Below are 284,229 nucleotides of genomic sequence, written 5' to 3'. Positions count from 1 at the left end.
GCTCATGGTTTCACTTGCGAATTGCTACCACGATTTGTTGTATGGTTCACAACTTGTGGCTTGTTTGGACACACTAAATGACAAGCCTGGGCTAGGAGGCCACATTAAGCCAAAACACAGCTTAACTCAGGGCAGGGCAGGAGCAAAAGCACCGGGAAAGAGGCAGAGTTTACTCTGAGCCATTATTTGGTTTAGCATTGTGTGTCAATGTGGACACTGCAGGCACTGTAGGCAATACTTTGGAGATGTTTTGTTCCTGTTTGAGAGACAATAGCGGCCATCTAGGATGCAAACCAGAGGGGATCTTCTCCTACCCAACCTACATGGAAATCAATGAGCTATGCAAAAAGCACAGCTCTCCCTCTATTTCAGTGGGGATTGTGCTCCCTATTTGAGACTGAGAAAGGCTTAAACAGCTATCTTTGACTGAGGTTAATCCTGATTAGTCAACCCACAGGGTAGAATTAGTTGAAGACTGCACTGTGTTGCAGAAAGGAAGGTCATGCTCAAGCTCTGCTTCAGGAGTTACCCATTTGCCAATATTTAATCCTGGCCATTTTACCAAATTTTTATCAATGATGCTACCCACATTTCCCTTTCTCCTCCTTTCATCCCGGGCTCATCATGGTCATTTGGGGTAAATTTGCTTCCACTCCTCTAATTTCACCTGCCTGTCACTCTGCTACTGGGAGATTTATACAGAAAAATAAAGAAATCAATGAGTTGCCATGGATACAAACTTCCATTCAATGCTCCAATATCCTCGCCACAAGAAATTTAGATGGTGAGGGAAATTGCGGTGGTGATATTGGGCAAGGTACATCTCCCCTTGTAAAAAACCTGTAGAAAACTCAGTGGGCCCTTTGGCAAGACACACATAGGCTCAGTTGCTCCTGTAAAACAAGAACGGCTACTCTCTATTTACTAGCAGGAAGCACCTGTTGTTCAGAAATTCTGAGAGATTTAAGATTTAAAAGGCGATAAGGTCATTTGTTAGCTGAGCACATCAACCCCGCACATCAGGCCAACCCAAGGAACACCTGACCTGGATCTGGCCCCGAATCAATTGGGCTAGTTTTAAAATTTATAGAGTCTGGTGGGAGCAGGGAAAGGAGATGCTATCTCGTCCCCACCAACCACACTGCAGAGAGGAGTCTCCAAACATTCCCGAGAATGCCACAGGAAAGAGGTAAGTTTTCAGAAAGACTTGATTTAACACCCCCCAATGCAGGCAGCCAAGTGAATGCTAGGGATCATGCAATAATGATCTCACTGAGTGCCCGTGGGGTGGGATGGTTTGGGCAACTTCCTCCCCACAACTTTCCCCAACCTGCTGCCCCCCAGATGCTGTTGACCTCTCATCAGCCCCAGCCAGAATGACCAATGGTAGGGGAGATAGGAGGTGAAATCCCAAACTTCTGGAGGGTACCAGGACGGGGAAGGTTGCTACACAGCAAGCCCCTGCATGGCAACTGGCCTGCATCTGGTCCACCAAATCCCCGCTGACACTACCTTGCAAACATAAATTCCATTATAGTGCAGGACTTCAGCCAACTGGCACAAGTTAGAAACTGAGTATGATTTCAGGAGACTTATTTCCATGAGTTTCAGTTCTGCAGAAGCTTCTTAAACTGAAGACAAGGGCCCAATGAATGTTTCTATTTAATCCTATCATTGGATGGCTGGTAAATACCAGGCTGCTTCAGAACCAGGGTTCACAGAAATCACAGCGCACACAAAAATTGTCTTTCTTCACTTGAGTTGAAATAGAAAGGTGTACAACTTTAAAATGGTCAATTGCCCAAAATTCAATTTCTTCTTGTTGTTGTTTGGTTAACAGCCAGTGTAAAATCTTGGGTGCTGCTGACACTGGTGTAATGGGTCTGTGTTAGGGCTGTACACTGTTCCCCCAATCCAATTTGAGGCCGGATCCAGTGCTTCAGAGCAGCCCTGCTCCAACCCAGGCCCTGATCTGATCTGGAGGCCTTGCAATGTTTAATTACAGTTTTAAAATCAAATTAAACATGTGGCCCTGGGGGGTGAGGGAAGATTACACAGGCTTCCTGCACATTTCCTGTCACCCTTTCAAGCCACCACAACACCCCTCTCAACCCAACCCCAGGTGACCCAGGGCTGCCTCAACCAAGAGACACATCCCAGGTCAGCCCTAAACTAACCAGTTTGGTTTGGGACCCAGCCAGATCCAATGCGCTGCTTGTGCTGGTTATGGCATCCCACTGCCTAAATTGTGTGGGGTTTTCTGTGGCGTTGGGGGTAATATATTCTGCCTGGAGCACGTAATTGTCCTATTTAATTATTCCTAATTTATGCAAGGTCAAAGAGACCAAGTTTTGTTTCAAAAATTGGCGCTCTCAAGGTTAAATGTACACCCAACCTCCAATATGGAACATTTAGAAAGTGTCAAAGCAAGATTAAAACTTAGATCCCAATTTGCCAAATTGGAATTGGTATGTATCTCTCTCACACACAAACCAAATTAGTCACGCAGCTGAAGGCAGGGCCTCCTGTTTAAAATGGACTTGGAGAAAAATCCCACTAAATGTGAACAAGTCCAAGAGATTTTTGTTCTGTGAACCGCCCTGAGACCTCCAGGTATAGGGTGGTATATAAATTCAAATTGTAATAATAATGATAATAATAATAGTCCAAGGCATTTGGCCACCTTGGAAAACATGAGCTTTCCCTTGCCACTCATCCTGTCTCCCGCTCAGCAGCCCTCTCCAGCTCTACCAACATGCAGCCTTGGGTGAACTGGCTCCTTGACACCTGGAACAAACACCTGATCTTTTCCACGGACTCTTCCAACTCAGAAAGGTTTTGTTCCAATAAACACTTCAAATCTGGTTTTTAGTGCAAGCCTGCCTATCCAGCGTGTGACCAAACCAAACACCACACAGCAGATATATGCAGTTGCCCACCAGCCTTCTCCGCCCCCCAGGTTGCTCAGCACTGCAAATCCAACATACACCATGGACACAAGATTGGCAAGTAATAAAGGAGTCACCATGAATGGCTAGGCAAACGGCATTTGGGATTGGTGGTTCACAAGCTGCAGGGGCCTGCACTAAAAACTTGGTTTATTTATACCTGAAGAATTCCAGCTTATGATCAAACCTTGCAAGAGAAACAACAAAATGAGATACATACAAGGAGATGTCAAGAAAGAAAGGGACAAGGTCAAACCTATGATGTTTAACAGGTGAGGGTTTTTTTTTAATTCTTCTTGCATTAGAGAACTCAAACACACACTCTCTATACAGCTATATACACACACAAAGCTTGCTTGCATCAGACCAAAAGCGAGGAAATTGGTAGGAATCTTACGGATCTTAGTAAACAGAAAGCAACGTAGCATAACTGAAAGGGTGACTTTACAGTATTCTTAAACCACAAATGGATCATGACCTGCCTCTTTGAAAAAAAGGAAAAGGGGGGGGAACCTAGAAGTCTATGTCTAACGGTCTTCCTTTGGGATGGCATTTCAACAACAAGAACTGCACACAGGAATGGTTAACATACAATTAATTGTAATATAATTTTACACAGGTATAAATTTGGGGAGGGGGAAGAGCTGAATGGGAAGGGCATCAATGGCTAAAGTCTTTGCTTGTCCTTAAAAGGCATCTTCAAGTTTTAAGTCAACATGAAAACATACTGGAAGCCAACACGACAGGTTAAAAGCTGGGCCTCCGGATCCAGAGCTCTGGGCATGCTCAGACATCCACTCCAAATTCCCCCACAAGCAGTTCTCTTCCATGCACTTCCATGGAGGGGCCAATGCCACCTGCACATCCCTTTGCACACATGGAAAATTCCCCCCTATGGAAGTGAATGGAGAAGCCTGGTGGGCTCCATGCATGGATTATCATAGCTCAGTTAGGGCACTGTATATATTATTTGAATTCACAATTCAAAGGGAATCTGCCAGGCCATACTGCAGAATAATGGCTTTCATTACGGATCCAAGAGCAATTTAGCAATGATTGGTCAACTGGAAAACTCAGTGCCCTGAATTCCAAGCGAGAGAAGAGGATAGGGGTGGGGTGGGGTGGGGAGGCATTACGTTTGAACCTAAACAAGGGCGGACACTAGTGGAATATATTTTCTTTCTATCTAAAACACCAAGAGCTAAGTTTTGCCACCATCAGTGGAGCCCTGTAATAAATAACTCTATTACAAGTTGGATGCGGAGAGAAAGCGTTGAAGTATGACCCTGCAGCACAGGCGCGTCTCCTGAACTGGAGAAATCGTCAATATCAGACTCAAGTGGCTGTGGGTTTATTTATTTATTTCCTTTAAAACATCCTCCTCACTGTGCCTATGAAAGATGCTGCTGTCTCTTAGTTTCAAATGCATTTTCTGCCTCAGCTAACCATGCATCTCTACAGGTGGGGAAAGACATTGCATTGAGGTGCCAAAGGAGGCACTGAGATATGAAAACAAGGGGTGTGTTTTTCCATATATAAAATAAAAAAAAAATATTGAAAAGCTAGATATGGAGTTTGTTCGGGGATAGAGAGCGCACAGAGGGGTTGGAATAAAGGTTCTCTTGTTCCTTTTCCCCGCCACCCTTTCCTTTCCAAGTGTGTCGCGCCAAGGCACTTTCACTCTGTACGCAGGATGATATGGATCCCTGAATCTGTGAATACTGGTCCGCTCATCTCGCCAGGCCTCAGCGCAAACGAGGCATCTTCAAAAGGTTTCTGCATTTGACCTGTCAGATGGAAAAGAGATTTCAATTAAACACTGGAAGAGGACAAAAGACATCAGATCAAGTGTTACCTTGGAACAAGCCGCAAGAAAACATATAAGGGATAGCAAATTTTGTCATTGTTGACCAGAACAAGGTAAGAAAATAAAGCAGACAAGCAATTACATGAGCTCAAGTATTGGGGTGGCCAATGTGTGCAAGTGACAACAGGTCCCTACTTTAGGATTTGGATGTGAGCTTTGCTCTGATCTTATGAACGAGCCTGAAAGTTTGGGGACAATCTAAAAGATCTTCATCAGGGCTAACATAAAATAATTAATTCTTCATTATTGGATACATATGCATGTTCTCTCTCTTGCCAAGTCTCCACCTTGCCATGTCTCTGATACTAGGCACACAAACACACACTCCACTCTGCAAAAACGGTCCAACGTTTGAATTGTACCAAATTGACATGGTGGGTGATCCATAAATGAACACACACACTGAACAGGCCAGCCTTAAATGAGCTCACCAGCAAAAAAAGGGGGTTAAGTATAGTGCTATGTGCATCCTCAGCCAAGACTCAAATATCTGAGAGATATGAGCAAACACCTTCTAAATCAAGCACTCCAAGTCATTTAAAACTAGAGTCTCGAGTTGCTCCTGTCCTCCTTTATGTGCACCTCCTTTGCTACCCACTCTCTCCTTGTTACTCACAGTCATGATGGTCCACAAAGATAGCAAAATGAGGGGGAGATAATGGGTCAGGATGGAGTGCACCAAATGGGATGGCAGGTGGGGGATTCTATGTTTGAATGCTCTCCCAGCATAAAAACTTGCCAATGAACAAGGCTTCCTACAAGTAGAAAGCTAGTACATCAGGTAAGAAGCTTCTAATCTCATCTTCTTCCTGTTGTGCCAATTAGCTGCAGAGGTGTGGTTTTTTGTTTTTGTTTTAATAGGAGAGGATCTTAAAAATTGATTTACCCCCTCCCCTTCCACAGTTTATCCTACCACCTCATTCAGCAACATTTATATATAAAAATCAACCATTTGATTTATTACCAGCCCTTCACCATAACGTCCCAGGAGGGTCGCAAGCATATAAAACATTACTAAGAGTTGGAAACAAACTGCAATCACAAGAACAGGGTGGGTCTCAAAAATACTTATCTCAAGCATCAAAGGAAAGGGTAAAGAAGTGAGTCGTCAACATATGACAAAACCTGGACAAGGTGCCAGATGTACCTCTTGTAGGCCATGCCTCCCCCCTCCTCCCTCTCACACACCCCTGCGTTGTGCAACAAGCCCTCTAGACAAAGGACTCTTAACCCTGTACAGCTCCTTGCACAGGGTTGACTCAAACCGCTAGGTTGCAACAGCAGCCTGGAAGAGGGTGCCCCTCTGCTGTACAGATGGAGCATTTGAGTCAGAATGTCACTCTGCTCAAGTGCCCTTGGAAACTGGATGCCCTGGACGTAGCCATGACAGCTGTTCAATGGATTTCAGGGAGAAATGATCTTACTTGAGATTCTCCTGCTTGCCCAGACCCCCATTGGTCCCCATTTGACAGCAGAAAAAAGGAAGGAGGGCCAAGAGTGGTCCCAGGATAGTCGCAGGACTAATCATTCCCTCAAATGGCTCTTGCTCTGTGCTTCCACCCTCCTTGACAACTGCTCCTCCCTGTCCAATTTCTTTTGTAGGCCTCTCTGTGAACAGCCCCAGATCAGGCACCAGGCCTGCTTTTTGGACCCAACTTCTGCAAATGCTGCCCTGCAACAACCCAGATGCCAGGGAGTTCATTTTACAGCAGCAGCTCAAGAAATGCTTGGGTAAGAAAGCCAGCTCCCAAGCTGATGCAGCAGACCAGAAGAGCAAGCGTCTTCTGCATCCAATTTAAGGCGGTCCAGAAGTCTGCGGCTCCCAGCTCAGAACAATGAGGCTTTTAAATACAGAAAAGGGCAGCGCTCACAGCAGACTTGCATGCCCAGAGTCAAGAGGAAGGAGAGGGCAGGGAGGAGGATGTTCTGTTGCCTGATCCCAGCACCAACAGCCTTCACGAACACTTGCTGTTTTGAGTGAAGATTCTACCAGGGAAGATTCTGGAGCAGATCATTAAGCAAACAGTCTGTGAGCACCTAGAAAGGAATGCTGTGATCACCAATAGTCAGCATGGATTTCTGAAAAATAAGTCATGTCAGACGAACCTGATCTCGTTTTTTGACAGAATTACAAGCCTGGTAGATGAAGGGAACGCAGTGGATGTAGCCTACCTTGATTTCAGCAAGGCATTTGACAAGGTGCCCCATGATATTCTTGTAAAGAAGCTGGTAAAATGCGGACTTGACTATGCTACCACTCAGTGGATTTGTAACTGGCTGACTGACCGAAGCCAAAGGGTGCTCATCAATGGTTCCTCTTCATCCTGGAGAAGAGTGACTAGTGGGGTGCCACAGGGTTCTGTCTTGGGCCCGGTCTTATTCAACATCTTTATCAACGACTTGGATGATGGACTCAAGGGCATCCTGATCAAATTTGCAGATGACACCAAACTGGGAGGGGTGGCTAACACCCCAGAGGACAGGATCACACTTCAAAACAACCTTGACAGATTAGAGAACTGGGCCAAAACAAACAAGATGAATTTTAACAGGGAGAAATGTAAAGCATTGCACTTGGGCAAAAAAAAATGAGAGGCACAAATACAAGATGGGTGACACCTGGCTTGAGAGCAGTACATGTGAAAAGGATCTAGGAGTCTTGGTTGACCACAAACTTGACATGAGCCAACAGTGTGAGGCGGCAGCTAAAAAAGCCAATGCAATTCTGGGCTGCATCAATAGGAGTATAGCATCTAGATCAAGGGAAGTAATAGTGCCACTGTATTCTGCTCTGGTCAGACCTCACCTGGAGTACTGTGTCCAGTTCTGGGCACCACAGTTCAAGAAGGACACTGACAAACTGGAACGTGTCCAGAGGAAGGCAACCAAAATGGTCAAAGGCCTGGAAACGATGCCTTATGAGGAACGGCTAAGGGAGCTGGGCATGTTTAGCCTGGAGAAGAGGAGGTTAAGGGGTGATATGATAGCCATGTTCAAATATATAAAAGGATGTCACATAGAGGAGGGAGAAAGGTTGTTTTCTGCTGCTCCAGAGAAGCGGACACGGAGCAATGGATCCAAACTACAAGAAAGAAGATTCCACCTAAACATTAGGAAGAACTTCCTGACAGTAAGAGCTGTTTGACAGTGGAATTTGCTGCCAAGGAGTGTGGTGGAGTCTCCTTCTTTGGAGGTCTTTAAGCAGAGGCTTGACAACCATATGTCAGGAGTGCTCTGATGGGGTTTCCTGCTTGGCAGGGGGTTGGACTCGATGGCCCTTGTGGTCTCTTCCAACTCTATGATTCTATGATTCTATGAGATGCCCAACATGACAGGGATCAGGTGAGAAAAGGCCAAGTAAATCTCATGTAAGTTTACGACCCTTGTAAGTCCACTGCGGAAGGAATGAGATGGGCACAGAAAGCTTAATGACCATCTGACAGATGAATCTTTGAAGGGTTTTTTTCTTGTTTGTCTCTCTTTTTTTCTTTTTGAGATGGAAGACATTTGGGTGATATACTAATCTCTTTGCAGGCTCTGCACAGGGCCATGCATTGCGGACGCATCACGCCTCTGAGGCAGCCGGGTGCAATTTATATACTTTACTTTAGGCTTTAAATCCACAGCCTTTTCTTCCGGCTGCAGCTCTGAACTTCCTCTTCCAGGATTAGTCATTACAGCTTCCGCCCATTGTCTTCCACAAGTGCAGTTAGAAGATGTTTTACCAGCAAAAGGCTTATGGAAAAGCTATGGTGCCAGGCTGGGGTCTCAGACTGCTGGTGGCACCGAGAAATGAAGTAGCATAGCCAGAGGATGCAAAAGAATTGTCAGGAAGAAGTGGTGCTCCTCTAACAGGTGGGGAGGGTGGAGCCCAAGTGCAAGACATGGGGGGTCATGGTTGGCTGGCAAGGAGGTGGTCCTTTGAATGCTTCCAGGGTGCTGCTGCATACCTATGGACAAACAAGTCTGGTGTGTGTGTGTGTGTGTGTGTGTGTGTGTGAGAGAGAGAGAGAGAGAGAGAGAGAGAGAGAGAGAGAGAGAGAGAGAGAGAGATTCCTTTTGCCTCTAAGAATGCACATTCCTCTGCCCCATTCCAACCCTTCCCCAACTTGATCTTTTTAAAAGCCAATTTCTCTCTCAAGCCAAGAAATCTTCATTTCAGAATGAGGAAAAACAGGTTTAGCCTCCCAGCCTGGGCTTCAATAAAGCCAAAAGAGGAAACGTCAATTACCTGGAATATTTTTTGAAGAAGATAAATTGGAATGCTTGAGCCGTTCCATCTCTAAACGTAACCAGAATTCATAGCTCTCATAAATTATGGTTTGCAGCCCCCCAAAATGCATAAGGAGAAGGAGACTGGCAGTGTTGCCTGGGAAGAGCAGACCAGCTGCTTGTGCCATTAGTGCCACCCAGTGGATAAAAGGGACTCCAGCAGCTTCGCTGCATATCTAAAAGCATCTCCCTCTGTAAGTCACCCAGGATTATGCCTGAGCTGACAGTTCCTAAATGAGACCAAACAACCCGTCACCAGCAGCCCAAGATTAATGGCTCTTTCATTACTTCCCAATCCATAATGTGCCAATATTAGTAACCATCCTTTTTTTCTTTTTCTTTTTAAAAAAACAGGAAATATTTGACTGAGGAAGAAATTCTTGCCATTTGTCGTCAAAACAGCGCACTTCATGGAAAGATAAAGAGCACATAAAACAGTGTCTCCATGCAAATCAAGACTTCGGATTCCTGACAAGACGTTTTGGCTAGATAAAGTTAGCAGTGCCTTGGCTAGCAGCTAAACAAACACAAACCAATGCTAGACAGGCAAGGCAGAAAAGAAGTTGTTGAATGTTTTAGACAAAAATCACAAAAATGCTTTTTTTAGCAACGTGGGCTGCCATACATCCAGATTTTCCAAGGCATTTTTCAACCCTATTAGGGATTATGGCATTGGGAGATGCCCACAAGAGCTTTGGCTATATAAATGTATCCTGGGTGAAGCCAGGGGCTCCCCCCACCCACCAGTAAATTGGCACTATTCAAAGATGGACTCCTTTCCATGACCACCGAAGTCTCGGAGCTGGGCATTTTTCTTTCAACTTTGTCAAAAGCCAGAGAACGCTTCTCCCACTTCATCAAAGTTACAGTTCCCAAAATGGGGCTGAGAGAGTCTGAAACAACCTCTTGGCCTTGAAGTGCTTCCACAAATGACACTGGCAACACACAGGGCCAGAGGGACCTCATAACTTGCCACCCGTCTCCCATCAGGCTCCCGACAGAAACCCACCCTCCCGCTCTGAGGGTGTGCTGTGCAAAGTGACTATCCAGGTCACTTGGTCACTTGCTGTGGAGACGCTTTTACACCCTGCTGTGCTCCTGAAAAGCCATCACTGGGAGAATGCCAAGGTCGGCTGACTCACCGTTCTGAAATCAGTGGGGGTCCTGGACCCCTTGGAGAATCTGCTGAAATCTGGGGACTCACACCCCAGAATAACGCACAGACACACAAAACAAATTTCATACAATTTATTTTATTGTGTTGGTGGTTCAGTTGCCCCTTGAGTACAAGTGACCCTACGGACAGGCTCGTCTTGCTCACTGAGACTCTCAGAGCCTTATCTTTCAAGTTTAAAAAGTAGCAGGACAGTTTCAAGATACGAACTCAAAAGCACCATAGATAGATGAGGTCCACTGTCTACATCACTTTCAATAGTCCCCGGTGTTGCTCTTTAATCCTAAATCCCTCTCACTTGTCCAGTGTAATCCAATGTCATTCCCCACCCAATATCCAGAAACTGTGCCACGCAAGAACAGAAAATGGCACCAGTCACAACACCCATTTTTTAAAGCCAATTTCAGGCCTTTAAGCCTGCAAGCATGACTTCAGAAGCTCAGGCTGCAACAGAACTGGCAAACTGGAGGGCTCCAGCACTCAGGATTGGTCTCTGCTCTTTCCCATCATGAGCAGAAGCAGAACGTATCGTTTACAAGAAGCAAACGCCTGTGCACCTGCTTCCCTTGCTCCTGGTGCATACATGAAGATGCAGGTGCTGAAGGAGCAACTCTTGGTCTACCTGGCTCTGTACATCCCATTCCTGCTCCCTGTGGTCCTTTCTCATGGAAGATGCTGCAGGTTGCAGGGGTGGGGGAGGGACGTCCCCATAGAAACAACGTACCCTCTTCCTGAGCTACAGCCCCTTTTAGTGTGAAGCCTAAGGGGAGGTGCATGCGCGGACTGGAGACACATTGATGGTTAAGAGACCTGTGAGGCTCTTTGGAGGGCTCCAGGGGTGGGGGGTCAGGGGAATTTAAAAAACAGCCAGTCTTCCTGCTCCAGTGAATTAAAGTGCCTTTTGTCAGCACCACGGGATACAATCCATGGCATACTCAGGTCTGAAAATAGGCAGTATTAAACGTGAAAGACAGGAGAGGTGTGCAAGGCATTGAAGAAGCTGCCCAGTCACCTCTGGGCACTACTTCGTTTCCCCCAAGCTTCTTTTGGCAAACTTGAAGAACTTGGGGAAACAGCAGAAGCAGCCCACCGAGGATATCTCATTTCTTCAGTTTCAGGATGAAACCACACAAATGCAAGACCCAGCAGCCTTAGGCCACATGCCTAGGGGCGAAGTTAGATAGCCCATAGTATCCCTTCCAGCTCTATGATGCTGGGTCAAAGGCAGATGATCAATGAAATGTATAAGACAGCAGGGGGGCGCGATACAGAGGAGGAACAACCTCCACGTGGCAAAATCGTTAAAGAGCAGGTATCCTTTAATACAAAACACACAGCGGAAGCCTGCTGAAGGAAAGAAGCCATGCCTCAGCTGGTGTGATGCTGTAGACAGAAAGCTTAATCATATGGAACAAAGTAGAGAAAGGCCTTAAGTTGTAACAGATGGGAAAGACCAGTCAATTCCCTGTGATCCTTTGGGGAGCAAGAGGGCAGACGATGCAGTGCTCAGCCTACAATGCCCTGAAACACCACAATAATAGCAAAAGAACTTCTGTGAGCGGCTTGTTTGAGGCCAGAGACCCCAGTTCACTTAACCAGGATCCTTCTCTTCTGAAACTGCTCCAAATTCCTTTCAAGAGCACAGCAACACAGCATGACCACAACACAGTCCAGATAAGAGACTTGGAGCAGCATGCGCACACAGCACCACAGTGCCCTCTCTGCGCATTTCTCTTTGTTATAGTCACAGCAAGTCAAGCACAGGCAAGAGGAGGATGTAAACAGCCTCACCGTGTCCAAGGTTGGCTTCCAGCAGGCAGGCAGAGCTAACTACTCTGAGGACACTCAAGCCAAAGAGAGTGGCAGCATTTCCCCCAAGGTAAGGGGGAACCCTTAGGAAGTCAGACTGGAGAGCCTAAGAAGGCAAAGCCAGCCATGGCGCAGGGCAACCACAGCAGTGGAAAAACAGACAGGGAGTGGGAAGCTATGGGCCAAGGTGTGGCTTTTAAAATGTGCCCCCAGCAATACAACTTCAGAACAATTGGAAGGGGCAGTATATCACTGTCCCCCAGTAATTTTAAGAACAACTTGAGAGACTTCTGCCATGTGCTTGTGGGTGGGGGCAGCACACGAGGGTCAGAATTACTCTCACTTAGGAATTACTTTCACTTGTATTCCATGGCAATGGATGTATTCATCTGTTGTAGGAAAAATATAAAATCCCCCTGTATGTCCGTTTGAAAGTAGTCCCAACAAACTCAGCAGGATTTACTTCTAAGTAGGCCAGCATAGGATTGGGAATTCAAATCAAAATTGACAGTTGAAAGAGGGCAATCTTTATTCCAGATGAGTTAATCCAGAACACTTTTGTCTCTGCTCATCATCAGCTCTGCACAACACCGGTGTGCAGTCCCTGCCATGGGCATGTGGCCCTCAACAACAGTAGCCCTGAAGGATATAAAAGAGTTGTGGTTGGTGCTGAGGAGAGTCTCTCCCTGTCAGCGTGCCAGGACTCTCAGGACTGAGGCTGCCTCCTCCCTAGTGGCTGAGGGCCCTCACATTTCATACAAGGGGGTGGGGGAAGCAGGCCTTTCTATCTACAGTGCTATTATCAAGGCCACATCAATTGTGCTGGGGAACCTGCTTCCTAATGCACCATCTGTCCAGCAAGGTCTGCACTGTTATTAGCCAAGGTGGCTGAGGCTCAGCACAGAGCTATTTTCAATCAGTGTGTGCCTCTTCAAACCGGAGAGCCAATAACCCAGTGTTTGCGTACAACGTGAGTGATTTGAAGCACCATCACTGACTTCATGATTCACTGTATTCCAAGGCATCCAACTGGCTTGGTGTCTGAAGTAACTCCACTTCTTGTAAGGTGTGTGCAGAAAGAAACCTCTCATCAGAGAGGGGCAGGCTTGCAGTCCTCCTTTTAACACCTCCCTCTGCTTGAGGAGTGGTATTTATCATTTGTTGACTGATTAAGTTTCATAGTAGTATCTCAGGGCAGTTCACACAATGCACCATGTGAAACTCTTGCTCTACTCACCCCTTCCAAAAGCACCCAGGTCTCCTCCTGCCTTGGCTGAGCTGCAGTCACTGAACTGTGATGCTAAGGATTCAAAGTCTTCCCCAGATTTAATCTTCTGGATGTAGCCTGTGGACAAGAGAGCAATTTGAGACTAAGGCAAGGCAACAGAAAGTCATGAAAGCTCCCACCTGCTGTCCAAAAGGGGTAGAGCCCAGATAAGTGGTTTACCATCTCAGTGTGTATTACAACACTGTTAGCATCTAGATCAAGGGAAGTAATAGTGCCACTGTATTCTGCTCTGGTCAGACCTCACCTGGAGTACTGTGTCCAGTTCTGGGCACCACAGTTCAAGAAGGACACTGACAAACTGGAACGTGTCCAGAGGAGGGCAACCAAAATGGTCAAAGGCCTGGAAACGATGCCTTATGAGGAACGGCTAAGGGAGCTGGGCATGTTTAGCCTGGAGAAGAGGAGGTTAAGGGGTGATATGATAGCCATGTTCAAATATATAAAAGGATGTCACATAGAGGAGGGAGAAAGGTTGTTTTCTGCTGCTCCAGAGAAGCGGACACGGAGCAATGGATCCAAACTACAATGTTTGACAGTGGAATTTGCTGCCAAGGAGTGTGGTGGAGTCTCCTTCTTTGGAGGTCTTTAAGCAGAGGCTTGACAACCATATGTCAGGAGTGCTCTGATGGTGTTTCCTGCTTGGCAGGGGGTTGGACTTGATGGCCCTTGTGGTCTCTTCCAACTCTATGATTCTATGATTCTAGTGTACAAGGCTCCTGTGTCCAGTTAATAACGGTACAATTTAACTACCGGTATATCATCATCATCATTCAATTTATATCCAAAAGGACCCCAGGGCAGCAATTGATCAAGTTCTGCCTAAGTTGCTGAGTTCTCACAATTTGTTGTGTTTTTAAAGTTTGCACATAGTTTACACTTAAGCACAAATTGTCTTGTCCTGATGACATCCCTAGTTTGTGTTGATTTTCTTTTGTCTTTCCACCCAATGGTGTTCAACCCTTTGTTAGCAGATATGATGAAGATACAAAAGCGAGACTGAAATAGCTACTTCAGGCATGCCCAAAGGCTTCATTCCGCCCTTGGAGATGCTCCCTCCTTTTGAACAGCAGAGACACATACCTATTTCACTGTATGTTTCAAAAGCAATCCACTGTGCAAATGGCAAAACTTCTCAAGAAACTCTACTTTTCTTGGGAGCACAAAAGCAATGGTGAAGGGGGGTTTGGATACTGGCTTCTGCATTTTTCTAAGTATACCTTGATGATGATGACATTTATACCCCGTCCATCTGGCTGGGCTTCCCCAGCCACTCTGGGCTACTTACAGCACATAAAAAATTGTAAAACATTAGACCTTAAATCAGTTTTTTTAACCACTTCAAAATTACTACACTGTCACTGTGTTAGCTGTAAAAACCTGGTTCACATTTGTATCCTGCTGCTCCTTCAAGGAGCTCAGGTCAGTGCGTAAGATTATTCTCACAGCAAGCCAGTGGAGTTGGATTATAGCCTGAGAGAGGGTGATTGGCCCATGGTCACCCAATGAGTAGGGATTTGAAGGGCTTTTGTAGGGATTTTGAGGCAGACCCCAAAATGGTGCCAGGGAAGAAGGGACGAGGGAAGATCTACATCAGGAACCAGGGGAAAGGAAGAACAGCATTCAGATCTGCTGCCCTGGTGGATCCTGCTGCCTGAGGCAGTAGCCTCACCTTGCCTCATGGGTGGGCCAGCCCTGGGGATTTTAACCCAGATTTCCCAGCTTCAAGTCCAACACTCCAACCAGTACACTACACTGCCTCTACCTAGACTTAGGACTGCAATTCTATACAGCCTTTTTGACCTGGTTGGTGTTCTGGACTACTGCTCCTAACTTCACTCACCAGAGAAGCTGTACTCCAACATCTGGAGGGCACCAAGCTAGGGAAGACCACACTGATTGGCAGTTGCTCTCCAAAGGTTGAATCTGGGACCTCTACCATGCACAGGATGTGCTCTGCCACTGCACATCTATGCAATGTGTGGCTAAGAGGAGCCATGAGCAGAACACAGGAAACAGATTCCACAGGGGCTCTGTGCCTAGATAGAACCACCCAGCTGCGGAACTGAGAGGGACAGATCCAAGCCACCTCCACGTGAGGAGCTCCTGGGGTGAGGGTAGCGCTCACTGGGGCTGATGAAACTTCTAGTGCAGGACACTCAGTTGGCAAAGTCTGCTATACACAGTTAGCTGGCAGGAAGCCCCACTGAACTTAAGGGGACTGGCTTTCATGTAGAGATGCCCAGGATTGTGCTGTAGAAGATTCCTTTCAGAAACAGGGTAATCACTACAGCAAAACAGCTGTAGCCCTGCTCACTCTTGCCAGCCTTTCATAAACTACAAAAGTGGACAGAACGGTGTTTTATCATCTGCCCAACACTGTATGCAACCCTCAAAAGGGGATCACAGCACAGGAGGATCAGAACACCACAGGGCCTCCAATTTTTCCTCCCCGGCCATCTTAAAATTTCACCCTGATGCTTGTGACCTGCAAGGGAGTTGAGAAGATGTTACTACAGCATAAGCTGTAGAAATGGAAGAATATGCAGAAGACTGAAAATACAAAACATGCTACTGTCCCAAAAGATGAATGGAGGTTTCTGAGTTGGATTTTACAACCATCTATTCTAGAAGTGGAGTCTGGAATCACTCCGTTTGCTTTCCTGCAGTGAAAAGTGTTTATGCAGATCAGCAGCACCTGCGTAGAAGCCAAATGCCTCTGTGATATTTTGGATTGACTAAGAACAGTTATTTTGAAGGCAGGAGAGGGGAGACACTTAGTAGCTATATGCCAATTCAGGCAGCTCACGTGAGCAAGGACTGAGGAGCCACCTGCTTCTTCACTGCAGCAAATTTGAATTACATGTTGGATAGATTTTTCAGACAAGAGAAGCTTAAGAGAGAACCAGATTAACCCAGCCAGGGCAGAGTCTGGTCCCTGGGTTTGATTCCCCTTTGCACCAAGCTGCAGAGGGCCTGGGGCTGGCAGGTTACTCTGGTGCAGCCTGCCATGGGTTGCAGAAATTATGAATGTTTCACCCAGAGCCATCCATGCCCCAAGCTCTCCTGAGGGGACCTCCAGTTCTAACTTGTGACCTGTCCTCGGTTCCTGCATTGAAGGGGGATGGACGACGACTCTCGGGGTCCCATCTCTACTGTTCAACGATTCTAGGATTCTGGACATCCTCAGCTCCAGCGCTGTCCTCACCCGCAGCTGCCTTAAATCAGAAGGCAGAATGGGAAGGGCAGAAGAAGCAAGAGTCCCTGGGGAATGATCAGATCAGTGTCTTCCTCCCTTGCCTCCCTGTTCTCCCATCAGCCTTTACCCAGGGTCAGCCCAAGACATTTGGACACCTGAGTTGAACCACCAAATGGCACCCTCTTCCTGCCAGGGAAAAGGGGGGGAATGAAGATCTTATCAGAAACAAGCAAGGAAGAAGATCTACATCGGAAACGGGGGAGCAGGGATGTCAAATCACCATTACCTATTGGTCAAAGTAGAAATCTAAGGCAGCCATGGGGAGAAAAGAGGTCCACTGAGAATCATGCCAGGCAACCGCAGGGCCGTGGAGACTCCCAGGGCAGCCCCAGCCGTTGCCTTCCAGCCCGGTGACTTCATGGGCCTGGACACAGGATGCTGATTTTATCTAGCACAGCAAATGAGGAACGCAGGGTTGCAGCCTCTCAGAAGCATCACCCCTCTATACTTGGGCAGGGAGGAAGGCAGAAGAGATGAGGTTGAGTCCCTAGCTCACAGCTGAGCCATGTGGTTTGATTTGCCTCCCACTTAACATAGCAGGAGAGTCAGAGGAGAGGAGGAAACACTTGCAAGAGCAAGCAATGCAGCAAACTCAGGCAAAGGGCAGCTGTTACCGGGGCTAATGACTTCTTGGTTTGTCTCGAGGCAGCCAAGCTGGTTGCCGTGCAGCCCCGTTCAGCAGGAACCACTCTAGAGCCCTGCTGCCATTTGGAAGAGCAGGTCCTCTTTGAGAAATGGGTCGTGTTTGCCAACCCTGCTATCTAAGGAGGAGGAGTTCAACTCTCACCTAACTGCCTTCCTGTGGACAATTCTGTTTTTTCCGGCACACAGAATTCCCACCCAATGGGATGTTTGGGACAAAGCAAACACTGCTAACAGTCCAATGCAGCCAGCAAAATATCCCTTCTGAAACATGAGCAGAAGAGGAAGCTACTACCAAGCCCAGGGTATTTGTAGATCTAGCTCAGCTATCAGCAACTCTTCAATATCTCAGGCATTTTTTCTAATTGTGCATCCAATACTATGCATCCAATAGATGCTACATTATTTCAGTGTGTCATCTAGTATTCTCTCATTATTTGTTTAATTCTATATACTAAAACAAAACCAAACAAAACCACCCACAGAAGTCCTTCTATGAGATGCCGCCTATAGACAGAGGTGCTGAAGACCTCATTCTTCTGTTGAGGTCCAACTTCCCTCGGCATCAGTGGTTGAAGTCTGCATGCTGGTGGTGAGAAGGACCCAGGCTTTCTTCCCCATTGCTCTCTTCCTGCCCCCTGCCTCAGCTGCTAAGGCAGAACAGGTCACTCTGGCTGGAGTTCTGAAGGAGTATGCAGGAAAGCAGTCAAATTTTTTCAACAGGACCCCCGGGGAACAACACATTAAGACTAATCTGCCCAGTGATACAGTTTTGGAAAGAAGTCCACCAAAGAAAAATCAGTAGCCCACAGACATTTTCTACACCAGCCTCCTGCTCACATATCTGGGGGGACGACACACCTGTGTGTGGTCACCTCCACCAGATTCTTACTCGCCGTAGGAGATCAGGTAAGAGGCTATTTACACAACAAAAATCTAACACACACTCACAAGCCCTTTGACAACTCTCAACCTCCACAGTGTTTAAGAAAAACATGGCAATATCAGAGTTAAAATTCTCTAAACAATAACTCAAAGGCAACGATGATATGCCTGTCAAACTGATGCTTCCCAGGGGATCTATTTTAACAATTCTAGGCTATAATTATGTTCATCAGGTATGGTAAGCTTGTTCAGAGAAATTCAATGAGGCTCAGCTGTTTGATTGCGGCTAAGGTGGGCATTCATGCAATAAATTCTTTAGTGAGATATTTGTTGTTGTTCATAATTTCACCTGCTCATTTTTAGGAAGATAATAACAGACTGCTCTTGCCAAGTCAACAGTATCAATCTCCCTTTATACCGTTATCAAGCCAAAATGCACACCGCCATTTTTAAACAATTATATGCAAGCTCCTATGACCTTTACCACAAATGGTGTTTATCAAGGACAGATGCAGCTGTTGACAGAAAATAGATTCTCCCCACGCCCAGCTCTCCTGATCATGGCATTTCATATAAAAAAAGAAACAATGATAATAAAAGAGACAAATGAATGAATTCCTAATGGGTTTTATCAACCTCACAGCAGGAGAGTTAGATGAAATAAGTTTTAATCACACCTTTCCCTCTGTCCTTAAGGTGATACAGAAGATTGCTCTAACACAAAAATTATCTGATAGCAAAAGGACTCCCGTCTCTGGGGCTATCAAACCGGTATTTTAATACATTTTAAACATCACTTGAATATAAGAATTACATCAGAATCCCATACAATACAAGATTAAATGTCTCTCTCCATAATGTTATCAGATGATGGAAGCCTTCTGCTGCTGCACCCAGCAACAAATTTTCATTGGCTTAGCCTTCTATCTGAGAAAGATAACATGCACAGAAAAAGCTGGTTATCGGAACTTCTAATGGAAGATGTGGTTCTGGGGCAGCACTTGGCCAATAAGCCTCTCGTGCTCTGCATCCAAACGGAACTTCTCAACAATCCCAAGATGCCACAGTTTGCTCAAGGTAAAGGAAACAATGGCAATGTGTTCCTCCTCTACAACAGCATACCATCTTGAAAGCTCTAGGAGTTGAAGAAAAGCCAAGCTGAGTAGCAGCCCGACTAGAAGGAAGGTTGCCCCAGTTTTTGGGAGCTGTGGTGAATCTTCACACACACCAGGTTGCATTTCACACAATTGCGCTGCTTGCACAACAGGAGGGCTCTTGTGCTCCCTCTCCTCTCCTTGCGCACACCCCAGGCTCCCCCACAAATCTGCTCCAGACTGTTGGAGAGGCAGGGAAAGTTGTGGGAAGTCCTTGCACCAACAGAACAACTTTGTTGGATATAATCTGTTGGGCATGGTTGCTTGGTGTAACTTTAAAAGTTCAGTTTCCTTTCCTTTGTTTACGAGGCGATGGGGAGAGAATTACAACTCTCACTTGGAAAGCAAAACAGATTTCTGCCTTAACCATCCTGGTTACATCAAACAGCCAACTGCTAACACTTACCCTTAAGAACCATTTTAAGGGCTGTATGGATCATCAGGATAGTGAATCATTAGCATGGAATAATTCATCCTAAAACTCGCTTTCCAAACAGGCTTTTCATGAGCTCTGCTTCTTGCAGTTAATATGACTTATAAGGCATTCTTGACCCCATGCCATAAAGGGTGGGTGGCAGTCTTTTTCTCAACCTACTAAGGTGTGGAAGATTTTTTAAGTTAGAATAAGATTCCAGTTTTCCTGTTTCACATGCTTCTCTGATGGTGATGTTCATGGGGACAATGAAGACAGCCATCTCCTTGGACCCAAATTTGGAAATAAATCTGGTCTCTTCAGAAACACATAATGGAAGTATGGCTTGTATACAGGGCATAAGAAGAACATTGAGAAATAATTTCTTGGTTTTATTTTCTAATGAAATGGCCCAATTCCTATTAAATGTTGATTTTGCTCACATACTATCAATTGGCAGTATTTTGTTTCACAGAAGGCTAACGAGTTTCCTAGAAGCAATTAAGGTGAGTTATTATAACCTAGAACAGGGAGTGGAGGGAATGTTGCATATTAGAGTGATGGAGGGTTCTAGAATGGGAAATATTATTTACTTAAATAATTTTTAATTGTACCTGGGAAGGCATGTCTAGGGGCACGAGGAAAATCAAAGGGACGTCTGGAATAGCTCAGTTGATAGAACATGAGACACTTGATCTCAGGGTCATGGGTTACAGTCCCAAGTTGGGGGAGATTCCTGCACTGCAGGAGGTTGGCCTAGATGACCCTCATGGTCTCTTCCAACTCTGCAATTCTTGTACTTCACCTAGAACCAACTTAATAGGCCAGCATTTATGTGACCAATGAGGAAGAGAAGGGAATAAGACAAACAATCTGAAATATTTTTCCCTGGAGGGATGGGCGTAGAAAGGGGTATCAAACCAGAGCTCACCTTTGCCACCCATGCTGTGTGCTGAACACAAACCTTGAAGAGGGTTAAACGCACCATCCCGGCTGCTGCACTGGCCCCAGCAATCAGTTTAGTGTGCCATCAACCAACCACCCCAGCCCAGAAAGTCCTAACCCTGGGATCTGCTCACTTGTCAGAGAAAGCTCACCCGAGAAGACTTTGCCTGGCTAAGATCCAAGTCCTTTTCCAGAACCTGATCCCTTGCCTCTGCCTCTCGGGTTATGCTACCTACCTCTTGGCTTTTGCTGCTGCCTGTGGGACTGTCTTCATTGCCTGTCCTAGACTACATTAGTTGCCAGAAAATGCTCTGAACATTAGCTGCTGCTTCTGGAATTTAGACCCAAAGCTGTCCTCAACCACACTACGTTGGTAACTCGGGATAAGAACTTAATTCGTTCCGGAGGTCCGTTCTTAACCTGAAACTGTTCTTAACCTGAAACACCACTTAAGCTAATGGGGCCTCCCACTGCCGCTGCACAATCTGTTCTCATCCTGAAGCATAGTTCTTAACCTGAGGTTCTATTTCTGGGTTAGTGGGGTCTGTAACCTGAAGCGTCTGTAACCTGAGGTACCACTGTATTTGCCTCCGATTCTCTTGGACTGAGAACTGGTAGATCCCAAAACCTGATTGCATGGGGACCTGACTCCACTGCATGCTGTGAACCTTAAATAAAGAACAGTCCTGATTTTTGTACCCATAGAGGGTGTTATTTGAAAATAGAAGTGGGAATCTTAGAAGGATGTATCAGTAGGAGGTATTTTGTCGTATATTTACAAAACAATACCTTCACAATACCAATTTCTATCTACCCCATGTATGCTACTACAACAAATTTAGAAGGCATAAGAATTACAAAGTTATCCAGGTGGGTTCAGTAGATGAACCTGGCATGGATGACATCTCATGGATTCTAACCCCCTCAAAGCCTGTAACATCTGATCTACAATGCTAACCTCAAAAGAAAATTTCCTCATCCCTATTTGCTATTTTAAAAGCCTTCTTCAGTGCTGCATTTTATAGGCAAATGGATTCAACTAGAGATGTACTTTTAATACATTTGCATTAAAATCAGATTTTAAGCACTTTATGATTAACATACATGCTCCCAGTTTTTTTTTAATATCTAGGTTCAATTTATTTATTTTTAAGCTATATTTTGTCATCAATTTTTCTACTCCCCTTATTAGCAGCTTTGCCACCTGACGGAACATGGGACTGGCAGAAATGACCGGCAGAATCTGAGACCAGGGGAAAGAGCCGGCGGAAGAAGATTGGAAGAAGTTTAAAGATTATCTTCAGAAATATTGCAAAATTAAGGAATGCTAGAATGATGCTGGATAGAAATTAAGCAGTTTCCAGCTGTAATGTTTTAAGATATATGAAAAATTAAGATTTTGAAATAAGCAAAATTAATGGTGAGAACTAATAATTTGCTGAGTTAATAATTGGAACTGGAATATAAGAAAGGGAGGTAAGAGGAGGTCTGGAAAACAAGTTAGAAGAAAATAAGTAAATGGAAATTTTATGTGTTTTTATTTTTTCTGTTTTTGTATTTTTTTGTATTTTGTACTTTTTTGTTTTTTAATGTATTTCTTTTGAAAAAGTTTAATAAATATTTATTTAAACAAAAATTGGTAACATCCTCAGTTAATTACAGGTATGATGTTCTCCCTTTTAACAATTGCAAGACTGCTCCAAATATGCAGCGAGGACACCAAGTCAGACTGCAGGAGGGGCAATTGCATATAGGATGGCTGTCCTCAAACCACACACAGAAAGCACCGGGCAGGTGTCAAGTCTGCCTTTCTCCTTAACATGCAGACTTTTCACATGCAAGTAGATCTAACCCACAGAGCACCATCCCACAAAATGAAGTGAAAAACTGCTCAGCTGAAACTGTGTCTGTGTCTGTGTGCAGCCAATGCCAAAAACAAAAAGCCATTTTTTTAGAAGTTAATTTCTTTTCCCACACTTATAACTGCACACATGAAGGGTTTTTTCCTCCAATCTAAGAATAGCAATGCACAATGCATCCAGCTGAGGAGAGCCATGTTCTGCTCTTATTAAAAGAGTGCAAATGGCTTTGACTAAATACAGGTTCACTGCAGTTTTTCAACCTATCTTATATTTCTGATTCAGAACTAAGGATGGAAAGTCATACAGTCTAATAAATATTCCCTCCAATTATCTGGGCAATTCCAAACCAAGTGAGCCTGGAGAAGAGGAGGTTAAGGGGTGATATGATAGCCATGTTCAAATATATAAAAGGATGTGACATAGAGGAGGGAGAAAGGTTGTTTTCTGCTGCTCCAGAGAAGCGGACACGGAGCAATGGATCCAAACTACCAGAAAGAAGATTCCACCTAAACATTAGGAAGAACTTCCTGACAGTAAGAGCTGTTCGACAGTGGAATTTGCTGCCAAGGAGTGTGGTGGAGTCTCCTTCTTTGGAGGTCTTTAAGCAGAGGCTTGACAACCATATGTCAGGAGTGCTCTGATGGTGTTTCCTGCTTGGCAGGGGGTTGGACTCGATGGCCCTTGTGGTCTCTTCCAACTCTATGATTCTATGATTTGGTCACTGACAACAGCTGAAATAAGTCTAGTGCCTTTTCTACCACAGGCTCTACAAATACTGACTGGTATTGGAAGAACGGATAGGATCTCATTTTGGGCATCAGAATAAAATAAGAAAAGAAAGGAAAGAAGGATGCATATTTCTTGCCACTTAAAAGAATTCATATGTTTATCCAGGGGTCCACAAAAATGTATTTGCCAGATCACTGGAGGGAACCAGCAAACATATCTTGTTTGTCCAGCAAACATATCTAACATGATGCCCATAAGAGAACCTGTCCTTAAAAGCAAGGGAGGAGAGGAATAAAGGTACGATCTACCTGAAGTTTGTGTCTTGATTTCAATGGGGGAATTAAGCACCCATTTAAACTTTCCCCAACTGCGATCAGATTTTCTTCTGCTGGGTTATGTCCAAATCCCACCTGACACTTGTGGGCTAGTGTGGGGAGGACTCAACAGCTGTTAGCATGGAAACTACACCGGTTGTACCACCTATGTTGCTAATCCACAGTTCCAGTATCAAGTTCCTGTTGCGCTTCTCTAACAACCTGAAACCTGGAGGGAAATTCTGCTAGAAATACCAGAGGCCATGGCTGCCAATACTGCATAGCCTCATTCCTTGACTGAACCAGAAGCTACAATTTCAAAAAGAGAGACCTCCCCAAAGGCACTAAAAAAGATGAGATTCCATGAAGGCATAATTCTCCCCATCCCTCTTCTAAACCCAGGCAGGCCAGTTCTCCTGCTGCACAATTTGGGTAGGAAAGCATGTGGAAGGGTTCATTTCCTAGAAACGTGCATGCAAACCACAGAATGGGTCTCCAGATCACAAATACAAAATGCTGCTGCGTGAGGAGGCCATGCCTGGAAACAAATAACTCAAACCCTCGCAGAGAAAGGTTCTGTTGTTGCCACCCCTGCGGCTCAAAAAGAGAGGAGCCACGGAGCAATCCAAGGAACCCACTCTTCACGCTCTACTCATTGCTTACAATATCAAACACTGAAGAATGTCTAAGTAGGAATCACTGTTCTGTGCCTGCCACAACAGATGGCTTCATGGATGCCAGAAACATGGAGCTCAGATGCCAAAGGATTCCTAGACCCTAACATTTTTCTTTCTAGTTACAGGTAGGTAGCCGTGTTGGTCTGCCGTAGTCGAAACAAAATAAAAAATTCCTTCCAGTAGCACCTTAGAGACCAACTAAGTTTGTTGTTGGTATGAGCTTTCATGTGCATGCACACTTCTTCAGATACCAATAACAAATTAGTTGGTCTCTAAGGTGCTACTGGAAGGAAGTTTTTTATTTTTTCTTTCTACTTACCCATACTGGCACCTAAGGTTCTTCCCACCCTGCTAGGAGCTGAACTTTTATTACTGTCAAGGACAAAAAAAATCAGGAGTCCGGTGTTTCCAGAAGAACATGTTAGTCTTTTTAAATTAGCTTAATCCAATTCAGCTAAAGCCAAGGGTGGCCAACGAACAAGCACTGCACCAGATTTCATGTGGAAGATATGCAGGTGGTATCTTATTCTCCCACCCACAGTTATGTTGCCCTCTTGCCTCCCTCCCACCAGTGAAATGAACATTCAACATTGTCAGGGGTTCAGGAGCAGAGGCACAGGGGAAAGAGGAAGCGGAGAGCGAAGGGGAACAATCAGAGGGCAGCGTAGGTGAGGATGACAGTGGGGCAAGAGATTCCATGAGCCTGTCCAGTGATTCGGAAGATTCCCAGAAGGGGGCACCGATAGCCAGAGCAAGGGGGGTCCCGGGAGGGACGCACCAGAAGCAAGGGACCAGCGGTGACTCCCAAAGCAGCAGCTGAAGATCGGGACCAGTTTCCCCACCAGAGCGTAGCGGGGGGGGGAAGAGTCCCATGTGTCAGGACCGGCTTCCCCTCCAGGGGAAAGAGAAGATGAGTCAGGGCTGACCACGCCCCTATCGCTGAGTGAGGGAACAGAGGGGAAGTCAGATCCAGCTAGCCCCCCCGAAGGGGGAAGCAGCGGCAGGAGCAGTGTAACGGTCAGGAGGAAGGTTGCTGGCTGGGCGCGCGCGCCAAGTTCAAATGCACAGGCGCGCGGGACAGCTGGGAGCGCGGATTGGGAGCCAGGTCCTAAAGCACACCGGAGGCAGGGGGAAGAATCCGGGGACTCTTCAGCATCAGAAGAGTCCAGAAAGGGCAACACCCCGGCGGGCAGACGGACCCAGAGGAGAAAGGAGCAAAGGAGGAGGTGGAGCAAGGCTAGGGTCTTGAACTGGTGTCTGGGGGGAGGAGATTCAGACGGAGCTTCAGCGGTCTAGGGTTGAGACGTAGAGCTGCGCGCCGCGGCTTTGGAATCGAAACTGAACCTTAATAAAGACTTTTGTATATAACAAGAACTGGCGTTGGTCCTCTGTGAGCTGGGACCTGGGGCAGCTCTGACAAACATACATGCAAATTTGTTAAAGAACATTGGTTTTGGCTTTAAATACAAATTTTATTTTCAATATAAAAATACACATTTTTACAAAGAAAATACAAGCAAACCTCTCAGGTGGCTTTACAAAAGAAAGTGCTAAATGGGAAAATAGATAAGGAACAAAATTGTGGCAACTGGTATTTGAGGCACCAAATCATACAAGAGCGATTTTAGGCCTTTCCCCCAAGTGTCTGTGCTACATGAGAAATGCATTTGAAAGCCTCAGCTCCAAAATGATTCAAAATACTAGCAAGTCAGGGTTGCCCCGGTTCTGGTTTGATGAACTGAGCTAAAAAGAAGTCTGGCAACTTTAACAATGCTTGTCCTTTCTTGGAGTTCTACAGACTCTAGAACAAGGACAAACAATGCAAACTGGAAGACATTCTTCCTTCTCCTACCAAGCATCTTACCTTGTCCAGAGGTTTGCCAAAGTTTGATACAGCTCCACCTATTTTCTGCTCATTCCACCCGCAATACATTACTATGACCACAATCTGGCACTGTGTTCTCAGAACAGGGTGTGCTGGGCAGCACCTCCAACTCTATTTTGCACTTTGGGGCATATATCGCACATACACCAGATGAGATGGTCACGGGTTTGTAAACAGTAGAATTTCAGACTGCAGACTGGGAAAGGGTATGTTGACAGGACTGAACACTCCTCCATATACCTTGTTGCACATTTTTAAAAAAGCTTGTCACCAAGGCTTTACACACATTTGTACATGCAAAAATTATATAGATATATACACACACACACTCACACACTCACACACACACACTTGGTGAATCAGGGGAATGCTGTGGACATAGTGTATCTTGATTTCAGAAAGGCTTTTGACAAAGTCCTCCATGATATTCTCGCGAGGAAACTGGTAAAATGTGGACTGAACAAAGTAACTGCTAAGTGGATTTGCAGCTGGTTGACTGACCAAACCCAAATGGTTCCTTGTCATCCTGGGGAAAAGTGACAAGTTGGGTGCCATAGGGTTCTGTCCTGGGCCCACTGTTGTTCAATGTCTTTATAAACGATTTGGATGAAGGAACTGAGGGGATGCAAATTTGCAGACGACACCAAACTGGGAGGGGTAGCTAATGTCACAGAAGACAGAATCTGAGTTTAAAATTACCTTAACAGATTGGAGAACTGGACCTAAGCTAACAAAATGCATTTCAGTCGGGACAAATGTAAGGTTCTGCACTTAGGCAAAAAGATCCAGGTGCACAAATATAGGATGGGGGACACCTGACTTGCTAGCAGTACATTTGAAAGGGATCTAGGGGACTTGGTGGACCACAAGCTTAGCATGAGTCAACAGTGTGAAGCAGAAGCAAAAAAAAGCCAATGAAGTTCTAGGCTGCATCAACAGACATCTAGTGTCCAGATCAAAGGAAGTCATAGTCCCACTCTCTTCTGCCATGGTCAGACCACACCTGGAATACTGTGTCCAATTCTGGGCACCACAATTTAAGAGGGATGTTGACAAGCTGGAAGATGTGGAGAATAGGGTGACCAAGATGATCAAGAGTCTGGAAACTAAACCTTATGAGGAGCGGTTGAAAGAGCTGGGTATGTTTAGCCTAGAAAAGAGGAGACTGAAAGGAGATATGATAGCCATCTTAAGGGCTGTCACATGATGGATGGAGCAAGCTTGTTTGCTCATTCTCTGCGGGGCGGGGGGGGGGCATGTTACAAGAAGGGAGATTCCGATTAAATTTCATGAAGAACTTTCTGACAGTAGGGGCTGTTAGACAGTGGAAGGGACTCCCTTGGGAGATGGTAGACTCTCCTTCCTTGGAAGTTTTTAAGCAGAGGTTGGATGGCCATCTGTCAGGGATGACTTAGCTAAGATTCCTGCATAGCAGGTTGGACTAGATGACCCTTGGGGTCCCTTCGAATTCTAAGATCCTATTGCAGCCCTGCAAAACTCTATTCCACATGCAGAAGAAAACAGGAGTGGCTGAGTCAAATTTGAGTCTTGGCAGTGATTTCAGCCCTGGCAAGTAGTAGATACATTTCATTAATAATGGTAGAAGGTCCAACACTACAATTCTATGATTCTATATATTTAGACAGACAGATATATATACTCAATATTACAGGACAGAATAAAACTATTATAAACTTCTCCATCGTAGGATGAAAGTCCAGGAGCAAATTTTGTCACCTCATCAGCTGTTTGTATGAAATAGGTCCTAAGGCTCTAGATATAAAGCCCAACTGAACCCTCTTCTGATTATGCTGTTCATGCATCAGACAAAAAGCTATCTACACCACATGCCACCAACCCCACCTTATGCAAATTAATTTTGCATTATCGCACTCCGTCCGCCTACTTTATACTGAACATGATAACTGAGCACTGGAAATTCTTGCAGCACTGGAAATTCTTGGCAAGGTGGGATGGATGAGACAGCCAGCTTCTATGGACTAAGCTGCTACAGATGGCAATGAAGGAAGGACACTTAGCCATGCAGGGTTTGAAAAGGGCAGCCTTTCAGAGGCAGTTCCCACTTCCATATGTTTCTCCACCATCTTAAGAGCTGGAGACTTTATATGTGAACCATATGAACTGACCCAGACCATTCAATCATCATCCAAGGCCCTTCTTTGTGTTCCTCATTTGCACATGACAGAGGGCCTTTTCTGTGGCAGCCCTGCGCTTGTGCAATCTTCTCCCCAAGGAAGCTCATCTGGCACCTTCATTACATATCTTTAGGCGCCAGGTCAAAACTTTGCTCTTCCACCTAGACCTTTGGCTACTGAAGCAATCTCTGGCCTTTTAAACTGGGAGAGCGGGGAGTATTGTTTTTGTTTGTTACTATGTTGCGTACTTTTTGTGTTTTTATACTGTAAACTGCCCTGTGATACACAGATGAAGGGAGGCATATAAATTTAATTTATATGGTGCACAGACAATTTGTAGAAAAAATGGCCCTAACAGGCAACTGAAATGCCCCAATCAAGAGGAGTGAAGTGAGTCAACAGGTTCCTTTTGTCCAGAGGCTGCTGGCTTCATCACAATTTTGAAAGGAAAGCACTGCATTGGGGGGCTGGACTGTCTGGTGTGGAAAGCAGGGCTTCAGTACATTGAGCTCTCACTTTCCTTTGCTTTTACTTGCCATTAATTAGCTCCAGGGCCTCTTCCTTGCTCCGGGTGATCTTATCCTCCCTCCATGATGAAGGTCTCCTAGACTGGTTATGTTTCACCAAGAGATGTGAGCATCGCACTTTAGTCGGCTCTCCCTGTCCATTCTTGCTGTTTCCAGTGGGGCGTTCCCATTGGCTGGCATTTGTAATATGGTTGAAATAATACACACGCCCTGTGAGATAAAACAGGAGAAAAAGACTTTAGTTGTAGGGCACAGCAGATCAGCTTCTTTCTAAGAAGCATTCTCTTATGACCCATCCCACCCAATTATTTTAGCTTACAGCCTACCTACCTGAAATTCAGCCCGTTCCCTCTCACTTGCCTCCTTCAAAATTACCAGTTTGTAGTGTTTCTGCTCAATCCCCAACTGCTGCAACCAAGCTAAGGGCAAGTACCTCCCAGGACTATGTGATACCAACTCAGGCAAAGCACTATTATAGCTCCTTTGTGATGTCAGTAACATGCACAAGATGAAAATGACTATGAAAGAACAACATAGATCTGATGGCAAACCTTCCTGTGTACGTTTCACTGCAGGGTCGCAGCGACAGGAACTCCAAGCAAGAATCAGAAGAGCCCTGCCAAATTGATACCAGTTTCTCGGGGGAAAGCCCAACTGCGTGGTCACTCTTTGGAAAGAGCCAAAACACACGTGACGTGAAACACTACACGGGTGAAAAAGCTCAGGGTATTTTTTGGCTTTGGTAAGCTCAGCCATGATTATAAGCAATGCTAAATGTAATCTCTGGTAGCTTTAGAGTGACTGCCAGTAAATGAGGAAGATTCAACCTCCGTCCCCCCACCTTAACACACTTACAAATACACTCCAACAACAATATAAACCATCAGGGTGCATAAAAGTCCATTTAAAAAAAGATAATTGCTTTGATTTTCTCCCTTACCTTTGAATTACTATAATCAAATAGGCATTACACATAGAGACACAGACATTAAACCAACTTTTAATTTAACATGACTGTTTAAAAAAGCCTGGTTTAAAAAGAAAATGTGAAACCTATTAGGCTTACATTTGCAATCTCCTACAAGTAAACTCATCTTTGTAAGGCACAGTTAAAAGCCTAATTTTCATATGCAAAAGAGCCACCAAAGGATAAAACTGATTGTGACGAAGCATAGATATAAGCCAAATTGCAACTGCTAAGCATACTTTCCCAGGACTTAAGCCCAACTGAACTGTGTAGGACTTACTTCAAAGTAAACACATTTAGGACTGGGCAAGGGTTTTTATTTTCTGTTTCAAATGCAAATGTATCACCTGCTTTTCAATTGCTACAGCTCTTCAAGCATCAGGTAACAACACAATTCATAAAAATACCGGTACATGGTGTCCAAGATGAGATCCTATCCATTCTCTGCAATTTGAACGTCCAGTACCAATCAGTCAACTTTGTAGAGGCTGTGGTGGGAAAGGCACTAAACTTATTTCAACAGTTGTCATGGCCAAATAAATAAATCACTTGATTTGAAATTTCTCAAATAATTGGTGTGGAAAACTAGTGGGGCATGTGACCTTGCACTGCATCAGAAATATAAAAATACAGAAATTTTTAAATTCACCAGATAAAAATGGGGAGAGAGAACACAACACTAAAACAAGAAATCCAATTTTATTCTCTCAAAATACCTACAAGGAGATCTCATCACTAGTCCTCCATGTTTGGAGATATGTAAAGGAGAAAGTGTTCCCTCAAATTCCCTCAACGCCTTGCATTTATCCTAGTAACCAACAAAGTTCTTGCAGTATTAGGTGATATGCTCTGCACAACTAGCACTGCTGCCATATTCTGGAACAACTGATGTTTCAAAATTGTATTTAAAGCAACCCCACATGACAGTAATTTATCACTTTCTCTTAACTGCCCAAGCTGTGCAGCATGTTCCATTCTCAAATATTCAGGACTCTGCCAAGCAAACTACATGCATTAACTTTACATCTCATTGAAACACACTGTTCTGCCAAAAAATACAGACCCTCATCTCTGAAAGGTTCTGGGTAACTTTCTTTCAGGAAAGTGATCTTGCAGATTGTCGTTGCATAGGGATAGAGAAGGCCAAAGAGTAACTCAACAGTTTCACAATGTTCCCACATATTACAAAATAAGATACAATTCTAGAATGCAAAATGGCAAAATCATCTAAGTGTCAAAATGACCAATAAAGTTTTAGCTGCAAACGTATGTTTAATGGTTGCATCAGCTTATATTTGCTGCACGAATATGCATACATGAGTCAAAGGGTGGCCACCAGGTTTGCACTAATCTCAGGAGGTATTCTGTCCCACTCCTCTTTGCAGATCCTCTCCAAGTCAGTAAGATTTCAAGGCTGATGTGTAGCTACTTGAACCTTTAGCTCCCTCCAGATTTTCGATGGGATTAAGGTCTGGAGACTGGCTAGGCCACTCCAGGACCTTAATGTGCTTCTTCTTGAGCCACTCCTTTAATGGTGCCTTGGCCATGTGTTTTGGGTCATTGTCATGCTGGAGTACACATCCTCGACCCATTTTCAATGCCCTGGCTGAGGGAAAGAGGTGCTCACCCAAGATTTGACGATACATGGTCCTGTCCATCATCCCTTCGATGCACTGAAGGTGTCCTGTCCCTTTAGCAGAAAAACACCCCCAAAGCATAATATGTCCCCCTCCATGTTTGACAGTGGGGATGGCGTTCTTGGAGTCGTAGGCAGCATTCCTCCTCCTCCAAACACGGCAAGTTGAGTTGATGCCAAAGAGCTTGATTTTGGTCTCATCTGACCACAACACTTTCACCCACTTCTCCTCTGGTCATTCAGATGTGCATCGGCAAACTGCAGACGGGCCTGTACATGTGCTGTCTTGAGCAAGGGGACCTTGCAGACTCTGCAAGATCTCAGTCCTTCACTGCGTAGTGTGTTCCCAACTATTTTCATGGTGACTATGGTCCCAGCTGCCCTGAGATCATTGACAAGTTCCCCCCTGTAGTTCTAGGCTGCTTCATCACCGTTCTCCTGATCACTGCAACACCATGAGATGAGATCTTGCAATGGAGCCCCAGACCGAGGGAGGTTGAGAGTTATTTTGTGTTTCTTCCATTTGCAAATTATTGCACCAACTGTTGTCACCTTCTCACCAAGCTGCTTGGCAATAGTCTTGTATCCCAGTCCAGCCTCGTGCAGGTCTACAGTCTTGTCCCTGACATCCTTGAACAGCTCTTTGGTCTTGGTGGCTACTTTGGAATCTGCTGGATTGATTGCTTCTGTCGACAGGTGTCTTCTGTACAGGTACTGTAACGAGCTGGGATTACAGGCAAGACCTCTCTCTTACAGCAGGTGCTTCTAATCTCAGCTCGTTACACACAGTGAAGATACCAGATAGCCTGACATCTGGCTGATTGATAGGGGATCAAATACTTATTTCACTCATTATAATGCACATCAATCTCTGACTTTTGTCTTCTGGGTTTCTGGGGGTTTTCCTGTTGTTATTCTGTCTCTCACAGCTACAATAAAACTACCATTAAAATTATGGACTGGTCATTTCTTCGTCAGAGGGCAAACGGGCAAATTTAGCAGGGGAGCAAATACTTTTTTCCCTCACTGTACAAGAAAATACACAGATGTGTGCACTCAGGATACTTCACCCCTCTGCCCGGACACAACTACTTCTTGCTCCAAAACAAAGCCTAAAATCCACTAATTTAGCCCAAAGTACCAATTGCTGGTCAGCTGCTACAAATTTAACACACATATATCAGCTTCATGCAAAGCATGAGCTACTCAAACCTGGTTGTTAGAAGAAACCATAAAGTTGTCCTGTAGCAGGTATGCTGTACTTGAAGGTCATAATGAATTATTAGAAGAGATGGCTGGAAAAAGCAGCCTTTAGCTCGCCCTGTCCCTACTCGACCAGCGAGAAAAAACAAGTGTGTGCATTTTTTCAGAAAAAGACTGTTTTAGGCCTATACTGAAAATGAAGGATGCTGGGTCCTCTTGGCACAGAGCTGTGGGAGATTACATTTCCCTTTGCCCAAAGAAATCAGTCACAAAGAAATCCATATGAAGGGAGGATGGAAAGCCTGGATATTGCAGGGTCTGGTGCTGCTGTTTTAAACGCATTGCAGTCATCTGCAGATCTTAAAAGAAATAGACTGGGTTGCCTGATAGAAGCTAGGGAAGTCCTAAGTATCTGGGCCCCATAGCCTTTAAAGCCCATTCGTGAGGAATTTGAAGTAATTTTCCACTACTAGCAGATTTCCGGCTGAAATCTGATTTAAGTGTATTATTAAAATCACACAGACACACAGTGCAGTCCCCCACTTGCACTCTCTTCCATGTAAACTTGTAAAGCTCCAAGATGGGTTCCTTCCCTATATATTTACAGCTGCCCTCTGTCAACACCCCCAATGAAAAGGCTGGTTAGTCACTTATACTTCATTCCTAGTCCAGAACCCACAGAACAACTTGCTTGCTCTGTACTTGCAATTGTTTGCCAAGTCTGTAGCAGCCAAGCTATAGTATCTCTTTCCTTCAGCACTTCCTGTTCCTGAAGCAGGAGAAAAATGAACACTTTGCTGCCTCAAGTGCAAGAACCCCACACACCTGCTTAGTCTAAGCCAGACAGATATTAAACTGGGCTTGTAAAACAGTAACTTGCCTGGCTGCTCGTGACCCGTAGAAATTGTCCTCAGGCAAGGAAGGATTTGTAAACCGGAGTCTGAAGTGTTTGCTCGTTCCATTTCCTTAATGGGATGTCAGTGTACAGTGGTGCCTCGGGTTAAGTGCTTAATTCGTTCCGGAGGTCCATTCTTAACCTGAAACTGTTCATAACCTGAAGCACCACTTTAGCTAATGGGGCCTCCTGATGCTGTCGCGCCGCCGGAGCCCGATTTCTGTTCTCATCCTGAGACAAAGTTATTAACCCGAGGTACTATTTCTGGGTTAGCAAAGTCTGTAACCTGAAGCGTATGTAACCTGAAGCGTATGTAACCCGAGGTACCACTGTACTGTAAATGACTGTTTGGGGGCAGACGGCTATTAATAATTTGTGAGCGAGTAACTTTTGTGAAATTCATAGGGGTTTTGTTGGGGAAAAATAAGTTTCAACCGAATCAGAAGATCTCAAAATACTAGTTTCCCCTTAAATGCAAAGCTACTTCCTCTGGTAGGGTAGTCATGTAATCTGCAACTGACAACTGGAGAGAAGACCAACTACAGAATGGCAACCTGACACACTTTCTCTCCTCTCATTTAGGGATAGTCACCAGCGTTTGGAGGCCAGATACATAAACTAGTCACCAAATGGTACCTTAAACCTAGGTTGCAGTTGCCACAACAGAATGTCTAGGAGTCATTTTTTCTCCTGTTTTTGCAATGGAATTTGTTATTATTATTAATTTCATTTCATTTCTATACCACTTTAATTGGACTTGTGCCAGAGCATTTTGTGACTGGCGCTGATCCAGTTGGGACCCTGTGGAAATCTCTGGGCACCAGGTTGGTGACGGACATCTCCATCCGGGTGGTCTCTCCAGCTTTCTTAAGCAGGTCAGCAGAAGAGCTTACTTATTGCCTTTATCTCCCACCTTTTTTCTCTAAGGAGTACATTGTTCACCTCCCTCCCCTCAGTTAATCCCCACAATGATCCTGTGAGGTAGCTGAAGAGCCTGTGGCTGGCCCAAGGTCACCCGGTGAGCTTCATGGCGGAGTGGGGATTTGAACCCTGATCTCCCAGGTCCTAGTCCAATAATGTCACCACTACACCATTTGATGGTTATAAACTAATTTGAGATGTTTTCTTTAAAATATAAAGTGCTATAGAAATGAAATGGAAAAAACAATAAAGCACATTTGGGGGAAAATGGCACCTAGCCATTCCACTGTGGCGACTGTAACCTAGGTTTAAGATGCTATTTGGCACTTAGCTTATATATCTGAGTTTATATATATATATATAAATATATATATATCAGCTTATATATCTGAGTTTCTAACACTGCTCAAGACTGTGACCTGACCAAGTCTTCCCCAGCTGGAGCCTTTCAACCTTTTTAGTGATGCAGTGGTCATGAGCCACCTGAAGGAGCAAAGGTGCTAGAAGCCTGGAGTATCTGAACTAGGTTTGATTGCTAAGTAGAGTGGAAGTGTCACAACCAGGTACCCACCATTAACAATAACATGCAAGACCCCCAGATCTTCCCAGTAACCTCTCTTGATGGCTTCACATTTCTCATCAACCAGACAGACACCTCCTTTTGCAGAAAGTATAATTTGAGCATGGCAAGAAGAATAGGGGAGAATTATAGTGAAGGCCACCCAATTCCTGCCTTCTCTAACATGGTGCCCTCCAGATGTTTTGCCCATAACTGCCACCACGCCATGACCTTTGGCCAAGCTGGTGGGGGCTGATGGGAGCTTTAGCCCAACAACATCTGGAGTACATTAAAGCCAGTCGGTCATATTGTGACACAGCCCACTAACAGAAAAGCATGTACTCTTTGCAGGATTTAATGATGGTATTATAATGACTTTTATTATCAGCCACTGTCTTATTCCACTTGCTAGGAAATGGAGACACAGCCTTCGTTTTCCTGTGTTGGAGTCCTGCAATACCAACCACTAACATTTAATTGCATGCTCCATTCATACCAAGAAGCAAATAAACAAGAAGCAAAAGACCACCCTGAATGTATACAGTCCTCAAACAACCTACACACATGCAACAACTTCATAGGAAGTCACTTGAGAACTGCAGACAAAGCATACTACTCTCGCTGCCACCTGCAGCAACTGGAAAAATGAATCCAAATGTTGAAGGCAGTTAATTCTATTTTAAAATTTTGAGTACAGGGTTCCTTGTGTTCACTGGGTCATTAGGTTACTTTCCACAAAGTCCCTCCACAAATGTAAAAGAGAAGGGGATAGGAAAAGTGGTGCTCAAACTGAAACACTTGCTATACGGAGTGTATAGACAACAGATCCATACTACCTCACCCATTCCTACACCAACGTATTTAAGATAACCACCACCCAAAAAAAAAAAAAACACCAAACACCAAACAAACAAACAAACAAACAAACAGGAACAGTTTATTTATTTAGGGAAGTCTGAGGACACCCAGCTCTGCAAGTGCAAAAAAAGCTATCAAGAATAAGGTGAGAGTGAACAATGAAATAAAGGCCAAGAAAAGGCCTCACACCTGACCCACAAACCTCATAAAACAATACTTTGCTTATCCGCCTGCTCACAGAAGCTATGAGTGCATGCTCCATGCAGCAAGTTTGGGGCTCTTTGGAAATCTATTCCCTTGAGGTAAAAGTGAAAGATCTGGAGAAGTTGTTAGGCACACAGGCAACAGCACCAACATTAAAAAATAGTTATGAGGTTTTATAGGTTGTTGTGTAGGAAGCTTAAGTCAAGCACACTGAGGGGGCATTTAAAAAATGATATTGCTTCACATACAGCTAGCTAGGCAGGGAGGATTGCAGGGTCTCAATGTGTGGATGGGGTCCCCAGAATCACAGAGTGCGGAAATATCAGGTTCATGTTCCCTGTACTGTAACTGTCCACAACCCAAACTGAAGGTTGGGATGAAACTCAAAGCTGGCAAAAACTCAGGAAGGCAGCCCAAATGAGAAAGTGCTGGGTGGCTTCAATTAACCTCCCATTATCTGGGCACATATACATTCAGATTACAGCAAAGCGATGAAATTTCTAGCTATGTTAGGGGAACTGTGCCTTAGACCAGTAAAGAACACAATGGAAGCTGCTGACGTTTAACTCAGTTATTAGCTGCACTCCTAGATCACGGTTGCAGAATACAAAGGTTGCCACTATAAAATGCTCCATGTTGGTGTTTTCTGATCAGCTGGAATCCCCTTCTTGGGATCCCCACAAGCATTACTCATTGGGGAGTGATGTGGGGAAGGGCCTTCCTGATCATGGCAGGTTGTTTGTGGAATTCCTTCTCCCGAGAAATGCAGTTGTTCCACCCCATCTACTGAGTTAAAGGCAAGGTTTGAAGAAACACCTGCTTTAATCAGGACCTTTGGATTAAACAAACTGTTTCTGTTTAACATAATTATGTTCTCAACTGTTGTCACTTGTGTTGTTGCATTTATCAATGTGGGGTTAATAATTTTAACTGAGAGCTTTGTATTTAGTGAGTTTTCCTGCTGAAAACTCTGCCTCTCTCATTTTAATTATATATATGTAACTCGGTTGTCAAATGTGATCTCTTCCGGAAGAACGTTAGACTTCCTCAATGTTCGACAACCAAGGCACAAAGGGTAGATGGCAAAGTCAATGGAGAAAAAAGAAAAAAATGCAGCAGAAGCTGTGCCACTTCCAAGACGTGTTTGAAAACGGAAGCAATTACTTGGCGTTCAGGTTCTGAAACATTCAGCTTCCAAGACGCTAGAAAACAGAGGTACCACTGTATAGATAGATAGATAGATAGATAGATAGACAGACAGACAGACAGACAGATAGATAGAAGTTGCTCTGAAAGTGCAACATGGTCACTTACTAAATACAGTATCAGATAAAATATACTCAGATTACGAAAGGGACAAACAAGTTCAAGAGGATGTCTGCGGTTGACAAGCAGTCGCAGAAGCAAATGCAAGGTTTCCTTTAAAAAGTGGAAGTCTAACCCGAATTAGGAGAACAAAAAGAAGCATAAACCCTAACAAAATAAATATGAACCGACAATAAGAAAAATAATGAAGAATTTAGAACACAAGTCAGACCTGAAACAAAATGTTTATCTGTAAAAATCCCTGGCTCAGGATTCTAGCCAGCTCCTTTCAAATTCACCCAGTGCAGTGCTCCTCCAGGACACTACTTTCCCAACTCACCCCAAAGTTTTCTGTTTATCTTTTCCAACTGACATTTTGAGCATGCCAAGTCTTCACGTGGCTTTTTCTCTGGGGTGCCACTTTTAAATTTCTCTCTTAAGATATTGTGCAGCCTACAACCCCCTCACTTCATCCATGGTTTCCATTCATCATTCCCTCTCCACCATCTGGGTGGTGGTTTTTTTTAGGGGGGGTAGCTTTCTCCCCCCATCTTCCATCTCCTACCTTTTCCTTCCTCCTCTGCCATCAGCCAACACAATCAACGTCCCTGTACAGTTTGAATCCGGCTCGTAAGTGTGGTTTAGTAGTGTCACACTTCTGGATCCAAGCTCTGCTTTTTCTTCCCTCTCCTTTCCTCAATGTAACTAGATGCATGCGCAGTCTTGTCATTTTTTTTGCTTCTGGTTTTGTATCATTTCCTGGAGGGTTTTTTTCTTCTATTTCTGCAAACCTTGGGGATCTCTCAAACATACTAATACTTCCCTCTTCTTCTTGGCTGGTTCACTTTGACTAAAAATCCACTTTGACTAAAAATCCATGGCATGCACCCTCAACTATGGAATGAAATTGGTAAAAATATAGTCAACAATGTTAGTAATACTCAGTAATACTGGGTGGAATTTACCCTTGCACAATGAAACATTCTTCCCTTGCATGCCCCTAAATCTGCTCTGGGGGTCTCAAGGCATGCATAGGGCCAGAAGGGAGAAGTCCCGTTGCACAAGCAGAAAATATTCCACTTCCACAATAATACCATCCATTGAAATTAGCAAACATGACTAACTTAGGCATATTAATTTCAATATACCTACTGTAAAAAGGTATGTAAATATAGTGCTGATGATGCCAAGGTTGCAGGTTCAATTCCCACATGGAAGAGCTGCATATTCCTGCATTGCAGGGGGTTGGACTAGATTATGCTTAGGGGCCCTTCCAACTCTACAATTCTATTATTCTATGACCTATAACAATCCAGTATCATTTATCAGAAGCAGAAAAGACAAGCAGGGAGATGGCTGAACAGACAACAGAAGAGTAAAAGGATTCCTAACGAGGAGGAGAGAAGCTGAATGTATTATTTGTATTCGTTCTCACTGTGGAACCTGCTGCAGATAACTGTGCCTTCACCACTTTTTCCCTGAGTAGGCACCTGAAGAACTAAGTCAAATAGAAGTGGCAGGAGATGATGTTCTAGATCTGACAAATTAAGATGTTACCTGGTCAGTTAACACACACTCACTAATAGGAAACTTGTCACAACCATCAGCACACCTTTCTGAGGTAGCCAATACAACATCCATTTTTAGGATCCACCCCATTCTTCTGGTGCAAATTGCTTAATTGATTTTAATACTGTTTTATTATATTCTAAACTGCCTGAGACCTTATGGTGAAGGTCATGTAAGAAAATAAATAAATAAAGGGAGAAAGGAGAAGCAGAGGGGAGTCCATAACTAACAACCCTATTGGCCTAGCTTCTGTCCTATATAAACTGGTAGGAAACACAATTCAAAGTAGAATTTAACATAGAACAAGCATCACTAAGAAGAATCACCATGGCTTCTGCAGTGCAGTCCTGCCTCAACAACCTTTTAGAATTCTCTGAGTGTTGGTAATCATGTGCAGCCAGGGATAATCATACCTAGAGTTCCAAAATGCTTTTCAAAAAGTCTCTTAATAAAAACACCAGTGAAGAAACCCTTAGTAGTCACTGAGTAAAAGGGCAAGTGCCCTTACAGAACAAAAACTGGTAAAACAATGGGAAACAGAGGACAGGAACACGCCAATATTCACAATGGAAGGAAATAAGCAGTGAGGATCTGTATTGGAACAGATGCTTCTTGGAGGATCTGCATGACACAGAAACAGAGGTGAGCAAACTTTGCCAAGTTTGCAGACAGACTATTTAGGATGGCAAAGGCTTGAGCGAAATGGAGCGATCCTTTTGGAAGTCTTTGCAAATGGGTGAATGGCAAGAAAACGGCAAATGAGGTTTAATGTCATTTTAAAATGAAAAAAAAACTGGAGCAATAGTAACAACAAAGCCGTTTTCATACATACAGCAAAGTGACTATCCAGGAAAGATGTCGTTGTATCATGGTACATGGTTAAAAAATAATGAACTCTATGTGCAGCAGCAGTGGGAAAAGGGTGGCTTTCATGTTGGGATTAGGAAAGGAAGTGAACATAGAAAGCTGGCACCAAACCCTTAGAATTCATAGAAGGAATACTATCAGTGGCTACTAGCCATGATAGCTATGTTCTACCTCCATTTTCAGAGGCAGTGTACCTCAGAATACCAGTTGTGGGGAATCACAAGTGAGGAGAGGGGCCACTGCCTTCAGGCTCTACTTGCAGGCTTCTCATACGCATCTAGTTGGCCACTGAACGAGTAAGATGTTGGACTAGGTGGGCCTTTGGACTTGTCTAACGGGGGCTCTTCTTATGTCCCTTCATATACCCCAATACTGAGGACATGTGCAATTTGGTATACCACATTTCCACAAACCTGGTGCCCTCCAAATACTTTGGACTTCAACTCAAATCAGCCCCAGCCAGCACATGTCCTCACTATTGGCTGGAGCTTCTAAAATTCGTCGCTCAGCACATCTGTAGGGCATCATATTGGGAGAATGCTGCAATATATTCACCTAATGAAGTTCTAATCCCCCACATCTCAAAAAATATATTGTAGAATTGGAAATGGTGTAGGAAAGACATTGAAGTGATTGCACTACTTTCTCTATATGTAAAGGCTACACCTGAGTGTTTAATTTTGTTTTTAATATACTTTATATATTTGGTGTTTAGCCACCCTGAGCCTGGTCTCGGTTGGAGAGGGTGGGGTATAAATAAAAATTATTATTACAGTATTATTATTATTATACTTTTAAAAACAAATTACTGCAGTGATAACAGGACTAATATTAAGAAAACTTAAAAAGATATTGTGTTTCTCATAAGAATAGAATGTACAGTGACCCAGTTATACTGAAGGGCTGCCATGTGGAACATGGAGCAAGCTTGTTTTCTCCGGCTCTGGAGGGTAAGACTTGAACCCATGGCTTCAAGTTATAAGAAAGGAGATTCCAACAAAACATCAGCTGTTTTACTTCAGGAAGGAGGGTGGTGGACTCTCCTTCCTTGGAGGTTTTTAATCAGAGGTTGGCTGGCCATCTGTCAGGGATGCTTCGGATGAGATTCCTGCATTGCGGGGGGGGGGGGGTGGACTAGATGATCCTGGGAACCCTTCCAACTCTACGCTTCTATGAAAAGCAGTGAGAAACCACGATTGTTCTCTATGAGCCAGCTCAGTCAGCAGAGCACGAGACCTTTAATGGCGGGGTCATGGGTTCAAGCCCCACGTTGGGGAAGATCCTTGCATTGCAGGGGGCTGGACTAGTGTTTCCCAACCTTGGGTCTCCAGCTGTTTTTGGACTACAACTCCCATCATCCCTAGCTAGCAAGACCAGTGGTCAGGGATGATGGGAACTGTAGTCCAAAACAGCTGGAGACCCAAGGTTGGGAAACACTGGACTAGAGGACCCTGGGGTCACTTCCACCGCTACACTTCTATGGTTCTACGACTGCGTCGCTGTTGCTATTCTTATTCTTGTGTCCCACCAGCTCCTCCCCAGCGGCCCCGTTATCCCCGCCACCGCCCCCTGAAAGAGACACCTCCCCGCAGCCCCTCTCCCGCCTCCCCTCCGGGGCGCCAAAGGGCCTCCGAGGCGACCGGCCCCGACCGCGAAGGGCGCCTCTCCGCCCTCCTTCTCCCCCGAGGCCCATCCACCCTCCTGCCGGGCCCTCGCCCTCCGCCCGCCCGCCGCCCCTTTCCCTCTTCCGCGGCGGTACCGGAGCTGCGGCTCATGCGCTTCTCCCAGCCCGCGGGGAGCTTCTCCTCCTCCGCCATCTTGCCTCGCCTCACAGAGCACAAGCGCAGAGCCGGCCACGCCCACCTTCGCCTAGCAACGGCGGCGGCGCAACGCGCACGCGCGCTCGCCCTCTAGGCCACAGAGCTCCGCGCCCGCTATTGGTCGCAGTGAGTTGGGAGGGAGGAAAGCCCCGCCCACCAGAGAAAGCGGCGCCCAATCCGCCCGCGGCCCGTCGGGATGGTGGCCTAGACTCCTAGAGGCTTCCTCAACCTCGGCCCGCCACATGGTTTAAGACTACAATTCCCAGCATCCCTGACCGCTAGGTCTGCTAGCTAGGGATCATGGGAGGTGTAGGCCAAAAGCATCTGGAGGGCTGAGGTTGAGGAGGTTGAGGTTAAGAGACAAGAGCTGTCAACTTTTCCCTTTTCTTGCGAGGAATCCTATTCGGAATAAGGGAATTTCCCTTAAAAAAAGGGGAAACGTTGGCAGCTATGCCTAGAGACCAAAAAGGTGGAGAATATTTGGTTCCTTTTGCAAGGCGCCCGCTGCCTGCACACCCACTCTCGATTCACCCATCTTCCACTATCCCGGGTTAATTTCTAAATAACTCATGAGAGTCTGGATAGTCCAGACTCTTCAACTCAGGGTCGCAGGTTCGAGCCCCACATTGGACAAAAAGATTCCTGCATTGCAGGGCTGGACTAGATGGCCCTATGGGCCCCTTCCAACTCTCTCTCCACTCAGGCCTGCCCACTCATGCAGCACGTATTATAGATATCGTTTTCATATATACGACACTTAAGGTTTCTGTGTTTCAAAGATACACTGCACACAGAGTCAGGTCACACATATCGGGTCACGTTTATTATAAAGATTTTTTAAAAACCTAAACAATAAAAGGCAGTCTGAATAGTCTGGTATTCATTCCTGGTATATTGTGCTCAGGGATAAAATACTCTTAACTAAACCTCATGCAGCCAAATAATCAAGAGTTTGTCAAATGAGAAACAAAGAATGAAAAAAAAAACAGACAATAGAAAAGGCAGCATCTGTCACAACGAAACTACTGATAATATAGTTCTAGGTTCATGCCATCATGAATTTCATCTGGAAGTGAGAAGTTAAGGTAAAATTCCACTGAAAAATATTTCTGTATTTTTATAAATTGAGCTTGATGTATATGATGGGAAAAATCTACCACAATGCCAGAATAATGATACTTTTGAAATTTATCATAGGTGCTGAAATTCATACTTAATTTATGAATTATCCAACCCCATATACATCCCAACAGATTCACTCTAAATGCTGCCCAACTGCACAGAGTAGTCATATCATTTAAAAACTTACTGTTTTTAATTGTTTTATCGTTGTCTTTACTGTGAATTCACTTCAATATTTTATGGAAAGCGTTCATAAGTAGAAACCAATCTACACATCTTTAAAAGTTTCTGTCTATGCGCATGGTAGGAAAGTGATTATTATTATTTTATAGATGTAAAGTAGTAGAGAAATAGTTTACATAAATTTATTTATGTAAATTATTTATTATTGTTATTATTTATACCCCACCCAACTGGAGTAAAAAAGAAATAAATTAACCATGATCGAAATCTGCTCAGTTCAAGCTGAAAAGTATTACCCCCTTCTTTCCACCCCCTCTGGACCCATCTGGCCAGCCTATTAATTTACCGCAAATCACCAAGATTTTTTAAGGATACAGTCTGCCAATGAAACATGGTCCTTGAAAATTGTATACCTAAAACATTAACAAGAAAGGCAGTTAGTCAACCGTAATTTGTTACACAGCTCAATTAAATATGGCAATTATGACATTGTTAAAATTTCAACAACTAACATGATGGATTATACACACACACACACACACCAGAGCCAATAGGCTTCTCTATGGAGCTGTCTTTAAAGTTAGCATAGAAACTTCAACTGGTACAGATATAGCTACCCATTTGCAAGAAGAGTAAGATTCTGCAATCAGGTTATGCCCATTTTAAGAGATCTGTTTCTTACTGCAACTCAGATTGAAGGATTTTGCCTTGAAAGTCCTAAATGGAATGGGTCCTTAACAACAACCATTTTATTATGTATACCCCGCCCATCTGGCTGGGTTTCCCCAGCCTCTTTCTATATGAGGCACACCCACCCTAGACATTAAAAACTATCCATCAGGCCCACTCCACATTGCAACTATGGAGTTTAGCCTATCATCAATGAAGAGTAAGGCCTTTTCAGCGGCCTGCCCCTAAGCTATGAGATTCTCTTTTCCTCCGAGTATGGTTGGCACATTCTTTCTATTCCTCTCAGAGGGCAAGACTTATTTATTTTCTGTTTGATTTTTACCTGGCAATTTTGGAACTTTGTGCCACTATCATATTTTCCTTGTTTTGGTATGGCTCATTATAGTTTAAAATTAATTGCTTTTAATTGATGTTATCAATTGCTGTTTTTGATGATGATAATTGCTTTGAAGAACCACTATGGTTGAAAGGAACTATACAAATACTGTAAGTGGTTTACTAAGATCAATACTAAGCAGTACAACATGCACGCAGGTCTGTAATCATGTGTGGAAACCTGGAGATCTGGGCTTCTTGTACTGAAAGCATGAACTGTGCTATTGCATTGTTAGTGCTAAGAACAAGCTGAGGGAACTGCCTGAGGGGCCCTGATGCTTTGCTCATTTCTACTCACCATTTCTTCAACACAATCTTGTCCCACCGCGTGCCAGTCTGCGCAGCAATGAGCTTTTTCAAGTCCCTAATGGTGTCGTCAGAGCTGAGTGGTGGTACGAGTTAAGGAAAGGATGTCTTAAATCAAAAGCAGTAAGCAGACTACGTGTTCACTGTGCACCATCTACCAGTCCCAAGCAATATAATACCTGGATGCCCAACACAATTGGGGCTGTGCACACATGTATGTCACACACAGTGGCCTCGAGTTATGCTTGCCAATACATGGAAGAAGAAACATATTTGGATGTTACAAGCACCACTTAAACAAAGGGTGACTAACCTCTGACCCTTCAAATGTTTTTGGACTCCAGCTCCCATCAGCCCCAGGCAGAATTGCCAATACATAGAGAGGGGGAAGATTTCAGTCCAGCACCGCCTGGAGGGCCACAGCTTTCCCACTCCTGAGTTAGACATGTACGATCCAAACCTACACATATGCACAATCCATACACTTATTAAAGAACCCTTTCCTCATCTCCAACCATAAAATGTGTGTCACAATTTACGAAAAGGCATGAGTGTGCTGCTTCAGTCACCCAAAGGTTACCTGCACCCTTAAACCACCCATTCCCTTAGACCAGGCACCCCCAAACTTGGCCCTCGAGATGCGTTGGGACTACAACTTCCATCATCCCTAGCTAACAGGACCAGTGGTCAAGGATGATGGGAACTGTAGTGCCAAAACGTCTGGAGGGCCATGTTTGGAGATGCCTGCCTTAGACCTGAAATCTTCTTCCTAAACAGTGCCAGTTCTCCCTTTCTCTTTACTCCCCAGCTCTTCTGTGAGATCTTAAATACTCAGTCCCAACTGAGCTGAAGCCTGAGTAGCTGCAATTTTTCACCTCCATTTTCACATACCCATTGCCTCTCCTGTTGGCTACCCTAACCTGGTTTCCCCAGCCAGTCTAAGCTGTTTCCTGGGTTGTGGCTGATTCCACATGCTGACAGCTTCTAGGAGCCACAGGCGAGAGCTGAGTGCAGTGTGGGGACCAAAGGTGAATAAACTACCCCAGAAGGAGGACAACGTGTTCCCCAACCAAAGGTACTACCCCTCCCATAAACCCTGCACTCACAGTAAGAGATATCTTATTATATCTTCTTGCTAGCCACACAATTCTGCAGCCAAAGATGGAGAAGCTCTATACAGTCAGCAAAAACAAGACCTGCAGCTGACTGTGGCTATAGTAGGGGAGAGAAGGCAAGAAAAATGCGAGGGAGATAGTGAAAGATACGGGAAATTGAGTGCAGATTTCCAAAAAATAGCAAGGAGAAACAATAGGACCTTCTTAAACGAGCAATGCAAAGAAATAGAGGAAAACAATAGAATGGGAAAAACCAGAAATCTGTTCAAGAATATTGGAGATATGAAAGGAACATTTCGTACAAAGATTACCATAATAAAGGAAAAAAGCGGTAAGGACCTAACAGAAGCAGAAGACATCAAGAAGAGGTGGCAAGAATACACAGAGGAATTATACCAGAAAGATATGGATGTCTCGTATAGCCCAGGCAGTGTGGTTGCTGACCTTGAGCCAAACATCCTAGAGAGTGAAGTCAAATGGGTCTTAGAAAGCACTGCTACTAACAAGGCCAGTAGAAGTGATGATATTTCAGCTGAACTATTTAAAATTTTAAAAGATGATGCTGTTAAGGTGCTACACTCAATATGCCAGCAAATTTGGAAAACTCAGCAGTGGCCAGAGGATTGGAGAAGATCAGTCTACATCCCAATCCCAAAGAAGGGCAGTGCCAAAGAATGCTCCAACTACTGCACAATTGCACTCATTTCACATGCTAGCAAGGTTATGCTTAAAATTCTACAAGACAGGCTTAAGCAGTATGGGGACCGAGAACTCCCAGAAGTACAAGCTGGATTTCGAAGTGGCAGAGGCACCAGAGAACAAATTGCAAACATGCACTGGATTATGGACAAAGCTAGAGAGTTCCAGAAAAACATCTACTTCTCCTTCATTGACTACACAAAAGCCTTTGACTGCGTCAACCACAGCAAACAATGGCAAGTTCTTAAGGAAATGGGAGTGCCTGATCACCTCATCTGTCCCCTGAGAAATCTCTATATGGGACAAGAAGCTACAGTTAGAACTGGATATGGAACAACTGATTGGTTCAAAATTGGGAAAGTAGTATGACAAGGCTCTATATTGTCTCCCTGCTTATTTAACTTATATGCGGAATTCATCATGCGAAAGGCTGGGCTGGATGAATCCCAAGCCGGAATTAGGATTGCCAGAAGAAATATCAACAACCTCAGATAAGCAGATGACACAACCTTGATGGCAGAAAGTGAGGAGGAATTAAAGAACCTTTTAATGAGGGTGAAAGAGGAGAGAGCAAAATATGGTCTGAAGCTCAACATCAAAAAAACTAAGATCATGGCCACTGGTCCCATCACCTCCTGGCAAATAGAAAAGGAAGAAAGGGAGGCAGTGAGAGATTTTACTTTCTTGGGCTCCATGATCACTGCAGATGGTGACAGCAGTCACCAAATTAAAAGACTCCTGCTTCTTGGGAGAAAAGCAATGGCAAGCCTAGATAGCATCTTAAAAAGCAGAGACATCACCCTGCCAACAAAGGTACGTATAGTTAAAGCCATGGTTTTCCCAGTAGTGATGTATGGAAGTGAGAGCTGGACCATAAAGAAGGCTGATCGCCGAAGAATTGATACTTTTGAATTATGATGCTGGAGGAGACTCTTGAGAGTCCCATGGACTGCAAGAAGATCAAACCTATGCATTCTGAAGGAAATCAGCCCTGAATGCTCACTGGAAGGACAGATTGTGAAGCTGAGGCTCCAATACTTTGGCCACCTCATGGGAAGAGAAGACTCTCTGGAAAAGACCCTGATGTTGGGAAAGGAGAAGGGGACGACAGAGGACAAGATGGTTGGACAGTGTTCTCGAAGCTACCAGCATGAGTTTGACCAAACTGCAGGAGGCAGTGGAAGACAGGAGTGCCTGGCGTGCTCTGGTCCATGGGGTCACAAAGAGTCGGATATGACTAAACAACTAAACAACAGCTACACAATTAAAAAATGGAACCTCCATTCAAACCATGTTCATGTCCCAAGTGATCACTACCTTGCCTCCTCTTCATACACCAGAGCCTCAAATAAAACACAATTGCTGCATATAGGGCAGAAAGATGCCATTCGAGCCTCCTGCAGAAGCTACTTCTTTTGAGCTTTGGATACTTGCACTTCACTCTCACTTTCTTGCCCAGCCGATCGTTGCAAACCACTTCAATCATCCCGATCAGGTGCCAGAACAACCCCAAGAAACTGCTGGTCAAGGAGACCTTTGGCCTCCTGCCTTCTGAGGCTCTGTTGGGAAGAAAAGACAGGATGATTCATTTGTTTAAAAGTGTATGTCTTATGCCACTTGGTCCTAAAACAGGTGGGGTATACAGTTTTTAAAAGCAGAATCGGAAAACAATGGGGGGATGCATTCTCAACTGACAGGGAATACTGATGATTAAAGAAAATTAAGATAGAGAAGTGTTACCAGTACAACTTCTCCCACCAGAACGTTAACATCATGGGAAATCTTTATTCACAACTCTCAAAGGCACATAACTAGGATAAAACACAGGAATCCACTTCTAGTGGTCCCCCAGTATTTTACAGTTACATAATAACCACTCTTTCAACAATCCAACTGCAAAGGGATGGATTCACATTCTGTACATTTATCCTCTGATGGATTCCAAACAATTAGCAGTACATGTGAAAAGGATCTAGGAGTCTTGGTTGACCACAAACTTGACATGAGCCAACAGTGTGATGCGGCAGCTAAAAAAGCCAATGCAATTCTGGGCTGCATCAATAGGAGTATAGCATCTAGATCAAGGGAAGTAATAGTGCCACTGTCTTCTGCTCTGGTCAGACCTCACCTGGAGTACTGTGTCCAGTTCTGGGCACCACAGTTCAAGAAGGACACTGACAAACTGGAACGTGTCCAGAGGAGGGCAACCAAAATGGTCAAAGGCCTGGAAACGATGCCTTATGAGGAACGGCTAAGGGAGCTGGGCATGTTTAGCCTGGAGAAGAGGAGGTTAAGGGGGGATATGATAGCCATGTTCAAATATATAAAAGGGTGTCACATAGAGGAGGGAGAAAGGTTGTTTTCTGCTGCTCCAGAGAAGCGGACACGGAGCAATGGATCCAAACTACAAGAAAGAAGATTCCACCTAAACATTAGGAAGAACTTCCTGACAGTAAGAGCTGTTGGACAGTGGAATTTGCTGCCAAGGAGTGTGGTGGAGTCTCCTTCTTTGGAGGTCTTTAAGCAGAGGCTTGACAACCATATGTCAGGAGTGCTCTGATGGTGTTTCCTGCTTGGCAGGGGGTTGGACCCGATGGCCCTTGTGGTCTCTTCCAACTCTATGATTCAATTATTATTATTATTACTATTATTTATTAATTTTGCATACCGCCCTTCATCTGAAGATCTCAGGGTGGTTCACAGCAAAAAAAATGCAGAACATAATAAAAACAAGCACACTAACGAAACCAACCAATAACCCCACCAGGCACAAGCACATTTAAAGCCACATAGCAAAGAGCTCGAAATGAACCGCACCGGAAGCATAGAAAACAAAGGCTCGTTTTTCAGGACATTGGCATTTGCACGCATGTCCACGGGAGAAAGGAGGCCTCTGCCCCTCGACGCGGAGCAACTCAGCGCAGCGCCTGGGCGGCCCCGGGAGAGGCCGCGCGGGTTGCCCTCCAGCCCCCGCCTGCCCCAGCCAGCAGGGCCAGAGGCCTGGGGCGAGGGCGACGGGAGGCCCGCCCCGTCTCCGGCCCCGGAGGATCCCCGCTTGCCGCCCCGGACCTACCTGAATTCAGCGGACTCTTGACAGCCGGAGACCAGGCGGAAACGGAAGCAACGCCCCGGAAGAGGAATCACGAGATCTACTTCCGGGGGACTCTCTCCCAGAGGAAGCGGAAGCGAGGCCGGAGCAGCCCACGGAAGGAACCAACGGCGGCGGAATGGAGCGGCCAGGCCTGTGCGCCCTCCCGGACTCGCTTCTGCTCCGGATTCTGGAGTGCCTGCCGCCGCGCGAACGGCTGGGCGGGGCCCGGTGGGTGTTTCCTTCCCTTCTCCCGGCTTCATGGTTTCCTCCCCCCCCCCCACTTCCACAGAGTGGTTCGGTCCAACCTGCGGCTGTCGCTCTCCCTCCTCTCGAGCCGCTTCCTGGCCAGGGCGGGGCTGCAATGCCCAGGCTCGCCTGCAGGGGCGTTGTGGTTGGACCGCTGGAACTAGGAAGGGGCGGGGCCGCGAGGGCCATCTAGTCCAACGCCCTGCAAGGCAGGAATCGAACCCACGACCCGCAGATTAAGTCTCGTGCTCTGCCCAGTGAGCTGTTCACATTATGCCATCATTATCGAATGTGAAATTATCGGAGGCGGTTATTCATGTGTTTATTCCCCCCCCCCCCCATTTTACTTTAAAAGTTTATATACTTCATATTTTGCAAAAGAAACTCAAAATGGCTAACGGTTCCAAAAAACACACAACGTTAAGATCAATCCCATTTCTAGCCCCAGCCATACCCAAAATATCAGTGCAAAAAATCTCTATAAACTAAGTTACTCTATTAACTTCAGTTTAATACACACTTTTTACCTTCTGCCTGCTCAGCTCCAAGCCTCCTCCTCAACCTGCTTCAGCCTTTCTCCCTTATCACACAGCTGTTCTCCTCTCAAGGCAACATCAGAGCAAAGAGGAGTCCAAGCAGCAGTCATCTGCTGTACAGATTCCAGGAAAGTTAATTCCAGGCAATGTAATTATTCAAGCAGTATGGTTGCCCTCCTGCTTGGTTCTGTGCCATTTGGCAAGGCTTGCCATATGTCTGGAACTTCCTGGATATAGCTGGCAATCAGAAACAGCTGGAAACAGCATCCAGGTGGAAATCGTTGAAAAATCTGGGACAATGTGTGTGTATGGCAACCCATGTCAGCAGTGTTGTTTTTGGTGATTTCCCTTAAAATTAGTTCAAAAACTTACAGTTTGTTCAATTGTTTGAGATTTGGGCAAAACCTAAAAAGCCCAACAACTTTTCTGTCCCAATTTTCACTTTTTGAAATATGGCAACCCTAGGTATGGCAGGATGCCAGATGATCAAACTGGCTGTTTCATCTCAGGCCCATGACAATGACTCAGCTATTCTCATCTTTCTGCAGAGTCTGCAGACGATGGCGTCGCTTGGTGCGGGACAAATTGCTGTGGAGATACTTGGACCTAACTCCTTACAAGGTAAAAATGCCTGTCCTCCGTCTTAAACTAGTTGCTGGGTAGTTGTGGCAACAGGCCTGGGTAGGTAGGCGCATAGGGAGCTGCCCTACACCAAGTCAGAGAAGAGGCCCACCTAGCCAAGTACTATGTACAGTCGTACCTCATGTTATCTCCGCTTCATGTTATGTTCTTTCTGGATACGTCCCATGGTGACCCAGAAGTACCAGAAAGGGTTACTTCCGGGTTTCGCCGCTTGCGCATGCACAGACGCGCAAAATGATGTCGTGTGCATGCGCAGAAGCGATGAATCTCAACCCGTGTGTGTGCAGACGCAGGTTGCGTTCTTTTCATGTTGCAAACAGGCATCCAGAAGAGATCCTGTTCGCAACCAGAGGTACCACTGTACAATGATTGGCTGCAGCTTTCCAGGGTTTCCACCTGAAGATGCCAGGAATGGAAACTGGGACCTTCTGCAGGCAAAGCAAGTGTTCTGCCACTCACCTCTGGCCCTTCCCCCATGTGAGGAGTAGGCTATGCCAGATCAGAGTCAGTGCGAAAACGCTAGAGGATGACTTTAGCCAGATATCCAGTATCCTGGAGCAAAATGATCCAGCGGACAGCAGGCATGAGACTTTCTGGCAACCTGTATAAATTATGCAAATTAATGTACTTAATGTACAAAATTCTGTAAATTTAATACACTATTTTGTACAATTTATTTTAGGTTTATTAGTCAGGGGAGGATGAGAGCAGGCTCTGTCCTTAGTCACTGGAATCTTAGGCTATAATCCTAAAATTTCTAAGAAGTCAGCCTCATTGGGCACAGTGAGATTTGCTTCTGAGGTCCCACCCCCTTCTCCCTGCATGCATCTAAATTAAAATGAAACATTTCCATCCCTTTCCTGAGTTCCCAAACAGCAAATGAAACAACATGTTGGAAACTTCAACATTTTGCCAGTACATTTGACATCCACACTATAAAGCACATGGCTTCCTCCTAAAGAACCATGGAAACTGTAGTTTACCCTTCACAGAACCATAATTCCAAACACCGTTAACAAACTCTAGTTCCTGGGATTTCGGGGGTAGGGGAAACTTTAAATATGCAGTGTGGATGTGACATTAGGAAATTGGATGCAAACTGTGCATGTTCCGCCATCTGTTGCCCTTTATGTTCCCCCAAGGTGCAAGTCCCACAGAGTTGCATGGGCCTGTCAATGAGGACAGCCTTGCAGCCTGGGGTCAGTTGGTCTGGCAGTGATTTGGCAGTTGTAGTGCTCTCTTCCTCGTGTGCCCATGTGGCTTTTGATATGCATGCAAACTTCACTTCCCTGTACTTAGATGTCCTCCAAGGCCCTATGGCACTTGCTGCGGAACAATCTTCGAGGCAGCCTGCGGACGCTGAAGGCACGGGGATCCCTCCACTCCATTTGCAAGCAAGAAGTTTTTACCCCAGCACTAATGCAGGCCTTGGGCAGGCAATGCCCCAATCTCCACCGCCTGTGCCTGACAGAGACAGACCTTCGCTCACTCTCCTATGATTGCATCCCTTCCTCTGTCACGACCCTGGAACTGAGCTCCTGCGAGATCCCTTCTCTGTGGTTCAAAGTGTCTGAAGCCTCGAAGACCTGCCCTGCCTTTCCACAGATTCAGCACCTTGTAATCCAGAATGTCCCTGCCTTCTCCAGCCAGCACCTGCTGAACATCTCCATCCAGGGCAATCTCAAGACTCTGGTCCTGTCCGAGGCGTACCGGATAACTGTTAAAGGTTTCCAGGCAGCAGCACCACACCTGGGAGGCCTAGAGCACCTCACCCTGCGCCGCTGTAGCATTGGCAATTTACTCACACATGTCATTGCGTTCCACATGAGGCACCTGCAAAGTTTGGACCTTGGGGACAATCCTTCTCTGGAAAACAGAGGTCTTCCTTGTTTAAGCAGCTTGCTAGACTTGGAGAACCTCTGCCTGGAGTCCTGCTGCAAGCTTTCCTCAGAAGCCATTGTGGCCGTTTGCCAGAAATTGCCCCGGCTCAGACATCTTGATATAAGGGGGTTAGAGTTCCAAGACCAGGTCATCCACAAAATCCAGGCGGATTTGCCAGGCTGTGTTGTGACAAGTGCTGTCTCCCTTGGAGATTCCAGTGTGGTGTCTACACCGTGAGCTTGTGCGCATTGTGGAGAAGCTCTGGGGAGCAAGAGGCAATGAAACCATCACATGCATAGTCTTGATCTCATTTAAGTTGATGGCAACCCAGAGAGAAATGGCAAGGAGCTGCACACTCATTGACAACATGACTTTCAAAGTGTGGCTGCATGTGCTCTGGAACATCGTCACAGCAGAAAAGCTGAGGGTTCTATCCAGTGCTAATTCTACTCAGAGTAGATCCAACTAGCAAGATGATTGCACCTCTGAAAGGAAACATGTCTAAACTTCAAGAGTGTTATCATATCAGTTTATTTACCTAAAAAATTAAACATCCATTGCACAGCATACTGAACTGAAGTCCATTGGCTTTACAGTTGATCATCCTTTTCAATGTAAGTCCCACTCAGAGCAAAGCGTAGCAGACTTGAGTCCATTCATTGTAGTGGGCCTGCTTTTAGTAAAATGTAGTCTAACTCAGTGTTTCCCAACCGGTGTTCCGCGGCACACTAGTGTGCCGCGAGACGTTGCCTGGTGTGCCGTGGGAGGGAGGCGGGCAAGTCGGGCGGCAAGAGGCCTTAGGCGCCCTGCAGAAAGGCGTCCTCTTTGTGGGTGGGTTCTCCCCCCTCCCTTAGCGCATCGTATTTAGTTGGGGATTCTGGAGAGGGGGGCGGGGGCGCGCTGGCCCCGAGCGGAACAGACGCGCCGTCGTCCCCACCTCCCTCTCCTCAGTAGCTCCGAGCCGACTTACTGAGGGTGGGACGCGGCCAGCGGCGTCCTCTCTCTCTCTCTCTCTCTCTCTCTCTCTCTCTCTCTCTCTCTCTCCGCCTCCCAGCACCGCTTTTCCCGAGGCGGGCGCGCGCCTAAGGCTGAATGGGAGCAGCCTGGAGGCTTGGCGGCCTCTCAGCGGCTCATGACGGGCGTCCCCGAGGCGGGAGGTGCTGAGCAGGGGCTCTGCGAGAGGGCGCGAGGGATGCGTGGTGGTGCCTGCGCGCGCGTGACTTAAGAGGGCGACCTGCTGCCTCTCCTCTCTCTCCCCTCCCTCCCCTCATGGGCACGGAGTCCCCGGCACAGCTTGGCTCTACTACAGCTACAGCTGCTGCTGCTCCTGCTTGGATGAAGGCGGCTGCTTCTTCCTAACGCCCAGCCTCTGAGGGACCGCAGTCTCCCGCCCTTTTTTTTTTTTTTTTTGGGCGGGATGCTGAGGTAAAGGATCCCCTCGCGCGCGGACGGGCATCTCTTTGGGCAGGGCGCGTGTGGAGGCTTAAGGTGGGGAGTGTGGAGGGGTTGCCGCTTGCGAGGGGAGGGTTCATATTGTATTGGGCTGCGGTGTGGGCGACACAGCTCTCCAATGGCCAGCCCGCAGAGGAACATTGAGTTGGAGCATTTCGAGGAGAGGGACAAAAGGCGCACTGAATAAAGTATTTTATAATTTTTCATATTTCTGTTTACTTACTATTTCATAATAAAGTAATTATAAAATACTTTCTTTGTGTTTATTTGATTCCTATTAAAGAGAGTTACTTTATATATAGTCAATATAGGCACAGAGTTAATTTTTTAAACATTTTCTAATGGTGGTGTGCCTCGTGATTTTTTTCATGAAACAAGTGTGCCTTTGCCCAAAAAAGGTTGGGAAACACTGGTCTAACTTGCTATCTGCCTTATACATCAAGAAAGTTCACAAGAGCACTTCCGGGTTGGCGCCATCAGTAATGGCTGAATTCCTCTGACCAAGAGGAATTTGCTCCGTGAAAATCAGGTTTGGCCGCCACGGCGAAGGCGGAGACCCTCCAGAAATCACAGGCGGGTGAAGCCTGTGAACGTGGGATTCTTTTTTGAGTTACGTTTTAAAAGGTGCTATTTTGGATAAATATAAGTACAGATTGCAACTGTTTCCCCCTAGAGGTAGTTGTGGAAACTGTTGTAAGAGCCGGACCAGGGGAATTTTCCTTTAGAAAGATAAAACTGCCTGACTGTGCGACTGACCTTGGACTTTTTGAGTGTTATGGCAAATGGGAAAGAGAAAATAGATTTATCAACAACAAGATCTGGGAAGCCTTGGCAGAGAAGAGCGTCAGCATCTGGTCCGTCTGTACCATCTGCAGCTGCACCAACTCAACCAAAACAAAGAGGAATGTCATCAGAAGAGGCTTTAGTGACGGTGCTAGGTAAGATAAATGAATCTTTGGAAAAACTCAGCAGGAAAGTAGATGAGAGAAATATAAAAGTTGATGCATCAAATGCGAAGGTAGATGCCGCCAATGCCAAAATTGACATAAACACGGAAAGTATAAATAGTCTGGGACAAAAGGTGAATACTAATATAGAAGCAATACAGAAACTGATACAGGAGTCTGCCTCGACCCATCAAATTGCAGAGGAAGGTAAGGGAAAAGTGGACGCTGTGGAAGTTAAAGTAACACAACTGGAAACAAAGAGAGTCCCAGACATTCAGAGACAGGTTGAGGATCATAGGCTGATTTTGTCTATGATTGAGCTCAAGGAAAAACAGGTGAACTTGAGGATTAGAGCCGTACCTGAATTGGAGAAAGATAGTTTGATAGAATTTCTTACACAGGAATTTGCAGAGTTTTGGAAGGTGGACTTGGAACAAGAAGGAGTGAAAATCGTGAGTGCCTTCAGGCTTGGAAGAGGAGGGAAGAAGAATAGAGTAAGAGATTGTCTGATTGCCCTCCGATCCAAAGAGGAGAAAGATAAAATCTTGGGCTGGCACTTTCAGAAGCCCTTGGGAATATTGCAGTCAAGAGTGGAAATATTTAAAGATATTCCGAAATATCTTTTGGACCTTAGGGCCAATTACGGAGATTTGGTTGGAGCGAGAGATAGAAGGGGCCATCCAGAATATGCAATTGGGTAAATCCCCAGGACCGGACGGTTTGACTTCAAGATACTACAGAACCTTGAAAGATTGGTTAATACAGCCTTTAATGGAAGTGTGTAATGGAATATTGGAAGGGAAAAAGGCACCAGAGTCGTGGAAGGAAGCTTATATTACACTTATACCGAAAACAGAGTCTGAGAAGACACAGCTTAAGAACTACCGCCCCATATCCTTGCTTAATGTGGACTATAAAATTTTTGCTGATATTTTGGCTAAGAGACTAAAAAAGGTATTAGTAGAAGAAATTCATAAAGACCAAGCGGGCTTTCTCCCGGGCAGACATTTGTCTGACAATACGAGGAACATAATTAATATCTTAGAAAAACTACAAGTGAATATTAATACTAAAGCAGTTCTGATATTTGTGGACACGGAGAAAGCCTTTGACAATATTTCTTGGAGTTTTATGAAAAAGAATCTACAGGGGATGGGGGTTGGTCAAGGTTTTGAAAATGGTATAGGTGCAATTTATTCAGATGTTGTTTTTGTTTCAAACACTGCAAATATTAGATAAAATGGAGTGTTTCAAGAAGTGGCAGAGAGATATCTCTAGATTTGTCTGGCAGGGCAAGAAACCTCGAATAAAATTTAAGATATTAACTGACGCTAAGGAAAGAGGTGGATTTGCCCTGCCAGACTTAAAAATTTATTATGAATCAGCCGCATTTTGCTGGCTGAGAGAATGGATGCTTCTTGAGAACACTGATGTGTTGGATTTAGAAGGTTTTAATAATGTCTTTGGGTGGCATGCATATCTGTGGTATGATAAGGTCAAGGCACATAAAGCGTTTAAAAACCATATTGTCAGAAGAGCACTGTTTAATGTTTGGATAAGATATAAGGATTTGCTTGAGAATAAAACCCCAAGGTTGCTGTCACCAATGGAAGCGAAGGCTCAGAAAAAGCTCAATATGGAGGCTAAATGGCCGAAATATTGGGAAATTTTGGAACAAGAGGGAGACAGATTAAAACTGCAGAGTTTTGAAAAATTAAAAAATAGAGTGTGAGATTGGCTTCACTATTATCAAATAATGGAGGCATATAATTTGGACAAAAAAAATGGCTTCCAGGTGGAAAAATCAAAATTGGAAACAGAACTGTTAGATCCCAAAACTAAGAACTTGTCAAGAATGTATAACTTGCTGTTGAAATGGAACACTCAGGATGAAACGGTGAAATCTGTTATGATTAAATGGGCACAAGATGTTGGACATAACATTATGATGGCTGACTGGGAACAGTTGTGGACCACAGGTATGAAGTTCACGGCATGTAATGCCTTAAGAGAGAATATAATGAAAATGATATACAGGTGGTACATGACACCAGTCAAACTTGCGAAAATTTATCACTTGCCCGATAATAAATGTTGGAAATGTAAAGAGACTGAAGGTACATTCTTTCACCTTTGGTGGACATGCCCAAGGATTAAGGCTTTCTGGGAGATGATCTATAATGAAATGAAAAAGGTATTTAAATATACCTTTCTGAAGAAACCAGAGGCTTTTCTCCTGGACATGGTCGGCCAATTGGTGCCAAAGAAGGACAGAACGTTCTTTATGTATGTCACAACAGCAGCAAGAATACTTATTGCAAAATATTGGAAGACACAAGATCTACCCACTCTGGAAGAATGGCAGATGAAGGTGATAAACTATATGGAAGTGGCGGAAATGACTGGCAGAATCCGAGACCAGGGAGAAGAGTCGGTGGAGGAAGATTGGAAGAAATTTAAAGACTATTTACAGAAACACTGTAAAATTAATGAATGTTAGAATGATGTTGGAATGAATTTATGTGATTCTAGCAAAAATGTAACAAAGATTTAAGAAAAATAGATTGTTAATTGGTGAAAGGAGGGAAAGTAAACTTATATTAATATTAAGATAAATTTTCAGGATAAAAATTTGAAGAGAGGGAAAGGATTTGCTGAAATGGATAATTGACTTAGAATACAAAAAAGGGAGGTGTGAGGAGGTCAGGGAAACAAGCAAATGAAAGACAAGCTATGGAAAAGTTCGATTTGTGTGTTTTTTAATTGTTTCCATTTTTTGTTTTTTTATTGTGATGTGTTGTTTTGCTTTTGTTTAATTTGGTGTTTCTTCTATTTTCTTTTTGTAACCTTAAAACTTCAATAAATACTATTTTTTTAAAAAAGAAAGAAAGTTCACAAGAAAGATCTCAGGTTGTTTTAAGGAAAAGCCAGTGGTAATCCACTCAGAAGATGCCCTCACTTCCTGGTTAGGCCAGGAATCTGGTATTCATCAACTGGAAGGCATAATAGACATCATGATAAATAGTGGTTTGCCGTTATGGGAATAAGCCTCTCATGGATTCCTCTCCTATGGTGTGAATGAGGTGACTGAAAGCATTTGCTTCAATTTTTTATTAACTGCAGTTTAATTCACACCTCTGGTTAATCTTAACTATGCTTTGTTGAAAGAACCCAGCTTCACAACACAACAAGCTGTGTTTTATGAAAGATGGTAACAGAAGCTTCTAAATGTCTGGATGGAATAGATAGAGGAAGCATTCAAGCCTAAAAGAGGTTCTTAAAAAAAAACATTTTTATGCACAAGAAGAAAAATTAGGGAAATTAGCAGAGGAGCAAGGAAGTGCTGTATCCAAGCACCCCTCTATTAGCTCAACTTCAAATAATTCCTCCAGACTATGCTCGTGTGTAACATACATTTTAACCTAAATTCCATGCCATAGATAAGATTCTACACTTCTGAAAAATCCTGTGTGCACACATACTGTCTCATCCAGGAAACAGCTTCCTTAACTGTTCCCTGGGTTAGAAAGCATTATAATATTGGCAAGTAGCCTAAACCAACAGTAGCTATTGATTTAGACTGCTGTTGCTGTCTGCTAACTGCTGGAATGCCAAAAGAGAGATTTAGGGTCCTTCTTATTACTCATGTACAAAATAAAGGAAATAAAGGCAAGAAAAGCATCTTCTCCCCCAAGCTATTGAGCATCAACCTCAGTTTGTTGGGAGAGGTGCAGGTGGTTCCCCCACAAAGAGCCTCAAGCTGAGGGGGTGCAAAATAATAATAATAATAATAATAATAATAATAATAATAATAATAATAATAATAATACCTACTGAGAAGATCCATAAAAAATAAGAAATATTTGGGGGGTGCCAAATTTTGTCCTCAGGGTGCCACATTACGCAGTTTGTGTTTACTTTTGAGGCACAGTGGAGACTGTGTTGTACAGTGGTACCTCGGATTACAGACGCTTCAGGTTATAGACTCCGCTAACCCAGAAATAGTACCTCGGGTTAAGAACTTTGCTTCAGGATGAGAACAGAACTCGTGCTCCAGCGGCGCAGCAGCGGGAGGCCCCATTAGCTAAAGTGGTACCTCAGGTTAAGAACAATTTCAGGTTAAGAATGGACCTCCAGAACAAATTAAGTTCTTAACCAGAGGTACCACTGTATTTATGATATATGGTTTATTTACACATATATACAACCTGAGCCTATGCTGGAGGGGTTCACAGCACCCCAAAAGTGCCTTGCTTCCCCCACAGCCACAGCCTTAGATTCAGACAGAAATCACTCATTGCTTTCTGCGTTACGCTGATTCCAGCTCACTGCTTTGCTTCTAGGTCACATCACTGCTCCAAACTCTGACTTTATCTGTTGAGAGGGGCCCCCGCCCATTTGCTATCTTGCCCATTTGCCCCTGAATCCCCCTTAATGGCTCATCACCCAGGCTGTCAACTCCCCAGAAAACTAGCCTGGCTGTTCCAAGAATGGAAGCCTTGATTAAATTCTAGCACTTGTCAGATCCAGGGATTGGCATCCAGGTCTGGCATCCTGCTGAACACCCCAAAATCATTAGAGTATCTTTTCATGACTACGTCAGTTATAGTTTTATTCCCAGACACAGTTCAAAGTACTGCTTTTAACATTCAAGTCTTCACAGCTTGAGCCCAGGAAAATGATAGGATTGTGTTCTCCCATATCAAGCCGTGCAGCTAGTAAAATCACCTTCAGACGTGCGCCTTAGTGTGATCCCATTTCCCGAAATTACATAGCTGAGAACAGGGAACAATGACCCAGCTTCTGCTAATCTGGTACAATTGCAAAATTCTGCTACGGATTCATCAAAAGACGAGTTGCCCATGAACCTTGCTGGATTTGTGTGCAATGGGCATGCTTTCAAGGGGGAGGTATGTTCTGGAAAGAGGTAGTCTGAGGATAGGAGAACAGGGGCTTCTCCTAAATTAATCATTAACCATCTATGCAGAGCAACCCCAGTAAAATGACAAAAGTCCCTATTTTCAAAAGTGTTTCAAAACAACACCAAAGGCAAACAACACCTTTCCCTCACACAGCTTTTTGAGATGGATGAAGAAAAGTATGCAGATAACTTTCGAACTTCTAAAGGTAAAGATGATCTCCCTGTTCCCCTTGTTTGGCATTTGCCAAAGGTTTTGTAGCTTTTTCCTGAAGGATCGGCCAATCAGTGAGATCCATCAGCTCTTGGGAAGGATCCTCTCCAGGTGACTAAATCCGCTTGAAGTGCAGCAAGTCTAGGGATGGTGGTGAAGCCCACGATCTCTGGAACATTCTCCCAAGTTATGCTTGTTTGGAGCTTTGTTCAGCCCCAAGCAAAGATCTTTGAATTTAACCTGTTTTTAAAGTCACTTTTAACTTGGAATGCTGCTGAGTTTGCTGCTTTTTTCGGGTGCTTTTAATGTTTCTTGTATTTTGTAGTTTGAACTGAATACTACTATATTGATTTGCTATTTCTTTTTTCATTTGAAGTGTGGGTGGCAGTCAGTTGCCTTAAAACACTTAAGTGGACCCTTGCAGTTAGGCTTGCTAATTATTCCTTGCCCTAAAGAATACATTCATTTTGGCAGCCTCAGTAAGTGAGTGTGAAAATCCTCACCCCAGTCTGATCGCCTTACGCCCGCTGCTTTGGCAGGCAGCCTCAATGAGCACAAAAGAACTTCATTCCATCCCCACTCACTGAGCTGCGACTTCTGTGCCACACGCAGAACATATTTGCTTGCTACATTTTTTGCCCATCAAAATTAGTGACTAACCATTTGTGGTTAATGAAGCAAATCTTTTTGATGGCCTAAAAAGGTTGAATGCCACATTTCTAAATCATTAACCACAAATGGTTAGTCTCTCTATTTACCCTCTCAATAAAATAAATTAGAAGTGCCGACCTCGGTCCAAATGAGGCGGGGGGGAGCATATCTCCAGATGCACAGAGCGAGGGGTGAGTTCTGTCAGTTCTGCATTCATGTCCCTTCTATCCAGCTTCCACTTTCATCTTTTTTTTTAATCCATACAAAAAATTGGATGGGTGACCTTGGGCCAATCACTGCCTCTCAGCTAAACCTGCCTCACAGGGCTGTGGCAATGGAATAAGGAGGAGGGGAACTATGTATGTCACCTTAAGCTGGTTGGAAGAAAAAGATGGGGTATAAATACAATGCGTGCATCAATCAAATAAGAATTGTATTTAGATACTCACTTTGTCACAGGATAGTATTTAAATACACATATCTCAATGTACACATTTCTAAACATATAAAGGTAAAGGGACCCCTGACCATTAGGTCCAGTCATGGCCGACTCTGGGGTTGTGGCGCTCATCTCGCTTTATTGGCCGAGGGAGCCAGCGTACAGCTTCCGGGTCATGTGGCCAGCATGACAAAGTCGCTTTGGGAAACCAGAGCAGCGCACAGAAACACCATTAACCTTCCCGCCAGAGCGGTACCTATTTATCTACTTGCCCTTTGACGTGCTTTCAAACTGCTAGGTCGGCAGGAGCAGGGACTGAGCAACGGGAGCTCACCCCGTCGTGGGGATTTGAACCGCCGACCTTCCAATCAGCAAGTCCTAGGCTCTGTGGTTTAACCCATGGCACCTCCCTTTTGCGCATATATATATATATATTCTGTCAAGAACTGTTATCACAAAATTCAGTGTAGGGCAGAATTATGTTCTGATTAGGAATGGTGGAGAAATTATATTCAGTTCACACAAAAAATTGTGAGGACCTTTTAAAAAATTGCACACTGATGCAGTGTGAAATGTGGGAAATTGAATTTAAGAATGGAAAAATGATAAACCAAGAGAAACTGAGTTTAGTGGATTTATCCATCTCTGGTTTGTATCCAGGTATTTGTCCCATAGGTGCAGATTAGGTTGGTTAGCTTTAACATGCAGACCTAACAAAATTCTCCTCCATCTCTGTATGCATGTAAAAGTGATTAGAAGCTCCTATGAAGGGAAAATGCACCACCCATAATCCTTTCTTGAAGGCCAATACTTTTTACCTTACTTTTTACCAAAGAGAAGTCTGCATAGGGTCAAGTTCCCATCATCTCATTTTCCTCTTATGAAGGGAGAAATCTTATTCAGAGGCCATTTCTCCTGATCTATGCACTGTTGGGTGTCTCCTACCTGCTGATTGTCATTGGCTTTGTGGTGGCCCTCTCCAAAGGTACGTTTTCTCCTTTACTGCCTATATCATGTCATCTGTAAATCAGATAACTGTTTTGGGTGGAGTTTATGGGCTCAGGTAGCAGCAGAGCCTGTAGCAAACACTCTTGTCACGGACTGGTTGGACATAGAGGAACAGTGGAAAGAACCAGCTGGGAAGCCACCATAGAAAGAAGGCTCAGAGCCCAGGAAGTGGCAGTGGGACAATGTGTGGTTGCAGGGAGAAGATGGGGAAGACTAGGTAGAGGAGGTGTCAGGGCTATAGGGCTTAGTGAACTGGAGAGCCTGTGGCAGAGAGAAGATCAGAAGCTGAAGCAGGTGAGTGAGAGGAGGGAAGTCAAAAGGTAGAGATGAGTCCAGCTGGGGAAGAGTCACAGGTATCTCCCCCTCCTGTTGTGACAAGCTCCCCTCCCTCCTGTCTCCGAGAAGCAAGAAAGGCATGAAAAGGGCAGATGAGGGGTTGGCTGCATGTGGGTGCAGTCTCTGACTGCTTGGGAAAAGCCCTAGAGAGGAGGGAATTTTAGATGGCTGTGAGCGGGGTAGGGTCTCAGCAACTGGTTTTCATTGAGTAAGACCACCAGGAATGAGCTCCTGTGCTCGTTGTTGTTGTTGTTTAGTTGTGTCCGACTCTTTGAAACCCCATGGACCAGAGCACGCCAGGCCCTCCTGTCTTCCACTGCCTCCCGCAGTTTGGTCAAACTCATGCTGGTAGCTTCAAGAACAGTGTCCAACCATCTTGTCCTCTGTCGTCCCCTTCTCCTTGTGCCCTCCATCTTTCCCAACATCAGGGTCTTTTCCAGAGAGTCTGCTCTTCTCATGAGGTGGCCAAAGTATTGGAGCCTCAGCTTCACAATCTGTCCTTCCAGTGAGCACTCAGGGCTGATTTCCTTCAGAATGGATAGGTTTGATCTTCTTGCAGTCCATGGGACTCTCCAGCACCATAATTCAAAAGCATCAATTCTTTGGTGATCAGCCTTCTTTATGGTCCAGCTCTCACTTCCATACATCACTATTGGGAAAACCATGGCTTTAACTATACGGACCTTTGTTGGCAAGGTGATGTCTCTGTTTTTTAAGATGCTGTCTAGGTTTGTCATCGCTTTTCTCCCAACAAGCAGGCATCTTTTAATTTCGTGACTGCTGTCACCATCTGCAGTGATCATGGAGCCCAAGAAAGTAAAATCTCTCACTGCCTCCATTTCTTCCCCTTCTAGTTGCCTGGAGGTGATGGGCCCAGTGGCCACGATCTTTGTTTTTTTGATGTTGAGCTTCAGACCATACTTTGCACTCTCCTCTTTCACCCTCATTAAAAGGTTCTTTAATTCCTCCTCACTTTCTGCCATCAAGGTTGTGTCATCTGCATATCTGAGGTTGTTGATATTTCTTCCGGCAATCTTAATTCCGGCTTGGGATTCATCCAGCCCAGCCTTCCGCATGATAAATTCTGCATATAAGTTAAATAAGCAGGGAGACAATATACAGCCTTGTCGTACTCCTTTCCCAATTTTGAACCAATCAGTTGTTCCATATCCAGTTCTAACTGTAGCTTCTTGTCCCACATAGAGATTTCTCAGGGGACAGATGAGGTGATCAGGCACTCCCATTTCTTAAGAACTTGCCATAGTTTGCTGTGGTCGACACAGTCAAAGGCTTTTGTGTAGTCAATGAAGGAGAAGTAGATGTCTTTCTGGAACTCTCTAGCTTTGTCCATAATCCAGTGCATGTTTGCAATTTGGTCTCTGGTTCCTCTGCCTCTTCTAAATCCAGCTTGCACTTCTGGGAGTTCTCGATCCACATACTGCTTGAGCCTTCCTTGTAGAATTTTAAGCATAACCTTGCTAGCGTGTGAAATGAGTGCAATTGTGCGGTAGTTGGAGCATTCTTTGGCACTGCCCTTCTTTGGGATTGGGATGTAGACTGATCTTCTCCAATCCTCTGGCCACTGCTGAGTTTTCCAAATTTGCTGGCATATTGAGTGTAGTACCTTAACAGCATCATCTTTTAAAATTTTAAATAGTTCAGCTGAAATATCATCACTTCCACTAGCACTGTTATTAGCAGTGGTTTCTAAGGCCCATTTGACTTCACTCTCCAGGATGTTTGGCTCAAGGTCAGCAACCACACTGCCTGGGGTATATGAGACATCCATATCTTTCTGGTATAATTCCTCTGTGTATTCTTGCCATCTCTTCTTGATGTCTTCTGCTTCTGTTAGGTCCTTACCACTTTTTTCCCTTTATTATGGTAATCTTTGTACGAAATGTTCCTTTCATATCTCCAATATTCTTGAACAAATTTCTGGTTTTTTCCATTCTATTGTTTTCCTCTATTTCTTTGCATTGCTCATTTAAGAAGGCCTTCTTGTCTCTCCTTGCTATTTTTTGGAAATCTGCATTCAATTTCATGTATCTTTCAATATTTTCCTTGCGTTTTGCTTGCCTTCTCCCCCCCGCTATTTGTAAGGCCTCGTTGGTCAGCCACTTTCCTTTCTTGCACTTCCTTTTCATTGGCATGGTTTTCGTTGTTGCCTCCTGTAGCCTCCATCCATAGTCCTTCAGGCACTCTGTCCACCAAATCTAAATCCTTAAACCTGTTCCTCACTTCCACTGCGTATTCATAAGGGATTTGACTTAGATTGTATCTTACCGGCCCAGTGGTTTTTCCTACTTTCTTCAGTTTAAGCTTGAATTTTGCTATAAGAAGCTGAGCCACAGTCCGCTCCAGGTCTTGTTTTTGCTGACTGTATAGAGCTTCTCCATCTTTGGCTGCAGAGAATATAATCAATCTGATTTCGATGCTGCCCATCTGGTGATGTCCATGTGTAGAGTCGTCCCTTGTGTTGTTGGAAAAGAGTGTTTGTGATGACCAGCTTTGTTCTCTTGGCAGAACTCTATTAGCCTTTGCCCTGCTTCGTTTTGGACTCCAAGGCCAAACTTGCCAGTTGTTCCTTTTATCTCTTGACTCCCTACTTTAGCATTCCAATCCCCTATGATGAGAAGAACATCCTTCTTTGGTGTCATTTCTATCAGGTGTTGTAAGTCTTCATAGAGTTGGTCAATTTCAGTTTCTTCAGCACCAGTGGTTGGTGCATAAACTTGGATTACTTTAATGTTAAATGATGTTAAAAGGTCTGCCTTAGATTCATATTGAGATCTTTCTATCATTTTTGAGATTGCATCCCAGTACAGCTTTTGCCACCCTTTTGTTGACTATGAGGGCCACTCCATTTCTTTTACGGGATTCTTGCCCACAGTAGTAGATATGATGGTCATCCGAACTGAATTCGCCCATTCCCGTCCATTTTAGTTCCCTGATGCCCAGGATGTCAATATTTATTCTTGCCATCTCATTTTTGACCACCTCCAACTTAACAAGGTTCATGGTTCTTACATTCCAGGTTCCTATGCAATATTTTTCTTTACAGCATTGGACTTTCCTTTCGCTTCCAGGCATATCCGCAACTGAGCGTCCTTTCGGCTTTGGCCCAGCTGCTTCATCAGCTCTGAATCTACTTGTATTTGTCCTCCGCTCTTCCTCAGTAGCATGTTGGACGCCTTCCGACCTGAGGGGCTCATCTTCCAGCGTCATAACTTTTCTATGCCTGTTGTCTTTGTGCATGGAGTTTTCTTGGCAGGGATACTGGAGTGGCTTGCCGGTTCCTGCTCCAGGTGGATCACGTTTGGTCAAAACTCTCCACTATGACCTGTCCATCTTGGGTGGCCCTGCATGGCATAGCTCATAGCTTCTCTGAGTTATTCAAGCCCCTTCGCCATGGCAAGGCAGTGATCCATGAAGGGGCCTGTGCTCATTAGGCCCGACATTTAGCTAAGTCTGTGGAGATTGTGGTTTTGCTAATAAAGACTTAACTCCAACTTTGAACTGTGTGATACTGACTGGCAGGCTCCTGTGACAACTCTCTCTACCCTCCTTTGGCTGGCAGAGGCTGTGCTTTGGTTCTAAGGCAGGGAAGAGCTGTACAGAATCTGGGACATAAAAGCTGACCCAGCCAAACTGCTACAGTGAGGATGCCTTGGGAAAGCTCTGCAGCTCAATGTCAGAGCATCTCCTTGGTGTCCAGAAAGTCCCAGGTTCAGTCCCCAGCACCTCCAGATATGGCTGAGAATGTCCGTGGTCACAGTGGCGTAGCGTGGGGGTGCAGGGGGGCTGGCCGCACCGGGCACAACATCTGGGGGTTAGGGTTAGGGGGCACAAATCCACGGGTTAGGGGGTGCAAATTACTTGCCTTGCCCCGGGTGCTGACAACCCACGCTACGCCACTGCGTGGTCAGAAACCTTGGAGAGCTGCTGCAAGCCAGTGCAGCCCACACTAAGCAAGATGGTCCATTATAAGGCAGATTCCTATGTTCCCAACCCTGAGAGTGCAAGAGAAGATGCAGCGATCAAGGAAACATACAGCACAGCCTTGCGTTGCTCCGGCAGAGGTAAAAAAGATGGCACTTGAATGTTTATGTGTGGGCTACAGGTTCAAACATACGCTCACTGAAAATGATTTTAACTTTTTAAATATATCAGTACATCCCCAAATTCTGACAGCCAGTCCAGCATTTTGGGTAGACTCCAATTGGTCCCCTTGCACTTCCCAAAGGCGCTTTTTTCCAGCACAGCCTTCCTCAGCCTGGTGCCCTCCAGACAGCACTGGCCCACCCATGAGGCAGGGTGAAAGAGCTGCAGAAGCCAACCAAGCGGCATCCTCAGCCTGCCATCTCAGCCAGCAGAGCAGTCTTGCAAGATCTCTCTGGCGCTTCTGCCGGTGCCTCTGCTCTGCTGGGGTGGGTGGGCAGCACACCCGTGGGGAGACCACCTCTCTGGCTTCCCAGGTGAGGGTGGAGGAGTGGCACAGGGTGGGGTGGCAGGGATGTGCTGCCCCTGCCTGCAGGATTTCCTGTAGGGCACAACCAGCATGGTCGGAGATGGCAGGAAGTGACTTATCCATACCATAAATTCCAAGCACATTTCTTTCCCCCAAAGAATCCTGGGAACTGTTGTTTGTTAATGGTGCTGGGAATTGTAGCTCTGTGAGAGGTGAGCGGCAGTTTCCAGGATTCTCTGCAGGAAGCCGCATGATTTGATTTCACATTCTGTGCTTGCCTCTCCACTCATGCCAGAAGAGGAAAAATGGTGTCCCCGGAGCCCCACTCTGCCCTACAATGCCTTCCTTGCAATGGGCTCCAGATTTGGGGCCCCTTCAGAATTAGGAGGGAGGTGGTGTGATGGGTGAGGGGGGAAGTCCTCTTCCCTCGTCTTCGGCCACCAGAGGTGGACCCAAAGCCATTCTGTGAGCACAAGGTTGATTCTGCCCTTTGCCTGTTATACAAAAAAAGCTGCCAAAAGGTTCAAAGGTTAAAAAAAACACCTGTAACAAGGATGACCTTTTCATGGTGGCTTGGCATTCCTACTCTTATGTAATTGGAAATGGGTAGCAGGATGAAGGAAGATTCTGACATATATTTTTCTCCCCCTCTTTATCATGCCAGTTGCATTAGCATCCTCAGAAATCAGCAAGCTCCACACAGCCCTTGCGAAGGATCCCTACGGACATGATTTTCACTGTAAGTTTCTGTTGCTACAAAGACCTCAGTCTCCAAGCGTTGAGAGACTTCAGGGGTGTCGGTGTTCACCTCAGGTTCAGTTTCCCTGAAATGAAGGTCACAGGAGAGACTGGTGTGTTTTTGATATAGGGTTCTATTTACACATATATACATCCCGAGCATAAGATGGAAAGACTCACAGCATTAACAGATTTGCTCCCCCATTAAGCTTCCAGACCTTCCCCCACCTCTGGGTCAAGGGAGCTGACCAAGAGAACAGCTCCATCACAGATCAGAGGACAACAGGGAAACGCCAGTCTCTCTATTAAAGCTCTTCCCTTCCTCTGAGGTGTGCCCAGTTGTCCACCACCAGGATCTAGGATCCAAATCCTCTTCTGGGATTTCTGGGGGAGATCTTGGTCAGGTGATTCCACCGCTCCTCTTAATCCAGCCAATCCCTGACATCTCGCCACACACACAGCAATAGCTTTGGTTCAGCACAGAGAACAAGATGAGACCAGCCTCTGACCAATTGTTCTCCTACCCCCTGGGATGACGTGGCTCCAGTCGGGAAAGGGAGGAAGGCCTCTCTTCGGTTAGCTAGTGTTCTTGACCCTTAACAAGCTTGGCCATTAACAAAGAAAATGGTTCCTTCTGCTACAGAATTTCATCTTACAGATGGAAAACCACAGGCTTGGAGGGGACCATCCAAACACCATCCAAACCAACCCCAAGCTTATAACAGTATATTCCCCTTTGCAGGGAGGGGCTGCCTTCCCAGCCTCCACCCAAATTCTGCTCCAAGTCCTTTTAGGTGATCCCACAAGAAGCTCAAAGTAAGAGAGTTGTTTCTAAAAACTACCCGTTTCTGCTTTTTATAAATGACCTGATTTCAGCCTCTCCTTGTGAAGTGATCATAATCGGCAAGACAGTACTTCTGACCTATGCATCCGGTAACTTATTTACTTAATGACTTAAAATTAAAAAGTTTTCTTTTTTGAGATTAGTGTTATGTGTCCATACCTGGAGTCACATTAGTCATGTAAATAAATTGCAGAATAAACTGTGCAAATTAAAATTTATGGATGGGAAGCCATGTGGAGAGGTGTCTGCAGTGTTGGACTTGAACCTGAGAAACCAGGCATGAAGCACTGAGCCCTGCAATGCCTCTCAGACGAACCTACCTCACAGGACTGTTGTGAGGATAAAACAGGGGAGCGGGGAACCACCTGTGCTACCTGAGAGCAGTACATGTGAAAAGGATCTAGGAGTCTTGGTTGACCACAAACTTGACATGAGCCAACAGTGTGACGCGGCAGCTAAAAAAGCCAATGCAATTCTGGGCTGCATCAATAGAAGTATAGCATCTAGATCAAGGGAAGTAATAGTGCCACTGTATTCTGCTCTGGTCAGACCTCACCTGGAGTACTGTGTCCAGTTCTGGGCACCACAGTTCAAGAAGCACACTGACAAACTGGAATGTGTCCAGAGGAGGGCAACCAAAATGGTCAAAGGCCTGGAAACGATGCCTTATGAGGAACGGCTAAGGGAGCTGGGCATGTTTAGCCTGGAGAAGAGGAGGTTAAGGGGTGATATGATAGCCATGTTCAAATATATAAAAGGATGTCACATAGAGGAGGGAGAAAGGTTGTTTTCTGCTGCTCCAGAGAAGCGGACACGGAGCAATGGATCCAAACTACAAGAAAGAAGATTCCACCTAAACATTAGGAAGAACTTCCTGACAGTAAGAGCTGTTTGACAGTGGAATTTGCTGCCAAGGAGTGTGGTGGAGTCTCCTTCTTTGGAGGTCTTTAAACAGAGGCTTGACAACCATATGTCAGGAGTGCTCTGATGGTGTTTCCTGCTTGGCAGGGGGTTGGACTCGGTGGCCCTTGTGGTCTCTTCCAACTCTATGATTCTATTCTATGATTCTACCTTGAGATCCTTGGAAGAAAGGTGGAATAAAAATGTAATAATAAATAAGTCAGTTTAAAAAGGATAGATGTATTTCATTTAGGCTGCCTATGCACCACCATCAATCTAGAGCACATTGAACACAGCACATTCAAAGTACATGGCTTGCCCCCTCCCCAAGAATTACGGTTACAGTGCAACACTACATCTGCAGCATTGAACACACAACGCTGGGTCACTAGAGCAGTCCCTTCACCCAGCCGTTGTTCTCTGGTACTTTTTAGACCTTGCTAAATTGACAAGCTAGGCGAGTGCCAAGTTCTCTCTCTCTCTTGTCTTTTTCCTTTGCTCAGTGTTTCCGTGTGGTGCCGACACCAGACAATGGGAATATTTCAGTGGGAAATGCTACTACTTCTCCCTGAAGGCCGTGTCCTGGCACATGGCCAAAGCGCAGTGTGAGCAGCAGCACTCTCAGCTGGTCATCATTAACAATTTGGCCAAACAGGTAACAAGATGTGAAACATATTTTCCTTGATCACTCACTCACTTGCCTAAGGCAGGCAAAGTGCTCTTGCCCATTGTCTGCAGCGGAGCAACTCTTCTCCTTCTCTGCAAAGTAGGCAGCCCAGAATCTTCATCTTCATGCAAACACAGAAGCAATAGTTGTAAGAAGAGAACTGGCCCCATCGACACGGGCACTTCCGCCTACACAATGGAATTCCTGTCCCTGTGCCCCCCACCCCACCCCCCAAGTCTGCTCTGGACGTTGGAGAACCCCAGGAAAAAAATGGGAGGGAGGGTGAGGAAAAGGAGAGGAAGATGGAAGTCCTTGCGCTAATGGGATGCCTTTGTTTGACACAGCCCCATATTTCTGTATTTTGGATTTGCCTCTTGCAGAATTTCATACAGACACGGACCAGGAATGAGCGCTATTGGATTGGACTCCATGACCAACACACAGAAGGCGAGTGGAAATGGCTGGACGGCAGCAATTACAGAACAGGCTTCAAGTAAGCACTGGGCAACTCCTCTGGGGTCATTGTGGGACTAGGCCAAAGGCCCACCTAGTTTTGCACCCCCCACTCCCGAGGCCACGGCCCCCTCACGGCTGTTTCTCAGTGACTGGAGGTCACAAGGGGTGACAGTGTCACTGCCAGTTTTTCATATGGGATGGGAAGCAACTTGGTCACACCGGTCCTGTGTTTGGAAGGCTGCAACCCTATGGAACAATAATATAATAACCCTATAATAATATTATTATTAAAAAATAATAATATATTATCGGCTGCAATCCTATGCCCACTTGACCTATGAATAAGCCGCAACAGACACAGTGTGAAGCTCATCTCTGAGTAGACGTGTACAGGTAATAAATATTTTTAGTTGTAAAAGTAAATAGGCTTTCAATTTTAATTTAGGGAGGAAAATATTAATCTGTTAGAGGTTTGGGAAACAGTGGCCTAGAATTCCTAGTGGGTGAACATAAATAGGTTTAGTGAATTTTTGGTGATGATGATTATGCTGATGATGCTCAGAGAGAGACAGAGACATCTTGCTTCCATCACAGGAACTGGAAGCAAGGAGAACCCAACAGTTATCAAAACCAGGATGAGGACTGTGGCCAACTTTGGATCAACGGGGAATGGAATGACTACACCTGCAGTTCTGAATCCTTCTATGTCTGTGAAAAAGCCTTACCAGTGAAGCCGACATCTGCATCCAAGAGGACCTGAACCCCTGCCTTGATCTTCATGCCTAATATGAGCCACTTCAAACCCTAACCTGGTGACAGCTCCAAAAAAAGCAATGTCAGAAAAACTTTATTATCACTATTCTTTCTAAAATATCAAACAAACTTTCAAGATTTCATTTTAAAACCCAATTATTTGAGGAAAATGGCAGATTTACTGCTGACATAGAAATTCTTAAGCAATTGTTTCTTCCAAACTGTGGGAAATAATTCTGTCCTTCCTTACAGGGTTCCTGAGATGGTGTAAGAAAAGCACTTTCAACGCTATAAAGTATTATATAAATGCATCTGCTACATGTGTTGTTTTGTTATTTTAGTGACTGACCCTTTTGAAAACACCCACATGAAATTTCACATAAAAGATACCCCCCAATATTGATATGTATTTGCACAGCAGGTATGGGTCGTGAGCCTAGTGAAATCAGAGACACAGAGAGCTTCTTTCGGTTCTTTTATTTAAATCAACAGAAATACACAGAGAGGCCATGAACTATGCTCCCCCAATCTTGAGACTTTGCTCAGAATGCCTGCTCCACCCCCCCTTGCGATACTTCCTAGCTTCCCAACCCCTCCTGCTGCCTACGGTGCCCAGCAAAGGAACCTCTCTTTGACTTTCCGCTCTAAGATATGCAGGGAACGCCTGGTTCAAGGAGGAGGAGGAGGAGGAGGAGGAGGGTCTACCAGGCTTTCAAGTGACATTGTGTCCACTGCCTGCTGTGCTGTTTCTCCCACTTCGGACTCCTGTCTCTGTGTAGGACTGGAGCATCTGCTAGCTTGCTACTGTTCCTCCATTATTTCCCAACGTGCCACCACCACACATCTGGGTCCATGCTAATTGCACCTGCCTCCTGCCCAGAAGCCTCCTGGGGTGGTGGTTGGTCTCCAGCCCTCCTCCTCATCTGACCAGTCCCTGACCATATGGTACCAACCTTTAGGGTAGGATAGAAGTGTTGTCTTGATGCTTCTCCCTCAACCACTAGGATTTAGCTCAGCCTGTCTCTGGACTCTGGAACTTCATTAGATGCTGCCATTAGTGCTTGGCCTTCTCACACCTAAGCCTTTAAAAAAAACCACAACTAACAGTCTTGAACTCTGTATATGGCTTAGCCCTAGCCTTGAGCTCTAGGCCTGCCGTACCACCAGCTGGGCAACTGGTCTTCCATGTTCCTGACACTAAGCCTTGGGGTTGGTGGCCAGGAACCTGCAGAACCTGAGGCTGATGGTCAGGAGCTCTCTGAGCCTGAGGCAGGACTTTCAAAGGATGCCTGGCCCTTGAGCCGATAGGTAGGAATAGATATCCAGGAAACTATGTCTCCCAACAGAGGAATCCTATGCTCATAGGACACTGGTTGGAAGGGAGAAATGCCACTGCTCTGCTGGCATAAGGCCAGAGGTCAGCAGTGGGAAATCTGTGGCCCTGCAGATCTTCTGGACTCCATCTGCCCTCTGCCCCATCAGCAGGAGCAGAGAATCAAGGGGTGCAAATGCTCTGGAAGGCCTGTGGATGCTATCTTGCTAGTCAAGATAACTCGGGGGTTAATTGTTAGCTGTTGAAAGAATAAGCTCATGTTTGTTTATGCATTTGCTTTTGTATATGCTAATTGGCTGGCTTTGATACTATGTTCAGCTGTGGGCCTGGGACCACTGGCGCCAACTAAAGGGGGCCCTGAGGGCCTGAGCACCCACAAAAAAATTGTTTTGGGTGTTCAGCACCCACACCGTGCAGGGCCTCTGATGTGACTTCCGGTGCCTCGCAAAGGAGGTGCTGTCCAAGGCCTCACAGGGCCTTGGATGTGACTTCCAGGGTCCCCAGGCACTGCTGCGGCGCATGGTGTAACAATCTGGGGTCCAAGTTGGCGCCCCTGCCTGGGGCACATAGCTAGTTGGGAAAAGGGAGTCTTTTTACGCTGACTGCCTGTCATCTGCTTCCTTATCTGAGAGATGGATGAGAGTTGGGAAAGGGCCTCTAAGTCAGGGTGAGTTAACTGGGCTGTGGGCGCCAGTTTATGTCGCTTGCTTTGTGCATGAGTAATGTTTATCATATGAGCACCTCACAGACAAGTCATGACGACTGCTTGCTGCTTCGGCAACCGTTCCAAATCTATAGAGGCGGCAGGGCTATAGAGCAAGGCAGACCTACTCACAGCTCGTGTGCCTTGCAAGATCCCTGAGCATGAGTTGGGGAGGATGCAACTCTTTCCCCCCAGTGGGAGTGCCATCGGGCGCTGGGTGACCAGGCTGTGCCCTCCCTTTCTGACTATTCCCATCCCCAAGGAGGAAAGAAGAGAGATGGGCATCCTGCTTCCCCAGCCTGGGGCATCCTGGGAAGGGAAAGGGCCATTGTTAAGTTGTGGGCGAACATATCAGACGACGCAGCGATTCTTCCAAAGCAGCTCTTTATTTGTAAGCTGGAGCAGAACTGACCGAGGAGCTCAGTCAGCCTGCTTATATAGAGCTCCAGAACAATGTAACTGTTGCCATTTTCTAAAACTATCCAATCACTGAACGTCACTTTCGATCCTTCATTTGCATACAAACTATCCAATCACTGAACGTCACTTTCGATCCTTCATTTGCATAACTATCTACAGTATCCCCCTGCTGGCCCAGGGTGAGAACTTCAGTACATAACAGCCATCTCCTCCAGTCTCTGGTCTCCAGTCTCAGCCTCCCCCCACCCCCTTATGTCATCCAGCTGCCATGCCACTCCTGAGCTTGGTGATGCCTCAGGACTCATAACATGTGGAGAGCACAAGAGTCAGAGGTGACTCATTTTGTCAAGTCACCAAAGAATAGAGCCAGGACAAAAATAAGCATGCAGAGCGTTCCCCCTCCCTGCAATTTGGCCAGAGAGGCTTGCCCTGCTGGGTAGATCCCAGAAGGAGCCATTGGCCATCATCTGTCCTCTCCCTCCTTGACTTCCACCTGCAACTGACTGCCTCACACACCAGTGCAGTCTGGGGGTGATCCTCCCCCATCTCACTGGGCTTTTTCTGGCAATCCTTGTCACTCTGTTGCTGCGTATCCTGAGTTCCTTTGGCATACCAGGGCTTCGCAAGTATAGGATTGCACCTTTTCATTTATTACGTGATTATTTTCAGGATTTATTACACCACCCCTTTCTATGAACTTTTCAGAGTGGACTTACTGACCCAAAAATGCAGTCAGTAGAAAGCTAAACATCTCTCTCTCTCTCTCTCTCTCTCTCACACACACACACACACACACACACACACACCTTGGCTTAAGAAAAGTCCTGTTTAAGAACGATTTGGTTTATGAACTGCACAAAACCGGAAGTAGTGTCTCGGTTTTTGAACTTTACCTCGGTCTAAGAACGGAATCTGAATGGTGAAAGGGCACCGGCAGTGGGAGGCCTCATTAGGGAAACCGCACCTCGGTTTAAAAACGGTTTTGGTTTAGGAATGGACTTCCAGAAGGGATTAAGTTCATAAACTGAGGTACCTGTGTGTGTGTGTGTGTGTGTGTGTGTGTGTGTGTGTGTGTGTGTGTAACAGTGATCTGTTCTCTGATTAGAAAGTGTAATAATATTTACACTTATTGCAGCCTAAACTAACAAGGACTATTGATTTCAACTAACAAGGACTATTGATTTCAACTGTGTTTGCCTCCAAACCTTGATTTCTGCCAATGGCCAGAAATCAGAGAGAGAGAGAGGAGCAGGAGAGGAGGACCAGTGTTGAAGCACCTACACTTTGGACATCCTGGCCTGTTGAGATCAGGTGCCTTCACTATACTATTTTCCTGTTTAGACAAGCCTAGCCAGATGCTTAGAAAGTTGATTAATCTATTTTAGTGTTTAAACTTTCAAATGTTTCAAATTTGTGATTTTTCTTCTTTGCAAAGTGGTATATAAATTTTATGAAATCAATCAATCAATCCAAGCTGTAGAGAGCCACAGTTTCCTCCTCCAGTTTCCTTGGTTTTGCTCAGATATGGAGAACTTTTGTCCTTCTAGTTGCTGCTGAACTACAACTCCCATCACCCAGCAAACATTGGGGGGGGCATCAGATTTCTAGCTCTGGTTTTTAACCCCTGGGCCCTGCCTCTTTACTCCCAGGCCCAACATGAGTCAACAGTGTGATGCAACAGCAAAAAACACTATTCTAGGCTGCATCAATGGATGTCGAGTGTCCAGGTCAAAGGAAGAAGTGGCGCCACTCCCTTCCACCTTGGTGAGACCACACCTGGAATACTGTGTCCAGTTCTGGGCACCACAATTTAAGAAGGATACAGGCAGCAACCATTTTGCACAGGAGTTCTGTTCCTGACCCCTGCATGCATCAGCAGAGCATGATAAGACCACCCCGTCCCATTCCGCCCCCAGCTCCATTTGGGGGCCACTTCAGGGTCACCAGAAGCAAGCAAGTATGTGAAGTGCATCAAGTGGACACGTGTAAAATGGTCGCTTCCTGTATTGACCAGCTGAAAGGTGTGCAGAGGAGGGCAACCAAGATGATCAAGGATCTGGAAACCAGCCTTATGAGGAACGATTGAGGGAGTTGGGGATGTTTAGCCTGGAAAAGAGGAGACTGAGAGGACATATGAGAGCCATATTCAAGTATCTCAAGGGCTGTGACATGGAAGATGGATCATACTGGTATTCTCCTGCTCTGGAGGGTAGGACTCGAACCCATGGCTTCAAGTGACAAGAAAGGAGATTCCAACTAAACATCAGGAAGAACTTTCTGACAAAGCTGGAACAGTCCCCCACAGAGGGTGGTGGATTCTCCTTCCTTGGAGGTTTTTAATCAGAGCTTGGATGGCCATCTGCCATGGATGCTTGAGTTGAGTTTCCTGCATTGCAGGGGGTTGGACTAGATGACCCTTGGAATCCTTTCCAACTCTTTATTATTTATTTATTTATTTATTTATTTATTTATTTATTTATTTATTTATACATACTGTACATACATACATACACACATAAACACACACACTGCCCATTCGGATCAAGGCTGATGCTTCATGGAAGGAGACTATAGCATTGATTTCCACCCACAAAGATTTTGAACAGGCACTAAATTCATTAGCATGTTGTCTAAGAACTCTCTGGACCACAGTTCAATGAAGGATGTTTCAGCTGCCGCTGCATTTTAAAAACTGGCAGGCAGGCTGAGGGCAGAGGGGCAGAGGTGTGGTCTCGGCCATCCCTGCAAGTTACAGATTAACTCTTCTCATGGAATAGCCAAGGTAAACTGTAAAGTCCTCATTTTGGAAAGTCAAGATCTGGAGGGGGGAAAGGACCTCTGCAAGATGGAGGAAGAAAAAATGCAAGATGACTTCCGGACATATAAAGGTAAATATTTTCTCCTCCTCTTTCTCCTCCTCCTTGGCACTGTTAACAGCAGCGCAACCTTAATTCTGTCCCAGTTAAGAAAGTTGACTGTGGCAAGGAAGTCTCTGGCTCAGATCTCTATTTGACACTATTGTGCCTTGTCCAATAGTTCATTTATGTATTTATTTATTTGTTTGTTTGCTTGTTTGTTTATTCTGTCTTGTGTCCCCCCCCCCTGTTTTCTGTGCTGCAATATATGTGCTTGTCTAATGCCACAAGGCGGATTTATTTTTCAGCCAACAGGCTTTCAAAGATGCTTATTAAGTCTATGTTGAAAATATGCAAGGCAGGGCGGGAGATGGGGTGTTAGACAAGATGGAGTTAACGGGCCAAGAAATAATTGCTTTCACTATTGTACTTTAGGGAGCTGAGCACTTCCTGGTTCCACATATATAACTGGAAATTGAGGTTTGCACAAATAATGTGAATTAAAGCACTCTAGTCAACTTACTGCAACAAATTCACTTTTTTAAAAAAAAGATTTTTTTACGGTTAGGAAAGTGACAGGTGGAAATGCACTGAAAAATGTGCTGTGAGCAAATGGCTAATGGGAAGACCTGCAAGCAAATCCTTTGTCCCTCTGGGCTGCATCAATAGGAGTATAGCATCTAGATCAAGGGAAGTAATAGTGCCACTGTATTCTGCTCTCGTCAGACCTCACCTGGAGTACTGTGTCCAGTTCTGGGCACCACAGTTCAAGAAGGACACTGACAAACTGGAACGTGTCCAGAGGAGGGCAACCAAAATGGTCAAAGCCCTGGAAACGATGCCTTATGAGGAACGGCTAAGGGAGCTGGGCATGTTTAGCCTGGAGAAGAGGAGGTTAAGGGGTGATATGATAGCCATGTTCAAATATATAAAAGGATGTCACATAGAGGAGGGAGAAAGGTTGTTTTCTGCTGCTCCAGAGAAGCGGACACGGAGCAATGGATCCAAACTACAAGAAAGAAGATTCCACCTAAACATTAGGAAGAACTTCCTGACAGTAAGAGCTGTTCGACAGTGGAATTTGCTGCCAAGGAGTGTGGTGGAGTCTCCTTCTTTGGAGGTCTTTAAGCAGAGGCTTGACAACCATGTGTCAGGAGTGCTCTGATGGTGTTTCCTGCTTGGCAGGGGGTTGGACTCGATGGCCCTTGTGGTCTCTTCCAACTCTATGATTCTTTTGTCACTGAACCTCCCTGCAAACAAAGGATGCCTGCTAAATAAAGACCTGTAAGCTTTGTAATAGCAAATCCGAATGAATGCTTAAGAAAAAGGCCATCCAGAGGTTCTTTTAATGTTCAGGCCAGGTTGCCGGGCACAGAAGCAGCTAAGGAAATCAGAGGTGGAGGGGTGAAGGTGACTCCAGGGGCCCTTCCAAGACTGCTGCTTTATTGTGGGCATGTTTGTTTCTTAACCCCACCATAGTGCAAGATTTATTCTGCTTTATTAGTTCATAATACAAAACAACACAAGGCTGCAGCCGCACAGCAAGCAGCACAGCTGATACTTCAAGAAAGTTCCAAGACATCATGCAAGTGCAGTAAGATAGCAAGAAAGTCTGCACCAAGGCAAGTGTGATACCGTTGCACACCACCCCAGTCTCCAAGGGGTGCAAGATTCCAGGGGATCCCAGGCACTTACCAGGGGCTTGTGTTTCCTTTTGGAAATGAGGCGTCTTTATGATATATGGTTTATTTACTCATATATACAACCTGAGCCTACAATGGAGGAGTTCACAGCAAGGGTCTTGTTTCTCCGGTAGCCACAACCTTGGATTCCAACAGAAATCAATCATTGCTCTGTCTCTCTCGCTCCCCATTTGCTGTTTTGCTTCTAGCTCACATCAGAGCAACTCTCAACTCTCAGTTCAGGCTTTGTCCTTCCAACTATCTCTGAGTTGAGTGAGGGGCCCCACCCATTTGCCATCTAGCACAGATTAGATTTAACACTTGCACCATCCAGGGATTACAGGGGCCTGGCACTTGCAGAGTTTAGAGAAAATGAAAGATAAAGTGCGAGACTGGTTACACTATGCTCAGATTAAAGAAGTGTTTAAGAATGACAAAAAGTTAGGATTCCAGGTGGAGAAATCGAAATTGGAAACAGAATTGTTAGAACCTAAGACCAAAGTACTTTCAAAAATGTATAACTTGCTGTTGAAATGGAACACACAAGACGAAATGGTTAAATCGGCTATGATAAAGTGGGCTCAGGATATTGGGCATAACATTATGTTTGAGGATTGGGAAAGGTTGTGGACCACTGGGCTGAACTTCACCGCATGTAATGCTCTGAAGGAAAATGTAATGAAAATGATATATAGATTGTACATGCCCCCAGTGAAATTGGCTAAAATATACCATTCGTCTGATGATAAATGTTGGAAATGTAAGGAAAATGAAGGAATATTCTTTCACCTCTGGTGAACCTGCCCTAGAGTGAAGGCCTTCTGGGAAATGATATACAATGAGCTAAAAAAGGTGTTTAAGTATACCTTTACTAAGAAACCAGAGGCCTTCCTTCTGGGCATTGTCGGCCAGAATGTGTTAAAGAAGGACAGAACATTTTTTATGTATGCTACAATGGCAGCAAGGATACTCATTGCTAAGAACTGGAAAACTCAAGATCTACCCACACTGGAAGAATGGCAGATGCAGCTGATGGACTATATGCAACTAGCCGAGATGACTGGCAGAATCCGAGACTTGGGAGAGGAGAGGGTGGAAGAAGACTGGAAGAAATTCAAGATTTATTTACAAAAGTACTGTAATTTGGCTGAATGCTAACAAAGATGTCAGAGTAGAAACAACTGTCTACCATCAAATTATATTTGAGTTTAACCTAAATGATTGGATTTAAGACTATAAACAAAATGATAATTTGCTTGGAAATAAATTTTTTTAATGATGCAAGTGGAAGCAGGAGGCGTGAGGGAGTCCATAGTAGAATGAAAAGATGTTATAAAATTTATGTTGTTTGTTAAATATGTACTTGTATGAAAAAACCTTAATAAAAAATTATATATAAAAAAAAAATACAGGGGCCTGGCACACTCATCACAATGTGCTCACAATGGGTGCATATCCTCAAGTCAAAGCACTTGCTGGAAACTCTGTTGGAATAAAGGTTCTGGCATGATTCCAGCAGTCATGGAACAATGGCTATATCTTTTTCTTCTTTTCCTTTTCTTTATTTAAAGAAAGAAGTTACCTTAATTTCACCCGGAGGCCGGTCTTCCACATCTGCATCCTGCTGATGGTCTCTATCCTGGGAGCTGCTGTTTTCTGCATCGTGGCTCTTTCCAAAGGTACTTTGACCATTTTCCTCTTTATCGTTCAAAACATTTCATCTATAAAGGACATTGTTTCTTGGCTTTGTCTCCATCAGAAACAAAGGGAGGTGTATGCGTTGGTTTATTATTCTTTAATAACTATGAATGAATTTATATATTTATTTTAAAGATTTCTATGCTGCCCCTCAATATAAATATTTGTAGCACAACTGGCACAACAATAATCAGCCCTGCTCATAATGGCATAGGGTATGAATCAATCTGACTGGCAGAGTGGAGAGGCCCCAAAGGACAGAGCCGGGAGAGTCCAGGACCCACAGAGCAGAAGCAGACATCTGGGAAGGAAAGGTGCCTCATCCCATGGTAGATCCTGGTGGTGAAGCGGCCGAAGCACAGCCGGCAAGGGTTCTGGTCTGTGTAGAGGCCCATAAAAGATCTAATATAACGTTCCCATTGTTACTCGTGTTACTGGTCTCCATCGCCCATCAACCCAAGCAAACATGGCCGATAGATTACTGCACATGCGCCACTCAACCACATCGATTGACAGAACTGGCACTACAACAGGCGTCCCATAATGCCCGTTCCACATTTATAAGAACTGAGTCTTCACCCCCACTTTGGAACTCCCTGCCTATTGAGATCAAGCAGGCTTCACTGTACTCTTTTTGGCACCTGCTAAAATATTCTTGTTTAGATAAGTCTACTCAATTATTTTAAACTAGGGTTGTGACTTTTTTCTTAATTTTATTGTTTTATCTTTTTGTAAAGCACTTTGAGGTTTACAATCAAGTGGTTTTATGAAATAAAATACCGTACTTTTCTGTGTATAAGACTAGGTTTTCCCCTGAAAATAATGTCCAAAATTTGGGGGTGTCTTATACATGGGGGGCATCCCTCATTTTCTTAAATCAGAGTCCCCCAAAATAGGGGAAATCTTATACATGGGGGCATCTATAACAGGAGTTGCAGTCCACATCTACAGGGCCACAGGTTTCCCACCCTTATATTAGGAGATAATTTGTTATACAATTAGCGTAATGCCAACTTCAAACCACTTTGTGATGTTTGGAGGGGTGTGGGAAAGGGAGGCATTGTTTCAAAGTTAATTGATTAATTAGCACAACACTGGCATTCAAAGTTATTACTAAGCATTTCATCGCTAAACCTCTCCTGATTTGCTGTCTCTCAAGAATAATAAACCATATCACACCTCCGTGCATCATAACGTCTGCCATTTAATATGTTTCATTTCAGCTCTAAATTTCTAACATTTCCCCCTTTTCCTCTTTTAAAATTTTAAGCAACAACACTTTCATCAGAACTGAGTGAATTGATTGATGAGAGTCCAAAGCCGCGAACGGGACATGATTATGAATGTAAGTCTTGTAACATATTGTTGCCTGCCACTCCAATCCCTGCACGGTGTGAGATCCAAGGTCTTCCAGATTCTCACCCAGGGTTCATGTTTCCTTTGGGAATGAGGCTTAGCGGAGACTGTGGTGTCCCTATGATTTATTTAGAAATACATATGCAACCTGATCCTACAATGGAGCGGATCACAGCATTAGAAACCCAAGAGGGTCTGGTTTCTCGCATATCCACAGCCTTGGATTCCAAACAGAAATAATCAAACAATGTTCTCAATTGTTGCTCTGACTCTCTCTCCAGCTTGCTCCTTTTTCCTCTGGCTCACTCACTGAACTCTCAACTCTTGCCTTTGTCTTTTTCCTAAATACCCTCTCACAGATCCACTTTGTTTTCCTTAATGGTCCATCACCTGGACTATCACCTCAACACTGGAAACTAGCTGGACTTATATTTTAACACTTGCTGGATCCAGGGGTTAGAAAGGTCTCTGCTTACAGCCTACTTCCCCCCACCCCAAACTTATATTCTTCTCTAGGGTGATCAGTTCTCCTGAATCTCAGACCCTAAACATCAGGGAGCAGAGCTGGAAAGCTAAGGAGTGGTGCCTCACATAGCAGTGGGGGGCCCTCAGTGATTTTCTCTTATGAGCTTTCAAACCTCTCCTAATTGATCTCAAGTATAAAAGGAATAGGGGACGCAGGTGGCGCTGTGGGTTAAAGCCTCAGCGCCTAGGACTTGCCGATCGAAAGGTTGGCGGTTCGAATCCCTGCGGCGGGGTGCGCTCCCGCTGCTCGGTCCCAGCGCCTGCCAACCTAGCAGTTCGAAAGCACCTCCAGGTGCAAGTAGATAAATAGGGACCGCTTACCAGCGGGAAGGTAAACGGCGTTTCCGTGTACGGCTCTGGCTCGCCAGAGCAGCGATGTCACGCTGGCCACGTGACCCGGAAGTGTCTCCGGACAGCGCTGGCCCCTGGCCTCTTAAGTGAGATGGGCGCACAACCCCAGAGTCTGTCAAGACTGGCCCGTACGGGCAGGGGTACCTTTACCTTTACCTTTATAAAAGGAATATCAGAAGCACCTTGCTGAACCTGTCCAAAGACCCTTTGAGTCCAGAACAGCACTCTCCACTTGCAATTCATGTTATATTTGAACTTTCACATGATCTAAAAGCCACTTCCAGAGTTATAATGGAATATGGTGCAAGTTCAGCATTTGTTTCCATATTTTTTGCAAACAGACTTTTTTCTGGAAGCAAATAAGACAGAAATGGGCACTAAACTTGCACTATACTCCTCTACAGTTCCAGAAGTGGCTTTTGTGAAAGCTCACATATAATACAGAACTTTACAGTTAGGGAACAGCATATCCCTCAACCGTCCCAGGAAATGAGAGATCCTGTTTTTTCTCGTGAGCATGGCAAACATTTTGGGCACTGCAATATTGCTTGATTTCGCACTGCAATTTTCCCCTAAGAAAAGTTTTTATTTGGGGGGAGGCAATTTCTTTGGGGCACTGTGTCCTAATAAAGTGTTTTTTCAGGACTGCAATCTTGCACAGGTCAGAAGTGCAGAAGTGCAGCCCTGGAAGATGGTGTCCCGCTTTTTTGTCATGACATGTTGGAGGGTATGGAACAGCTGTTAAAACGGAATTAACTGCCATGTGAAAGCAGGCTGACTACCATCAGTCCCAGCCAGAATGTTCATTTTTGGAGGCAGCCAACTTCTGAACTTCCATTTTCTGGGAAATCACAAGTGCAGAGAGGACTGTTTGTGGGCTTCCCATAGGCATCTGCTTACCACTGTGAGACCAGGATGCTGAACTAGTTAGGCCTTTGGCCTGATCCAACAGAGCTCTTCTTATGAACGTAGGAGCTGCATTCAAACATCATCTGGAGGGCACCACTTTGCCAGCTCCTCCTCCTTTAAATAGATGGACGACTGCATAGCTAGATACATGCCTACTCCACTTTCTGTGCTCTCAGACATCTCTAAGCTTTACTTTACTTTTCAAGCCATTGGCTAATGTTGTCTCTCTTTCCTTTGCTCAGTGTTCCCATGCAATCCTGACACTAGAGAGTGGGAATACCACAATGGAAAATGCTACTACTTCTCCCTGCAGAAAACTAACTGGATGCAGGCCAGGGATGATTGCGCTGTCAGAAATTCAAAGCTGGTTGTCATTGATAGCATGCCTGAACAGGTAAAAAGAAAGGAAACGGCCAGGGCTGGTGTCCTGGAGTTGGAGGAATCAGGGAAAGTTGGGGAAAACCATTGCACCCAGAGAGATGGGGGGGCTTAGTTGCCTCAATCCAACTTGCTTGGCATGCGTCTCCCGATCACAGCCAGGCTACAGTTTCCAAACTGGGCTCCAGAGAACCTGGGGTTTTCCTGAATGCTTATCAGGGGTTCCTCAAAAAGAAAATTGTGGACAAACGTCTCTGAAAGTCAGTTTAACCACCACTACGGATGTTCCCCTGTATCAACATACTGTCCATGGTTGGCTCAGTGGATGTGTTTCTGTACACCTGTACCTGGCTCTGAATGCCTTCAAGATTTTCCAGTGAATTCAACTTGGGAGGATTTGCCTCTTCCTTGGCTACTCGTGCTCCATGCTGTACTGTGCTTTTCAACATAGAAACCTAGGAAGCAGCCAATGATCCATCTAGTTCAGGATTGTCTACATTGACTCTCAGCAGCACTCCATGATTTCAGGCAGGAGTCTTTCTCCAGCTCGACCTGAAGCTGCCGGGTGATGGATCCCAGGACCTTCAGGAAGCAATGCAGATGCTCTGCCGCTGAGCTGCAACTCTTCCCGCCAGGTTCTGTGCTGGAGTGGCCTTGAGTGGCCAGCCATGCTCACCACAAAATGTTGCCACATGGCGTGCTTTCAGAGGGCCAGCCAGCCAGGAAGCTGCACCCTCTGCCAGGAGCCTCCAGTCCAATGACACCCAGCTTTCATTTCCTGCACACAAACAGCCAGGCAGTGTTTCACTGAGCATTCTCAGATCTCATTGAGCTGTTTTGGTTTTCTCCCCCGCCCCCCGACAAAATGTACTTCTGCTAACCTTAGGGACCACCACCAGTCTGTTGATGCACATGGGTCATACTACTTGGCTGCATAAAGCTCTACGCTGATGCAGTACCCGTGGCAGAACTGAACCCTGTGGAACCCAACACAGCAATGGCCGAGAAACTGATTCTGGATCCTCCTAAACGTCATCTTCCAACAGAAAGTCCATGTACTCTCATGGCCATATTTATCTGATTTTTCTTTCTCATGCAGAATTTCCTTATGACCCGGACCAGGAATGACCGTTATTGGATGGGCCTCACGGACAGAGATACTGAAGGACTGTGGAGATGGATTGATGGCAGCAGTTACTACTCGGGCTTCACGTAAGCACTGAGCAGTTGTCATCCCTTTTGTTATGCAGCTGGCATCAAGTGCGGTCAAAACAAATTTGGAAATGGCATTCTCTTCTCAAATTCTGCCAGCGGGAATTCTCACATGACTGATGTTCTTTCAAGCATAACCTCACCAAAAGCTTCCTTCTACAGTGACTGTTCCCAGCCTTGGGACCCCAAATGTTGGACTACTGTCCCCATCATCCCCAGCCAGCATAGACAATGGTCCAGGCTGATGGGATTTGTAGTCCAACAACATATAGAGACTCAAGGTTGGGAAATGCTTTCCTAAAGGCTTTCCCAAACTCTACATCCCCTTCAGTATGTCCTTGGATCCTTTTTTTCATTTTTGAACTGAAATCCACCATAGACGCTCTGAAAAATAGCCCTCATGGACTGCCTACAGCAAGATATGGCAGTGGAGATGGTTTCAGTGAGAAAATGGCATAAGGGGGAAGAGTGGAGCACTGCAATCCTGTTCAAACACAGGGGCACAATGCAAGAACACCACCACCCCAATATATTTGTGACTAATAGCCAGAGGACTTGGATCAGTTCTGTTGCATGATTAGACCTCTCAGGCACTATGACCCCAGTCCAAATCTCTCTTCCTGCACCCCACCCAAACTGCTTTTTGGCCATGAAAAAGACATCAAGAGGGAAGTCTATCAAATTCTGTATATCTTGGATTTTCGATATTTTTCAAAGTATTTAACATTCAATGCAGGTACTGGAAGCCAGGGGAACCGAATAACAGTGGGAACGAAGACTGTGCGCATCTCTGGGGTTCTGGGGAATGGAACGACGTCTACTGCAGCTTTCTGTGCTACTACATCTGTGAGAAGCCCGTGCCGAGCGAGAAGCAGGGCAGGGGGACCTAAGCACTTTGGTGGAACCTCACCCAGGCAGGCACCCGAGGCTCAATGGCCAGGCGCTGTGGGATTTCTCCACACAGAAATGTCACTTCCCTAACGTAATCAAAGAGGTGCTCTAAAGATAACTTGAGTTTAAAAACCATGTGACTACTTTTTGGTTAACTCCTGGCTGACGCTGAAGATCCCTGCTGACTACTGTATTCAAGATTTCTGCTCTTTAATTATTTTGGCACCTCAGCAGCAGCTATGCCAAATGGATTTGATAGGCTTTCAGTCTGTATACCTTGAAGCTTGGCTTGACACTGAAATAAAACCCCAAATGGGTGATGCTTGGTGAGATACTTTCACACCACGGGATGTTGGTCCCTCACTCTGCCTGAGTTCTGGAACACTGAGGTCCACTGTGGGCATGTGGGAAGGTATTTGTTTAGCAGCCTTTAAATGTGTGTGTTCACCAGTAGACCAGTCCAGTGGGTAAAAAACAACAATAGCAGCCCAAAGCACCACCATGTGAGTCACACAGGGCCCTGTCAGATGGCACCCAGCAAAACATCACTACACATCTTTTTTCTTTTTTCTTTTTTAAAAAGATCCACAGTTAGCTAATATTTGATCTTATATGGGATTATCTTACCCTACTGCATTATCCACTGATCAAAAACCTGAATTAAATATGGGAGGGGAAAATGCAGGGTGCCACTTGGATGAGTATAACATTGTGTGGGCAATGTGAAAAACAAGTATACCTGGAATATATCAGATCCACTTTAAACTGTCTGTGTACACAATCCTGGCAACACTGGATCCTTTGCTTGGGACTCTGCACAGATTTCCCTTTATGAGAAGACACTGAGAGGGCTGATTTAGATCAAGATCTCAGTGGGGGAAGGGAGAGGATCCCTCTCACACAAACACCCCCCATCCTGTCCTTCAGTGGTGTCTTTGGGAGGGTTTTAGGCAGGGTACATTCACTGCACTACCTGAAGATGCCGGGGATTGAACAGGTAATTTTCTGCATACAAAGCAGAAAATTCTCTCACTGGACAACAGCCCATCATCCCATTAGAGCAGTTTTAAGAAGGACAATCCTGATTGCCCCACCACTTGCTTTTTACAAGGACAACAGGATTTGAATCTCCTGTTCCTTCCCATTATGCCAAGGCAGTATGTGATGAGAACAGGACCCCAGAGGAGTCCATTGTGTGTCCTGGAACTTGCTCTCTCTGTTCCAAAGCTCTACATGGTAACCCATGAAGGTGATGTCTCTTCCTCATTTCAAATGCCACAGACAGTTTCTGGAGCCAAGCCATTCAAGTACCAAGGTACCACTGTTCTAGACTTAGAAAATCATGATCAGTGCTTTTTTTTTCTTTAAAAAAATGTTTAGGGGTACTCTCATTTTCCCACTCATATTGAAATACTGCCCCTCAATGAGGCCAAACTTAGATTCACAAAATGTTTAGGGGTATGCGTACCCTTGCATCCCCCCGGAAAAAATAACACTGGTCATGACAATATTTTTGGTTGGCATGCATATTTATGGTATGAAAAGGTGAAAGTTCATAAAGGATTTACAAATCATATAATTAGGAAAAAATTCTATAGAGTATGGGATAAATACAAGAATTTATTAGAGGTAAAAACACCACTTTGGCTCTCACCATTGGAAGCTATAGCAGTAAAGAAATAGAACATGATAGAAGGGTGGACAACTTATAGAAATTTATTAAAACGAGGGAGGGGAGTATAAATTTTAATAATTTAAGGAATTATCAGAGAAATTAACAACATGGATACTATATCATTTGAATGAAGTATTTAAGAAAGATAGGATATGAGGATTTGGGGAATAAATATCACAACTGGAGAGAGACCTGTTGGAATGGAATGTAAAAGTGCTGTCTAAAAGGTATAACATATTATTGGAATGGGAGACAAAGGATGAGCAGGTAAAATCCTAATGATACATTGAGTGGTCTTTCTTTTAAAGCAGGATTTTTATCCAAAGATTCAAAGGTCCTGATCTGAGACTAGCTGACTGCCATGAGATTTAACTTGCTACCCAGAGAATAAATCCCAAAACCTCAGTACTAGAGCCATCGGAAGAACAGGTGGCGGAAGGGCTCCAGGAGAATAGGAGAGACTCTGCAGCAGAAGAGGGAACCAGTAGGGGGGGGGAGCAGGAGCTCCAAGGGGAAGGGAATCGGAGGAGAGGCTCTGGGACACTTCCAGTGAGAACAGCGAAGAGGTATCAAGGCCCCCCTTTAGGAACCCCCACCCCTCGCCGGAAACTGTCATGCAGGGAATCCAGGAGACGTGTTTCCGTTAAGCAGCTTTTATGCTGGAAGCGTTTCCACAGGCGCCCACTGTCGGATTCTACCAGCGACTGACGGAGCCATGTCAAAGGGCTCCGCTCAAGGCAGAGCTTTGCTACACTGAGCAAACTCTGAGGGACCAACCCTTTTACGCACAAGTAGCTCATTGTCCCATCACAGCAATCCGACAGTCCCTGAAAGCGCTTGTGCAAGGAGAGGCATCATGAGCAACCCAGCCGGAGCCGGAGATGGGGGAGCAGCTGCAGCCGTTCCAAGCTTGGAAGAAAGGTACAGGATGTTGGCGGTTCAGTTAGCCATGCAAACGGCTAGGCTTGAGGAGAGGAGGGCTCAAGATGCAGAGAAGGGAAAGGCCACCCAAGTCTCAAGGAAGGTGCCAGGACTGGTGCAGAAATTTGGGGGTGATCCCAGGAACTATCAAGCCTTTAGGACAGAAATGCAATATGCCCTTAATCTGCAGTTTGATGACTTTCCTGATGAGGAATCAAGGGTGGCGTTTGTGATTGGCCATCTGGAAAGGGGGGCGAGAGACTGGGTGAGACCCCTGATGGCAGCCAATAACGAAGTCCTAAAGGACACAAGGAAGTTTTTTCGCGCCATGGATCTGATGTTCTCCAGTGAGATTGAGCAGGGAGTGGCGCGCAGACAGCTAATGGCGTGTAAGCAAGGGAGCCGAACTGTCCGTGAGTACTGGACTGAGTTTACCATGTTGATTCATAAATTAAGTTGGGATTTGTCGGAGGCACCGATACAAATGCTGTTCAAAGAAGGATTATCTCCAGCAGTAAAAGACGAGCTTTCCCGGGTGCCCAGGGCGGAGTCTATGGACAAGCTGACTAAATCCGCGCTGGCCTTAGGAGCACGGCAGGAGGCTAGAGCCTTGGAGAAGCGGGAGGGGAAAGAGGACCATTGGAGAGATTTCCGCATTCCCGAGATTCCAGAGCAGACTTCCCCGCCAGCAGAGCCGATGGAAATTGGAACAGCGCGCGCGCGCGCAGTTTCAAACCCCAGTGAAGGGCGGAAGAAGGAGGGGAAAGGCGCCAAGAAATGCTTTCTCTGCCAACAGCCAGGTCACTTTGCCAGAGTTTGTCCGCAAAGAAAGGAATGGCAAGGAATGGCGGGAGCTGTTGGGGAGGAGGCGGAGGGAGCCAAGGAGCCAGTAAAAGCCAACACCTGGCTGCAAGCATCGGGGCACAGCAGCCAGGCCAAGGAACAGTGAATGTGCCCACGCCGGAACCACCAAGACCAGCACTAGTAATAGAGGTATTGCTAGAACTGGCAAACGGACACCCGCTAAAGGTTAAGGCGCTATTGGACTCAGGCAGCTCCTGCAACTTTATGAGTAAGGAGTTTGCAGCCGCACACCAGATACAAACCATCCCCTTCGAACAGCTGCAGGTGACCACGATTGATGGGAGGGCGCTGTTGGGAGGAGAAGTTAACCAGCAGACTGTTCCCATGACGATAAGGGTGGGAGACCGGGTGTGGCTATCCACCCAAGGGCTGCCGTTCAAGGGAGGGTGTAAGAAATTGAGGCCCAAACGGTTGGGACCCTTTGAGGTCATACAACAGGTTAACCCAGTAGCATTTAAACTCAGATTGCCCAGTCACATGAAACTGCACCCAGTATTTCACAGATCATTACTGTCGCCGTATCAAGAGGGACGGGAGTGGGGGGAACGTGAGAGGGAGGTCACCCAAACACCCGTCATAGAAGAGAGAGAACGCAACATGGAAGTGGCAGGAATCATTGATTCCAGGTGGAAGGGGAATCAGGTGGAATACTTGGTAGAATGGGAGGGGGAGGAAGAGTCAGAAAACACGTGGGTGCCGGCAGAAGAAGTCCATGACGAGGTTTTAATAGAAACGTTCCATTGGCGTTTCCCAAGAAAACCACAGCCTGTGGCGCGATTTAGGAGGGAACACTTCGGAACCACCGATGAGGAAGGGGTGTTTGAAGGGTTCCCAGAGTCAGGGGTTGAGGAAGCAGCATACTCAGACGAAGAAGGGGAAGGAGACGGAATGCAGTGGCTAGAAGTGTTTGAATCCTCTGATGACGAGGAGAGCTCCTTCCGAGGCTTTCCAGCCTCACCGCCTGCAGGAGAGGAGGCGGGAGGGGTGGAGGGGGGCCTGGGGGGGAGGTGGATGTCAGGAAATTGCCATCGGAAGAACAGGTGGCGGAAGGGCTCCAGGAGAATAGGAGAGACTCTGCAGCAGAAGAGGGAACCAGTAGGGGGGGAGCAGGAGCTCCAAGGGGAAGGGAATCGGAGGAGAGGCTCTGGGACACTTCCAGTGAGAACAGCGAAGAGGTATCAAGGCCCCCTTTAGGAACCCCCACCCCTCGCCGGAAACTGTCACGCAGGGAGTCCAGGAGACGTGTTTCCGTTAAGCAGCTTTTATGCTGGAAGCGTTTCCGCAGGCGCCCACTGTCGGATTCTACCAGCGACTGACGGAGCCATGTCAAAGGGCTCCGCTCAAGGCAGAGCTTTGCTACGCTGAGCAAACTCTGAGGGACCAACCCTTTTACGCACAAGTAGCACATTGTCCCATCACAGAGCCAATTCCTGAGCCCTAACAATCCTAAAGAGGCAACAGACATCTCTGCACATCCAGTGGGGGAATGAGGGTCATTTCGCCCCCTGGCTCTGTGCCCACTTCATTCCACCTGAGTCACTGTGCTTTCTGAAAGAGCAATACACAAAATGGAGGCACCTCAAGTCATTCAAACTCCCATCATTAGCAGGCAGGCAATACAGTTCTTTGTGGGGGCGGGGATTTATAGTGGTTTCAATGTTCAGTTAATCAAAGCTTTGTGATTTTGATAAACTGGGGCAGGGCCTTAAAAGACAAAGAGAACAAGCCATTTTATAAGGAAAGGGTGAGTAAGACGTTCTTGGGTGTTTGCACTTTTGGAGTCAGCACTTTGCAAATAAATTTTCATGCTGCAGTTATGGGGAAGTGAACATGTGATTCCAATGCAGGCATCGTAAGGGAAGAGTGGAGAAGATGCATGGTTGGGGGTACAGGTTGAAACTTTTGGGGGGGGCTGCAGGGCTCAACACCCCCTCCCCTGCCCAAGCAGCAGCCATTGTTACAACAGCAGCTGTAGCACACGAGTGCCCCATCTCTTTGAGATACTCGCACGTGCATACACACACACACATGTGTCTAAGTCACCATAGAAAACATTAACAAAGTGTGGGGCTTAAACAATTATTTTATTTATGGCTACAGCTTTTGGTGGGATGATGATGCTGATGAGTGGTCAGAGGGAGAAGAGGGAGCAGACTGGGAGGAGGAGGGGTCAGAAACTGATGTTCCTTCTTAAGGAAATTTATTCCCTGAAACGAGGGGACTGCATGTGTCTGAATTTCCCCTGATCTTCCTAAGAAATAGGGGGAGGAGAGGGAAGGAAATAGATCTTTATATTTCCTGATAAAGTTCCTCAATTTGCAGCTCATATTATAACTCAGCAAGAGGAGAAATTTGAAAACAAGAGCAAGATGGTTCTACTTGGTGTTTATGAGCAAGAGGAAGATGGAGACCGTGTATACCTGGCAGAGACGGAAGAAGCCAAGTCACCCAGAACAGCAGGTAAATATTTGGGGTGTGCCCTGGCCTCAAGATTTAGATCCAGATTTGGCAATTCAGGAGCACTCTCTCTCATCCGGAAGCACTTTGTGGTAACAGAGTCCAGATCTGAATTCACCTTTAGGGGGACTCAAAGATGGATCTAAGTGGTCCACTTGCTTTGGACAGAAGCTTACCAAACTGGCAGGCCTAGTCCCTCTGCTAAAGTACAGGCATATATATCCAGGGACTCAGAAATGTGCATAACTTAAATTTATGGGCAGAAGTTGATAAAATTTGCAGACATTGTCCTCCTTTCCAAGGGAGAGATGCTTGCCAAATAGCTGCAGTGGTTCTCCCGTAAGGGAAGACTGTATCATTATGGGGGGGGTCACTTTATCCCATAGTGTTTTATGGGCAAATGGTTAGAAAATAGATGATATTACTGAGCAAATGGTTGGAAAATAGTAGATATCACAGAGGAATCAAAATTCCTCAGGGTGAAAAACCTGCCAAATTTCAGATAAATATGTCCATTGGCTTTTATGATGGGAGTCTACAGCTGATTTGGGAAAGGGGAGAAGTAAAGGGGTTTTCTTTCCTTCCAGTGGCTTTTGAGTGGGCACCACTTCAATAAGCAGCCACAGTGAAACTGCACACTGAGCAGAAAAGTGTTCACCTGGCTTCAGGTACCTGGTACAGCTAGTGCCAGGTAGAGGAGATGCCAGGGCAGGAGACTGGCAGTGGCAGGTATTTTAAGATACAGCTGGAAGGAAGATTTACATGCTTATGACTTTTGTCAAACTTTCTTTGACCAACCCGGTCTCTAACAGCAGTTTACTACTTTGCACTTCACTTGACCTGGAGATAGGAGGTCTAATTCATTTATATTCTCACTTTCCTGGGAGTAAGCTCTATTGAATGCAATGGGACTTATTCCAAGAAAACATACGGTGGATTGCACTCCTATGTTCTGGGAACTGTACCAGCAGACCCAGCTCCTGGGTCCCTGCTGCTCTCTTTAGTCAGGTTTAGTCACAGGTAGGGATGAGGAACTCAATTTTGTTCATGTTTAAAGGCAAATTTGCCTAATTCATTTCCACCTCATTCAGATTATCACATTTAAGTACTGCTTGAAAACTGTTTAAAATAACCAACTTGGATTTGTAGAATAGCCTCCAACTGACTACTGGGTCAGGACCCAAGGCGGCTAGAAAAGCCAGCTGGGACTGGAGACAACATATATGAGAATCAAAGCACAGCCATCCCTGAATTTTGTGGTGCAGTTCTCCAACCAGTATTTACAAAAAAGCATCTATTTGAGGAGAGTGTGCATAAAAATGAATATATTAGTGAAAACAACATACAAGATGCATTATTGAGGGAAATTGTTGTAAAATACATACATTAGTGACAACTGCATTAAAAAATATATGTAATAGGATAAATTCACAATATTATGCTCATGAATCTTCATGAGGGGTTTTTACATATAAATGTGAAATGCTGCAGAAATGTGGAGGTGTGACTTTAAGATTGGAACGAGAAAGTGGGAGACTGAAATTGAGCTGTTCTTCCATTGCTGGTAGGGATGTCAATGCACCCAAAGCAACACTGCTGCTTCCCAGGTGCCAAAGCTGTTGTTTCCACACTCTGTTTCATAATTTCCTTTAGAAATGTCTGATTCATTTACATTTTTTAAATGATAGCTAAGAGTCTGGGGCCCTTGCTGGCTGGGGGCCTGGAACACATGCACCTCCCTCCTGCCAACAGCTCTCAAACACATCAATCCAGAACTGCTCTGCTTAATTCACCGTCCACCATAAACTGGGGGGGGGGGGAGAACCAACCTTAAAAGCAACAAAAACCAACATCCCTTACATTTCTCGTAATTTTAGACACCCAGAGTGACCCCACTGGATGTTACTTGATAGCCAACTTCATACAATTTTGCTTGAAATTTGCTGCTATCTTTCTTCTTGAAGACAGATTCTTCCTCCGGTGGAAATGGAGCTCCTCTTTCCTGGTTTATGGGCTCCTGGCGCTCGCTTACCTGCTGATGATCATCTTGCTGGGACTTCTGCTCTCCAATGGTAATTGAGGGACTCCAAAGTCTGAAACGCTTCAGTAGCATTATGACAAAATGTGGGAGGGATCCCCCCCCAATTCAGACTCTCACATTTAAGCCCAGTTTGAAAACAGTTTAAAATAACCAGATTGGACTTGTAGCCACCGACTGACTACTGAGTCGGGGCCCAAGGCTGCCAGAACGGGCAGCTGGTCTGTGGACAACCTGTTCATTTCTCCCTTACCTTGATTCAGACTGTTGGGCCACCCGCCCAGCCCAGCCCTGTTTCCTTCAGGGTCTCCCTTCTTGCTTTTGGCCTTCTTGGAGCAGTGCTGTGGGGAGGCCTGCTGGAGGGATGAGGACTTCATTAAGGCGGCAACGCCATAACTAGCCACAGCTGTGGTTGAAGGCCCCTCTTGCTGCCTAGAAGGAATGCCTCTGATGGCAGACAAGGATGCAGAATTCAACCGAAGAAGAAACGTGCATATCTGCAGATGTGCTTTGTGAAGGGCAGCCTTTGAAGGGCCACACGTTCTGTATCCCTGATCAAGAATCTAAATAAGTACTGGAAATCCCACTGAGAATATTTTAAGTGCTGCATGATGTTCATGTCCTTATATATGGACAGTTCTGGGGACTAGCAGGAAGTCTCTTGGTGACATCATGGGCTGGGAAGCCTTTCAGTACGGCGTATAGCCGCAAAGTTGCAGAACTATATTTCACAGTATAGTCGGGCAAAGGAGAGTTAGGTTTTCACTTGATGAAGTGACTGCACTGTTATATCAGGCCCACCACTGTTTTTTTAAAAAAGGTTTTGCTCAAAATGGCTCTTCTAGTTGATCATACATGATGACTCTCGTATTTTTCCTGATGGCCTAGGAAAAGGAGGGAATGAAAGGTAAACTTGAAACATGGAAAGTGGCCACTGTGTCTAAGTCTAAGCATGTACAGAGTGTTTTCCCCTCAATTTACTTTGTCATTTGAGTTCCCAGTGGGATTCTCAGCAGGGTGTGTGTTCTAACAAATGTGGCTTCCAGGCTGTCAGAGTCTGGCTTATTCTGGGTTAGTTCAAATGGAATGAGAGAAGAGGTCTCTCCACCATATCTCTTTTTGCCTCATATGAACTGGTAACATTGTATGTGTTTGTATCTCTTCTTACAATTTCAGAATCAAAGTTTTCCTCAGAAGTGAAAAAGTTACATAAACAGCTTGATATGAGCAAGGAGCGTAAGTGTCTTGCCCAAACCATCTGGGGCTTGCCTGGGGGAGGTGGCTCTCGCCTGGCATTACGCCAGAGAGCCTGTTTCCACTGCAGGAGGGCCATAATTTATCACCCACAATCATTCCTCCAATGCCTGGCTTTAGACGGCAGGTCTTCCCCATCAAAGCGGCATCTTCCAGGGAAGTCTGAACTCTAAGCACCTCCTGGGCCAGGAACTCTGTGAGTCCCTTGAGCTGGGGGAGCTTAGAAACAGGTGTAACTCATGAGCTTGTGCCATTGATGTGCTGCAAACCCTCACAACCCCAGCGCCCTCAGGATTACAGGGATGAAATGGGCTCGGCTGCTGCTGCTGCTGCTGCCGCCTCGATGAGCATCGCTGCCCCCTAGAGGAGCAAATTCCACCTTAACTATCTACTCTGTGGAGAAGTATTTTCTTTTGTCTCTCCTGAATGTTCCAGCCTTCAGCTTCTTGGGATGCTCCCATCCAGTGCTGTGCTGAGAGAGGGAGAAAAGGCTTTCTCTATCCCCTAAAAAGCCCCGCATTGTAACTGTTCTTCACAATTTAGAAAGCATGCCTATATTAAAACAGAAAGATGGCACGTCTCTCCTCCTGGTGGGGAAGGCTGTGGAAGGATGGCCGGAGCATGCCCGCTCCACCTGCAGTCCGTTGCGTGAAGCCATGGTCAGGGCTTTCATTCTGTGCCTTTTCTCTTTTGCCAGTGTTCCCATGCGGTTCCAGAAGCAGGGAATGGGAATACTTTGACGGTCGGTGTTATTACTTCTCCCTCCGGAAGGCTACTTGGCACACGGCTAAGTCACTTTGTGCAGAGCGCAATTCAAGCCTGGTGGTTATTCATGATGAAGCCAAACAGGTAAAGGTGCTGGAGTCTTGGCTGGGGTGGGGGGTGGGGATTTGTTGCCTCTTCAGTGAATTTTTGGAAAGCTATAATGCATTTTGTTATGCTATTTTTACTAATATGTGCATTTATGTGCAAATATTACCCTAATAGATTTTTTTTGTACTTGGTTGGAGAACTGCATTGCAAAATTCAGAGAAATTCAAATGTTGAATGATGGCTTTGCTTAGGTTCACATATTGTTTTGGAAGGTGCAAATTAGATAAGATCATCTTTAAATGCAAGCTGAACAGGCAGAGAAAACAGTACAAAACACTTCCTGCATGTGATGTTTCAGCTGCTGGTGATTGTCAGCGATTTCAGTTTCACCCTGAGTGAAAGACCAGCCAGACAGTGATGGTGGCCACTTATGAATCACTTACAAAAATGAAACAAAGTATCAAAAAAGAGGAGAGTTACATAAGATTTACATATGTATAGATATATAGATAAACACAAATATAGATATAATGGCTTTAGTTTAAATAGGAATACAATACCCTCTCCCCTGGGTCTGCCTGCTCAGTCCTCTGTCCCAGTGCTGCTAAATGTAGATGGGCAGCTTGAAGATCTCTGCTCTCCCTTCTGCATCTTTAACCTGGACTTGAAATAGAGAACTCTTTCAAACAGAGAACTGTTATCTGTAAAGTAGGCCAGGTGGACACTCTGTAGATATTTAGTGGCAAGTGTGGCTCTGGAAATCCAGGTTTGCTGATCAAGATGCTTCCTGATTAGGGAAGGCAAGCCCAGAGCAGGGACTCATGCAGAGACACAGGGAGCATCTTCCTCAGAGGCAGGGAGCTTTTCTGTTTTTCTTCATTGGGATTGATTTGACGAGATGTGGCCCCACCCCCAGTGAAAGCAGATTGGTTGGAAGTACATCTTAGTACTGAATCAAGCACTCAGCAATCCTATACCCGCATCTTGGGGGTAAGCCCCACTCTGAACTCAGTAGGACTGACTTCTGAGTAGACATGTCTAGGACTGCACTGGAAGAGGGGCAGTCATCCAGATGGATGCTGAGGTAGAGAGGGATCCTTATTTTTTGCCTGGATTAACTGATCCCAGCTCACAGGAATCATTCTTGATTTTACATAACCTACTGCTGAACTGAGCCTACATTTTGTGAATGAAATTACTCTTCTAATTTGTGTTGGTGATTGTGAATATGGAACCAGAGCAGCTTCTCCAGCTTGATACCATCTTCTCCTTTTTGGTCTTGCAGAATTTCCTAGAGTCTCGAACCAAGAATGAGCGTTATTGGATTGGACTCACTGATATCAATGAAGAAGGGCAATGGAGGTGGATTGATGGCATCAGTTACTTAAACAACTACAAGTAAGACAGAGGACCATGAACGTCACCACTTCACCCATCAAGCCAAGCCCTTGCTGTGTCCTGTGACCCAGCAAGCACTTGGCAAGGCTCCTGTTTTGGCCATCCTGGGAAGACAACAGAGATGGGAGCTTTGTGAGCCCCTGGTCTACAGTGTTTTCTTTATCCCAGGAGTAGCTAAACAGTCCTTGGCCTGGTGACCCCCCCTTGACCCCTTGACCCCCCTTCTGCTGCACCCCACTCTCTCACACACCACCCGCAAATTGCCTTGAGAGTTGGCAGACCTTTCTGAGAGGCTCACCCTTCCTGATTTATACCACCATCATAGCAAACTCCTCCAAGCAACCTCAAAGATTACTCAGTCCAGATTTTTTACTCTGGGTCAGGATCTCCCCATCTCCATAACTTCTCTCATGTATTTGTTCATGTGTAGGAACCCAAATTCATAGAACTGGGCAGACTCAGGGAATTGTTTCCTATTTTTTTAAAGGGGGAATCATAGAATTGTAGAGTTGGAAGGGACCCCAAGGGCCATCTAGTCCAACCCCAGCTGAAGGGAGCTGGCGGCCAATCACATCTGGAATGCACCACATTGGTTAGCCTGCTCCAGCTTGACAGAATAGGAGCAGCTGCCACCAGCCGTGGATGGGAAGAGAAACAACAATGGCTGAGGTGGGAGCAGGGAACCAGCAGCCTGTAGACAGTTTCAGGTCTGGGGCACATAAAGGGCAAACCTTGGCTGAAGGGGGCTTTGAAGGCACTAACCACTGGCCCTGCCTGCAAAGTCCCTTGTGCAACACTTCCCAAGCACGCAGATCATCAGGTGTTTGGGGGGCTCTGGACAAAGTGCTTAGCAAGCCCAGGGTTCAGTGTTTCCCAAACACAGGGCCTGCAAAGCTCTTTGCATAGCACTTCAGGAAGCACCGCAAAAAGGGGCTTTGCAAGTTCCTTTGGAGAGGAGGGGAAAGCTCCATTTCTAAAAGGAGCATTTTTGTTATTTCCAAAGGAAGAGGTTTGTATTCCAGATGCTCCTCGCAATACAAGCTGCTTTCTCTGCTGCTTCGGAGCATTGTTTCCTCTGCAGAGGCTCCTTCTAACCAACCACCAGCTGCTTGTCAGTTAAAGGGAGCCTCTTTGATTGGTTGTGCCTGGGTGGGATGCCTTGAATTGCATGGAAGAAGGGAGCGAGATAAGCAACACAAATAAGCTAGTGACTGTGTCCAAAGCCGCCCAAGTGAAGAACGGAAAATAGAGAAGGAATAGCTTGGCAGTCCTAGTATTGGGGGCAGAGGGGGAGCAGAGGATGGTGTGGCTAGAGAAGAACTCTTGCCAGGTCCTTCAGGGTATCTTAACTGCCTTCCTCGTTTAGGAAATGGAGACAAGGCGAGCCCAACGACCATGAAACCAAGGAAGACTGTGCCCAGATCCATGAGGCTGGGGAATGGAATGATGTGCCCTGTAACTTTCAAAGCTTCTATGCATGTGAGAAACCTTTGCCTTCCTGAGGAAGAACCATGAAAAAGGCACCAACTAGCAGGAACAGGGCTGCAAGAGCAGGCCATTTCTCCGCTTCACACTATCTGCTTTAGAGTGACAAAGACTCTGCACAACTTGAATGTAGCTAGAATTTTTATATAAAGATCTTTATGTTTCTAAGCAATAAGAACCATATTATACTCTAAGTAAAGTTTTGTAATCAGAATCATGTCCGGAGGCTGGAGTCAATGTCAATTCCTCTTTCCAGGTTGTTTCTGTATGCCATGAGACATCTCTCTCTCTGTGTGTTTGGTAGTCCCAATTGCCACACCTGGGGAGGGAAGGAGAGAAAGAATAAGGCCAGTAGTGGTTTAAATGGCTATGGCTGTATATGCACCATACATTTAAAGGCAGTTCTGGGAGCTGTAGTTTTTAAGAGTGCTGGGAATTATAGCTTTGTGAGGGGAAGACTACAGCTCCCAGGATTCTTGGGGTATGCTTTAAATGTATGGTGTGTATAGGGGTAGAATAGGAATGTGTGGGTGTTTATGAATGGGGTGTAACTGTATATGGATGAGCCTGAATGGAAAGTTGATGGATTTGGGGCATGGATGGTATGTGAAAATGGGGTGTGAGTGTGTTATCTCCCTCACCCCTGGAGTGCCAAATTTCACAAGTCACTGGCACCACCCACCTGACAAACGCCTGAAATTGTAGGGAAATCATAGGGACATCAGCTCATGCTGCACTTTGATGCCCCAGGTGTTGGGACTTCAGTGCAGTGAGAGGCTGTTTGAAAGCCCCTTTGCAGGCAGCACTACTCTTCTAGAGAAGTGGGCGCACAACTAAGACAAACTCAAACCCATCCTCTTGTCCATCAGAGCGACATCAGCTGATTGGAAGGTGGGGGTCTGGGGAGTTTTTAAGCCTCAAATGCTAGATTTGCCTCCCTGGCGCAATACCACTGACTCTGCACCTCACTGCTATTTTTTTTTAAGCCACATTCACATGACATTAGCCACATTGCATGTTGATCCTGTGGTTTCTTGACAAAGACTGCTGTTCAATTACAGATAGGTAGCCGTGTTGGTCTGCCATAGTCAAAACAAAAAAAATTCCTTCCAGTAGCACCTTAAAGACCAACTAAGTTAGTTCTTGGTATGAGCTTTCGTGTGCATGCACACTTCTTCAGATACACACGAAAGCTCATACCAAGAACTAACTTAGTTGGTCTTTAAGGTGCTACTGGAAGGAATTTTTTTGCTGTTCAATTAGTCTCTTTTTTCAAACCAGCTTGAATCTGGTCAGAAAACTGGATGCAGAGTGGGCAGTAATGTGAAGAGACCCTAACAGCCATCTGAACACACATGGGCAGATAACAGCTTGGTGAATAGGAGTTGGGGGGGGCACACCAAAAGGTTATCTGCATCGGGTGAGGGCATCTCCCTCCCACTCTCTGATGTGCAAATGCAGCAGGGGCATGGTAATTTGAACTGAATAAACTACCATATTCTTGTGCATAAAGGAGGGAGTCCCCTCATCATGGAGATTTCTTATATGGGATATTGCAAAGCTTATCATGGGGTTCAGGGACATCTAGGATAGAATCCAGCATAGCACTTCTGCTTTTTAGGAACATAGGATATTTCCTTCCTTTTTTGGTATTTTGACCTAGTAAGCAATTTCAGCAGCATCTTATGCAATATACTATATTTATTTTTTCCAAAAAAAATGATGAGTAGTTTTTCTTTATAAAAGGGTTTCATAATCATTTCTGCAAAACTGCTTCACCCAAAGATTCAAAGCTCCTAATTTGAGACCAGCTGACAGCCATGAGTTGAAACTTGCTTTCCAGAGAATGAACCCCAAAGCATGGGCATAGCCAGGATTTATGTTGGGGGGCAGAACCTCATTTAGTTGAGTATTGATTTACTTGATTTAATGGGGGCAGCTGCCCCCCTCCCTTGACTACACCCATTCCCCAAAACCTAAGCCAACAGACATCTCAATACAGTCCCATAGGTGAATTAGGGTCACTTCACACACGCCCTTGAAGTTCTGCAGGTTAGGGATTTTGAGCAGCACTTTTGTAGACCTTGCTTTGCAAGCCTCCACACCTGCATGAAATGCAGGCAGCGTAAGCAGTTGTTACATCACTGTCATCTGTACATGAAAAGGACAAGTCTTGGGGTGTGCTACATAAAGCATCTCCAATCTTTGCTAGAGTCTAGCCCTGCGGGTTCTGGGTTGGTCAGAAAATGAGAGACTTCAGCCAAGCAATGAAGGAGCAAATCAGTGGCCAGGAGGCCTGATCATTTATTTGTTGCAACAAAGGTTTTGAGGTGTAAAGCAAACAAAGAAGAAGCCCAGAACAAAGGTTACACAAGTTTTTAAAAGTTCTCACAGTTTCCCACAATACATTTCTTACAGTGTCATCAAAACACCCATGGATATGTCACAGAAGAAGAGTCGTGTCAGCAGAAATCTGAGATCAAGACATAGAATCATAGAATAGAATCATAGAATCCTAGAGTTGGAAGAGACCCCAAGGGCCATCGAGTCCAACCCCCTGCCAAGCAGGAAACACCATCAGAGCACTCCTGACATATGGTTGTCAAGCCTCTGCTTAAAGACCTCCAAAGAAGGAGACTCCACCACACTCCTTGGCAGCAAATTCCACCGTCAAACAGCTCTTACTGTCAGGAAGTTCTTCCTTTTTTAAAAAATAACATATTTATTGAAATTTTCAAAAAGAAGGGAAAAAAATTACATTTAAACCTTACTTTCAATAACATCTTTCCAAGCCTTCCCCACCCCTCCCCTTCTTGTATTCCATTTCCATTTGTTTATTTCAACAAGTTCTTATCCCAAATTTTAACCTTATTGTATTTAGCCCATTATTCAATTTAATTCAATTTATATAGCCACTTTCCCCTTATAGTTCACAATCTTTAAACATTAGAATCTGTTTCTAAGATCGACCCCAGTTCCCTTCCACGAATTCCCCCTTTTTTATACTCATAACAAAACAAAATAAAGAAGAAAGAAAAATTCAAAATATAATTGTACACCCTTTGGATTCCCAAACTCCAGCCCCCCTTTCCCGGTTTCGATCCCCTGTATCCATCAGTCTATCTGCTGTCAGCCTGGAGACCTCACATCCGAGGCCCTTAATTCTCTCTCAGTTCCTCTTTGCCGGTTTTTTTTAGTCCTTTATATTAAGCGCCAGGTCTCGGAGAAGTTCTGTCTCAAAAATGTTCATTTTTCTTCCATCCAGACCTCTATATTTAGAAGTAGAACTCAAATCTTGTTTCTTAATCCTTTTAAGTCTGGATGTTCCAAATGCTCCAACATCCATCTTGGTCAAATTTGTAATCCATAGATCCTCAGATCTCCCCATCAGGGGATCTCTCCAATCTTCATTGTCCAATTCAAGCCAGATTTTCATAATCCAGTTCTTGTTTTCCTTTCCATCTTTCCTGTCAGGCCTCTGGCCTTCCTTAATCTTCTGCTGCAATGTAACTCCTCCTTCATTCCCTTCCAGATCATCATGTATTTCTTGTTCCCTTTCATCACATTTCTCAGGTTTTTTTTCCTGCTCAGCTGCAAAAACTTCTGGGGCTTTTTGTTCAGGAACAAAACCTTGAGTCAAGTCCCTTCCATTTTCAATAGATTTATCTAGAAAATTTTCCTTTTAAATCGAATTTCCGTATTACTCACGGGTTGTTGCTTTTAGTCCAAATGTTCAAAGGAAGAAGTCAGCGCTCTCCGTCCATAGCACGCGGCTTCACTCAGCAGGGAAGGCAGAGGACTCTCAGCACTGCGCCGCTCCCCGTCCCCCGTTCCGTAGCCTTTAAAAAGGTTCCTTCGCGGGTCGGGGGGCGCAAATGGTCCCACCGAGTCACCACGTCCACAGGCTTCCGCGCCCGTGGTTTTTTAGGGTCCCCGCGTCGCTGGCGCGGCAGGACTCAGTCCCTGTTGAGCTAATTCCCTCCGGAGCTCGGAGGGAATCTGCCATTAGACGATGGCACTAACCCGGAAGTCGAGGAAGTTCTTCCTAATGTTTAGGTGGAATCTTCTTTCTTGTAGTTTGGATACATTGCTCCGTGTCCGCTTCTCTGGAGCAGCAGAAAGCAAACTTTCTCCCTCCTCTATGTGACATCCTTTTATATATTTGAACATGGCTATCATATCACCCCTTAACCTCCTCTTCTCCAGGCTAAACATGCCCAGCTCCCTTAGCCGTTCCTCATAAGGCATCGTTTCCAGACCTTTGACCATTTTGGTTGCCCTCCTCTGGACACGTTCCAGTTTGTCAGTGTCCTTCTTGAACTGTGGTGCCCAGAACTGGACACAGTACTCCAGGTGAGGTCTGACCAGAGCAGAATACAGTGGCACTATTACTTCCCTTGATCTAGATGCTATACTCCTATTGATGCAGCCCAGAATTGCATTGGCTTTTTTAGCTGCCGCGTCACACTGTTGGCTCATGTCAAGTTTGTGGTCAACCAAGACTCCTAGATCCTTTTCACATGTACTGCTCTCAAGCCAGGTGTCACCCATCTTGTATTTGTGCCTCTCATTTTTTTTCCCCAAGTGCAATACTTTACATTTCTCCCTGTTAAAATTCATCTTGTTTGTTTTGACCCAGTTCTGTAATCTGTCAAGGTCGTTTTGAAGTGTGATCCTGTCCTCTCGGGTGCTAGCCACCCCTCCCAGTTTGGTGTCATCTGCAAATTTGATCAGGATGCCCTTGAGTCCAAGTCATTGATAAAGATGTTGAATAAGACTGGGCCCAAGACAGAACCCTGTGGCACCCCACTAGTCACTCTTCTCCAGGATGAAGAGGAACCATTGATGAGCACCCTTTGGGTTCGGTCTCAAAGTAGCTGTTTTACTACAAAGGAATTTCAGAAATAGACTGAAAAGAGAAGCTGCTGAATTGCAACTTATCACCAAACTTAAAACCATGGAGAGACCTGGTCTGAACAAAAACATTGGATTCTTATCTCATTATACATGACAAGCCACTTTTCACCTTCTCACCCCTTGCTTTTTCCTGTAAGACCTATTGCAGTCGTTAAGAGTCGTCAACAGGCTCATCACAGCTATCTGCCAATCACCCATTCCCACCACCCTTCTGAGTAATACCCCTCCCCACCTTCTCACTATATAGAAGGGTCTGGAAACTTCTGTTTCAGTGTATCTGAAGAGGTGTGCATGCACACGAAAGCCCATACCAAGAACTAACTTAGTTGGTCTTTAAGGTGCTACTGGAAGGAATTTTGTTTTGTTTTGACTATGACAGACCAACACGGCTACCTATCTGTAACGAGATCAGGTTAGTCTGACATGACTTATTTTTCAGAAATCCATGCTGACTATTGGTAATCACAGCATTCCTTTCTAGGTGCTCACAGACTGTTTGCTTAATGATCTGCTCCAGAATCTTCCCTGGTATTGATGTCAGACTGACTGGGCGGTAATTATTTGGGTCCTCTCTTTTCCCCTTTTTGAAAATAGGGACAACATTTGCCCTCCTCCAGTCTGCCAGGACTGGATGCCTGTAGCCTTATTAGAATTCACCGATTGGGTCTGCATTGCTCCGGGACAGGAGGAAGGAAGTCAAACGACACCTAAGGTTGATTCAAAGAAAGAGTTTATTCTGCTCTCCGGATAGCAGAAGGCACTTGTGTGATCAAGTCCACAGCAAGTCCAAAGAAATGACAGGTTTCATGCAGTTTATATACTCTCCAGGCATCCTCTCCCCCTTCCCCTGCCATGTCAACTTGTATACGCAGGTTGACATCACATATGTTCCTGCTCTGGTACTCTCAACCATAAAAGGATCTTCCTTCCTGTACTTCTGACCATAAAAGGATCTTCCTCTTCCTACTCTTATCTGGGGGGGTGGGATGTCATAATCTCCGGGAACATACTTTTGGCGTTTTCCCCGGACATTGGTCTTGTGCGTATTTTGTGGTCAGCACATAAGATAAAGTTCTGACGTGTTTTCATTGTTCCCTGGGGAGCCAAGGCCATGCCTTGCCTGTCCTGATAAAGGACAGAACTGTTTATGCAGTTGTGTCCTTATTATGGTTTTGCTCAACAGTTCAAGTTTTACACATTTAAAAGTGCTCTCTTTTGAAAGAACAAAAGGGGGGGTTGAGTCAGTTTTTAAACTTACTACACAGAAACCCATTCCTTCATGCCCTTGTCAATCACACATTGTCTCAACATCTGTCTCACACAGGCAAAATAAAGTTTTTACATGTCCCTTTGTCATTAAAACATGGCTGGCAGAGTTTATTTGTTCAGGCTAGGTTGCAATCCACTCTGGTTATGATTTACCATCTGGGGTTTTGTTCATGAAGCCAGGATCAGTGGGCTATATTGTACTCAGTCTATTAATTTCAATAAGTGTACTCTGAGTGTGATGAACATTGGATGCAGCCTTCTACGCATACATCTCTCTTTTCTTTTGACATACTTTCACTGTAATGCTTACATTTGTTGTTGTTGTTTAGTCGTTTAGTTGTGTCCGACTCTTCGTGACCCCATGGACCAGAGCAGGCCAGGCACTTCTGTCTTCCACTGCCTCCCGCAGTTTGGTCAGACTCATGTTTGTAGCTTCGAGAACACTGTCCAACCATCTCGTCCTCTGTCGCCCCCTTCTCCTTCTCTTACCCAACATCAGGGTCTTTTCCAGGGAGTCTTCTCTTCTCATGAGGTGGACAAAGTATTGGAGCCTCAGCTTCACGATCTGTCCTTCCAGTGAGCACTCAGGGCTAATTTCCTTAAGAATGGATGCGTTTGATCTTCTTGCAGTCCATGGGACTCTCAAGAGTCTCCTCCAGCACCATAATTCAAAAGCATCAATTATTCGGCGATCAGCCTTCTTTATGGTCCAGCTCTCACTTCCATACATCACTACTGGGAAAACCATGGCTTTAACTATACGGACCTTTGTTGGCAAGGTGATGTCTCTGTTTTTTAAGATGCTGTCTAGGTTTGCCATCGCCTTTCTCCCAAGGAGCAGGAGTCTTTTAATTTCATGACTGCTGTCACCATCTGCAGTGATCATAGAGCCCAAGAAAGTAAAATCTCTCACTGCCTCCATTTCTTACCCTTCTATTTGCCAGGAGGTGATGGGCCCAGTGGCCATGATCTTCGTTTTTTTGATGTTGAGCTTCAGACCATATTTTGCGCTCTCCTCTTTCACCCTCATTAAAAGGTTCTTTAATTCCTCCTCACTTTCTGCCATCAAGGTTGTGTCATCTGCATACCGGAGGTTGTTAATATTTCTTCCGGCAATCTTAATTCCAGCTAGGGATTCATCCAGCCCAGCCTTTCGCATGATGAATTCTGCATATAAATTAAATAAGCAGGGAGACAATATACAGCCTTGTCGTACTCCTTTCCCAATTTTGAACCAATCAGTTGTTCCATATCCAGTTCTAACTGTAGCTTCTTGCCCCACATAGAGATTTCTCAGGAGACAGATGATGTGATCAGGCACTCCCAATGTTGCGAGCCTCCATCCATAGTTCTTCAGGCACTCTGTCCAGCAAATCTAAATCCTTAAACCTGTTCCTCACTTACACTGCGTATTCATAAAGGATTTGACTTAGATTGTATCTTACCGGCCCAGTGGTTTTTCCTACTTTCTTCAGTTTAAGCTTGAATTTTGGTATAAGAAGCTGATGATCTGAGCCACAGTCCACTCCAGGTCTTGTTTTTGCTGACTGTATAGAGCTTCTCCATCTTTGGCTGCAGAGAATATAATCAATCTGATTTCGATGCTGCCCATTTGGTGATGTCCATGTGTAGAGTTGTCTCTTGTGTTGTTGGAAAAGAGTGTTTGTGATGACCAGCTTGTTCTCTTGGCAGAACTCTATTAGCCTTTGCCCTGCTTCGTTTTGAACTCCAAGGCCAAACTTGCCAGTTGTTCCTTTTATTTCTTGACTCCCTACTTTAGCATTCCAATCCCCTATAATGAGAAGAACATCCTTCTTTGGTGTCATTTCTATCAGGTGTTGTAAGTCTTGATAGAATTGGTCAATTTCAGTTTCTTCAGCACCAGTGGTTGGTGCATAAACTTGGATTACTGTGATGTTAAAAGGTCTGCCTTGGATTCGTATCGAGATCATTCTTTCATTTTTGAGATTGCATCCCAGTACAGCTTTTGCCACTCTTTTGTTGACTATGAGGGCCACTCCATTTCTTTTACAGGCTTCTTGCCCACAGTAGTAGATATGATGGTCATCTGAACTGAATTCGCCGATTCCTGTCCATTTTAGTTCACTGATGCCCAGGATGTCAATATTTATTCTTGCCATCTCATTTTTGACCACATCCAACTTACCAAGGTTCATGGTTCTTACATTCCAGGTTCCTATGCAATATTTTTCTTTACAGCATTGGACTTTCCTTTCGCTTCCAGGCATATCTGCAACTGAGCGTCCTTTCGGCTTTGGCCCAGCCGCTTCATCAGCTCTGAATCTACTTGTACTTGTCCTCCACTCTTCTTCAGTAGCATGTTGGACGCCTTCCGACCTGAGGGGCTCATCTTCCAGTGTCATAACTTTTATATGCTTTTTGTCTTTGTGCATGGAGTTTTCTTGGCAGGGATACTGGAGTGGCTTGCCGGTTCATGCTCCAGGTGGATCACGTTTGGTCAAAACTCTCCACTATGACCTGTTCATTTTGGGTGGCCCTGCATGGCATAGCTCATAGCTTCTCTGAGTTATTCAAGCCCCTTCGCCACAGCAAGGCAGTGATCCATGAATGCTTACATGGGACTCTTTAAATTCACTTCCCTAGAACAGCAGCAGAGAACACCTCACAGCTTGATGCACTGTATGAGGAATGCAAAATTTTGGGTTTCTGAAAGATCTGATGCCTGTTATACCAGATAATTCCCCTGGAGTCAGAGTGCTTTCTTAAAGGGCAATGCCCCAAATGGAGGCACCTCAATTCAGTCGAGCTCCCCCAGGAGCTGCCCAATGATACTACGGTTCTTGGTGGGAAAAGTTTATAGTGGCTGCAACATTAAGTTGAACAAAGCTTTGGGATTTTGATAAACTGGGAGGAATAATTTAAAAATAAGGACAGAATGAGTAGTTCTATAAGGAATGCTAAGGAATGCTTTCTTGAACTCAGAACTGTTGCTTGTTTGAGATTGAGCAACTTTTGGAGTCAGCGTTTTCCAAATAATTTTTCAGGGAAGTGAGCACAAGAGTCCCATGAAGGTGTTGCAACAGAAGACTGGAGAAGACACATAACTGGAGGCATGTATAAACTTTGGGGTGCTGCTGCTGCAGGGGTCAAGCCCCCTCCCTGGTAACAGCCATTGCCAAGCATATGGACAGCTCACACAATGGGCTCAGTTACAGCGATGTCTCTGCATGAGTCTCTGCTCTGGACTTATCTCCTGCCACTCCTAAGACATATTCTTCAGGGCAGGTAATTCGCACAGAATGGGCTCCTCTCGGCGTGAGGAATTCTCACACATATTTTAACAGTAAACACTTTGGCTTGAAGTGATCCTTTAATTTTAATTCAGAATAACAAGATTATGTATCCGGCATGAGGAGTCTAGGAATTAATTATAGCATTTGAGTAATTAATGCTAAGAGAAGGGAGGAAACACAGAAAGAGGAGGTGATGGCTGTGTGCACAACATACATTTAAAGCACATCCCCACTGAATCCTGGGAACTATATTATACCCCTCACGGCTACATTTCCCAGGGCCCTTCAGTTCCCAAGATTCTTGGGCAGTGTATCTGGTATAGCAATACCTACAATGGAGAGAAAGAGAAAAGTAGGGTAAAAGTAAACAGCCACACATAGTCTGTCTGTGGAAGTTCTCCTCCATTCACATAAACTCAGCTTCTGTTTCCACAGTCTCTGCCAGCATCCATAAAGGGTTAAAAAAGAAAGGTAAAGGACCCCTGGACAGTTAAGTCCAGTCAAAGGCGACTCTGGGGTTGGGTGCTCATCTCGCTTTCAGGCTGAGGGAGCCAGTGTTTTTCCACAGACGGCTTTCCAAGTCATGTGGCCAGCAGGACTAAACCACTTCTGGCACAATGGAACACCGTGACGGAAACCAGAGCACACAGAAACGCCATTTACCTTCCTGCCACAGCAGTACCTATTCTACTCACATTATGGAGTTCCTTATTTCGCCAACGTGATTTCCCACTATGAAGTTTACAATGCGTTTTCCTGAAATGCTTTTTTGATGTCTCTAGATCCAGCCAAGATCAGATAAAATGGGTCATGGAGATATCATGCTGCAATATCTGGTTTTCTCAGAGGAAGGGACCATTTCTTAAAGTGCCATTATGAAAGTCTAAAGTTCCTCTTAAAAGGAGCTTAATTCCTGAAACCAGTGGGTGGTGCATGTTTTAACTTCCCCCATTCTTCCAAACAAACAGGAGGAGGAGGGGGAAGGAAAGAAATAGATGCTTAGTTCCTCAATTTGTTGCTCCTATTATAAATGCATTGAGAGGAGAAATTTGAAGACAAAAGCAAGATGGGTATTGTTGGTGTCCATGAGCAAGTGGAAGACGGAGACCACGGATATCTGGCCAGGATGGGGAAAGCCATGGCTCCAAGAAAAACAGGTATTTGTGGCATGCTGTGGCCTCAAGGTTTGGATCCAGATCCAACAAGTCAGGAAGCCCTTTGTGGTAAACCTATTCCAATACTGGATCCAGATCTGAAGTCACTATTAGGGGACTCAAAATTGCATCTAAGGGGTAAGCAACCTTCCAAATTCCAGATTAACAGGTCCTTTGTCTTTGTGCTAGGAGTCTTTCCAGTTGACTTGGGGTAGAGGAAAAATAGAAAGATTTGCTTTCCTTCCTGTGGCTTTGGAGTGGGCACCACAATAAGCACCCAAAGTGGAACTGCACAAAGCAGCTTCAGATCTGAGAACTAGGCCTACTTCCAGTACCTGGTGTCAGGAAGAGGAGATGTTTGGACAGGAAGTTGGCCCTGGCAGGCATATGCAGATGCCAGCAATATACCGTTTGAAGGAAGGTTAGCAGGCTGGCAATGTTGGTCAAACTTTCTTTGACCAACTCAGTTCCTACCAGCAATTCACTGCCAGTGTTGAAACTGGAATTAATTAATTGACTTCTTCTCTTTCCTGACTTGCATGTTGAGGCCCCATGACCACCCCGTTCCCTGGGGATTAAATAAGTATGGGATCCAATAAGGCCACAACTTTATTGGTTACAGATGTGTAGGTTTTGGCCATCGGCATTATGACTCCAGCCCGTCTGCTGGAACCGACAGGGATTAATGCCCTATGACCTAAATCAAATCGGGGCACCCCAAAAGTGGTCCCTAATGGAGGAGTGCAGTGGCCCTGGCCCCCCTCTAGGTGTTGGACAGAAGTCACTACTCCTGGATCCTTTTAACAGGATACCCTTACCTGGAGGGGCAGTCAGAGGCTACAACCTCCCCTCCATCCAAGATCTAAGCTTACCCAATGCCTATCCACTTTAGAAAGTTGTGGCGATTGCTACAAGGTAGGCAAAAACCCAATGGCTGATGCCAATTTGCCAAATGGAAAAATTCCTTCCTGGCCCCAAATATGACAGCCGACATAGTCCATAACAAGGTTGTACCATCAGCAACATCCTGAAGTAAGGGAGGGTGGGAGAACCTGCAAAGAAAGAGGAGGCCAAATGGCCAGGCGTAACCATTGGGCAGTTGATCCCGTGCCCCAGGGAACACACACTGTTGCCAATGGTCAATTTGGTGGCAGGCAGACAATTCGGCCTGCCATTTGCCAGTTCACAAGAGCAGTTTGGGGCCTGCTCACAAAGAAGGGCGAATGGACCTAGAGGGTCTGGTTGCATCTGCTCTAGTCTTTAATTTATCTTTGTAAGATATTTATATACTACGTAATCACGTAAAAATTGTAAAAAATGACTTGAGTGTCTGAGAGAAGCAGGATCAGAAATTCTAATCAAGGGCTTCCTGTTTCTGGTGCGCCAGAATTGGCGTCCCTCCCAACACTGCAGGAGAGAGACAGATGGAGGTAATCAGATAATGAAGGGGGAATTTCATTATCTGCATTCCTCTTCAGTTGGAAGAGGAACCAGGCTCTCACCTGCAGTTTGCCTGGCAGTCTGGCACTCGCTTCCCCAAGGAATGCGAGGGCAGGCAAAGGCACTGGGGGCACAGGGCACTCTGGCTGCCGTGACCCCCCCCCCATCCCATTCCTGGAAGCAAAGCTTATCCTGTTAATTGAATTTTAATTGGACTAAACTACAGGTGTGTGCTAGAGATCATGAGATAAGAAACTGTGAAAACAACCCAGCTACAAGGAACTAAAAGGTTTGGAATGAGAGTGGATTTAATTTGGTGAAATAGAGGATGGGATGAGGGGAGCCCACAGTTTGCTTATTGAAAGATTTCTCTACATTTATGACACAGCAACCTTCCCCTGAATGCAAGCTTTATTAAAAATATCTGCACTAGTGAGAATGGAAGAAACGAACTTAATTCATTCCAGAGGTCTGTTCTTAAGCTGAAACCATTTTTATCCTGAGGCGCACTTTCACTAATGGGCTTCCTGCTGTGTGCGCCTCTGGCGCGCGATTTCCATTCGCATCCTGGGGCAAAGTTCACAGCCAGGAGCAGCTACTTCTGGGTTAGCAGAGATCCTAACCTGAAGCGTTCGTAACCAGAAGCATTCATAACCAGCGGTACCACTGTAATATGGAATTTAACAAAATTGGAACTGTGTGTGAGAGAGAAAGGAACTGGGGCGGGGGGGGGGGGAGAGAGAAACATTATGCTTTGAAAATATAGAGTAAAATCCTCTCTAACCTCCATTATCCACAAAGGAATGTGTTCAAGATAAGGACAAATGGCCATAAGATTCTACCTTCTTCTTTTTCTCTCTTTTGAAAGGCAGGTCATTCCCCCAGTGGAAATGGAGCTCCTCTTTCCTGGTTTATGGGCTGCTGGCTCTCGCTTACCTGCTGATGATCATCTTGCTGGGGCTACTGATCTCCAGTGGTAATTAAAGGACTCCAAAGTCTGAAATGCTCCAGCTTTATGGGGTTCCCACCCCAATTCAGATTCTCACCTTTGAAAGCTGCTGGAAAAGTGTTCAGAAAATCAAACTTGGGCTGGTGGGATGGCCAATGGCTGACAGCCAGAATGGCCAAGGGGGATATACATTTCTGCTGGATATTGAGTCAGACCACTGGACCAACCAGCCCAGCACTGTCTCCTCCAGGGTCTCAGAGTTCTTTCCCTGGTCACTGGGATTCCCCCAGGCGCCATGTAAACAAATAAAAAATATCCGGAGCTGCATGCAGGATATGTGCTCTTACTAATGTTCTCTGTCATTACTCTAACAAAAATTATTCTCCCCTCTTTTTTTTAATATTTTTTTATTGATTTTCCAACATAAATTAAAAAACAAAACAACACACACACATAAACAAACAAAACATATAAACATGTATAATTTCAAGACCTCTCTTTCATAAACCTTACTTCCCAGATTCCCCTTACCTCCCCTTTTCTGCATCCCTGTTTTGAAATTTCTTCAACAACCCCTCACACCAATTAACTAATTACTTATTTTCTTTTTTTAGCTTCTCCTCATACTTAATCAATTACAGCTGTAATTCTATATTTTCCTTTCCCTTGACATTTTAGCACTCATTAATTTTACAACAGTTCTTAAGATATACTTTAAATTTCTTCCAGTCTTCTTCCACCGTCTCTTTTTCTTGGTCACGGATTCTATCACTCATCTCCGCCAGTCCCATGTAGTCAATCACCTTCGTCTGCCATTCTTCCAGCGTGGGTAGTTCTTGTGTCTTCCAATACTTTGCTAAAAGGATCCTTGCTACTGTGGTAGCATACATAAAAAACGTCCTATCCTTCCTTGACACCAGTTGGCCGACCATGCCCAGGAGAAATGCCTCTGGTTTCTTATGAAAAGTACATTTAAGTACCTTCTTAATTTCGTTATAAATCATTTCCCAGAAGGCCTTAATCCTCGGGCAAGTCCACCAAAGGTGATAGAAGGTACCTTCAGTCGTATTACATTTCCAGCATTTATTATTGGGCAAATGATAAATTTTTGCAAGCTTGACTAGGGTCATGTACCACCTGTAAATCATTTTCATAATATTTTCTCTCAAGGCATTACATGCCGTAAATTTTATACCGGTGGTCCATAACGGTTCCCAGTCAGCAAACATAATGTCATAACCAATGTCTTGTGCCCATTTAATCATAGCTGATTTAACTGTCTCATCTAGTGTATTCCATTTCAACAACAGGTTATACATTCTTGACAGATTCTTAGTATTGGGTTCTAACAGTTCTGTTTCTAGTTTTGATCTCTCCACCTGGAAGCCAATTTTCCTGTCTTGTTTGAACACCTCCATTATTTGATGGTAGTGAAGCCAATCTCGTACTTTAGACTTCATTTTCTCATAATTCTGTAATTTAATTTTTCCACTCTCTTGCTCCAAAATTTCACAATATTTTGGCCATTTAGATTCCATATTAAGTTTTTTCACCTCCTTAGCTTCCATTGGTGACAGCCACCTAGGGGTTAAAAAAAATATTCTCCCCTCACCTCAATTCTGCTATTCATCCTAGGATGGAAGCTGTCCAAGAGGAATAGCAATTAGGTGTTGGGACTAATTTAATTTGGGATTTCCAGAATCTACCTGTCTGGTTTGTGACAAGTGATGCTGGATTAATTTAATGGAATGGGAGAAGAAGTCCCACCCTATCTCTTTTTCTCTCTTCTGAATTTCTAATATTCTGAGTTTACTTGTATTTCTTCTTAAAATTTCAGGGTCAAAGTTTTTTTCAGAAATGAATGACATGCATAAACAGCTTGAAATGAGCAAGGAGCGTAAGTGTCTTGCCCAAACCATCTGGGGCTTGCCTGGGGGAGGTGGCTCTCGCCTGGCATTACGCCAGAGAGCCTGTTTCCACTGCAGGAGGGCCATAATTTATCACCCACAATCATTCCTCCAATGCCTGGCTTTAGACGGCAGGTCTTCCCCATCAAAGTGGCATCTTCCAGGGAAGCCTGAACTCTAAGCATCTCCTGGGCCAGGAACTCTGTGAGTCCCTTGAGCTGGGGGAGCTTAGAAACAGGTGTAACTCATGAGCTTGTGCCATTGATGTGCTGCAAACCCTCACAACCCCAGCGCCCTCAGGATTACAGGGATGAAATGGGCTCGGCTGCTGCTGCTGCTGCTGCTGCCGCCTCGATGAGCATCGCTGCCCCCTAGAGGAGCAAATTCCACCTTAACTATCTACTCTGTGGAGAAGTATTTTCTTTTGTCTCTCCTGAATGTTCCAGCCTTCAGCTTCTTGGGATGCTCCCATCCAGTGCTGTGCTGAGAGAGGGAGAAAAGGCTTTCTCTATCCCCTAAAAAGCCCCGCATTGTAACTGTTCTTCACAATTTAGAAAGCATGCCTATATTAAAACAGAAAGATGGCACGTCTCTCCTCCTGGTGGGGAAGGCTGTGGAAGGATGGCCGGAGCATGCCCGCTCCACCTGCAGTCCGTTGCGTGAAGCCATGGTCAGGGCTTTCATTCTGTGCCTTTTTCTCTTTTGCCAGTGTTCCCATGCGGTTCCAGAAGCAGGGAATGGGAATACTTTGACGGTCGGTGTTATTACTTCTCTGTACAGAAATTTACTTGGCACATAGCTGAATCTCAATGTGCACAACGTAATTCAAGTCTGGTGGTTATTCATGATGAGGCCAAGCAGGTAAAGGTGCTGAAATATTGGTCCTTGTATGTGTGTGGATATGTTGCCTCTCAAATGAGTTCTTATTGACACCTCAAACTACATTTCCCGGGGTCTTTTGGTGGGAAACTACATTTAATGTAGTAGAAATAAGATGCAGACATGAAATTGAAACAAGGCCCCAACCGCTCTGAGATGACAATGGTGAGGGATGCTGGGAAGCCTCTTACAATGACTTCAGGGCTCAGCTTCCCTTGTGGGCAGCTAGGGATGGGCAAACATGTCCATTTGGGTTTCTCTCAGTTCTTCATCATTGCCAGTCTTAAGTTCACTTCTCCACATTTCCATATCAGGTTTTAGAGATTTTTTAAAAAGACGTTCTCTTCCAGTGCAAATTTCCCCTAACATGCACATCTTTGGAATGCAATCTCCTCTAACATAACACATTTTTAATGTTATCTTCACTAATATGCATTTATATGCAAAGTCACCCTAGTGACACACATTAAAGGTAAAGGTAAAGGTACCCCTGCCCGTACGGGCCAGTCTTGACAGACTCTGGGGTTGTGCGCCCATCTCACTTAAGAGGCCAGGGGCCAGCGCTGTCCGGAGACACTTCCGGGTCACATGGCCAGCGTGACATCGCTGCTCTGGCGAGCCAGAGCTGCACACGGAAACGCCGTTTACCTTCCCGCTGGTAAGCGGTCCCTATTTATCTACTTGCACCCGGAGGTGCTTTCGAACTGCTAGGTTGGCAGGCGCTGGGACCGAGCAGCGGGAGCGCACCCCGCTGCAGGGATTCGAACCGCCGACCTTTCGATCAGCAAGTCCTAGGCGCTGAGGCTTTAACCCACAGCGCCACCTGCGTCCCCTAGTGACACACATTACTCGGCTGGAAGACTGCATTGCAAAAGTCAGAGAAATTCAAATCTTGAAGGATGGGGTGGATCATTCTAAACACAGGAAAGAAATGCTATAAATAAGTCTGAGTATACAGAGTATAGCTGAGTATATTGTTTTGGAAGGTGCAAATTAGGTAAGATCACCTTTAAATGCAAGCTGAGCAGGCAAGGAGAAAAGCACAAAATACATCCTGCGTGTGATGTTTCAGCTGCTGGTGGTTGTCACAAATTTCAGTTTTACCCAGAGAGAAAGCCCAGTCAGACATTGAGGACATTACAAAAATGAAATGTAGCACCAAAAAAGAGATGGTGTAAAATTTGCATATGCTCATTTATAGATGTGTGTGTGTGTGTTACGGTATATCTGCTCTCCCTTCTGCATCTTTAACCTGGACTTCAACTAGCCAGCTCTTAAAATAGAGAACTCTTTCAAACAGAGGACTGTTATCTGTAAAGTAGGCCATGTGGACACTCTGTAGATATTTAGTGGCAAGTGTGGCTCTGGAAATCCAGGTTTGCTGATCAAGATGCTTCCTGACTAGAGAAAGGCAAGACCAGAGCAGGGACTCATGCAGAGACACAGGGAGCATCTTCTGTGCTGGCTTGCCCCATGACTGAGGGAGCCAGGGCTGCGCAATGTGCACACACCCCACGATGTGCTGACATGTTGTGTCATTATGTGTTGCAAGGGACATGAGCATGTGAGTGAAATGAGCACATGGCGCAGTGTGCACACATAACGGCCACAGAATTTTGAGGGGACCTTCAGCCCCGCAACCCCTCAACCCTCCAATCGCACCCCTGCAGGCAATGCTGCTTGAATAATGCCACTTCTATGAGTTGTGTGTGTTTGTATCCTTAAAACTAAAAGTCAGTGCCTGCCCTATCCTGTGGGGGGTTTCCTTGCAGAATTTCCTCGAGTCTCAAACCAGGAATGAACGCTATTGGATTGGACTCAATGACATCGATGAAGAAGGGGAATGGAGGTGGATTGATGGCACCAATTACTTAAGCAGCTACAAGTAAGACACAATGCCGCAACCTCCCCCAGCAAGCCAAACTTTGGCCATCCTGGGAAGGCAACAGAGACTGGAGTTTTGCTGAGCCCCGGTCTACAATGTTTTCTTTATCCCAGGAGTAGCTGACCAGGTCTTGGCCTGGTCAGCCCCCTTGCCCCCTTGCCCCCTTCTTCTGCCCCACTGTCTCTCACATACCCCCTCAGATGCTGCTGCCCCCCAAAGGAAGTGCTTCTCCCAGTGATTTCAATAGAAACTGCTTTCTCTGCAGAGGCGGCAATGCCCCAAAGACTGGAGCATTTCCCCCTTCAAAGGGGCTCCTTCTAACCAACCACCAGCTGATTTTTAATTAAAGGGAGCCTCCCTGGCACAGGCAGTACATATTCACAGGAGGCTGCGCTACACCAACCTTCTGTGAACTTTGATGGGTGTCAATAACCTGCTACCATTATGGCATAGGTCCCACCCACCTGTCCAAGTTGGCCTGCCATGGGCCAGTGAGAAAAAGATCTGGCCTACTGGGCTAAAATCTTCCCCAGCTTATGCTAAGATGTGATATGAAGTCATACAGTGCAATTGGTTTGCTGAAAGTAAGCAGATCTAGGTCTTGTGACAGAGCTTCCTTGGGTGGGATATGCCTTGAGCTCCCTGGAAGAAAGCTGGGTAGACAAGCCTACCCAGATAGCTAAAATGTCGATATGCATTTTAATCTGTTTTGACTTTATTGCTGCTTTTATTTCTTTTTTGAATGTTGCAAAAAAGTTGTTTTTAACTATTTTCACCAATAACTTTATTGTTTTATTCTCTTAGTAATCTGTTTTGAGGTTATTTACAACCCAGCAGTGTGTAAAGGGGTGTCCCAGGGGTGCAACGAGCTGCTCCAGCACCAGGAGCAGTGGGGGCGGGGCAATCCGCGCACAGGGGCGCAGCGTCACTCCCAGGAGAGGCAGGTGGCTTGGGCAGGCTGCAGGCCAGGCCCCAGGTGGACCGCACCGCCTTCCTATGCCCCTGCTGTGTCAAAGCCACCAAAGTGCAGAATGGAAACTCTAGAGAGAATAGCTTGGATATACTTGGATTTGGGAAGCGAGTCGAGGATGGTTTGGCTGGAGAAGAACCATTTCCACATTTTTCAATGTATCTTACCTCCCTTCCTCATTTAGGAATTGGAGACAGGGTCAGCCCAGTGACTATCAGAACAAGGAAGACTGTGCAGAGATCCATTTTTCTGGGGAATGGAATGATGAGAGCTGTTCCACTGCAAACTTCTACATATGTGAGAAACCTTTGCCTTCCTGAAGAACCATCATGAAAAAACACACCAAGTAGCAAGAACGGGATTGCAAAGGCATCTTCTTTCTGCAGAGACTGCCTACTTCAAACCACTTGCTTTAGAGTGACAAACGCTGGCTCTACACTGACCAGTTTAATGTTATTGGAACATTATTAGATATGTTGTTCTAAAACATCACAGGGCATACTTGTTAATTAAAGCATTTTTACCCTGGTCCTTCCCTCCCCCCCCCCACGTGAAAACGCTGCCTTCCTGCTGCTGGTTGCTCTGCGGTGCCCTCTGGTGTCCCATTTTAATAACGCATTATGGAATTTAAAAGTAGGACGTCATGTGTCCAAATATGTTATCAAAACCCTTCCCTAACATTAAAAACCATGTGTGTAGATCCGCCTCAGGACTCTGCACAACGTGAATGAAGCTAGACTTAATTTTTTTTTTTAATTAAGTAATTCTGAATAAGTACTATATTCTGAATAAAGGTTTGCAATCAAAATCATAAGGCTGAAGTCAATGTAAATTCCTATTTTCAGGGTTTCTCTATATGTCACAGGACCTGTCTTTTGTAAAGCTTCCCACCAGGGAAGGGAATGAAAGAAAAAGGAAGGAAAGAAAAATAAGGGGAGAGGAAGTTTACATGACCATACATTTAAAGCAAGCCCCCCCCCAAATAATAATTCTGGGGGTTGGTGTTTGTGTAGGGTGCTGGGAATTGCAGTTCCCATGATTTCTTTGGCAGGGGAGAACTTTAAATGCACAGTGAGTATGTAGCACCCTGCTTGTGGTTAACGCTTAGCTGGAATGAAATATTCAACACAGCAATAGAGAAATTAAAATAATAATTTATTTGTCGGACAAATAAATGAGGGGCTCAGTGGTATATGGTTACCAAGCTCTGGCCGGCCCTCCTGCCATTATGGCCAGCACTTATATTTTCTCAATCCAGCCCCCTTTCTCCTCCTTTGTCCATTCAGCCTGGTTGAAATTCCTATTGGCTGTTTGCTAGAACCAATCATAAAAGATACACCCATTTCATATTATCTTTTATGGGAGACAGAGAGTTATATTTTCTTCTATCTATAAATGACAAACAAGTAGCCATTAACCTCGACAAGGCACCTTAATTACCAGCTCACCTCTTGCCCTCCTTGCCCTATTGCCTTCCAAAACAGATGGTTTAATAATTTTAAATTTTTATCTTAAACAGGTGTCAAGGATGTTGAGTTCACATTCTCATGCATCATCAATGAAAGATCTCCTTTTTGGAGGTCTTTAAACAAAAAGCCTGACAACTATATATCAGGAGTGCTCGATGGCGTCTCCTGTCTGGCAGGGGGCTGGGCTCATTTGCCCCTGTGGTCTCTTATAACCATGATTCTATGAAATAAGAATTTAACATTTCTTTCTTTCTAGATCCTTTGCATAATTACATTTAAGCCAATATTTCATACATACATAAATAACCTTTTAAAAGGAAAAGAAATCTTCTCAAAGTATAAAGGAACAGTTTACAGCCTCAAAATAAAATAGGAAGAAATCCTCTTCTTCTGTTTACATCCCATTCTCCAGCCAGTTGCTTTCTTTTCCATTGCTCTTGACCTTTTTAACTTGACCTCAAGTATGCAGCCTGCATATGACCAAGGTGGGAGAATGGGGATGGGCGAGTGTGAAGGTGCATTGTGGAAGTGTAGATTGGGGGCAGTGTGTATGGCCGTGTGTGAACAGGATGTCCATGGGGCACTGTTGTGCGCAGATGGGGTGTGAGGGCGTGGATGACTTCTGACCCCCTGGAAGGGAGTGAGTTGGACAAGTAGCAGCTCAGTGCCATTTTTAATCTATTCCTATTCAATGATGTTGAGTCTTGATTGGGGAAAAGAGAGATCTGAAATACTCTTGAGAATATTTCCCTGTCTGCCCAGATTTTCTGACTCACCAGCCAACTGGTTCGGCTAAAGGCTTTCAGTGCAGTGTGAGTGACAGTCTAGATCAGTCTAGACCTTTTCAGCCGTGGGCCGGTCCATCGTCCCTCAGACCATGTGGTGGGCCGGACTATATTTTTTTTGGGGGGGGGGGATGAATGAATTCCTATGCCCCACAAATAATCCAGAGATGCATTTTAAATAAAAGGACACATTCTACTCATGTCAAAACATGCTGATTCCCAGACCATCCGTGAGCTGGTTTGAGAAGGCGATTGGGCTGCATCCGGCCCCCGGGCCTTAGGTTGCCTACCCCTGGTCTAGACCCATAACCCTGCAGCAAAAAGATTAAGTCGCTACATGCAAGTTTCAGCTTCAAATCAGCCTCAAATCAGCCCACCTTTAAAAGTGTTGTGTAAATTAGCACCAAACTAATTGCAGCTGGTTCACATGGCCATTGCAGATAGGGGTACAGCTGAAACAATTTGTGGGGAGAGCATTCTCAAGCAAATTCCTGCATATATACATAAACTGGAGTTGCAACCTGGATATGTGCTCTGCAATGGGCTACTCACATGCAGAATACACACAGTGTATTCTAGAATACACACAGTGTATGCTAGAAGCCTCTGAGCCATTATGAGCAAGTCTGGGAGCCGGCAGCAGATTCAAGGTGGACCCTCTGGGTGCTATGGAGTGATCAGGTTGAAACTGCACATAGTTGCAGATCCCTCCAGAACAGCACATACATGGTGGGGAGGAGAAATTGTTCCATCTGGTAAGCAGAAATTCTTGTGCTAATGGAAAGATCAACTTAGCAAAACATTGAATTCTACTCGCTGTCTTGAGACTTCCATGGTGTTACCATCAGCCAATTTTTTCTGTTGTGTATTGAGTCAAAGGATTTTATATCTGTATTATTATTGTCTGTATTTGCATTAGGGTAAAGTAACTGCCTTTTGGTTCCAGAGGGTACAGCTACTATTGGCTCATTTAAGCTGCTGTATTTGGATCCTCTGTCTTATTGGTTTCCTCCAAAAGGCAGGACTGTGATTGCCTGATATTGTTCCCTCCAAAATGTATCCTTTCTAGCTAGTTCCCTGTCCCTATAAATGTAGCTTTCCCCTCCTCAGGCCCCAGTCTTGTTTGCTTTAATAAAGAAGTGTTACTAGAGAACTGTCTCCAGCATATTATGTCAAGAGAGCTGAAATCACAAACCCCACGTCACAACATTTTCTCTTGCATCCCCTTGCTTAGTTTACTAACTAGCTGGATGAAGAGTTCTGGAGAACTAAAGAAAACCTTGTGCTGTTTTAGAGAGCCAGCGTGGTGTAGTGGTTAAGAGCGGTAGTCTCGTAATCTGGTGAACCGGGTTCGCGTCTCCGCTCCTCCACATGCAGCTGCTGGGTGACCCTGGGCCAGTCACACTTCTCTGAAGTCTCTCAGCCCCACTCACCTCACAGAGTGTTTGTTGTGGGGGAGGAAGGGAAAGGAGAATGTTAGCCGCTTTGAGACTCCTTAAAGGGAGTGAAAGGCGGGATATCAAATCCAAACTCTTCTTCTTCTTCTTCTTTATACTGCTGAACTGTAGTCTGAGTAGGTATACGAAGGGTGCAAGGAAGCAGCAATTCCTGTCCTATCCTGTGTTTATGGCAATCATCACTGTTTCCATTCAGCTACAGTTTTGCTTCTGCCAAAACCTATGCTATCCATCTTGCTATCTGCTATGGCTGAAACCTACATCGTTACCTTATGTAATTTATTTCAGTGCAAGAGAATTGTCTAAAAGTTCCTTTTAAAAGGAATGTCACCTCTGAAGTCAGTGGTAGAAAAACGACTAGATTTCTCCTAGCTTTTCTAGAAAACAACCACAGCAAGGGACTAGAGATTTATTGCACATTTCATCTCCTGATAAAGTTTTCAATTTTCTGGGCATATTACAAGCCCATGCTATTTTCCCGAATATAATGTGTTTTTATATGCTTCTTTAACTTCTTTTCATGAGTGTCTTCATTTTTATGCACACTTACACTTTTGCAAACATAGTTTGAAGAACTGAATCACAAAATCCAGATAAATGCAAATTTTGAACGATAGCAGTGTTTGGGTTCTCATATTACTTTGGAAAGTGTGGATTTGATAGATTTGTCTTGAAATGAAGTCACATTTCTCCTCCATCTCCTCCACATGACACACCACTGTGGAGAGGGAACTCTGCATCTTTGGGTATGCCAATATTTCATGTATGTTACACAAAGAATGACTGTTATTAGGCAGCTGCCAAATACAGTAAATAAATGAGTCCTGGAGGGTAATGGGCAATGCCCAGGCATGACTCCTCTGAGCCTCATACAAACTTGTAACATGGACCCCTTTTTCCCTCTGTATTCTTCTCCTTTTCCTCTTTTGAAAGATAGATTCCATTGCCCCCCAGTGGAAATGGAGATCTGCTTTCCTGGGTATTCATGCTCTGAATGATCATTTAAACGCTTGAATGCAGGAAAGCTATCCATCCTCGACAGAACGTTTTGCTCCACTAGGGGACAGCAGAAGCACAGCCAATGGCCAGAGACTGGTTCTAACCGAACTAGAGTCTGGTAGCAAAAAAGGACTAGACAATGAGGTGCATCAAACCCAGGAAGGCACTTATAGGGCTGCCACATTTCAAAAAGTTTTAAGGAAAACCCGGAAGTTGTTGAACCAAAAATGCCCCCCAAAATGTGATTTTTCAACTGACTTGCCTAAGATCCAGGACAAAGCTCGCCACCTTTCGGAAATTCCCCCCAGGACATCAATTCCTTTGAAATCCCGTTAATGTGTGGGAAGATCTGGACGTACGGCAGCCCTAACTTCACATATCTGGTTTGGTTATCTGAATAGCAACTGCAGAGGGGGCTGCTTTGGATTGGGACCATGACACAAGGGGAGGGAGGTGAATCCTTTCCCTTTGTACCTTGGCTCTGACATAGATCACCCCACTGCAAAGGAGGGGGGCATTCTTGAACATCTCTGTGGCCCTCTTGTCCCTTCTGAACCAGCAACACTGCACATTTCTCCATTACCACATTGGTATTGAAAGAAGACTCACAACAGAGCAAGTTGCAAGATGAGCTACACCTCAGTTGCCTTCCTGCTGCCACCTTGGTGCAGTACTATGTTGAGGCCTGCAGAGGCCAGAAGAACTTCGAGGCAGCACCATAACTGGCAGCAGATTGTGCTCCAAGACTAATCTTGATGCCTAACAGCAATGCCTCTCAAACTGGACAAAGCAGACGGGAGATTGTGAGGCTTTATTCCCACAATAAGCCAGATTTAAGGAGGTACAGGTGGTTTCCCTGCACAGAGTGTCACAGGGAGAAGATCCATAACTGAGAGGATCCACTTGGGGGGCACCAAATTTTGACCTCACACAGGACACCATATTACAAAAGATTACCAACATCTACCCCTGATGAGCCAGATCTATATTGGGTAAGAAATGTGCAAAACAAAGCGTACACTCACTACTGGTGTTTAACCCAACAAAACCAGAGTAATCTATGAGAAGGTGAGCATGAAATAGTGGCATGATACAAGCAAAAGCCCGTTGGCTGCAGATCAGAGTGGTGCTCTGTTCATTTAGATGAGGGACTGGGAATGTGTGGCTATCCAGTTGTTAGACTCCAACTCCCATCAGCACGAGGAAGCAAAACCAACAGTCAAGGATGATGGGAGTTCAACAACATCTTCATCCCTAATCAAAAATCTGAAAGGTAACTTAAAAAAAACCCTTAATTTAAGTACTGTGTGAATGTACTCCAGACATTAGAGGGAGGTTTAGAATCATAGAATCATAGAGTTGGAAGAGACCACAAGGGCCATCGAGTCCAGCTAAGCTGCCAAGCTTAGTGAGAGGACTGAAAGTGTGCATAGAATTGTGCATTGCTGCCTAATTCTAAGATATAAGTTATAACCATCTTTTGTTGAGTAAAACTTCTGCATGCTAGGATTGTGACCCAATAGGAAATGTGCCATTTTGCCACAAATTACCCTTTTAATATTAATTTTATAATAACACATAATGCCAGGTGCTTGCTTATATCTCTTCTTGCAATTTTAGGGTTGAAGCTTTCTTTGAAAGTGAGCAAGTTGCAGAAACAGCTTCAAATGAGCAAGGAAAGGAAATGTCTCTCCAAGATCCACTGGGAGCTTTTGGATCTAATTGTCTGGGGGACAGGAACAGAACTAAATTGGGGAGATCTCTTGAGTTTCCACTGCCAGAGGAGGGTGAGGAAAAGACTTAGCTCAGGGGCAGAATGCAGGCATTGTTTTTTTAAAATATTTTTTATTACATGTCCAAAAATATTCCAAAACATTTATCATCATATACAAAAAAAAAATTCTCCACACCCCTCCTTTCCTGATATTTTTTTTTTACTTCTTTTTATTAGCTGTTTCACAATATATATGATTTTATTATCTAAACTTCACTACCATTAAATCTTTCAATAATCCACTGCTTATATTTCAAAAGTAGTTAGTGTACGCTTGTGGACCCAATGTCCGAAGAAGTATCTGGCACATTTTAAAAATAATTAAGTCAGTACTTGAGAGAATGCCTTCTTTTGAAAGGCAAAAACTCCTCAATGAGGAAATCAAGGTTAACCTTCCTGGTGATTCTGTCTTATCTGCCAGTTCATAGTATTTGGGCTTATGCTGCACAAATCAAATTCCTTTGAGAAGATTTCAGGGAGGATGTTTTTCTCTAAACAGATACTTATATTTGAATTTGCCTATGGAATGGTGAAAATCCAGAGGCCCTCCGCCTGGAATCATGTATTAAACCTAGTGATTCCCAGACATCTTCTCCCACAGACCCCTTGAAAATTGCTGTGGGTCTTGGTGGACCACTTAAGGGTTTTTTTCTGCCTATTGTGCCAATTGTAAAGCACTCTGCTAGAAGCTATATGATTTTACTTGCATATTTATTGCTCCTTTAATTTCTTATACTGTACTTAATTGTTTCACAATTTGAATAGAATTTGGGTTGTGTTTTTTGCTGGCCTGCCATGGGTCATCTATATGAAGCTCAGACCAGTGTTTGGGAACCCCTGGAAGAGACGGCCAACGGCTCGCTGCTGATGCCAACAACATCCAGCTGTTTCACTGACATTCAGGGAGGTGGAGACTATTTCACAGTAGGTATGTGGTCCATGAGCAAGTATTTTGCACAAAGGTTGTGCCATATACAATCTCATTCCCCCCACCCTGCCCACTTTACAACATTTTCTTGATTAATTAACCAGCCGCTCACCCTGGTATCTTTTGTGTCTCAGGCAGAAGACTTAAAGGTAGCCATACATTACCTGCAGGTTTTGTCCACTAGTGCAATAAGCACCTTTTGGGGAATGGCTTAAAGTTCCATCCCCAAGTGGTTTCCACCTGAATCAGCCCCCCCCCCCACACACCCACCCAGGCAACTTAAAGAAACAGAGCCACAATCTTCTGTGCATTCAGAAGCCACTAGCAAGCTTGTGTAGGCAACATTTTAATTTGATCAATGGAGTGGCATTACCAATAGCGCAGGGCTGAAGATTTGTTATTGCTTTTTATCATTCTCCGTAAACTGGGAAAAGAAATGGCAATAGAAAATTGTCATAGGGGAGAGAAGATTTCAGTGAAATTTTCTATCCGTTGAGCACATGGTGTTTGTTGCATTTATCTTATTTATTTATAATATTTATTTTACAACTATTATACATAAAACCGTATAAAAAGTTAAATTCAGAAATTAGCTACTTATGAAAAGAGGTATACTGGACTTGGTCTCCTCGGGTAAACTAGCACTAAACTTTGGCATCAGTTTGTGTGATGGGGGACCCGGAATTCCAGGGTCACACATTAAGGAAGCTGTCAAGCCATTCCCCTTCCATTCACTGCAGTGTTTCTCTCTTGCAAATCACCCATAATGCCACTTTGCAGCTCTTCAGCCAAGAGGGAGGATCCAGGAGTCTGTGCTTGCCGCCCACCACTTAGGTCTGGCCTCTGCTACAAGAACATTCAATATATTTGATATGCATCTGTCATGGAAGCTTTAGTTGAGATCCAGCCTTGCAGGGGGTTGGGCTAGTGACCCTCAAGGTCCCTTCCAATGCTCCAGTTCACAAACTTCACCACTAGCTGGCCTCCTGGAGATCTGAGTTAAGGTAGGCAACATCCACATCAAAGTGGTTTACCTTCCAGCCTCTCTGTGCTGCACAAGCTAAAAGCGTTCTCAGAGTCTCCGCTCGTGACATTGGCGAATACACCTCCGTGAAGTGTATTTCCTTTCTCTGAGTGAATCCTCAAGCAACTAATCTAGCTTTATACTGTGGCTCTCCAGCGTCAGTGGGTTTCAAGCGGTAAACCCACCTGCAACTCACAGCCTGCTTTCCCGGTGGCAACTCTGTGAGTGAGAACGCAGCTAGATCTTTCATGGACTTCATCTCTTTGTTCATTGCCCTGTGCCACTTGCCTGCTTCTTCCTCAGGTAAACTCTGAATATCCTCGAAGGATTCAGGTTCACACCTGGCTGAACCTACCCAGACGCCTGACACGTCGTACCGATCAGGAGGCCTCCTTGTCCTCGCTGATCTCCTCAGTGTGAATCCTGGTGACCCTGCTGCTTCACTGGGTCCAGCTAAATCATCCTCAACTTCAGTGTCTTCCCCCTCTGACCTGCTGCGCCTCTTGGGCCTTACAGCTGGTCCAGCAGGTGAAGAAGGCTCACTCTTTGGCTCAGACTTGACACTTGCCTGAGGAGGTGTTCTAGGTTCTAGGTGTTCCCCCCTCTGAGGGATCCTGAGCTGTCCCTGCCTTGGACTCTGTCCCTGTGGTGGATCCTGTTGCTCTGGACCGTGGTTCCCAGCAACAAGTTCCTCTTCCTCCTCAACATCTGAGTCATAGGACAGCTGTGGAATCATGTCTGGATTAGCGTGCAGACGTCTCCAACCGGCTTGTTCACAGAACTCAGCACTATTGCTGATAACCAACCTTGACTGGTTTCCACTTGGGTACGCAAACCGCCAGGCCTTTGAGCCAGGCTCATACCCTACAAAGATCATTCTTTTAGATCTTGGCTCACCTTTCTTGCGTAGAGCCTTTGGAATAAGCACCCAAGCCTCACAACCAAACACACAGAGGTAGTGTACCTTAGGCTTCTTTCCATGCAGCAAGAAATACGGCGTATTTCCTACACTAGAGTTGTACACTCTGTTCTGCGTAAGAACCACAAATCTCCAGGCCTCAGACCAATATTTTTGGGGTAGCCCTGCGTCCCACAGGATCGCAGACACAGCTTCCTCCACCGTCCTGTTCTTTCTCTCTGCGACCCCATTCTGTTGCGGAGAGTAAGGAGCGGTCAATCTGTGGCTAATCCCCTTCTCCCTAAAGAAATCCTGTAAAGCAGAACCAGTGAATTCAGAACCTCTATCACTTTGAAAGCCACAAACTTTGGTGGAAAAGGTTACCTCAACTGCGGTGATCCAATCCCTGATCATTTTAGCCGCCTCCCCTTTCTTTTTAAGGGCAAAGGTCCAAGCAGACCTCAAGAAATCATCAACTAGAAGCAGAGAATACTTTGATCCTCCCAGTGTCTCAACTGACATGGGGCCACACAAATCTGCATGAATTAATTCAAAGGGTTGTGTGGTCTGCCTCTCTGACTTTGGATAGGAGCATGTCACAATTTTCGCCTGTTTACATGCATTGTAATCTAAGAATTTGTCACAAATATTAAATTTGCACCCTTGTGTCAGTTCTGGTGCTTTCTTAAGATATCCCCAATTCAAATGGGCAAAGCGTCTGTGCCAAATATGCGAACAACCATGGTGGGGTGCCACATTCACACATTGCCCCTTCGCATCTTCGGTGTCATCCTCTCCTGTAGAAAAAGGCACATTTACAGCAAACAAATTGTCTTTAGATTGCACTGTGTACACGTGTTTCCCATCCTTGGAAAACTCACATTTTGCACCTGCAAAAGAGACATGATAACCACCATCGAGTAAATCATGCACACTTAACAAACAGTTAGTTAAACCGGGCACTGCATAAGCTTTGGCTTCATGCTTAAGAAAGGGACAGAAGAAAAAGCCTGTCTCTGTTAGTCTTTTTCTGCTTCCATCTGCAATCGTCACAAATTTCTGAGCTTTTACTGTCCTGCAGTTTCTTAAAAGACCAGGAGATGGCACCAGCGTATTTGTGGCTCCTGAGTCGATTATTACAGTGAGAAAGTCTTGTTGTTGACATTCCTGGGTCACCATGGCAACAATTTCCTCACTACCCCCCTCCTTGGGGCTTCTGCAGATGTTCTCTCTGGTTGTCACGGCAACAGACTCCCCCCCCCCACCGGCAGGAAGACTTGCCCACAACCTTCACGGTTTCCGTAGATGCAACTCTCTCAGTTGTCTTGGAGACCGTACTTGTCTCAGCGTTCCCACACAACTCCACAGCTCTTATCTCTACTTGCTGCAGGTGGCCGGCCTTGAAGCCTCTAGCTCTTTTCAGCTTTCCTTTTTTAAAAATAATAATAATATTTATTGCTTTTAAGGATTACAAAAAAGGAAAAGAAAAGAAAAGAAGACAAAGAGAAAAAAAGACAATACAATACAATACAATATATAGATAATACAAAACACAACCTAAACCCATTAAACTAAACCCATTAAACTAAACTAAACCAAAGCCCAATCCCTAACCCTAACCCTAAATGGAAAAAAACAATCTAAAAACATACATCACATCTTTTCCATACTCTATCTTTCATTCCCTTGTTTCCTCGACCTCCTCTCACCTCCCTTTTTGTATTCCACTTCTATTAATTGTTTCAGCAAATCCTTTCCATCTTTCTCTATTTTTATCATATTATAAATAACATATTTTTTAACCTTATTTTCCATTAAAACTAAAATACTCATATATGCTTAACTCCTTATAACATTTCTGCTAAGGCCATAAAATATCATTCCACCATTTTTCTATCACTCATTAATTTTGCAATATTTCTATATATAAACTTTAAATTTTCCAATCTTCTTCCACCATCTCCTCTCCCTGGATTCGGATTCTGCCAGTCCTTTCCGTCAATTCCATATAGTCCATCAACCTGGAGATCTTATGTCCGAGGCTCTTAACTCTTTTCCAGGTCCCTTCTGCAGGTCTTCTTCATATTCTTTAATGCTAAAAAGCAAATCTCGGGAAAACTCCAACCTAACAATACTTTTATTCCTTCTGGACAGGTCAGCCAAATTTCCATAGTTGAAGCTAAGATCCATAGAGTATTTCAGGACATGTTTCAAGATTCCTCCAAATCCAAAGGCCCCCAAAACTTCAATCTCCTCCAGACCCAAGTCCATGTCCCAAAAGTCAGTTAATCCCTGCATAGAGGGATCTTTCCGACTTTCCTTCTTCAATCCGAGCCGGGATCCAATCCTCAAAATCTGACTTTTTCTAGATTCAATCATATAAGGCCTCAACTTGTAGTCCTCAATTTGCTTCTGTAAGGCTAAGGATCCCGCTTGTATTACTTTAAGTGCTTTCTCCTTCTCCTCCACAATTTGTCCTGCCAAAGTAGATTCCTGTACCAAGTCCTGAATTATTTCTGTGTTGGTGCTCACTTTTTGTCCCAAGTTAGTCACTTTCTGTTCCAAGTTATCAATTTTAAAAGTCATGTCATCAGTCTTCTTATGAAGCTGTTCCAGCGAATAGCTTATCTTACATAATACAGCAGTGGCGTAGCGTGGGGGGTGCAGGGGGGGCCGGCCGCACCGGGTGCAACATCTGGGGGTTAGGGTTAGGGGCGCAAATCCACAGTTTAGGGGGCGCAAATCCACGGGTTAGGGGGTGCAAATTACTTGCCTTGCCCCGGGTGCTGACAACCCACGCTACGCCACTGTAATACAGTCACAATTGCTTCTCCTGTCAACATTTTTAAATGGTCCAAGGTCAATCTCTGGTTCTCACAATTCCTTATCTTGCAGCTGGTGATTCCACCAGTTACACTCCTGTAACAGTTTCAAAAGCTCCCTCTAGAGGGAAACAGTTTCCACTTGTATTAATCCTTTCAAACACAACTCAAACCATAAAAATAGTTTCAATTTTCAGTTACTTATCCTCCTTTTTAAACGTAGAAGAGGACAATGGAAACAGTATCTTTCTCTTATTTAGCTAGCTGTCAAATATGTTCTGTTCGCAATTAATGAACTCTTTCTGGCAGCCCGTTTCCAGGTTCAGAGCAGTGGTAATTTGATTTTTCACTCTCTCCTGCAGGCTCTCTAGGTCCAAAATTCCCCCCCTCTTCTCCTGCTTCCAAGGGGGGTTTTGTAATTTTAACCAATGGAGATTTAATCCTTTGCCAAAAACTTTCAGAGACTTTAGCATGTAACATCTTTGCTTCAATCTATTTACAAAAGCGGAAGGCGGACTTCCAGTTTATTTTATAAGATATTTATTAAAGTTTTAGAAGTACAAAAAGGGATCAAAAAAACATCCTTTTAAACAAGAAAAAATAAAATACAAAAAGGAAAAAAGAAAAATCAGTAAGCAAAAAGAAGAATCAAGAAGAAGAAAAAAGAAAAAGGAAACAATACAACAAATCTTTCCATTACTTTCCTTTCATTAGCTTATTTCCCTGACCTCCTCACACCTCCCTTTCTTGTACAGTGGTGCCTCGCAAGACGAAATTAATTCGTTCCGCAAGTCTCTTCGTCTTGCGAGTTTTTCGTCTTGCGATGCACGGTTTTCCATAGGAATGCATTGAAAATCAATTAATGCGTTCCTATGGAAACCGCCTTCCCCCGACCTCTTCTGGCGGGCGGCATTTTAAAATCGCCCGGGACAGCGGAGGACTTCTCCGCTGTCCAGGGCGATTTAAAAGCCCCTGGGAAAGCAGGCAGGGGGGACAAAGGCTTTCTCGCCCCGCCGCCGGGCTTCGGGACATCGTTCCGATGCCGGGCGGCGGGGGGAGGCTTTCCCGCCCGGCTGCCCGGCTTCGGGACATCGTTCCGATGCTGGGCGGCGGGGGGAGGCGTTCCTGCCCCGCCGCCCGGCATCGGGACGATGCCCCGAAGCCGGGCGGCTGGGGGAGGCGTTCCTGCCCCACCGCCCGGCATCGGAACGATGCCCCGAAGCCGGGCGGCTGGGGGAGGCGTTCCTGCCCCGCCGCCCGGCATCGGGACGATGCCCCGAAGCCGGGCGGCGGGGGGAGGCTTTCCCGCCCGGCCGCCCGGCTTCGGGACATCGTTCCGATGCCGGGCGGCGGGGGGAGGCGTTCCTGCCCCGCCGCCGGGCTTCGGGACATCGTTCCGATGCCGGGCGGCGGGGGGAGGCGTTCCTGCCCCACCGCCCGGCATCGGAACAATGCCCTGAAGCCGGGCGGCTGGGGGAGGCGTTCCTGCCCCACCGCCCGGCATCGGGACGATGCCCCAAAGCCGGGCGGCGGGGGGAGGCTTTCCCGCCCGGCCGCCCGGCTTCGGGACATCGTTCCGATGCCGGGCGGCGGGGGAGGCTTTCCTGCCCCACCGCGGGCTTCGGGACATCGTTCCGATGCCGGGCGGCGGGGGGAGGCGTTCCTGCCTCGCCGCCCGGCATCGGAACGATGCCCCGAAGCCGGGCGGCTGGGAGAGGCGTTCCTGCCCCGCCTGGCATCGGGACGATGCCCCGAAGCCGGGCGGTGGGGGGAGGCTTCAAAAGCCGTCCGGGGGCTTTTAAATCGCCCCGGACAGTCCCGGGGCGATTTAAAAGCCCCCGGTTAGGCAGGCCCCCCCTGCCTGCCTAACCGGGGGCTTTTAAAAGTCTTTGCCCCCCCCGCCTGCCTTCAAAAGCCGTCCGGGATAGCGGGAAGCGCTTCCCTGCTATCCCGGACCGCTTTTAAAATGCTGGCGGTGGGGAGCAAAGCCTTTCGCCCCCGCCGGCCTTCCTGGACCTCTTCTGAAGTCCGGAGGGGGGGGAAAGGCTTTGCTCCCCACCGCCAGCATTTAAAAAAAGGTCCCCGAGATTTCCCTATGGGCTTTCGTCTTGCGATGCAAGCCCATAGGGAAAATCGTCTAGCGAAGCGTCGCAAAAACCGAAAAACCCTTTCGTCTTGCGGGTTTTTCGTCTTGCGAGGCATTCGTCTTGCGGGGCACCACTGTATTCTAAGTCAATTATCCATTTCAGCAAATCCTTTCCCTCTTTTCAAATTTTTGTCCTGAGAATTTTTCTTAATACTAATATAAGTTTACTTTCCTTCCTTTCACCAATTAACAGTCTATTTTTCTTAAATCTTTGTTACATTTCTGCTAGAGTCACATAAATTCATTCCAACGTCATTCTAACATTCATTGATCTTACAATACTTTTGTAAATAGTCTTTAAATTTCTTCCAATCTTCCTCCACCGTCTCCCTGGTCTCGGATTCTGCCAGTCATTTCCGCCAGTTCCATATAGTCCATCACCTTCATCTGCCATTCTTCCAGAGTGGGTAGTTCTTGTGTCTTCCAATACTTTGCAATAAGTATTCTTGCTGCTGTTGTAGCATACATAAAGAAAGTTATGTCCTTCTTTGGCACCAATTGGCTGACCATGCCCAGGAGAAAGGCCTCTGGTTTCTTCAGAAAGGTATATTTAAATACCTTTTTCATTTCATTATAGTTCATCTCCCGAAAACCTTAATCCTTGGGCATGTCCACAAAAGGTGAAAGAATGTACCTTCAGTCTCGTTACATTTCCAACATTTATTATCGGGCAAATGATAAATTTTCGCAAGCTTGACTGGTGTCACGTACCACCTGTATATCATTTTCATTATATTCTCTCTTAAGGCATTACATGCCACGAACTTCTGTCCAACATTTCTCATAGTTATCTTTAAATAAATACACATTTTTTGCTGTCATATTTATCCCCAAATATTTCACTTTCTTAACCATAGTTAAACCTGTCTCATTCTGAAACCTCTCTTTTTCAGTAACTGTTAAGTTTTTCTCTAATACCTTAGTTTTTGACTTATTCAATTTAAATCCTGCTACTTGACCAAACTCTTGAATTAATTCTAAGACCCTTTTAGTACTAGATTCTGGCTCTTGTAATGTAAGTACCAGATCATCTGCAAATGCTCTCAGTTTGTACTGTTTAACTCCGACCTGTACCCCTTTAACCAGCTGATCCCTTCTAATCATGTTTAGCAAAACCTCCAGGACTGATATAAAAAGCAGTGGGGAGATTGGGCACCCCTGACGTGTCCCTTTTTCTATCTTAAATTCTTCCATAACCACATTATTTACAATTAGCTTTGCTTTTTGTTCAGAGTATATTGCACTTATACCATTTTCAAACCCTTGGCCTACCCCCATCCCCTGGAGATTCTTCCTCATAAAACTCCAAGAAATATTGTCAAAGGCTTTCTCCACGTCCACAAATATCAAAACTGCTTTAGTTCACTTCTAATTTTTCCAAAATGTCGATTATATTCCTTACGTTATCTGACAAATGTCTTCTTGGGAGAAAGCCCGCTTGGTCTCTGTGAATCTCCTCCATCAAAACTTTTTTCAGTCTCTTAGCCAAAATGTCAGCAAAGATTTTGTAATACACATTTAATAACGAGATAGGGCGGTAGTTCTTAAGTTGAGTCTTTTCAGTCTCTGTCTTTGGTATAAGTGTAATATAAGCCTCTTTCCACGATTCTGGTGCTCTTTTCCCCTCCAAAATTTCATTGCAGACTTCCTTCAAAGGTTGTAATAACACTCCTTCAAAGCTTTATAATATCTGGAAGTCAGCCCATCCGGTCCCGGAGATTTGCTCAATTGCATGTTTTGAATGGCACCTTCTATTTCCTGTTCAGTTATTTTCTGGTTCAAAACTATTTTACTTTCATGAGAGATTTTTTTAATCCATTTTTCTCAAGAAATTGTTCTATGTCCAATTCTTTCTGCGGCCCTTGTGAATATAGTTGTTTAAAGTATCTCTGGAAGCAGTTTCTAATCTCAATTGGATTATAAATGTTCTTTCCTTCCACTTCTAAATTTGTAACCGTATTTAATTTTTGTCATTTCCTCATTTGCCAAGCCAGTAATTTGCCACATTTATCTGCTGATTCAAAAGTCTTTTGTCTCATTTGTTTAATTTTCCATTCTATTTCTTGATTCATCAATTCCATATACTGTGTTTGGTATAACTTAATTTCTCTCAAAGCCTCTTTAGACTTTGGTTTCGCTCTTAATTTCTTTTCCCCCTCTTTTATCTTCTCCAAGATTTTGTCTTTTTTCTCGTTTTGGCTTCTCTTCTTTATTGCATTTTGTTGTATCAAAAACCCTCTCATAACAGCTTTGCTTGCGTCCCAGATTACTGTTTTTTTAACATTGGTCTTCATGTTTATTTCAAAATAGTCTCTCAAGGTTTTTGGGGCCTTTTTGTACACTTCTTCATCTCTAAATAAGGTGTCATTCATCCTCCATCTGAAGGAACCAGCTGTTATTTGCTTCATCTCCATCTTTACGGCATTATGGTCGTAGCAAGTTTTTGGGCAGATTTCGACTTTTTTTATCTTTGGTGCCATTCCTCTAGTAACCCATATTTGGTCAATTCTAGTCCATGTCATTTTGGCTTCAGAAAAGAAGGTTCCCTCTCTCTCAAGAGGGTTTTTTGTTCTCCAAATGTCAACCAAATCCATATTGTCAGTCATTTCAAAGAATGTTTTTGGTAGTCTTCCATCTTTAGTGACTACCTGTCTTTGTGCTTTGTCCATATTTGTAGAAACTACTCCATTCATGTCTCCCATCAGAATTAAATTATAGTCCAGATAATCCAACAAAGTCTCATGCAACTTCTTAAAAAATTCAGATTTCCCCTCATTCGGTGCATAAATTCTTACAATCAAAAATTTCTCTCCTTGAACTTGAATTTCAATTGCCAAGAATCTTCCTTGTTCATCTTTAAAAATTAACTTTGGCAGCAATCTTTCCTTTGCATATATCACCACTCCTCTTTTTTTTACTCTGTCAGATGAAATGAATTCTTGTCCCAATCTTTTATTAATAAGTATTTTCCTGTGTGACCTCATCACATGAGTCTCTTGTAAACAAATCAAGTCCAAATGTTCTTTCTTTAATATATGAAAAACACTTTTTCTCTTCTGGGGTATGTTCAAGCCGTTACAATTCCAGCTTAGAAGTTGCAGAGCCATGATGGGATTATTTACTTTTCCCTCCTACTGCTCCAAGTAGTTGTTCTTCTTCTGTTGGTGGTTGCAATCCAAATGATAAGTTTGCTATGTCCAGTATTCCTTTTCCTGATGAAATTGGTTCCTCTCCAGATTCCGCCTCTTTCTGAAGATCCTCTTCATGGTCTCTCAAAAACTTGTCTTTATCACTCACTGTCCTTATTCTTATTTTCCTTCCTTTATATTTAAAGGATAGGCCTTGAGGAAATTCCACCTGAAAAGTATGCTGTTTCTTTTCAGTAAAACAACCAGATCTCTGTAGTAGGTTCTTACATCCAAGATATGTTTCGGTATATCCTTGAAGATCTCTACTTGAGAATTTTCAATTTCCAGTGTTTTTTGGTAGTGCAAATTCAGAATTTTGTCTCTTTCTTCTTTTGATCTTAAAGTTATCAAACAGTCTCTTGCCTTATTCCTTCTTTGTCTTGTGCCGAGTCTAAATGCACTCACTATCTTGAATTCTTCCTTCTCCAGGCCCTGTTGCCAAAAGTCCGAAAATTCTTTTGTAAGAAAGCCCGCCAAATTATCCTTCTCACTTTCAGGTACTGCTCTGATTCTTAAATTCCTCTCTTTTCTTTGCAAATCAATCATGGACAGTGTCAGATCATGGTCCTCCAATTTCTTAAAGACCGGTGGTATCTTCTCCTGAGTGAGAGTTGCAATTTCCTTTGCCTCCTCTGCAATCTGTCGAGTTGTAGCCAATTACTCTAAAAGTTTTTCGATCGTCTGTGTATTAGAATTCACCTTCTTTCCCAATTCATTTATGCTTGTAGTATTTAAATCAATTTTTGCTGAGATCTCAGCTACCTGTTTATTAGTTTCTGCAACTTGTTTACTTGTCTCTGCCCCTTGTTTCGTTAAATATTCAAAAGATTCATTAATTTTGCCAAGTGCCTTTGCCAATGCGTCTTCAGATGTCATAGTTTTTTATTTTATTTGCGAGGCAGCAGCTGCTCCTGTGCCTCCGGATGTTGAGGCCCTTCTTTGTTGTAAAATATCAGTCTTGTATTGTCTGCCGGATCTAAGACCTTTTTCCTGTAGCTCTACTTTCCCTTTACCATCTGCCATAACACTCTCATGCCAAGCCAAGGTCAGTCTCACGCCTGTAAAATTGTTTTGAATAGGAAATTTCCAGTGGCTTGGCAGTTAGTGGCTCAGTTGTTATTGTTGCAACAAAGTCTCCTCTAGGGGGAGAAGTTTCCAACTTCACCTTACAATTTTTGAAACAAAAGTATTCTTTAAAAATCCCCCATATCTCCTAAGAAGCCACAGTTTCAATTGCCTTTAGAATTATTTTAAATGTTACACAGTCCAAAGACAGTCCAGAGATACTGTATCTTTTCACAGAGTTAGCTCAAAGGTCACTTCCAAAAACTTTACCTTAACGTGCTGACAGCCCACAAACAGGCTTCCCTGTCAAGACAGTCCGTCCCCAGGGTTTAAAACAGCGGATGTATTTTTATTCTCTTCTTTTCATGCAGGTATATAAGGTACAAATTCCCCCCCCCCCCACCGCTCCTGCAGACGGGAGGTCTACTTTTTTAACGGTGGATTTGCTCTTATCCAAAGAAAAATTCTCCAAAAGTTACAGCTTAGCAGTCTCTTTGCTTTAATCTATCTGCAGAACGGAAAGGCAGACTTCCTTTTTATACCTTTCCCGTTTCGGTGCCAAAATTCATCAAAATTTAGCTTCAATTAATCCTTTAATCCTACTCACGAGTAGTTGCTTTTAAGTCCAATTCTCAGGAAGAAATCAGTGCTCTCCGATAATGGCAATGCGGCTTCACTCCACGGACTGGGTAAACAACTCTCAGCACTGCGCCGCTCACCCGCTGCTGTTCCGGAGCCTTTAAAAAGGCTCCTTCACAGGTGCAAAAGGTCCCGCCGAGTCTCCTCGTTCACAGGCTTCACCGCCTGTGATTTTTGGGGGTTCCCGCTTCGCCATAGCGGCAGGACCCGAACCCACGGAGCAGACTCCCTCCGGAGCTCAGAGGGAAATCCGCCATTAATCGCTGGCGCTGACCGGAAGTCCTCCAAACGGCTTTCAATTTTCACTCAGCACATAGCATTCCAAAACTGCTTTCCTCACGTCCTGGCTTACTTCCCTTGTAAGCCCATCCCCTCAGTCTCGAGACACAGAAGGTTAACCCTTCACTACACCCAACATACAGTTCCCAGAATTCTTTAAGGGAAAGAATGTACTTCAAATGTGCTTTACAATTATGGTGTGAAACATGCTTAACCCAATGTCATGTATGAATACATGTTTGGGGGTTTTAAAGTCTTATTTATTATTTAAAAAACCAATCTTCATCATAGCTATCTCCTTCTAGTCTAGAAAACTGCTGTTTTGTTATTAGTCCTGAATAAAATGATATTTTTCTCTGGTTATCTGCTGGCATCCTTTCAAGCAAGCACAGAGTTCCAGGTTCATTTCTCTCTTTTCTCCACCAAAGTTCTCTCAAAGTAGCCCTGCCATTCATTCCACCCCGTCAATCAAGCACACACGTCAAATGCAGCCCTTTACAAAGGGGCTAATTGAACAGCTTCTATGTTTTTAGTTTTGTATTATGCATGTAATTACTATATTGGTATCAGGCTGCCTGATAATGTTCTCTGAGTGAGACACAAACAGTAAATAGTAAAATTCAACTTCATAAAATAACTTTTAACCTAAACTTTTCCAGCAGAGAGAATAAAACCAGGTGACTTTTTAAAAGGACACAGCACATAAACAGGAAAACTATCATATCAGATTGTCCTACATTAATTGCATTATTTTACAAAAACACAAATACAGGTTTTATTATACAGTCTCAGACCCAGTATCTTAGCTCTTGTAGTTTCATATACAAGTTAGGCTTCAACCCTGGGCACACTCACTGCAGAGGAAGCGCCAGAAAGCACCGTGGAGCTTGCTTCTCTTTGGGAGGCATATACAAGATTGCCACCATTCCCCCCCCCACCCGCTTTTTAATGTACTCCCTTCTCTTAACACCTTCCCAAATACAGTAATTACATAACTAATGATTTCTAAAGGCAGGGCTTTTTTCAGCTGGAGCTCACCAGAGCTCAGCTCCAGCACCTCTTGGGGGGGGCATTGCCATTCTAACAGAACAAGGGAGAAGTTCGTGGTACTTCTTTTTCTAGAAAAATAGCACTGTCTAAAAGTATAAGAATATCCCAAATACTACTTTATAGAGTCCTCAGTTTCATTCAAAACTGATGCAATGGACATGTCTATTTCTAAGCTAAAGACAAAAAAATATGTATGGTTTCTTTGTTTACACCTTCTGGATACCACGCAGAAAGGTCTAATGGCCTGTTAGGCTCATCTCCCGAGTAGCAATTGCCCACTCTCATTATTTAGCTTTTCTAATGCTCAAATAGTAAAGTCACAACGTGTGCATGACTGCTGAGATGTTAGTCCCGCTGAGGTTGGACTAAACTCCCAGACAAGCATGTGTCAGATTGCAACTTCACTACCTTGTGGTGGTATTCCTCCCAAAAACTGCTTTTCTGATGTCTGGAGCTCCTGTCCTTGTTTTTAAATCTTACTCTTATGTTCCCCATTATTGCTTCGAGAGGTCTCCTTATTTCCCCTACATACCAGGGGTCACATGAAATAAACTCCACATGCCGAGTGGCAGGTGGAAAATGCCAGGCAGTGGAGGCCTAGGCAGGTTCACGTAGAACTAAGCTCTTGTATACTAAATGGAGCTTACTCACTTGCAGAAGTGTTTCGGATTTCAGCCTCAATTTTTATCCTGTGCTGGCTACAAGGTTAGTAAATATGTCGCTTTACAGCTTAATTGACAGTAGTACACACAATTCCAACATGAGAATTCGCCCTGGGGAGGAATTACTCCAGTCAATACTTCCACTTGCTTTTATTTTCTCTGAAAGAAGGTGCATAATGGCCTAATGCAAACCCTTCAGGTTCTGATTTTTTTTTTTAATTAAATTTTATTTAACATAATTATTACAAAATACAAGCAAAATACATACAAATACATACATACACATTTTTTCAGATAGGTTTCTGATAGGCTGCCATGGATGTCTAATCAGAGGGCGAATGCTTACAAAATATGTCATTTTCACAGCACTGTTAACATTATCAAAAGGACAGCTATGTGTTGATCTCCTGAGAACTTCTCATCTGGTCTCTCAGTGCCAATAAATCCTTCTTCCTCTGATCGTCCTTTGCACGGCCCTGACTATAGTTCTTAGGTAGCCACTGAAAGTAAAGTTAACTTTGTCTCAGAATTAAAATCTGAGATGGTGGTACTATCACTATCCCATCCATGGGTGTAGCCAGGGGGCAGGGGGGGTGCTGCCCCGTCAATAAAAATCAACAAAAATACATAGCAAACTGAGGTTCTCCCCCCCCCCAACAAAAATCCTGGCTACACCCACGATCCCATCCTAATATGTATCAACTGCCCATATGGTGAATTGTCTATAATCTTCTCAGTGGGTTTTCTTTAAGCAGATGTTGTAAATCTCTTGTCTGCACTTTCCTGTATTATATTTAGACAAGTATTCCTGGGGATGAATGGGATGATCAAGCACATAGGTGGACATTTGAATAATTTTATAGCACTGCAGTTTGACAGATCAATCAGAAATCTTTTGAACAATTAGAAAGATGCCTCTCAACAGGCAGAAGCCTTTTTATGGTTATTGTAAAAGAAGTACATAAAAAGAAGAGAATCTTAATGAACAATTTGGGGTGGGGGGGGGCAGAACACTTTGCCATTTGGTTCTAAGTTAAGACCTGAGAAAATGCTTTAAAAGTAGCACACCACTGGTATTATTTGCCCAGTCCGTTTAAACAAAAGTATTTATAATACTTCAATAATTTGCTGGTGGGAGTGTAATTTACCCGGGTCCATACTGCACATGTGGTGGCATGGCCCATATATTCCCTTTGGGGAATTTCCCCCCAAACTATCGAATCCTGATCCAAAATTGATCTCTTAGTCATCTCCTGGGGGGGTAGAGTTAGTCAGGTGTGGAGGAAGGGTGCTTTGCAAAGGGGCTGGCAGGTAGGCAAAGCTGGCGAGCAGAGTGGACCAAAGCTGCAGCCCCTAGTATAAATAAATAAGTAATATTCCCAACTTTGACCTGGGGCTGCTTATAATATATTATACAGTCGTGAAAACCAAACAGTTGCCATTCCAAAAAGTGCAAAACCTTCCAAGTGGAACAGAACAGAATTGATTCAGTAGAAAGATGTCTTTCACAAAACAAACACCTTAACTGTCAAGGGTAAAGAGGTGCATCTTGAGCATATATGAAAAAAGATACAATAAATATGTTGGATGCCCCTCTAGGGGGAGGGAGTTCCTCCTGCCACAGCCTAGAAGTTCCACGATTTTAAGCAGGAGGGAGAGCTATTGTGTTTGCTGTGCACATTGCAAGACAGTTGTGCATGCATGTGGCTTCTTTCCCTACACAGAGATTATTTTAGGAGCAACACATTGTATCAGGAAGCATCGTCTGCCAAAGTAATGAGTATCTATTTACTACATTCATGCGCCACCTTTCCTCCAAGGCACTCAAATCAGTGTACATGAATCTCTTCCTCCTCATTTTTATCCTCAGAACAACTTTGTGAGGTAGGTGAGGCTGAGAGGCAGCGACTAGTCCAAGGTCACCCAGCAAGTTCCATAGATGAACGCTGGCCTTCCAAGTGCTAGTCCAATGCTTTCACCACTGCACCACGAAGGAAAGGAAATAACTCTGTGTGCGATCAGGAGGCACAGCTCCAGGTACCAGAATTGCCCACCGTATTGTTTTCCTCCTAGTCATAAAAACAATACCCCATCTGTCAGAATATCAAAGCGAGAACAATACTAAACTAATGGGCATGTGCCTTGTAGGGGGCCAGGGGGCTCCCAGAGTGACCTTGGGCCAGGCCCTGCATCTCAGCCTAACCTACTTCGCAGGACTGTTGTGGGGGCTAAAGGAGGAGGCAGAGAACCACGTGGGCCACCTGGAGCTCCTTGGAGAAAAGGCTGGGATACAAATGCAATTAATACAATAGAACAGTCTTTACTTGTTTGAAAGGGTCCCCGCTGAGGAGGGTGGAAGCCCAGTCCTTAAACTGTGCCTGCTGATTCCAAACACACCGGGAAGCCATAAAGGGAATATTTATCCCTGCTCTCCAAGGGACTTACTCCTAAGTAAGCGTCCACTGCTCTTCAGCCTGAAGCAGCAAGGGGCGGCTTTGAAGGACTGCCCTCCCTTCCTGATTCCTAGGAATGACAAGTAGGGGGGGGTTCAAGTGGGTGGAGGTCGCCCATGCATCCCTCCTGGCGCGCCCCTGGATGTGTCTGGAGTATTCACTTTCAGTTCCACCCCCCTTGCAAGCTTTAGACAATAGCGGGGGGACCCCCCACCCCATCATCTTCCCCCTCCCCCTCCTCCCTCTCCTTCTCCTCCTCCTCCTCCTCCTCTCCTTCGCAGCCGAAGGCAGAGCCGACGAGCAGAGAGGGAAACCAGCGCCGGAACCGGGTAGGTCGCGCGTTTGGCCGAGATCGAGAGCTTCGCGTCCGGGTGGGGGCTCCGAAATACGGAAAGCTGGGGGGGGCAGAAAGAGAGAGGATCTCCCGCGGTTTCGCCTCCAGGCTGTTCCTCGCTTCCCTTTCACCCCCCCGCCACTGGAGCGGTTCCTTACGAGAGAGCCTTGGAAATCCTTCCCTAAGAACAGGGCGAGGGTTCGGGTCGCGTCGCCGGCCTGGTCCATTAGAAGAGCGGTGGTGGTGGGGGGGGTTGATCTGGCTTCCACCCGTAAACTAAGTCCTCACCCACCCCAGAGTGTGCACAGGCTCTGGGTCTCTCCCCGCCACCTCCCAAGGGGGACCCCTTCAATGATCGACGGGAAGTTTTCTTAAGGCTGGGCAGGGAGCCCTTTAGATTGCACCTTTCGTTGAAAGGGGATCCCGCTGAACCGTGCGCGCCTCCTCTCCTAGAGCAGGATCTCGGGGTGATCCAAAGCGGCTGACTGGCAGGAGGCTCCAGGCAGAGGAGCGCGCGCCGGCAGAATTCGCTGTGGGACTCACCGCCACAAGGTCCGGCGACAGCCACGCACAAGCTCGGGTGGCTTTTAGAGGACTGATTCGTGGAGGATGAGGCGTCTCGTCGGCTGCTATTCAGCATGGCTTATAGGTTGTCAACAGGATCAGAGGCCTCGTCTCACTGAGTTGCAGGCGGGGCAGGGGGGAGGCAGCTGCAGGAAGGGGCTTTTGCGCTGAGCTGCCCAGAGGCGCCTGGTTGGGCTCTGCGACGCTGCGCTGGATGGACCTTGGGCCTCTTCTTCTGTGCGGCGGTTATGGAGTTTGGGGCGTCCTATTTGGCAGGGTGGGAGCGGGGAGGCGGGGAGAGTTGCAGCACAAGCCTAAGCACGCTTCCTCGAAAGGAAACCCTGCACTTTTCAGTGGGACTTTTTCTCGCGGAAGCGCGCCAAGGAACGCAGCCTTCCCGACCTGTCCATTTAGCGAATTAGGCTCGCTTAGGCTTGGTTGGGATTTCACTTTAAGTTTGCCTTTCAACCAGGTGAGCATCAGCTTCCAAGCAAGGGGCACCATCTACCCCATAGCTTGACGCGTCCCAAGTCCCGTCGGGGAGGCGACCGCTTCAGCCTCTCGTCTGGCAAAGCACGAGGACGTGGGAAATGCTTCCGTTAGGGTGGATCGTGCCCCTGGTTTGGGACGGAAAGGGGTCGGCTGGAGTGAACTCAGCCTGCTGAGCGTCTGCTAAGCGTCGAGGGTGATTTGTGTGAGAAGCTGCGGGGAAGGAGGACTGAGCACCATCCGCATGAGGCCGAGACTACTTGGGGAATGAAATCGAGAGGGAGAGAGAGAGAGAAAGATGGGACTTGCTTTTCACTCCTTAAAGAGTCCTAGCGAAGGGCACTCCTCCTCCTCACTTCCCAGACGCTTCTTGCCAGAGCAAAAACCGCGCTGCCTTGGGGTGGGGGGTCTATATACATACGATATATCATATATGTGACAAAGATCGGTATGTGACCGTCAGAGGAGCAACTGTGCATTGGCAGAAGTCTCTTTCAGTGAGTTTCTGTTTGCAACCGGGACAAATATTATTCCAGGGGCACGAATCGCAAACTTCTATTTATATCGCTGGATGCATTGATTTGTCCTAAAGTCATTCTCGCAAATAACGCAAGCATTTCAATATATAGTATACCGTTTGTGTGTGTGTGTTGTTGCGTGACTTGCTTGCGTGTCGCTACTGTTCTGACGAACCGGCTACTAAGCTGCCCGTGTCTTTAGGTAAGGAAGGTGAGCCTTGGCGCTACGACCCTTCAGTCATCATCCAAAGAGTTCTGCTGGCGCAAGGGTGTGAGAGAGAAATCCGATATATTATAAACGATGAAAAAATACCGTATAGCACCGCGCGCACGTGTGTTGGCATACCTGTGCCCTATTTTCTATGGCAGGGCGCTTCTCCACGTTCCTTCGCTTCCTGGGTTGGTCGGTCCCTGGATGCGCATCGGGACAAACAGGGAAGTTGCAGCGCGCCAGACTCCTTGTCGGACGGGCTCCTGCCATGTCGGTTATAGTTCTTTTAACTTAGATTTGAGGCGCATGTTGAGGACCAGTTGCGCATCCTCGTGTACTTAGTTCAGTTTATATCGCGCAGACAAACCCTGAACTCCTCGAGGTTGAGGCCGCTGCGTGCGCTTTGACTTCCTCGCTGCGTCGCCAAATAGGACCCTAGTAAAGTTATGTACCATGCAAAATACATACTGCTATACCTTTATGACGCACCTTCTAGAGTGCTGGTAAAAACAAAATCAGAGCACGATCCAGCCAAATTTATGCCTGCTCCTAAGCATACTTGCCTCGGAGTAAGTCCCAGAGAACTCGGCGGTGCTTTTTTCGGCTGATGCACAGCCAGCTGCACGACCCGGAGGCATTTTAAAAATCTAAAAAATCTCCTTGAAATAACTGAGAATGGCCTGGCTATTATGATTTCATATTTGAAGAAGCATAGGCGGGTTCACATATATCACCTATTGTTCACACATCGTCCGCGTCAACATGCAAAAAGAAGGGTTATCCTGCAGCGAGAAGCCTACGCTCCGCGCGCGTAAAAATTGGGTAGCTTCAATATGTGGATAAATGTTTGCCACGATTTCCTAGTATTCTATAGGGAATGTTATGTCTCAAGCCCCATCGATAGTCTCTGGAAGATCCAGTGATCAAAAAGGAATTTATTTTCAAGAGACATCTCAATTCTAAACACATCGTTTTACTTGTAAGTAAACTCTAGTCGAGTGTGATTTTTTAAAAGCCACCCACTCTTTCCGGCCTCCACCCCTCCCATAATAAACTTGTAGGCAGATTCCAGAACAATACATTGTGCGAGTCTGCTCTGGGGAGAACAATTCTGAAGACCTGCGCGGCGATCTGATACGTACTTACCTGCGAGTAAACCCCGAACCCAATGGGATTTACATCTGGTAAAACATGCAAATGCTTATCCTGTTAACCGTTTTGTTGTGTGATCTGAGTTCTGGAACTCTTAAAGTCATCAGGCGGCTATTGAGATAAATGGAATTTACTTGCAACTAGATGTAAATGATCGGCTCGTTAGACTTATTAAAACTTAATAACCTCGGTGTTAGACGCAATTGAAATCCATCGGCCTTGTGCGAAATATATTTAGCATCCGGATGTGTAGCAGCTTAAAGCAGTGCCGCCACTGATGCACAGCTGTCAACTTTTCCCTTTTTTAAGGGAAATTCCCTTATTCCGAATAGGATTCCTCGCAAAAAAAGGGAAAAGTTGACAGCTATGCATTGATGCCTTTTGACTCCGCTGGGTTTTAAAATATACAATGGTTTTAGAGTGCATTGGTCAATTAATTTTGGCAAGCCGCTAGGAAAGTCGATAGGTCAAGGTTTTGAATGTGATTTTTGAATGAAAAGCGGTATATAAATTTAATAAACTGTTATTATTGTTTTTCTTATTATTAATTTATTTGTTTGTTCTTGTATTTTGCATGAAGTTTTAATTTATTGTAATTATCTTTTGCTTGCTGTTGTGCTCTATATAAATGTATGGTGATGTAAAGTGTAAAATGTAAAGTGAAATTTAGTCATTCTACTTATTTGTATCTTACAAGAAACTCAAGGTTCTCCTCCTCCATTTTATCCTCGCGCGATCACATCAATCCTGTGAGATAGTTTAGGCGGAGAGATTGAGACTGTCCCAAAGTCACCCGGTGAGCTCCATGGCCCAATGGAGATTTGAACCCAGATCACACACACCCGCACCCGCTTCAATGCACCAGACTAACCACTGCACTAAGCTATTTTATTCTTGCTTCCTCCACCTCTGGAGCCTTTGCTGAAAGGCGATTTTATAAATGTGAAAAATATGTATATATACAAAGGGAGGGAAATCTGTATTTTCCTTTAAGTTCATTGTGGGCACGGACCGTTTGAAAACAACAACGTGCTTTATGTAGCGTAGACAGACCCACAAATGTATTAGTCTTTTAAGGTGCCACTTTAAGCATTATATTTTTCACAGCATGTCTTAAGTTAAGGTTGTCGAATCCAAACTGTTACTTTAAAAAAATTAACGAGAACCGTCAGCCCTTTCGGGCAAATACATAAAAATGTTGAAATGCCGCATCTCAAAATAATAACCTACAAAGTGTAACCCGCGTCGAAGCACAGAAGTAACTTTTAAAACCCAAAACAAACATCGGATTCAGAAAGTTGGTGCTTAACACAACGTATAAAGCGGGCTGGCTAACTAATACAAAATGAAAAGGAACCTAGCGGCAATTTCCCCCTATTCATGACAGAAAATGCCCATCTAATTGAAATGTACGACGCAACCTGTCTAGTGTCAACGTCTACTCAGAAGTAAGACCCACTGAGTTCAGGAGAAGTTACTTTTAAAGTAAGCGTGTATATATAAATATGACTTCATCCTCCGAAAAACTGGAAAGGAGGCGAGAGAGAGAGGCTTCTCGTTTTCCTAAAGACTCACAAACGCAACAATTAATGCTAAAGATCTCGCATCGCTTCCCTTTGGCCGAAGCGCCTGTTAGCGCAAAAAGCCTTGGAACAGAATCCACTCTCTTCTCCAGCCGTCCTTTGGGGGGGCGAATGGAGCACAGAGTTGTTCCAATTATTGTTGGTTGGGTTTGCTGGGAGGGTGGACTTTACCAAGCCCCTTTCCAAATAAAATACCTTTTTAAAAAAGGCGGACCAAATAGAGAGGGGGAAATTAAATTGCGCCCCAAAGTCGAGCACTGATGAGACCCGGCTAGCAGCGCCTCGGCCGCCGCCAGTCTCGGAATTGGACTCCTCGCCGCCGCGGAGGAGAGACGCTCGTGGAAACGCGGCTTCTCGCCCGGAGCGGGACATCTCTCCCGCTTGGTCCGGGCAGGCGCCGGGCCATCGCGGCGAGTCGGCGGAATGCAAGAGCCTTCCTTGGCCGTCCCCCTCGCCTCCCCTTCTAGCTTCCTCCCTCTCAAAATGAAAAAAAGGAGTCAAGATCCGGACAGGTGGGCGGGGGCAGCAGGGGGGCCCACAGGTCGAAGCGGCCGGCGAGCGCCCTAGATCACGACCCAGGTACCTGCCGGGGACACCCGCCCCCACCCCGTTCTCTGTGTCCCAATCCGTTTTCCAACTCCTCCTCTGCCTGTTCCTGAGACACCTTGGTCCCCACAGCTCTTGCTTCTTCCTGTCCAAAGCAGAGGAGGAGCAAAGTAGGATGCCCTCCCAGGTACTGAATGACAGGTAGAAGTAGCTGGTCAACAGAATCTGATGATATATTTACTGAGAAGTAAACCGGCAGAGGATTATAGTCTAAGGGCACAATCCTAACCAGGCCTATTTAATAAAAAAAAGACGGGAAAGGGTTTTGTTTTGTTTTGTTTTAACTTGGGCTGCAAATGGACCTTTAGTTCTTGTCTCCATGCAGTAGAATCAAAGTCGGGATGGAGAAACTGTGGCTGGCCAGATGTTTCTGGACTCCAGCACCCATCATGGCTGACCTTTGGTCCTGCTGGTGCAACAGCGTCTAAAGGGTCACAGGCTCCTGACCCCTCAGCTATAGGCTCCCATCTTGGCTGCGGCAATTAAGGCATTCCCTACTTCTAGCGTCTCTCTAAATTGGGGTGTTAAGAGCTACTAGTTGCACTCCTGAACTTCTCTCCCATTGGCCCCTGCCAATGATACTGCTTAATTGCGGAAGTGATTTCTAGGGACTAGGCAGCGAGCAGGAATGACAATGGCAAAATCTGGAACCCCCCACCCTGCCATGTTTCCCATGCCCTGCTCTTAGTCTTAGAGCAGGAATTTGCAGTTTGAGTGCTGGGATTACTCCTGAGAGTAATGAGAATTAAGAACATCAGTGAGGAATAAGCTCATCAAATTAGGAGAAACTCCTGTAAGCAGCTCCACTCACAGAGAAGGCCGCCCCACCGTATCTCTGTGTGATTTACTGTTCAGGCCAGTCTCCTTCCAGTTAGGCTCTGCTGTCCTTTCCCTGCATCAGGTGTGACACAGGAACTTCCAATCATTCCCAGAACAGAGACCCAGGGGGTGTCCCTCATTTCTCAGAAGCTAGAGAACCTGATCTAGGGAAAGGAACCCCCCCCCCCTCCTTTGGAAGGTTTGCCCTATGACCAGATCAGATGGTTGTGCTCTTATTTCCCCAGTCATCCATCCACATAGGCACAGCCTGGCACTCACAACGTAGTGCATCTCCTGCTTCTAATGGAGACACCAGCAATCCTCACCTACAACTCCAGCCTGACTGGGCAACTTCTCCTCTAGCCTGATGGCTCCCCTTGGCTTACTTTCATTTGTCATAGACGGAAGCAGTTTTGTCTTAGAGGCTTTGGTGTGGCCATGGGTGTCCAGACCTTAACCCTTTCAGATAGAATCCACTTTGAATGCCTTAAAACACTGGGCATGTGCAGAGTGTCACCTTCCCCTTACTGCTGTTGGCTGACTAAATTCAGCTCCTTCACACGAGGGGTTAGGGGACTGACTTTCAGGCAGCTGAAATCCCAGCAGCATTCCACTTTTAGAATAGCTTCATATTGTTATGTGCCACCCCAATTATCATTTATTAATTTCTAGGGTTTAGCGCCCCCCCCACACACACACCTATAACAATATTTTCATTTTGGCAGCCCTTATGCTTGTGCCATTCGCTGTGGCTGACATTTTGAAGAGGCTGTAATGTTAGGAAGGGAAGAACAAGAGCATGGATAAAGAAGATATTGTATAACGCTAAATTCATTTATTAGGTCTCTTTTACTTCCTTGGTTTTACCTCAGAAAGCCTGATTTATGCCCTTGTCTCTTACCTACCAGATTGTCATTTGCTTTTGCACCCCACTCTCAGTAATTCCCAAGGCCATTATCATAATTAGGGTCCCCAACTTTTCAACTAGCTCCTGTAGCTGTGTTTTTAATAGCAGCTCAGTCTGTGGAAATGAGCAGGTAATATGTTTCTCTTTGCTTTGAAAATCATCTCCAGCTAGTTCCTGCTGATCAAGCTGCTGTTGGCACACCTAAAAAGGTTGTCTGAAAAGTTGACAAATAATCTAATGATAACCTAATTATAATAATCTAATTATAACAAATAATCTAATTATAAATTATAACTTATTGTACCAGACACACACCTTAGGCTAGGAGAAAGTAGCTTGCTTGGTAAAGAAAGGTAAAGGGACTATTAGGTCCAGTTGTGACCGACTCTGCGGTTGCGGTGCTCATCTCGCTTTACTGGCCAAGGGAGCCGGCGTACAGCTTCCGGGTCATGTGGCCAGCATGACTAAGCCGCTTCTGGCGAACCAGAGCAATGCACGGAAACGCCGTTTACCTTCCTGCCTATTTATCTACTTGCACTTTGATGTGCTTTCGAACTGCTAGGTGGGCAGGAACTGAGCAATGGGAGCTCAACGCGTCGCAGGGATTTGAACCGCTGACCTTCTGATTGGCAAGTCCTAGGCTCTGTGGTTTAACCCACAGCGCCACCCAAGTCCCTAGCTTGCTTAAGGCCATCTATTAAAGAAGGAAATTTTTCTGAGTTTGTGCAGAATGCCTTTCTCTTCCTAATGAAGAATCACAGTTAGCATTCACACATCTGGCATGAGCAGGAACCATTTCTAGGTTTGAACCCACAACACGTATTTAAGAAGCTAAAGACAGATATCAGGTCCCACAAGTCATGTAACTAGTCACAGGAAAGTTACAAGGACTAACGACGTATTTTTAATTTGTTTGTATATTTCTGACCTTTCTATATTCCCCATCAACTAAGTCCTGTGGGTGGTTTACAAAATATTAAAAATAAGTTTTAAAAATACAGACTAAAAATAAACAATAAACCAATATCTCTATATTGCCAGCATAAAACTAACACAAGCAGAATATAAACCAATACAGTGGTACCTCGGGTTACATACACTTCAGGTTACATACGCTTCAGGTTACAGACGCCACTAACCCAGAAATAGTACCTCGGGTTAAGAACTTTGCTTCAGGATGAGAACAGAAATCGTGCAGCGGCGGCAGCAGGATGCCCCATTAGCTAAAGTGGTGCTTCAGGTTAAGAACAGTTTCAGGTTAAGAACGGACCTCCAGAATGAATTAAGTTCTTAACCTGAGGTACCACTGTATAAAACTAGTCTAAAAGCCAGCAAGGGGAAAAATACTAACTGGCATATTAAAAGGCACGAGTGGGGGGCGGGGGGAGACCATAACGGAGGCACCAGGTGAGCCTTTCTGGGGAAGGCATTCTATAACTGGGGCACCGCTATGCAGTGGTACATCTGGAGCTGGACCTCTGGGCTGAAATCCAGAGCCCACAGTCCAGAGGGTGGCAAATGGCAGCGGGAGTGGCAGCAAACAGGCACGAAACCAGCATCCAAGCTGTCATGAGCATACCATGGCCCAGTGAGGCTGATTTTGGGGGCCATAGCATCTTTTTTTCTTTTCTTTTTTGTAAGCCAGAGATGGGGGGGCCTGGCCAGGTATGTACATGGTTACATATATTTTTTAGTTTTCCCCCCTTAAGGATATCATTTTCTATAATAAAATGATGTATAGAGGTAAAGGTACCCCTGACCATTAGGTTCAGTTGCAGACGACTCTGGGGTTGCTGCACTCATCTCGCTTTACTGGCCGAGGGAGCTGACATACAGCTTCTGGGTCATGTGGCCAGCAGGACTAAGCTGCTTCTGGTGAACCAGAGCAGCGCACGGAATTGCCATTTACCTTCCCGCCGGAGCAGTACCTATTTATCTACTTGCACTTGACGTGCTTTGAAACTCCTAGGTGGGCAGGAGCTGGGACCAAACAACAGGAGCTCACCCCGTCATGGGGATTTGAACCGCTGACCTTCTGATCAGCAAGCCCTAGACTCTGTGGTTTAGACCACAGTGCCACCCGTGTCCCTAAAATGATGTATACTGTATTCCCAAGTAAATATGCACAACTCTAATTTATTCCTTTAGTCTAAAAGATGGTGCTGTTAAGTGAGTTTAAAACGGGAAACTGCATAAGCTCAAAGAGAATTCATTTTTCATCAGGGTTGGCAAACCATTGGGGAGGGGGTCTAATCATACCAGGAATATAGGAGCAGTTACAAAGCATGGCGTAACTGGGGGAAGAGAAAACAATAAATGTTAATTATGTACTGAAATAATACAAAGGAGGACCCAAGAAGTCCACGAAGCCTAGCATCTAAAACCATCAATTTGTGCATCAGGGCCACCACCCCAAAGGCCCTGTCCCCATGCCCACACACCACCAGGCAGGGGAACCTCAAGGAGGGCCTCTGGTGAAAGTCTTGAGTATGTATATGCAAGAGATAATCCTTCAGGTAACTTGTTTAGGGCTTCGTTTAAACATTGGAGGGCTCAGAAAAGAACTGGAAGACAATGTAGATGATGAAGCCCAGGTGTGATCATATCTACCAACAGATGGAGTCGGGTGGGGGGCATAGCTGGTCTGCTCATGTGCTTTTAAGGTGCAGAAGTCAGCAGGTGATGCTTTTCAGAGCACAGTGATTAATACTACCTACCTACAGTTGGCAACCCTAGAGTGAGATGGCATACATGGGGAGCTGTAAACACTCTTGTGTGTCATCAGAGGCACAGATGTCCCACTGCCAGAAAAAATTAAAAATAGCAGCCCCACTCCCAAATCCAGAACAGTATCCAAGAAAATACACTGAGACTACCTAACCCTTTTTGGAGTTACATTGTTGGCAAGCACTTGAGAAGGCAGAAGTTGGATTCCCAATTCTCCTTCATCCTGCTTGAGTCCAGCTGCTGCCTGTCAGCCTCCTTTGCCCTTATCTCTCTCTCTTTTTTATGACTAACTAAGTCTCTCCTCCTCCATGGCAGGTCCATCCTATGCTTGCCAGACCTGGAGGATGAAGACGGAAGAGGCTCCATCTTGTCTCCAGCAGGCCACGCCCGTCCTGGGCTATGGTGAGTTTCTTATCTAGGGAAGCGTGTGTGCAGCTCCACAGGTGGGGGGCAAATGCCCCACAATCCAGTGGTCTTGGCTGAATGTCTGCAGTGATACTCAGGCTCCAAGTAAGTGCTAGACGGGCCCTAGTATAGCATCAGCTTCAGAAAATCTTTCTTGGTTCTCTAGACTCTGGTTAAGGGAACAACAACAACCCAGACTAGGATGCCCTTTGCTAATCTAGAAGCAAACCTGCTACTTAATGTGAATTAAAGCTCACTGATGCAAAATGCAGAAAGGTTATTTTTGAAAAGCAACATCAGGACAGTGAACTTGAGTATATGTAGCATTCTCCTTAGATGTACAGTATTATGCTGACTGTTTTGTGCAAACACACACACACACACACACACATTGTTTTATCGCACTTTTGAATTGTTTTCATGAAATTATTTTTCATTGCCTTGAGGAATATAGCACCTTATATATAGAGAATCTACTATTATAATTAATACTCAGCAAACACATGACCACAGTAGAAATACAATGCCTATAACAAATTCAAAAAAAGGAATGTCAAGAAATGAAATGTGTAACCTTAATGACGCTTTTAGACCCATAAGGACAATAAAATACCAGTGGTGAATGTAATTATGTTTATAATGGATAACAACACAGGCTGTTTATCACTGACATCCTGATATAACCTGCTCATTAACGTCTAAGTTTACATAAGCCAGGATTTTTTAAAGGCAATAGATGGGTTTTCTTATTTCAAATGGCGTAGTCCTACACAGTTTCCTAAGTTTCTGCTGGCACAACCAACAAGTTTCAATGTTTTTCTCAATAATCATGATGGCTAAAAGTATTCTGAGGATGGGAAAACATCAGCATTCTGAAAACCATAGTTTGACTTTTGGAGCACTTCTAATTCCTTTGGAAAACAAAAGTGGTGCATTTACATTGATTTGTTGTTGTTTAGTTGTTTAGTCATGTCCGACTCTTCGTGACCCCCTGGACCAGAGCACGCCAGGCACTTCTGTCTTCCACTGCCTGCCGCAGTTTGGTCAAACTCATGCTGGTAGCTTCGAGAACACTGTCCAACCATCTTGTCCTCTGTCGTCCCCTTTTCCTTGTGCCCTCCATCTTTCCCAACATCAGGGTCTTTCCCAGGGAGTCTTCTCTTCTCTCTTTTTTTAAAAAAATAATATTTATTACTTTTCCAACAATTTAGACACTACAAAACAGACAATTCATTCTTCATTCATTTATTTCAACGACCTCCTCACACCTCCCTTTTTGTATTCCACTTCTGTTAATTGTTTCAGCAATTCCTTTCCATCTTCCTCTGTTTTCTATCCTATAATTATCTTAACATATTCTAACCTTATTTTTTCTTTTAATACTCTAATAATCTATTTAATTCCTTATAACATTTCTACTAAAGCCATATAACTTCATTCCCACATTTTTCTAACATTCGTTAATTTTACAATATTTCTGTAAATAGTCTTTAAACTTTTTCCAATCTTCTTCCACCGACTCTTCTCCCTGATCTCGGATTCTGCCAGTCATTTCCGCCAGTTCGATATGTCCATCAACTTCATCTGCCATTCTTCCCGGGTGGGTAAATCTTGTGTCTTCCAATACTTCGCAATGAGTATTCTTGCTGCTGTTGTCGCATACATAAAAAAAGTTCTGTCCTTCTTTGACACCATTTGGCCGACCATGCCCAGGAGAAAGGCCTCTGGTTTCTTCAGGAAGGTATATTTGAATACCTTTTTCATTTCATAATAAATCAACTCCCAGAATGTCTTAATCCTTGGGCATGTCCACCAAAGGTGAAAGAATGTACCTTCAGTCTCGTTACATTTCCAACATTTATTTTCAGGCAAATGGTAAATTTTTGCAAGCTTGACTGGTGTCATGTACCACCTATAAATCATTTTCATTAAATTTTCTCTTAGGGCATTACATGCCGTGAATTTCATACCTGTGGTCCATAACTGTTCCCAGTCAGCCATCATTATGTTATGTCCAACGTCTTCTGCCCATTTAATCATAGCTGATTTTACCATTTCATCCTGAGTGTTCCATTTCAACAGCAAGTTATACATTCTTGACCAATTCTTAATTTTTGAATCTAACAATTCTATTTCCAATTTTGATTTTTCCACCTGGAAGCCAACTTTTTTGTCCAAATTGTATGCCTTCATTATTTGGTAATAATGGAGCCAATCTCGCACTTTGTTTTTCAATTTTTCAAAACTCTGCAGTTTTATTCTGTCTCCATCTTGTTCCAGAATTTCCCAATATTTCGGCCATTTGGCCTCCATATTGAGTTTTTTCTGTGCCTTCGCTTCCATTGGTGTCAACCATCTTAGGGTTTTCTTTTCTAACAAATCCTTATATCTTATCCAAACATTAAACAGTGCTTTTCTAACAATATGATTTTTGAACGCTTTAAGTGCTTTTACCTTATCGTACCACAGATATGCATGCCAGCCAAATGCATTATTGAAGCCTTCTAAATCCAATACGTCAGTGTTTTCAAGAAGCAGCCATTCTCTCAGCCAGCAAAAAGCAGCTGATTCATAATAAAGTTTAAGGTCTGGCAGGGCAAATCTACCTCTTTCTTTAGCATCAGTTAGTATCTTAAATTTTATTCTGGGCTTCTTGCCCTGCCAAACAAATCTAGAAATATCTTTCTGCCACTTCTTGAAACAATCCATCTTGTCCAAAATTTGCAATGTTTGAAACAAAAACAACATCTTTGGCAACACATTCATTTTTATCACAGCAATTCAGCCTAGCAATGATAACTTCAAATTTCTCCATATTTCTAAATCCTTTTTCACTTCGATCCAGCACTTTTCATAATTATCCTTAAATAAATTCACATTTTTGGCAGTCATGTTAACCCCTAAATATTTCATTTTCTTAACCAGTTAGTCCTGTCTCCTCCTGAAACTTCTCTCTCTCATTCATGAGGGAGTCTTCTCTTCTCATGAGGTGGCCAAAGTATTGGAGTCTCAGCTTCAGGATCTGTCCTTCCAGTGAGCACTCAGGGCTGATTTCCTTCAGAATGGATAGGTTTGATCTTCTTGCAGTCCATGGGACTCTCAAGAGTCTCTTCCAGCACCATAATTCAAAAGCATCAATTATTCGGTGATCAGCCTTCTTTATGGTCCAGCTCTCACTTCCATACATCACTAATGGGAAAACCATAGCTTTAACTATACGGACCTTTGTCGGCAAGGTGATGTCTCTGCTTTTTAAGATGCTGTCTAGGTTTGTCATTGCTTTTCTCCCAAGAAGCAGGGTATCGCCATCTGCAGTGATCATGGAACCCAAAAAAGTAAAATATCTCACTCCCCTTCTATTTGCCAGGAGGTGATGGGACTAGTGGCCATGATCTTCGTTTTTTTGATGTTGAGCTTCAGACCATATTTTGCGCTCTCCTCTTTCACCCTCATTAAGAGGTTCTTTAATTCCTCCTCATTTTCTGCCATCAAGGTTGTGTCATCTGCATATCTGAGGTTGTTGATATTTCTTCCTGCAATCTTAATGATGAATTCTGCATAAAAGTTACCTAAATAAGCAGGGAGACAATATACAGCCTTGTCGTACTCCTTCCCCAATTTACATTGATATCAATTTAGACTGATATCTTGAGCTAAATAAGAAGGATCTCCTAGCACCTCTCCTGCCAGATACTGCTTCTGTTCTATATTGGATAACAAGGTCTTTTATAATGTTGAGGAGTTGTGGGGAAAATGCAATTCATGCATCCTTTATTACCCCCATTCTTAACAGTACAGGAACGCTGACCTTTCCACTCTCATGTGCAAAATATACAGCAGGGCAACTACCCCCATGAAGCCTATGCATCTTTACTCTGAAGTGGGGCTTACTCCTGAGTAAGTGTGCACAGGACTCCAGCTCATATTGCAAGCTTGGCTTGCCTATGCAAGCACTGATGAAGCCTGGGGGGGGGGGGAATATATCCCTCTCAGTAACTTTCATACAAACAAACTGAAGCAAATAATGCACGGGAGTACAGAGACCTTTGAAATGGCATCTCTGGGACAATTATGCCAGAGAGTTTCCACTAAAGCAGCAAACCTCGGCATTTTGCCGTTAAATAAACTGGAATAATGCTGCATAAGAGAGGGTTGTTTTCTTGAGCTCAAACCAGCTCCATTTCTTTATGACTTTTAATTTCAGTATGATTATAGGCATGTGCATGCGGAAGATGTGGGTGTAAAGGCAATGAGAAGAATGAGAACAAAAGTCCTTGCTCCCAGATATTACATTGGCCCCCTACCTGCCCTGATTGTGTGTGTGTGTGTGTGTGTGTGTGTGTGTTCAGCATGCCAATCCAAGGAAGAGAGATCTGCTGCAAGTGCTGCCCAAGTGAGCCTGCAAGGAATTGTAAAGGCCCTTTTGGTATAACTGGTGGTGATACTTGGGTTGTGCTGGAATCCCAAGCTCTTGATTCACTGCAACTTGAATTGTTTTATGAAATTGATGTGTGTGGAGAAATCAGAAGTCTAGAAATGGAGACGGGGACTGATATAATGCAAAGGAAAACAGTGCTCCCCACACTTTTAAGAGTTGCATAAAAGAGGGAATTTTGAAAGGTGCTCCCACTCACTGCAATAAGATTATCAAGAGACTGCAATCAAACCAGAAAAAAATTAAGCTGAACATTGCGATTCAGGACTTTGTTCTTTTGCTCCAAAAATTCATGGGATTATAACAGTCACCAATCTTTGGATAAATCTATCATATGTTCAGAGCAACTTATTTGTCATATTTTATGTATTCTGGTGCTATGTTAACCCTTAAACATCTTTCAAAATTTCAGCAAATCACACTATACTCAGTGTGGCCTTCTTAGAAAACATGCATGTCTCAGTGTTTAAGCAGACCAAAACTGCAACCCTACAATCACTAACCTGAGAGTAAGTCCCATTCAGCTCAATGGAGCTAATGTCGGAGAAGACGTGTAGAATTACATTGTTAAGTTTGCTTTTCTAGATAAAATAACCATGAAGTTTTCATCTGAATTTGAAATCCCCTCTTTTTAACCTGGTAAGGGTTTTTTCAAGGCTTAATTTTTATTTTTTAAAAAAAGATACATTTAAATTATAGCCTGGAAAAGAGGAAACTGAGAGTAGATGTGATAGCCATCTTCAAATATCTTAAGAAGTGTGACATGGGAGACAGAATATGCTTGTTTTCTCCTGCTCTGGAGGGTAGGACTTGAACTAATGGCTTCAAGCTACAAGAAAGGAGATTAAACATTTGGAAAAACTTCCTGGCAGAAGGAGATGTTTGACCGAGGAATGGTCTCCCCTGAGAGGTTGTGGTCTCTCCTTCCCTGGAGGTTTTTAAGCAGAGGTTGGATGGCTACCTGCCATGAATGCTTTGAGATTGCAGGGGGGTTGGACCAGATGACCCCCAGGGTCCCTTCCAACTCTGCAATTCTACGATTCTATGAAGGGAGGGAGCAGATCCTATGCTGTTGGTGTGTTCTGGTCCCTCCTCACTTCCTTCATAAACTACATCTTATCTCCACCCTAATAACCATCCAGCTAGATCATTGCAACTTTCTGTCCCTTGAAGACAGTCAGGATGCCGCAGCTAGTATCAAACCGTGGCTCTGTGGGCCATGTGACACCAACCCTTAGGGAGTTGCCCTGGCTGTCTATATGCTATGGTTTTGATTTTGGTCTACAAAGCCTCATACAGCACAGGACCCAAACACTTGAAAGAGCATCTTTCCCAGTACATCCCTCCTTGGGCCTTGAAAATGAGCCGGGGAGGCTCTGCTAGTAGCACTGGCAGCAGCATTGCCCAGCTGCTGATGACAAGGGACACAGACCTTCCCCACTGTGGTATCCAATTGTGGAACAAGAGACTAAGAATGTAAGGAGGCAGCCATTTCCATCCCGTCCTATGTTTACCACAATCAGCACTGCTTCTGTTCCACTGCAGTTCAGATTCCACTGAAATCTGTTATATGTCTTGCTATCCACTATGGCCAAAACTATCATGATTAATTACTCAATCAGTTTCAATACATTTCAGTGGAAAGGAAACATCAAAGACATCAACATCTTGGAGGCTGTTTTCCACTGTCAGTTTATTTTATTTTAATGTTATTTTTTTGTGACGCTTTAAAGGTTTTTTTTGGTAATTTTACTGTACAGTATCATTTTATATTATGTCATATACTGTGGTCTTCAGATGAACTGCAATTTAGAAGGGAATTAATGATAACAGTAACAACAGCAACTGCAGGTTAGGCAGAGTCTCTCTGGGGTTCCAGGCAGGCTTCTCTCCCAGCCCTCCTCCCAGCAGGTGCCACCGGTGTGCAAAGCCTTACTACAGAGCCATGGCTCCTCTCCAGCACCGAGATGGCAGCACACAGCATCAATCGAGTGCGAACACATGCACTCACACATACAAGCAGGGAAGCCCAAAAGGAAAGGAAGTGCGGCAACAAGACCCAGCAACCTCCACACTGAAGATGATGACATGCACTTGGCAGCAGCTTAGACTCCCTCACTGCCTCAGCCCCAAGCCACGTCCAACACGCTGGAGAGGGTGTTTATGACCCACCTGCACTTACTTCCTTATCTGTTGCAGTCCATGCTAGGAAGTCTTTGAACGGCTGCCATAGATTGATGCACAGATAATCCTGATCAACTCAAGCAAGACATTTAAAAAGTTATCTCCTATTTGAAGTGAGGTATATCCTGCTTAAGCCAAAGTATCCGGGGTGGTAGAGAGGGCTGGAAATTGACTGAATGGATGAAGCAGGGTCAAAGATGCGCAGTAGTGACTCTTACACAAGCAAGAGCATTGTAAAGAATGGAGTGTGGGGAATCTGCAAGGAAATTCTCTGAGCTTCAAGAAGCAGAAGGACATTTTTATTTATATTCTTGGGATTGGTTTTTTAAAAAGTTTTCTAAACTATGAAGGGATGTATGTTTTCAGGATAAGGGGAAACTTCTTAAAAATGATATTTGGGATTCAAAAAAATAATCAGATTGATTGCTAATATAAGTAAAATTTTATAAATAGTGGAATGAGCTATGAGGGCAATTGGTATTATACCCATTTTACAGAAAGAAGAACTGTAGATGAAAAACTTCCTTCATGTAGGACTATGGAATATTTCCCATTGTAATGACAGCAGTATAAAACACATATTATATGGATAAAATATTTTAAATGCTCTGTTACCTGTTGAGTGCTTTTGGGATGAGGCAGGTTAAAAAAATTAATCATTAACGTTCAAATATTGTTTGTTTGCTAAATTTATATTCCTTGCTTCCTCCCAAAGGTGGCAAACATGTAAATAACAGAATACAGTACAATTAAAATGTCTAAAAACAGTTTTAAACAATATTCTAAAAACAGATTAAACCCTTTAAAACAACACTTAAAAACTAAACAAAAACTGGGGTTTTTGTTTTTTAAAACCACCTACTCTCACAGCTAATAATTTAAGAGTTGCCAGGAACAGATCTTTCAGCCTCCAATTGCCTGGGTAAAAATGAATATTTCTAGATTTTTCCTAAGTTAATGATGAGGGAGTTGGACCACCGTTCCGATGAAGGTCACTCCACAGTTGGGTTACCACTATTGAGAAGTATTGAATGTTCGAAACAACGGAATGACTTCAAAGTCACAGAATCCAAGTATGAACCAAACTGCAACATATAAGCTCCAACTATAGTGGGGGGGGGGGAGAGAGAGAGTACGATTATACAAGTTGCACCATTTGCATGCAGATTGTGGGTTCTTTTCAGCAATGAGTTCCTGGGGCATGAACCACCCGAGTGTTCTGTTGCAAAAGCATCCCCAGGCCGGGTATCCCAGCAGGTCACGCCACAGACCCACAACACACCAGGCCTCCCTGTTTCTTTGTAAACTGATCTCATTGATGAGGAGGACCTTTGAGTTTTGCAATTCATTGTTGTTGTTGTTCCCTGCCATCAAGGCTCAGAGTCCAAAATGCGGGAGGTTTGTGCTGGCTGCAACACCCCGATCTCCGACCGCTTCCTCCTGAGGGTGAATGAGCGTTCGTGGCACGAAGGCTGCTTGAAGTGCGCCGCTTGCCTGCAGGCTCTCTCCGGCACTTGCTACTGTCGCAACCGGCAGCTGTATTGCAAGCATGACTATGAAAAGTAAGTGTCTGGCACCTTTTGATTTCTACCCCTGTGGCTTGGCAGAGCAGGCTGAGGTGGGGAATGGTCAAGGGAAAGATGGACCCAAATAACTTTGTTACCTGGGCGGTCATTTCTGTAGTCACTAGTTAGTTAAATATCCACCGTCATAGTGGAACTGGGCAGGCATTGTCGTCCTATTGGCTGCCATGAACATTGCTGTGATGTCACAGAAGGTCAGAATAGTCCAGAGCTGGGCATCTAAGGGGGACGTGAAAGACCTCGGCGCTGGAATTCTAGATCCAAGTAATATGTTTCATTGAACTGTTGGTGCAAATCAGTTTATTTATTGTGGAGAGCTTTTGTCAGCTATTTTATGGTGTGGTTAAAGTTTGTATCACATGTAGGCTCAGAGATGTAATCTTTTCTTATCATGATCTTATTGCCATGTGATAGGTGAATTGACTGTGAACAGGTTGCTAAAATCCATTATGAGATCAGGATTAAAGAACAACTGTGTATTCAGCTGCAAAATAAATCTAAATTCTACAAACAGAAAATAAGTCATGCATGTTGAATATAATTGCTTTTTAAAAAAACCTTATTTTTGGATAATTTATTCTGCTGCCTTGAACATGGTTTTTAAGGAACAGTTTGGCACACTGGGGAATAATGTGCATGTGGATGGCAGGAGAGCAAGGAGACACCCCCAGGCTTCACTGCCTGCCCAGGAGAGCCAGAAACACCCCCTTTCATTAACAAAAATGAAAAGGATAAAGTAGCATGATTCCATGTCAGACACACAGAGTCTGTGTTTGCCAGTGGCGTAGCGTGGGGGGTGCAGGGGGAGCCGGCCGCACCGGGCGCAACATCTGGGGGGGCGCTAATCTAGTGGAAGAGACTCGAGTGCTAAAATCCATGGGTTAGGGGGCGCAAATTACTTGCCTTGCCCCGGGTGCTGACAACCCACACTATGCCACTGGTGTTTGCACAGCAAACCCCTGGATTCATTAAATGTATACAGGGTTGATGATAGCTAGCTAAGCGGTAGCACTGCATAGGTAGGGTGAATTATTATTGCCAGGACACAATGCTGGAAGATGAGTCAGCACCAGAGTGATGCTACTGCAACTCGGAGAAAGGCAGCAGCTGCGGTGCAACAGCTTAAGGTGCCCAGACTCCGGGTGGATCAATCAGCAATATTCATAGCAGGAATCCTGGGGTTTTTTGTTTTTCCTTTATGGGAGGGAAGGAAGGCAGAGCAAAGCGGAGCACAAGGAGTCTATTATTATTATTATTATTATTATTATTATAAAAAAAGCTTTGTATATCGACTCTTCCCCTATATATATATATTTCTCTATCTGTGTGTGTTTTCTTTTTGTAAATCTACCAAAGAATAAAATAAAATATAATCTGGATTAAGGGGTTGTTTCAGGACAGTGGAGGGTTATTGTATTTTTTATATTCTGTTGGGAGCCACCCAGAATGACTGGGGAAACCAGTCATAAATAATAAACCAGTCATAAATAATAAATTATTATAATATGATGATGATGATGATGATGATGATGCTGATGATGCTGTGTGTGCTGTGTCCTGCTGGTGCCGCGGTGGTGGCCCTTGCCCTTCTTCTGATAGGAAACGCTCTGCAGGAGAAGACCCAAAAAAGGGGGGGTACAGAAGGGGCGGTTGGCGGGGAGTGAGCAATGCCCCTATTTTCATCTGAGGAATGCTGGAGGGTGTACACCTTGTACATTTGAAAAAGGGTGTGAATTTGAGAACAAGCAATACTTGTGCTTCCCTATACAGTCATACCTCAGGTTGAAGTTGCTTCAGGTTGAGCGCTTTCGGGTTGTGCTCCGTGGAACGTGTTACTTCCGGGTTTTGTCGCTCGCACATGCGTAGACAGTCGAAAAGATATCACGCGCATGTGCAGAAGTGGCAAAGCGCGACCCACGCATGCGCAGACACGGGTTGCGTTCGCTTCAGGATGCGAATGGAGCTCCGGAACGGATCCCATTTGTATCAAGAGGTACCACTGTATGACATTTCCTCTCAAGAATTACCAGGCCCATAATTCCTTGTGCACAGGCGGCAGGGCAGGAGCAACAAAACACTGCAATAAACAGGACCATTGATCTCAGGTACAGAGGAAGCTAGTGCTACTGGGAGGATGTACAGGCCCAACGTATATATGACTAAAACCCACCTCAAGGGGTCGTTGTGGGGACTGAATGAGGAAGGGGAGGACCCTTTGCCTTCCCTTCCCTTCCTCTCCCTTTTTACATTGGCCTTCCCTTCTCCCTTTTCTGGCCCCAGTCTCACTATACATTTAACGCATATTCAATGCACATTTAAAGTACTTATTACCCCCCCCCAAAGCATTGTAGGAATTGTAGTTCACCCCCCACAGGGCTATTGCACCCTTAACAAACTACAGTTCCCAGGACTCTTGGGGAGAAGCTGTGTAGTTTAAATATGCATTGAATGTATGGTGTGGACATGATCTCTCCCCCCCCCCCCCGAGTTTAGATTGAGTGCTGTTTGGAGAAAGGACCTCTCGTTTTCTTCCCCCTTCACATTATCTGTAAAGTGCAATGAGCATTTACAATCATGAAAGATTATTGATATTTCTTTCCCCTATTCCCTGCAGGAAGACCTTTGCCAACCAGTTAATAAAACCAACCCGTTTTGCAAACGGCCTTGCAAAAGCTCTGTTTTTATGGATTCCTAATGGAGGACTTTTAGATAGCAACTTCAAAAACTAACAGGGAGCAGGGAGCTCCCCCTGCCCCGTTGCTTTTCCTTCAGCACTTTAGCGATAGCGATAAGCTGGGGGAAGCCTGTGCTGACTGCTCACGCTTAGCATGTTTTGGAATGATTAACCAGCCCTCCAGACCCATTACCTTCTGCTGCTGGGCTGCCAAGTGTCAGGCCTGAGCATACAAGGCTGGAGGATTAGAGGGGGAGGATTAGATCTCCCAACAACACCGAGCTTTGATCGCAGCTGCAGAAATCAGAAAGCAACCAAACCAAACAAAGCCTCCTGGTCCACCGAGCTCCACACTCCTGTCCGTTACAGAGGAGTATCTCAGAGAGGGTACATACTTTGGGCTTTCTGCTTCAAGAGCTTCTCCAAAGCTTGCTCAGCAAGACCTGCCAGGAACTCTCCCACCAAAACCAGAATTTTAAAACATAGGAAGTTGCCTTATACCGAGTCAGACCATCGTCCCATCTCCCTAGTTTACTGGCAACAAATCTCCAGCTCCAGCCGGAAATGTCTAGGGTTCGAATCTGGGAGGTTTTGTGCACAACCCCAGGTCTCTGCCAATGAGCTTAGCCCTTCCCTTATTCAGTCACGTTGCTCTGCAGCTGCACCCATGAGAACTGAATGGAACAGGAGAGTAATATTAAGCGTCAGCGGGCTGAAATCATTTATCGACAGCTGCCCATCCAAGAAGAGAAGAAGAGTTTGGATTTGATATCCCGCCTTTCACTCCCTTTAAGGAGTCTCAAAGCGGCTAACATTCTCCTTTCCCTTCCTCCCCCACAACAAACCCTCTGTGAGGTGAGTGGGGCTGAGAGACTTCAGAGAAGTGTGACTGGCCCAAGGTCACCCAGCAGCTGCAGGTGGAGGAGCGGAGACGCGAACCCGGTTCCCCAGATTATGTGACTACCGCTCTTAACCACTACACCACACTGGCTCTCCAAGGATCCTAAACTCCTGTAGAAAATAAAGTTCCAACACTAAAGTGTTAAAAAACAGACCAAATCAAGCAAATAGATACATAAAATCTAAATAAAATCAACAACAAACAATGATATTATCAGGGATGAATAAATAAGGATACCACTAAGAGAAAGAATTCTCCAGACATCTTCTGCAGACTGTGGTGGGGGAAGAGAAAGCTGGACCTTAAGGCAGGAGTGGGGGATTGGATCTGGCCAAAGGGGCAGATTCAGAAGAAGGCAACTTTGGCAAGGGGGCAGAACATTCCACCTGACGGTCACATGACATCCTCCAATGTCAGGTGACTGAAATGTCAAAAGAAGAATCGGGAGTGCACTTAGCTCCTGAGTTGCCCCTTGCAGTCCTAGCTTGAATTGAAGCCAGGGCCACAAAGCAGCTAGTCAGGAAGAATTGCAAGATTGTCTTCCTGAGTCCTCCTTTTCAGTGGGTTGTCTTTCACTGAGACACAGCTTTCAGAAGTGGTCCAGTGCACTTGGGAGAGGTGGGAGCTGCCGGGTGGGAGCAGCCGTTGCCAAAAGCAGCACAACAGCAAAAGGCACCAAATTAAAACACTGCTTCACTCCAGCCAAAGTGTCAGTGCCTGTCCGTCAATGGAATGAATAAATGGATTTTCCAATCATAGCCGTCGGAGCCGGATATGCTAGTTAGGTTTAGGGATGCCAGACTCATATGGGTTGAAAGGAACATATTAAATAAAGCAATGCATCCCAATGGCCATTCTCTGCCATTTATTTTAATACATCCCTGGGCTGGAGAACCAAACTCCCTTACCCAGCCAATACTTGTTCCTGTCTTCTTCACAGTAAAAGGCCTCTCAGTTGACAGATCTCTCATGCCCGTCCCTGCCATACCCAACACATGATGGAGGGGGAGAGTGCATAGCCTGGGCACACAGCAACAGATAATTCCATCTTCAGCACAAACAAATCGCATGGAGAGTTTCTTGATTAACTGCACATTTACAGGCCATAGTGGGAGAGAGGCTCATGCGGATAGAGATGCAAGCAGCCATCGGAGAGAGCTGACCTCTTTACCTCTCTATTAAGCACATTGGAAGAATGTTAAGTAGTAGCTTGCATCAAGTGTGACAGGGATGCCGTGAAATGCACCGAGGACCCCTAGAAGGGCTGATAAACACTCACACATTGCTGTGCAACCCCTTTATGTTTGTTAGCTGTGTTTGAGGGTCTTTCCAGACTATTATTTTCATTATTTAACAGGAATATTTAACATTATTTAACAGGAAATTGGCAGCCCATCTTTGTCATTTCCCAGATGCAACCACGACCAGGGAGGGAGGGGGGAAACAGTGGAGTATCATTGAAACAAATCTGGGAATCCAGTTCTGCCGGGGGTTGGCAGCCACAGCTTCTCCTGCTGATTTATGCCATCCACACTTCTGTTGACGGCTCCTTTGGCTGCTGGGAGAAGGATGACTTCAGGGAAGCCTCACAATCAGGAGGGAGGGGAGACAGACTAAAAGGAGATGGGGGCAAGACTAACCCAGAGAAGCTGTGGCAGTTTGGTTTCTCTCTTCGATCCATTGATTATGTACAAACTAAAGAGCAAATATTCAAGCTCCAGCAGGTCAAACCTCATGAATCCTCTGCTCAAGGCTGGATGCCTCCTAGGTCTCCTTCCCCTTCTCTCTGCTATCATCCTATAAGGACTGGCTGGATTATTCTGCAAACTACATGGTGTGGTTGGTATGTTGCTTAATGGGTCTGACAAGACCTCTTGAGCTGATAGGCAAAGTCTCTGGATTTCCATCTGGCAGCCCCAAACAGATAACTATCAGTCATAGAGAAAGGGCTACTCACCTGTTTCAGAGGAATACCTCTTCCATCTTCTCCTGGTGTCCCAGGAACTCATCCAAAGCACAGCAAGTGTGGGAAATTCATCTCCTTTAGAGCGTAGGTAGAGCAGGGGTGAGGAACCTCTGGCCCGTAAGCCAATGGGAGGCAGTTTCCAAGTCTAGTCACCTTCTCGGGGGGATGTTTTGGAGGGGTGGGGCAGCTGTAGAAGGTGCACACTCTAGCTGAGCGCTATATGCAGGCTACCCAGGCAGATTGCCACCAGTTGACCTGAGAACGTCTCTGACCCTTTCAGCTGTGTTATGATGATGTCAGCACCTGTCCCCATGGCTACTGGTGATGCCACAAATGACACGTGGCCACATGGGCCCACAATTCAAGTACAGTGGTACCTCGGGTTACGTACGCTTCAGGTTACAGACTCCGCTAACCCAGAAATAGTGCTTCAGGTTAAGAACTTTGCTTCAGGAAGAGAACAGAAATCGTGCTCTGGCAGCGCAGCGGCAACAGGAGGCCCCATTAGCTAAAGTGGTGCTTCAGGTTAAGAACAGTTTCAGGTTAAGAACGGACCTCTGGAATGAATTAAGTACTTAACCCAAGGTACCACTGTATTTAATTAAGCCAGCCCTCCAACATTCCTTAGATGAAAATAGAGACATTTCTCCCCCCCCCACAACTGACCCTCCTTGACCTCCCATTTTTTGTCAGTCCCCACCCCCACCCGCAAGCATTTTCACCACCACTTCACCAACAGGACACAGCCGACCTGAAAAACCTCTTAATCCCAATTTTATTGGGATTGGACTCCAGCGCTCACCGCCTCAGCCAGCCTGGCCAATGGTCAGGGATGTGGGAGTTGGAGTCCAACATGCCCATCCTGGGAAAAAGAGACGAGTGGGGTGCCACAGGGTTCTGTCCTGGGCCTGTTGTTGTTCAACGTGTTTAAAAATGGCTTGGATGAAGGAATTGAGGGGGTCCTCATTGCATTTGCAGATGACACCAAACTGGGAGGGGTAGCTATTGATTGATTGATTGATTGATTGATTGATTTAATGTGCCCTTCATCCAAGGATCATAGGGCAGTTTACAATATAAAAACACAAAAATACATAACATAGTTACAAAGAAAGACCCTCACTCCCCCGCCCCCAGTTTAAAAGGCCACGATTGTTTTATTAGCCAAAGGCCTGAGAGAAGAGGAACGTCTTTGCCTGGCATCTAAAGATGTGTAGCAAAGGAGCCATTCCACAAGTGGGGAGCCACAGCACTAAGACCTGCTCTCATCTTGCTGCCTTCTGGACCTCTCACGGAAGAGGCATACAAAGAACAGTCTCATATGGTCAGGTCATATGGGGAGATTCAGTCCTTGAGGTACTGTGGTCCTGACCTGTTTAAGGCTGAAGAAACCAGGGGGTGTCCCCCTCCTGCTGTAACCAGCTCCCCTCCCCCCCCCCCAATCTCCCAGAACATGAAGAGGATGGAGCAAAGAGAGACAAGACAAAGGACCTGGGGGTGGGAGAGTTAGGGAACTGTGGGAAGGAGGAGACCTTCAGTCCTCACAATTACATCATTGGGGCAAGACCTACTGTGGAGAGTTACTGGGCTCAATGGGCCTGAGCTGTTTTGTTTCTTTGAATAAGGAGTTAACTTCGCTGGCACCTTGTGAGTCATTACTTACCTGGCCCTGGCACCTGCCTCTGACAGAACCTCTCTATTCTGCCTTCGTCAGACCACACCTGGAATATTGAGAAGCTGGAATGTGTGCAGAGGATCGAGGTCTGGAAACCAAGCCTTACGAAGAATGGTTGAGGGTGCTGAGTATGTTTAGCCTGGATAAGAGGAGACCGAGAGGAGATATGAGAGCCATCTGCCAATATCTAAAGGGCTATCATGTGGAAAATGGAGCAAGCTTGTTTTCTGTTGCTTCAGAGGGTAGAACTCAAACCAATGGATTCAAGCTCCAAGAAAGGAGATTCCAACTAAACATCAGGGATAATTTTCTGATCACAAGAGTGGTTCAACAGTGGAATGGATTCCCTTGGGAGGTGGTGGACTCTCCTTCATTGGAGGTGTTTAAGCAGCAGTTGGATGGTCATCTGTCATGGATACTTTAGTTGAGGTTCCTGCATTGCAGGGGGTTAGACTAGATGACCCTTTGGGTACCTTCCAACTCCACAATATTATGAACTTCTGGAAGGCCACAGGCTCCCTACCCCCTGCTCCACAGCCTGTGTTTTGTGCAGTAATGACCTTGGAGTGCCATGAATGGCCGTGGTTTCACATATGAACACTCCATTGCAGGGAAGTTCCAACAAAACCACGGATTCAACCCATAGCATGTGCTCACTGAAGCTGAAAAGTGCAGAAGAGCCTTCTGAAGGGGGCAATAACAGTTGTTTTGAAAGGGAAAGAGCTGAGGTCCTCCTTTGGCAGCAGGCCCTGCTGGGAACGGAAATGTAGACATAGTACACACGAGACTTTGGGGAAGTTTTTGGGAAGACATCATGTAACATTATTCAGGAGAGCTTTCCGAGTCTTGGCAGTCTCCTTGAAAAGTTCCCCCTCAACGGTCCAAATCTTATCTCTTTCTTCTGAAGAGAGAGAAAGAGAGAACAACCTCCTCCCCAGCCACTGACGCAAAGCTTTGTCAGCAGAGCCGGACGGGAGTAATAAAAATACCAGCATTTGCCCATTTCCTAGTGATGCATTGCCAGAGGTCGAGAGAGAGAGAGAGAGAGAGAGACCTATAAGCAAGCAATGAACAGGGCTTGGGCTGCCTCCCTGTTTAAAGTAGCCTTTGCAGGAAAGGAGTTGGGAGTTGTAATGGGTCATAAATCGAACACAAGTCTGTGATGTTGATGAAAGAAAATGCAGGGGATGTTCTGGGGGTGTTTCATTCAAGCTCCAGACTGACTAGTGTCTTGGGCTGCACACTTTAAGAAAGATGTAGACAGATTGGGTGCGGAAGCAACAAAGGCGATAACAAGGTTTAGGCTGCTAAAGAGAGACTTTTGAAGGAACCTGAACCTGGATTTGCACATTAACTTTGTCTAGTATGGGATTGCCATTGCTGATCCCCCTAGGATTCATAGGTACCAGTAGTCTTTCCCAAGCTAATAGGTGATTCTCTTGTCCCCTCCGCTGATTCATACAACAACCTTAAAGAAATGTACTGCATTAAATTGAAGTTGGGTTTCCAGGAACGTTCAGATTATTGAACTGATATTTCTCAGTGGTACGGCAAGTGACTGTAATGTGGCTCATTGCATTCTTAACAAAAATTGTTAGGGAAAATGTCCAGTGAGGACATGGTTAAGGAAGCAAAGGCAGTGCTGTTTTCTGGGGGGGACTCAAGGGTATGCTGTACCAGCACCTCCCCCCCAAAAAATATTACAAATGTGGCACTTATGGTAACAACTTCATGGTGAGTACTGGCACCTTTTTCCCCTCCAAGAAAAGCACCGGGCATAGGTTATGTTACCATATTCAACCAAGCAAATTTGATGTGCCAAAATCTACAGCAAAAGCCAATTTGCCTTGAGCCTTCTCTGTTAGAAGGAGTTGTGTGAACTGGCCCTCAAACTGTGGGTTGTATCCTATACTTATGCAACAGACTTCTGCTTGTGCAACAGAATTTTCCCTTCTTCTCCTCCACCTATGAATGCTGCTCTTTGTTCGTATTAAAGGTTGTGTTCTCTTTAGTGCATTTTGCTGTTAAAGGTAAAGGTACTCCTGACCGTTAGGTCCAGTCGCGAATGACTCTGGGGTTGTGGCGTTTATCTCACTTTACTGACTGAGGGAGCCAGTGTTTGTCCACAGAGAGTTTTTCCAGGTCATGTCGCCAGCATGACTAAGCCGCTTCTGGCGACATGACCTGGAAGAGCATCGCACAGAAATGCCATTTACCTTCCCACCAGAATGGTTCTTATTTATCTACTTGCACTTTGGTGTGCTTTCAAACCTCTAGGTTGGCAGTAATTTTGCTGTTAGGTCACCACATTTGGCTCACTTGTAGGTTTGGTTTTTGAAGACTTCCTCAGTTTCCCAGTGCAAATGTATTAGTGTGTGCCTGCAACAGTGTTAGGGGCAGTTTAAATGCTATAGTCCTTGCGCTTAAAGGTAGGTGGAGATATAGGATTGCAGCCTAAATGTACAATTACTTGCATTGCAAACATTCTACAATAATAGCATTCATTCACAGAAAACAGAAAGTGTTGCTGGGGCTTCAAAGGATTCTGACCGTGGCTGGAGAAGAGGGTCTCTGCCACTCTCACTTTGAGGAAATTGTTGGAATGAAAATTATGAGTGGCTGCTGGGGAAGGGGAAGAAATTATATTCAGATCATGTTTAAAGGTGAACCTCCCTAATTCACACTTTCTGAAACAAGACAAGAACCACAACGCAACAGTCCTTAGAAATTCTCACTTCTCTGAATATTGCAATGCAGTTCTCAAGCAAAGTAATGGGAACAAAAATCCATAAGCTGAGGGAACGTGTGCATAGAAATGCAGAAATGCAAAAATAATATGCAGAAAGGCATTATGGGGGGAATTGCTTTGCAAAAATGTGCATTTTAGACAAAACTGCATAAAATTTGTTTATGAGGAGAAAGTTTTACAACTAGCAAAAATAAGAAACAAAAATATGAAATGTTTGTGGAAAAGTGGAGACCTATTTCATAGCCAAATGAAATCACTCAGTGCTTCCCAGCCGTCTGTGCTTTGCCTTGCCACTGCCACCTTTCTGGTGTTGCCTGGGGACCCTTTGGGCTGCAGGGAACTGGGTGCCACCGTCATCGCCCAAGTCTTGCGCAAGCAAATTCCTCTGGGGAGCCCACAAGAGGACAGGGGGGCAACAGCCCTCTTTCCAGAGGGCTCCAATCCTGGCGGGTGTGTGGCGTATCAGCACCATGACCAATAGCCCTCTCTCCTCAGTGAATTCATCAAATTACTTTTGACACCATCTCTACCTAAACTGGTGGCTGTCACCCAGTAGCAGCCAGTGGGGAGGCACTGGTGTGGTTCTGTTGCTGTCCCAGCTTTCCAATTTGCCAAGAGGGAGGTTGGAGGTGCTGAGTGTGGTGGCAGAGGCCCTCCAGCTGCTACTGCTGTCATCATCACATCTTGAGGCAGTGTGTTCCATGGTTTAAATATGTCCCCTGTAAAGAAGTGTTTCCCTTTGTCTGTCCTGGGTTTTCTGCCAACCATCTGCATTGTATGGCTGGTGTTATGAGGGGGAAGAAGTTGCTGTCTGCTTTCCCTACGCCATGCATAATTGTGCAGACCTCCGTCACGTCCTCCCATGACTTGCCATTTTCCTCAACTTATCATGCTGATCATCTGCTTGGGGGGGGGGACAAGAGGGATTTGGTGCACCTGCTCCCTCCTTCTGCCCCTGGAAGAGATTCCTAGTGCTCATGCCAATGACCAGAGCTGAGTATGCTATGGGACAAGGCATGTGCAGGATCAGGTACTGGGGCTCCAGTGTCTGTTTCCAGGAGAAAGCTTTTGTGTGTTATGCACTGCTAGATATGTCTCTCATAAAAACTTATTCTAGATATCATACCAATTGGGTGATGCCTATAGATTATTGGGGGGGGGTGGCCTTATGTTGCTTTTCTTGTGGATTGACTTGAATTTGGATACAAATTGTGAAGTGAAGAATATGTTGTGTGCGGTGCTGCTTTATTCCACGGGGGGAAACAATGATTCCATCATGTAGAAAATCCAGTCATTCTATAACTACTTTCTCCCTCTTGCTTGGTAAGTGGAATTGCAGAACTGTGTATGCTAGGACTTTCAGGCCTGGAGATGTCTTTTTCCTCCATCTGCTCACTGGTCTTTCTAACTATAGATATGCCTGGGCTCTTCTGCACTCAAAGCATGTGCTCTACCTCTGAGCTATTATAGTCTCTCACAGCTCTTGGCTTGGATACCAGTTTTTGGTGTGGGGGTGTGTGTGCGTGCACACACAAATATATTCATCCACAAGATGTTTCCCTGCGCTGCTCATGCGCTAGCCAGGATGAACCAGGTTCGAGCCAAGTTCACCCTGGATGAGCAAATCATCTCCACATGGGACAGGCGGGAAGGGAGGAGGCTCCTTGGCAGCAGAGGCCGCCATTCAGGTCCTTCCTGACAGCTCCTCAGCTTCCCCCGCCTCTGCCTGCCATGCCATGAAAACAGACTTCAAAGCCAAGCAAGGGCGTCCAGGATGGAGGAGCTGCAATCACTTTATCATGGGGCCAGGCAAGCACATTTCCTCCCCTTCTGAATCAGGATTTACGGGGCAGGTGCCCAGAGGCAGTGGCCAGGATTGTTGTGAGCAGAGCAGGGAGGCCGGGTGGACTTGAAGGCGGGGGGCAGGGCAGGGGGGGGAGTCAGAGGCACCCAAAGCTTTGGAAGTGCAGGACCGGAGAACAACATCCATCTTCTTTCTTAACATTTCATCTCTGCAGCAACAGGCTTCTCCTTCCCCCGCAACCAGCTGCAGCTGTCAGCTTATCTCTCCTCCTAAAACATTTCCCTCGCCTTGCAAAGAAAGCCTTTTAAAAACAAATGGTTTGTGGAGCTGCACTCCTTTCATGGAGAGAGGCTGGTTAGGGAAGAGCTGTGGATCCCTGACAGAGCACAGGCTTTTCACAGAGGAAGTCCCCAGTTCAGTCCCCAGGTAGGGGGGCAAAGACACCTCTCCAAAACCCTGGGGAGCTCTTCCCCACAGTGCCACCGAGATCCAGCGCAAGGAACCTTTGGCCCTGCAGATGTTGCTGAACTACGGCTGCCGTCAGACCCAGCAAGCAGGCCAATGGCCAGGGATGGTGAGATATGTGGTCCAGCAGCATCTGAGAGGCCCAAGGCTCCCCACACCTGATCTAAATGGTCTGACTCAGCACCAGGCAGCTTCCTGTGTCCTTAACCAGGATAATGATAGGCAGAGGAGGACGGGGCCCTTGTCTTGGTGTTCTCATATGGGTGGGAAATACATCAAATTCCGTTTTCAGAAACATTATTACTCTAGCACAATAAGCTACATTGCACACAACTTTCTACTACATATGAAGAATATTGTGGCACCTTTAAGATTGGTGCATTTATTGTGGCAACTTTCTCCAACAGTGAAAGGGAGACTCCAGAGTGAAACAGCTAAACAGATAACACAGTTTGATGATGTTAGTTTTGAGCTTGTATAGGGAGCATGGTCTGGATTCAGCTTTGTGGTTCTATTAGCGGAAGCCAGCACAAGGACTCCTGCAAAGGCAGTGGCTCTTCCTCCGCCCACCTCCTGGTGTGTGCTTGCCTACTTTGGGAGAGATCTAACACAAGAGACTTCAAATCTACCTAACCATGCCAAGTGAGGATAGGACCATCTCCCTAGGCTTTTGTTCTACCTGAAGAGCTGAAGATGCTTGTTTACTAAGCATTGACTCACACCTGACATTGCTGGAGCCTGGGAACCCCATGGAAGGGGCCGCTGTCATGGCTGCAGGTGTGTGGGTCCACCTGAACAGGTATGTGCATTCCCAGCTGGGGGGGGGGAGAGAGAGAGGCAGTTTGAATTCAACCAGAGAAAGGAAAAGAATTCTGGATGTTTTGAGCAGCCTGCCAAGCAGCAACCTTGGAGAGGTTGAGGAAACTGCTGCTGGAGAGGGCAAATCTGTCCACATTGGTTTCTCTCAGTATCTCATTTTTTCCAGCCATCAGTTCATTTCTCTTCATTTACATATCAGTAATCAAATTTTCTTTTTTTAAAATTCCTTGTAAAAAATCATCAGTATTTTAGAGTAAATTTATCCTAAAGCACACATTTCTGTATGTAATTTTGCCTAATTTAGACATTTTTGCAATGCAATATTATGCATTTTTGTAAGTTATTTTCACCAGTGTATGCATTCTTATGTATGCTTTACCCCAGTATATGCATTTTGTACACATGGCCCAGCTGGAAAACCACTGCAAAATTTAGAGAAGTGCAGATTTCCAAAGCCAGCTGTATTTCAGTTCACTTACTGCTTCAAAAATTGTGAATTAAGCAGGTTCACCTTTGGAGGTTAACTGAATTCTCCCCCATCCCTACCTGCTGCCACGTTTGGGGACTATTTGAAGACTGTTTCTCCCTCTCTGGAGGAGCTTCGCTGCCTGCAAATAGCACGCCTGCTCAACTCCCCCCTCCCCTTCCCTCGCCCTTCCCTCTTTCCTCAAAGGAAGGGAAGGCGCTACACATTGTCCTCCTTCCTATTTCATCCTCACAACAATCCTGTGAGGTAGATTAGGCTGCAATCCTGGCCCAAGATCACCCAGCAAGCTTCATGGCTGAGTGGGGATTTGAACCCTGGTCTCCCAAGTCCGAGTCCTACTCTCTCACCACTGCACCACACTGCCTCTCAGGCATTAGGAACCTTCCGTGACCACAATCCAATTCAGAAAGTTAAGCACACTTAAGCCCACTGAACTATTGGTGTTAATTGCCCTTAACTGCGCTGCATTGGGACCCATACAACTCCTGTACTCACAAAAAGCTGACCACAGAAAGCTGACCACAGACTTTCCTAATGCTTGGCGGGGAATGGAGAAGCATGAAGCGATACACTTTGTTAGCAAACACAATGCACTGTTTGCCTCTTGGCTCAGTCAAAATGGGAGCAGAGGGGCATTTCGTGGCAACAGCATTCTTTTTAATTGTACTCTGGGCCCATCTGAATATTCTGTTTATTTTCTTTTATTTTTTGCCATGATTATGAAGTTTGTGTTTTAATGTTCTGGGCTGTGTCAGTTTGGGGAATGGTGTGAACAAAGAAAGGGATAAAGCTTGCCTAATTAACATCATTAATCATAAGCTGTGTGGAGGGTGGGGGAGATGTATTTTCCCCCTCTTGTGTCAATGTGAAAGGAAGACAGTCTGAGACATGAGAAGATCTGGATTATTACTATCTGGTAAAGGGAGTTGGCAATAGGAGCAAATTCACTGGCTCAATGGGTCCCTTGTTAAAGTTAAAAGCAGCAGCAGCCACAACCAAGGAATCCCCCACCCTGTGAAGCCACTGGTGCCTTGTTGTCAGAGCATCATAACACTTTCCCACTGCTGTCCAGAGCATAGCAAGTTAGTCCCGGCTCAAATCAGCTGTGCATGCATGAGTGGCCATAAGTTCCATGTTCCATGTCAGCTAATAATTGCACATTATAATGCAGCAAAGCAGCAAATGTCTCAAGTTCTCCGGAATCTGTACGGGGCTAAACAGAAGTCACTCAAAGCCTTAGAAGTCATCACCAAAAGGCAGCCCAGGCCAGCCTCTGTCCCCAAAGGTGCTCATTCCATGCATACAGCACTACGCACATGCACTTGCACAAATCAAGATGTACAACTCGATCCCAGATCTGCACAGTGCAGCATGTCACAATGAGTGGCTCCACTGGTGCCATCATTTCACAGCTGACAATAGGGACACATTTATGTGCTGGTGTAGCACTGCATTTTGGTGAAAGGAGATCAGGGAGTTACTGAGAAACATATTGTTGTGTAGCAAATGTATTCATGGAAAGGCATTGGCCAAGAAGGGAGGAAAAAACCCCTTTGCTGAGGGGCTGGATTCAGAAGGCTTGGCACATCTTGCTTATGTGTAAAATCAATGCAGTAGCATGTGTGCATTAGAGAAGGCAGAATCCTATTCAGGTATTTACAGAAAAACTGGTGGCTGCTTATTCCTTACTGGGACAGAAAATGTACACCTTTTAGGGAGTGGGCCAGGTTCAAATCCTTGCTCATCTGAAAAGTTAACAGGCTGGTCTTGGTTCAGGTATTCTCTATTAGCCTAACCTACTATAGCACAAGGATGTTGTGAGGAAACAGGAGAAGACCATATGTCCCACATTGAACTGTTGGGAGAAAGGGTGAGATTAAAAACACACACCATTGTTTTATTACAGTGGTACCTCGGGTTACATATGCTTCAGGTTACAGACTCCGCTAACCCAGAAATAGTACCTCGGGTTAAGAACTTTGCTTCAGGATGAGAACAGAAATCGTGCTCCGGCGGCGCTGCAGCAGCAGGGGGCCCCATTAGCTAAAGTGGTGTTTCAGGGTAAGAACAGCTTCAGTTAAGAACGGACCTCCGGAACGAATTAAGTACTTAACCCGAGGTACCACTGTAATTCACAACATTGCCTAGAGACAACCAGATCTGACCTGCTTTGAAGCTGAGGGTCATTTTGCACATGCCCCATGGAGATTTAGAGAATTCAAATAATCTAGGAACTGTGAGACATTGGGTGGCTTGTCCCTCCTTGTAGCCATGCCTGGAGCCCAGGAGGGCATCTGGGCCAAAACTTGGGTAGAGGAAACCTCTGGCAGTATCCCACAACTGAGGGCTCCTCCAGATGACTTGTTTATTGAGCATTCATCCTGCTTTGCTTTTACAAAGGTTCAATCACATCCAGTCTTTATTGAATGTTTGTTCTGATTTGTTTGTGGGGCACTTGCACGACAATCCTGATCTGCTTGCAAGATGTTTACAAGTCTTCCAGGTGGCCTTTCCTTCATCCCACACTTTCCCAGGCATTGCCCATCACTTTCCAAACCATAAACAGTCCAGTTCTTTTTTCAGAGCTGATTTCTATTATTATTATTATTATTATTATTATTATTATTATTATTATTATTATTAATATTATTATTATTATTATTATTATTATTACCTCACCCATCTGGGCGGCTCCCAACAGAATATTAAAAACACAATAAAACATCAAACATTAAAAGCTTCCCTAAACAGGGCTGCCTTCAGAGGTCTTCTAAACATCAGATATTTGTTTATTTCCTTGACATCTGATGGGAGGGCATTCCATAGGGTGGGCGCCACTCCCGAGAAGACCCTCTGCCTGGTTCCCTTTAAAATTTCACTTTAAAACACACAAACTTAAAGTTCTGGTAAGTAGATGAATCCCTCCCACAAAATGATGGCAGTCTGGAGACGCCCTGAGACACTGAGAATGCAATCCTATATCCATCGACTCGTAAATCAGACTTGTTGAGTTCAGTGGGTCTTCCTTCCAGGTTCTGATTTCAAGGCTGGGAGATACAATCTCTTAACTTCCCAGGTTCAGAAATTCAACTCTGTATAGGATTGCACCTTAAAGTGAGAAGTCATAAGGCAACCCCGTAAATATAACCAGAACTGTTGAACCCAGTTTGCTCCCCAAACGGGTGCTTGTCAAAGATGGGACCCGGGCTGTGCTCAGACCCAAGGGTTTTCCATCAAATGCAAGGTTTCTTCTTTTCTCCTGTCTGCTGCAATGCTGATTGTACTGTTCTGCTTTGGGCAAGGTGGAAGGCACCCCCTATCCATCACTGCCTTGTTGAAGCTGCTCTTTATCTCATTTGCTTGTTTTGCTCTGTGCAGTCACCTTTCATCAGTGGTTTCCCTAGACTGGAGTGGAGGACTTCCAATCTGCAGATCAGGAAATAAAAACTTAACTTTTGCACAATAATGGTAATAATAATCAGGTATTAGGGTGTTAGAGAGGTGGAGTTTCAGACTGGATTTTTCATACTCTGTCCCTAAAATAAATCAAAAAGATATGTCAAGAGCATTTGCTTATGTATTTATTGTTTTAAAATATTCTACCCTACCTTTCTATTAAAATGCTCATGGCAGCTTACAAAACAAGTATGAAAATGCAAGGGGGTATAATCAGTAGCTGGTGAAATACTTTAACATGTCAGGGAGATCAGAAATATATGTTCCAATACTGTGCTCAGAATAAAGCCCAACCATAAAGACTGTACAGTGGAACCTCGGGTTAAGTGCTTAATTCATTCCTGAGGTCCGTTCTTAACCTGAAACTGTTCTTAACCTGAAGCACCACTTTAGCTAATGGGGCATCCTGCTGCCACCGCGCCACCACTGCACAATTTCTGTTCTCATCCTGAAGCAAAGATCTTAACCTGAGGTACTATTTCTGGGTTAGTGGAGTCTGTAACCTGAAGCGTATGTAACCTGAAGCATGTGTAACCCGAGGTACCACTGTATGTGTATATTATGTAGTTTATTTTTGCATGAAGTTGAATAACAGGCCTCTAATTAAGGACTTACATTCAAGGTCCCCATGGGCAGTAGATTCACAGGGCTGAGGGCCCTGTTAACTGAGGATTAAACTTTGTACGCTTAAGTTTGCAAATGGGGAGGGGGGAGTATGCAAAATCTGTGACCCATGTATATCTCAGAAACAAACAAGTGTCTTATGGCATTTTAAAGACTAACACATTTATTTATTGTGGTCCTAAGCTTTCATGGAATCAAGCCCACTATGTCAATTGTATGAAAAGAAAACTTACCGGTAGTTGGCAGGTATCGAAAGGAGAAAGGTGTCAGGTGGAGATGAAAGGCAACAGGATGCAAAAATTATAGTCAACAATTGTAGAACTTAAATATGTGTTAAATAGGCACACCTTTTACAGTAGCAGATTGGTGATAATTTACCGTATTTTTTGCTCTATAAGACTCACTTTTTCCCTCCTAAAAAGTAAGGGGAAATGTGTGTGCGTCTTATGGAGCGAATGCAGGCTGCGCAGCTATCCCTGAAGCCAGAACAGCAAGAGGGATCGCTGCTTTCGCTGCACAGCGATCCTTCTTGTTGTTCTGGCTTCTGAGATTCAGAATTTTTTTCTTCTTGTTTTCCTCCTCCAAAAACTAGGTGCGTCTTGTGGTCTGGTGCATCTTATAGAGCGAAAAATACGGTACTCAGCATTGCTGGGCTAATAGTATTAACACCTGTAGAGAACCATTAACAAGAAAGAATTATGCATGGCATAGATATTTGGCATCAGAAATGGCAAAAGCCATAAAACATTGGGAGAACATTTCAGCCATTCACAACACATTCCTATTCATTCAGGCATTTCACTCTTAATTGATGTTCATTTTTAAGTTGGGTGGGGCAGGATGCATCCTCCTTATGTTACAACAGCATGGGCACTTTTAGTTAATAGGGTGTTTTATATATATAAAAAATCTGATGAGCTGTACTGTGCATGTATCATGTCCCAGTCCTTAGAGACCTTGCCATGGTGACTCCAAGGCAAAGCTCTCCCTGCCCACTTGTGGGTCAGTAATAGTCTGCTTCAAGGAGTTTACATTGCCCCACTCTAAGGGGATGCAATTCTGTTTTGTTTTTTTTAATTTATATTTATTGAAGTTTTAACAATAGACTCAACAATAACAATAACAACAAAAACCACTACACACTACACAAATACAAAAAAGAAAAATTATGAAACAAGAAAGAAAGATGAACAATCAAACACATAAAAGAAAAAAAAACAGCACATAAAATTAAACTTTCCAAAATGTCCTTTCATTAACTTGTTCCTTTGACTTCCTCTCGCCTCCCTTTTCACATTCTATTTTAATTTGTTGTTTTAGCAAATCCTTCTGATTTAACATTACCTGCTTTTTCATAATAATATATTACACACAATCTTAAAAACAGCTTATGCAAAAGTCAAATTGTTTAATACCAGACTCTTTCTAAACTTCTTTAATTTTGCCGTATTTCTGTAAATAGTCTTTAAATTTCTTCCAATCTTCTTCCACCTTCTCTTCTCCCTGGTCTCGAATTCTGCTGGTCATTTCCATGTAGTCGATCATCTTCATCTGCCAATCTTCCCGGGTGGGTAAATCTTGTGTCTTCCAATGTTTTGCAATAAGTATTCTTGCTGCTGTCGTAGCATACATAAAAAAAGTTCTATCCTTCTTTGGCACCAATTGGCCGACCATGCCCAAGAGAAAGGCCTCTGGTTTTTTCAGAAAGGTATACTTAAATACCCTTTTAATTTCATTATAGATCATTTTCCAAAAGGCCTTGATCTTTGGGCATGTCCACCAAAGGTGAAAGAATGTTCCTTCAGCCTCTTTACATTTCCAACATTTATTATCAGACAAGTGGTAAATTTTTGCTAGCTTGACTGGTGTCATGTACCATCTGTAAACCATTTTCTTAATGTTCTCTCTTAAGGCATTGCATGCCGTAAATTTAATACCAGTGGTCCATAACTGTTCCCAGTCAGCCGCCATAATATTATGTCCAACATCCTGAGCCCACTTAATCATAGCTGATTTCACCGTCTCATCTTGAGTATTCCATTTCAACAGCAAGTTATACATTTTTGACAAGTTTTTACTTTTGGAATCTAATAGCTGTGTTTCCAATTTTGATTTTTCCATCTGAAAACCAATTTTTTTTTCCAAATTATAAACCTCCATTATTTGATAATAATGGAGCCAATCACGCACCTTGCTCTTTAACTTTTCAAAACTCTGTAATTTCAACTTATCTCCTTCCTGTCCTAAAATTTCCCAATACTTCGGCCAATTGGACTCCATATTGAGTTTTTTCAAAGCTTTCGCTTCCATTGGAGACAGCCACTTTGGGGTTTTGTTTTCCAATAAGTCCTTATATCTTCTCCAGACATTGAAGAGGGATTTTCTAACAATATGATTCTTGAATGCTCTGTGTACTTTGACCTTATCATACCACAGATATGCATGCCATCCGAATGCATTATTAAAACCTTCCAAATCCAAAACATCCGTATTTTCAAGAAGTAGCCATTCCCTCAGCCAGCAAAACGCAGCTGATTCATAGTACAATTTAAAGTCCGGCAGGGCAAACCCACCCCTTTCTTTAGCATCAGTTAAAATCTTAAATTTTATTCGGGGTTTCTTGCCCTGCCAGACAAATCTTGAAATATCTTTCTGCCACTTCTTGAAACACTCCATCTTATCTATAATCTGCAATGCTTGAAACAAAAATAACATTCTAGGCAATACATTCATCTTTATAACAGCAATTCGGCCCAGCAATGACAATTTCAAGTTCGACCAAACCTCTAAATCCGTTTTCACCTCTAAGGGGAGGCAATTCTGAAGGAGAAGACTTGAAACTGAACTTGGACCTTGAAGTCAGAATCTCATACTACTCACGTGAGGAATTTGAATCTGCTGCTCTGACATGTTGTTCACAACCCAAGGCTTCTTACTCCCACATCAGCTCCTGGGTGAGATGATATGCTAGGAGACTCCCTGGCAATGCCACCTTTCCATGGTGGGTGATGACTCAAGACTTCACAGGTCATCAGGGGAGAATCATTGCAAAAGACAGGGTTGGGTAACCTGTGACCTTCCAGTTGTTGCAATCAGGCCAAGTCAACATGGCCTAAAGTTCAGAAAAGATGGGAGCTGGAGCCCAAGAACTTCTAGGGGGCAACAGGTTCCCCAACTTTGTCTTAAGAGTCCAGTTGGGCTCTGATGATTGTTGAAACAATATCTACTTTCCCTGGGAGCTTGCCAAGGTACTGAAGAGCCTGCCCCTGTCCTGCTATCTAGAACTCACTGCCACTCAAGCTCTGTTCCCTTCCAAGCCTTGTTGAGTACTATCTCATGTGTGCAGAGCTCCCTGCAAGGTACTTGGGATGAGGGCTCTGGTCTCCTCTGGACACCAAAGCAAGTCTAGCTTTGCTGCAGCTGAAATTTATGCATACAAATTTGTGCTGTACCAATGGCTGCCCTCCTTTATCTCAGGTCAGGGACAGAGGGTGACGCTAAGGAAGGAGTTGTTGTTGCAGCACTCCTTGGTGTGTGGAGGTCCGCAGGGTGCAATCCTTTCCCCAATGCTTTTCAATATCTTTATGTACCCCCTTGCCCAGATTGTCTGGAGTTTGGGGCTGGGTTGTCATCGATATGCTGATGACACCCAGCTTTATCTGTTGATGGATGGCCATCCTGACTTGGCCCCGAACACACTGAACAGATGCTTGGAAGCTGTGACTGGATGGCTGTGGGGAGCCGCTTGAAGTTAAATCATTCGAAGACAGAGGTCCTCTGGCTGGGTCAGGATGACATGGCGTTGGGGGGCCAACTCCCATCTCTTGCAGGAGCTCAATTAGTGCCAGCGCCTTCTGTCAAGAGTTTGGGTGTAACCTTTGATGCCTCCCTTTCTATGGAGACGCAGGTTGCAGCCACAGCAAAGGTGGCATTTTTCAATCTCTGCTGTATTAAGCAGTTGGTCCCTTACCTTTCTTGCCCTGATCTGGCCACTGTGATCAATGGGAAGGTCACCTCCAGGCTTGATTATTGTAACTTGCTCTACGCGGGGCTGCCCTTGAAGCTGACCCAGAAACTCCAGCGGGTGCAGAATGCCATGGCGAGGCTCTTTACGGGGTCCTTGCTGCGGGATCACATTCATCCAGTGCTTTACCAGCTGCACTGGCTCCCGGTGGAGTACAGGGTCAGGTTTAAGGTGCTGGTTTTGATCTTTAAAGCCCTATGCGGCCTAGGACCCTTGTACCTACAGGACCGCCTCTCCTGGTATGCCCCACGGAGGACCTTAAGGTCCACAAATAACAACACTTTGGAGGTCCCAAGCCTCAAGGAGGTTAGATTGGTTTCAACTAGGGCCAGGGCCTTTTCAGCACTGGCCCCGACATGGTGGAATGCTCTGTCACAAGAGACCAGGGCCCTGTGGGAGTTGACATCTTTCCACAGGGCCTGCAAGACGGAGCTGTTCTGCCTTGCCTCTGGCTTAGACTCACTCTGACCCCTTATATGGGATTTGGCATATCAATTTTCCCTTGGCTTTTTTGCTGGTCCATGTAAGACCAGCATGGATAGCTGGCTCTGCTGAATATCTGATGTTTCCTCCCTTTATGGTCTTGATCTATGGGCTACTTCTAAAATGAGGCTGCATTTTAAGCTGTATTTTAATGAATTGTTTTTGTTGTTGTTGTTGTTTTCTATTATGTTTTATTGTAATTCATATTTGGTGTTAGCCGCCCTGAGCCTGGCCCTGGCCGGGGAGGACAGGATATAAATAAAAAAAATAAAAAAATTATTATGGCTGAATATGAATTTTAAGCCATCATTGTTTCTAGAGCATCATTATTATTTCTACTACTAAGTATGCAAATTTCTTTGGAGAGTTTGCTTGCTTGTTTGTTACTTTGTATGCTTGCTTCTTTTGATCCTCTAAAGATCAAGGGGGAACTGGAAGCTGAATTTGCCTTAGGCTACCATCAGCCCCAAGGGACACAGGTGGCGTTGTGGGTTAAAGCCTCAGCGCCTAGGACTTGCTGATCGAAAGGTCGGCGGTTCAAATCCCTGCTGCGGGGTGCGCTCCCGCTGCTCAGTCCCAGCGCCTGCCAACCTAGCAGTTCGAAAGCACCTCCGGGTGCAAGTAGATAAATAGGGACCGCTTACCAGCGGGAAGGTAAACGGCGTTTCCGTGTGCAGCTCTGGCTCGCCAGAGCAGCGATGTCACGCTGGCCACGTGACCCGGAAGTGTCTCCGGACAGCGCTGGCCCCTGGCCTCTTAAGTGAGATGGGCGCACAACCCCAGAGTCTGTCAAGACTGGCCCGTACGGGCAGGGGTACCTTTACCTTTACCTTACCATCAGCCCCATGAGAAATAAGGATTTGAACCCAGAACACCCAATTCCACATTCAACTTTGTATCCAAAGTGGTGACTCTCGGGGGGGGGGGACTAGCAGTTTTTCATCATTCAGAAGTCTCTTGGGAAATTTAAGAGCATTGATCCGTTTTGCTTAGTGCTTTTCCAGAAGTACAGACTATGGACACTTCAATGCGCCTTTCCCCAAAGTAGTATATCAAAACTTGTAAATGTTGGGTGATACCGAAAGAAGAGAAAAGGCAGATCCCAATAAGATGCCCATGTGGTCTGTGCTCCCAGATGTTCCCCCACCAAATGAAGAAGTCAATGGGGTTAACCTCCAATTTCTGAGAGCTGTGTAAACAAGCACACAACTCCTGTAACATTTGAAATGTCAGGATTAACACACACCCTGCCATAGATGCTCCTGTAAGGAAAATAAATATGAATGACCTGAGGAGCCATCAGAGATGTATGAATGGGCTATGCCTTTCCAGTCAAGAGAATCTAGGAGGAGTCATTTGCATTCTGTGGAGACCATGTAACTTGCAGAAATTTGTTAATGCCCCAAACACACACACACACACACACACACACACACACTAACTTTGAACAAGTACACAAATGCAAATGCTAGCTCTCTTAACCCTTCAGATTTTCAACTCTTGGATTAAGGTTACCAAATGTCCCTTATTATCATCTTAAATCAGCCCCAGGCCCTCCCAGGACGTGGTGCAAACTAAGGATTGCCTGTGTCCGGCATTGTTCCAGGTGTATCCCTGCCCTCTTCATGAGAAGACATGCTCAGTGCGACTGCTGTGCAAAATATTGTTGTGGACAAACAATCCAGCAAATAGAGGAAAGGATTAAGAAAGGAATTATTGATAAGGCTACCACACTGCACCCCAGGAAGACTCATCCTCCCTCTTCTGCAGCCATGAGAGATAAGCTCTACAGCTTCTTCAGTTCCATTGCCCACCCTCCTCTTCTGCCTGCTGGGACAGCCCCCATTTGGTGATGGGCAGATAGAAGCCATGGCTGCACCCTTCTTTATTCTGACCCAGTTCATGTCATAACAAGCAGCAGCAGCAGCCAGTGCCCATTGGGACTGGGAGGGTAGAAGGCAGGGAAGCCAGAACCAATGACAGCCTGAACAGACTAATTCTGGTTTTGCCCCCATCCTCCTTCCTGCTGAGTTTGACCAGAACAAAACTGAGACTGAGGAGGAGGAAGCTGGCAGCCAGGACCATCCTATGGGCTGGTTGTAAGTAAGGAGCCTGGGGGAGCCGGCGGGTGCAGCTGTGCCCCATTTGCCCTGCATCCAGCTAGCCCAGCGATGGTATTCACTTCCCTCTTTGAAAGCGGGTGCCTCCCCACCTGCAGATGTTTTGGGGTTCCAGTTCCCATCATGGCTGGTCACTGGCTGTGCTGGCCAATGGGAGTTGGACTCCAGCCACATCTGGGGATCCATCTCTAGTTTTAAAGGATTCTATTTTATATTTGAAGATTTATAAACATTCTGTATTTGTAATTAATCTGAGATTGTTCTAGGGAATTCAAAGTCGTCTGTGAATAATTCTAAAAGCAAAGCAAAAGCAAAATAGATAATTTGGTTAAAATAATAACAAAAATAAAAGCCAAACAAAATACTGGAAGGCTAACAAAACAAAAAGAAAATTAACCAAAAGGTTGCTGAAAAATAAAAGTTTGGCAGCCTTTTCTGAATCCTAACACAAACATAGGTTTTGCTTAAGAAGGAAGACCCAAGCTTTGGGGGATATTGCCAGAAAAGACCTTGCTCTGCTCCTATACGACATGCAATTCTATTAGAAATATAGAGAATTCCAGAAGTGCATCATGGAGGAAAAAAATGAGTACTGATTATTATACATGTATTTTTGGGATGTTGAAAACTAAGAACTTGGCAGAGGCACTCAGTGTCCTGGCAGTGCAATTCTGTACATGTCTATCAGAAGCGAGCCCTGTTGAGTGCAGTAGGACTTGCTGCTTGGTAAGAGGGTATAAGATTGCAGCCTAAGTTTCTTAAAAATTCTAGCCCTGCCCTGAGTCTGCCTTTGGAGCCACCATTAATTATCTCCCCTTTGGGCGTTGTTGGACTGCAACTCCCAGCGTTCCTGACCACAGCCATGCTATCTTGGGCTGATGGGAGCTGGAATCCTGCAGGGCAGCATGTTCCCTGTGTGTAGAGACACTGCAAATGAGGCCTCCGTGCAGTGCGCACTCCTCCAGAGCAAAGAGAAGCAAAGCGAGGAACTTTCCCACAGGAGCTCTGGGGCTCTGCCGCTTCTTCTGCTTCCTTGTTTGCAGGCGGAACATCCCCGGTTCCCTCAGCCTTTCTGCCACTCCAGATTCACCAGCAAAGGAGGACCTGCACAGGCTCCTTGGCAAGCTGTACTCTCCCTAGTTACCTTCTGACACTTTTGCAGCATTTAAAAAGGGGGGAAAACACTGTCAAAAAGAGAAGATGAAAAAGAGCATAGAGTTTAATTTAAACCCCTTTTCTCCCACTTGTTCTTTTCTCAATCAATATTGCTTTTTTTTTGCATCATATCTAATCTCTCTCTATTTCCCCCCCCCCTTCTTCTCCCCTTCCAAAGCAAAATTTAATTAAATAATTCTAATGAATGTTTAATGATGTTCTTTTGTCATTATTAAATCTGTAATATAAAAAAGGAGAAGAAGCCGGAGTCTTGCCACCCCTTTCTTTGTATAATCTCCCCCTCTCACGCTGTCCTCTCTCTGACAACGGCTGGCATTCAGGCCGCAAACAGGAAATGAGAAAAAGAGAAACAGGATATTGAGTTTGAATACTATCTGGATCAGTAATATCACCCCTAGCTACTAGGGGGAAGGAGGCTTTTCCCCATGCCGAGAATATTAATATAGCCCACCGCGGCTTGGCACAAAGCAGCAGAGAAATCAATAGGAATTGATTAGCTGAAACAGAAATTCTCATACCTTGGAGGACAATCCTAGGCTGGCTCTGACGACCCCATAGCCAAGAACTGGCAATTCATACATTTGGGTTGGGGGTTGGGGAGAAAATCAGCCTTGGAGGTTTCACTCAGTGAGATCAATTTTTTTCCCTCCCCCCTGTTGACTGGAGAGGGAAGTCTGATGGACAGCATTGCCTGAGAAGGAACAGATCTTTCATGGTTTGCAAGGAAGGTTATTTCTTACACCTCCAGTGTGGGAGCCAGTATGCTGGAACTCACAAGTGAGGAGAGTGCCGTTGCCTCAGGTCCCTCTTGCAGGCACACACACACACACCCACACCCGCCGGGTATCTGTTGGCGAGAATAGGATGCTGAACTAGATGGGCCCCTTTGGCCTGACCCAGCTGCAGGGCTTTCCTTATATCCTCATATTGCAAACTGGTTTCTCTTTCGATGCACAACAAGGAAGGAAGTTGCTTTGTAGTTGGAAAATAATAGACATGTCTCCCTAAGCTCCGGGTACAATTACTATTATTAATTAGATCTCTAGTTTGGTCTAAGCTCCAGACAAGCGTGTTGATGTTCTTGACCTGGGTTCAAGACCTTCCTCAAGGCCTGCTCACACATTATGCTTTTAGATGCACCTCTAACAACGTTGTAAAGAGTAAATATGACACCAGCAAAACACATGTTTGTAAATGCATGCGTCACAGAGGTGCACTGCTCAGCAGCCAGGATTGGCTGAGATTATTGCAGAACACCATGGACTGGTTTCTCTCTCTCATCCATGTCTGTAAAATGGGAACAGTAGCAATCTTCCTCACAAAGTGGGAGGGGGGCAAGAAGATGAAGGCAGAAGAGCACTTTGCAGCTTAATATTATGTTGAAAAATTCCCAGCCTCAACAGTGATGCTGCCCTTATTCAAGCATCTGTTCCCAAAACACTTGCACACAAATACTCCCCCCTGCTTCTTCCAAACACCTTTTCCCTAGAGTCACTGCCATTTAACAAAACAAGAACAGAATCAAGACCCCCCCTGAATCACCTGCAGAATATTCTGACAGCCATTCTGAAATTTCCCTTCAAGGTTTACAGACCACACAAATAGTGGGTCTGCATTCTTCTAGCTGAACCATAGTTCAGCCTTTCCACACCACCTGCGCTCTCCTACTTGGCACTAGGGCTCAAAAGGTCAGGCATGGGGGGTGATGCCAAGCCAAGTCCCAGACCAATGACCTCTAATCCATCCTCCCTTGACACTCAGGGGACCAGCAAGGAGGAAGAGTAGGAGCTCTTTCACTGGATTAGTGGGCAGCCTGCCTGGAGGAAGAGTTGCTTTCAAGCCAATGGCATCCTCTCCCAGAAAGTTCACTGGACTCTGGGTGAGTGTGGTCTTTCTCTTACTGCTGAACAGTTAGGAAGGTTGGCGGCAATGCCAGTGTCTCTTCCTGTTAAAGTGAGGGGAACCACTGCTGTCTTGAATGCCCCCTACCTGGAGCCCTCTCACCCTGTACATTCTCTCTTTTAATCATTTTGCACCAAACTGTTGACATTCTGAAAGGGGTGCAAAGGGGATCTGAAACAAAATATTACAGTGGAGGTGCTCCTGTTCATAATTCCAGCTAACCAGCCATGTTTTTTCACAGGATGTCCCATTTCCCACCCCACCCCTCAACCTCCAGATCTTCTGCATTCTAAGGCTGCTGTATATGCTCAGTCATCCTTGGGCTATTTGTAGGTGGGGGGTCTCTCTTAAATATTTTGCTTCTACTTCTGCAAACCTTGGAGTCCCGTCCCCCCCCTCCCAGCCTGCTGATGCCACCCTCCTGCTTCTCCATAGTCCCATTGGGGCAGCTTAGCCATCATGACTTAGCACCTGAGTTCATGATTGTGATACAGGATTTTAACACTTTCCTGCTTACCACCTTTAATGACACAAAGACAGGGTGAGGGGTATGATATGTTAATTGCAAAGTTTAAAGGATGTAAATATTAAAAACATAATGTTAAAGAAGGGACGCGGGTGGACTTGCCGATCGCATGGTCGGCGGTTCGAATCCCCGTGGCGGGGTGCGCTCCTGTCGTTCAGTCCCAGCACCTGCCAACCTAGCAGTTCGAAAGCACCTCTGGGTGCAAGTAGATAAATAGGGACCACTTACCAGCGGGAAGGTAAACGGCGTTCTGTGTGCTGCGCAGGCTCGCCAGATGCAGCTTGTCACGCTGGCCACATGACCCGGAAGTGTCTACGGACAGCGCTGGCTCCCGGCCCATAGAGTGAGAAGAGCGCACAACCCTAGAGTCTGGCAAGACTGGTCCGTACGGGCAGGGGTACCTTTACCTTTTACCTTAATGTTAAAGAGGGAATTTCAGCATGTGCAGTGAGGCCCTGGGGTTGCACAGCACAACGAAGAAGCACCTGCTGAAACTCCCTCTTCTACACAATGGTTACAAAGTGGAGTGTGTGTTTTAATGGTTCCCCTGAACCCTTAATCCCAAGAGCTCTTCTGGGTCAGACCAAAGACTCATCTTGTCCAAAACACCTGGCAGACAGCAGGGCCCTATCCAGACTGGTGGTTTTCCTCAGGTGTATTCTGCTTTCTTCTCTGTAGCCAAGTAAGATTGTCTTCCATGAAAACTGCCTTAACAGTGAGTCTGTAAGTGACTGTGGAGGCTAATTCTGGATCCACATGTCTTTCCACAGTGGGGACATAGGTTTCCAGGTAGGAGTCAATCAAGGTGAGGGTTTGCCAAAAGTGCTTTCCTTTTAGCTCATTTCTCCCTTTTGCCCTGAGTTCATACTTCTTCAAAGCCCATGAAGTAAAGGCTCACAGGCCAGCGTTTTCCAGTTATCAGAGTTTATGTTACATTCTTTTAGATTTGCCTTGAGAGCATCTTTAAACCTCTTTTGTTGTCCACTGGTATTTTACTTTCCATTCTTGAGTTGGGAATAGAGTAGTTGCTTTGGAAGATGATAATGAGGCATCCAGACAATATGACCAGTTCAGCGAAATTGATGTTGAAGAATCATTGCTTTGAGTCTGGTGATCTTTGCTTCTTCCAGTACACTGGCATTGGTTTGCCTGACTTCCCAAGTGATGTGTAACATTTTTCGGAGACACCATTAAAGGAATCTTTTGAGGAGTTGGAGATGGCAGTTATAAGTGGTCTATGTTTCACAAGAATACAGTAAAGTTGATAGTACAATAGCTTTGTAAACAAGCATTTTTGTTTCCCCGCGAATGTCCCAGTCCTCAAAAAACTCTGCACTTCAGTTGGGAGAAAGCTGCACTTGCAGAGCTCAGGCAATGGTGGATTTTGGCATCTTTGTCAGCCCTTGTGGAAAGATAATTGCTCAGGTAGGGAAAGTGATTGACCCTTTACAACATTACACCATTAAGTTGGATTTGTGATGCTGCAGAGGGGATGTTTTGTGATTGTTGGTGCAGCACTTTGTTTTTTTGGATGTTGAGCAAAGTTTTCCATAAGCTTCCGCAAAGATATTTAGGATGGTTTGGAAGTCATCCTCTGAGTGTGCACACACTACATTGTCATCAGCATACTGAAGCTCTACGAAGGAAGTTACAGCCTACTCAGATTAAAGGGCTTTCCGTTTGTTCAATAAATGATTTCTACCCCAGTTGGGAGTTGCCTTCAATGATGTGTGGGATCATGGCAATGAAGATAATAAATAGAGTTGGGCGATAACACATCCCTGTTTAAAATGCCCAATTCTACTGTGAATGGTTCACTTTGAGAGTAATTGTTATCCGCGATTGTTGCCATAATGTTATCATGGAGGAGCAAAGAATATTCACAAATATATCTGGGCAGCCGATTTTCAGAAGGACAGTCCACAGGGTATTACTATTTACAGTGTTGAAGGCCTTAGTCAGGTCAATAAATGCCATATACAGGGGTTGGTTTTGCTCTCACCATTTTTCTGGAAGCTGTCAAGCAGTGAAAATCATATCCACTGTCTCCTAAAAGGTCAAAAACTATTTTGGGATTTGGGAAGGGTGTCCTCGGATATACTTAGGAGACTTGTCCTGCGACACAACAGAAGAAGGACAAAAAAAACCTCATCCCAGAATATCTGTGGTATAAAAAGGTTAGAGAATTTCAGCAGAAAGTTACAGAACATGCACAGATTAGAACTGCCCCCCCTAAAAACATCATACATACATACATCACAGAAGTGGGGTGGTCTACAGCAGAAATCAGATATCTGTTAATGGTCACTGATTGCTTTACCTGAGCAGCCTGACCATTCTTTTGTGATGGTAAATACTTTAATTCCCAAATCCAGGTCACAGGCTCACCCTATTCATACACAAATGCACCCTTAAGACAGGTAAGCAAAAGACAATGGAGAGGCTTTCCCATTTCCTTCCTCCTTGCAGAGAAATATTTGAGGTCAATTTGGGAGAGTCAAAATGGCTTCAGGATTGCTCTCCTGTACTATTTCAGACACGTGGTTTGTATACTTATGTATGTGTTTGCCTTGTACGTTTATGAACATTTATTTTATATTTGGGACCTTAGAATTCTTATAACACATAAATGATACTTTGCACTCATGGGAGTATCAGAGTTGTTGTTGTTTAGTCATTTAGTCGTGTCCGCCTCTTCGTGACCCCCTGGACCAGAGCATGCCAGGCACTCCTGTCTTCCACTGCCTCCTGCAGTTTGGTCAAACTCATGTTGGTAGCTTTGAGAACACTGTTCAACCACCTCGTCCTTTGTCATCCCATTCTCCTTGTGCCCCCAATCTTTCCCAACATCAAGGTCTTTTCCAGAGAGTCTTCTCTTCTCATGAGGTGGCCAAAGTCTTGGAACCTCAACTTCAGGATCTGTCTTTCCAGTGAGCACTCAGGGCTGATTTCCTTCAGAATGGAGAGGTTTGAACTTCTTGCAGAACATGGGACTCTCAAGAGTCTCCTCCAGCACCAGAATTCAAAAGCATCAATTCTTCGGTGATCAGCCTTCTTTATGGTCCAGCTCTCACTTCCATACATCACTACTGGGAAAACCATAGCTTTAACTATAATGACCTTTGTCGACAAGGTGATGTTTCTGCTTTTTAAGATGCTGTCTAGGTTTGTCACCGCTTTTCTCCCAAGAAGCAGGCAGGTATCAGGGTAATTAGACGCAATCTTGCTTCAGTGCTGTTTGCAGCTGCAGAGGTTCTGGGCCAGACATACCACTTCATTTCCTGGCTATCTGTTGAACTCCAGTCATTTTTCCTACCATAAATGTACCAGAGGGCAGGGGATGTTTGTGTTGTCCTCTTTTTGTTATACCAAAGTACTTGAGTATCCCTCCAAATGTGTAGAAATATTTGGGAAGCCTTGCAGAACAACTAATAAAGTGGAATGATGTTTGGATGGCCCCGTATAAATCCACCACTAATGCAGTACTGTTGTGTCAGGATGCACCCGCCAAAAAAATCCCCAGCCTGTAGGAGTCCTTCCTAGGAAGCAACAGGGAGCAGATCTGTGGGCTGTGTCAACACTATGCCTTTAAAGCACATTCAAAGCACATTCTTCCCCTCAAAGAATTCTGGGCACTGCCCTTTTGGACATGCACATAAGGTGTGAAAACATCCAACTCTAGCATAATTCTCCACAGTTTGTCACTAGTGGAATGTGGGCCAGAATATTCTGAGCAGCCATTTTTCAGAATGCAGAGCAGATGGGGATGGAGGAGAAGGTTCTTGAGAGGCTCATCAAAACTTCTGCTTGTCCTGCCACTTTCCCTGGGAAAGGCCACTCTTTGTTGCTGAACTGGAGCAAATGTCAATCAGATTTTCCATGGATTGACGTCTTCTCCAATTCAGCTGTAAAGAGCCAGTTTTCCTGGGGAAAGCCATGGGGCAAAGAGGCAACCACTCAGAGCTGTGTTCTCTGGGCCTGAGACAAGCAGATGTGTGGACAAGTCCTAGGTGTGTGACAATTGTGCCTACTCCTTTTAGAATAAACCCAGGCCCTGGACTACAGCTCAAATTCCCAGGCCAAAAACATTCTAATCCAGCCCCTCTGCCTTCTTGCAGCCTGGGCAACTTTTCCTGACATGGATCACGTCTCTTGCAAGACCCAGAAAGAGAGGGAGGAAATGCACACCCACTTTCTCCCACCCCTGCTTTCTGTGTTTGATATGACAGGAACCCTATGCATTCTGGGAGATTTTAATAAAGAAGACAGGCCTGTGAAATTTAATAAAAGAGTTCATCAGATTATACTGCGATGGCTCCGTGCCACCGCACCGGCAATAATATCCACGCAGCAGGGGGGCTTTAACCCCTTGAGGGGCGGCATGGCGGCGCTGTATTAAATCTTTCGCCAGCGTTCAGCTCACGGTGCTTTAATATTTATGAATCTCATCAGCTTTGGGAACACAAGACCAGCGGTTTGTTTGTGTGCACGAGGGAAGGGTTCTTCTTGTTTTTCTTCTTCATCTTCTTCTTCCTCTTCACAAGTGTCAATTTTATCTCTGAGATGATGGGAAGACTCAGACCCCAGACACTCACTGGTGGTGTTTGCAAGAACTTGTCTCCTTTTTTGGCGGGGCTTCAGAAGTACTGTGTCTAAACTTTGCCTGAAGCAAGCCATAGTCTTGGAGGCCTTGACCCTTTCCCCACCCTAAATCTCAGATCCCTGGTTCCCGTCTGTGGTGAGCCAAAGACAGTTTGTTGACTCCTGGTTTTCCAGGTCCTAGTCAGCCACCATAAAAACCACCACATCACCTTGGCTTCCAGTTCCAATCCTGGTTCTATAGCCTGAGATCAGGTAGACAGGGTGAACTGGGGACCCCCTATTTCACAGGCATGAACTGTCAAAAGTTATGAGGGTGGTTAGGTGACGTAAGCAAAACTACGAGTGAGACAATGTCCAGAAAAGGGAGTGTAAGTCATTCACATCACTTCGGAATATCTCCATAAGGTTAGTACCTGTTTTTTTTACAGTACTAACTCCAGCAAAGGATAACACAGAAGTCAACCACTGTTTGGGACAGGACAAGAGCTTCAGTGCAGACTATGCAAGCTACTAGTAGTATTTCTTGGGAAAGTTTGGGTAAAAATTTTGTTGCTGCAAAAATCATACAACTGGCCAGTCAGAAATCATTACTCTAAATTTGCTTCCTCCTCCCTGCCTCTTGCCCTACACATCCAACCTCCTCAGGCTTCATCACACTCTTCTAGCATTGCCTCCTGCTGTATCCCTTGGTCTTAGTGCTATGGGGTAAGGCAAAGCTGACCAATGTGGTGCCCTCCCAGCACCCTCAGTCATTGGCCATGCTGGCTGGGGCTGATGGGAGTTGTTGTCCAACAGCATCACCTTGGAAGCCATTGCAGATGGTCAGACATGTCACATGACCTGGTATTTTGCTCTTCTCTCAGTTGTGTTGCAGGCTGGTTTTCTGCTGGACATCTCTGGGGTCTTAGGTTGATGACTTGCTCAGGCTTCCCCTCCTAACCATGCTGAAAGAGAGCTTCACCTTACCAAGACTGAGCACTCTTAGAAAGGAGAGGTCATTGTCCTACTCCATAGTTCAAATTTCACCCAATCATAACTGGGGGGAACGCCTGGTGTTGGACCATGTTAGGTGGTCTTGCAGCAAAAGCCTTTTTCAGCGCTGGTGCATTGGATTTACTTCAGCTGGATGCTTTCATCTGAACTACAGAATTGGCCCCACGGTCCAGATCCAGAATGATGGGTGGGTTTTTCCCTTCAGCAAGGTCTGAGGGGGTTGGCTGCTCACTGCTAGAAGTGGAGTCTATTACAAAGTCCAGTTTGGAAATCAGGCAAATCTTGTGGATCACAGGGACAGTGGTTGAGGTGAAAGTCTGAAAAACCCCTCTGAATTTCTGCCCAGGAAGAGCATGTGAAATGTGAGAACATGTAACCAAATCTAGAAATGGGAACTGGTTGCTCACACATAACCCTCAACTGAATTCCATTTTGTTTGCTCTTCCATAAACCTCTGATGGAATAAGGCAGAGTGGACAATCTGAAGCCCCAACATTACAGGGCACAACTCCTTGAAATGTCACTTCGAAGTTGGAACTCAGTCCTTGGCAGTGGAGTTTGGTGAAATTTTTCATAGGGGAACAGTTACGGCCAAAGGCGCCAGCTTACGAGGACAACGGGGGGACGGGGATGTTGTGCATGTGATGTTGCAACGTCCTGACGTCACATGTGTGAGCATTGTGCCTCCCTCCCTAAGCCAGGCAGAAGCTTCCCAGGCTTTGGGAAGGACGCACCAGGCTTTAATACTTGTAATACTCTCATTTACAGGGAACATTTAGGAGGCTAGCCTAATCCCCTCGCCCACTGACCGCACGTCACTGGGTCTTTGGTTAGGCTGAGGGTTCATTCACACTTCCGATTGTCCAATGCCTAGAAAGCATGGGCCCAAGCGGTTTTCCACTTGACCCACACTTTCCAAATGGTTTTTGCCTTGCTCCACTCTTTTCCCAGGGAAAACCTGCTTTTTAGTGCTAAATCGGAGCAAACGTCAATCCAGAGAAACCCCAAATTGCTATTCCCTCCTGCTGAGTGCTCAATAGAGGTTTCCCTCCAGGGGAAAGCAGTGGAACAAGAGGAAGTGTGGATGAGCCCTGAGGTGGGCTTTAGATGTCATTGTAACAACGCCTGCTCTCCTCAGGAGCTCTCCCAGGTCCTGTAGTTTCTGAATGTAACCAGTTTTCTGTCACCATCTCTATTATTTGAGACCAGCCCCTTGCTTCCCTAGCCTGATGGTTGCTGAGGGTCAACTGGTGAAGGACTTCCTTGACTCCAGTGCTAAAGGGTAACAGATTAAGCTCTACTGGGTGCCAGTACCTGACCTCCAAAAGGATCAATTTACAACAGTAAAAGGCAAAAGGTAGAAAAGGCTCTACCGGTAGATTTCTGGAGGATTTCTGACTCCAATTGTTTAAACAATAGCAACTCCCCCCCCCCCCCAGTTTGGCCTCTCCAATGTAACTGTGAACTCAAGTTCTGGTACTGAAAACAAATTCCTGGGCTGGAATGCTATTTTTCTTAATTCTGTATACACTCCTCTTTCTAAAGTTGCTATTTTGCACTTAGCTCCCACTGAGGACAGGGCATCATAATAATATAGTATAATAACTTATCTATGAGATATGGCATCAAATATTTCTTTATTTCATTTTCTTTTACAGAAGTAGATAGAACAATTAAAACTCCAAGAAGAAAAACGAATAAGAATGGCCAGGAACAATACAGTAAAAGAAAGAACACAGTAGTATAATTACTCAGTATTGTGTATGTCTTTGTCCATGGAGTTTTCTTGGCAGGGATACTGGTGAGGCTTGCTGGTTCCTGCTCCAGGTGGATCACATTTAGTCAAAACTCTCCACTATGACCTGTCTGTCTTGGGTGGCCCTGCACGGCATAGCTCATAGCTTCTCTGAGTTATTCAAGCCCCTTCGCCACGACAAGGCAGTGATCCATGGACATCCCCAGATGGGCAGCATCGAAATCAGATTGATTATATTCTCTGCAGCCAAAGTTGGAGAAGATCTATACAGTCAGCAAAAACAAGACCTGGAGCTGACTGTGGCTCTGATCATCAGCTTCTGAATACACAGTGGAAGTGAGGAACAGATTTAAGGATTTAGATTTGGTGGACAGAGTGCCTGAAGAACTATGGATGGAGGCTAATAATACAGGAGGCAGCAACAAAAACCATCCCAATGAAAAGGAAATGCAAGAAAGCAAAGTGGCTGTCCGACGAGGCCTTACAAATAGTGGGGGAGAGAAGGCAAGCAAAATGCGAGGGAGATAGTGAAAGATACAGGAAATTGAATGCCAATTTCAAAAAAAATAGCAAGGAGAGACAAGAGGGCCTTCTTAAACGAGCAGTGCAAAGAAATAGAGAAAAACAACAGAATGGGAAAAACCAGAGATCTGTTCAAGAAAATTGGAGATATGAAAGGAACATTTTGTACAAAGATTACCATAATAAAGGACAAAAGTGGTAAGGACCTAACAGAAGCAGAAGACATCAAGAAGAGGTGGCAAGAATACACAGAGGAATTATACCAGAAAGATATGGATGTTTCGTATATGACCTTGAGCCAGACATCCTGGAGAGTGAAGTCAAATAGGCCTTAGAAAGCACTGCTAATAACAAGGCCAGTGGAAGTGATGATATTCCAGCTGAACTATTAAAATTTTTAAAAGATGATGCTGTTAAGATGCTACACTCAATATGCCAGCAAGTTTGGAAAACTCAGCAGTGGCCAGAGGATTAGAGAAGATCAGTCTACATCCCAATCCCAAAGAAGGGCAGTGCCAAAGAATGCTCCAACTACCGCACAATTGCACTCATTTCACATGCTAGCAAGGTTATGCTTAAAATTCTACAAGGAAGGCTCAAGCAGTATGTGGACCGAGAACTCCCAGAAGTGCAAGCTGGATTTAGAAGAGGCAAAGGAACCAGAGACCAAATTGCAAACATGCGCTGGATTATGGAGAAAGCTCGAGAGTTCCAGAAAGACATCTACTTCTCCTTCATTGACTACATAAAACCCTTTGACTGTGTCGACCACAGCAAACTATGGCAAGCTCTTAAAGAAATGGGAGTGCTTGATCACCTCATCTGTCTCCTGAGAAATCTCTATGTGGGACAAGAAGCTACAGTTAGAACTGGATATGGAACAACTGATTGGTTCGAAACTGGGAAAGGAGTACGACAAGGCTGTATATTGTCTCCCTGCTTATTTAACTTATATGCAGAATTCATCATGCGAAAGGCTGGGCTGGATGAATCCCTAGCTGGAATTAAGATTGCCGGAAGAAATATTAACAACCTCAAAAGGCTGGACTGGATGAATACCAAGTAGGAATTAAGATTGCTGGAAGAAATATCGTCTACCTCAGATACCTCAGATGACACAACCTTGATGGCAGAAAGTGAGGAGGAATTAAAGAACCTCTTAATGAGGGTGAAAGAGAAGAGCACAAAATATGGTTTGAAGCTCAACATCAAAAAAACAAAGATCATGGCCACTGGTCCCATCACCTCCTGGCAAATAGAAGGGGAAGAAGTGGAAGCAGTGAGAGATTTTACTTCCTTGGGTTCCATGGTCACTGCAGATGGTGACAGCAGTCATGAAATTAAAGGACGCCTGCTTCTTGGGAGAAAAGCAATGACAAACCTAGACAGCATCTTAAAAAGCAGAGACATCACCTTGCCAACAAACGTCCGTATAGTTAAAGCTATGGTTTTCCCAGTAGTGATGTATGGAAGTGAGATCTGGACCATAAAGAAGGCTGATCGCCGAAGAATTGATACTTTTGAATTATGGTGCTGGAGGAGACTCTTGAGAGTCCCATGGACTGCAAGAAGAACAAACCTATCTATTTTTAAGGAAATCAGCCCTGAGTGCTCACTAGAAGGACAGATCGTGAAGCTGAGGCTCCAAGACTTTGGCCACCTCATGAGAAGAGAAGACTTCCTGGAAAAGACCCTGATATGGGAAAGATGGAGAGTACAGGGAGAAGGGGACGACAGAGGACGAGACGGTTGGACAGTGCTCTAGAAGCTACTAAAATGAGTTTCACTAAACTGCGGGAAGCAGTGGAAGGCAGTGGCAATGGCATTGGGAGGCAGTACAGTGCCTGGCATGCTCTGGTCCATGGGGTCACAAAGAGTCAGACATGACTAAACGACTAAACAACAATTGTGTATGTATACATTATGTATTGGGTACACTTGGCATCCTAGTGGTCGTGGTCCCAAACAAAGGGCTCATCCGCACTTACCTTTTGCCTCGCACTTTCTAGGCATAAGTTCAAGCAGGTTTTGTTGGCCCGCCACTTTCCCCAGCATAATCTGAACAAAAGGCAGTTTGGGTTACCATAGATTGCCATTTGCTCCAATTCAGCAGTAAAGAATGCGTTTTTGCCGGGAAAGTGCCTTCGTAAGAACTTTCCACCAGCAAAGTTGATGTGTTGGGCATCCTGTTCAGATGCCCATCTGTTCTGAGAGGCCCAAAGACACCTTGGAGCCCTGCCTTTCACCTCCTGCTGAATCAGACCTGGAGCCACGGACGATTCAGACACAGCTTTTTAATCTCTGCTTCTCTGTGGCATTAAGGAAACAAGGCCAAGTTGGAGGAGGGAGAAAAGGCAGAGAGAAGGAGAGATTTCCCTCTTCAAACTTTGCTCATCACACTGCCATTGTTAGTAGGACTCAAATCAAAACTCCTAGTAATGAAAGGGGAGTATTGTTGTATTTCCAGGGTTCCTTCATCCCTTGCTCCTGGGTCTGGCCTGGCAATCTGGAAAGCAGCTTTAAACCTTCCACTTCAATATTTCAGGCAGCTAAGGATGGATTTTGGAGCTCAGCGCTGAGTAAACAGACCCGCTCTTAAGCCAGGGACTGCTTCATTTTGACTAAACCCTAACTAAACACAGCGGCTTCATGAAGCTGGGGACCCAGTCGCCTTTGAGGTGGCCTCAAGTCCTGCTTCATTAACACCTTTTAATCCCACTGGTACAGTTTTATATTCTCCAAATTAGCCTTCCCAGGCTCAGGTCAGGGCTCTCCATGCTGTTACCACAGGGCTTCACAAGGCCTCTTACAGGCACTTGAGGAGAGTTTTCTCGTTTAGGCTCCTTGGATCCAGTTTTGATTCAAAATGCAGGGAATGCGGCTCAGCTCTCCTGATTGGTTCATATCTGGGTACAGGAACACCCAGAAGTTAGTGGATGGGGGGGGGATGAGAGAATTCAATAGGAAAGGGAGGGTGTTTGCAAACATTTTTGGTTGTCACTATGCATACATTTATTTTATTTTTTATTTATTGCAATTGTATACCGCCCCTCACCCAAAGATCACAGGGTGGTTCACAACATACATGAAGGGGGTTCAGTAATTGGACTGTGTGCCACAAACTCTAGTTTTCTGGCACAAAACATTGTATCATTAAAAAAAAAAAATTAAAGGCAATCTTTTGCAAAATTAGTCTGGATCAAGTTTCATGTAGTGATTGACAGGAGAGTGGGGGGGGGGAATGAAGGCAACAAGCACCCGCATCTCAGAAAGGGGGCTGCCCCTCAACTCCCATATTTCTTGATCCTTGTGGTTTCTTAAAGGAAAGGCCCTTTTATACTGGGCATTAAAATACGGCTGCAGTGTTAGGGATGTTCAGTTGAACATTATCAAAAAAAGGTTGTCCTTATTTCAGAGGAAGGGTTTTGAGAACAACAGTGTTAATGTGAAATGTACTGTTATTTCTCATTCAGAATTCTAACCTGTGGGGAAAAGCTCTTCTGTGTCCCCCAATGCAGACTGCCCCTTCTGTGCCTTTGCCCCACAGAATTCACCCCACCCAGAGGTCACAATGGGCCACTGGCTTGCCTCTTTGCTTTCATTATCAAGGGAAATTGCTTCATTGCACCCTCGGACTCTGGCCACCAACACAGCTGGGCGCAAACGGTTCACGGAGCCTGTGCACAGTTCAGCCGTGGCCACCAGAGCCAAGCGGGGCTGCGTTGTGCCCCCACCTGCCCATGCAGGGAGGAGCCTGGCCAGTAGAGCCAGTAGACACGGCCCTTGGCAGGCAACTCCACCCCCACCCAAACACTGGCCAGGCAGCCATTCAGTGAGGGGGCCAGGAATGCGGCAGCAAGGCCAGGCTCAGGGACCCAGGGACCCCTGGTAGCAGGCAGGGTGGGATCCCCTGTGTGGGAATGCCTTGCTTGTGCCCCCTAAAAATGGTGCACCCGGGGCTGCCACCCTCTGCCCCCGCCATGCTATGCCCCTGCACCTTTGCTAAGCAAAGCTAAAAAGTTGCTACTTCATGATCCCACCCAAGCTTCCCATTCATCAGCACGCCCTAAGTCTTTGATGGGAGCGGGCTTGGGTGTTACTGGTGCACTACAGCTGAGTGCTTAGAAGTGGAGCAAGCATTCGTTTCTTGCCCAGAGGAGTGAAGGTAAAGGTAAAGGTAAAGGTACCCCTGCCCGTACGGGCCAGTCTTGACAGACTCTGGGGTTGTGCGCCCATCTCACTTAAGAGGCCAGGGGCCAGCGCTGTCCGAAGACACTTCCGGGTCACGTGGCCAGCGTGACATCGCTGCTCTGGCAAGCCAGAGCCGCACACGGAAACGCCGTTTACCTTCCCGCTAGTAAGCGGTCCCTATTTATCTACTTGCACCCGGAGGTGCTTTCGAACTGCTAGGTTGGCAGGCGCTGGGACTGAGCAGCGGGAGCGCACCCCGCCGCAGGGATTCGAACCGCCGACCTTTCAATCGGCAAGTCCTAGGCGCTGAGGCTTTAACCCACAGCGCCTGCGTCCCAGAGGAGTGAACAGACTAGCTATTGGCTGGGCAAGACAGCAGAGTGAGGAAGGGCAGATCACAAGGGAAGAATAGTTGCAAATGCCTTTACTTTCACATAGGCCTAGTTTCTGTAGGGCTCAGGACGAAGGGGTTGAGGCATGTCTGAGGGTGTCTGAAATGAAGGTGCTCTTCTCCCCTCCCCATTCAATGCAGAAAAGCTCACTGAACCGGGAGTCAAATCTCTCTTGAAAAACACTGGGGTGTGGCAGCACCTTCCTCCCCCCCCCCCAACTGAGGGCAGCTGGCTCCCTGAGAGGGTGGCAATCTAGTCTTTGGCCCTGTGGAATCTGCCTGTTTAAACACTGGCCTTTTAAAAATTCTGCCCTAGCCATTTCCTCTGGACTTACTGTCCTTTGCTCACTTCCTTCTTAGAGAGCATTCTGATGACAATGGCATTAGCCCTTTCCATTTCAATGTTTTTGGTGGTGTGCCTTCCCTTTCTTTTCTGACGTGATTTGTTGCAGTATTTATTTATTTTTGTAATAGAACATAGTTGCAGCCTTTGAGGCACCTCGTGGCTCTTGTGCCTTTAATTAGACATTTCCTGTTTGCAGGTTTGTTTCAGCCTGGTGAGTGATGGAGTGTCCCTTGAAAAGTCCTTGTTTTGTTCCAGTATCAGTTTCTGTTTCTATGGGGAAAGAAATCAGTAGTTAAATCCTCCCCCCCCCCGCCCTTTGTGGGAACCAAAACCAATATTGGGGGTAATGAGAGTGGCTATTCAAAGGACAAATGATAGGCTATTTATATTTAATCCCCCCACCAATGCTCATCAAGAATCAAAAAAGCAAACTTGAACCCACAAGGAAGAAGCGTTTGAGTAACATTGCTGGAAACCTTTGCTGAGCAGGACTTACTTGTGAGTAAACATTATAAGACCGTGGGGAAGGGGGCTGCTGGATAATATGGTGCTCCGTTAAGTGCTTGTGTGGAATCTCTGTTTTAATCCTGCTGCCAGCTAATTGCAGGGAAATAATATCTGAGCTGCGCTGAAGTGCCCCATTGTGAAAGCAACCCCTTTGTGCTGCCCCAAATGGCAGCTGTCCCATCTTACAGGTATCGCACAGACTCCCCCAGTTACCGTGTCTGTCAATCCAGCACCAATAATAAACTAGTTTTCAATCCACCAGTGGCTAACAGAGCTGCCTTCTGTTCCCATGGCAACCTAAACAATATTACCCAGGCTTAAACGGATTCGGACGATATTAAAAAAGCAGCCTCTTTAGGAATTCCTGGTGCTGAGAATTTTAATTTTGCGTAATGCGAGCTGACACCGTGTTTATGAGGCCTCGCTGCCTGTTTTCTTCAATTAGTGCAGAGAGGCGTGGATTTGTTTTCGGGGCTTAAGGGGGAGGCATTATTGAGTTATGGAGTGAGGAGGGGAGCCGATGAAGGCAGGTCACCCTGGCGTAGCCATCAATCCCCTAAGATGTAAATTCAGGGGGGATTTCTGGTAAATGCTGTGATTTTTAGACCTTGGAAGATAACAGCCTCCTCCTAAGAAGTGAGGACTAGCAATAGGCTGGTCTGTGTCTGTGTGAGCTGCCACGGTGAGCTGAAGGAATGCTTCACAACAGAGAAGGCAGCTCTGCACCTGAGGAGAAGACACAAATTGGTGGCAAAACACAACTTGCTTCTCCTGTGTACCTCCCACCATGTCCTGGCCGCTTCTAGCCGTCCGTGAGACCCCTGGGCATTATAAAAATTAAAATGGCAACACCTGCAAAACAAACTACGGCACAAAAATTAGAATTTGAATATCCGTGTGTGTGTTTAACAAATGCTTTTCTAGATGAGAGAATGTGTAACTTTTGCTCCACTCTGCATAAAAACAAGTTGTGAAACTGATCAAATGCCAAAAACTAAACTAGTGTCTAAAATTGAGGCCCCCTTTAATCTTGAGTCCCTGGGCCAAATGACGTTTCGGACACCACCACCACCCTGATCAGCCCAGCCTTCCACAGCCTCTCCCTTTGTACTTCCAGACTGTCCCTAGCAGGTGGCAGGTGGTGGGTGGCGTATTCAACCACAAATCCATGCTGTGTAATTAGAGTTGGCTGGGAGATGACTTCCACAACAAACCCACTTCCGCTAAAGAGGAGACTGTGAGGCTGGGATCGGACTGATTTCAAGCAGGGGCAAGGGCTGGGCTGGTGCGACTGCAGCGGCCTCCCTGCCTCTGGTAGAAAAGGGCCAATGGCATCACTGGCCTTGTGAAGTTTTCCTCCCAGCAGCTGCGCTTGGATACAGGAATCAAGCCCAGCTGGAGGAGAAAGCATCTGGGCAAAGAGGCTACAGGCAGAGGTGGACTTTCTTCTCTCAAATTTCAGTGGTGTCCTGTAGGATACTAAAATTCAGTGCCCCCCCCCCCGCCTCTCTTGCTCCGTTCTACGCCCATGTTGTGCTGCCCTCCTGTAGTGTGGCACTCAGTGTGGCCAAACCAGTTGCACCACCCTGACACCGCCTGAGCCTGGGAGGGGATTCTCACCTGAGCATCCAGTTTGCTCTTCATCTTAAACCCACACCCTCTGCTTTCTCTGTGACTATGGCACATCCATGTTTAAACATGCAGATATTGTCAAATTTTAGGCCTGAGATGGAAAAGTCATACTCTCCAAGTTCCCTAATTTTGCCAGGACAGTCGTGAAATTCCTGAAGCTGTCACGGCTTCTGACTTAATCATGGGACGTTCCAAATTCCCCCATGGAAGCAGCTCCTGGGGCAGCAGCAGCAGCAGCCTTGGAAAGGTGGCATGAGGGCTCCTTCGCAAAGCCCTCTCACCTCCTGCCCAAAGCTGTTATTCTTAGGGTGGCCATATTTCAAAAAGTAAAATTCCTGACACCTGCAAAGTTGTTGAGAGATGCTGGAACTCTTCACATGTTGGCTTGGTGTTTCTGGGGACCCACATGGGCAGTGCACTCTGCTTAGGTGGAAGGAGCTTCTCTCTGTGTGTCTTGGGGGGTGGTTGTATGGCCAGCTGGGCATTGGGGTTGGCAGCTCCTCTCCTTTGTTTAGATTAGCGGGTTGGTTTTGCGGCACTTCTCTCCCACCCATCTGCTGTTGAGATGACCAAGTGCAGCAGCCGGACTGCGGCAGAGGCAGCACCAGAAAGACGAGATGTGAGTGAAATTGTCAGCTCTCCCACCCACCCAGAGGAAAACCTCCCTCCTGTCTGGTCATGGTCGCACCAGGCTGCTGAGCCTCTCCTCTCAGGTTGGTGCCACACGAGGGAGGTCTGTTTGGGTGCCTGGGTAGAAAAGGTGGCATATAAATGATATGGTGTGGGGACATACGGACACAGGCATCATAATACATCTATTTACTTACCTCTGCGTACTGTTTTGTCACTTCAGCTTTTTTACATTTTGTTTTAATCTCTGTGCATTACACACACACACACACACACACACCAGGTTTTGCCACACTGCTTGGTTTTTGTTTTTTAAATAATAATATTTCTTAATCAAGTTTCCAGTTTTAAATCACATGTACAACGACAACACAACACACCAACTGCCTACCCTCCAACATTCCTGGGATGCCAATGCCCCTATTTTCATCTGAGGAATTTTGGAGGGTGTGGAATGTGGTGGAGTGGCCTGCACCACTGCAGGCTGTAGGGGTTGGAGGTCGCTTTTAAATGCTTCTCCATGTAAACAATTCCCCGCAATGGAAAAGAAGGGGAATGCAGGGGATGCAAGTTCCAGCCCTGGTTCTTTGCTGTGCCAATACTTGCAGGGTGTTTTTGATGCACGGGAGCATCCCAAAATGTGATACGCGCCCACCCTTCCATCTTCTCTGGAGAGAAGAGGCAGAGTGGAGATGCTGGAACTCTTCACATGTTGGCTTGGTGTTTCTGGGTGAGGGACCCACGGGGGCGGTGCACTCTGCTTAGGTGGAAGGAGCTTCTCTCTGTGTGCTCTCTGCTCTGTCTGCAGTCTGAAGTGGCACGGTCCATTTCCCGACCTCCTTCTGCAACAACCTGTCTATAGACCAGACCTTAGTTGGGCTCTGGAGTTGGTCCCTTTCTCCTTGCCTCATGGTAGGGCTGTCTTGACAGAAGCAGTATGCCACACATTCTTAACATCTGGGATTCCAGGCATGTCCTATGGCTGCCTGAGCTCCTGTGTGCCTCTGCTCACTTGCAAGCCATACTCTTCATATAATCTTCATAAAGACACTGCCACCCTCCATCCCTCACCCGCCAAAGGAAAAGTGCCACCGCAAAGCCTGCTCTGACCATTTCACTCAGGAAAGAGAACAAACACATCCAGGCTTACCTTTTCTAAGTTGTCCATGTATCAAGGATCATGTAATAAGTTAGAAGTTGTTGGAAGAATAGTTTTCATCTTGGAGTAATTGAACCTGGTAAATGCCAAGCCAGATGTTAGCTAGGTCAGAGGCTTATTAAGGGCAGCAGGCCTGGAAGAGCAGTTCTGCTTGCTACCTAACAAAGCAAAGCACATTCAGGTACTGAATATTGCTGGAGAGAGATGGGACAATGGGAGGCAAGTGATTCTTGCTTGCAACTGCTGACGGAAAAGGAACAATGGGGAAGTGGGCATTGTACAAGGGCTTCTGCACTGACTCATCTCAGGGCAGCAGGATCAGTCTCTCTGAAGAGTGGCAACTTGGGAATGCAGCAGCCACATTATTATTATAAATTATTATTGTTATTATTATTATTATTATTATTATTATTATTATTATTATTATTAATATCCCGACCATCTGGCTGGGTTTCCCCAGCAACTCTGGGTGGCTTCCAACAAAAGATTAAAAATACATTAAAATATCAGTCATTAAAAACTTCCCTAAACAGGGCTGCCTTCAGATGTCCACAATGTACCTAATGACCCTGATTTGCCTTCCCCAACCCAGCACCTTCTGGAAGTTGTGAGACAGAAACTCCCAGCTGCCACAGCCAGTGATCAGAGATGCGGGCAGTAGGAGCCCAACAATGCCTGGAGGGCACCAGGCTGGAGACAGTGGCCCCTGGACTATTCCAATCCCTCTTCACTGTGAAATGTCCAAGTTTCATTCTTGTTTTATATGTGTAACTTCTTTACCTGTTCCAATATCCTCAGGGGAAGGGAGGTTTGTACCCAGTACCCAGGAGGACATGGGTGGACCTTGCCTTAGACATAGTAATGGACAACAGATTCTGATCCTGGAAGCTGACTCCAGCTTGGAGGAACTTTGCTTGCCTAGCAGCCGATACGATTAAGGGCCAGGCAGGACAACATACTTTTGGACAAAATCCAAGTAGGCGCTGGAAGTTCAGTAGGGAGGGGGCCTCTCTGACCTGAGCGAGAGGGGCAAGCCCAAACATTGGGCCCTGCTGGAGATGAGCCATGCATCTGAGCCATGGGGGAGCACTGGCCATGAATCCCCCAAAGACCTCAGTGATCTGGCAGGGATATAAAGAGCCAAGTGGTCCCAGGTATCCTGTACCCCAGTTGTAAATCATGCAAGAACCTTGAGCCTGGCCTGGCAGCAGGTGGGCAGCCATTGCAGGCTGTTGAGCACCAGAGCTATGAGCTGGTTATGGTCTGTCCCCATCAACAGTCTAGCCGCAGCCGTTTGCACCATCTGGAGCCTCTTGTCCAGGCCCAAGGGGAAACCCACACTGAGCACTTTGCAATAATCTACAACTATGTGTCTTTCAGAGTTTAAAGGAATGCCCTCTCAACATCCCAGGTCCCCTCAAAATGAGGGGCCATAGTGATCCAAATATTCTGCAGCAGCTGTCCGTATCTGACCAGCAGCAGTCAACACTTGCCAGCACTTGCAATATTATTTGGCCAAACCTCATTTCACCCATCATCAAAACTGTACAATTCTCATGATACATTTTTAAAATTCTGAATGTTAGGTTTTGAGATCAGTTTTGAAATTCCACTGCAGGACTACCTGTCTTTTCCTCCTCGTATATGTGTTGCATCTATATTCTCCCCAGGAACTCACATGGTTCTCTCCCCCTCCCCTCCATTTTATTTGCACAACAACCCTGCCAAGTAGGTTAGGCCAACTGGCTCAAGGCCACCCAGCCTTCAGCTTCTGGCCTGATTGGGGGTTTGAACCCAGGTCACTTAGATTCCAGCCCAACACAATCTTCCCGCTACTCCAGGGGTCAGCAAACTTTTTCAGCAGGGGACTGGTCCACTGTCCCTCAGACCTTGTGAGGGACCGGATTATATTTAGTGGCTGGGCGGGGGTGAGTCAACAAATTCCTATCCCCACAAATACCCCAGAGATGCATTTCAAATAAAAAGACACATTCTACTCATGTAAAAACACGCTGATTCCCGGACCGTCCGCGGGCCAGATTGAGAAGGCGACTGGGCTGGATCCGGCCCCCGGGCCTTAGCGTGCCTACCCATGCGCTGCACCACCCACCCTGGCTTTCCATACATCCTTGCCTGCACTCTTTCTCTCTGGCGCTCAGGCTCTGCTTCTGTTTGTCTACATCTATATGCCTGCCTCGTTCTCAGCCCAGGAATCCTGCCCAGCCTTGCCCTGCAATCAGAACAGCCCCAGCCTATTCAAGCAAAAGTGCAGGTCCAGGCGGGCGGCATTCGGAAGGGATGAGTGGCCCTCCTGGTTAAATCCTCTCCATCCCGCGCTCGGCAAGAGTTTGCTGGGAGGATTAACCCACGTCTTGTTCTCAATCCTGGTTTATGAGTTTCCCTGCTGGCTGGGAGGATCGTGTGTGTTTAAACAACAGCCTAATTAATCCTCATTTTATTACTTTCTCTTGTCAAGTGGCTAAAGAGAAGCTGTCAGCCCAGTGAGCCGCCCCACACACGTTTGCGTAGCTCCCAAATTGCTTCATCAGAACCATCTGCTGCAAACGCCTTTGCTGGGCTTATTTATTCCTGCCTTCAAACGCCTCTCCTTCCAGGGGCAGAAGATGTTAAAAGAAGTCTGAGGGTCATGAATCCAGCGGGGGGGGGGGATTGTGTCTTCGGTGGAAGGAGTGGCTGTCAAATTGGCAGGTGATGCTACAGGTAGGGAAGAAAATGGGATCTGCAAAAAATTAGAAGAGACAGAGCTGGACAATTCAGGTAGATTTCACTTAAACTGAAGGATTCCTCTGACACAGCAAGGGAAAAATGCAATGGGAGATTTACAGATTTATCTGTGTTGACATCTGGAAAAAGACCTTAGCCCCTACTTCATTTGCAGTATGTAATGCTTGCAAATCGTTGAAACTGATTTTATTTTATAAATTTCTATTCCACTTTTTCCAAAGCTCACTCTTCCTTAAAGCTGCAACATTTATTCAATCTGTTAGAACAGGTGATTAGGGATCTAGAATTAAGGGTGATACTAAACGACTAAACAACAACAACAACAATAAATACATACAGTATCAGATAGGTAGCCGTGTTGGTCTGCCATAGTCAAAACAAAAAAAATTCCTTCCAATAGCACCTTAAAGACCAACTAAGTTAGTTCTTGGTATGAGCTTTTGTGTGCATGCACACGTCTTCAGATTGATCAGACAGAAGATTATTATAATTTTAGAAGCTGCAGGGGTCTCTTTTTCTGTGTGCAAGAGGTAAAAAAAATGCATCTTCTGAGATGATGCTGGTGTGTGTCATTGCAGGCATTATCTCAAACCTAAAGAAGTATTCTTCTTTTTGTCTTTGAAAGTGTTTTTCTCGCATGCAGACTTGTGCAGATTTATTCCACCAGTTAACAGATCAAGTGACCAAAACTGACGGCTTTGGAGGAGTACATAAACACTGGTTCAAGTTTTTTTGTAAGCCCTTGAGGGTGTTTTTTCTCTGCGTTTCTTCTCTTGCTGTTTGTGGCCCACTCTGATCAGGATAATATCGCTTGATAGATGGGTGATCTTGCCTCACAGCAGAAGGCTGAACAGTGGGGCAGGGAGGCGTGGAGGCCTTCCTGCCTCAGTCATTCTAAGCATAAGTCATGCCTCATGCCATTTCACTGGTGTTGGGGGGGGGGGCATTTCCCAGTCTCCATTAGCATCCCTTGAAAATCCTGCTGCACTGGAAGGTGAAATGCAAGATTGCATTGTTCACCAATCTTCCATTGAGAATGGCATCCTCTCTGTGGCATTCTTCCTGTGCTGAATCATTTCACTCACCTCTTGACAATATCATTTTGGCTGGTTTATTACATGAATCTCCTGCCGTTCCTTCCTCCTGAGCTCAACACAGCATGCTTGGTTCTCCCCTGTCTTCTCACAGCAATCCTGTGAGGTAGGATAAGTTCACCCACTGATCTTCATGACTGAGTTGAAACTGAATTGAACGTGGATTTCATCAGTTTGGAGTGCAGTTCTCTACCCACGACACCTTACTGGCTCTCTCGTGTGTTGTATGTGGTTCTCCAACTCCTGCTTCTTTCTGTTAGAGGCCAGGATGTGATCTGGCAGGGCAGAAACTTTCAGTATAGCATCATCACATTGCAGGGTACGTGAAACTCTGTGTCACAAATAATATGGCATGGGGGTGCGGTTTTCCATGGTAGCCTCTTGTTCTTCTACAATGTGTTGCTTCATGCTGATTCAACTGTAATAATAATTAGATGTCATTTATTTTAAATAATTTACACCCCACTTAAAAAAACTATTCCCCCCCAAGCAGCTTACAAGGGGGGGGGGGACCCACAGACATAACAACAAAACACACATTAAAAATAAATTGGCATTTCAAACCGGGATGGGGAGCTTGCCCCACCCCAGCCATTGCTGAACTACGACTCCCATCACCCTAATACTGATCATGCAGATGGGGGCTGATGGGGGCTGCAGTTTAGCAACACTTGTAGGGCCACAGGCTCCCCATCCCTGACTGAAAAATAATTTGCACATTTAAAATGTTGCTTTCCACACTGTGAAAGTACAAAATACTCAAGGAGTTCCTCTCACTGTTTCAAAGTGAGATCTTAGTGAGATGCTGCACCTAGCTGGAAGGTTAGAAAAAGGCTTCTGACTCTTGGGAGGGGAAATCTGAGCTCTGGTACTTTTCCATTTCTAACCTGTTCCATCAGAATTGGTGTGCCAGCTAGAGAGATCCATTCCTTGCCTTTTGTCCTCCCCACCACCGCCTGATGATGCAAGTCATACCTAGGGTTGCCAGCTTTTTCTAAAGGCTCTGCTCCTGTGCCTGTAACAGCAGCCCAACCTCCAGAAATCCAAGAGGACAACTGTCCCCATCCCTCTATTTGTTTCTCATCCCCTGCTGTTTGGGGTAATCTGCTGTGCCCCATTGCTGCTCTGAGTTTGCTTAGAATTCCTCAACATTCCTCCTTCTCTGCCCTGGGCGTGCCCTCCTGTTGGTCAGGGTGAAATGCCATAATGCCACCATCATTTTACGGAGGGCATTACACTGGTCAACAACAAATTTGTTGTCTGCGGGTTTTTTTCAGTTGATTTAGGACGAATCTGATGCACTGAATCCAAAAATCACATTGGTATTGCTCAATCAGGTCAAGTTTTTGAGCTATGGCCACATGTCTTTTTTTACGTTTTTGTTCACATGTACGCTTGTGTGGAGCATTTTAGAAGAAGTTGGTGGGGGTAAAATGCCATGTTGAATAATTGTTTTGATTGGAAATTATTATTTTAATAACAAGAAGTATTCAGGTCCGATAGTTCTGGGTGATTATGTCAAAAGGGATCAATTTGAAGTCATAAAACCTCAAAATCTTCCATAAATTGGTGCAGCTGGGATCAACAGAAAGAACCGGAGCAGCCTCAAGTATCCTGATCTTCAATCAGCACGTCGTCCTGTAGCTCATTGTGATGAAATTCCAGTGCCTATCTTCGGAGAACTTCCTGACATTAGTGACGAAGATGCCTCCAGTGTTGAAGGAAATGAAGAAGAAGAAGTGGTTCTTGAAGATGATGCTCCACATCCATTTTCCCAAAAGGAGTTGAATGATCTAGTTCGTGACCTCAGCTTGTCAAAGGACTCTGCCGAACTGTTGGCATCCAGATTGAAGGAAAAAACCTCCTCTCTGACAGTGCTCGCATCAGCTTCTTCCGCAACAGGCATAAAGAGTACCTCCATTTTTTCTCGGAAGAGAAGGACTTGGTGTACTGTGCAGATATTGTGCAGCTTCTGCTCAAGCTTGGAGTGCCACAGTATGAACCCAAAGATTGGAGACTGTTCATTGACAGCAGCAAGTGATCACTGAAATGTGTTCTGCTACACAACGGCAACCAGTTTGCCTCTAAACCCCTGGCTCACTCGAGTACAATGAAGGAGAACTATGAAGCAGTGAAGTATGTGCTGGAGAAAATTGGTTATGATCAGCATAAGTGGTTATTTGTGTTGACCTGAAGATGGTGAACTTTTTGTTGGGACAACAGTCTGGCTTCACCAAGTACCCATGTTTTCTGTGCATGTGGGATAGTAGGGACCGTGCTCAGCATTACACGAAGAAGGACTGGCCTGTGCGGGAGGAACTGGTGCCTTGCAAAGAAAGGAACGTCATCAACGACCCTTTGGTGGACAGAGACAGAATACTCTTCCCACCGCTGCACATCAAGCTCGGCTTAATCAAGCAGTTCACCAAGGCTCTGGACAAGGATGGTGACTGCTTCACTTACTTGTGCCAGGCTTTTCCAGGATTGACCATGGAGAAGTTGAAAGCTGGCATCTTTGATGGTCCTCAGATCCGTCAGCTCATCAGAGATCCAGAGTCGGAAACTCAATGAACGAAGTGGAACTGGAACCGTGGAAGGGATTTGTTCTGGTAGTGAAGAACTTTCTTGGCAACAATAAGGCCAGAAACTACGCAGAACTTGTCAACAACATGCTGACTGCTTTCAGAAACCTGGGCTGCAACATGAGCGTCAAGATGCACTACCTATTTTCACATATGGACCGGTTTCCTGAGAACCTGGGTTCAATGAGTGACGAGCAGGGGGAGAGATTCCATCAGGACATGAAAGAGATGGAGACCAGGTATCAGGGTCGCTGGGATGCAGTCATGATGGCTGACTACTGTTGGACTCTGAAGAGAGACCTCCCTGCCGCTGAGCATTCCAGGAGTTCCAAGAAACGGATGTTCAAGCCCTGAAGTTTGAAAAATGGTGAAGCAACATGCAATTAATGTGTACTTACCTTTATCAATGCCCACCATTCAGTTTACAGTAAACCTGACCTGATGGAGAGAAACAGATGCCATTTCCTGATTCAGCAGTGCAAAAATACCCTAAATCAGTTGTAGAAATCTAGACAACATTCAAAAAGTAAAAAATTGTTGCCCAGTGTGACACTTCCCTTAAATTGGAGGAGCTAAAGCCTTGCAAGGAGTTCCAAGCAGAGAACTTGCCCCATCATTTCCCTCATAATCGTCGATCAGGATTTGTTTTTGTTTATGTTTAGGAACCTCAGTAAGAAAATTATTATGTGTCCAGCAATCTGGATTTAACTAAATCAAAGGAAAAGCCAACAATAAACAGTTAACTATTTATTATTTCTAAAACATACAGATAAATCAAAGTAAAATAAAGGGAAAGCCATAGGCCTTGCCACCTCACAGTGAAGTAAAGATGGAACAAGAAGTTGCCTTGGCAAATGTATTTTCCCAAACCTGTGTTTGCTGAGATAACAGATGTGAGTATGGATGAAGCATTTGCTCAAGAGAATCAGCTGGCAGGGAAGATGGTCAGCCCATTGCTTTCTTGCTGATTCTCCCCTACAAACCCATGGAAGTGGTACGAAGAGCCCTACGGGATCTAATCCAGCATCTTGTGGTCACAATGGATGAGAGACGCTCTGGGGGGAAATATATATAAGCAGCTCTGAGCTTCTTAGACGAAGAGCAGGGCAGGTAAATCCTAGCTTGGGATTTGGATTTCTTTTTCTTTTTGGCTGAGGGCTTGCATAGCCTTGTTGTCCACCTGGGAGAACAGACCTGGCACGTCTGAATGAACCATGAAAACAAAAGGGTTGGTATGTTTGCAGGCTCTGGGGGCAAAGCCACCCCAGCAGAGAGTGGTGGTGAAGCAGGAACTAGCTCTGCCTCTTGCCTTCCTGGTAGCTGGCCGGGCTGAGTTGACATCTATCACCCGAGATCCTTCCTTAACAAATGGCCAAGTCTGTCCGTCCGGCCTGAGGTAAGTCAGACTCACTCATGGCTGATCAGATAGGAAAATCTTCATAAATTGGAAAAGAGTTCCAGACTCCAGGCTGCTGATGTGCCACACCTTATTAACACACCCAGGAATGTATGTAGGTTCACCAAGCAAATGTAGCTGCACACAGGTAGGTGCACCAAGCCTAGCAAAAATGGACTAGGTGGACTTCATTGCAAGGGTGGTCTCTTTCCACCATATTTGCTTTGCCTCAATGTCTGGCTCCCCTTTTTTCTCAGGCTCTTCCAGACTAAATGCAGTGGTTGCCTCAAAGCAGTGGCTCCCTCAGAGTTCATCATGCGGGTGCTGGAAAACGTCTATCATGTCCACTGTTTCTCCTGCTGTGAGTGCGAGAGGCGGCTGCAGCGTGGTGATGAGTTTGTACTCAAAGAAGGGCAGCTGCTTTGCCGCAGTGACTATGAGAAGGAGAGAGACATGCTGAGCGCCATCAGCCCCGCTCCCACCGAGTCAGGTGAGAGGCAAGAGCAGTGAGACTTTCTTTGTAGGGATGGAGGCAAATGTCTCTGAGCATGGGCAGAGTCACCACTCCAGAGTCCTATCACCAGCTCTCGGGCATCTGAGGCTACATAAGCACAGTCCTATGTAGGAAAATGGATACCATGCCCTCCCACTCAAGTTCCAAATTTGCCATCCACAAAGCCCCCATCTGCAATCCAAATCACACTTCTGTGGGGTGGGGCAGGGGAAACCCAACAAATTCAGGATGATTTACTTCTGAATAGCCATGCTTAAGAATGCAATGCACAAGTTCCTGTTTCAACCAGGAACAACAAGGCTTTGTGGCATCCTCCTGTGAAGCTGCTGACCTTAGATAAGGGGCTAGAATGAACAGGTGCAACCTTAAAAGACAGAGGGTTGTACCCAAAGCTACTCCTGCTTAGAGCAGACCCACTGAAATGAATGAACCTATGTTCTAACATGTTCCTATCCATGCAGCAGGAGCCTGAGGGGCACCCTCCTCCAATGTGTGCATGCCGTGTCTCCACTCGCACTCGCTCCAGGCCTCCTCTGCTGCGCCATCTCTGCACCCATCTCACTGCTTGCATGCAGCACTGGCTCACAGGAGAGGCAGGGGCCGTGGCATCCTCCCAGCGGAAGCAGTGCTCAGCTCCTCAGAATGGGGCAAGGGGGCTGTCGCAGCCGACCCTACTATGAGCCAAGGTGAACCGACTGCCTCAGGCAGCAGAAGCCCACCAGGCAGTGTTCCCCAGGCACAAACACACCCGCCAGGGAAGCAGAACCAACAGTGGCAGCGGAGTTTGGTGAGATCTCACAAGAGTTCTCTAAAATCTCATGAGATCTTGTGCAGAGCATGGGATGTCGTGAGATTTTTGTGAGCTCTCACTAGAAGCAGGCACAGCTGTTTTGCAGTTGCTACCACGCAACCCAGGCAAGGCAGGCTTTTGGGGGGGCAGTTGCAGAGCTGCAGTGGGGCAGCATGTTCCCCTTTGGCCACAAGTAGCAAAATGCAACATTGAGCCTCTGGTGGCAGCAGTTGGCTCAATGCCACCTCAGCCTGACATCTTCAGGAGAAGGCTCAGGAGTAAACCTGACACCAGTCTGGAGTGGAGTCCCTTCCGGCAACTCCTGCAGCCAAGCTGGTGCCAAATGTCTTGCTCTGCTTTCCTTTGGACCACCTCAGCAAGGCCAGGTCTTGTCATCTGGACAGTCCAAGACCTCCATCCACACTGCCCAGGCTTGTGCCCCAAAGAGGCCATGCTTGTTTGTTGCAGCAAAAGCAACAAAAATATTGCGCCCCTTAAAGATGAATCAGTTTTTTAATGCCATAAGCTTTTGCAGCATCTGATGGAATAGACTATGGACCACAAAGGCTGGTGGCATTTAAGGTGCCGCCTCAATTCTCATTTGTAAGGCTTCTCATTAAGATGAAAGAAATAGGAGACCTAGCCAGTATACATGCTAGCAATGCTAATTTACCGGTACATTTTCCCTGGGGGGCTTCCAGATGTTGTTGGACTCCAACTCCCTTCAGTCCCACTCAGCTTGGCCAACCGAAGGATCAGGGGAGACATATTTTGGCAACAACTGGGGAGCTGCAGGTTCCCCGTCCACAGCACAGATCCCTGAGGCAGGGGCTCCTGCGTTTCTTGAAGGGGGCAGGACAGAGAAGCTGTCTCCCACTGGGCACCCAATGTGGGGGGATCCTGAGTCCGGTGTTTTCCTTTTCCCTTCATAGTGAAGAGTGAGGATGAAGATGGGAGCCACCCGCAGGGCAAAGGCAGCGAGGAAGCCAAGGACCACAAGCGCTCCAAGCGGCCACGGACCATCCTCACCACACAGCAGCGCCGTGCCTTCAAGGCCTCCTTCGAAGTCTCCTCCAAGCCCTGCCGGAAGGTCCAGTATCACGGAAGATCCCTTTGCATGGGGGGGGGGATAAGAGAGTTTCCCGCCCTCTCCTCCTGTCCCCCCTCCCCATTGGCTGTTGGGGGTGGGAGAACCCCCAGAACACCGGGGGGTCAGGGGAGAAGACGGCAGATTGTTGCCTTAGGCAAGCAGTAATGTTTGCACTGACGGGAAAAGTGGCTTAGCAATATCCTGAATTCTTCCCATAGGATTGGGGAGAGATTAATTTTAGTTCACATTTTGATATCAACCTATTTTTAATGCAAACCTAATTTTAATGCAAAATATTACATGAAGTGAAATGCAGCTATTCATCAAAATTCATTCAGCTCTGATCCAGTTCTCCAACTAATGTGTCATATATATATATATATATATATATATATATAGAGAGAGAGAGAGAGAGAGAGAGAGAGAGAGAGAGAGAGAAAGTGTGCAATTATTAGTATTAGTATTGTATACCACCCATCTGGCTGGGTTTCTCCAGCCACTCTGGGCAGCTTACAGCATACATAAAACATCAAACATTCAAAATGCATTTGTTGTCATCAATTTATTAATTGCCTTCTAAACCTCCATTCAAGGCAATAAGATGATTTTAAAAAGTTTTTTAAACAAAACACTTAAAGCAAGACACAGGCCACAACAAGCCCACACTCAGTTCACAGAATCATAGAATCTGAGAGCGGGAGGGACCAGCCAGTGTCATGTCGTCCGACCCCCACAATGCAGGCATCTCAATATGCAACCCCCCCCCATCCAATTTGAAACCAGACCAGACCCTGCATAGCTTTGCAAATGTTAGGGGGGAATTGTTTATAAAAGTGTCTGTTAGGAGAAACGTCACTAAACTCTGACAAAATTTCATGGGAACTTTGTGCATTTTTAAACAAATCACAAGCTGGAAATGTGGAGAACTGAATTTAAGACTGGAAGATAAAAATAAAGGGTGAGAGACCAACATTAGTTTTGTCGATCCCTACCCACAGACAATGTTGTAGGCCATGGGTAGGCAAACTAAGGATTGGGGGCCTGATCCAGCCCAATCACCTTTTAAATCCGGCCTGTGGACGATCCGGGAATCAGCGTGTTTTTACATGAGTGGAATGAGTGCTTTTACGTATTTAAAATGCATCTCTGGGTTATTTGTGGGGCATAGGAATTCATTCATTTTTCTTCTTCAAAATATAGTCCGGCCCCCCACAAGGGCTGAGGGACAGTGGACTGGCCCTGCTGAAAAAGTTTGCTGACCCCTGCTGTAGGCTGAACAAGCCCCACTTTCAGCCCTGAGGAGTTGGAGGCGGGTAGATTGCTTTTTTTTAGCAATCAGGTGTGGGGAGAGAAGAACTTGCAAATCCTTTGGCAGCGCATAGCATCTCTTAGCCCCAACCTGAGAGGGATGGAACTCTTTTTAACCAGACGCTTTTCCACTCTCCACGCTGGGCAGGTGAGGGAGACGTTGGCAGCTGAAACAGGCTTGACTGTTCGGGTGGTGCAAGTTTGGTTCCAGAATCAAAGGGCCAAGGTGAGTGACGGCCTCAGAGCTTTACATTTGAGTTGCAACCTATCTCTGACTAAACAGGAGGAAGAGGAAGGGGCATCTCTCTCTGCCAGAGTCGGGCAGGGGAAGGGGGTGCAGTGGGTGTCACCCACTGAAGGGGGTGACAAAATGTCGGGCGGCACTCACCGTGGGGCCCTGCAGCGCACCCAAGCCATGCGTCTCTCCTGGGAGTGACACAGTGGCTTGGGCGCCCGCAGGCTCCACGCTACCCCAAACGGTCTGATGGCGCCTCCCCCACAGCTGTAGGGCGGCCGAGTGGGAGGAGGCAGGCAGACCCCTTGGAGGCCCCACAGAGTGTCCTGACCCAGCTCCCCCTGCCCCCGTGGGCAGCTGGTCCCGCCCCTGGGCACAGGGCACGCACGCCTCCCAGGTGCCCGATTGGCTTGCTCCGCCGCTAGCCAAAGTTATCCAGGGCTGTGAAGCTGGAACTCTCAGGCCTCTGAGCAACACACCATCCCTGACCATTATTAAGAGGAGGAACACCTTTGGCTGTCAAATTCTGGCTCTTATCCCAAATAGGCCCCTAAACGTTTAGTAGGTGGGCTATAAATGCTGAAACAAACCAAGAGCGCACACTTTTGGCAATTGCAGCTGTGCTCTCTCCATTCCTAGAGCACCTATGCTTTTGCCTTGGCAAGGGCTCCTGTGCCAGGCAGAAATTCACCAGATCTTCCTCTCAGCATTCCTACTTATTCAAGCTGGGATTCCTGCACTTGTTGAATTTCTGCCTGTCATGAAGCTATTAAGGGCACAGGAACTGTACAAAAACCCAGCAAAAAAGAAGTGGCAGCCCTTGCTGAGTCTGGTGTTTTAGAGTTGTTTTTAAATGTGGGTGCAATATGAATCAGTGCCAATTTTATTCACTGACCCAGCAGCAATGCCTTGAGCTGTGGTTTCTGGTCTGCAAGAAGTAGCCAGAGAACAATATTTATCTCCCTGTTGTGGAAAACCACATCTTTTGCTATTATTGAAGATAATTCATTACACTTCAGCCAAAGTTCTCTGAGCAACTTTACAGAGCAGCATCATGCCTGCTGACTTCCTCAGCTTAAACCACGGTTAAAACTTAAGGAGTAGTCTATCTTAAGGGGCCGTCTTTCTGCCTTCCTTCCTTCCTTCCTTCCTTCCTTCCTTCCTTCCTTCCTTCCTTCCTTCCTTCCTTCCTTCCTTTTCTTCTTGTCAGCTGGCAACCTTAGTTGGTGCAGCAGTGGCGGGAGGGAGGAGAGCATCAGATGCAAGGCAGGGGCAGGTGTGTGGCACTGGCCTCGGAAGGGGACAGACCCCCTCGCCCCAATTTAGGAGGGGGATTCTGTCCTCCCTTCCCCCTTTTGTTGCACCCCTGCCCAGGAGCATCCGTCCTCCTCCTTGCAGATGAAGAAGATCGCCCGCAGGCAGCAGCAGCAGCAGCAGCAGGAGCAGGAGCAGCTGGGCAATCCACGCCTGGGCACCGGAAGGGGGACCGGAAGGAGCAGCAGGCAAAGCAATGAAGACAGCGAAGGTGAGAATCTCTGGCAGAAACTCGAGGGCACCTGAGTCCCTTGGTGTCAGGAGCTGGAGTCAGGCGGAGGTCAGCAACAAAACAATAAAGCACCGATGTCAGTGAAGTTAACTCAAAGAAACAAAACATCTCAGGGCTAGTGGTCACAGCAACGCTTCCCAGCAGGTCTTGCCCCAAAGAAGCCATTGCAAGGACTGGAGGTCCCTGCCTCCCCACCACTCTCTGAGGCTCCTTCTCCAGCAGCCAAAGGCTCCGTTAGTAATTACTATAAACGAAAGAGAAATACAGTGCATCTCACCATGAGACCATGAACAGGGGAGTGCCTCTGTGTGCATCTGCTCAGTTACAGAACAGTAACCTTTGTTGCACATTCAGTGGGAGAGCAAACATACCATTTTTGTAACTTGCAGTCTATATTTTGGCCCTGGTTTATGCCATCAAAATAGTGTATTGTAATTAAACAGCTCTGGGTCCCGTCCCGTCTGCCTGCCCACCCCCACCCCCACCCCCACCCCAGGATTGGGTTACTGTAGAAGAATAGGAGTCTGTGCACAAAATAGAAATGGCTTTAACTCACCAGTTTACATTTGGGATTGTGGGTGTGGCATTGTGAGGATACTGGCGCCTCCGGAGAATCTGTGGCCCTTCAGATGTTGGTGGACTGCATCTCTGACTGCATCCCATCATCTTCTTTTTTTTAATTTCTCTTTATTAATTTTCATACACACATATACACACATATGTACAGAAAATAAATTCTTCATGGAAAAAAACAATAATAAGAACAACATAACTTAATTATAAGAAAACAAAAAAAACAAAACAAAGACAAACATGTAGGTTATTGACTTCCCTCCACCTCAGTTTTGGTTTATGTAATACATTTTCCCCCGCAGTTTTTCTTTAAAACTTTTGTATGTCGAAGGGTTAGATTAAGCCTACTGTGATCTTTGGATTTTTTAAATCTACTTCAATATAGGTTATGAATTTATTCCATTCTTTAATAAACTTTGTTTCTTTCTGGTCTCTAATTTTTTGTGTTAATTTTGCCAATTCTGAATATTCAAATAATTTACTTTGCCAATCTCTTACTGTTGGGATATTGGAAATCGACTGCATCCCATCATCTTTCTGCTGGCCCTGCTGGTGGCCGGTGCTGATGGAAGTTAGAGTCCCACAGCACCAGAGGGTCAGTGGTTCCACCCCCATCCACCCCAATGTTAGAGAGAGCTACAATCCCCAAGATTCCCTGGAGTGAAAGTAAAGTGTGGACAGTCACACAGAGCTATGAAGTCCTATCAAAAGCTTCATTTGACTTCTGAGGAATCAGCAGTCTCCGCTCACACTCTGCAGCTGTGAGGGACAGAAACTTGCTTTAAAATAAATTAAAATGAAATACTGGTTATCAGGAGATGGCTATACATGGCCTTCCAAGTTGTCTATTCACAACAAAGATATGCCTGGAACAGCAATTATTGATCATAGCAGCAAACCTGCATTCCCCAATGTCTGTCTTTTCCCCAGGCTTGGCTGTTTTAAGTGCTGTTTCAGAGAGGATGTGAGAGCCAGGTATTTAAAAAATAAAACAACTTTTGAGAGGACAGAGTAGTTTCAGTAACTTAGTTGTTACTTAAACACACACAGAGTGTTATTACTAAATCCAAAGTGTTCGCTGATAGGCTTCCCCCCTTCTTTGCTTCAACAGATGGTGCCAGTGTGCATGGAATCGAGGGTCTGATGGTGCCATACTCCAGGATTGCCCAACAGCAGCTGCTTCCCCTGGATCAGAACAGCTACAGCACAGACTTGTACCGGCAAGGACTCACCCCACCCCAGCTGCCAGGAGACCATCTCCACCCCTATGGTGAGCTTCTCCAGAGGAATCTGCTATGAGCATGTGCTGTGCACCAGACCCCTCTGTCACACTTTTCCTACAGAGACATAATGCTCCTGCACAGTTTCTTCTGCCAGTGGGTGCATAGCAGAAGTAAAAATCTCCCTCCATGGATGTTGGTGGCAAGGAAAAGAATAGGCATAAAAGGAGAATTCCCTGGATGCCAAGACCCAAGTCTGGGGCAAGTACTCTTTGATGAGAGAACCTAGGCAGAAATTTAAAATCACAAAATATGCAGCAAAGCATGGGAATATAGACTGTTAGACCTTTAAAATAAGCCCTTAGAAGTTCCAAAGCTTCCTCCTTCCCCTAGCATAGATTAAAAACCACACATTCGGTAAGTGAAAAATGGTTTACTTACAAACTCTCCAAAGGTCATATTCATGTTCTTTTCCATACAGCAATCAAAAAAAGTTGCACAGGCAGTAAAACTTAGTTTAGTTACAGTGGTGAAAGTTCCTAAATTATTGGGTATAGGAACTCAAGAGAGGCTTGTAAGAGCCATGTGGTCTGAGCTGCAACAACCAGCTCAAACCTCCTGAGCTTCTTAGGTAGATGGAAGGGAACAAAGGCTTGACACTTAGTTCCTCCTAAGGTGAGCTAAGCCTGTCAGGACAGCTTACTCTATAGTCCTAACCCTTTCATGCATTAAACATGTTGGTTATATGAGGCTGGTTATCCCACAGGATGTTCATGACACAGGGTGTATGTGACCTGTGAAAGTTAAATAATTATTTTTACAGTGGCCCTCAAAATGAAAGACCGAAGACGGAAATAGCCCTGGCTGTGCCTGTTGCTGTTCCTCATCTTTCTTGCTTCCGAAGGCCACACCAGACATTTAAAACAGTATCATGCCACTTTAAACAGTCATGGCCTTCCCCAGAGAATTCTGGGAACTGTAGTTTGCCAAGGGTTGTTAGGAGACCCCTTTTCCCCTCACAATTTCCAGAGTTCCCCTGAGAAGAGAGATTGATTTTTCAACCACTCTGAGAACTGTGAGGAGAAAAGGGGTCTCCTAACAACTCTTAGCAAACTCCAGTTCCCAGAATTCTTTGGGGAAGGCCATGTCTGTTTAAAGTGGCGTGATACTGCTTTAAAGGTACCGTATTTTTCGCTCTATAACACGCACCTGACCATAACACGCACATAGTTTTTAGAGGAGGAAAATCCGTAGGCATGCCACCCGTAGGCATTCCCTCCATAACACGCACAGACATTTCCCCTTACTTTTTAGGAGGAAAAAAGTGAGTGTTATGGTGCAAAAAATACGGTATATTGCAGATGTGGCCTTTGGGGGAATCCATGACGGCTTAAAGTGGCATGGTGCCTCTTTAAAAGTGATGGGGCCAAAGTAAGATTCCCTGAGGGCCAAACTGAGTGTTGGCCTCTTGTTTCTACTTACCATTTTTGTGAGAATGTCGCCATTCACCGAATGATGTCCATGTGGCTTTCAAAATAACCAACACTCATTTTGTTTCCTGGTTCATTCCAGTGGTGGCGTTAAATGGGATCGATGGTGATGGTGTAAATGCCACTGTGCTTTGTTTGCCATTGGCGTTTGCCTGTGAAAGGGGAGCTGAGGAATAAATTAGCCAACAGGCAAAGCCATAATGGTTTAAGAGGAGCGAGAAGAGTGTACAGATAATCACAAGGCTTTTGACTGGACCTTTTGCTCATGTTGCTTAGAAATGTTTTTAGATGTGCTTGGGTGTTTTGAAATGTCTTAGTTGGTCTTTAAAATATCTTTAAATATATATATTAAATTATATTGCTTTAACTTGCTGATGTTTGTCATCCTGGGCTCCTTTGGGAGGAAATGTGGGGTAGAAATTTAATCCTCCTCTCTCTATGGGCTCAGTTGGTACCAGCAGGAAGAGGTGGTAGCAGCCCCACGACCATGGCCACTGTCAAAGGGGAGGGGGTCTCCTTCCCCCTTCTTTGCCCATAGATGGCTGGTTCGTTTACCATCTGACCCAGAGGCCCACTGGGGTGCACGTCCCAAGGACACACCAAAATCCAGAATAGTTCCTGTTTTTGTGGCATCTTTTTTTCCCCCAAAGTGAGAGGAGGCTGGCCTTCTGCCGCAAGCCCTCTGCCCACTTCCTTGTGAAATGCTCGTAAGCAATTTTCCTTCTCTTTCCGCACCCTAGATTCAGAAGGCGTCTTCCATGACATGGACAGTGACACCATTGGCCATTTGGGTGACTGCCTGCTGTCGGCGGCTGAAGCCAACCTCCTGCAGACCCGAGTGGGCAACCCCATTGACCGGCTCTACTCCATGCAAAGCTCCTATTTCACCTCCTGACCGTGGGGACATTCCTGGCTCTTCCACCTGATCTATGCCACTCTGGGCTTAGAAGTGTGGAACGGCACGGAGGAGCAAGCCCGTTGCATTTGGAAGGACTCTTTGGACCCTGCAAAGTGAAGGAGGCATGCAAGGCTGCCGGGCATTTGAGGGCCAAGCCTTAGGTGCTGAAGTTGAGTCTCAGAGGACTTTGCTGCACTGCCTCTGCCCTTGCCCTTCACCCAGTGTCCTAGAGATGGACAATTTCACATTGTGTAGCTTGTATTTCTAGCAGTGTGTTTTTGTGCTTAAACTGTGTAGGGCATTAAGGCTAATTTGATGCATCACCAGCAGGGACGGGAGACCTGGCTCATGCTGGGAACAAGGTTTCCAGGGCCACTGGGCTGCTTTTCATCCAGCTTGTTGTTCCTTGTTAATACTCTGCAATCTTGGCACAACTAAGAGCTTACTTTTCAGGAACATGAGGAGTCTGAGAGGTGCTTTAGAAACATTAGGTTAGTTTTATACTTTAACAATAGTTAAATGCCACTCTAAAGAATTATGGGAAATGTAGTTTGGAGAAGGTCCTGAGAGTTCCCCACTAGAGCTACTTAAACCCCCCTCCAGAGAGGGGAAATGAATGTTAAACTAGATATGATTATAGTGAAAACATGCTCTTAGATTCAAAGTGTTCCAAGCATCTCAAAGAGAGGGTCTAGAGCAGGGGTGGGGAATCTGTGGCCCTTCAGAGGCTGCCAGGCTGCAATTCTCATCAGCTCTTGCCAGCATGGCCCAATGATCAAGGATGATGGCAGCCAGAATCCAGCAATTGCCGGAGAGCCACTAGTTCCCCATCCTTGCTGCAGATGGAAGGCAGTTTTGCTCTCTGTTCATCCTTCGACTCCCTTGCTCTTGAACACCTCCATCTTCTCTTTAAGCTCTGCCCCAAATACTTTCCATTGGCCACTTGATGCTTGCTGGAGATTTCACAATATATTCCCTGCAGGGTGGTTTCATTAGCCAAGGCAGCACAGCAGACCTCAGAACAGTTCCTTCCATCATCATAGCAGCAAAAAAATCTGGATCCTCTTGTCCTGTTTAAAAACCTCCAAGGAAGGAAAGTCTACCACCTCCCAAGGGAGACTGTCCCACTCTTGAACAGTTCTGACTGTTAGAAAATTCTTCTTGATGTTTAGTAGAAATCTCCTTTCTTGTACCTTGAATCCAGAGCAGGAGAAAACAAGATTGCTCTTCTTCCCTGTGGCAGTCCTTTAGATATTTGAAGATGCCCCGTGTATCTCCTCTGTGATTCACGATGATCCATTGCAGGTTACAAAATCATTATATGGAGGGAACCCCCTTTTGTTGCAGATGACCTGTGATGTGCCTGGGCAAAGCAAATATCTGGAATGTGCCAGGAGGCAAATGATCTTGTATAGAAATGTCCAGTACAAAACCAGACCTCTCTTCTAGACCGGCCACCAACATCAATGCTGCTTTATAAACAGCTCTATATATATAGTTCATATTTATCTGCAGATCAGTGTTTCAACAACAACAAAGGTGAAAAGAGCATCATTAGACATGCAGAGGCCGCTGAGATGATCTTCTGTCAAAGTCATCTGTTTTTTTTTAAAGGCAGGTGCCCATTTAAATGCAAGTAATCAGCCCTGGTTTAATTACATTTTGATGAGGGGGGAGGGTTTTGGGAGAAGGAAGGTTCCCCAGTCTGAGTGACCTATGCGTGGGCATGTTGGAAGGGCTTCCATCCCCCCCCCCTGCCCACAACAGAAAGTGTGTGGTTGTTATGTGTGGGGTGGGAGATAGGGGCACAACTTCACTCTCCCAGGCACCCCATGTCCTCCCAGTGAGTGAATCATGTGCAGGTCTACTCCAGTGTACTACCCATTGAGCTAAATGGGCTTTCCTCCAGGTGTGTCCAGGACAGCAGATCAATCTGTAATGGTTCACTGTAGCCAAGATGTAGGATTGTGCTCCCAATGGACAGTGGGAAAAGCAATTTGGTTGTTGTGAGCTCTGAATATATCTACTTGTTGAACCACCACTTGTCACACATTACTCTAAGTTGAGCTTGAGAGGGAGACTACAGAGAAAGAGGGCTCCTAGCCTGTCCATGGGCTGCCTGGGGAGCCTGGCTTCGCCACCAAGATGTGCATTTTGGCTCAACAAATGCCAGCTCAGCTGCCTGTTTTGACCATCTCCCAACGCTTCCAGCAGTCTGACCACATTCTTGGTGTTTTGTTTTAATTACTGCATCATGTATTTACACCTTCCATCATCATCTTGTTTGAAAAGTTGCAAAATCTGTTGCAAAAACTGCAAGTGCAAGCGGGGTTGTGAGATCGCACAGCAAGCTTCTGCTGGAAACTTCCAGAACATTTACCCCCAAAGCCTAACTGCAGAAGCAACCAGCACATTTAGCATGAATGTGGCGACAGCACTTCCAGATGGGCCCTACTGCGCTCTACATATTCTGTTTTGTCTTTGGGCAGAGAGACCTTGTTCTGACAGTGCTTGAGCAAGGGCCTTTAAAAAACTGGAAGCCAGAGGTTCCTTGGAGTCCCCACCCCCTGCTCAGTTGAGTTCATGCGCTGCTTGATGTGCCCCCACCAACTGTGAGGCCCAGGACAATTAACCCCTCCAGAAAGGCTCTACCTGCAGCTGGGAGCCACAGGAGAGCTTCTCAGAACATATTGCCTAACTGTGGTTCCAATCTGCAGCCCACAATCTAATTATTTCTGCTTGGGCGTGTGCTAAAGTTGCAGTTTGCATCCTGTTACACACAGTGGTCTCCCTGTCTTCAATGGAAGTTGCAGGGTTGCAGCACACATGGTGTAACCAAAACAGAAAGCTTTCTTTCATGGGTCAGGAGGCTGTGGACCTCCAGGTGGACTACAACTCCCATTATCCCTGTCACCAATGGCCATGCTGGCTGGAGCTGATGAAAGTTGAGAGTTCAGCAACATTTGCAGGGCCACAATCCAGTGGGGCAGGAGGAGAGCCTTGCAAACCCCACCAGAATGAATGGTTGAAGGTCAACACAGAACACCCTGCTGAGTGGCACCCTCTCTGTAGTGTTCCCCTCCAGCAGAGGCATTTGCTCTAGATTTTGGGTCCAGAATGAGCTTTTGAAAGAGTTTCTATCCATCCGAAGCACACATTGGCCAGTGTACTCCATATACAAGGCCTGGTTGGGGAGGGATAGGGGAGACCCTTACATTTTCATACCCGTTGTAATCTAGTGTTGTGTTGTGCTGTGCGGGTGTCTTTGCATGTGCATTTGGAAATTAAACAATAACAAAAACTCAAAGCCAAGCTTGCCTACATAAACTGTCTGCACTTTCAGCTCTTTTGAGATTCAAGCCAATTGGTGAAATCCCAGGGGTGTGTGTGTGTGTGTAAAAGAACAAATAATTGTGCTCTTCAATGACAGTACTTGTTGCGCTATCTCACTGGCATGGGCTAGCCTACTAAAACAGAGATGATGCACCATCTAAGCTGGTGCTAGTTAGAAGAGAAACCCTCTTTCCCTCAGATCCGGCCTGCACAACCTGGGTCCCAGAAAGCCGACTGCAGCCCACCAGGCAACAATGGTTGCCCTCCAGGGACCTGCTTTTAAAAAGTGAGGCAGTACCACAGGGGAGTTGACAGGCCCCCAGCCAGCTGCATCATACGGCTGCACTTGCCTTGATGAGGCACAAGTTGTACAGGATCATTGATTAGGCTAGGTAAGAGTGTGAAGCAGCCCACAACCCCCCGATAAATTTCATCCTCGGGAAACATCTTGAACTCCTGGCTTTGATTCTTTGCTATGTCCAGCTCCTCCGCTCTCCTCCGCTCACACCCAAGAGCCTTGTCTTGCTTTTGGCTGGACGTCAGCCAGTCCAAACCAACGCGCATGGAATGCCGTTCCCCCAGCGCCCTGAGCCCGTCTCACAGAGAGGCATTCATCTCCCCCGAGGAGCCCGTCGACACCAAAGGCTGTGGTGCTGATTAATGGGCATGCTCAATAGCGAGCGAGAAGCGGGGTGTAAAATGAGGACATTTTTCTGGATGAGGAATTAAAGGCAGAGCTGGCCATGAACTTGCTCTGATCTGGGCTGCGTCCACATGCAAAGTTCCACTCGGGGAAGAGGTGACAACTGACAAAGCCGCTTGGTGCCATGTTCTCATCCAGTCTGACTCCACAACTTTGGGGCAGAAGGGATGGGGGGCTGAAACTTTGGGGCAGAAGGGAGTGGGATTGACTGCATATGCGAGTGCAAGAATCACACCACCGAGTTCTGTTTTTTAAAAAAAACAAATTACCTTTCATTTCACTGCTCTGGGGAAAAAAAACTGTTATTTATGTCACACAAAGGAGAAAACAGAGGCAAAACAACAACCCAAAGAGCTTTTGTAGCCCTTAGATCATTTCTGTATGGCTTCTTTCCAGAACTTTTGAACACTAAATGAAGCCAGTCCAGAGATGGTTTCTCGTGCCCCGTGGAAATCAACAGAACAGAACAAGCTAGTTATAAGTCAACATGAAGTTGCAATTTGTACAGCTAATTTCCTATAGACTGAAGCAATTACCTCCAATGCAACCCAAGAGGAAATCATCTTAGACAAGGGTGCTTCAAAATGGAGGTTGGTATATTTTAGCATTCAACGTGCTGATGCCTGAAAGCTGCACAGGGACTCTGCTGATCTCAGTTCTTGATCATGGTAGGCTAGAAAGAATCAGGGTAAAAGCACAGTCCGATCAAGGAATTGTGGACCACTTCCACACTGGACAAATCTCACCTTTGATGCAAATTGCCCCAATTTAGCACTACAGCACTAAGGTAGTCAGCAGACTATGCTGGTAATTTAAACATGCCAACTCCTATGTCTGTTGCCAGCTCTGGATTTTGGTCATCACATCCTCTTAAACAGAACTTGGAGTGGTCACCTGGAAGAAATGTTGCAAGCAAAATATGACTTAAGCACCTTGCACTATGCAACCACTTATGTGATCAGCAATATTATAACCAGTCCCAGTTAGAAGTAGGAAAATAATTTGCTCAAAAGAAAATGGGAAAGTCAGCTTCCAGACCCTTAGGAAAGCAGTGTGGTCTTCCTAAAATGCTCAGAGAGCTGGGAGAATATCCTCGAAGCCCCTGCTCCCAGCCCACTTCCTAGTAGGGGGAGAAGACTTTGGATCCTTCTATTGTTATTCTAAGCTTAGACTCTGATCCATTCCTCTGAAAACAAGCACACTTTCCTTTTATCACTTCCTGCTGCCCTACCCACATTTTGCCAACAAACAAACTTGCAACAGCATCAAGCAATGGCAGCACCTGTCACACTCAAAATCTTTTAACCAGACCCTTTAACCATAACTTAGTTCGTAGGGACACAGTCAACCTTTGTTTCAGCTGAACCACATCAGACTCTAGGCAAGGAAGGGAATGATTTCCCCTGCCACACCAGATTGTTCTGGTCAGGAAGTGCTTTTGTTTGCAATCTCGATGGTACACCCCCAGCACAGGTTTAGTGCCTCCAGGAGAAGCAAGCCATGCAGGCCATGCAATGCGTTTGACTAAAGAGGGGATTGTTTTCCTCTTGTTCCAGCCTGGTTATAGGTGCAGTGGGGATGCTAATCCATCCAGAAGGTGGTAGTTATTTCACATGAACCAAGATGGTTCTCCTGCTGAGATAGTGCCCTCTACTGGCTCTGGGCAAACACAATGCAAACATCTACCTCCTGTCCCCTGCTCAAGGAGAAATGACACTTTAGGCTGCATGGATTTTGCAGGGAAGATCCACAAGCAGAAAACCAGACTCCTTTCTGTTCCCATCCATGTATTTCCCTGCAAACTCCTGCTGATCACCTTGAAACTGGTTTAGGTTATGTGTAGGTAGACTTCATGCACCAGCTGCTAAACTGGACGATTAGACTGCAAGAACCACAAGAGACTGTTCTGGTCTTTGACTGCAGTTTATTGCACTGTGCCTGGATGAGCTCCAAGAGGGCTCACACAGAGCCACACACTGGGCTCCAAGAGGCAGGGCTGGCTTTGCAGATGGAGCTGAGACTACCATGGTCATGCCTATGTGCTTCCCATGGTTTATTGATCAGAAGCTGCACTTCAATGTGCCACACTGAGATGGCATTGGCAGGCATGGCTGCAGAAATGGGCTTCCAAGACCGGGAAGCAATTCTTGTGACCTAGTAGATCTTGAGGATGACGTTGTTGCCATTCCTGGAACCAGGAACCTTTAATCCAGTCGACACCAGAGAGTTAACACAGAGATCACCTTTTTTGGTACTGAAGGAGAAGGAGAGAGGGACAAAGAACAAACACAGCACAAATGAAAGGCCTATCAAAACAGTACATCACAACAGGTGGAATTCAACGTAGTGCAAAATGGGGGATGTGTCCCTGGAAAGAGGTCCATTTGCACAATGAGACTTTTCCTCCCTCTCCTCTCCACCACATGCCCCCTAAACCGTTCTGGAGATCCCTCCAACCCTCCAGAGCAGATTTAATGGGTGTGGAGGAGGCTAACAAATGCATTGTGGAAGTGGAGCAAGTGTAAAAGGTAAAGGTAAAGGTACCCCTGCCCGTACGGGCCAGTCGTGTCCGACTCTAGGGTTGTGCGCCCAGGGACCAGCGCTGTCCGGAGACACTTCCGGGTCACGTGGCCGCGTGACAAAGTTGCATCTGGCGAGCCAGCGCAGCACACGGAAACACCGTTTACCTTCCCATCAGTAAGCGGTCCCTATTTATCTACTTGCACCTGGGGGTGCTTTCGAACTGCTAGGTTGGCAGGCGCTGGGACCGAGTAACGGGAACACACCCCACCGCGGGGATTCGAACCGCCGACCTTTCGATCAGCAAGTCCTAGGCACTGAGGCTTTTACCCACAGCGCCACCCGCGTCCCGGAGCAAGTGTAGTCCATCATAAAGTGGTTCATCTTTTACAGTGCCACAAGACTCCTTGGAAATAGAATGGCAGCAAACATCCTGGCGGCCTGTTTTCCAAATATGTGCCTAGAAGAGAAGATGGAGACAGCAGGGGAACAGGAGGCCTCATGGGACTCTCTTTTTTCAAGGCTGATGGAGGCTTGCACACTGTTACCAAGCCTAACTTAAGACAGGAGAGCTGTTTGGCAACCGGGAGGTGAGAAGAAGTCCCTGCCAGTGCAATTTTATCTGGTCCCTGGCAGGCCGACTAAGCAATAATTGAGTGCTGCTTATAGGAGAGGAAGAACAAAGGCTCAAGTGAGAGATATATTACCACCTTTGGAATTGTTTGTAAAGAACAGCTATGTAAGTGTATTTTTGTAGTTCCAGGCTCGAGCATGCATGGCTTAAACAGAGAAGTGTTTACTCTAACAACGGCCACAACTGGATTGGTGGGTTAGCTTGTTTGGCAAAACACACTCCTGGATCACTGCAAGAGTGGCCTCCCAAGAATGACACATGCATGCACATGGAGAGCGGAGGGGGGGGCGGGGCGCCCTCTTACATATCAGTTTGGGGCACCAACCTTATGTGGCCAGTTTCACCTGGTCAGCACAGAGCAGGAATTTCTGGACATGTTCAGTGCAGTTGACTACAGACGTCTGGTTCAGTTTAAGACACTGTTCGAATGCAGCAAATGGTTCAGCGCAATCGTGGCGGATTTTCTGTACAATTGGGCTGCAATGAAAGCCACACAGGTGGTTGTGTAAAAGGTGAGAAATTGACAGATACTCTTGTTTGAATGGTCGGAGAAATATCTCACTTTGGCCTGGCACATACATCGCAGTAAGTTCAGCTGTGGCTTACCATTCATGAGCAAGTGTGCTAAAATCATGCCTTCCCCTCCTTCCCAAAGCTGAGAGAAAGCAAAGCACAGAATTAGCATTAGCAATTAGTAAGCAGCACTTGTGGCTTCTGCTCATGATTTGTTCAGAGAGAAGCAAACCATGACCATTGGGTCACACTAAGCCAGTGCTTGAGATTGTTCCCTTCCAGCTTTGCAAAGAGAGAGACAGGCAGGCACCACTGTAGCAGAATGCACCAGTATGCTTGCTCATTCATGGTGCACCTAGACTTAGTGTGTCACTCAAACTGCGTCTCTGAGTGCTAGTGCATTGTAGTTGCTAAGAGAGTGAGCCAAAACATCTTCAATTCTCACTTGGCCCTGAACTTACTCAGTAGCCTTTGGCAAACCACTTTATCTCAGTCTTTGTCCCCACACCTGCAAAATGGGGATAATATAAATTATTATACTTATGGATTACTGGGATAATGAACACTGAGCACTTTGGACATTGTCATGGACCCAGATCCCCTCCACAAATGCCTCCTATCCATTCTGCCACTAGACATGTCTTCAATAATTTCCCCCAACTCCCATTATGGTTTCCCCTGAACTCATAGAGCTCTCCCAAGTTTCCTACGAGCTCATTTCCACTCATTTAGGCAGAGTACAGGATAGACAGTCCCCAGACACAGGCCTAATTTATACACAATGCAGACCACAGAGAAATTGTTACCCGTGTAGGCTTCCAACATGCACTGGCCCCCTCACACAGTGGCTTAGAAGCAGTGCTACTTTTCTAGAAAAAGAGGTGCCAGAACTCGTCTCGTTCTCTTACAAAGGCAATGGTGCCCCCCTGGGAGGAGCCAGAACTATAAAAAAACGCCCTGCTTAGAAGGCTACTAGTCACATCAGTTTAATGTGTGATTTAAGCACGGCATTCAAAGTCAGGCTTTCCTGACGTATGCATATAAAAGGATGTCACATAGAGGAGGGAGAAAGGTTGTTTTCTGCTGCTCCAGAGAAGCGGACACGGAGCAATGGATCCAAACTACAAGAAAGAAGATTCCACCTAAACATTAGGAAGAACTTCCTGACAGTAGGAGCTGTTTGACAGTGGAATTTGCTGCCAAGGAGTGTGGTGGAGTCTCCTTCTTTGGAGGTCTTTAAGCAGAGGCTTGACAACCATATGTCAGGAGTGCTCTGACGGTGTTTCCTGCTTGGCAGGGGGTTGGACTCGATGGCCCTTGTGGTCTCTTCCAACTCTATGATTCTATGATTCTATTCTATGATGCTGTATAAATCCAGCCATTCAGTCATTGCTTTGAAAGTAGATCCCCAAGCGGGAGGGGGGAAAACATGCACCAGAGGGTTGCCCCCCCCAACAATGATGCATCAAAGTTTTATCGCACCAAGATGGGCTTGTGCTACGGAATGGTGCCCTGCTTGGAAACTTACTGGGATGACGTGCACTTGGCCATTTCAAGCTTGAGCTGGTGACAGTCCTGCTGCCAGGAGGAAGGGTTGGCAGCCACACACTGGCCATAGCGCTCTGCTTCTTTTCGGCAATGCCGGGCGGTCACCTCCAGGGCCGCCTGCCTGTGGCGATGGAGGCACAACAGCATTCATTAGAGTCATCTGATCCAACATGGATAGGATTCCAGTGCAGGTACATGGAGAGCCCTGTAATTTACAGAGTCTCTGCCCCCTCCTCAAAGATTAGCCATGCTCCCTAATCCCTGACATTCGTGGTTATCACTGGAGGCCCTCTGTGCATTCTCCCATGCACACACTTTGCCATTATTCCACATGCTCCTGGCAAAATCACACCCAACACGTAGGAAGAACTGCTTTGGAGTGCATTGCTAACATCAGGATGTAAATGTAAAATTTCTAGAATTTTTTTTTGAAAATGGGGGAAATGCAATGCTCTTTTCTTTTTAAGTGCTCTTTACAAGTCATTTTGTAACATTAGAAGCATGAAGTGCCTAACTTGGTTTACCACAGAATTATAAACAGCTCAGGACCGCAATACCTCAAGGACTGCCCCATATGAGCCTACCTAGACCCTGAGATCATCCTCTGACCATCCTTCTTTGTGAGCCTCCTCTACATGAGGCCTGGAGGGTGGCAGCAGGAGAACGGGGCCTTCTCTGCGCTGGCCCCCCCCTTTGCGAAATGCTCTCCCCAGGGAGACTTGCCTGGCACCTCCATTACACACCTTTAGATGCCAGGCGAAAATATTCTTCTTCAACCAGACCTTGGGCTGGTTTAATGTCTTAATTGTGCATCCCGCTCTTTGTCCGTAGTCTCGGGGCATAAAAACGTCACAGCATTAAGATGCAAGATGCCTTTGTGTTGGAGCCCTGGGGGGTCTCCCAAGCCAAGCGCGCTAACCATTAGGCCGCGCTCTCCCTCCCTCCCACCGCACTGGGCTTCCGCTCAGACGCCCCACTCACATGTCGCTCCTGCAGCGCCGAGGCCGGATCCCGTCCTCTGGCGCGCATGCTCCCTCCCGAGGGTGTGTCCCCATCTGCGCATGCGTGCCAGGCTCTCTCGGGCAGCCATGACACTGGAGGCCATGGCGGCGCCGGCGCGTAAGACGCGCTAAGGCCACGTTGTATCGCTGCCCCGCCACTGGCGCGGGAGGGGGCTGCGCATGCGCGGGGCCGGCTGCCCCGGAAGCGGAAGCGGCGCGCGCGGAGCTGGCCGGTGGCGGCGCGGGGTCCCGGGAGAAGGATGGCGGCGGCGGCGGCGGGGGCCGGTCCGGGCCCCGGGGACGAGCTGGTGCAGGACGTGGTTCCGTACCGGCGCCGCTCTCGGCTGCTGTGGGGGACGGTGCTGCCCTTCTGCGTGCTCTACCCGCTCTGGCTGTGGTTCTGGGGGCGCAGCGCCCGCGACTGGGCCTGGGGCGCCGCCGCCGCCGAGGCGCCCGAAGCCGCGCTGCTCTACCTGGCCGCCATCGGCGCCGCCCACCTGCTCACCGCCCTGGCCGGCCTCTGGAGCGTGCACGTCCACTGCCTGCTCTACTGCTGCGCGGTGAGTCGCGCCTCCTGAGGAGACCTCGAGGCGGGAAGGAAGGGCTGGCTTCGGGGGGGGGAGGAGGGGCTGTTCATGTGACCAGTTGGAAGTCCTCTTCACGCACGTTTCATTTTACCAGAGCAGAATCTGTGTTTGGAGACTCTGCTAGGGCTGGCAGCTGTCTAATTTTAAAGTGGTTGGTTGGTCTAAAAACCTGCCCTTTGTTATACTGCCATACATGGTGGATTGTGCTTATTCCAGGTCATCGTAGGAGTGCCTTGAAAGTAACAATTTCCTACATGAGTATCCCTGTTGCACAGAAAATTTGCAATCAAACCTGTTTTGCAGGAAAAAATATTTGTGCTTGCAAAATTGGCTGCATGACAAAATAGACCATTAATTTAATTGGTGTGTGATTATTTGGACAGTCAAGGCCGCTTTCAGTTTTTCACCATGACAAAAACTTCTTGCATGATGAAATACATGTAACATGGTGATGTACATGTTACCAACATACATCTACCCTGCATGAAAGTTGGATCCACATGTGTTACTGTCACAGCTGAGGTACTCAGACAGCTGGAGCACAGGATGTTCCCTTATTTCAAAACTTGCAGTTTGATTTGCAGGCTTTGGAGTGGCGTGTATAGAGAAATTGTTAATTGTTAAGTCTGGCTGATTTCAAAGGTGGGCAATAGCAAATAAGTAAATGGATAATGATCCACTCTGAATATTTTTGCTGCCCAGGAGTTTTTATGAAGTGGCCAGGCTTTCTCCTTGCAATGGCACACTGGTTTCTGGGCAGTGGTGACACTTCTAGGATTGTCCTGTGTCTGTCACCAGTAGGGCAAGCTGCATCAGGATATTCTGTATCCACTTCCTCAAGAATCAATGTTGGTTGGGACTTGCTTGATTTCAGTACCACAGACTGAGACCAACAACAGCCTCTGTCAGCCATACCAGTATGTCTCAGTTAGGATGCTGGTGACGAAGAAGAAAATCAAAATACTTATCCTTTTTTATTTCATATTTTTAAGCTGGGAGACAAAGCTGTAAATAACTTTTTGCTGCTTGTGGTATTGTTGGGCACAGCGTCAAAACTTTGTTGGAAGGGTGGTAATCTGGTGAACTTTGCTCAGTCGTCTCTTCCCAAGGTCTCTTTCCAAGGCCTTGAAAGCGGCAGGCCGTCTGGTTCTCACAGCTACATTTAACCCCTGCTAAGTTTGCTTTCTTTAAACCACTGGGGTTCCTCATTTCTCTAAAATGCAAGAAAATGTTTTGGGGTTGGGGTTTTTTTGGGGGGGTCTTTTTAGATTCCTAAACTTTAATTGCATAAGCTTCACTTCCTTTGCTCCCTTTCAAGCAAGTAATAAGCATAGTTCAGGGGGGGGAGCACATGATCTGCATGCAGAAGGTCCCAGGTTCAACTCCCAGTTAAAGGATTGCAAGTAGCAGTGCTAAGTGAGAGCTCTTCCTGAAACTGTTGAGGGGTACTACTGCCAGTCAGAGTAGACACTACTGTGGACCAGCGGTCTGACAGCAGTATAAGGAAGTTTCTTCCATACAAAAATAATCTTCTCTTCCTGCTACACAAAAGGCAAGTGTGTGTAAAATTTAGGGGCTGGACTATAAATCTAAGCTGCTGCCTAACTAAACTTACTGAAAAGTAAATCTCAATGTAGCTGGAGGATCTTTCTTACCTCTGAGCAAATATGGTTAGAACGTGGCAAGCAGTGGCTTGGATCCTAAGGTCAGGTGACTTAAGGAAGCTTGGGGAAGAAGAGTTTTCCATACCCTCTGCCCAGTTTTCGGTGATTTCATGCCCCATCCCTCCTGATTCTATGGAGAGACTCCCACAGAGAGAATCCAAGGCATTAGGTGTAGAATTCTTTATGACACTAAGCACAAGCCCCAATGTCAATATGGAAGACACTAGCTTGATTCAAGCTTTCTACTTCTGCGTTTAATCATCGCATGACAGGGAAGGGGGAAGCAAAGGTGTGTGTGTGTTTATCTTTGTTTTAGAGCAGCGGTTCTCAGCCTGTATTAAAGGGTTGCGGCATTAGGAAGGTTGAGAACCACTGTTTTAGAGAATACAGTGGAAGGGCACAGACAATATTTATTTTAAAACTTACTTGTTTTGCCACCTGTTAATCATACTCAAAATTAGCTGCTTGAGGCAGCCACTGTATTCTCATAGTAGGGTCAGTCCTGTGCAAAAGGTTCAAAGGAACAGAGGCTAGTTGTGTATCCATCTCAGATACTGACCTGGTTTATACATAATGCTAAGCAGATGTGAATTTCCAGAGCAAAGATCACAACCGCAAGCCTTGGTTTACTACTCTTGGTTGATTTAGGAAAGACAAACCAAAAGCTCAGATTCAGATGTTCGTCCTAACTCTAAAGACTGTTTTCTTCCCTAATTGTGTGTCTTTCAGGTGCGCAGTCCAAGGAAAGCCACATTGGCTAAAGTTGTGCCAACCCCCAATAACGGTTCTGCAGAATTGGTGCCCATCCATCGAGACCAGGTAAGAAATTCATGGCTGTGGTTCAAAGCAGCTCCCCCATGTGGAACCTTCTGTTATCCCATTTCTGTTTGCCAGCTGGATACAGACTTCGCTAGTCATGACTTGACTTGTTGCTTCAGTGGGACTTTTGACTAAGTCTGGATCTGGCCTATTGATTTGGCACCTTGTAAAAAGCCACAGAAAAGCAGACTTGGCAGCCAAATAAAGGTAGGAAGCATGCAGGCAGGGCATGTTCGAGAGGGTGGGTTAAATTGATTTGTGTCTCTTGTCTACTTCAGACTTTTTTTGCATGTTGTGACTTTCAGCTTTGGAGGTGTCCTTTTATTGTGGTACTTTATTGATGCTTGGGTTTACTTTGCTCAGTTTGGAACACAGGAAACTGCCTTATTCTGAGTTGGGCTACTGGTTCATTTAGCTCAGTATTGTTGATACTGATTGGCAGCTGCTCTCCGGGGTATTAGACAGGAATCCTGTCCCAGCCCTACCTGGAGATGCCAGGGATAGGATCTGGGACCTTCTGCATGCCAAGCAACCGCTTTGCCACTGAGCTTCGGCCCTTCCCTGTTGGGGTGGAGGGGCGGTGATTGCGCCTACCTTGCGGCAGGGAGTCCTTTTAAACATGACAGTGGAAGTGTCTAAAATCTTACTTGCTAAGCTGGCCTCTTGCATGTGGAAACCTGTTTGCTGTAGCTTTCTTTATTTCTTCTAGGGGGAGGATGGACAGGAGGTCCTTTCCTTCGAATTTCAGAAAATCAAATATTTCTACGAGCTAAATGAGAGGAAAAAATTCCTTCCTGTGCTATTCCCTGTGGAACATCCATTGCAATTTTATCAGAATGCACGTGGCTACCAGGAAGACAAGGAGATCAAAGCAGCAGAGAAGACCTATGGCACCAACAAGTAAGTGGGGCAAACTTGGATCCAACTGCTTTGGGGTAACATTTACGGTGGGCATTTCCAGGAATTGGAGCACTCAGACTTTTGCCCACAGGATGCCTGAATTAATGACTAATTAACTTACAACTATTAGTTGGCAGTACTTTGAATCCAGCATGTGGGTAACATAGTATGAGTTAAGGGTTCTCTGGGGGATACTCTAGCAAAAAATAACCGCTGACAAAACATAGTGCTTAGTGTGATGCGCTGTGCTCAGTGTGGGTCAAGCCACCTGTGGGTTGGTAGGTGTTGGCAGCATCCACCTTCCTTGAGAGACAATGGAGTGTGCATCTGGAGGTGAAGTCAAACTGCCGCATTACCAGTGCTGAAGTGGCCTCCCAGGGTGCGAGCCTCGGCAGTGTGTATAGCAGTCCTGGACTGCCCAGACCACAAGACACACACCTGCCTGCCTCCCTGGTGTGGTCCAAAGGAAAGCAGAGCAATGGATGGGTAGTACTATCAGGTTAATGAGTACCTATAGGAAGAATTTTACAGAAATAGTTTTTCATTTCTGTGTAACTATTTTTTTACAGTTTACTACCTGGTGATTCTGTCCTTCCACAGGCGAGCAATTTTATTCTGATTTGGCTCCTGAGTATGCAGTTGTATGCATCAATGGGGCTTACTTCTAAGTAGATATGGGTAGAGGGAAGCATAAATCTCCAGACCTTTTTGAATAAAAGTAGGGGTTCTTTGGTCATTGTTCTACAACTTTTGTGCCCGTGTTGCCTGCACATTGCTCATTAATGGAAGCTAAAAAACTCATAGGGCACATCTAGAATATCCCCTACTAGATCTGTCCTGTGTCCTGGGCTGAGCACTGCAGTCTTTCCACATGCATTTAGGGGTAGGGATAGTAGAGCAAACAGCCCCTCCCTTTTTACAATCATCACCTGAACTCAAGCCCTGGCCCTAATCTCTCTGGTACCTCTCTTAGCCCTTAACTGAAGGGCCTCCAGGATTGAGCCAGCAAGTGGAGGCAAGGAAGATTAACCTACTCAACACCTTCCTCTCTTCTTCACAGTTGAAATACAACTTCCTAGCTCTAATCCCTTGTTTTGGCTTCCATCCCAGAAGGATGCTGTCTGCAACAAGGAACACAATTAAGACTCAACACATGCATCAGATTGCACACATTTTTCATGGTCTCTCCTTTCACTCACATTCTAGCCATCACCTCCCCAGCTCCTATTTATTCTTGGGTAATTATGGTGGGGAGAGAATTCTTTTCTTCTCCCATCGTCCACCCACCTAAGCTTCTCAGTCTTAAACTCTTAGTGTTTTGAGGCAAAGTTATGTAGTCTTCAAAGTGATAGATCAACCACGAAAGATGCAGGCATCTACTGTAATTGTGTCTGAAGGAACAGAATACCCCCTTGAATAATGCAACTTTGTCTTAAAGGCCTGCTAAAATTTTAGGGCCTGTAAGATGACAGCAGAACTATCAGGAAAGGTGGGCAACACAATGAAAACTCAAGTCAGTAGCTGCAGCTTCTCTAACAGTATCTGGAAGAACAAGCAAATGATGTAATAATCATGTCAACCAGTAAGAGAGAATTTTCACTCCAGTTTTCAGCCAAATGTTAGAGGTTCACTTTCATAAAAATGGCAATGGCCGCAATGGTAATTCTTGTTTCTCTAGTTATTAAATATACACAGTTGAAGTAACTCTAGGACAGACAATGGAATACAAGATTTTGAAACCTTCCTCATAAGCCCTGTTTTACGAAGAGCTTTGTCTGAGGGATTGCTACCCGTCAACTTCTCAGAACAAGCACTTTTGCAATGTCTTAGAGCATCCGGCTTTGTTTCCACTTGGAAACAGAGCCGGATGATCTAAGACGTTGCAGAAGAAGTGCTTCCAAGTGGAAACAGAGCAAGCAGAAAGATGATGAGGTGTCTCGTGTGGGGTTGGGGTGTGTGTGTGTGTGTGTGTGTGTGTGTGTGTGTGTGTAATCAAACCTCCAGGGTTTTAGGGGTTGCAAGCAGGACAGAATGTCACAACACAATGCCAAAATAAATCAGGGTTCTGTTTTTCACACAGGGCAGAGATGGTTGTGCCAGAATTCCTTGAACTCTTCAAAGAAAGAGCCACTGCCCCTTTCTTCGTCTTTCAGGTAATCAAAAAGGTTATGCAGCATCAGCCTCTTTTTGAGTTTCTGTTCCTTAAACCCAGAATTCCACAGGCAAAATCTCCTACGTATATTTAAAAATTGACACCTTCTATTGTACAGTGGTACCTCGGGTTAAGTACTTAATTCGTTCCAGAGGTCCGTTCTTAACCTGAAACTGTTCTTAACCTGAAGCACCACTTTAGCTAATGGGGCCCCCTGCTGCTGCTGCTGTTGCAGCTTCTGCGCCGCCAAAGCAGAATTTCTGTTCTCATCCTGAAGCAAAGTTCTTAACCTGAGGTACTATTTCTGGGTTAGCGGAGTCTGTAACCTGAAGCGTATGTAACGTGAAGCATATGTAACCCGAGGTACCACTGTACTTTGAATCACACACTCCTGCCATACATATTTACCAGGCTGGTATGGACTTAGATGCTGCTCAGCCATTCTTGGCGCAGAAGCTAGGAAGAAAGGTTGCAGCGTTTGGGAATATTTTAGTTTACAGCAAAGGTGCTAAGAGCCGACATGATAGACGTTTGTAAAATTATGCATGACATGAAGAAAGAGAAAAAATTTCCTGCCCTCATAATGCTAGAACTCATGGACATCCAGTGATACTGAATATTGGAAGATTCAGGACTTCTTCATGCTGCACATAGTTAAACTCTGGAACTTGCTCCCCTCAGAGGCAGTCACAGCCACCAGCTTAGCTGACTTTAGACGCAGCTTAGACAAACCTCTTGTCCTCATCATGGAGGATAAGGATATCTGTGGCCGCCTGCTGTGGTTGCTATGCTCTGTCTCCACAGCTGGAAGCAGTTCTCTTCGGATTACCAGCCGCTGAAACTGCAGCCAGCAAGAGGGCTTTCCCCCTACAGTCATCTGGCTGGCCACTATGAGAACAGGGCGCTGGACCAGATGGGGCATTGGCCTGATTCAGCTTACTGTTCTTAAGTTAAAATTAATGTTTTCTTAAAAGTTTTCAGTGTGTATAAAATATCATATGTTTATGCGAATAACAAAGTTTATACAGGCCCAGCCTCTACCCTCGTGTCCCACATGGACGTTCTTGGAGGGCCTGATGAGTCTAGTAACAAAAGGTTTGCGTTAGGCTGTTGCAGTTTTTGTCTTCTCCCTTTGGTCATTTAACACACACCCGTTTCAAAATGCTTTCAAACCACACAATAATTTGTGGTTCAAGAAAAACAAATCTAAAGTCCACTTGGGTGCCCAGAATTGGTTTCCATGGTTCTTTGGAGCTTGGCCACTATTTCAGCAACCATTGCAACAATCTTATAAGATGGTCCAGTATTATTTATCCCTCTGTTGCAGACCAAGCACCAAGGCTAGAAGCTTGTCCAAGGCTACCTCATGCATTTGAGGCTGAGGAGAAGACTTGCTTTTAGCCACTGTGCTAACCAAGTCTTCGTTATAGGCCCAAATGGGATTGTTGCTCTGTACCAGTATTGGGAGTGCTTTGTGTCTGTTTCCTACATGTAGGTCTTCTGCGTGGGGTTGTGGTGCCTGGATGAATACTGGTATTACAGTGTCTTCACCCTTTCCATGCTGGTAGCTTTTGAAGCATCTCTCGTCCAGCAGCAAATGAGGAACATGTCAGAGATTCGAAAAATGGGCAACAAACCCTACATGATCCAGGTGAGCCAAGGCAGGAAGTGGTGAGCAATGCTGTGAGACACTGGTCCTTCCCACTTGGAGACAATCTGATGAGGCGCATGGATTCCGGAACGCTGAATCCCCGTTGCTCAGGGTGACCCTAGAGGGCTGATCACTGTGTAGAATGTAGAATGCAGAAGGGAACAGGTGCTGGAAGGAGAGCAGTCAGGAGAATAAAGCCAAGGTTGTTGGGGTGAACTTGGAGGTGCCGCCAGAGCCGCAGGGATTGTGCCAGCCCCAGATGGGAGTTAGGAGAATTATCTTGTCATTCAGCTGCTCCTCACCTGCCTAAAGGCTTTGTTATCAACAATACTCCCAAAGCCATGGCGATTCTTCTCTTGCACCAATCCCCATGGCTTCCCCATCTCCCCTGTTCATGCAAGGGCATTGGGAAGACAGTTGTCAGGTGGTGCTGTAGTTGATCAAGGGAGTGCAGGAGGCTCTTGACCTGACCAGGCCTGCGTTTCCAAAGTATTAGAACGGGGTTGCTGTTTGATAGATTAACCTGTGATGGCTAATTGGTCCAACAGTCTCCATTCAGGAGTCCTTGAGCCCAAGCTGATATGAATTGTAGGTATGACGAGGTGAGTTTGGGGAAGTTGGTCTGTGGACAGCTCCAGCTCCTTTAGCATCCTAAATGCCACCCTTCTGTGAACCACCCTGAGATCTGTGGATGAAGATTAAATTAATAAAGAACAATAGTACTAAATAATATCTCTTCCTCTTGCAGGTTTACAGAAACAGGAAGTGGCGTCCAATTTCCAGCGATGAGATAATTCCAGGGGACATTGTGTCCATTGGTAAGATCAGTGTTGCGCTGATAAGAGCCCTGCCACCCACAGTCTTAATTAGCTCAACTCTGTGTATAAATTAGCATGTGCATATTTCATGCAACTTTGTGTCATGGGCCTGAAGCCTGAGTCTTTTCAATACCTGACACAGTCCCTCTCTCAAGAGTCCTGAGACCTTATGAGCAAAGGCCCCACCTTCCCCCCAGTCCTTCTGAGCATCCAACTCTCACCTCCAGGCCGCTCCCCCCATGAGAACCTTGTGCCGTGCGATGTGCTGCTGCTGCGGGGAAGGTGCATCGTAGATGAAGCCATGTTGACTGGAGAGTCAGTGCCTCAAATGAAGGTTTGCCTGATGATTTCTGCTAATTTAGTCACAATTTATTTAGTGTTAGCAGGATGCCTGGCAGTTATACAATCTGCAGAAGACAGTGCTGACCCAGGAAAATGGACACAGTGAAAGTGAAATGGGGAAACGGGCCATATAGATGCTGTGGGGTGGGGCTGCATGAAAGTCGACATAGTGGAAGGGATCAAACGGGGACACCTGGGGAGCAGGGAGTGAAAGTGAAGGAGAGAGGAGGTGTAGCTTTGAATAGTAAGGAAGAGAAACATGAAGCTGACAGGGGAAATGGCAGCGATGTGTTCGCTTATGCAGAGGGAGAGATTGCCATGGCAACAAGAGGCAAAGCCAAAATTTTGGAGGAGCGGTTTGGCAATTATTATGAGTGATATGATATGACATGTTCAGGGGTGGCGTATTTTAGAGCCTCAGGTAGTGAGACCATCTCATTCTGCCTGCTTGTTGCCAGTGTCCTATGAGTGGCCGTTGCTGGACGCAGGAGGCTGGACTAGATCAATTTGGCCTGATCTGGCAAGGCAGCTTTTGTTTACTATACATCATCTGTGGGAAGTCATTGGCTTTAGGTAGCAGAGCGAACTCCAGCTGAGTTCAGGATTCACTGGTTTTGGTTGGTTAATGAATCTAAAAAAACAACAACCCCAAAACAAGGGCAGCTTGTGTGTATCCAGCACAGCTTGATGGATCCCTTGCCTTGGTAATGGGTGGTGCTCCCTCCCATGGTCCCCAGTGTGGAGTCCTCTGACTTACTGCACAAGAGAAGAAACAAGAAGTGGCTTGTTTTATGTCGGTGGTGCTTCTGTAGTTCCAAATTCAAATTGCAAATAGCACAATGCTTATATTTATTTAAAAACAAACAAACTGGCAAAGCAATCCAGTTATACAAAGCATCAAAGCACAACAACACTTAGTTTTGTTTGTTGAATTTATTAGATGCATTTTTCTAAGAGAAGACTCAAGTTGTCTTGGAGCAGTTAAAATATACAAACATTTAGATAAAATGAAACAATAGAAACAGTCACCATAAAATAATAAAACTGCACTACCCCAACAGTATAATGAAACATCAGGGAAGGCCAGTTACCAAAGGCTGATATAAAACTCATCCCATCAAATATCTGGGAGTAGAGGAATGTCAACTTCACACCGAAAAATACTGTTTTTAGATGCTTTTTATTTTATTTTAAATTATATTAAGAACATAAGAGCATCCGTCATTCTGTTCTCACAGTGGCCAATCAGATGCCCTTATGGGAAGCCCACAAGGGAAGCCCTCAGACAAAATATGGGAAGCAGTTCTGAATCACATATCTGATGTTCTCCCTCCAACTGTAGAAGCAGCTGCAGATTTCCAAAGTTGAGGAATGAGGGAGATTCTCAGTCCCCGGATTTTAGAGTCTTTTGTGTTAAAATATCACTACATATAGCTTGCTCCCTTGTGACCAAGAATGCAGGCAGGTGCAGAGCAGGTTGTTGATGTCTGTCTACATTTGTACCTGCCTAATGTAGGCGGAATAGTTGGGCCAGGCATTATTGGACATCTGTTATCAGTTCCCAAATGTGCTTTTTTCTTCTTCTTTTATTGTAGGAGCCAATCGAAGAGTTAGACCCAGAATATGTCTTGGACATGAAGGCTGATTCCAGATTGCACATAATTTTTGGGGGAACGAAAGTTGTACAGCACATCCCACCGCAAAAAGCAAGCACAGGCCTGAAACGTATGTACATGCCTATATAGCTTGAATCAATGGCAGGGACGCTCTTAAAATGTCATTCCCTGAACAGTTTAGTTGCTGCTTGATTGCTGATATAATAAACCCGCTAACTTTAGCACTAAGGGTACCGTATATACTTGAGTATAAGCCGACCCAAATATAAGCCAAGGTACCTAATTTTAGCACAAAAGATGGGAAAACTTAATAATGATGATGATGATGATGATAATTATTTTTATTTATACCCCGCCCTCCCCAGCCAAGGCCGGGCTCAGGGCGGCTTACAAGCAATAATAAAAACAAGTTGAATGATTACAACTTAAAAACAAAATTAATATACAACATTAAAATATTGAAACATTAAAATATTAAAATGTAGCCTCATCGCATTATTGGCACGAGTATAAGCCGGTTCACCACACCACAAACCTGGTGGTGGCGGCAGCAGCGGAGGAATCATAGAATCATAGAGTTGGAAGAGACCAGAAGGGCCATCGAGTCCAACCCCCTGCCAAGCAGGAAACACCATCAGAGCACTCCTGACATATGGTTGTCAAGCCTCTGCTTAAAGACCTCCAAAGAAGGAGACTCCACCACACTCCTTGGCAGCAAATTCCACTGTCGAACAGCTCTTACTGTCAGGAAGCTCTTCCTAATGTTTAGGTGGAATCTTCTTTCTTGTAGTTTGGAACCATTGCTCCGTGTCCGCTTCTCTGGAGCAGCAGAAAACAACCTTTCTCCCTCCTCTATGTGACATCCTTTTATATATTTGAACATGGCTATCATATCACCCCTTAACCTCCTCTTCTCCAGGCTAAACATGCCCAGCTCCCTTAGCCGTTCCTCATAAGGCATCGTTTCCAGGCCTTTGACCATTTTGGTTGCCCTCCTCTGGACATGTTCCAGTTTGTTAGTGTCCTTCTTGAACTGTGGTCCCCAGAACTGGACACAGTACTCCAGGTGAGGTCTGACGAGAGCAGAAGACAGTGGCACTATTACTTCCCTTGATCTAGATGCTATACTCCTATTGATGCAGCCCAGAATTGCATTTGCTTTTTTAGCTGCCGCGTCACACTGTTGGCTCATGTCAAGTTTGTGGTCAACCAAGACTCCTAGATCCTTTTCACATGTACTGCTCTCAAGCCAGGTGTCACCCATCTTGTATTTGTGCTTCTCAATTTTTTTTTGCCCAAGTGCAATACTTTACATTTCTCCCTGTTAAAATTCATCTTGTTTGTTTTGGCCCAGTTCTCTAATCTGTCAAGGTCGTTTTGAAGTGTGATCCTGTCCTCTGGCCGCTCGTCCCTCCGCTGCTCGCAAGAGCAGGCATAGGAGCTGCAGTTGGGAGAGGTGCAGCGCAGCGTCTCTCCCAACTGCGGCTCCTGTGCCTGCCCTTGCAAGAGGCAGGCGGCGGCGGTGGAACCAGCAGCGAGAAAGCGCTCCTTTTGGATTGCTTGTCCCTCCACCACGCTGCCCACCTCACTCAAGTATAAGCCGAAGGGGGCTTTTTCAGCGTAAAAAATGTGGTGAAAAAGTTGGCTTATACACGAGTTTAGACGGTAATCTCTCAGTAGGAAGGACGCGTGGAAACCTGTGCTTTCCCCTTTCTTCTCTGGCAGAATTTCCCTGGTGCAGAATTTAAAGTCATCACTTTTAGCTGTGAGATGAGGATATACACCTGTTCAGAAACTGAAACTTTGAGATCAAGTAGACATGCAGACATTGGTAGTGAAGCAGCTAGTGCTAGAATAAGCAAAAGGGTCCAGTTTCTCCAACAGAATCTACCTGAGTGATTCACATGATAGAATTAAACTTGCATTATAAAACAGCATACTGGCAAAAGAGCCAAGCTTGGATAAATTACACAATTAGGGGTAGCTCAAATACTCCTTAATTACAGAATTGTATATTATTTATTCCTTTTGAATAATATGCATTTCTGACAATAATAGGATTTCATTATCGTATGATGCAGATTGGGAAGCCATTTAGAAATATAGAAAAAATAAAAAAATAAAAAAACACAATTTCAAAGGGAGAGAGAGGGGAAACGTTTGCTGAAAATGCTATAAGTCAGGTAAAGGTAAAGGGACTCCTGACCATTCGGTCCAGTTGTGGCCGACTCTGAGGTTGCGGCGCTCATCTAGCTTTGTTGGCCGAGGGAGCCAGCGTACAGCTTCCGGGTCATGTGGCCAGCAGGACTAAGCCGCTTCTGGCGAACCAGAGCAGCGCACGGAAACACCGTTTACCTTCCTGCCGGAGCGGTACCTATTTATCTACTTGCACTTGACATGCTTTCGAACTGCTAGGTTGGCAGGAGCTAGGACCGAGCAACGGGAGCTCACCCCGTCGCGGGAATTCGTACCACCAGCCTTCTGATTGGCAAGTCCTAGGCTCTGTGGTTTAACCCACAGCGCCACCTGCGTCACTATAAGTCAGATACAACTCCTTCAAAACATGATCCAAGAGAAACTGCCTGAGCCTGGACGAGAGGGAGAGGCACTATGATTCACCACAGATCTACCAACACCTTTGCGTCTTCTGCGCTGTGTAAACTTAGACTGGTTTCTGCATGTTGCAGCTTCCTTCCTTCGCTTTAGCTCTTCTGCATTTCTTGATGGTCTATCCTGGCGCCATGTAGCAGCTGAAGCCAAAGTGTTCATGTCCGAAGGACTTCTTTGGAAGAACTGCACAACTTGACCTATTCATCTGCTCATTTTTTCATACCAACATGTTGCGTAATCCTTTTCCTTTATACCTCTTCACAGCGGTTGATAACGGGTGTGTGGCCTATGTTCTAAGGACAGGCTTCAATACATCTCAGGTAAGAAACGAGAGCCACTGGGCTTCCGCTTGCACAACTGTCACCCAAAATTGGTTTGGGGTTTGTGTCAGGAGAACCCTCAAAACAGCACTTCGAGGGAGGAGGGGGCAGACCACTGTACTTAACATGAGATAGTAGAAACCTGTTTTCATGTTTATTTTACCCTTGGGAGTAATCCACCTGACTTGGCAGGTAAAGAGACAAAGACTTGTCTGGATATTTAGCTCCACCTTCAGGAGCCCTTGATTATCAAAGGACTTCTGTTTGCCTTCCTGAAGCTTCTGATAACCCTTGAAGCTCTCCTAAGTAAACGGGGGGGGGGGGGGGGTGTTGAGCTGAGGACTTAGGAGAGCTAATCTTAGGAGAGCTAATCTTGGAAGCAAGCCCTGGGAACCTTTTGCTACTGTCCTAAGAGTGTATGGCGCTTTCAGTCTTGCTACAACTGTTTTATATATCAGTCTGATTTTTCAGGGAGTAAACTGTTTAGCCAGCAGGGTCCTTCTTACTGAATTGCAGTGGGCAGGTGAATCTCAATACGAAGTTCTTAAACGTCTTGTTTTATTGCTCTCTCACTGCCCCTAGTCTCAAGTTAACTAAAAACATTTCCTGCCACTTCTTCTGAGGGAGGTTATCGCTGCCTCCCCCTGACAACTCTTCCTCCCTCCCAGGGGAAGCTTCTGCGTACCATCCTCTTTGGTGTGAAGCGGGTGACAGCCAACAACTTGGAGACCTTCATCTTCATCCTCTTCCTGCTCGTCTTTGCCATTGCAGCGGCAGCGTATGTGTGGGTTGAAGGTGATTTTTTATTTCTGGAACCTAGGTTTCTTACAGATCAGAAAATAGTATCCGTGAGGGCACAGGTGGGGGTTTCATAGAAGGAGCATACATTTGATATGGCTGCCTGAGTGTTGACAGGGATGCAGCCTCACCTAGATGGTTTTTTCCTTGATGATGGGCTGTCCTGCTATGTATCCATTGCTCCCTAGAACAGTAAATCCTGTACACATGATTTGGCAGCCTTTTCTGTGGGTGGAGATGCTGAGATCACAAGAAACTTAACTCTTTTTTTAAAAAAAAGAAAGAAATCATTTCTCCTGGCACACTAGCAGTTCTCTTGTAGCTCATAGGCATTCCGCAGCATGTGGTTTGGGAAACATTGTTCTGATTGTATTGGTGGACTTTGCAGCAGTAAAATGGCATAAATATGTGTCTGCTCCCCTTCCCAAGGCACCAAGGACCCCAGTAGGAACCGTTACAAGCTGTTTCTGGAATGCACTTTAATCCTCACCTCAGTTGTCCCACCTGAACTCCCTATCGAGCTCTCTCTGGCCGTCAACACCTCACTCATTGCTCTCGCCAAATTGTGTAAGTACCAAGCCTCACCAAGAAATGAAGCTGCAGGCTTTGAAATTGCAGGGGGTGAAACTGCTGACCTGATTGCATTTCTAGGAAGTGTCCCTGTTTTATTTATTTCACAGCTTGTTCTACCCTCAGGTTCTGAGCAGTTTGCTAACTTTATTTTTATTGCAGGATACTGTGTTCTACAATATTTGACTATTATGGCCTTATAAACAAAGCGCAACATCAGAAGTTGCTTATATAATAGTTGGCTAGATGTAGGGGTCTTGTCCAGCACTTATCCCCTCTCAGATTCCCATAGACTTCAGGTCCCATGAACAAGGGGCTTAATCTTTCCCTTCTCTCCCCCCTCCCCACCATAAGGTTTCATCCCCACGTCTTGATTTAGAATGCCTACCACCCTGTCTCATGGACTTGAGTGTCCTCCTATGAGATATCTGGGACCATTGGCCCGAGAGCAGAATCCCTGTTGCCATGGTGAAGCAGCCCATAGTTCTTAGAACCACTGGCTTTGTTGCCCTATTCCTCCTAGAAGTATGCATTTGTAAAAACTCATTACTAAAATAAACCCTTTCTCTTCCGTGGCCACTCAGTCCATGCCCAAACAGAACTGTTTCATGTTTACCATCTGAGAGGTGGGTATATCCTTTATCTTGTAATTGCATAGCAAATGAGCACAAGCAAGTTTGTCCTTTTGTTAAACTTACTGGGTAGTAGCCACAAAGACTTACGCTTGTGCAACAGAATTGCCCATCCCTCTCCTCCCCCCCCATATGCCCCCCCCCGAAATGTTTTTGGGGTTTTCCCAAGCCTCCATAACAGATTTGGCAGTGGGCATGCAAGGAGAGGGGAAGTTCTGTTGCACAAGCAAAGTGACTTCACTGGGTACAGACCCCCGTGTTGTTTTCCTCACTTGATTGTGTGTGTGTGTGTGTGTGCAGGCGCGCGCACACATGCCTCCTCCTCCTCTGCTTGGAGAGAGGGCAGTGATGGAGGAGGCCTTCACACAAAAAGGAAGGTATATTTTAAATTTTTGACCACCATGAGTGGGGCCCAGTAGAAAAAAGGGGGGTAGTGATCGCTGACGTCTCCCTCTCTCTTTGTTTTCTCGAAGATGTTTACTGCACCGAGCCATTCCGCATCCCCTTTGCCGGGAAGGTCCAGATTTGCTGCTTTGATAAAACGGGCACCCTGACCAGTGACAGCCTAGTGGTGAGAGGTGTGGCTGGGCTCAGGTAGGTCCTTGGTGGGGTGAGCCAAAGGAGGCTGTTCAGAGCTATCATGGGCTCTCTTCACTTTTTAAATTATTACTATTCGGTCATTCGGGCTTGGGCTGATGCGAGGTCCACAGCTTCCCCATCGCTGGCAGAGAAGATTGTAAAAGTAATGTTTGCATGTAGCCGCTAGCAAATTCTCATTTCCACATTGGTTATTGGAACTGCTATATGTTCACTGTAATAATAATCTGCGTCCTTCTCAAGTCCTCTGTCATACTAATGTCAGTAGTTGTCCTTCAGCTGGAGTAATTGATCTCTGTGTAATCTCCACTATTGCAGAGATGGGAAAGAGGTGACCCCTGTGTCTGACATTCCTATTGAAACACATCGAGTCATCGCCACATGCCACTCCCTTATGCAGCTGGATGATGGGACTCTGGTGGGTGACCCTCTGGAGAAAGCCATGCTAACGGCTGTGGAATGGACTCTGACCAAAGGTAGGCTTGCTTCATTTCTGAGGTGCCTGCCTTTTTCCATAGCTCCCTTACCTTTCAATTCTACCAGGGTGAGCGAAGCTTGCCTGCAACTTTCTTTCACAATATTTGGAACGAGATGTGAATCAGCATCTGACTAGCCAGCCGGTCTGACTCTGAGGCTGCTTCAGTGTTTCCAGAAACCCATTTTATGTTCCGCGACTGTGCGCTGGGGGAGCCAGGGCTTCCTTGTTCTGCTAAGGAATGCATCCTGTGGGCTCAGGGCCCCTTTGTCACTCCCAGGAGCCCAAGGGGAGGATTGCTGCTTGTGGTGCTGTTGAACCCTTTCAGGATTTCCCGATCTCTTTGTTTCCAGATGAGAAAGTTTTCTCCCGAAGTATTAAAACTCAGGGACTGAAAATTCACCAGCGCTTTCATTTTGCCAGTGCCCTGAAAAGAATGTCGGTCTTGGCTTCCTACGAGAAGGTCGGCTCCACTGATCTGTGTTATATTGCAACTGTGAAGGGGGCCCCGGAGACGCTGCACAAAATGGTGAGCAAAGGGAGATGGGTGTGACTTTATCTCTTGGCTTATTGTTATAGCCATGAAATGGGCTGGTGCCAAGGCAGGGAATGCTTAGGAACTGAGCAGGATTGGACACAGAGAAAAGCCTTGCTCAGACTCACAGACTGGAAGACCTTCCCAAAAGAAGTACTTGAATCTTCCACACATTGGCCTAGTGGCAGATGAGCATTTTATGCCCTGGATTGTGGGGAGGCCAGATAACATGCTGAAGATAGGAGGGCGTGGCAGCAAGGCCTATGCAGCTAAGCAGGGGTGGGGAGCCAAATGGCCAGAGCTGAAAATGTGATACCCAGGGTGCCTTTGATTTCGTGAAGTGCTCTGTTATCAAAACAATGTTTGGCAGCTTGACAATGCTGTTGTTAAACTTTAGTCGGGTTTTTTTTGCTAGAGCATAAGAACCCTTCTGGATCAGACAAAAAACCCATCTAGTCCAGCATTATGTGTTCACCTTGGCAAACCAGATGCCTCTGGGAAGATGGCAAGCAGGGCAGGATGAGTGCAGCTGTGCTGTTCCCACTTAGGTTCCCCAGCAACTGATATGCTGAGCCACCATAATTAGCAGCCTTACCTGCATGTAAGCTAAGCCTCTGTTGAAGCCATCTAAGTTGGCAGCCTCTACTACAGCTTGTGGGAATGAATGCAATGTACTTCCATTTGTCTCTCCTAGACCTGGTAACCTTCAGCTTCACCCTCCAAGGCTGCCAGAGCCTCTGCTGTTCTGGTGCTTTGTGGCTCACAAGGAGACATGCTCAGGGCGGGGGGCTTCTTTCCCCTGCCTTCACATTCTTTTGTGACTGTCCCTCTTTGCCCCTCTCTTTTCTCGTGCAGTTCTCTCAGTGCCCCAGTAGCTACAACAGTATCCACACAGAGATCTCACGCGAGGGAGCCAGGGTCCTGGCACTCGGCTACAAGGAATTGGGACACCTCACGCATCAGCAGGTAGGCTTTGGCCCGCACAGGCGACACCTTCCACATGCTCTGTCGGGACCCTGTTGCTGTGGGAGGTGCCTCTGTATGTGCCACATTGTGGCCTCTCTTATGGGTAAAGTTAGATATAAACTGAAAGATAAAACCAGCCCACGCTGGCCCCTCGCTCATGGTTGGCCTTGAACGCCTCTTCCTTCCTTTTGCGGGGTAGAGAGGAGCATACAGAGTTCTGACAAAGCACAAGAGACAAAGCTTTTCACATGGCAAGGTCAATCTGTGCAGTCTGGCTAGAAGTCTGCTTCCGAAGTGTGGCAGCTGCCACACTGTGCTGAGTGCACAAGTGACCTGGCCAAAGGGTTTACAGTCCAAAATAAATGCACAAGGCGGCCTAGAGGGAGAAGTTAGAAACTGACAGATGAGGATGAGTGGAGAGCAATGTCAATGTGGGTTTTTTAGCAAAGACACCCCCCCAGCCCAGCCCAGTAACTGCAATGTGGAAGGGAAAAGCCTTTATGACTTTAGAGGAAGGGGCATAGCTGGCCACCAGGGCAAAAGGCAGAGAGATGGGAGGGAACTCAGGGAGTTGGTGGGCAATGAATGAGTTTCTGTGTGTGGTGGAGAGAGTTGATGTGAGAGAAGATGACGATTGGGCTGGAGAGTTTGTGGTTATGCAGAGTGAGAAGGGGTGAGCAAAAAGATTTGGGCGGAGTAAACTGATCAAGCCCAATGGAAAAGGAAGTCTGCTGACTGGTTGGCAAGTGGGCTGGAATGGGCTGCCCAGGGCAGGGGGACTGGATTTTCCATGACGCTCATCTGTGCCAGAGCAGGTGCTATTTAAGTGGGCGAGGATTTCTGACTTGGCACAAGCATGGGGGGAACTTAGTCAATGGTCTCCAGCACACCATCCTTGGCAAAGCAGAATTCCAGGTGAGACCTGGATGCTCTTTGACATGTCTGATTGCCATGTGAGGTATGGACTAGGAAGTTTACCAAGCAATCACAATGTTGTCTTCAGTCTGAGGGTTGCCCCTAGAATCAGGGTGTGAATTTCTATGGGAGATTCTTCATGTGGGGCATCTAAATATTCAGTTGGACAAAGCGCTGATCTTTGTTCTCCCTCTCATCTGAAGGCACGAGAGATGAAACGAGAGTTGCTTGAGTGTGACCTGCGATTCATGGGCTTCATCGTGGTCTCGTGCCCCCTTAAAGTGGACTCCAAGCCCGTCATCCGTGAAATCCTCAATGCCTCGCATCATGTGAGTGAAAAAGCATGTCTGCTGGCTGAGATGTAGTGGAAGACAGAGACATGGGAGTCCTAGGCAAGCTGAGGAACTGGCCTGCACAGTCCCACCTGGTTTCCTATTTCTGTCCCTGCTGCTCCTCCTCCTCCTCCTCCCCCCCCCCACTTGTCCGGAGTCTTTGTTTCCCATTTGCTGCCGTTTTGAACAAAAGTCCTCTTGTCTCATTGTGATCAGCCCTTCCCCATGCACAGCAAATCCCAAGGCAAAGATTTGAGCATAATGCCAAGGTGTACAAGAATGGTGTTTCCCTCCTCCACACTCTTTAACAATCCTCTGCTTGGGAGATGGGAGATGTCCTATGCTTGCAGGGAAAAAAACTCTTCACACTCATGTTCACATAAGTTGATAGGCTAGGATGGTGCTCCAGAGAGGCACTGCTGCAGAAAATATAAGAATCTGAAACATAATAAGAGCCCGGGTGGGTTAGATCAAAAGCCTGACTAGCCCAGCATCCTGTTTCACCTGAGCCTCTTAGATGCCTCTGGCACCCCTCTAGGCTGGCTGAGATGGCAGGAGACACCCCTGCCACTTGCTATCTAGCATTCCAAGACATCCTGGAAGGTTTCATTTAGTGCTTGTAGCTAAAGGACCATTCCAGGATGAGAGAGCTCCCCACTGTGTTTCGGGGGGGGGGGAGGGTAGGCTAGAGAGGAGAAGAAGCAGACTATCCTTCATGCAAATGAAGTATTCCCCACCCCACCCCCATCAGGTGGGAAGGTATACTGCACTTCTGGGAATGAAATAGAGATAATTATTGGGGCTGTGGGGGACAGTGGAGAGGTTTGAAAGATGGAGGGATGTGTCAAATGGCTCTTATTGTAACGGTTGTTGAGCTTGCGATATCGCTGGTGGTGGAAAGTTGGCCAAGACAAGGGAACGTGCTATGATCTTCCCTATTGTACAGAAAGAGGTTTCTTTCCTCCAGCAAAATATTTGTTTCCCCCATATTTTGCTGGAGGTTTGTTTCCGCCAGCAAAAGATGTTTCAGAAACCACACACGCACAGACATTTTAGAAGAGAACATACTTTGAGGTACAATGTAACACTAATTTTGTGATATACAAAACAGTTTTTTAAAGCTTTTTCCAGCCCCTCTGATCCAGGTCTGTGTGGCACATGTGCATTGCATCTCCAGTCCCTGCTTAGGAAAATGTCCCTTGATGTTGATATGGGCCAATGGCCGTAATAAACCAATCAATCAATCAATCCCTTGATGCTGCCATTTACTTCTTCTCAGGTAGTGATGATAACAGGCGACAACCCCTTGACTGCCTGCCACGTGGCCCAAGAACTGCACTTCACCCAGAAGGAGCAGACGCTCATCCTGCAGCCGCCCTGTGACAAAGGTAGAGAGGCTGAGAGAGGCAGGTGGAGCAGATCATCATCCAGAGCCCCACAAGGCAGCAGCACACGGCTAGGATTCTGTGATGCTGCAAGAGCATAGGAATAGTACAGAACATGGTACACAGTGTATAATTAAGCTTTCTGAAGTGGCTGGTGGAAGGTCTTGCCCTGGTTAGCACAGGGGGGGTCAGTTTACTACTACGAGCTATGTATGGTGTAGAAATGCAGTGTGAGAAATGTGATGGAGACTCTGGAAGCAGCTGCAAATGGTTGATAGGTAGTGGAAGGGACGTGTGCAGGGAGGGGGGGAGGCTTGTTGAGTGTACATGGAGGGGGGGGAATTTGGGATGGTGGAGCCCAGGATAGCTCTCTTCCCTGGGCTGGTTCTGCAAAGCAGGCAGCTCCTCCTCATGCTCCCCCTTAATCAAACCCTCTATTCCAGATTGCAGCTGGCAGTGGCAGTCCATCAGCGGCACCGTCACTCTCCCCATCGTCCCAGATTCCCTACAGGAGCTGACCAGGGACCACAACCTGTGTGTCACAGGAGAGGGACTCTCTCAGCTGCAGGCCACAGATGCCCAGCTGCTGCTTCGGCTCATTCCACATGTGCAGGTCTTTGCGCGAGTTGCACCCAAGCAGAAGGTGAGAGGTGCTTCCTCACCGCAACGTTCTTCAGGCCCTTGTGGCCAGCGAACCCAAGGATCCAGGGGGGGCATGTTTCTCTCATCCATTAGTAGTAAAAGAGCAGCAGGTGTTTGGATTGTCCCTGGCTCAGTGGAACAAATGGACAGCCTACAACCTGGCATATAGCACCATCTTTGAAGAGTTTGCATCCTGTATCCGCCATTGTGCTCTTGGAGTGGCCTGGAGCCCAGTCACTGCCTCTTAGTCAAATCTACCTCAGAGGTGGAATGTTGCAGGAGTAGCAAGTGCCTTGGAGTCAAAATCCTGGGCACAACTGTACAAATAAAAAATTAAATGGAAATAATAATATCCTTTTATCAGAGCAACTTCTGCTAGCATAAGAACATGCAGACTTTCACTAGCCTCTTTGGTCTAACTAGAAGTGGGCTGCCTCTATTACCACAAGCACCAGATGTCCATGTACTTGTTTTTTATCACTTGACCCTTGCCATCAAATGCATAAGCTTAGTGGAGTCATGGAAAGGATTTTGTCTGCTGCCAAATGGGCTCCCTTACCTTCCCATTGAATGAGGATGCTGACATGTAGTCAACTCACAAGAGTCTACATGTTTGGGTGAAGAGAAGCAATCTCTTTGATGGCATGGATTTGAGCAGAGGGTGGCAGGCCCTCTTCCTCACTCCGTTTTCTCATTGCAGGAGTTTGTTATCACAACACTGAAGGGGCTTGGCTATGTGACGCTGATGTGTGGGGATGGGACCAATGATGTGGGAGCTCTGAAGCATGCTGATGTGGGTGAGTGTTTATTCTGTTCAAAAAGTGCCACTGGTTAATTGAATTTCGGATTTGTAAGAATGAATATTTAATGGACAAGCTTACATAAGCCAGGCATGGATGGCAATCTGTTACGAAAAAGGAGCACTGCAGCGAGTGGCAGGTGGCTGGAAAGCCAAACAGGATGTTGATGTTTGTGACTGTACCGTGGGAAAAAGGGGGCAGTCCATTCACTGTACTGAGCACCGGATGTTAGCTCAGTGTGTCATCTGACCTGTACTGGAAGTACATGGGTGGAGTCTATCCTCTCTCTGTTGGTGTTAAGAGAGTGCAGACATGTTTTCTCTGTGCTGCTGCAAAAGACAGAAATAAAGGCATGTAAATACATTTCTGTCTGTCTCTTTCCCCTCCCTGGGGATAGCAGGGAGGAGAGGGAAGGAGTGGTGTGTTCTTCTCACGTTTGAGGAGGATCGCCGATACAGGCCTCGTCTGTATCTTGCCGGGAGTCGCAGACGGGGAGGTCAACAAGGAACTCAAGCCGGGTGCCTGGAGAGTGGCCAATTCCTCTGACAAGGCTTGATTCCAACACAATCTTCAGTTTATGAGGCATTTCTCCCACCTCTTACAAAAGAAAATGCCTCTTTAACAAGTTTTTCTGTACTCTGGCTACCTCTTCATCTTACAGCTTCCATGTGCTTTGAGCAACATATACTCAGCCTACTGATCAATTTTGCAGGTGTCATAGTAAAACTTTTCTTGCTACCCTCTCCTCTAAAAAGCCTCCTTCCTATCCAGTTGGGATGCGGAACAAGGGAACTGCCTAAACTTTTCTGTTCTGAAAGCAGCTTGCCAGACACCTCCCAATATCTTCTGTGATCTGACTTGTTCTTGCAGGAGTGGCTCTACTGGCCAATGCACCTGAACGAATTCCTGAGCGCAGGAAGAGGCCGCCCCGCGATGGCCCTGCTGACGGGAGACCTGCTTTGCCCCCCTCCCTGGTTGGGAGCAACATGAGGCCCACCTCCCGGGCTGCCAAGCACAGGGTTATGTTGCACAGAGAAGAGCAGCTTGCCATGCAGCGGGTAAGTTGCTGGGTTCTCCTTCCTCCCCCCATATTGGACTCCCTGGTGCTTCAGGACTTTTTCCTTTGTGAAATTCCAAGAGGTTACAGGGAGAGACACACTTGGCTCTGCCCCTGCACCCATTGTATGCTGGAAGAAAAGTCACTAAGGTGAATGGAAGCTGGCCTTGTCCTTAGTCTGACCTAGATTTAAAAAATAATAAAATTCCAGTGACCATGAACCAAGCAACTCTGTGCTCTTCGTGTCCTCTTTCCTTTTCCTAGTGACTGGCTTTGTAAGGTTGGCATTTGGAATGTATCTCTGAGGATAGCTTTGCTGTGGATGAAACCGCATGTCTTCTGTCCCCCCCCCCCTTCTTCCTAACAGGAGAGAATTAGCCAGGTGCTGAAGGATCTGGAGGAGGAGCAAGTCCCCATTGTGAAGTTGGGTGATGCCAGCATTGCGGCTCCTTTCACCTCCAAGCTGTCCTCAATTCAGTGCAGTAAGTAGGGAGGGGAGAGAACTTGTTTTGAGCAAGGCAGTACTTGGACCAACTCTGAAGGATCGGGACACCTCCAGGCATGTTTTGCATGTAAATGCAACCATTGAGCCTCTTTTTTTGCACTGTTTGTGTGCATGTGACTAACTTGGAATCTTTAAACTACGCACATTTTATGTTTGCACTGTAAGAGGTGAAGTGCAATATTAGTCTGGCACTGTGTTGGGAAAGCATGAAACAGCTCTTCTGAGTCCTGCCCCACCCAGTTTTTTAATTTGATTTCCAGTTTGTGGCCTCCAGAGCAACCCAAGCCAATCCACTAGAGAAGGTTTCATTGACTGAGTGCCCAGAGCAGGGCTGGAACTGGCCTTCTGCCAGCCTTTCTGGGCTTTTCCTTCACAGATACTCCAGCCGTGTAGATCTAAAGAGGGAAGGGCAACTAGTGCATCTCATGCAAGCAAAGTGTTATTTCCTCTTCCAGTCTGCCATGTGATCAAGCAGGGCCGCTGCACTCTGGTCACCACGCTCCAGATGTTCAAGATCTTGGCTCTGAATGCACTAATCCTGGCCTACAGCCAGAGTGTCCTTTACTTGGAAGGGGTCAAGTTCAGTGATTTCCAGGCTACATTGCAGGGGCTGCTGCTGGCTGGCTGCTTCCTTTTCATCTCCCGGTCGAAGGTAAGAAAGGTGATGAGAAGGGAGGCAACCATCACTTCCTTTGCACAGAAAAGGCCGTTCTACCCTGTTCATCATTTGCACTCTTTCCTTACAGCCCTTCCATGTTTTAAAGCAACTTTCAAAATTGGTCTGCCTTGCCACATTGACATCCTTTTTTCTTTCTTTGAGACCACTTTCCAAAGCGGTTGGTGTGTGCAGGGTTCAACATGGACTGCTTCCCAAATATTTGCAAGAGAATGCAGCTGGCTCACAAACCCAGGAAAGCTGCTGCTGCTAATAACATTTATTATTCGTACCCCACCCTTCTGATTGGGTTGCCCCAGCCATTCAGGGCGGCTTGTGGCTGCCTGGTCCTGACCCCTTTTCTTCTTATTTCCAGCCTCTGAAGACCCTCTCCCAGGAGCGTCCACTCCCTAATATCTTCAACCTCTACACAGTTCTTACAGTGCTGCTGCAGTTCATGGTTCACTTTGTCAGCCTGGTTTATCTGTATCGAGGTGCACAGGCCCGCAGTGACCCCAAGTGAGTGCTGCTTGGATTTAAGCTTGGAACTATGAAAATGTGAAAGGATATTGCTCACAGTGGAATTGGTATCGGCAGGCTGGAATATATGGGCCAGAAGGAATGTTGCTTCCTTAACATGAACACACTTCCCAGGGCAGGTGTGAATGCAAGAGACATCCATGAAACACGATCACTGTCCTAGGACAATCAGAGCTGTCCCCTTGCATCCATCCATGGTCCTTCCTCAGAGAAGCCCTGGAAAAGGGTCCTGTAAAGGAGGAGGAGAGATAGCCAAAGGGTTCCATCAGCCCCAGTCCTTCCACCTTGCACAGCCGGCCCCTGGGGGAACACGAGGGTTAGGGGAGTCCTCCATTAAGTCCTCCTGAGGAGTGGCCAGATAGTTCTGGGACTTGTAGCATGCTTGTAGGTGTCTTACTACACAAAGCAGGTTTTTGTTTTCCTTGGGGTTTTTTTAGAGTGGCAGGGGGTGGGGGGTGGGATGCCAACTCATGAGCTTGTTTACCCCTCTGGTCTGAGTGGACAGGTGTAGGGCTGAAGTCAACCAAAACTCCTTGATGAAGATAAAACTGGCACCTATCTCTGTGTGTCAGTAAGGATGACTGCGTTGTTGGGTGAACAGCTGTCAGGCTTAGGAACAGCCTTCTAGGTCTGGGCCCAACTGTTGCTCAACTCTTGAGCACTCTCGGAGGTGGGCCACAGCTGCACTCTCTGGCGGCAGGAGGTGCCAGTAAATACTTCATCCATGATGGAGGCGTGTATTGTTGGCACACAGAAAATGGTTACAGAATAGCCACTCCCTCCCCAGACTTGCCACAAACCTTCTCTCTGTGTATCAAGTGGTGATCAGAGTGGCGCTGTATAGGGACGCTCCCCTTCCCCAAGAGTCAGTGCCATAGCCACTGTCAGACAGGACATGTTTTAAAAATGGGGATGTGCTGCATGCCCAGGCGTGCTCAGGGGGCAAAGGGCAAAGTCACCTGTTCTGCTGGGGAATTGGCGAAGGAGACTGCTGAGGAAGACCTGGGAGCTGGTCTCTGTTTTATTTCTAACAATGTTGGTCTTCTCCTCCCACAAGTCTTTCCCATGAACAGCATCCAACACACCAGAGGGAGAAAGGAGAGGATAGTTCTGTTTGGAGACAAAAACGGAATAGCAAGAAACCCGAGAGCTGACAAAATAAGAATTAAAAGCCAAGGAAATGAGAAGCAGAAGTGTAGAAATACTGTGTCCCAAGTCAAGACAGGGAAGAAAATGGGAGGTGGAGGCTCAGTAGCCCGCTGGTGCTGCTATTTGGTTACCGTGCGACCCTACACTTCCTAGGACAATAACTTGAATTTTAAGGAGTCAAATTGTCAAGAGCCTTTCTCTGTTTCTTTTAAGGAAAGATGATTTTGTAGATCTCTATAAAGAGTTTGAACCCAGTTTGGTGAACAGCACGGTTTACATCATGTCCATGGCCATGCAGATGGCAACATTTGCCATCAACTATAAGGTGAGGTGTGCTCAGTTTTTTTAGCTCTCTAGGGTGTGCTGTAATTTATTTCCCTGCTTCACTTGGTACCTGTCGTGCTGGAGCCTAATTCTCCATTTGAAGGCCATTCTGCAAGATGCTGGTGGCCAGGGATCTCAAAGGGAGTATGAAGCCATGTGGAACAAGGAGTGCTAGAAAGTTTTGCCAGGCCAAGTACTGAAACTCTTTGTCTGCGTAGATTAGTTTGAATAGTCTGCATGTTGCAAGCGGATTAGATGATCTGATGCTCTACTTTGAGTTCTTCAGGGTGCCCTACTATGAGAAGTACTAAATATTTTCATTTTATTGGTGGGGGCAGAAGAGAGGTTCAAAGAGAGCCAGACCTTTTTTCGCAATTGCTCATATGGCTGGGATAAGCTTGAGTACAAAGGAAACTACTTAAGCCAAAAATTTGCATTTAAGTCTTGTGAAATCCATTACTTGAGATCGACTGTGTGTTCCAATAAATACCAGGACTGCTTTCTGACATACACATATTTCCTGCAACCCTCTTGTCCCTGGAAATAAAAGTGGATGTACCGGGGGAGGCAATGAATCCAAAGGATCTATTGCCTTCCCAGTCTTCCAACATGCCCCTGGACCAAGAAATAAACTCAGCCCAGGAGCTGGCATTATTACCATTCATTTTCCTCCCTGACGAGAGGGAAATAGTTGTGGTTGCTGTTTTTTTAAAAAAAGAACAGGCGTGCAAGTGCTCTTCTACCCACCATCAGCAGGGCACTGGATTGAGCAGACCATGTCTTTGGTTCCAATCCCACCACCACCCAGCCTAGGAGAGATTAAAATCAACTTCAACCTCACAAAAATCTTGCTAATGAAATAAATGGCTAGCCAATAGACATTGATATTTTGGCCTGCAACATGCAACGTCTCCAGATGCATGTATGTTGAAGACAAAAAAACGACTATTTGGGGTGATAGTATTTGGGTTGGTGATACCTGCAATCTGGTTCTTGACTGCCCTTTCCATCTTTGTCTTTGTTGCTCAAGGGCCATCCATTCATGGAAAGCCTGCGGGAAAACAAACCTCTGCTGTGGAGCATCATTCTCTCTGGGCTGGCCATTGTAGCCCTTTTGACAGGCTCCTCTCCCGAGTTCAATGAACAGTTTGGACTGGTAGACATCCCAACAGAGGTGAGTAGGCAGGATCCTTCCTAGGTCTTTACTTAGGGAATGTGTTTAGGGGGGGTTTTCTACTGGGAAGTTTCAGAAATGTGTGTTCAACTGGCAAGTAGCTAGCAGTGTGCATCTTAACCAGGGAGAGCCTAGATCATCCTTCTCTGACCTGGTGCCCTCCGGATGTTTTGGCTGCAACTCTCATCATCCCTGAGTGACTCAAGGAAATGCATGTATCTTAAAATGTGATCCCTGATAACTGTACTCAAAACTGAACATGTACCTTTTTGTGCCGCCCCCCCCCACCCACAACATAGTGATGTTGGCAGTGTTGTAGTTCAGCTATTGTGAGCTATTAAGTGGCACTTTGTACTTGGTCTCAATGCAATATTTCCAACCAGTCATGAATATGTTCACAAATCCAGCTTATTGAAGTTGCTTCCTTAGGTTACTGTGATAGTGGCACAATTTCAGTTCAGCTCAAGATAATTATTTTTGGCGAGTCACCAAAAAGTGTAGTGGAATAAATGTTGCTATTGGTTTTTTATCCTTCTATTGCAGTTCAAGATGGTGATCACTCAAGTTCTTCTGGCAAACTTTGTCACTGCCCTACTTGTAGACAGAATCCTACAGTTTCTTCTTGGCAGCACAAAGCTCAGAGTGCCTTCTTGAGATGAACAGATCCCTGGCCAAAAAAGGAACAGCCACTGTACAGTTTTGCAAGAAGAATATTTATTCTTTGGACAGCCCTCTCTTACTCCAGTTTGGTACTGGCAGGCGACTTCCCCCATTGTGCTGTTTTGGAAACCACAACAAAGGCGATGCCCCGGGGGCTACACCAAGCTCCACCTGTTTCCCAGACATGACAGCACCTGCTGACTTTTATACTACCCCTACACTCCTCAAACGGCGGTCATGGGATTTGGTAATTAAATGGCAATCAATGCATTTTGAAACATGGCTGGAGTTTTCTTTGTGGTAAAATCCATTCCTATTGTGCCCAATCCTGGGAGTTTGGGGCTAGAAATCTTCTCATTTCACTTTCAGTTAAAATTAGTGTATTTCTATGGAAGTCATACTTTCATTATATACAAGGCAGCCTATTCAGAAAGGCCATTAATATTTTTAAAGGTAAAACTAAAATCTGCTCATAAAAGTAGGGCTTTGCATAGAAAGTAAAACATATACACTGTACAGAAGTTTGATACTTGTCAGCAAGAAATACAGTACAGGGGGAGCATTAGCTGCCATCAGGCAAGATTATATTTACAAACTTGAGCTGCTAAAGTAATGTACCTGCTAGTTATTTCTTTTTAAAGAATGCCTATGTGGTGAATGGGCTAGGAGTACCGATAGCAAAAAGGCACACTGTCAAACAAATTACTGTTGCTAGGAGATGCTGGGGGGAAGTCTAGCAGCAGCAGTTCTTTCGACGACAAAGCCATAGTTGTACTGAAAGCAAAACAAAACAGCCTTTATAAATCACATCACATCACACCACACAACTCTATCTAGAGTAGACAACACAGGAATGATAGTCTCAAAATTTCTCTTAAGGACAGCTTAATAAGTACATTGAAAAGCCTCAACTGCTGCTTACCTCTTTCTCAATATCGGCAAGAGATTTGATATGCAAGCTTTTAAACAGAGAATAGGCCTAGAAAATAAAGAGCAAACAAAGCAATTATTTTTGCCTCACCACATCTTAATTTCCCAAGACCTCACCTCAAAACCAATATTGACACAACTAAAAACTCTTACCACCATTCCCTCTGGAAAACAAGTTCTGATTACAACCCCATCTTCCCTTAAAGGCAGATCCTACAGTACTGACAACACACTTGGAATTGAGACTAATTCTTACATTTGTGCCCTTGGAGATGCTGCTCTCAAACTTGGGGTGCAGGGTGAAGGGCACTCCATCCATGGCTAAGAGGGAGAAAAAGAGTGAGGTTATTTCACGTGACAGTGTAAAGTACAAGGAAACATTTGCCACCCCTCATCTACAGGGCAAAATGCTCCACTCAATCACAATGCTGTTTTGCCATTTTCCTATGAAAGCAAGAGCAGCCCAGGAGTCTGTGCAAGACAGGTTCTGAAAAAGTAGCAATCTCTGCTCCTAAGCAATGAGCTCTCAAGGAAAAAGCAACTCACACAAAGTGCCGCAGCCCATCGAATTCTGGATACCTACCTGAGATGCCATAGACGTTTGAAGCGTCATATATAGACTCATTCCGCTTCAGGGTAGGTTGCCTTTTGGGACCGGGTGGAACCACAGGCTTTTCTGATGGAAGGACTGCACTGCAGGATTAGATTAGAAAGCAAGTTATAAAGACTCCTGACGAATTACAAGCCAGACTCTCTCAAGAGTGCCACACAATGGATTTCTCATCATCTATGCTAGCTTTCTCTGTAGTATTTTTCCAATTTGTTTGGGGTTGCATGTTCTGAACAAATGCAGACAGCAAATTACTTTTTTTTTTATTCTGGCAAGATTCACTCACTGAGCCTTGCAGTGACTCAGTATGAGAGGATGTGCCCCCATTCACAGCTAATGAGACCATGGGTTGGTTCTTTGTCGGGCTGAGCCTTGGAGATACCTGCAGCTTCTTCAAAGCACAGCATGTCATCATCAAGGCTGCTGCTCACCATCCGGATACGGGGGGGGGGGGGTGTCACCAGCTCTGACTGGCTAATACAACAAAAGGCTAAGGGTTGTAGCAAACTAACTTAAAAACTCAGCGTAAACCCAGTGAAATTAATGGACCTGATTTTTTGAGCTGAAGTAGCAATGGATACGGGACGCGGGTGGCGCTGTGGGTAAAAGCCTCAGCGCCTAGGGCTTGCCGATCGAAAGGTCGGCGGTTCGAATCCCCGCGGCGGGGTGCGCTCCCGTTGCTCGGTCCCAGCGCCTGCCAACCTAGCAGTTCGAAAGCACCTCCGGGTGCAAGTAGATAAATAGGGACCGCTTTCTAGCGGGAAGGTAAACGGCGTTTCCGTGTGCAGCTCTGGCTCGCCAGAGCAGCGATGTCACGCTGGCCACGTGACCCGGAAGTGTCTTCGGACAGCGCTGGCCCCTGGCCTCTTGAGTGAGATGGGCGCACAACCCCAGAGTCTGGCAAGACTGGCCCGTACGGGCAGGGGTACCTTTACCTTTTAGCAATGGATACAACCATATACCTACAGAAGGCTCCAGGGAATGGGAAACAACTTCTTTGCCTTAACTTGGGGGTGCTGATGCAGTCAGCTTCCACCTAGTCATTAAAATTTTCTGACTGGCATTACTATTGTTCCTTTATAAAAACCATCAATATTTTGAAATATTCAAATACAGTTAAAATGCAATATGGCAATCAGAGGAAATTGTTACACAGTGATAATGCAAACCTGCAAAAAATCAATTTGGAAATGAAACACAGGGAATTGGTTCTTAGGCTGAGAGCTGTCCCAGAAGAAGACAAACAGGATTTAAGAGAATATTTAACTGAGGTGTTAGCAAAATGGCTACAAATTGAACAAGAATTCTTGGATGGTTCAATTGGCAGGTGAATTCAAAATTTGCAGATTAAAAAATTGCCAGGAGATTGTCTGGTGACCTTTAACTCAAGATCTATTAAGGATAGAATAATACAAAGCAATTATATGAACAGATTGCAAATTGGAGGTAAAAATATTATTATCCTGAAGGAAATTCCTGCATGCCTTCTTAAAAAACACATTAATTATACATTTCTGACAGATGCCCTGAGAAGCCACATAATACTGTATCGATGGAAATTTCCAGAACGGATTTCCTTCACATACAAAAACAATAAATGTAGATTCACTGACATAGAGGAGGCCCAGAATTTTTTGAGGACATAGCGAAAGGAGTTAGGAGAGACCGTTGACAGAACCAGAGGGAGTGGTAGGAGGTGAGGAAGAAAAGCATAGTATAGATAAGCAAGAAGAAAGAAAAGAAAAAACAAGGCGTAAATAATTGACAATTAAAATGGATGATAGGAAGATATTAAACTGGAATGTAAATGGATTAAATAGCAAAGTAAAAAGAAATAAAATTGAACACATAATACTGAAACAAAATCTAGATATAGTTTGTTGACAAGAAAGTCATGTGGCCAAGAGACATAGAAGGGTCTTGATAAATAAAAGAATTGGAATGGAATTTATAACTTCAGACAAAACTAAGAAGTGAGGAGTGGTTTTATATACAGTGATGCCTCTGGTTACGAACTTAATTCATTCTGGAGGTCCGTTCTTAACCTGAGGTACCACTTTAGCTAATGGGGCCTCCTGCTGCTGCCGCGCTGCCAGCACATGATTTCTGTTCTCATCCTGGGGCAAAGTTCTCAACCCGAGGTACTACTTCCAGGTTAGCGGAGTCTGTAACCGTGTTTGTAACCAGAGGTGTTTGTAACCTGAGGTAAAGGTAAAGGTACCCCTGCCCGTACGGGCCAGTCTTGACAGACTCTGGGGTTGTGCGCCCATCTCACTTAAGAGGCCAGGGGCCAGCGCTGTCCGGAGACACTTCCGGGTCACATGGCCAGTGTGACATCGCTGCTCTGGTGAACCAGAGCTGCACACGGAAACGCCGTTTACCTTCCCGCTGGTAAGCGGTCCCTATTTATCTACTTGCACCCGGAGGTGCTTTCGAAAACCTGAGGTACCACTGTATTAAACCAAAATTATATTAAATGCACTATTAAATATCTCTGAGGAAGCCGATGCAATCAAATAAGCAAAGATAGGGAAGTCACCAGGACAGAATGGATTAACATCAAAATATTTTAAAAAATTACAGGATTGTTTATTGCAACCATTGCCAAATTTAATGAACAGAATTTTAAAAGTAGGAAAAGTATCAGAGACTTGGAAAGAGGCCTTTATTACATTAATTCTGAAGCAAGAGACTGATTTGTTATTAACTAAGAATAATAGGTCAATTTCCTTATTAAATAACGATTATAAATTATTTGTAAAATATTATGGCCAATAGATTGAAAGGAATCTTGTTATATATGACCAGGCAGGATTTCTTCCAGGACGTCAGATGAAGGATAATATAAGGAATATGATTGATGTCACAGAATACCTGGAAATAAGAAATGAAAAACAAGCAGCATTCATGTTTATTGATGCCAAAAAGGCATTTGATAATATTTCTTGGTCATTTATGCATAAGGTTTTAGAAAAGATGGGATTAGAATAAATGGTTAGAAGAGGAATAGATGCAATTTACTGAGAGCAACAATCAAGATTAATTTTGAATAATACTGAAAAATGTAGTATCATGAAAGGGACAAAACAAGGATGCCCCTTGTCACCATTTTCATTTATTTTAATATTAGAAGTCCTGGTGAGAAACATAAGAGCAGATGAAACCATAAGAGGAATAACAGTAGGAAATAAAGCATACAAGTTGAAAGCATGTGCAGATGACCTTGTAATAATGATTGAGGACCCCATAAATTCATTATTGAAAGTATTAGAAAAAATACAGGAATTTGTACAATTATCAGGTTTTAAACTAAGAATAAGACCAAACTCTTGGTGAAGAATGTTTCAGAGCAACATAAAAAGGAGATACAGCAGAAGACAGAGATAAATATATGTTAAAAAGTCAAATACCTGGGAATACAGTTGACAGCTAAGAATATATTTAAATATAATTATGAAAAATTATGGAAAGAAATAAAAAGGAAATGGAAATCTGGGGAAAGATTAATTTGTCATTACTAGGCAGAATATCAGTGATCAAGATGAACGTATTGCCAAAATTGCTGTTTTTATTTCATTTATTTATTTATAGTCCTGGTGATAAGCAACGTGAGCTGCTTCAAAGAATGGCAAAGACATATTTCAAGATTCATCTGGAGAGGGAAGAAACCAAGAATAAAACATAAATTATTGATAGATGTTAAAGACAGAGGAGGCATCCTGAATTTCCTGGAGCTGGGATTGGATAATTTTTAAAAATGATGACCTGTTGGATCTGGAAGGTCATGTCAGGGAAGAGTTAGAGTTAGAAGTTTCCAGTTTCCCAGAGGGAGAATGTTTTCCCCAAGGGAGGGAGGAGAGCAGTGAATCTAACAGAAGAGAGCAACAGGAACAGGGAGGGACCGGCTGTTCCCAAGAAAGGCAAGGGTTCAGTTCTAGCTCAGATTCAGAGGAGGGGAGATACAAGCCTTCGCCATTTTGAGAGTGGCTGGTCACGGAGAAGCAGAGCTCAGAAGGTATCTGAAATAAGTGACTCTGAGGAATAATAAAAAGGTAAAGGGACCCCTGACCATTAGGTCCAGTTGTGGCCGACTCTGGGGTTGCAGCACTCACCTTGCTTTACTGGTTGAGGGAGCCAGCATACAGCTTCTGGGTCATGTGGCCAGCAGGACTAAGCTGCTTCTGGTGAACCAGAGCAGCGCACGGAAACGCCGTTTACCTTCCCGCTGGAGCAGTACCTATTTATCTACTTGCACTTTGACGTGCTTTCAAACTGCTAGGTTAGCAGGAGCAGGGATCGAGCAACGGGAGCTCACCCCGTCGGGGGGATTCGAACCGCCGACCTTCAGATCGGCAAGTCCTAGGCTCTGTGGTTTAAGCCACAGCACCACCCGCGTCCATTCTGAGGAATAATAGAACCATTTATAAGATTGGCTGTTAATATGCAATGAAAAGAACAGGATCTAGTAAGTGTTGGAAATGTAAAGAAAAAGAGGGTACGTTTTATCATATGTGGTGGGAATGTAGGAAGGTTAAAATTTTTGGGGAAACGATATATAATGAAATGGAAAAAAAATGTTTAGAATAACCTTTATTAAAAAAACCAGAAGGCTTTCTATTAAGCAGAGGCTTGACAACCTTATGTCAGGAGTGCTCTGATGGTGTTTCCTGCTTGGAAGTGGGTTGGACTCGATAGCCCTTGTGGTCTATTCCAACTCTATGATTCTATGTATTGTAGGAGCAGAAATTTCAAAAGATCAGAAAAAAATTGTTTATGTATGCTATGAAAGGCTGCTCAAATGCTGTTAGCCCAAAGATGGAAAGAAGAAGCAGTCCCATCTAAAGAAGAGTGGCAAACCAAGTTAATAGATTATGCTGAAACTGTGAAACTAACTGGAAAGCTTCAGAAATCAAGATGACAGGAAATTTAAAAAATAATGGGAAATGTTTATTATGTATTTGCAAAAGTATTGTAAACTTATAAATACATTGTCAGGATTTTAAGAACACTTGCAATTTTAGAAATAGTATGGGAAATTTGAGGCTAGAAAAAAATTGGAGTAGAAATGAAATATAGTTGATAAGAAATGTAGCGAATGAGGAATGGGGGGGGAGGGAAGGCAGGGGATTCAGAGAATCCCACTTTATGGAATTGATATGGTTTTATGTATAATTTTCTTTGTTTATGGTTGTTATTGCATTTGTTACTGTTTGTGTTTTTTTGTTGTTACTTTTGTTGAAAACTTAATAAAAATATTATAAAAAACAAAAACAAAGTAATAATGCAAAATGAAACGGGGGTATAAATTTATAAGGGCAGAAGCTAAGTGCACCCAACTATTTTTAGTCAATAAGCTAAAGTGGGATGAAAAGCCAATGTTGGGAAACCCAGCCAGACGGGTTACATAAATATTATCACCATCAACATCATCATAGTCCTGCCTCTACCACCATAAATCAGCTCTACTTAAAAAAGGATTACAAATAGCATTGGTCACTGGTCTCCCCCACTAATTCAGTGGTACCATGTACTTATTGGCAAAGATTCGGGACAGCTGTAATGGTAAGATGGGTAAATTAGAGGTTTCAATTCAGTTTACACACAAAACTAGATTAACAGCTACACCTCTCCTTCCAGAGATTATTTTTTGTTGTTAATATAAAAAGCCATACATCTAGTTTTAGAAACATTAAGACAGTTGTTATGGTGCTGGTAAAATTTCCATCTACTGCCCACCCTATGCAAATAAAGGGAACAGAGGTAACAGGCTCTCTGCCCCACAGTTCATGCTATTCCTCACCAGCAATTTGCCTCCCACAGAAGCCTGGAAGCTGGAACGCATGTGCTGAAAGCTCAAACACCCTGAACCAACAGGTGGCAATCTGGTCTGGCAATTTAGTTAATCTCTTTTTGTGAATGAATGTTAAAACTGAGAAAAGCAGGTGAGAACAATTGGCATTTGGATGGTTCAAGAATCTGGCCTAGCGTTTTACTTTGTATAGGATAGAGCCTATCCCAGTGAAGATGGGAAATCATGGTGGCTCACATAACATCAAGAATGATGTGCTTGTGACAAAAGTTGGACATAATCTACAGCAAGTCCAAAACTTACCCATCTGGTTCTAATGAAAGGTGCTTCATTTCTAGGCTCACTTTCCGTGGCTTGGGAAGGGGCTTGGGCTTGAGAATGTGCTCCTTTTTACACCAAAGTGCAAATCCACTCATTTCCCTAGATAAGAAGAATATGGTTAGAACAAAAGCATGTCTCCCAGGAGCTACAACATGAGAACAATGACTATAGATTGAGTGCCTCACCCTATCCGCATATAATTTGGGATCACTTTATTTTTGCTACTCAGCAAGATGTCAAACACAGCTGTTTCAGCTGCAGTCAATGGAATCAGCTTGACGCACAGTCTCTTCTTCTTGGAGAGGGAGGTTTCTGCAGCAGGGAAGCAGGAAGAGATTACACCCAAATGACATCAGAATAACACCAACACCTTGCCTTCCTTAGATGGGCTTATGCATCCAAAGGTGGAGGGGAAGGTAAAAGAATATGCAAATGGCATATAGAAGTCCTTCCCCACAGAGAGAGATTCAATTACGACTTGATTTTATTTGAACACTGTTCTTATGTGGAGCAGGTGTTTTTCCATATTTGTTCTCACAGTTAAGACAAGAGCCACAGATTCCAGGATCAGAAAAATCAAGCTCCGTTTGCTTTCTTGCAGAACAGTGCTTGGCTAGTTTTATGATGCCTGAAATACCTGCTCACGGGTAAACATGCTGTAGTAATTTAATCTGCTGGAAATCGGTTACTTTCAATAATTACAAAATAAACTTAGAACAGATTCAGTCCTCAGACCTAACTTTTGATATATCTCGATTATGAGATGAACATTCTTCCTCCCTTTTCCTGTGTGTCTTCTTTTAGATTATTTAAAATAAATAAATGCATTTTTATTAGGGTTTACAAAGATTATGATCAAATATCTTTATAGCATCTTCTGCCTCAGCAGAAAGATCAGCATCTTTAAGGGATACTTCAGGTATAGGAGCCACTTAGCCTAAGGAAACAGTATTCAAATATTGTTAAATAAATAATAGGTTCACAAATGCACTAGTTTTGAGTTTGGGCAGCTATATATGAGTCAAAACTAAGCTGAACAAACTTGCACAGTTCTGCCTTGTCCCGGTCACAAGGCCATGTGGAACATGAGAAAATGATTTGGTTCCCATTTACATGTGTAAAGTTCATCTGTGACCGAGGGCAAAAAAGAAAAATAGGTTAATTGTTCCATTATCCCTTATCATCATAACCAATTAAAAAATGAGAGGCAGTACAAAGTTCCCCCATGGAGGATCAAGAAAAGGACTAAATAACCAACCAAAGCTGTAACAGGAATGGACTCCCAAGGGAGGAATCATGGTGGATTGAAAGTCTTTCATTGGCTCCTTACCTATGGAGATAGGTACTGCACACCCATTTGGCTGGCAGCTTTCCCTCCGAAAAGTTGAAATAAAGGGATTACCCTCTTGCTTTGAAAAGTTTTTCCTCTCTGCCAGAGGGTTGTTTTCCTGCCCTGTGGGTCAAGTGACTGGAAGGAGAGGACCATCATCTTGCCCAAAGCACACTACAAAGCCATACAAACGCCTCCCTTTCTTAATTTTCTTCAGAATGGGATAATTTACAACCTAAAAGAATTTTTGTGTCTGTCAGTGAAAACTGACACCTGGTGAGTTAACTGCTTTTCATAATAAAGGAAAGAAAGCTACAGTGGTGCCTCGCAAGACGAAATTAATTCGTTCCGCAAGTCTTTTCGTCTTGCGAGTTTTTCGTCTTGCGAAGCACGGTTTCCCATAGGAATGCATTAAAAATCAATTAATGCAATCCTATGGAAACCGAACCGCCTTCAGACCAGGTCTGGGGACAGTCTGTCCCCCGACCTCTTCCGAAGGCGGGCGGGGGGCAAAAGTCTTTGCTCCCCCCTGCCTGCCTTTCCGGGAGAGCGGGAAGGCAGTGCTGCCTTTTCCGCTCTCCCGGAAAGGCAGGCAGGGGGGAGCAAAGACTTTTGCCCCCCGCCCGCCTTGGGAAGAGGTCCAGGACCTCTTCCCTATGCGAAATTGATTAATTGGAGACGTGACCGTCTAATTGGTTTACGATCGCCAATTAGCCCTTTACCACGGTCCGGCACGCTTCCTCACGAACTGCGCACTTCTGCTACCCTCCTGGTCACGTCGTGCAGAGTAAAACACAGCGGTAAAAGACTGTCGCCTAGCTACAGATAAACTCAGAGAGCACTTAAGTCCATTTACAGTTGTTTATTGAAACATTTCATCAACATGATCCAGGACTTCTTTCAGCCATAGCAAAGGCACGTCTTTCTCTCTCAAAAACCCAGAGAAAGTGGTTGACTCCTCTCAGCTTCTAAAACTGACGTCAGAATGTGACGCACACCCAGAACAACTTAACCTGTTAAGTTCTGGATTATCACATTCCCAAGGCGGGCGGGGGGGCAAAAGTCTTTGCTCCCCCCGCCTGCCTTCAAAAGCCGTCCGGGATAGCGGGAAGCGCTTCCCTGCTATCCCGGACGCTTTTAAAATGCTGGCGGTGGGGAGCAAAGCCTTTCGCCCCCGCCGGCCTTCCTGGACCTCTTCTGAAGTCCGGAGGGGGGGAAAAGGCTTTGCTCCCCACCGCCAGCATTTTAAAAAAGGTCCCCGAGATTTCCCTATGGGCTTTCGTCTTGCGATGCAAGCCCATAGGGAAAATCGTCTAGCGAAGCGTCGCAAAAACCGAAAAACCCTTTCGTCTTGCGGGTTTTTCGTCTTGCGAGGCATTCGTCTTGCGGGGCACCACTGTACTGTTTAAGGCGTTGAGAAAAAGTGACAAAAAGCAGGATTTATGGTGTGAAATGAGAAAGTTTTAAACAGACAAGGGGAACCTCTGTGAAACTTTAAGTGGATTTCCCCCCCTTTGACAAAAATGTGTTTAAGAAATTAAAAGCTACTTTGCTAGCTGACACTGTATCCACAGGAATGGAATTTTGTTATCTCAAAGCTGTAAGCTGTGATACTGCTAAAGTGACCAAAGCTATTAAGAGACAGAAGTCTTAATAGCTTTAAAAAGAGATGTAGAAAAATAGCCTCAACAATCAGAAAGCCACTTAAACATTAAAAGCTTCCCTAAACAGGGCTGCTTTCTAAAAGTTTGGTAGTTGCTTTTCTCTTTGACATCTGGTGGGAGGGTGTTCCACAAGGCAGGTGCCACTACCGAGAAGGCCCTCTGCCTGGTTCCCTGTAACCTGGCTTCTCGTTGCGAAGGAACCGCCAGAAGGCCCTCGGAGCTGGACCTCAGTCTCCGGGCAGAACGATGGAGGTGGAGATGCTCCTTCAGGTATACTGGACCAAGGCCATTTAGGGCTTTAAAGGTCAGCACCAACACTTTGAAATGTGTTCAGAAATGTACTGGGAGCCAATGTAGGTCTTTCAAGACCGGTGTTATATGATCTCGGCAGCCACTCCCAGTCACCAGTCTAGCTGCCACATTCTGGATTAGTTGTAGTTTCTGGGTCACCTTCAAAGGTAGCCCCACATAGAACGCATTGCAGTAGTCCAAGCGGGAGATAACTAGAGCATGCACCACTCTGGCGAGACAGTCCGTGGGCAGATAGGGTTTCAGCCTGCGTACCAGATGGAGCTGGAAGACAACTGCCCTGGACACAGAATTGACCTGCGCTTCCGTGGACAGCTGTGAGTCCAGAATGACTCTCAGGCTGCGCACCTGGTCCTTCAGGGGCACAGTTACGCCATTCAGGACCAGGGAGTCCTCCACACCAGCCCGCCTCCTGTCCCCGCAAAACAGTACTTCTGTCTCGTCAGGATTTAACCTCAATCTGTTAGCCGCCATCCATCCTCCAACCACCTCCAGACATTCACACAAGACCTTCACCGCCTTCACTGGTTCCAATTTAAAAGAAAGGTAGAGCTGGGTATCATCCGCATATTGATGAACACCCAGCCCAAACCCCCTGATAATCTCTCCCAGCGGATGCATGTAGATGTTAAAAAGCATGGGGGAGAGGACAGAACCCTGAGGCACCCCACAAGTGAGAGCCCAGGGGTCTGAACACTCATCCCCCACCACCACTTTCTGAACACGGCCCAGGAGGAAGGAGCAGAATCACTGTATAACAGTGCCCCAAGCTCCTCTACATGGTCCAGAAGAATGTCATGGTTGATGGTATCAAAGGCCGCTGAGAGATCCAGCAGAACTAGGAAACAGCTTTCACCTTTGTCCCTAGCCGGCCAGAGATCGTCGACCAAGGCGGTTTCAGTCCCATGATGAGGCCTGAATCCAAACTGGAAGGGATCCAAATGGTCCACATCCTGCAGGTGTGCCTGGAGTTGTTCAGCAACCACCTGCTCAATCACCTTGCCCAAGAATGGAAGATTTGAGACTGGGCAATAGTTGGCCATATTGGCCAGGTCCAAATATGTTGTTTAAAGCAGTTTAAATAACTGCCTTTCAGCAGGTCTGGGAAGGCTCCTTCACAGAGGGAAGCAACAAAGGTTTTGTTCTACACTGTTATAACAGCAACACACACTTATGTAATAAGTCATAGGCAGGCATAGGCAAACTCCAGCTCTCCAGATGTTTGGGACTACAATTCCCATCATCCCTAGCTAACAGGACCAGTGGTCAAGGATGATGGGAATTGTAATCCCAAACATCTGGAGGGCCTGAGCTTGCCTATGCCCGGTCAAAGGGATACAAGCTAACCCTACAGGATAACTATTGTAGCCCAGGACCACAAAGTATCTTAGGTACATACATGGAAATGTAAGCTATTCTTGGTTAGTTTGTGCTGAAGACCTGTTGTTATAAACAGATTTATACCAAAACAGTATACATGAATAGGCAGACTTACTGGGATCCAAAAATTCCTTAGCGTAAGTGTATCCATAAGGCAGTGGGGTTTTCTCACTCAGGATTATGACATCATAAAGTACCTCTCCTGTGGGGTTCTGAAAAGAAGCAGAATTCATAAAGTCCAGCAGCACTGAGTTACTTGTCAGGGAAGAGTTAGAGTTAGAAGTTTCCAGTTTCCCAGAGGGAGAATGTTGTCCCCAAGGGGGGGGGGAGGGGAGGAGAGCAATGAATCTAACAGAAGAGAGCGACAGGAACAACAGGGAGGGACCGCCTGTTCCCAGGAAAGGCAAGGGTTCAGTTCTAGCTCAGATTCGGAGGAGGGGAGATACAGGCCAGCTCTAGCCAGGAGGTTAGAAAAAAGAGCAGGGAAGCGAAGGGAAGGTCACCTTCGCCATTTTGAAGGTGGCTGGTCACGGAGAAGCAGAGCTCAGAAGGTATCTGAAATAAGTGACTCTGAGGAAGAATAGTTAAAGATAAGGAGCGTTTAAAAGTTATAAAAGAACAAGAAGCGTTTGTGTGGTGATCGGAAGAGGACAATGACCAGTCCTGACATTACTGGCACCAAGCTTCTGTCCGCAATCCTGGCATCCTCCTTACCTCACTGTTTATAGCTGATGTAGAGCATAGGAAGTAACCAGATTTCTGTGCAAATCCCTTTCCAAAGTTTGCAGGTGCTCCTTCTACAGTGGATGTGATCTAGACAGCAGGAGAGATCAAAACATCTATGAAGCGACAGGCAAAAGGACTGTCTTGATCTATTTGCTTGACAAAGGGTCACAGGGAGAAAATAGATTTTGCAAGTTAGTATCCACAGAGCCTTATAATAATAAATCCACAGAGCCTTAAAAAGCCATGTTTTAAAGAAATTGTGCCACATGAACTCTCCTGCAGAACAGGTGCTGCTTATTAAATAGAACAATGACACAAGCAGGTGTGAAGGATGGACACAGTGGGTGGGGCAGAAAGCAAACCAGTCCATGGTTTTGTAACCTTTGGACTACAGCTCAGAACACCAGGAAGCAAGAAGTTACTGAATGAACAAGCCAGGCCACACTGTAGCCAAACCAGTTTAATGTGCGTGGAGTGAAACGTCAACACTGCAACAATGCTGAAGGGCACATACATGTTGCTGACTGAAACCAAGTCAGGAATCTGTTGCCAAACTGTCAGATGACCTTTAATTATCATTATCATTGGTTGACAGATGAGCTATGTTCACCTGGTCTTTGTATTCAGGGCTGCAAGATAGCCAGCAGAGATGCAGAAGAGCACTATACATATGCTAGAAAGAGGGGCTATAATGTCCGATAGTGGAGCCTCAGGTTCTTATTCGGTCTAAAATACCAGTAAAGGTAAAGGTAAAGGTACCCCTGCCCGTACGGGCCAGTCTTGACAGACTCTGGGGTTGTGCGCCCATCTCACTTAAGAGGCCAGGGGCCAGCGCTGTCCGGAGACACTTCCGGGTCACGTGGCCAGCGTGACATCGCTGCTCTGGCGAGCCAGAGCTGCACACGGAAACGCCGTTTACCTTCCCGCTGGTAAGCGGTCCCTATTTATCTACTTGCACCCGGGGGTGCTTTCGAACTGCTAGGTTGGCAGGCGCTGGGACCGAGCAGCGGGAGCGCACCCCGCCGCAGGGATTCGAACCGCCGACCTTTCGATCAGCAAGTCCTAGGCGCTGAGGCTTTAACCCACAGCACCACCTGTGTCCCTAAAATACCAGAGGACCTAGCAATTCATAGGTATAAAATACTATAGCAGCACTGTCATGTTTAAGTAAGGCCTCTAGCAGCTGCCCACTCCAAAGCTCCATTCAGCCCTGGGCTCCTCAAGATGCCGCCAGCAGAACAATAATACCTTGAATTCCTGTTCAAAAGCACTTCGTCTAAAATTATATTATAAATGGTCCTCACAACAGCCCACTATTATCTCTTCACTAAAGACGCAGAGCTTAATCTCTAAAGCCAAGAGGGTTTGGCTCCCTCGACGCCCAGCAGACGACGGCTCTCCAGCTTCTGTAGCTCCTTCTGCATTTCCTCGGGGCGCCCATCCTTGTAGCTCACCTGGCACTGAAAATTTGGGCGCGTCTCTAGCTAGAATTAACCAACCTCAAGATGGAGGTAAAAATAAAAGGCGCGTAAGGATGGGTTCCTCTCCCTCCCGACTTCTGCCTCGACGTCCTTTCGGGACGCACCGGGAAGGCGAAGGGCGGCCAAGAGCGCAGGCCCGCGCGGCCCCTCTGAGGCAGCGACGGAGACGAGCCCCGAGGAAGCGCAGAGGGACCCTCGCAGAAAGAGACGGGGGGGGGGTCTCGTCCCTCACCGGAGTCCATCCCGCGGGGGCCGCGGCGGCGGCGGAGCTCCACCCCAGTCCGGTGAGCGGAGGGCTCATGGCGCCCGCGGCCTCGGGACGCTCTTCCGCCCCGGAGAGCGAGGTAGAACCGAAGAGAGGCGCGCCAACTCCCGCCGCAGAGAGAGAGAGAGCGAGCGAGCGAGCGCGCGCAGGGGCTTCGGTCTGTCCGTCCGTCCCGGGAGGCGCCTCTCGCTCTGCCCCCCCCCCCGATTCAAAAGAAAAAGCCGTTGGCTCGTCCGCCTGTTCGCTCACAGCGGGCCTCTTCCGATTGGACGCCTAGGCGCAGCCAATGGAAAGTTCGCTCTCCTCCGGACATTTCGGGAAAGGGGGAAGAAGCGCGCAGGCGCCCTGCCTCGTCGTCCTCCGTCCCGGGAGGAGGAGTCACGGCCAGCCAATGAGAGGCAGCTCCGCCCATCCCGGCGCGGAGAACTTTTTTGTCAGCCGCTTGGAAGTTAGTTTGTTCCAATCAAGCTATGAAATAACTAAATGAGCGCATCCCAGAGCCAGAGCTGGGCAGTGCCTTCACCGAGGAGCAGCTGTGGAGGTGGGGAATGTGAGGTTTTCACATGCACGTGACTCGCTGCCATTTTTCAAACTATTAATAGTCACCTCATAGAGTTGGTTACCCTTTTAAATAGCCGTACTTTAAAATAGAATATTGTGGTTTTAATGTATTTTCACACTGATAAAGTTACGTCATTCAAACTGTTAAGAATTATTTTGAAGAGTCCAGGGTACTCCGTTGCAGCCTTGCTCACTTGCACATCAACAATAAAAAGAAAAAAATGCATATGCTAATTGATATGTATAGATGCATTTATAAATTATGGCTGTAATCAGTGCTTTTTTTCAGGGGGTACTCAAAGCATGCAGCACCAGCATTCCACCCCCCAGCTCCAAGAAAAGTGCTGGTTAAAATGTAGCAACGTCCTGTTAACAACTTCATGGTGAATACTCAAACCTCTTTTTCTAGAAGAAAAGCACTGGCTGTAATGCGAACAAATAAATGCAGTGGTGGGGGGAAGTTTGACCCATGTGCCTGCTCATTCTTCAAGTGCCAACTATGCACAAGCCAGCTCAGGGCCTCTTCTCCCAGTTCTAAATCTGTAAGGTTTATTACTTAGTGTATCAATATCCTCTCAAGCTGGGATTCAAGGCAGCCTACAACATTTTAAAAGCATCATTCTAAAATGCAAAGTAATAAAAACAAACTAGTTAAGAACAACAGCTAAAACACATTTAGAACCAGCAGTAAAATACTGATTGCTCCACATTGTCTTCACACAGTTTTCAAATGCCTATCTGAATAGGAAGGTCTTAGTGGAAAGAGAAAAAGGAAGAAATTCCACAATATGGGAGCAGTCACCAAGAAAGCTCTCTCTTCTGTCACCACCAACCATGCCTCTGATGTTAAGACTAGGTCTGGGCAGCCCTTTAAACAGAGGACTGTCTTTTGTGAAGTAGGGCACATGGCCATCCTAGATCACTGGTGCATACCCAAGTCAGGCTGTGCTAGTATCAATTAAGCCATGGGTCAGTAAACTAAGGCCCGGGGGCTGGATCAGGCCCAATTGCCTTCTGGATCTGGCCTGCGGACAGTCCGGGAATCGCCGTGTGGATTGCCAGTGCGCGTGTTCTTTCCCTCTCCCTTACACAGTTGCGGCGGCAGCACCTTCTCCCTCCCTCCTGGCTTCCCCCCACCCTGGCTAGAGGAGGAAGGGGACTGGGCTTTGTTGGTGCCAGCAGCAGCCACAACACTTGAGCGATCTCCATTTGAAGCAGCCCCTCTCCGGAGCCCTGTTTTCCAGTTAAGCAAACAAGGTTGTTTCTAGCACTTTAACAAAGGCCAGGATGCAACCCAGCTGAAAGCTTAACAACATCTGCAGAAAAAGAAAAAGAAAGTTAAATCTTTTTTCTTCTTTGACGATCACTTGTAGCCAAGTAAGATTTGTTTCCATGAACGTGGTCTTAACAGTGAACCCATGAGTGACTGCGGAGGCTAATTCTGGATCCACACATCCTTCCAGTGGGGAAATAGGTTTCCGGGCGGAAGTTGATCCTGGTAAGTTTGCCAAGATAGTGTTTTTTTGTTCTTTTTTATGTATTGTAATGTATTGTTTTGTTTTGTTTAACTTTGTTCTTTTTTCTTCTTTCTGTAATCCTTAAACTTTTAATAAATATATTTTTTTTAAAAAAAAGATTTTGTTTACAACAACTGAAACAGAAGTCACCAGACCTTTGTATGTAGTGAGAGGGTGGGGAGGGGAGGGTGGTGGGAATGAGTGATTGGCTAATAGGTGTGGTAAATCTGTTGACGACTGTTAACAACTGCAATTGGTCTTACAGGAAAAAAGCAAGGGATGAGATGGCCAAAAATAGCTTTATCATGTATAATGAAATAAGAATCTAATGTCTCTATTCAGACCAGGTCTCTCCATGGTTTTAAGCTTGGTAATAAGTTGTAATTCAGCAACTTCTTTCAAGTCTATTTCTGAAATTCTTTTGTAATATGACAGCTACTTTGAGATCTTGTATAGAATGTCCTTGGAGATTGAAGTGTTCTCCTACTGGTTTCTCTGTCTAGTGATTCCTGATGTCAGGTTTATGTCCATTTATCCTTGGCATAGGGTTTGGTCTGTTTGTCTAATATAGAGAGCTGAAGGGCACTGATGGCATTTGATAGCATACACATTGTTAGAAGATGAGCAATTAAATAGTCCAGAGATGGTATGTTTGATGTTGTTGAGTCCAGTGATGGTGTTTTTACAATGGATAGAGAAAGTAATAAAACATAGATAAGCAGAGCCAGGAAGAGAGAGACAGTGATCTGACATGGTCAACGCCTCCTGTCTACTCAAAATTGTTCTGGAATAATTATCCCATACAGTATCATAGGAACATGCAAGCCCACTCACCATGACAAGGTGATGATCCAGTGAGTGAGCATTTTTAAATAGCAGCAAGAACACCAAACAAAATGCTTGAGATGGGGGGACCGCTAGGGGCACATTGGAAGATGGCCGACAATACCATCTCTCCGGCTCACACGAGGTAATGAAGAGGCTGATATGGGAGTGTGCAGCCTCCCTTGTTACCCCAAGGGAATGGGGAACACTGCCTCGCCTGCAGTTGCCATAAATCACCCCTGAGTTCGAAAGAAGGGGGTGAGGACACAAGGCGCACAGCACTTGTGTGGGACGGCTCTCCAGGACGCTGTCTCTGATCGCGCGGCCTGGTTGCAGCAGCTCAAAATAAACAATTAGCAAGAAGCAAATGCACATATTTCGAGTGAAGTACGGGAGTTAAGACTGCTAATTGAAGTGAGCTCTGTGAAGTGGAGCGACGGGTTGGATTCAACAGGAAAATAAAGCAAGAAGAAGACACATCAAAGGGTTGGTATGCTGGAACGGGACGGAATGGGGGGGAAATTTTTCTTTTTTTATCTTATGTGATTACATAACAACCCCCCCCCCCCAGGAAGAATCGTTGCAATTAATAATTATAAGCGGGAGGATTAAGAACTGTGTGGAAATGAATTACTAATCAAAGACTTGGCTTGTGGAATATTTTGAAAGGAATGAAAGGCCTTTGGAATGACGCAGTTACAAAAAGAGACTCGTTAGGAAGCAGGCCTGGCGGCAGGATTTACGATCGAGGGGGAGGAGACCATGGCTTTGTTATTATATCGGACTATGAGTTTGACCTGGGAGAACCCCCTAAGAAGATTGAGGAGAGAGTGACAGGCCTGCGAGGATTAATGGGGAGACTTTAAGAATGTTTTGTACGGAAGTGCTGAAATGGTGTCTGTTTGAATATGACTCTTGGAGGAGTGGAAAATTCACACAGGATATAGAATCATAGAATCATAGAGTTGGAAGAGACCACAAGGGCCATCGAGTCCAACCCCCTGCCAAGCAGGAAACACAATCAGAGCACTCCTGACATGGTTGTCAAGCCTCTGCTTAAAGACCTCCAACGAGGTCGTTAAAAATGTTGTTAAAAACAACGTTTGCTTTTAACCCACTTGTGGAGACTATCAGAGGTCACAAAGAAAGGAATATATGATAACAACAAGAAGATGAGGAAAATAATAAAGAGAAGATTGGACAGAACTGTGAATACTATTTGGACAGAATTATGAATATTAAAGCAGCAGCAAGAGAGATGTTTGGATCCCTTTCTGAGCTCGAAGTATGGGTACCCCCAACAAAAATTTTAAAAAATTGGCTTTCTAATTTGGAATTAATGTGATTTGATTGGTTTGTTAATAAAAATTATATTTTAAAAAAATGCTTGAGACAAAAGAGCAACACTATAAAAGCATAGCTTCTAAGAGCTATGGATAGATCTGCAAAATATTTCATATTATCTTTCCACCAAAGGGATTTACTCCATTTTTAATTGTAATTGAGAAAACTGTTTATCAGTTTCATTCCTTTAAAAATAAACAAATAAAAGGAAATCATACTCTGTATGACAAGCCACTGACAATACTAGCAATTCAAGGATATACAGTCAGCCTGTTTACTTAAGTGCTAGAATAACTGGACAAGGCTGTAAAAGACCAGCTACCAGGCAATAGCAAATCATAGAATCATAGAATACTGTAGAATCATAGAGTTGGAAGAGACCACAAGGGCCATTGAGTCCAACCCCTGCCAAGCAGGAAACACCATCAGAGCACTCCTGACATATGGTTGTCAAGCCTCTGCTTAAAGACCTCCAAAGAAGGAGACTCCACCACACTCCTTGGCAGCAAATTCCACTGTCAAACAGCTCTTACTGTCAGGAAGTTCTTCCTAATGTTTAGGTGGAATCTTTCTTGTAGTTTGGATCCATTGCTCCGTGTCCGCTTCTCTGGAGCAGCAGAAAACAACCTTTCTCCCTCCTCTATGTGACATCCTTTTATATATTTGAACATGGCTATCATATCACCCCTTAACCTCCTCTTCTCCAGGCTAAACATGCCCAGCTCCCTTAGCCGTTCCTCATAAGGCATCGTTTCCAGGCCTTTGACCATTTTGGTTGCCCTCCTCTGGACACGTTCCAGTTTGTCAGTGTCCTTCTTGAACTGTGGTGCCCAGAACTGGACACAGTACTCCAGGTGAGGTCTAACAAGAGCAGAATACAGTGGCACTATTACTTCCCTTGATCTAGATGCTATACTCCTATTGATGCAGCCCAGAATTGCATTGGCTTTTTTAGCTGCCGCGTCACACTGTTGGCTCATGTCAAGTTTGTGGTCAACCAAGACTCCTAGATCCTTTTCACATGTACTGCTCTCAAGCCAGGTGTCACCCATCTTGTATTTGTGCCTCTCATTTTTTTTGCCCAAGTGCAATACTTTACATTTCTCCCTGTTAAAATTCATCTTGTTTGTTTTGGCCCAGTTCTCTAATCTGTCAAGCTCGTTTTGAAGTGTGATCCTGTCCTCTGGGGTGTTAGCCACCCCTCCCAGTTTGGTGTCATCTGCAAATTTGATCAGGATGCCCTTGAGTCCATCATCCAAGTCGTTGATAAAGATGTTGAATAAGACCGGGCCCAAGACAGAACCCTGTGGCACCCCACTATTCACTCTTCTCCAGGATGAAGAGGAACCATTGATGAGCACCCTTTGGCTTCGGTCAGTCAGCCAGTTACAAATCCACTGAGTGGTAGCATAGTCAAGACCGCATTTTACCAGCTTCTTTACAAGAATATCATGGGGCACCTTGTCAAATGCCTTGCTGAAATCAAGGTAGTCTACATCCACTGCGTTCCCTTCATCTACCAGGCTTGTAATTCTGTCAAAAAAACGAGATCAGGTTAGTCTGACATGACTTATTTTTCAGAAATCCATGCTGACTATTGGTGATCACAGCATTCCTTTCTAGGTGCTCACAGACTGTTTGCTTAATGATCTGCTCCAGAATCTTCCCTGGTATTGATGTCAGACTGACTGGGCAGTAATTATTTGGGTCCTCTCTTTTCCGCTTTTTGAAAATAGGGACAACATTTGCCCTCCTCCAGTCTGCCGGGACTTCGCCTGTTCTCCAGGAATTCTCAAAGATGACTGCCAGTTGTTCTGAGATCACATCTGCCAGTTCTTTTGGATGCAGTTCATCTGGCCCTGGAGACCTGAATACCTGAATATATCTAGACTAGCCAAGTATTCTTGTACTATCTCCTTAGTTATTCTGGGCTGTGTTTCCTCTGCTGAATCATTTGCTCCAAATTCTTCAGGTCGGGCATTGTTTTCTTTATCGGAGAAGACTGAGGCAAAGAAGGCATTGAGGAGTTCAGCCCTTTCTGTGTCCCCTGTTTGCATTTCACCATCTTCTCCTCTGAGTGACCCCACTGTTTCTTTGTTCTTCCTTTTGCTACGAACATACCCATAAAAGCCTTTTTTGTTGCTTTTAACCTCTCTAGCAAGCCTGAGTTCATTCTGTGCTTTAGCTTTTCTGACTTTGTGTCTACACGTGCTGGCTATTTGTTTGAATTCCTCTTTGGTGGTTTCCCCCCTTTTCCATTTTTTGTACACATCCTTTTTTAATCTTAACTCAGCTAAAAGTTCTTTAGATAGCCACCCTGGCTTCTTTAGGCACCTTCCATGTTTCCGTCTCATTGGTATTGTCTGAAGTTGTGCTTTTACTATCTCCCTCTTAACAAACTCCCAGCCATCGTGAACTCCCTTTCCTTTAAATATTACTGTCCATGGGATCTCACCCACCACTTCCCTAAGTTTTATGAAGTCGGCTTTCTTAAAGTCAAGAAATTGAGTCCTAGTATGCTTGGCTGCTCCTTTCCGCTGTATTGTAAACTTCAGAAGAGCATGATCACTTGCGCCTAATGATCCTTCCACTTCTACCCCACTAACCAGGTCATCAATATTGGTTAGGACAAGGCCAGTGAGGAATCTGTTTGACCTTATGCTCTTGGCTGAGTTTGACATCCAACAAATATCCGGGTAATTGAAGTCCCCCATTACTACTATCTCCCTTCCTTTTGCATGCTTGGCCATCTGTTCCAGGAAGGCATCATCTATGTCCTCCGTTTGGCTTGGGGATCTATAGTAAACTCCCACAATGAGGTCCCTGTTATTCTTCTCTCCCTTAATTTTGACCCAAATGCTCTCACTTTGGCTTTGAGGTTCTAAATCTTGGATCTCTTCACAGGTCTTTGCTTCCCCCCCGCCTGCCTTCCCGGGACAGCGGAGACTTTTCCGCTGTCCCGGGGCGATCTTAAAATGCTGGCGGGCGGCAGTGAAGCCTTCGCTGCCGCCCGCCAGCATTTTAAAAGCCCAGGGACAGCGGAGACTTTTCCGCTGTCCGGGGCGATCTTAAAATGCTGGCGGGCGCCTGCCAGCATTTTAAGATCGCCCCGGACAGTGGAAAAGTCCTCCGCTGTCCCGGGGGCTTTTAAAATGCTGGTGGTGGGGAGCAAAGCCTTTCGCCCCCGCCGGCCTTCCTGGACCTCTTCTGAAGTCCGGAGGGGGGGGGGAAAGGCTTTGCTCCCCACCGCCAGCATTTAAAAGAGGTCCCCGGAGATTTCCCTATGGGCTTTCGTCTTGCGATGCAAGCCCATAGGGAAAATCGTCTAGCGAAGCGTCGCAAAAACCGAAAAACCCTTTCGTCTTGCGGGTTTTTCGTCTTGCGAGGCATTCGTCTTGCGGGGCACCACTGTATTTTGTTTCTTTAGAACGCAAAAGGCAACATTGGAATCAGTTTGTTTCTCTTTTTTAGCTATCTGTCAAAATGTTCCATTCACAATCAATGGACGTCTCCAACAATTTCTGTCTCTGACCCCCCGTTCCCAGGTTTGAGACGGTGGAAACTTATTTTTCTTTACACCCTCTCCTGCAGGCTTGAACAGTCAAATCCCCCCCCCCCTTTCTCCTGCTTCCAAGGGGTTTTTAGTGGTTATAAATGAAGGAAATTTGACCTTTACAAACAACTTTCCAGGCTATTAGCTTACAAGGTTTTTGCTTCAGTCTATTTACAAAAAGCGGAAGGCGGACTTCCTGTTTTGAACCTTCCCGCTTCGGTGCCAAATTAGGGTGTTTCTCGATCCAATTTTCCGTTTCTACTCACGGGTACTTGTTTAGAGTCCAATTGTCGACAGGAAAAAGTCAGCACTCTCCAGCAATGGCTATGCGGCTTCCCTCCGTGAAAGTAGCAGTCAGTTCACAGCACTGCGCCGCTCACCCCTCCGGAGCCCCAAAATGGGGTTCCCTGCGAGTAGGGGAGGCGCTCCTGGTGCCCTCTTTTGATCTTCTGGAGGCTATTGCTTGCAGTGTCATTGGTTCCCACATGAACCAAGAGGAAGGGGTATTTGTCAGTGGGTTTTATGATTCCTTGCAGTCGTTCAGTTACATCTTGGATCTTAGCCCCGGGGAGACAGCACACTTCCCGAGACATCTTGTCAGGCCCACAGATCACTGCTTCTGTTCCCCTCAGTAGGGAATCCCCTATCACCACTACATGCCTCCTCTTAGGTCTGGTCAGGGTTCTTCCGTGAGCTGTCTGTTCCAAGGTCGCATGCACATTCCCTGAGGACTGACTTTGCTGCTCGTCTTCATATACCTGATCGACTGTAATGAGGGAGAGATCCTCAAATGGAGTCTGCTCTTCGTCTTCCATGCTAGGGACAGGACCTCAAAGCGATTGTGTATTTCTAAACAATCAGAGCGAACCCTGGGCCTCCTACTTCTTTGAGTCACGTTTCTCCGTATATCTGGCTCCTGTGTTGGTGAACTAGCCTCCTTCTCAGGGGAGTCCCCTGTCTCCTCCTTGGTGGAGACGGTGTGCTCTGTTGCTTCCAAGAAGAGCTCCAGCTCTCTAATTCTTTGGAGCGTAGCTACACGTTCCTCCAGTTGCTGGACTTTGTCTTTTAAGAGGGCAATCAACATGCAATTGCTGCAGGTAAAGCTGCCTGCAACCTTTGGCAAGATGGCAAACATTGCGCAGGAACCGCAGGAGACTGCAGCTGTTCCCTCACCCTCCATCTTGAGAACGTGTCGTTGGGGGTGGCTACAGGACAAATAACTCCCCCCAAAAAAAACCTAGGTCTCCCCCAACAAACGTTAGCTCCCCTAAATCTAAAAGATGGATCAAACTGCGTGCGCTGCTGCCCTGCAAGCTCTGATAAGCTCCTCCCACAGCTAATCACCTGCCTCAGCAGAAACCCTGCCCCCTCTGACCCTTGCACAGGGAGAGCAGCTAATCAGCCACAAAGAAACACACACACACGAAAACCCTTTTTTCTCCTTCAGCTGCTGCCCTGCAAGCTCTCAAATCAATACCTCAAGAGAGTGGAATTAGACAAAGGTGCAAAAATGTTTACAAAGCATGGGAGCCAACTTGAGCCCCAAATGCAGAAAAAAGAAAGGTCCTATTGCCGCTGTGTGTTTGTTCTTCTCTCCTATCACCAGTATACACAGGAGGAGAAATTTTCCTGCAGTCCTCAGCAACTTATGACCTAGGACAAATTTTTGAGTTGGTGCTGGTCATCAGGGCCATCTTAAGCATATCCGGTGCCGTGGTCCCTCCGGCACACACACACACACACACACCCATTTCCCAGAGTTGTCCACCTTCTTTTAGGGAGGACGGCACTGCTGGA

The 284,229-nt window shown here is 45.6% G+C and overlaps 11 protein-coding genes and 1 long non-coding RNA gene across 20 annotated transcripts; 7 read left to right on the top strand and 5 right to left on the bottom strand.

The window, feature by feature from the left end:
* Positions 1-3,207: 3,207 nt before the first annotated feature.
* PIN1 (peptidylprolyl cis/trans isomerase, NIMA-interacting 1) lies at positions 3,208-41,683 on the bottom strand. 2 transcript variants are annotated; one of them, XM_081898212.1, is made up of 4 exons: positions 41,546-41,683; positions 28,812-29,012; positions 13,308-13,415; positions 3,208-4,735 (listed from the first exon to the last, which is right to left on the bottom strand). In XM_081898212.1, the coding sequence occupies exons 1-4, from the start codon at positions 41,601-41,603 to the stop codon at positions 4,626-4,628; spliced, it is 477 nt and encodes a 158-aa protein (XP_081754338.1). In that variant the 5' UTR covers positions 41,604-41,683; the 3' UTR covers positions 3,208-4,625. The 2 variants fall into 2 exon arrangements, with proteins under 2 accessions (XP_081754338.1, XP_081754339.1); XM_081898213.1 differs by lacking the exon at positions 41,546-41,683 and adding an exon at positions 37,916-37,952.
* Positions 41,684-42,402: 719 nt separating this feature from the next.
* On the bottom strand, positions 42,403-48,982 carry UBL5 (ubiquitin like 5). Its single transcript, XM_081898222.1, is given in 6 exon segments — positions 42,403-42,672; positions 43,287-43,324; positions 44,275-44,358; positions 47,527-47,655; positions 48,914-48,927; positions 48,929-48,982. Coding segments are annotated over 6 exon segments (348 nt in total). The 5' UTR covers positions 48,968-48,982; the 3' UTR covers positions 42,403-42,628.
* Positions 48,983-49,175: 193 nt separating this feature from the next.
* Positions 49,176-53,059, top strand: FBXL12 (F-box and leucine rich repeat protein 12). 2 transcript variants are annotated; one of them, XM_081898181.1, is made up of 3 exons: positions 49,176-49,415; positions 50,518-50,590; positions 51,911-53,059. In XM_081898181.1, the coding sequence occupies exons 1-3, from the start codon at positions 49,324-49,326 to the stop codon at positions 52,727-52,729; spliced, it is 984 nt and encodes a 327-aa protein (XP_081754307.1). In that variant the 5' UTR covers positions 49,176-49,323; the 3' UTR covers positions 52,730-53,059. The 2 variants fall into 2 exon arrangements, with proteins under 2 accessions (XP_081754307.1, XP_081754308.1); XM_081898182.1 differs by lacking the exon at positions 49,176-49,415 and adding an exon at positions 49,515-49,690.
* A 6,816-nt stretch (positions 53,060-59,875) lies between these two features.
* Positions 59,876-71,597, top strand: LOC309362564 (hepatic lectin-like). The gene is made up of 6 exons (XM_081898190.1): positions 59,876-60,018; positions 62,000-62,098; positions 67,593-67,667; positions 69,914-70,065; positions 70,458-70,570; positions 71,128-71,597. The coding sequence occupies exons 1-6, from the start codon at positions 59,976-59,978 to the stop codon at positions 71,291-71,293; spliced, it is 648 nt and encodes a 215-aa protein (XP_081754316.1). The 5' UTR covers positions 59,876-59,975; the 3' UTR covers positions 71,294-71,597.
* Positions 71,598-76,478: 4,881 nt separating this feature from the next.
* Positions 76,479-85,926, top strand: LOC309362565 (hepatic lectin-like). The gene is made up of 6 exons (XM_081898191.1): positions 76,479-76,630; positions 79,851-79,958; positions 81,248-81,322; positions 83,361-83,512; positions 84,596-84,708; positions 85,445-85,926. The coding sequence occupies exons 1-6, from the start codon at positions 76,588-76,590 to the stop codon at positions 85,596-85,598; spliced, it is 645 nt and encodes a 214-aa protein (XP_081754317.1). The 5' UTR covers positions 76,479-76,587; the 3' UTR covers positions 85,599-85,926.
* A 5,394-nt stretch (positions 85,927-91,320) lies between these two features.
* On the top strand, positions 91,321-98,718 carry LOC309362562 (hepatic lectin-like). The gene is made up of 6 exons (XM_081898187.1): positions 91,321-91,519; positions 93,481-93,588; positions 94,731-94,790; positions 95,506-95,657; positions 96,907-97,019; positions 98,386-98,718. The coding sequence occupies exons 1-6, from the start codon at positions 91,429-91,431 to the stop codon at positions 98,519-98,521; spliced, it is 660 nt and encodes a 219-aa protein (XP_081754313.1). The 5' UTR covers positions 91,321-91,428; the 3' UTR covers positions 98,522-98,718.
* A 10,245-nt stretch (positions 98,719-108,963) lies between these two features.
* On the top strand, positions 108,964-117,963 carry LOC309362563 (hepatic lectin-like). Of its 2 annotated transcripts, XM_081898188.1 has the most exons (6): positions 108,964-109,122; positions 111,428-111,535; positions 113,346-113,405; positions 114,125-114,276; positions 116,067-116,179; positions 117,334-117,963. In XM_081898188.1, exons 1-6 carry the CDS (start codon positions 109,032-109,034, stop codon positions 117,467-117,469), a joined length of 660 nt encoding a protein of 219 aa, XP_081754314.1. In that variant the 5' UTR covers positions 108,964-109,031; the 3' UTR covers positions 117,470-117,963. The 2 variants fall into 2 exon arrangements, with proteins under 2 accessions (XP_081754314.1, XP_081754315.1); XM_081898189.1 differs by lacking the exon at positions 113,346-113,405.
* Positions 117,964-138,540: 20,577 nt separating this feature from the next.
* LOC309362600 lies at positions 138,541-165,105 on the bottom strand. 2 transcript variants are annotated; one of them, XR_014165027.1, is made up of 2 exons: positions 164,837-165,105; positions 138,541-138,834 (listed from the first exon to the last, which is right to left on the bottom strand). It is a non-coding gene; the product is annotated as an uncharacterized lncRNA (long non-coding RNA). The 2 variants fall into 2 exon arrangements; XR_014165028.1 differs by lacking the exon at positions 138,541-138,834 and adding an exon at positions 162,491-162,652.
* LOC309362554 (LIM/homeobox protein LMX-1.2-like) lies at positions 141,089-224,672 on the top strand. Of its 3 annotated transcripts, none has more exons than XM_081898170.1 (9): positions 141,089-141,116; positions 151,013-151,099; positions 159,097-159,283; positions 211,959-212,191; positions 213,938-214,095; positions 215,552-215,629; positions 217,037-217,163; positions 218,869-219,027; positions 221,208-224,672. In XM_081898170.1, the coding sequence occupies exons 2-9, from the start codon at positions 151,042-151,044 to the stop codon at positions 221,360-221,362; spliced, it is 1,155 nt and encodes a 384-aa protein (XP_081754296.1). In that variant the 5' UTR covers positions 141,089-141,116; positions 151,013-151,041; the 3' UTR covers positions 221,363-224,672. The 3 variants fall into 3 exon arrangements, with proteins under 3 accessions (XP_081754296.1, XP_081754295.1, XP_081754297.1); XM_081898169.1 differs by having other exon boundaries at positions 217,013-217,163; XM_081898171.1 differs by lacking the exons at positions 141,089-141,116; positions 151,013-151,099; positions 159,097-159,283 and adding an exon at positions 170,784-171,078 and having other exon boundaries at positions 217,013-217,163.
* Positions 224,673-227,305: 2,633 nt separating this feature from the next.
* Positions 227,306-231,769, bottom strand: CHCHD5 (coiled-coil-helix-coiled-coil-helix domain containing 5). 3 transcript variants are annotated; one of them, XM_081898219.1, is made up of 4 exons: positions 231,598-231,769; positions 230,597-230,737; positions 228,881-229,032; positions 227,306-227,655 (listed from the first exon to the last, which is right to left on the bottom strand). In XM_081898219.1, the coding sequence occupies exons 1-3, from the start codon at positions 231,669-231,671 to the stop codon at positions 228,882-228,884; spliced, it is 366 nt and encodes a 121-aa protein (XP_081754345.1). In that variant the 5' UTR covers positions 231,672-231,769; the 3' UTR covers positions 227,306-227,655; position 228,881. The 3 variants fall into 3 exon arrangements, with proteins under 3 accessions (XP_081754345.1, XP_081754346.1, XP_081754347.1); XM_081898220.1 differs by having other exon boundaries at positions 230,597-230,733; positions 231,598-231,714; XM_081898221.1 differs by lacking the exon at positions 231,598-231,769 and adding an exon at positions 231,201-231,332.
* A 93-nt stretch (positions 231,770-231,862) lies between these two features.
* Positions 231,863-260,085, top strand: ATP13A1 (ATPase 13A1). Its single transcript, XM_081898098.1, has 26 exons — positions 231,863-232,177; positions 234,598-234,687; positions 235,397-235,587; positions 237,668-237,740; positions 239,235-239,390; positions 240,139-240,208; positions 240,436-240,542; positions 242,146-242,275; positions 245,041-245,096; positions 245,765-245,891; positions 246,324-246,461; positions 247,570-247,690; positions 248,012-248,169; positions 248,522-248,697; positions 249,559-249,669; positions 250,788-250,913; positions 252,196-252,304; positions 252,745-252,944; positions 253,644-253,740; positions 254,614-254,801; positions 255,168-255,282; positions 255,761-255,957; positions 256,337-256,479; positions 257,863-257,974; positions 259,004-259,147; positions 259,691-260,085. The coding sequence occupies exons 1-26, from the start codon at positions 231,878-231,880 to the stop codon at positions 259,799-259,801; spliced, it is 3,546 nt and encodes a 1,181-aa protein (XP_081754224.1). The 5' UTR covers positions 231,863-231,877; the 3' UTR covers positions 259,802-260,085.
* Positions 259,845-274,758, bottom strand: MVB12A (multivesicular body subunit 12A). The gene is made up of 9 exons (XM_081898183.1): positions 274,600-274,758; positions 272,875-272,973; positions 272,276-272,372; positions 267,663-267,789; positions 267,460-267,576; positions 261,321-261,430; positions 260,994-261,058; positions 260,730-260,786; positions 259,845-260,581 (listed from the first exon to the last, which is right to left on the bottom strand). Exons 1-9 carry the CDS (start codon positions 274,666-274,668, stop codon positions 260,519-260,521), a joined length of 804 nt encoding a protein of 267 aa, XP_081754309.1. The 5' UTR covers positions 274,669-274,758; the 3' UTR covers positions 259,845-260,518.
* Between the last annotated feature and the right edge of the window lie 9,471 nt (positions 274,759-284,229).

Source organism: Podarcis melisellensis, assembly GCF_964234715.1.
Source record: "Podarcis melisellensis genome assembly, chromosome: 2".
Taxonomy (NCBI): domain Eukaryota; kingdom Metazoa; phylum Chordata; class Lepidosauria; order Squamata; family Lacertidae; genus Podarcis; species Podarcis melisellensis.
This window is presented reverse-complemented; position numbering and strand designations above follow the sequence as displayed.

Excerpts from the sequence above, each read along its gene's own strand:
- PIN1 (XM_081898212.1), bottom strand. The coding sequence starts at position 41,603 with ATGGCGGAGGAGGAGAAGCTCCCCGCGGGCTGGGAGAAGCGCATGAGC. Across the intron at positions 29,013-41,545 it reads GCGCATGAGCCGCAGCTCCG|GGCGTGTGTATTATTTCAAC; the intron begins GTACCGCCGCGG and ends TTTATCTCACAG. Across the intron at positions 13,416-28,811 it reads GGCCCTGGAGCTAATTAATG|GCTACATCCAGAAGATTAAA; the intron begins GCAAGTAAAAGC and ends TCTTGTCCACAG.
- FBXL12 (XM_081898181.1), top strand. The coding sequence starts at position 49,324 with ATGGAGCGGCCAGGCCTGTGCGCCCTCCCGGACTCGCTTCTGCTCCGG. Across the intron at positions 49,416-50,517 it reads GAACGGCTGGGCGGGGCCCG|AGTCTGCAGACGATGGCGTC; the intron begins GTGGGTGTTTCC and ends ATCTTTCTGCAG. Across the intron at positions 50,591-51,910 it reads TGGACCTAACTCCTTACAAG|ATGTCCTCCAAGGCCCTATG; the intron begins GTAAAAATGCCT and ends CCCTGTACTTAG.
- LOC309362564 (XM_081898190.1), top strand. The coding sequence starts at position 59,976 with ATGGATGAAGAAAAGTATGCAGATAACTTTCGAACTTCTAAAG. Across the intron at positions 67,668-69,913 it reads CTACGGACATGATTTTCACT|TGTTTCCGTGTGGTGCCGAC; the intron begins GTAAGTTTCTGT and ends TCCTTTGCTCAG. Across the intron at positions 70,571-71,127 it reads AATTACAGAACAGGCTTCAA|GAACTGGAAGCAAGGAGAAC; the intron begins GTAAGCACTGGG and ends CTTCCATCACAG.
- LOC309362565 (XM_081898191.1), top strand. The coding sequence starts at position 76,588 with ATGGAGGAAGAAAAAATGCAAGATGACTTCCGGACATATAAAG. Across the intron at positions 81,323-83,360 it reads AACGGGACATGATTATGAAT|TGTTCCCATGCAATCCTGAC; the intron begins GTAAGTCTTGTA and ends TCCTTTGCTCAG. Across the intron at positions 83,513-84,595 it reads TTGATAGCATGCCTGAACAG|AATTTCCTTATGACCCGGAC; the intron begins GTAAAAAGAAAG and ends TTTCTCATGCAG.
- LOC309362562 (XM_081898187.1), top strand. The coding sequence starts at position 91,429 with ATGGTTCTACTTGGTGTTTATGAGCAAGAGGAAGATGGAGACCGTGTA. Across the intron at positions 93,589-94,730 it reads GGGACTTCTGCTCTCCAATG|AATCAAAGTTTTCCTCAGAA; the intron begins GTAATTGAGGGA and ends TTACAATTTCAG. Across the intron at positions 95,658-96,906 it reads TTCATGATGAAGCCAAACAG|AATTTCCTAGAGTCTCGAAC; the intron begins GTAAAGGTGCTG and ends TTGGTCTTGCAG.
- LOC309362563 (XM_081898188.1), top strand. The coding sequence starts at position 109,032 with ATGGGTATTGTTGGTGTCCATGAGCAAGTGGAAGACGGAGACCACGGA. Across the intron at positions 109,123-111,427 it reads CATGGCTCCAAGAAAAACAG|GCAGGTCATTCCCCCAGTGG; the intron begins GTATTTGTGGCA and ends CTCTTTTGAAAG. Across the intron at positions 114,277-116,066 it reads TTCATGATGAGGCCAAGCAG|AATTTCCTCGAGTCTCAAAC; the intron begins GTAAAGGTGCTG and ends GTTTCCTTGCAG.
- LOC309362554 (XM_081898169.1), top strand. The coding sequence starts at position 151,042 with ATGAAGACGGAAGAGGCTCCATCTTGTCTCCAGCAGGCCACGCCCGTC. Across the intron at positions 159,284-211,958 it reads TGCAAGCATGACTATGAAAA|GCTCTTCCAGACTAAATGCA; the intron begins GTAAGTGTCTGG and ends CTTTTTTCTCAG. Across the intron at positions 217,164-218,868 it reads AAGCAATGAAGACAGCGAAG|ATGGTGCCAGTGTGCATGGA; the intron begins GTGAGAATCTCT and ends TTGCTTCAACAG.
- CHCHD5 (XM_081898219.1), bottom strand. The coding sequence starts at position 231,671 with ATGGGGACACACCCTCGGGAGGGAGCATGCGCGCCAGAGGACGGGATC. Across the intron at positions 230,738-231,597 it reads CGGCGCTGCAGGAGCGACAT|GCAGGCGGCCCTGGAGGTGA; the intron begins GTGAGTGGGGCG and ends CCATCGCCACAG. Across the intron at positions 229,033-230,596 it reads GCCAAGTGCACGTCATCCCA|CCCAATTGTACAGAAAATCC; the intron begins GTAAGTTTCCAA and ends CTTTCATTGCAG.
- ATP13A1 (XM_081898098.1), top strand. The coding sequence starts at position 231,878 with ATGGCGGCGGCGGCGGCGGGGGCCGGTCCGGGCCCCGGGGACGAGCTG. Across the intron at positions 235,588-237,667 it reads AAGACCTATGGCACCAACAA|GGCAGAGATGGTTGTGCCAG; the intron begins GTAAGTGGGGCA and ends TTTTTCACACAG. Across the intron at positions 248,170-248,521 it reads GGAATGGACTCTGACCAAAG|ATGAGAAAGTTTTCTCCCGA; the intron begins GTAGGCTTGCTT and ends CTTTGTTTCCAG.
- MVB12A (XM_081898183.1), bottom strand. The coding sequence starts at position 274,668 with ATGAGCCCTCCGCTCACCGGACTGGGGTGGAGCTCCGCCGCCGCCGCG. Across the intron at positions 267,790-272,275 it reads TAAGGAATTTTTGGATCCCA|AAACCTCCCTCTCCAAGAAG; the intron begins GTAAGTCTGCCT and ends TCCCTGCTGCAG. Across the intron at positions 260,582-260,729 it reads TTGCCGATATTGAGAAAGAG|TACAACTATGGCTTTGTCGT; the intron begins GTAAGCAGCAGT and ends TTTTGCTTTCAG.